At 46.3% G+C, this 234743-nt stretch overlaps 2 protein-coding genes across 3 annotated transcripts; one reads left to right on the forward strand and one right to left on the reverse strand.

Moving 5' to 3' along the window:
• Window positions 1-11415: 11415 nt before the first annotated feature.
• Window positions 11416-172539, forward strand: TBXAS1 (thromboxane A synthase 1). Of its 2 annotated transcripts, XM_060108022.1 has the most exons (13): window positions 11416-11504; window positions 48480-48573; window positions 51240-51292; window positions 89283-89379; window positions 97246-97362; window positions 113382-113470; window positions 115223-115371; window positions 117121-117251; window positions 121322-121636; window positions 162911-163002; window positions 167873-168010; window positions 169932-170094; window positions 172465-172539. In XM_060108022.1, the coding sequence occupies exons 1-13, from the start codon at window positions 11416-11418 to the stop codon at window positions 172537-172539; spliced, it is 1602 nt and encodes a 533-aa protein (XP_059964005.1). The 2 variants fall into 2 exon arrangements, with proteins under 2 accessions (XP_059964005.1, XP_059964006.1); XM_060108023.1 differs by lacking the exons at window positions 97246-97362; window positions 113382-113470; window positions 115223-115371; ... (4 more) ...; window positions 169932-170094; window positions 172465-172539 and adding an exon at window positions 90774-90827.
• Window positions 172540-174607: 2068 nt separating this feature from the next.
• PARP12 (poly(ADP-ribose) polymerase family member 12) lies at window positions 174608-222304 on the reverse strand. The gene is made up of 12 exons (XM_060107867.1): window positions 221628-222304; window positions 217704-217839; window positions 214646-214946; window positions 212221-212319; window positions 204743-204866; window positions 193527-193713; window positions 189500-189641; window positions 186306-186402; window positions 179840-179912; window positions 177929-178059; window positions 176922-177073; window positions 174608-175704 (listed from the first exon to the last, which is right to left on the reverse strand). The coding sequence occupies exons 1-12, from the start codon at window positions 221948-221950 to the stop codon at window positions 175358-175360; spliced, it is 2112 nt and encodes a 703-aa protein (XP_059963850.1). The 5' UTR covers window positions 221951-222304; the 3' UTR covers window positions 174608-175357.
• Window positions 222305-234743: the final 12439 nt, after the last annotated feature.

Consider the following 234743-nt stretch of genomic DNA (forward strand, 5'->3'; position numbering starts at 1 on the left):
GTGGAGCGGGGCGGGCACGGAATAACTGAGTCCAGGGGTGCTGGTCACCCTGGAGCTTGCTAGACAAGACAATTTTCCAGCAGGCGGAAGTAAAGTGTCCTGGGGAAGCCATGCCTTTTTCTAATTTGCACCAAGTCAGGCTTTAATCAAAGGCGGGGCTCTTGCCCAGGCTCTCTTCTCTCGCTCTCCTTCCCAATCCGTCCTTGAATCCTCCAGGTGTTCTACCTATGGAGCATCTCCTGAACCCACCCAGGTGTCCACCAGCCCTGTTCTCCACTTGTCTCCTGCCTCAGCCCTACTCACCAGGTCTCCGCAGCAATCTCCCAGTGGTCTCCCTTGCTTCAGGATCCCCCAGGCCCCCCGTCCATCCTTCTCAACACCATCTGGTACATGTCCCTCCCTCCCTCCCCATTCCACCACCCTTTCACTCACACACACACGTGTGCACGCCTGCCCAGCACATGCACGCACACGTGTGCACGCCATAAGAATCTCTGCCAGTTACTCTGTTGCGTGCAGGGTGAAGTTCACACTCATCCCAGAGGCCTCCTCCCGCCGCCCCTACTGCCCCGACCTTATCTCCTAGCCTTCTTCGTGAACCCTCTGCTCCAGCCAAACTGGTCTACTGGTAAAACCCTGATAAGATAAGCAAGTCAGATTACAGCCAGTGAACCCGGAACAAGTACAGGCAGCCACAAGGGTGTCCGGCTGGCTGCAGAAACTTCAAATGCTTAGGAGTCCAAATGGATACTCTTGGGTCTTTGATAAATAGTCCCATACTTAGATCGAGTGGAGAATGGTACGAAGGACTCAAGGACTCAACAGTGCTTTCTCTGTATCTCTTCCTTTCCTTTTTTATATCTATATTATAAAGTCTAGCGTTAGAAATGATTTTGTGGGGGTTTTCCGATAAACTGATATATTTTATAGAAAATTAACCAAGTGCTTGGATTATGGGAACAAATCTCAGTTGATTTTCAGGTGTTCTTGCAGAAAGAGCATGACCACGTACCTTCATGACCCAAAGAACACTATTGCCACCTGGTGGTTGCTACCTGAAACACAGGCAGAAGTGCATTTATTCATTCAACAAACATTCCGTGAATACCTATTGAGTGACAGACAGGCTTTCTCCTGGCCGCTGAAAATACACTGTTGAATCAGAAAAGGTCTCTGTTCTCAAAACATTTATATCTAGAGGATAGACATGCAATTAGCCAGGCAACCTCAGTGGAGAAAGCTTGGGGTGCTATAGCAGGACACGGAACTCATCATCATGGGTGGTCCTGGAGGACTTCCTTGAGGAGGTGACATCTAGCCTGGGTCCTGAAAATGCACAGGAAGGAGTCTGGCCTGTTATAGGAGGGTGAGGATATAAGATGACACCGGGCTTGTCATAACACAGGCGGGCACAGGTACAAGGCAAGCTGGGACTTCAGTACACAGACCAGTGCAGACAGGGAAGGAGCAGAGGCTTGACAAAATGTTCAAGGTACAAGGTTGACTTCTTCAGACAGAGCACATGTTTTTGATTCACTTTGTTCATTGGCGTGTGGAGACTTGAGGCTTGATTCAAGCAGCCCTACAGTCTAAGAGGGGCTAGTTGGGTGGCCTAGTCTTGTCTAGTTGGGTCTAGATAAGCATCACACGTGGGTGGATGGTACCAATGGTCTCATGGAACTGCAGGCAGGCTCTGGCAGTGAATTTAGAGCAGAACCCCAGCTAGCAGCTGGGACTCGGGAGGTAGGCTCAGCCTCCGAGAAGGAGTTGGGAGAACTTGGTCAGATGTCAGCACTCCATCATTGTGGAGGCTCGACCCACTTTCTCCCTGATCCCTGAACGGATTGCAGTCTGCTGTCAAAACCCTGTGGATGCTGGATTCTTCTTTCTGGGCATGTCGTCTGTCTCCACCATGCCTGCCCCACCCCCTGTGGCTAAGAGGTGAAAAATGGCTGTTCCAGACACTAGCTTGCCTTCAGGCAGCTCCAGGACTTGCCTTAAGGCAGTCAAGCCATCTGCTGACTCTCCACTTCACAAGCAGAAGGATGTCTGATTGTCCACATGTAGCCACACTCTGCCATGAGGAGTGCCTGGAGAGATTCGATGACAATTTAGAAAGTGCGAATATCTGACAAGCTGAGATCATGGGTGACATATACTGACAGGCTGAGATGTGAAGGAAACGGGATGGGCCACATCTGATTAGCAATATCAAGAGCAGCCTGTTGTCGACAAGTCCGGATGCTGCCTTTCGATGATGCCCACAGCCAAGGTCCGGATGGTGACACGGCCCCAACATCCCCACTGTGTGACTGGGGACCTGGGCGATGTTGACATGTGGAGGTTAGACTATTATCTGATGAGCTCCATACTCCTTTTAATAATGAGACCAGTTGAGATACAGTTGGCGTAAACAGCATCACGTCACTCTCCTGCTTAAAGCCCTTCCTTCAATGGCCCCTCCTTCCTTTGGGAAGGAAGTAGTACATTTTGCACGTAGCCCACCAGGTCTTAGGTGTTCTGAGCCCCACCTCTCCTCCTCCACCATCCAGTCTCACATTTCCCTTGCCCAGTGCCTCCCAGGCACGCTGGTCTCCTCTGCATTTTTCAGGCACCCCCAGCACAGTGCCAGGCACCAAGCACAAACTCAGCAAATAAATGTTGATGAATGAACGAGAGGCTGGGAGGCTGCTAAGAGACAGTTGCAATCTAGTGAGAGATCTTAGTGCTGCGATTTGGGTGGATCTCTCTCCAGGTACAAGCTCTCTGAGATCAGAAACCTAGCTTGTTTGCTGCGCCTCTGCCTAGAACCGTAGCTAACAGTGAGTAGATGCCGGTACATTTATTGAGCGAGTGAAATGAATGAAAGGATGAATGGATAAAGGGAGTAGTGGTGAGAAGTGGGAGAGACTCAGTAGGCAGGACCAATAGGGTTTGGTGGTTAATGAATGTGGAGGTGGGGAGGGGCTGGGAGAGAAGGAAGAGGCAAGGCTGAGCCCACATTCCTGACTTGGGCGCTGAGGGGAAGGAGGTATGATTCACCAAGATGAGGAACACGGGACAAGGTCGAGGCTAATGGAGGAAGGAGGCTGCGCTGCTGAGGTCAGTTTTAGACACTGCGAGTCTGCCGCATCTGTAGGATATCTGTGAGGAGAAGTGCAGTGGGCGGCTGGATATATGAGTCTGAAACTCAGGAATGAGAACTGGGCTGGAGAGAATAGATTGGAGAGGGATCAGCCTATGGGTGTTCATTAAAGCCAAGTCAGTGTATAAGGTTGCAATGTGACAGGCAGCGTGGCTGTATAATGATATAGAAAACATGGTCCCTGCTCTCATAACCAATACAAGATCAAAATTTGATGTAGACCTTTAAACTGTTGACAAACCCATCCATGTCTCCATAGCAACCTTGAAGAGAAGAGATAGTTCTGTCTTTATCTCAGGAGGGAGACACACACAGATGGCGGCCGTGCCCTAATGCAGGAGATGTTCTGGCTTCACGTGGGTCACACAAAGAATGGCACCTGGAAATTCTACGCTAGCTGCTCCAAACCTGTGTCTTCCCCCACGTCTCAGCCATGGGGCCACAGAGATGGACAGAGAAGCGTGAATCAGTCCTTCTCAAATTTCCTTTTCTCTGGTTCTGTCTCTCTACACCCACCACTCCACCAAAGCCACTCTGGGAGTGGTGGTAATGATCAAATTGCTGAATCCGAAGGTACTTCGGTAAGCACCTCACCTGGTTTTTCTGTAACATTCACGCCTGTGGCCATTTCCTATTTCTTTCAACAGTCCCCCCGTGGCTTTGGTGGAAACAATCGCAGACCATGTGTACAAGTGCTTCCCATGTGTCAGGGCTCCACTAAGCATGCTCCACGGTACCTCGTTTTCCTCACAACAGCCCTGGGAAGTATGCACAGTTATCCCCACTTTACAAATGAGAAACAGGCTCCAAAAGGTTAAGTAGCCTCCCAAGCGCATCCAAGCTAGAGAGCTGAAGTGGTTGGTCTGAATCCAGGACTTTTTTTTTTTTTTTTTGCGGTACGTGGGCCTCTCACTGTTGTGGCCTCTCCTGTTGTGGAGCACAGGCTCCGGACGCGCAGGCTCAGCAGCAATGGCTCACGGGTCCAGCCTCTCCGCGGCATGTGGGATCTTCCCGGACTGAGGCACGAACCTGCGTCCCCTGCATCGGCAGGCGGACTCTCAACCACTGCGCCACCACAAAAGGCTGTATCTTTAAGCACTAAAATAGGGTCCCTCTGCCGGTTCTGCTGCTCTCTCCCAGATCATCCTTCCTCCACCTCTTTTCAGGCCCCTCTTTGCCCCTCCCCTGCAAGGCTGCTCTTGTTAGTGTTCTTTCTGTGACCCACTACGAAAATAAAACTCCTTCTCTAGTTCAGGTTCCTCTCCTGACCGCTCCAGGGTCTGGAGTCCTCCGCAGCATCCTTACCTGTGTGGCCACCAGGGGCCTCGTGCTCAGCTTGCTCACCGCTGACGTCACAATAACTTCCCTCCACTCATTCCCTCCCCCAAGTCCTTATTGTGTTGTATGTATAGCACCACATGGGCTCCATCAAAGGAGCCAGAAACTGGGGAGTTATCTTCAGCAATCCTTTACCACCACACCCAATAACCAAATATTGTTGATTCTGCCCTCCCAGTAAACTCAAAACCCAGTCCGCTGTTCCCCATTTCCACAGCTATTTCATTCAGACCATCCTCTCTTACCTAGATGACCAGTGTCTCTTCGCTGGTTTCCCACCTCAGCTGTAACCCACCCAATCTGCCTTCTAAGGAGTATTCCTAAAAATCCAATCATGTTGCGCTCAATTTTTGGTCCCACCCTGGCTTCCTAGGATAAAGTGTGTGGCCCACACTGCCTTGCCTGACCTGGCCTCTGAGTATCTGTCCCCTCCACTCACCCCCAGCATCCGATGCCCTCAGGCAAGCCCTAGACGTGCGTCCTCTCCCAAGCACATCTGTCCTGCTCTCATCTGCGTGGTCACTGGTCCAGTCTAAGCTCAGATGTCATCTGTTCAAAGCCTTTAAAAGTCTCCTTCCTCCTATTTTTGTCCCCTCTGTGCCCTGTCTGTATTTATGTCACAGTCCCTGTAACACTGACAGCATGTAGGTGTTTACCTGTCTGCTTCCCTATCCTGGAAGCTGAGTTCCTTGGAAGCAACACCTGGAACGTGAGGCCTTATACGTTGGGATTCCACTCCTGGTGCGAAGTGCCTACTGACTGTCCAATGCGCGTGTGTTAATTGATGGAATGAAGAGTGGAGGAGCCTCTGAATCCGACCCCTGTTCTCAGAAACTGGACAGGGAGTCCCTAAGATACTGGACGACGTTGAGGAGACTGGGCTGCACTGGGGCTAGCTGAGGTTTCCCACCTTCCAAAGGCGCCCCGGTACCTTCTCCATGGAGATAAAGCAGCCGGCAGGCCTGCGCCATCACTGTGTCTTCCTTAACTGCAGCAGCCCTGCATCCCAGGAGCAGAAACAAGCTATATCACAACTGTGGGCTGCTGGGTGAACTATGAATACTTAAACCAAGATGTGGCTTTAGATTTAGTGGATAAAACATTGGGTTTAGAGCCAAAAGATTAGGGTTTGAGTTCGTCGGCCTCTAGGATTTATGAAATATACAATTTCCGACAGTCTTGTAACATCTCTGAACTCTTTTTTCCCCACTTGGAACCCAGGAATGAAAAGTCCTGCTCACCTACTGCCCAGGGTTGCTATGAGACTGAAACGAGGTTATAGGTCAATGTTCCTTGACCGTCTACAGTGCTGAGGAAACCCTGTGGTCCTTTCCCTCGGGGTCCTGCAGAGCAGAGGGAACACGCTCTGAGGCCTCAAACCCTTCAGAGACATGGGGCTTCGTGCAGGCCAGGTGGGAAGCTTCCGCAGAGGAAGAAAGCGTCCGCACAGGCAGTTTTTAAACACAGGGAACATGGAGGAAATACCACAGAATTTATGGAGTGAAAGCTTTAAAAAGAAACACGAGACTTAAGTCAAAACAGTTGACTCAACTCTGGGGGAGGCGTCTGCCTGGAAGTAGGAGAAAAAAGAGCTAGACTTGGAGTGGGTTGAGACAGGAGAATAAGCTCTGTGGAGTGTCCCGTGGAGCAGGGAAAACCTCAGTACACAGCTCGGGGGAGGGAAGCTGACTGTCTCTGCAGAGGGTAGCACCTACTTGCATTTTTGAAATTCCACTTCTGAGAATGTTGCTTGGGCTATACTCAAGCAAGGCCACAGTGATATGCATAAGGATGTTCGCTGAAGCCTCATTTGTAGTTGGGAAAACTTGCATACAGCTTGAATGCCATTCAACAGAGGATGGGCTACATGAATTACAGCACATCCAGCCAGGGGAATCCCGAGAAGCAAATGATGTATATCTCTGGGTATGAACATGGAAAGATATTCGCCATACGGAGAATGAAAAGGTCAGTTGTAGATGGCCTGGATATGATGATCTTGTTTTCATAAAAACTAAAAATACACCTGTGCTTGCATATGCATAGAAAAAGATAGGGGAGGGCGTATGCTAATTCCATGCTAAGAGTTTTGTCTCTGGGAGTTGGGATTATAGGCTATTTTCTATACAGTTCTGTAGTTGTTTTTTTAATAGATATATATTGAAAAGAAAATATCCAGAGATATTTTCTTCCCTGGTGGAGCAGTGGTTGAGAATCCGCCTGCCAATGCAGGGGACACGGGTTCGAGCCCTGGTCCGGGAAGATCCCACATGCCGCAGAGCAACTAAGCCCGTGCGCCACAACTACTGAGCTTGCACTCTAGAGCCTGCAAGTCACAACTACTGAGCCCACGTGCCACAACTACTGAGCCTGCACTTTAGAGTCCACGAGCCACAACTACTGAGCCTGTGTGCCACAACTACTGAAGCCCACGCGTCTACAGCCTGTGCTCCACAGCAAGAGAAGCCACCGCAATGAGAAGCCCACTCACTGCAACGAAGACTCAATGCAGCCAAAAATTAAAATAAATAAATTTATTTTTTAAAAATCCAGAGAATAAAGGCCTAATGTTTAATTATGGTAAATATCATGGCAACAGTCTGCTCCCATACTGGAGAAATCCCAACCAGCCTGTCCTTGTGTCATAGATACCGAAATTGTAATAAATCCTTAATCCTGTTACTCTCCTGATGAAAAGCCTAAAACCTCTCATATTTGACCCTTCCACTCCATCCCAGTTCACTTACTGTCCACAATTCACTGAGTATTATCTCTGCTCTGAGGTGAGTGTAGAATGGGGGTGATTATCTCTCCACGGCACTTACAGCTTCCACAAATCACAAATCACACAAAAGGGCCCCAACAATATTAGTCGGAGGAGTGAATGTGCGAAATTGATGTCACTAGGGGAGGTGGTCACCCCTTAGGACATCTCTGAGCTGGTGGCCAGCATCAAAGCCATCTCCGTGAAGCAGGCAGGGCCTGTGCTAGGCCCAGAGGTCCACGGCGGGACAGGAGGAGTACATTCTAGACGCAGATCCTGAAAAGGAAGGTGAGGGCCCTGGGCTCCATCACCAGGCAGCTGTGGGACTTTGTACCATCACTTTCCCTTTCTGGGTTTTCGTTTCCTCCTCTGTAAATAAGAGGTCACCACGGGCTTGGTCAACACACTTTCCAAGCACTTTCCTAAGAGCACAACATCTGGGCTGTTCATAAATGTCCCTTAAAAGGGATCCTGTGGTCGAATGCACTTGGGGAATGCTGTTCTCTGCACCCCCCTCTCGGAGAGTTCCCATGCACATCGGCAGGTTCAAGTTTCCGAGAGGTCTCGAGTAAATGAACTTATGTATCAATGCTCACACCAGCATTTCTCACTTTCATTTCACCTTGGAACCTTAATTTCTTTTCCTGAGCATCTTTCTGTTACAGACATTGGTCTAAGTAATATCTGTGGTTCTTCCAACTCTCTGAATCCGTGGCCATGATGAACCACGCCAGCTCTCGATCCTCCCACATCCCACACAGTGGTGCCTGTGGCTGAAAGCACCCTATTTCTGATGGCCCTTGTGGAAGCACAGCTTGGTTTTGTGAGGAGGATGCACAGATCCGTTAACATCCCAGTATGGTACTGATCATATGGGACAAAAGAGACATGGAATATGGAGAGAGGACAGGAAGTCTTAAAGGGCTGGGCTAGAGCATGGGGCACTGGTCCAGATGTGATGCAGCTGTTGGGGGACATCTAAGTAGAGATGCAAAATAGGGAGTCAGGGCAAATGGCTAGAGAAAGGGGAAGGTGCTTGGAAGGTACTTGGTACTTGTGTGGTTCACTCCCTTATTTGTGGCTCATCTATGCCTCTGGATCTAACTACCATTTGCGTATTGGTGTCTTCTACGTTTGAATATAACCTTTTGATTAAGAGTATGGGCTTTAGAGTCATACATCCCATGCCTCAGTTTCTACTTCTCTAAAATAGGGTTAATAATAAGCGTTACTTCATAGAGTGGTTTATGAGGATTAAATGAGCTAATGAGTATCTGGATGTTCTTAGAATAGTAACTCGCACATAGTAAGTACTTCATAAATGGTGTTGTCCTTATTCATTATTATTACTTACATTTCCAGCTGAGATTCCTCTGTGACTTGACAGCTCCACTCTGATGTATCCCAGGCATCTCAAACTTAACAGGACCCAAACTCAACTTTTATGCACATAGCATTTTTTTCTATTTTTTTTATTTGTGATTATAATTTGAGTTGTTTATGTTGCCACTGGCCTTTGGTATCATAGCCCTTGAAGTAGATACAACATAATTAATATCACTGTGTCCCTACTGTTGAACATTTTTCACTCTTCCCAATTTTTTTTCTTCTTTTGATTTTTTTCTTTTTTTTTAAATTGAAGTGTAGTTGATTTACAATGTTGTACCAATCTCTGCTGTACAACAAAGTGCCTCAGTTATACACATACACACTTTTCTTTTGTATTCTTTTCCATTATGATTTATCACAGGATATTGAATATAGTTCCCTGTGCTATATATTAGGACCTTGCTGTTTATCCATCCTAAATGGAATAGTTTGCATCTACCAACTTCAAACTCCCAGTCCATCCCTCTCCCTCTCCCCCTCCCCACTGGCAACCACAAGTCTGTTCTCTATGTCTGTGAGTCTGTTTCTGCAAAACCCAGCTTTTGATCTTCCCAACAATACCCCATCTTTTCCCAGCCTTCCTCATCTCAGTGAATGGTGCTCCCTCAAGTCAGGAACCTGGGGAGTCAGACATGCCACCTCCTTCCGCTCCCTTCTGCAGCCAATCCACCAGGAAATTCTGCAGAGTCAATCCCCAGAATAAATTTCAAATTCCTCTACTTCTTTCCGCCTCCCGTCCCTATTCTAGTGTGAGCAGCCTCATCTCGGGATGAACGAAATAGTCTTCCAAGCGCCTTCCTACTTTTCCTTCCATGAATTCTTCACGTGGAGCCAGAACAACTCTAACAAACAGAACTACGACCACACTGAACTTCCCTGGTGGTGCAGTGGTTAAGAATCCGCCTGCCAGTGCAGGGGACATGGGCTTGAGCCCTGGTCTAGGAAGATCCCACATGCCACAGAGCAACTAAGCCCATACGCCACAACTACTGAGCCTGCGCTCTAGAGCTCGCGAGCCTTAACTACTGAGCCCAAGTGCCACAACTACTGAAGCCCGTGAGCCTAGAGCCCATGCTCCTCAACAAGAGAAGCCACTGCAATGAGAAGCCCATGCACTGCAACGAAGAGTAGCCCCCACTCGCCGCAGCTAGAGAAAGCCCGCGTGCAGCAACGAAGACCCAACGCAACCACAAATAAATAAATAAATAAATTTATTTTAAAAAAGAAGAAATACGACCACACTAAACTGCTAAGTTGCACATCAAATGAAGCCCAGGCTTCTCACCATGGCTCTGAGCTGTCTGGTCTCTGTCGATGTCTCCACCTCCCCCAGCTGCTCCCCCAGCTGGCCCACTGGCCTCTCTCAAGTTCCCACAACACGGGGACTTCTTCCCCACCTTAGAGCCTTTATCTTGTCACACTTTTTGGCCCGAAGACTTTGCCCACGGCTCTTTACCGGAAGGTCTCCTCCTCACCTGAGACTCTCAGCTTCAAGCCTTCCTCCTCGGACAGATTTCCTCCCACACTCTCTTAATGGGTTACCCCAGTCATTCCCAGTCACACACAGCCCCATGTTCACAACCTTCACAGCACAGTTCTCAACTTGCAATTACTTATTTCTTTGTCTACTTGTTTACTGTCTGTCTCTCCCCAGAGAAAATTCTCCAGAATCTAGTACTTCTGTTTTCCAAACACTGTAGACTCAGCACAGAGCCTGACCCCCATACGTGATGAATAAACAAATGAGTGTCATGGTGAGTGAATGATTTCCTCTCTGAAACACCCTTCCAGTTACTAAAGGTATCATATGCTGACTAATAAGCAAAAGATAATTCTGTCTACCTTAGTCAGATAAGCTCAGAGCTAGAACAAAGGACCCATACATGAGCCAATGGATATGCGATTAGACATTTAAGAAATCCTCCAACTCACGATGAGAGGGCTGACCCGAGGCAAGATCTTCAGTCTGTCCCAACAGGCAGTCACCAGGGACCCCACTGAGCCCACAGGTGTCAATGGACCCCAGGAACGAATGAACTTAATGGGATGGGTGCCCTCAGTGCAGCCAGTATTCTTCATCAGGCTGATGTCTGGCCTCAAATTTTTCTGGGACATTCAGTCTCCTCACCCATATCATCAATTAATTACAAATTAACTTTTTAAAAAGAGGAGTCTTTCTTTCTTTCGTTTTTTTTTTTTTTTTGCGGCACGCGGGCCTCTCACCGCTGTGGCCTCTCCCGTTGCGGAGCACAGGCTCCGGATGCGCAGGCTCAGCGGCCATGGCTCACGGGCCCAGCCGCTCTGTGACATGTGGGATCTTCCCAGACTGGGGCACGAACCCGTGTCCCCTGCATCGGCAGGCGGACTCTCAACCACTGTGCCACCAGGGAAGCCCGAGGAGTCTTTCTTTAAGGACTACTTGTCACAGTAGAAATCTATGGTTGCAACCATTTTCTTTCCCAGCAAACAGGGAGCCAGTTCTGCTGCTGCTTCCCAGGGAAGTTAATGTAAATGTTTATTGACTGAAGAGTCATCAAGAAAATAAAGTTGCTGATTCATTGCTTTACACTGAAACCCTTTGTTTTCCCCTCCTCTTCCTTCCTCTTTATAAGAAGACACTTCTGAGAAAGAGCACATTTCAGGGACCCACTTGATCTTGATGTGATGTTTTCTTGGTTGCCTAAGTCTTTCATCTGCAGATCGTGGTTCCTGTAACGGCAGGGGGACCAGCCCCACTCTTTCCTCTGGAGGACCACCCCTCTAGGGTCTCTGAGGAACAATGGAAGTCTTGGGGCTCCTCAGACTGGAAGCCAGTGGCCCCATGGTGATGGTGGCCCTGTCAGTAGTCCTCTTGGTTCTCCTGAAGTGGTAAGTGCAGCCAGCATGTTCCAATGGCTGTGACATTGTCAGGAATAGCAGCCGTGGAGCCATGCTGGAGCCGGGGTGGGGTGTGTGGGAGTGTGTTTTCCTTCCCCTCTAATCTAGAGGGAGTTGAGTATTAACACAGCTTCAGAATTGAAAGCAAACAGCCAGGTTAATCTTTTGCTCAAATGCAGGAGATGGAGGTGTCAGGAAAGACTGGTGATTCAGTGGTTGAGAACGCTACACATAATTAAGTTTGAAAGAGATGGAAAAAGCAACAAATTGGAAAGGTTTGGGAAGTATCTCCTTGCACCCCCATCCTATCTTCTCACCTCATTTTTCTAAGATCCTCTCCCCAGGTTGGATTTACAGCAGATTCAGCCTCTTGGGTCTGATGACATTAAAAACAAAAAAGATATAGGAGCTGTCTGGCAACGTGGGCCACTTTGTAGAATGTCATTGACAGGGATTTCTGTAGGTTTAAGGGCAAAGTGGTGGAACTAATTTCCTCACTTTCTAATATTTGATGGAAGGGAATGGATTCCAACGAACATAGTGTGTGCAGTGCCGCAAAGTTTGAGACCCTGGGGGAATCTCAGATTTAAACTGGGAGTAACCCCTGGTGATTTAGTTAATTCAACAGGAGGTTTTCTGAAGTCTGGCTTGATCGAAGGCTGGATGGAAGGTCCCACAATGTGTTCTATTTGTGCATATTCACACTGTCGGCAAAACTTATTAAAGTTACCCACTCCATCAAAAGCACCTGGACTTAGGCGGCTCTGGTTTTTGAGGGAAAAGTGGAAAAAATAATGGAGAACTTCAGTTTGAACAGAATATCAATTTATGTTTCCGGTAGTAATAAAGCCTCCTCTAGATTAATAACTGGGAAAGCACTTTGAAAAGCATCAAGCATTATGCAAATGTGAGGTATTATTCTTTTGGAATTTGCATAGCTGAAAATGGAATTCACGTCTGGTGTTCTAGGACGATGCAATTACCTCTTGGAAATTGGCTCTGAAACCCAGCTCCAGTCCCAGTGCTGCTTTGCTTTCTAACTGGTTTAATTATCTTTTGAACTTTTCTCAGTGTGGCTTATCTTGCCTTGAAACCAGCCACATGCCAGCCCAGGAGCAAGTGGTACCCCCTCTCCACCCCCCACCTCCATTCATCCACCTCAGCTTCTGCTCAGAGATGAGATGCACTTAGCACAGTGCCTGACACGTAGTGGGTGCTCAGTAGATGTCAGCCACTATCATTAACTATCATTTATGTAACCTAAACGCAGAGGAAAATAAGTCCTCAGTGCTTCAGGTATATTTAAAATTTCTCATTAGTATGTTTATTAATGTTAATTTCTCATCGACAGTTGTGCTCTGATTGTGATTCTCAAAGTGTGTCCAACCTGAGGCCTCCAGGTGGTCTCTCAGCATCATTGTTTCTATTGCACACTTCACTGCACTTCTGTTTCTGTCTTTATTGGGTCTTTTTAATTTCCGTAGTCTTGATTTCCAGCTCAGTGCCTGATATACAGTATGACCTCGATAAATGTCTGATGAATGGATGAATGAATTGCATACATTAGTGTTGCTCTGGTCACGGAAAGGGGCATGTGTCCTGACTGATAAGTTGGTTGTAACTGGGTGTTCCTAATCAGCGTAGATCAGAGTCACGGCCAATAATACCATACCATTCAGCAAGGCAGTGGTGCATTTGTAATCTGTTCTGGGGCCATGCTAATAACCTGGGTCAGAGACACAGAGATAAGAGAGATGCATGAAGCAGAGATGGTGAATAGGACGTGAGGGCCGACTTCTATTTGTTCTAGCAAAAATCATTATTGATTTGTTCACGTGTGCCAGGCATGGCGTGAGGCCCTGGTACAAGGTCAGAAAACAGGAGGTCTGGATCAGATGCCCAAGGGTGGGGAGACGTGGAGGTTCTGGGTGAGCTCGGTGTCTGTTGAGGATAACGCCGAAGAGAAGGAGGCAGCAGTGGGGAGCAGCCATGGCCATGGCCGTGGCTCTGGTGCTCCTGGGTCTATCCCTTGATCAGCTCAAGGTCACCATCCGTGGGCTCTCAACCCTCCTCTTCCAGATAAGACTCCAGGTAGCCTCTGAGCAACAGACATCAGCTTGAATGCAGCAGGGCCTCCCTCAAGCTTCATTTTCTCGACAGGATGCATGTGGGCGACAGAGGGGCGCTCTGGGAGAGCTGGGGGTGGAGAGACCCTCACAGCCATGTGGCCCCCGAGGAGATCTTGTGGAGGGTGCTGTCCTGGCCGTTTAAACTCCTTAGTCTTTCCTTTAGGAGTTCCCCCTGCCATGGGACCAGGCAAGCGTGCAATGAGAGCCTTGACTCTGGGAAGGTAACATGAGGAGGACCACCTCTTGCCTGCTCAACGAGCCTAGGAGTTCTTTCAAGGCAGGACAGAGGTCCTGTATCTCATTGCAGTTCTGGAAACTTCTGTCCATGACTCAGATGTTCTTCTAGCATCTGGTTGAATGCGGGTAAAGTGAAGAAGTACACATTCATCAGCCCAGCACCCGGGACGTAGGGTTTGGTCCCTGACTCTTTCAGCAGCTTCATCCACCAGGCTCTGACCCCAACCTGTGGGCCTGGCAGTTCTGTGAACAGTCACGTTGCTGCAGGCGTCCGTGCCTCTGCCCTTGCTGGTCTTCATGCTTGGAATCTTCTTCCTCCTCTCTTTCCTTCAAGGAGCTCAGGGGCACCTCCTCAGGGAAGCTTCTCCTGTTTGCCCAAGACACTGAGAAGTCCCACTCACTGTTGTTTTCCTCATCACTCTCATCTCCACCACCCCCCCTGCATGCAGTTGGTGCCTAATAAATGTTGGCTCGAATCTCCCCTGGCATTTTACTTTCTTTCTTTCTTTTTTTTGTTTTGTTTTGTTTTTGCGGTACGCGGGCCTCTCACTGTTGTGGCCTCTCCCGTTGACGAGCACAGGCTCCGGACGTGCACGGGCCCAGCCGCTCCGTGGCATGTGGGATCTTCCCAGACCGGGGCACGAGCCCGTGTCCCCTGCACCGGCAGACGGACTCTCAACCACTGCGCCACCAGGGAAGCCCCTTTCTTTCTTTTTTTTTGGCCACACCATGCAGCTTGTAGGATCTTAGTTCCCCGACCAGGGATTGAACCCGGGCCAATCCTGGACAGTGAACCACTGGACTGCCAGGGAATTCCCAACCGCTGATATTTTCTTGCTGATTCATCTCTTAGGTGTCACAGCTCAGTACAAATCTAATTCTTCTGCCCACGTGCATCACCCTTTTCCTGAAAGCCTATTGTGTTTTCAGTTTGGACCAACTTGGTGTCCACGTTTCTAATTGTTACAAGTGCACTGTTTTTGAATCTCCACTCACCTTGTACAGCAAGACCATGGCATGTACTTAATAAACACTTCTTAATTATTAAGTGTTATGTGAATTTAGAAAGAAGACAAAAGAGTGAATTTCATCTAAAAAGAGACTAATATAACATAGGCATAGTATATTTTGATAGTTTTCCCCAAACTGCATTTGACACAATTTTTTGATGACAGTCACTTAAATTGACAGTTATGAGGCTGGGTCATGTGCACTGGGGTCTGAGGAGATCAGGGCTGTTCCAATGGGGCTGGGGATGAGCTGGTATGTAGAATACATTAGCTTGAAGCACATGAAGCACATGTGAAGGTGATCTAAACTCGTGATAAAACATTTTTAAAACTCATTTTTTCTGTATAAAATTGTTGGAAATGCTGACTTCCGGAAGAGATTTGATGCACAAGAAATAAGTTGTGTGAGTTGAATAGTGGTAGAGGCAATCTTAAGTATAGTGTATATAAACTTTCAAGCGTACCTATGAACTGGCAGCTTTTGGTAAGATGAGGGTTTCTTTATTAAGAAAGAGTATAAGGACTCCCTATATAACTATGTACAAATTCATTTGCCTCATCCGTACAGACAGGAAGTAGATTAGTGGTTGTCAGGGGCTGGAGGAGGGGAGAAGGGAGTGGCTGCTGATAGGTATGGAGTTTTTTTTGGGGCTGATGAAAATGTTCTGAAATTAGACGATGTTGATGGTTGCACAACTGTGAACGTGCTAAAACCACTGAATCACATACTTTAATAAAAGGATGAATTTTATGACATGTGAATTATATTGCAATAAAAAAAATTCATGTACCCAGAAAAAAAAAAAAAAGAAAGAGAGAAAGAATATAATGAAATAACCCCGATATTAATAGTGGTTTTCTTCCAATGGTGGGATTATGGGTGATTTTTTTCTTCCTTTAGTCTTTCTGTATCTTCCGTATTCTGTTTTTTTTTTTCCTTTTAATTAATTTATTTATTTTTGGCTGTGTTGGGTCTTCATTTCTGTGCGAGGGCTTTCTCTAGTTGCGGCGAGCGGGGGCCACTCTTTATCGCAGTGCATGGGCCTCTCACTATCACAGTCTCTCTTGTTGTGGAGCACAGGCTCCAGACCCACAGGCTCAGTAGTTGTGGCTCACGGGCCCAGCTGCTCCGCGGCATGTGGGATCTTCCCAGACCAGGGCTCGAACCTGTGTCCCCTGCAGTAGCAGGTGGATTCTTAGCCACTGCGCCACCACGGAAGCCCCGTATTCTTTTTTTAAATGAATATCAATTATTGAGCAAAAAAAGAGAAATTTTACTAAAAAGAACAGGGAATTGCTCCTCTCTAGTGCTGAAGAGGAAAGCAGTTTTATGCTTTGGGCATGGAGGTCTTGAGACTGTAAGCTAACTATTTCTACAGCAAAGTGGAATGTACAGGGGAGTTTGGAGTAATCAGGGAGCTTCTTGGCTGATGAAGCAGTGAGAAAAGTAAACCGTGGTTGTTGCATTAAGTAACTAAACAGTCAAGGCAGTTAAATATATAAATATGGTGGAAACTGAGACGAGTTGTCTTGGGAAGGTGGAAGGGCTTTCAATGCCAAGCTGCATTTAAATCTCAGGAGCCCGAGACCCAGAGGTATAAATCAAATGGACATTAAAATAGGAATCAGGGTAAGTTAGTGTTCTGATCTAGTCTCATTCTAAGACCAGGTTAAATTAAATTGTGAATGGTAATGGTGATTATTAAGACTTAAGACTACAATGAAAAAGTCCATCCCTGTACTTGGAAGTTTCTTTCTCAGAGAGCTTGCTTTACATGTGGAAAAACTGGATTCTAATTCTAGACCTACATCTAATCACAAGCCATATTTAAAAGAAACCACTGCTCTCTGGGATGCAAGATGGTTCAACATATACAAATCAATAAACATGATACACCACATTAACAGAATGAAGGATAAAAAATCCTATAATTATCTCAATACATGCAGAAAAAGCATTTGACAAAATTCAACTTTCTTTCATGATAAACACTCTCAACAAACTAGGTATAGAAGGAATGTACCTCAACATGATAAAGGCCATAGTATATGACAAATTCACAGCTAACACCATAATCAACAGTGAGAAGCTGAAAGTTTTCTCTCTAAGATCAGTAACAAGACAAGAATGCTTACTCTTGTCACTTTTATTCAGCATAATGCCGGAAGTCCTAGCCAGAGCAATTAGACAAGAAAAGGAAATAATGGGCATCCAAATGGGAAAGGAAGAAGTAAAACTACCTCTGTTTGCAGAGCATATGATCTTATATATGCAAAATCCTAAAGACTCACAAAAAAACTGTTAGAACTAATTAATGAATTCATTAAAGTTGCAGATACAAAATCAACATAAAAAATCAGTTGTATTCCTACGTACTAACAACAAACTATCTGAAAAAGAAATCAATCCCATTTATGATAGCATCAAAGAGAATAAACTACTTAAGGATAAATTTAACTAAGGAGGTAAAAGATCTATGCACTGAAAATTATGCAACACTGATGAAAAAACGGAAAAGGTTGCAAAATACATGGAAAGATATCCCGTGTTTATGCATGGGAAGAATTAATATTGTTAAAATGTTCATACTACCCAAAGTGATATACAGAGTCAACGCAACCCCTATCAAAATTCCAATGGCATTTTCCACAGAAATAGAAAAAAATCCTAAAATCTGTATGGATCCACAAAAGACTCTAAATAGTCAAAGCAATCTTGAGAAAGAAGAACAAATTTGGAGGCATCACAATTCCTTTTTTGGGGGGGGGCACGCAGCTTGTGGGATATTAGTTCCTGACCAGGGATCAAACCTGTGCCCCCCTGCAGTGGAAGCACAGAGTCCTAACCACTGGACAGCCAGGAAATTCCCCATCACAATTCCTGATTTCAAACTATATTACAAAGCTATAGTAGTCAAAACAGTATGGTTCTGGAATACAAACAGACACATAGGTCAATGGAACAGAATAAAACATCCAGAAACAAACGGTCAATTAATTTTTGACAAAGGATTCAAAAATACACAATGGAGAAAGGATAGTCTCTTCAATAAATGATGTTGGGAAAACTAGATAATCATATGCAAAATAATGAAATTGGACCCTTATCTTATACCATAAACAAACAAAAAACTCAAATTGGATTAACAACTTAAATGTAAGACCTGAAACTGTAAAACTCCTAGAAGAAAACATAGAGCAAAAGCCCCACGAGATTGGTCCTGGCAATGATGTTTTGGTGTTTTCGACACTAAAAGCACAGGCAACAAAAGCACAAATAAGTCAGTGGGACTGCATCAAACTAAAATTTTCTGCACAGCAAAGTAAACACTGAACAAAATGAAAGGCCACCCAGTACCATCTAGATTTACTCCATGACTGCTTCATCTGTTGATGGTCTTGCTTGGGCTGGTCTGTGCTGAATGCAGCTGCTGCTGCTGGTGGTGAAAAAGAAGTCAGATAAGACCCAATGGGTCCACTAGTGACTGCTCCCTCTCCTGCCTGGGCCCCCTACTCTTCCTCAGTGGCAGTTCCTATGGTGCTGATTGTCCCAGGAGCTGGGAAATACTCTCCAGAAGTGGCTTTTGGGGGCCTTTTAGCTTCGTGCATGATTCTTGCTTCTTGCCTTCCAGCCCCAATCGTTCAGCCTTTCTGGGTCTCCAGCCAGTCACAGGTGGCTTTGGAAAGCAGAAAGGTCTTGGTCTAGGTCTTGAAACGCAGGGAAGGATTAGCAGAGAAGAGGAGGGAGGACATTTTAGGTGGGCAAGTATCACAGGTGAAGGCAACATTGGGGTTTGTAATATTTGGTGGAACAGACCATTCAGAGTGTGAATAATAGATGCATTTTAGAAATACATTTTAAAGGCCGTGGATAATTTCCAGTGTCCCAGAGCATGTAGAGAAGGATGAATGCTATTTGCCTCTTTTATTTTTTGTGCTTTTGTCTAGGATATGATGGGTACTTCAGTTTAATAATTCAGTGATGAGCTTGGAGATAAAACTGAGCCTGCTTATGAAAACTAGGTCTGTGTTTCCTTGAGGACCATTTTCACAGAATATTATTTTTTGTTTTCTCTCTTTTAAATAGCTATACACAATATCCCCAGCCTTCTTCTCACTTTATTGATTTTCCAGAACAAGAGTACGAGTTGTGATTATAAAGTAAGGTGACTGATTATTTTAGCATACACACCAGAACTTATACAACCAAATGAATTTTATGACCTTCAAAGGCAGTTTCCTGATAGGCTATACCCTTACTGCAGATATGCCATATCAGAAAACACATTCTTAGCACTTTTCTTTGGGAATGGTCCTTGGTGTGTGAATGCAGTTTTTTGACCGCCCTCAAGGCAACAAATCATTGTCTTTGTTGAGAACAGATTGATTTTTTAAAAACAGCCCAAATTTTGGCAGCTAGGTGATTAGACAGGGTAATATTATTTTTAATCCAAAACAAAATATGATTATAAAACAATAAAACTTGTTGTTCTTTACTGAGAAGTTTATGAGGCATTCCTGGAAGCCAGGGGATTCTGTAAGGCCACACTCATTGGGCCTATGAGTTGCTCTTAGTTTAGTTTAGTTTTGTTTTAAAGAAAACAACAGCAATAATCTTAACCCTTATGGTTATACCTCTTCTTATCTTGTAAGGAATTCAGGCTTGTGGAATTGGTAGCATCGACTCTTTGGTCAGAGATGAAAGAAGAATCTCATTCATTCTATAAACAAAACAGGCCATCGGATTTATGTCGGTGCCTTACTGAGCTGCTTGAGTCAATGCTTGGTGCTACTCTCCTGGGAGGACAGTGGTTCTTCCAGAAATAAAGCCATGGACCCTCCCCTCCACCCCTGAGTGCCATGATAACAACCTACCAAATAGGCTGTCATCTGCCACTGAGGGCAAGGGCCTCATCTTTGGGAAGCTGAACAGCGTGGCAAGGACTTGTTTCTGTTTGTAAAAATGATGTACATCTCAACAAGGGGGCGAGACTTTGGGGAGGGCAGGGACGGGGCGCAGGTCTCGCACTGCTGTGGATTGGCGCTTCAATTATTAAGCGCCACCTTGTCCCTGGTTTGCCAGAAACCTGTGATGCTGCACAATGTCTTGGGGGTGGGGGAGGGGAGGGGCGTCAGCTGAGTGGGGAGACTCCACGACCCCCGCCGTCTCAGGTGTCTTTGGGCCCCCAGGCAGAGCCTGGCACTGGGCTACCCTGCGGGGCCATACTAAACCTCTGGGTGGCCTTGCGAAGGTGTGTTTCTTAGGTTTTGCCTCAGCAGATGGAAATTCCTGAATATGGTCCCAGAAACAGATGGCTTTTTTTGCTCAAAGTTCTCTGGGAAAATGGTGTCAGAGAATGACAGCAAGGCCAACCTCTACCAAGAGTGGCTTCAACCAAAACCCCATTTCCCAAGCCCTGCCCAGAACGCCCCAGAGAGAGCCAGCTCCGGGCACCAAACCCAGCAGCTGCCTCTGCCCTCTGAGCTGGAAGGTGCACTGAAATCCTCCCCGAGTCTCCTTCCTCCACCCCTTCTCTCCACACTCTGCCTGCACATCACAGACTCCTGCTGCCCGAATGCCCTCCCTTCAAATGAAATCCCACCCACCCCTCAAAACCTTGTCCAGACATTGATCTTCCTGAACGCCTCCTTAGCCAGGCCAGCCCTCAAGAGCCTGGCCTCCTTTGAACTCCAGCAGTGCCTGCTGTCCCTTGGCACACACTGTATTATTCTACTGTTCATGCCTGTGTCCTATTTCCTAGCCTGATGATAAGGCCCTGAATCTTAAGACGGTGAGTGCCTGGTGCATAGTAGCTGCTCAGTAAACGTTAATGACCACAATCATGGCGCTGCTTCCAAACGACTGCCGTCACGTGTGTGTGCGAGCCAGTCTCCCTCTGACTGGCACACTAGGGCCACCATGTTCTCAACATCTGGCAGAATGCTTTGCATGCGGGTCATTGAAAGAGTAAATAAATTCCTTCTTAGTTCATACCTTCACTGAATGCTGAAGGCTTTCTAGGCTATGTGCTGGTCCTACCTCATTGATGGGCTATGGATCACATGCCCATGAACTCAGATACTTAAAGTAACTGTCACATTAGAAATCAAAGAGCAAGGCTCTGATGCAAAAGGAAGGGATGGGATAGAATGCAGGACACAGCCATTTAGAAGATGAGGTATGCGGGGAGCACAGAACACTTGGTGTGTGAGCGGGGTGTCCTGACTACAGTGTAGGGAAGGGAAGGCATTCAGCCCCCAGCAGAGGCATCAAAGGGCAAACACTTCCTTCTTCACTGTTTTATTAACCGCTAATCCCCACAGTTCAAAGCACCGCTATTGGCGCTTTCCACCAACATCTACTGTTTATATTATTTCCCCATAGGTCCTGTGTTCTATTGTCCAAACAACGATGTATATTTAAGTAATGAATGATTTATTTTCCCATTTTAATTATTCAAAGACAAGCCGATGGAAGCTCTGCCAATGAGGACATGATCAATGAGAGAACCAGCATTAGTGTACCAAGTTATAATTCTACTCCGAAGCAAAGAAACTTGACATTTTAGTTAACGTGCACAATCTTATTGTCAATAAAGGCACGATTTACATTTAGGCTCTTCGCAATGTTGAAAATATCTCACGTACCCCCTTCCTATCTTCGCAAATCAATAGGCGTCCGGGAAGCCCAGGCTGTGAGCATTGTTAAGCACAGTCAGTTATACATTTAATGGTTTCAACCCTGTCTGTTCACAGAGAGTGACCAAAATTGGTAGCATCGTCTCATGATATAAGGGAGGATAGAAGGAGACAATTGGGAAGTTCTTAGGAGAAATACGGCCCTGTGGAAATCAGCAAGACCTTTCCAGCTGAGGGCAGATACACTTTTTCCACTGGAGGATCTTGGGCAAGTCACTTCTTCCTTGCCAGTTTCCTCACTGATAAGAGAGGGCTGACAGTCCCTGGCTCTCAGCATACGGCATCCTTTCCACCCAGGCCCCCGGGCCAGCTCTCCCTCACCCCTCCCAGTTAGCCCAGTCTTGTTTCCTAAGTGGTGCCTGAATCCTTCTTTCCCCCTGTAGTTCAGGATTTCAAGAGCATCCCTTGGCTGGAAATAGACACCCAGCTGATTTCCCTACCTCGTGTCCTGTGCCCCTCAAATTTGTCCTCCAACTCTGCAGCCAGAAGAACACACCAGAATCTCACCGCTGCTTCAGAAAACCCTCCCGTGGCCCTCCCCGCCTGGGGAGCTGGTCTCCCTGGCTGGCGCGGGAGGCCCTCTCTGACCTGGTCCCATCCACTTCCGCGTGGTCACCTCCTCACCTGGCACCTTGCTCTCCAGCGCTCACAGTTCCTTCCCCATGCCATGCTGTGTGCCCCCAATTTCCTTCCCTCTCCTGGGGTGCTCCTCACCCCTTCATTCCGGTGAGAGCCCTGCATCTCCTGTGGTCTTGGCCCTACCACAGCCGGTACCTTCTCTCTCTCTTGTACCAATTCCCTGGCTCCCCCATTAGAAGGTGAGCAGGACTGGGTCTTACTCAGCTTTCCCCTTAAGTGCCTAGCACTGTGCCTCTACACTTCTGTTGGGTAATAGGCATTCGATGATTGATCGAAGCTGAATTAAGAGGGACAGTGTATAGGATTTCATGTGGTACACACTTGGCGTATAAAGACACAAATTCATGTTAGCTGTTCTTTGCTGCTATGAATATCCTCATAGAGAATTTCCATTTATTTCTGGATGCATATCACTGCAGCCAGCTGCCACCCCTACATGTTATAAAACAAAATTTCACTGAATTGAACTCTGGATCTCAATAAAAGATTTCATCTTTATAATTCAGGCAAGACTGGGCTGTGGGTTGAAGTTCATCTCTGCACGGTTTATGAGGGAAGGCTTGCTAAACAAAATCTTAGTGCAAAGGTGACTGTTGAACCCATTTAAGAAAATAAACTATTCCCAAGCACGTTAGCCGACATTAGTTCATCAACACTGCCTTTAAAATACACACTAAAGGGCTTCCCTGGTGGCGCAGTGGTTGAGAGTCCGCCCGCCGATGCAGGGGACACGGGTTCGTGCCCCGGTCTGGGAAGATCCCACATGCCGTGGAGTGGCTGGGCCCGTGAGCCATGGCCGCTGAGCCTGCGCGTCCGGAGCCTGTGCTCCGCAACAGGAGAGGCCACAGCAGTGAGGGGCCTGCGTACTGAAAAAAAAACAAAAAACAAAAAAACACACTAAAACCAGTTCACTCTTGGCTGCCTTTCCCCACATGTGTAATGGTCCAGAGCTTGGGCTTTGGAACCTGATTGCCTGGGTTCAAGTCCTGGCTAGCTTCGTGACCTTAAGGAAGTATTTAAGGTCGCTGTGCCTCAGTTCACCCAGTTTTAAGTAGGGGTAATAACAGTGCTCACCTCACAGCGTGCTGGAAGGATTAAACTCGGAGCAGTGCTGGGCAGGGTTAATGTTCAGTAAGTGTTAGCTATTGTTACCCCATTATGAACTGCAGGTTTGTACTCCACAATAATCACATAGGTGCTAGGTAGGTAGATCGTGGGTTTTATTTTATTGTTTTAAAAATCACATGATCTCCAGGACTGCACTGAAGTGAACAGTGAAGAGAGCCACATGTCAAACACGTGGCCTCATTTTGAATGATCTTGAGCTTATACCATTAGGTAGCTTTTGGTCTTGAACAAGTAAGATGGGGTTTAAAAAATACCTATTGGATTTGGCAACTAAGAAGTTTTAGGTGATGTTGGAGGTGGTAAGAATAGACGCCAGAACGCAGCAGGTTGAGAAGTGACTGGGAAAGAAGAATATCCTTTGTTTCACTGGTTGACACTTGCCTTGCCCTTGGGTTTGAGAACTTGAAGTGTAAACGATGCATAGCAAATCAGTAAATAAATCCTGGTAAGTTCTCACTCTATTCTCTCTCACAGACCAGACCTCTGGTTTCCTGCGCACTCTTGTCCAAGCCCCTGCCTTCGTTATCCCTTTATTATGACACTGTACACGTTTCTCTGCAGGTTCAGTTCTCTCCCGTCCTAAAACATACAAGTGAGTCAGCCGACCAACAGCCACCTCTTCTCTGACTACATGCTCCACCTTTGCCAGGACTGCATCTCACCCTTCCCTTCCCAGTCAAGACCCCACGCTTACTCGCTTTCTCAGCTCCCATTTACCCTCAGCCCTACAATGCGGCTTCTGCTCCATTGCCCACCGAAACGACTCTCTCCAAGGCCACCAGTAAGTCCCTGGTTCCCAAACAGAATGCACATTCCCCAGTTCTTCTCTTTCTTGGGTGCTTTGCAGTATTTGACTCTGATATGCTTAGTCTCTTACTGTTGGGTTTAAGGCAGGGTCCTCAGTTGTGTAGGGGTAGAGAAAAGGCTGAGCACCTCTAATATAGTCCCATGGGCTCATTTTACAGATGAGGAAATGAAGGTCTAGAGAAGTGAATTGCCCTGTATCAGTCAGCTACGGCTGAACTAACACTGTGTAATAAACAACCCCAAGCTCACTGGCAAACGACAACATTTATTTTTCTCATGGTCTGTGTGTTGGCTGGGGTAGTTCTGTTCCAGGCTTGGGTGGGGTTCAGATCTGCTCCACATGGGTTTGTGATGGGGCACAGGCTGAAGAGGATCCTTCAGGAAAGTTCTGCTCCTGATAGGTCACAGGGATGCAAGAAAAGCAACAGGAACTAAGCAATGTCTCTTGAGGGCTCAGCCTTAAAGTGGCTTAATGTCGCTTTTGCCCATATTCCTTTGGTTAAAGCAAGCCACATGCCCAAGCCTAACATTAACGGGTTGGGGAAGAAGACTCCACTGTAGTGGGAGGTACTTCAAAGTCATAGAACAAAGGCTGATGATGTAGAATTTTGATAAAGGGAGGGCATGAAGAGCTGGAATGATTCAATCTACCACATGCTTGAAGATCACGCATGTGGGTTGTGATCTCTGACAAAAGAGAAAGAGGCCATGAGTGACTAGACAAAACAAAAGAGGAAACAAAGATAAAAACAAACAAAGAGCAAACAAAACAAAAACGTAAAGCTAACGGAAGTTTGGATTTTTATCATAAATGACAACAATGATCTCTGAAAAAAGAACAGATATTGATGGGAAATTTGCCAGCTGAGACACCGAGATGGTGAGGCACAGTGGGTCTTGGCTGTGAAGCGAGAGAGTAGCACCAAGAGGGCTAAAGCAGGGTTGTGAGCTCAGTGTAGGGGCTCAGCTTGGACCTGGGCTGAGCCTGGGGATGAACCCAAGAATATCTAGCTGAATAAGCGGTAGAGATCAGGAACTGACCAATGATGGAGCTACAACGTACCCTGAGAAGAGTAAATATTGATTCAGAGATGGGGTAGGGAAGAAAGCAGCTGCCACATAAAGGACCCAATTCTAGTCTGGAAAAGCAGGATTGAGGGAAAACATTTCTGAAGTCCAGAAAGACCAGAGGAAGCCTGAAAGCAGAGAGCCTAGTGTGTTCACCATACCCTGAAATACAACAAGCAGGGGACATCCTCATAGACTGTGAGCTGTATCGTTTGGGACAAATTCATTGTTCTATACTTGGCAATACATTTATGTATGCTGTTATACCAAGACATGGCTATGGCTGAAAACATAAATTGCTCCAGAATTACTATAAATATTCTCATGGGTGCTGGGGCCCTACTGAGTTATTAAAGAAAAAATATGCTTTAGGATTGTCACTTGCCCTTCCAGAAACTACCCCTTGGTGCTGGCTAGTGGCTGAAAGGAGAAAGGGTGTGTGCCAGGATCACAAGGCCTGTTAGACACAGTGAACTGAACTTGAGCTCTGAAAGATAAAAATTACATTCTCCTCTAGGAAGCTGCTGGTGAATCTCAGCAGTGACATGCTCTTGCAATCCAAAATCAGCCATAAACTTTCATTTCCTTTTTTGCTATAAAAAGGATATGCTGACTGAAACGACTAAAATATAGATTAGTTAGTATACTAATAATAAATACCAAAAAATACCCACCCCAATATACAAAAACCCCCACAAACAAACAAACAAACCCAAAGCCCAACATTCAAAGTGAGCCAAGGAAAAATGTATTTGAATCAGCATTTTCTTTCATTAGAGTCAGTTTCTTTCCATGTTGCCTCCTCTGACTACAGGGAGGACAGGAAGACCTGTCCCCATCCACATACCCAGGTGTTGGCCTTTCCCATGGCTGGTGACAGCTCTGATGGTCTTTGTACTGGGTTAAGTAGTATCCTCCCACCCCCAGATTCATGGTCACTTGGCACCTCCGAATGTGGCCTTAATTGGAAATAGTGTGTTTTTAGGGGCAACCAAGTTAAGTTCATGCTGAATTAGAGTGAGTCCTAATCCAGGACTGATGTCCTTATAAGAGGGAATTTGGACACAGAGACACACAGAGTGAAGATGTTATGAAGACACAGACACACGGGCCTCCCTGGTGGCGCAGTGGTTGAGAGTCCGCCTGCCGATGCAGGGGATACGGGTTCGTGCCCCGATCTGGGAGGATCCCATATGCCGCGGAGCGGCTGGGCCCGTGAGCCATGGCCGCTGGGCCTGTGCATCCGGAGCCTGTGCTCCGCAATGGGAGAGGCCACGACAGTGAGAGGCCCGCATACCGCAAAAAAAAAAAAAAAAAAAAAAAAAAAAGAAAGACACAGACACACAAGGAGAACATCATGTGAGGATGGAGGCCGAGACTGGAATGGTGTATCTGCACAGGAACTCCAAGGATTGCTGGCCAACGCCAGAAGCTAGGAAGAGCAAGGGAGGGTCTTCCCTTGGAGCCTCAGAGTGAGCTTGGCCTGGCCAACATCTTGATATCAGACTTCCGGCCTCCAGAATTGTGAGAGAGTACATTTCTGTTGTTGTAAGCCCCCAGTTTGTGGTACTGTTACAGCAGCCCTAGAATATGACTGCAGTCTCCTTCCCCTCATCAGCCTTGCTGAGCCAGAACAGACCAGTCGGAGGCCTGGCTAGAGGCTCAGGCTGTTCAGTCAGAGAGACCAGGCCTGGGCTGCGGGCTGGCCACTGACCAGTGTGTCAGACACTGGGGCTGGTCTCTACGTCTCAGTTTCCCCATCTGTATAATGGACATAACAAGGATGTTGGTGGAGATTAAAGGCCACCATGTTTATAAAGTGTTTGGTACAATGCCTCGCCCATAGCACATGCTTAATAAATGTTAGCTGCTATCATCAGCCATATGGTTTCCACCTCAGTTTGAAGTTTCCCTGATTTTACTTTTCCAGTAAGAGTCAAGTAGACATCTATTCCCTTAGGGATGTACCATGGCATCTGGCACAGAGTAGGCACTAAAAACAACTTTATGGAATGAAGAATGGCACAACTACATCTCATCATAGGAGGAAACGGCTTATAGACTTCATAATTTTTAGTAACCGACTGGAAAAACCCAAGGTGAAACTTTGGAAGAAGAATGTACTTTAATCAAATTTGTTCATGCTGGGGCATAGAGATGGTCCCTAATGATCCTTGTCCCCTAGGATTCACACCTTTGCTTAGTCCCCTCCTGCACTGTTCCAGAGTCAGGTGACCAACAGAATACAGCAGAGGTGACGGTATATCACTTTTAAGATTAGATTATGAAAGTCTGAGGCTTCCATCTTGGGCTCTCTCTCCGCCTTGGGTTGCTTGTTTAGGGGGAAGCCAGCTGTCATGTTGAGCAGCCCTACAGAGGGCCCACATGGTGAAGCCTGCCAACAGCTATATACGTGGGCATGAATCTGATTCTCTAAGCCCAGGCAAGCTTTAGATCACTGCAGCCTTAGTTGACAGCTTGACAGTATCCTCATGAGAAACCCTCACCCCCAAACCTCCCAGGAAACATCCTCCTAGATTCCTGACCCTTGAAAACCATGTGAGATGACAAATGATTGTTGTTTAAAGCCACTTAGGTGTTGGGGGGTAATTTGTTACACAGCACTAGATAACCAATACGGGCGATGAGATAGGAATGGCCAGGATGAGCCAGGACTGGGACCAGGGACTGTAATGGGAGACATTATAAAACACAGGAGGAAGACAAGAGGCCAAACCCAGATGGGTCAGACATGCAGATGGTCAGGCAGGTTCTGGTCAGGCACATCTGGTCCAGAGCCCAGGGGGGTGAGAGCCACAACCAACCACATCACTGAGCAAAAGGCATTGAGATTTTGGTGACCTTAGACTGGAGTATCACCTTTTGACCTTGTTTTACACAATTTCCAGTTGGACCTTCAGTTGATTGCTGTAGCTATAAGGTCATCAAAGGCCAATGAGTGAATTTGCCAAGAATTAGGTCAACACAAAGATATGGGGATTACAGTAACAAACAAAATGCGATAGGATTATAATTTTTGAAACACTCACAATATTCTTTTTTTGTGTGTGTGGTACGCGGGCCTCTCACTGTCATGGTCTCTCCTGTTGCGGAGCACAGGCTCCGGATGCGCAGACTCAGCGGCCATGGCTCACGGGCCAGCCGCTCCGCGGCATGTGGGATCTTCCTGGACCGGGGCACGAACCTGTGTCCCCTGCATTGGCAGGCAGACTCTCAACTGCTGCGCCACCAGGGAAGCCCTCTTTTGTTATTTTGATTGCTTAAGTTCTTTAAGTCATCTGCCAAGCTGGGAGGCAGAATGGGATTTCCTAGGCTTGTTCCAGGCTATTGGGCAGGTCACAGTGCAATAGAAAGTTGGAAATATTGGCTGGATTTATGAAGATGTACGTCAAATCCAACTGGCAAATATTTTCTGAATGCTTACTAGGCTAGTTATAAAAGAACTTAGAGTCATTCGGTGCACCTAGTACAGGTACCTAATGCTCCTTACCCTACCTGTGGCTACTCAGGGATATTGAAACTCAACAGGCGAAAAAACAGTTCCTTTATTCTTTGCACAGGCCAGGTCTCCCCTTTAAATTGACCTGGCCTTGTTTCAAGTCTTGGGGCCCTGCTGACTCAGTGGCAAATCTGATCAGTTATTTGACTCCAGGGGGTAATAGAGTCCCGTGAATGGCATCTGTCTTTTCAGAGAGGCATCAGAGTCCTTACTCCACAGAAGTGAGCAAAGCTTCCCACACCCCCTGTCTTGTAGACTGGTCGAGTTCTAGGCAATTTGCTGCTCTGCAAATGTAAAACAAGAGACACAGAGGCTACTAGCTAAGGGCACAGACTCAGAGCCAGACAGCCTGGGTTTGAACATCAGCGCCTCTACTTACTAGCTGCACAGCCTTGGGCGAGTGACTTAATCTCTCTGAGCCTCAGTTTTCCCAACTGCAAAACGAAGATGATCATAATAGCACCTCCCACACAGAGTGTGGAGAGGAGTAAATGAGTTAATGTGTGAAGCACTTAGAACAGCTCCTGGTCCCTGGGAAATAGTCTGTAACTGTTCGCTACTATTATGCAGGATATAGAGGCAAAAGCAGCCCCTTCTGCCCTCTCTGGGCTCACATGTAATTGTCCTTTGGGGTTCACTCAAGGCAGATGTCTCTCTTTCACAACATCTAAAGGGTTCTTTAAGGACTTCATAAAAACAAAAGGATTAACTACAGATGACTAAGCCCACATGATGGACACAGAACCAGGTACAGTAAATAATGAGCTTAGGCAGGATTATATTCCTACAAACAATACACCAAGTTCTCCTGTTCTTTGTCTGCAATCCCCCTACCATGAGGGAACCAGTGGCCAAGGAGAAGGTCTCTGTGTGCCCAGGATAATCTTGGGTGAGCTCCTGGAGGAGGCATCCCTCAAGCAGAGACTTGAATTCAGGACTTGCCAGGTCAAGAAAAAGGCTGGGTACACCGGGCAGAGAAGAGTGCGCTGGGAGCAGGGTGAGGTAAGCAGGCACCTGGGACACAAGATTTAAGGAGGCACTCACTCCCAGGGTCGTGTAGGAGCAGGGTCAGCACCTGCACATCCCTGGGAGTGAGTGCCTCCTTAAATTTTGCATCCTAGATGCCTCTCTTGTGTCACCTTAATCCTGGCCCTGGAGAAGAGCGTGGGTGAGAGCCTGGAAGGGTGAAGCAAATCGGTATAACTAGCAATGTCCAAGTCATGAAAGACTGCTTGAGGGCAGAGATCACTTGGAGTGAGGCTGAGCAGCTGGGCTGGGGCCAGATCATCAAAGGTCTTATGCGCCAAATAAAGGAGTTTAGCGTTGGTCTAAAAGTGACAGGGAGCCAATGAAGAATTCTGAACCGGTCCACAGCATGATCAGATGTGTATGTTAGCAAGATTCTTCTGGCACTAGCATGGATGGCAGACTGGTGGATGAGGGAAGAAACTGGAGATTGGGAGGCCAATTCAGGACTCTATTGAGTCCATGCCCAAGGGACAGACAGTGATGGCCTGAAATAGGGCAGTGCCAGTCAGAAGTAAGGAGAACTCACTAGAGAAGTGGTTTGAAGGTAGAATTGACAGTACATGGTGATTGATTGCAGATGAGGTTTGATGGGAAGAGTCAAAAATGGCACAGTTGGGCTTCCCTGGTGGCACAGTGGTTGAGAGTCCGCCTGCCCATGCAGGGGATACGGGTTCGTGCCCCGGTCCGGGAAGATCCCACATGCCACGGAGCGGCTGGGCCCGTGAGCCATGGCCGCTGAGCCTGCGCGTCCGGAGCCTGTGCTCCGCAACGGGAAAGGCCACAACAGTGAGAGACCCGCGTACCGCAAAATAAAAAGAAAAAAAAAAAGGCAGTTTAGAAGCCATGAGGAGTTATTAGGAAAGATAAGAAGTACACGGAAGGCAGTTATCAGGGCTTCCCCAAGTCCAAGGGAAACCTCCCCACGGCCCATTTGTTTTCCATAGGATGCAGTCTCTGAGGGTCAGATGTGTTTTACCCTTTGTACGGTACCCACACTCTCTAAGTATCACTGACCTGAGATGAGCCACTTCCAGACCCCATCCCCCCCATCTACTCATTGGCTTTCCAAGTAGCCTTAAGGTTGTCCAAGTCCTTTTAAAGACTGTGCAGCTGGGCTCAGACCAACACACCACCAAGTCCAGCCTTCCATTCTGGACACGCAGGCCCCAGGGCTCTGACCTGCCTGCGTGATCCGGCCTGGGGCTCTGGGAGGCGAGGGAGGAGGATGCAAGGGGGTGAGGGCCTGTCGGGAGGCTGGCGAAGCTTCAGCCTCCTGGGAAGAGCCTTACGAGAGACAGTTGGGATCCGAAAGGCAGCTGGAGGGCAGCTGGGCTCTGAGGTGCTGTCCAGAAAGGCTGAGGCAGCGACGCGGGGGAAGGAGGGCCGTGTTCGGGGGCCAAGCCCGGAGCAGGGGGAAGTACTAGGGCTCACGTGGAGGCACACACCGGGATGAACTTCCTCGGAGCTAGGTACAGCCACACACACTGACCTTGTGCTCCACTAAAGCCCTCAGATCCCGTCCCATGAACTTCAGGGAAGCTCTCCCGCCCTTCCTGCACTTGAGAAGTTTGGAAGATACCAGCTCTGCACACGTTTCCCGACATTCTCATAAAAAATAAAGGCAGTGAAAAAGCAAGTCAGAGCTCTTTAAAACATTAATTAAAGACACCATCGTTTCCTTATTTAACTGAGGGTTGATACCTCATTTGGGATTATTAGCAAACGGAGACAGCCTTTGTTGTGCTTGACACAGTGATTAACTCAGACTCTAGGTGATTTTGGCTTTCTCAACATCTTGTGAGGTGCTAAGATTCCCCGGTGAGAACAAACATCATCAATTACTTAAACAAGCCATTACCCTGAGAGCGCGATTACCAGTGAGGCCCAGTCTACTAATTGGCAGATGAAGAGATAGAAAGGAACTCAGGCTTTGGCCTGGACCCTTACCTGTCAGGGAGGAGTGAGAGGCTTTTAAAATGTCTCGCGGCGACGTTCCTGCTGATCCGGGACGACCTAGTTATTTTTCCATCTCCGCAAAAATGCATCTTGGGTGACTTGAGTCTCTAGAACCCAGAAGCTGCCCGTGGTTCTCGGTTGAGAACCTCATTCTCCTGGGCAGGACTCAGTGTTGGGGGAACACAGAAGCGTTCACAGAAGCAAAATTCTTGCTTGAAGGGAGTTGGTAAGAAATCCTTTGGCTTGCTCTTTCCCTCACAAGAGCCAAATCCTCCAGCTTCTGGGACAAGTGGGATGAGGCAGGGGCTTCTGTAGGATGCCGCGTCTGAGCTGACAGTCCCCTGACACATGAGGAATTCAAGGCCTAAATAAAAGAGGCAGGTTTTCATTTACAAATATATAAACATAGAAAATTAAATTTGTAAATTTAAATATATTATAATAAATTAAAATATATTTTATTTTAAAAATATTTACTATAAGTATTTTTTTCTCATTTAATTTTTATTGGAGTATAGTTGCTTTACAACGTTGTGTTAATTTCTACTGTACAGCAAAGTGAATCAGCTATACATATACATATATCCCCTCCTTTTTGGATTTCCTTCCCATTCAGGTCACCACAGAGCACTGAGTACAGTTCCCTGTGCTATACAGTAGGTTCTCATTAGTTATCTATTTTATACGTAGTATCAATAGTGTATATATGTGAATCCCAATATAAATATATATATATATATATATTTTTTTTTTTTTCCTTTTTGTGTTATGTGGGCCTCTCACTGTTGTGGCCTCTCCCGTTGCGGAGCGCAGGCTCCGGATGCGCAGGCCCAGCGGCCATGGCTCACGGGCCCAGCCGCTCCGCGGCACATGGGATCCTCCCAGACCGGGGCACGAACCCGCATCCCCTGCATCGGCAGGCGGACTCTCAACCACTGCGCCACCAGGGAGGCCCTAAATATATTTTTTAATGCACTAAGCTATGACTCTTTTTTTTTTTCCTCTCCCCACCTAGAAGAGAGGTTTTGGGGAAGATTTTTTGCTGCATTTATATATGTCATTGGTTTTTCTCGTGGGGGGAAGGGGGAACTCAGCCTAGTTAAATTCAGTCAAATAACCAATACTTAAAAAAATCCAGAAGTGTTTCATAAATATCAGACACCTAACTGGTCTTGTCACATAATTCAACTGCTCTATTTTTAAAATAGAAAGACGAGTCTCGTGTGTATTTGTATTGTGAAACTACTTTCTGTGCTATCTTTTTTTTTTTGTGGTAAGCGGGCCTCTCACTGTCGTGGCCTCTCCCGTTGCAGAGCACAGGCTCCGGACGTGCAGGCTCAGAGGCCACGGCTCACGGGCCCAGCCGCTCCGCGGCATGTGGGATCTTCCCGGACCGGGGCACGAACCCGTGTTCCTGGCATCAGCAGGCGGACTCTCAACCACTGCGCCACCAGGGAAGCCCTGTGCTATCTTCATCATTCTTCTCCTTTAATTCTCACTGGCACGAAAGGGCAAGGCGTCTTCCAGAACCCTTCTGTGAGAAGTGGCAGAGAAATGGGAAACTAAGGCAGAGGCGGGGCTGAGGTCCTCTCCCTTCTTTTTTTTTTACATCTTTATTGAAGTATCGTTGCTTTACAATGGTGTGTTAGTTTCTGCTGTAAAACAAAGTGAATCAGCTATATGTATACATATATCCCCATATACCCTCCCTCTTGCGTCTCCTGCGCCACTTGCTGCCTTCGGTCCTAGAAGGTGTCAGCTAGTTTTCTTGGGTCGGGCTGGGCACTGGAAGGCACACCTTAGAAAGCAGACCTCACTCAGTGTTAAGGCAGGTGCCCAGCGCTTCCTCCACAGGAACCCCCAGAGCTCGCTCTTCTCAGGGGTCTCCTTGGACACCACCCCCTCAAAGCAGCAGCCTCTTCCAGCACCTTCACCGGCTATGGGTGACACAGTTCTTCTTTACTGTGCCAGCTTTCACACCTCTATCCTCAGTTTAATGGACTTTTGGAAATTGGCCTGCTTTGGAGGTCCCTGTTTTTTGAAAACTAGCCTTGGGGGAAAATAATAAGCATAAGTACCATTTGCCATTTTTTTCCAGTTCAACAAATATGTACCATCCAATAGTTGGACAGAGGAAGTGCCCTTAAGTGATCAAAACACACTTCAGGGGCTTCCCTGGTGGTGCAGTGGTTGAGAGTCCACCTGCCCATGCAGGGGACACGGGTTCGTGCCCCGGTCCGGGAAGATCCCACATGCCGCGGAACGGCTGGCCCGTGAGCCGTGGCCGCTGAGCCTGCGCGTCCGGAGCCTGTGCTCCGCAACGGGAGAGACCACGACAGTGAGAGGCCCGCGTACCGAAAAAAAAAAACAACAAAAAAAAACACACTTCAGCTGGCACATCCTCTGACACATGATGCTTCTTCGCTGCAAGGATCATCATGTAAAATGCTTAATTGACTGCTTGGCATTAGCCATTGAACGTGTGTCGGGTCTACTAGGCTGTAAGTGCCATGTTCCTGCAGCTTCCCTGGCGCCCAGCACGTGCCTGGCTTGTAGGAGACATGCGTGTCCACCTGATGATTCTTGTAACGTGTCACTTGTAACATGTCGGTTACCATTAGCCCTAACAGTGATGAAGGATGTCATTCCCAGGACTATTCCCCTTCGTGAGGGTAAACTGCTATCGTAGTTTGGAATAAATCCAATGTCAAATGCAGACCAGTTCTCTTAGGTTCTGAGAGATGAAATACAGGACAACAAGTTTCATTAGAACTGATTCTCCACATGTGCTCTGAAAAAGGACTGAGCTTCCTTCATCGTTCTCTGGCCGCGGTGTTAAGACTACGAGCTGAGCCAGGGCAACCTAGACAGAGCACATCTTAAAATGTGGCCTATTTGGACCAGCCTCGAGAGCCCCGTCTTCCTGGAAGTGCCCTTCTGGACCATCCTTGTGTGGCCAGTGAGATCATTCTAGGGATTTCCCGGGCTTTAAAATTTCCCATTGTAAAGTGTTTATTTTTACTGTTAGTTTTTCTTTATGGAGGTGGTAATGGTTTTCATTTATGGTCATGACATAAAGTTTCCTTTTATTTAAGTTTATTTAAAGGGAAGTGGGAAGCAAGTGCTAGCCTAGGTGATTTGCAGATATGGCAAATATTGTAAAGATGTTGTACAAATGACTGAATTTAGAAGATTAACCTCTTAACACCAATTGAGATTTATTGACTCAACTGACTGAAAAGTTGGGACAAAAATGGAAAAGTTAGTTAACTCTATGCACTATAGTAACCAACAATGGGGTGACTTTATTGTTTTTAAAGTGTAGGCTTGGGCTTCCCTGGTGGTGCAGTGGTTGAGAGTCCGCCTGCCGATGCAGGGGACACGGGTTCGTGCCCCGGTCCGGGAAGATCCCACGTGCCATGGAGCGGCTAGGCCCGTGAGCCATGGCCAATGAGCCTGCGTGTCCGGAGCCTGTGCTCCGCAACGGGAGAGGTCACAACAGTGAGAGGCCCGCGTAACGCAAAAAAAAAAAAAAAAAAAAAAAAAAAAGTGTAGGCTTTTCTGTAAAATACTTATCTGTCTGCTGGTTAGGTGGTAGGGCCCCCGAAGCCTGGTTCGGTGGCGCCTGAGGCAGAGGCTGAGTGCCTTGCAAGCTCTGGGCGGGCCTGCTCCCCACCCCTCTGCAGCTGGGTCATCAGTTCTCTCTAAACAGGAAGCCCTGATAATCTCATGGTCTCCACCCCAGACACTTCTTTCCAAACACACTCCAAAATACAGTCAACATCTATATACAGTACAAGCTGGTGCGGTAGCTGAATAATGGCCTCCAAACATCCTAATCTTCAGGACCTGTGAATGCCACTTTATATGGCAAAAGGGACTCTGAAGATGTGGTTAAGGGACTTGAGATCGGGAGAGTCGCCTGAATTACCTGGGTGGACCCTAAGTGTAATCACAAGGGTCTTTATAAGAGGGAGACAGTAGGAGTCAGAGTCAGAGGAGTTGATGTGACCCCTGGAAGCAGAAGAGATTGGAGTGATGTGGCCATAAGCTAAGGATGCAAACAACGGATACTCTCCTGGAGCCTCCAGAAAGAACCAGCCCTGCTGACACCTCAACTTCAGACTAGTGAGACTGATTTCGGACTTTTGGCCCCCAGAACTGAAAGATAATACATTGTGTTATTTTATTTTATTTTATTTTATTTTATTTTATTTTTGCGGTATGTGGGCCTCTCACTGTTGTGGCCTCTCCCGTTGCGGAGCACAGGCTCCGGACGCGCAGGCTCAACGGCCATGGCTCACGGGCCCAGCCGCCCCGCGGCATGTGGGATCTTCCCGGACCAGGGCACGAACCCGTGTCCCCTGCATCGGCAGGCGGACTCTCAACCACTGCGCCACCAGGGAAGCCCACATTGTGTTATTTTAAACCACCAAGTGTGGGGTTATTTGTTAGAGCAACAATAGGTAACGAATTGTTGGGAAAGATTAATTTACTGAAACAATTCCTTAACTTTCTGATAGGATTCACCATATTGATCTTTTATGTAATGTGCCACTAATACATTTAAAATCATTCTAATTACAAAGGATTCAATTCACAAGTTTCAAAATCTATTAAAGTTTTTGAATAGGCATCCACATGGCTGAAATCTCAAACATGATATCATGAAGTATTACCAAGAAATACAGTGGAAAGTCTTCTTCCTATTATGGTCCCTAGATATCATTTTCCACTAAAAGGAAACAGAGTTTCTCGGGATAATGGCTGATTCAGGTCTGGGGCAAGAAATGTACAAGATGTACCTGGAACAACTTGTCATTCAGAGAGTGGGGAAGCTGTTCTCCCAAAAAGTACTCGGGAACAAACTTACACATGCTCCCACTATCCAAAGATGGCACAACCTGACGAAAAAAATAACCATTGCAATGGATCAAAACACATCAAGTATGTTTAAATTGATGAGTTCATAATGATACAAAAATAGCATGTGTACCCAATGTAAGATGTTATAGAATCAACTCATTATTTTGAAAACTAACAATAAAAGGAAAGAATCAAGCATTGATCCTACTTTTCTTTTTTTTCTTTTTTCTTTTTTTGCTGTACGCGGGCCTCTCACTGTTGTGGCCTCTCCTGTTGCGGAGCACAGGCTCCGGACGTGCAGGTCCAGCGGCCATGGCTCACGGGCCCAGCCGCTCCGTGGCATGTGGGATCTTCCCAGACCGGGGCATGAACCCGTGTCCCCTGCATCGGCAAGCGGACTCTCAACCACTGAGCCACCAGGGAAGCCTGATCCTACTTTTCTTATGTGAACTGTCCTTAGCAGAGGAGGGTAAATTCAGAATTATTCTAGCTAATAAATGAAGAAATATCACCACTTTGCAGCCCCTGGTGAATGAATAGATTTAGGTGCTAATCCTCACAGCTGCTAAATTCATAATAAAAGAGACAAGTAGATTGTGAACCTCCTGTGGAGAAGTCTTGCAGAAAAAGCCTCTGGATCAGTGGTTTTCAAACTTGGCTGAACACTGGAAACACCTGAGGATCTTTTTAAGATGCCAAAGCCCAAGTCACACCTTAGGCAGTGAAGTCACCACCTGGGGGTGGGGCGTGAGGGGGGCGTGGGGCGGATGGGACACAGGCATGGGAAGTCTTCGAAGCTCCTCCAGCTTCAGACAAATTCGGGAACCAGTGGTTTAGATTCAGCTACTAGGACTGAAGAACGGGTTAATCTACACCATGGGAAGCAACCAGCATAATTCAGACCGTGGGAAACCCTACGAGACACCACCTGGTTTTGTTGTGTAAAAATGCATAGGGAAAATGGGGGGGGTGGGATTGGAAGGAGAATTTAGAGACTTAAACATACTTCAGAGGCATCTGACCCAATTACGAACATATGGCCCTTATTTAGATCCTCACTCAACAAACATACTGTAAAGAAAAGTTGTGAGACAATTGGGGAAATTTAAACACTGACTAGATATTTGAGGATACTAAGGAACTATTTTTATTTTGAATTGTGATAATGATACTGTGGTTATTTTTTTGAAAGAGTCCTTATATTTTAGTAAAGGGCACGGAAATATTTACAGTTGGAATGATTTGATGTCATGGATTTGCTTCAGAAAAATCTGGGCATGAGTTGCGGGGGGAGTAAAGCTGAGACGAGGTTGGTCACAAGTTGATAATTGTTAAAGAGAGTGGTAGGTACCTGGGAATTCATTTTACTATTTTGCCTACTTTTGCATTTCTGTACTAAAACATCAAACTAAACATCTCCTTCCTGCCCCATTCTCATCCCCACAGTTCCATCTGTACAACTGGTAACCTCTGTAATTAACTTATTTAGACTTATAGAGATATTTTTAATAAACGTACAAGCTTATACAAATAGTTATTTTTCTCTCCCCATTTTTTTACATAAATGGAAACATGCTAAACTCAATTTTCTGCATCTTACTATTTTCATGTAATATTGTATCTTGATGGCTTTCCATCTTCGTTGCATAGTATACTATGAATGGATGCATCATAATTTATTTAAACAGTCCCAAACAGATGGGCATGTAGGTTGTTTCCAATCTTTTGCATTATAAACACGCTAAATACCCCTGTACATATTTATGTTCACGTATATGTGTAGAACAAATTCCCAGAAGCAAATTTGATGGATCGGTGGATAAATGCATATGCAAGACACTAGCAAATAACCCTCCTTATGGGCTTGTACCAGGATAGAAGTAGAAGAGATGGAGAGAAGTGGGCAGATATGGAGACGGAGCTAATTGGAAGATGGAGCTAAATGTATTTGCTGATAGATCGTATGTAAAGTATGAAAAATAAAAGAGAAGAATTAAGCATGTCTAATATCAGTCAGCTTCAAGTAAGTTCTGCCTGGGTAATAACAGATTCCCTTCATGCACTCAACAAATCTCAGTGATTTACATCAACAAATATTTCTTTCTTTTTTCTTTTTTTTTTTTTTTGCGGTACGCGGGCCTCACTGTTGTGGCCTCTCCCGTTGCGGAGCACAGGCTCTGGACTCTCAGGCCCAGCGGCCATGGCTCACGGGCCCAGCCGCTCCGCGGCACGTGGGATCCTCCCAGACCGGGGCATGAACCCACATCCCCTGCATCGGCAGGCAGACTCTCAACCACTGTGCCACCAGGGAAGCCCACATATTTATTTCTTGGTCATGCTAAATGTCTATCATGGACCACTTCCTTCTTTGCTCCTCATCATCTTCATTGCAGAGCCCAGGCTTCGGGAACAGCTCTCAGCTGGGAGACTACTGGCCTCATGGCAGAGGGAAAAGGACAAATGGCTCATCATGTGTTGCTCTCAGAGCTTCTGCTTGGACATAGCGCACATGGTGTCTTTTCATGCTCAGTTGGCCAAAGAAAGTCACGTGATCAGCCTTATGTAAACAGGGTAGAGATGTATAATCCTCCAACTGGGAGGGATTGTCATATTTTAAATAATTACACACTCTACCATGTCTCAAAGGTTTCTGGCTTGAGCAGTTGGTGGGTTGTGGTTGTAACAGTGATACAGAGGTGAAAGAGGAGAAAGAGCTTTAGGGGGGAAATTGGGTTCAGATTTAGGTATGTTAAGTTTAAAATGCCTAATACACATCAAAAAGGTGCAGCCAAGGTGATGTCTGGATAAAGATGAGATCAGTGGAGAGAATGGAGCTGGAGATAGAAATATGGACGTTACTGACATATAGATGGTGTTGAAAGTGATGGGACTAATAGAAGGAAAGGAGCCAGAAAAGACTCCTCTGAGGATCAGCCCCTGAGGAGTGATGTCATGAAGCCAAGAAAAGAGAATGTTTCAGGAAGAAGGAAATGTTCATCTGTGTCGAAATGCTGCTGAGAAGCTAGTAAAAAAGAAAAAGAACTGGCAAGAAATTATTGGATTGACAAGATCAAAACCATGGCTGACTTTGACAAGGGCAGTTCTGGTGAAGTGGTAGGTGCAGAAGCTTACCTGGGAAGATGAAGAGACGATGGCTATAGAAGGGAAGAGAACATGTCTAGATAATGCTTTTAAGGGATTTTACTGGGAAGAAAAAAGAAAAACTAAGGCAATGGCTGGAATCAAAGTAGTTTGCTTTTTTCCGTGGATGGAAGACACTAGAATATGTTTGTATGCTGAGAGCAGTGATCCAGTAGAGAGGGAGAAATTGATGCAACAGAAAGAAGAAACAGTTGAGAATTCTGAGTAAAAGCAGAAGTGAAGCCATTGGCTTTAGAAAGACAAAGGCTCTCTTTCTCTCTCATCATGGTCATCGGTTAATTAGTATCTGTTATTATTATACCTTTGGTTTCTAAGAAACCTGCCTTTGTTCTCAGTATATTCTCTGCCATGTTCTCATGCAGTGGTTTATCAACAACATCTTAGCTTAGAGGACAGAAAGAAACAGGTTAGTGGAGTTCACACAGCACCTGTTTGAAATGTGACAACTCTTGACTCAGTCACTTAGCAGCACTGCCACCTTGGGCACACTAATCAATCTCCTTAAGTATTAATTTCCTAATCAGTAATATGAGAAGAATATTTATTTCTACCTCTATATAATTGTTGGCAAGACAATGTATAAAAAGTTCTTGGCACTGTCCCTGGTACGTAAGAAAGATTAAAAATTATTATAAATTATAATAATCATATACCTCTCTTTGTCTATATAAATGTATTTTTCTTGTGCTGTGACAAAGTTGTTGTCAGACTACTAACTACAATGACTGTTTTGGGGGTACTTACTGGGGAAAGAACTTCACAGTAGTCCTCCTTTTCTTCCCCAGAGGAGTGAAGATTATAAGAAGTCTCCTTTTCTGGGTCTTTAGGAACAAATTATAAATGACTGTTACTTAATTTCATGGATAGAGATGGACAGAATTGAAAAGCAATGGGAAAGTCTTTCAACTCCAAAATATCCGTCCCACTGAGTTTTGCTTGTGTGCATCTTACAGCACATTTTATATTCAGGAGTCTCTTATTAGAATGAAACTACCAGACAACTAAAGTACTACATTTCAAAATGTGTGGGATGCAGCTAAAGAAGTAATAAGAGGGGATTTATATCCTTAAAAGCATTTATTAAAAACAAAATAATATTGAAAATAAGTGAGCCAAAATGTTAAGAAGCTAAAGGAGGGACTTCCCTGGTGGCACAGTGGTTAAGAATCTGCCTGCCAGTGCAGGGGACGTGGGTTCAAGCCCTGGTCCAGGAAGATCCTACATGCTGCGGAGCAACTAAGCCCGTGTGCCACAACTACTGAGCCTGCGCTCTAGAGCCTGCGAGCTATATCTACTGAGCCCTCGTGCCACAACTACTGAAGCCCACGCACCTAGAGCCCGTGCTCCACAACAAGAGAAACCACTGTAACGAGAAGCCCACACACCGCCATGAAGAGTAGCTCCCACTCGCCACAACTAGAGAAAGCCTGCGCCCAGCAAAAATAAATAAATAAATAAATAAATTTTTTTAGAAAGAAGCTAAAAGAAAACACATACACACACACACAAAACAAAGAGTAAACCCAAAGAAAATAGTAGGAAGATCATAATAAAAAATGTGCATAAAATAATGAACTAGACAACAGCAAAAGAGAGAAAACTAGAAATGATCAACAAAAGTAAAAAGTTGGTGCTTTGAAAAGATTAAATAGACAAACCTATAGCAAGACTAATCAAGGAAAACTTTTCCAAGAAAACTAGGAATGGAAGAAATGTCCTTAACCCAATAAGGGATATCTGTTAAAAATCTACAGTAAAATCTTAATTTTAAAACATTAGGGGCTTCCCTGGTGGCGCAGTGGTTGAGAGTCCACCTGCCGATGCAGGGGACACAGGTTTGTGCCCCGGTCCGGGAAGATCCCACATGCCGCGGAGCAGCTGGGCCCGTGAGCCATGGCCACTGAGCCTGCGTGTCCGGAGCCTGTGCTCTGCAACGGGAGAGGCCACAGCAGTGAGAGGTCCACGTATGGCAAAACAAACAAACAAACAAACATTAGATACATCCCCAAAGAGTCAGAAATAAGAAAAAGATGTTCTCTCTTACTGTATCTTTTAAACACTGTACTAAAGGTCGCAGCCAATGTGATAAGAAAATGAAAAGTGAGACAAAAGGATTAGGAAAAAAAAGAATAAACTGATATTATTTGCATAAAGTAGAATTGTCAGCATAAGATATCAAAGAGAATCCACATGTAAACCAGAAGAACTAATAAGAAAGTTTAGCAGGATCATGATTACAAGATGGGCATAAAAAAACAAATGGTGTTCCTACACATGAGCAATAAAAATAACCAATATATGTAAACAGCAAAAAGATACTCTCTGTGAGTAAAATTACAAAACGTTACTAAGACAGAGAATGAATCAATGGAGAGATATAACATATACACAGATGAGAAGACTCAGTGTTGTAATAACATTGGTACTAATTGATAAATGTAATGCAATTCCAATAAAAATTCCAACAGGATTTTTCATCAAACTAGACTGATTCTAAAATTAATATGAGAAAGTAAGATATACTTTCTCTATACTATATACTCTCTACATAAAAAGGTGTAATAGAGTTATAATAGTGAGGCATTGGCATAAGTCAGACAAATGGACCAGAATAGACTCAAGCACCTGTCTTACGGAGGTGTATGATGGAGGCAGCATTATAAATCACTGGGCAGAGAGGGGTGGTGCAGCAAGCACACTGTCTCTTTGCCAACCCTTTATAGAGGTGCACTCAGCTGTGGGGCAAGATTATTTTTCCCAGGGTCTCAATGACTTATCTGTTCTGATGGGCCACCTCTTACTGTAGAACCTGGCTTAACACATCATCCTCTGATGATTGATTTGGCTTCTCAAGTACCTGAAAAGGAGGTGCTCTGAGTAGATACATCCGTTTCTTGTTCCTGGAAAAGGACACCTACTCTTATAAATTAGTTAATGAACATTCTGGTTTGCAGGATGTTAGGAGCTAACCTAACTGCTACTAACTGCTACTAACTGACACATGAATGAATGTACACTACATAGTTTCCAGCCCTGAGAGCAAGGTCAAGAGAGGGCACTGAACATGAAGATGAGGATGTGAAAAGAAAGATGAGGTGCTAAAAGGGGAACTGAGAAGACCTCATATGGAAACTCTATTTTCAAGAACTCCTGTCTTGAGGCATGACTGAAGCAATTTCTATATAGTTTCTTTAATTGTCGTTGTAGGAGAAGAATGGGGCAAGGAAGAAGGAAACAGAACTTAAAGTCAACTAACAAGACTGTAGCTAGTTATTTTCTAAAGAAAGTCTGTTCAGAATTCATCTGCTAATCCTCCTCTCCCTGCCCAAATGTGTGCTTGGAGTCAACTCACAGTCACCTATTGATGACTGCTCATTTCCCAACTAATTCTTTAACCAATTGGTGTAGCACAATCCTGCCTGCCACCTAGATAAACTGTGGTGGGAATAAAGGGGAAAAAGAAAGAGTAATTTCAAGGTTGGGAAATATTTTTTAAGCTGGAGGACAAGGGATGGCAAAAAATGTTCTCTCTCTAGGAATGAAAAAAAAATGCAGACATTGAGATATACTGATGTGTCTACAAAATTTGGAAAAACTTTATGAGAGTATTTGGTGAAATGGATACACTGACACTGAGACTAACTGGGACAAACTCTCTGGAAAGCAATTTGGCATTGCATGCCAGTGTTTAAAACCAGTGACTCAGGGATTTCAGATCTGGATAAGCTTCATGTGTAAAGTGCCAGAAGAGCTTGACGCATAGAGATGTTTATTGTTGTGGCATAACTTAAATCAACTAAAAAATTGAAAGCACCCTAAATATGTAACAATAAAAATAGTTTAGTAAATTATGATATGTCCACAAGAGGAATATATAGCCATAAAAATAGTATTCATAAAGGATTCATAACATGGAGATTTTTTTCCTTATGGTAAATGGAAAAAGTGGAAATATATAGGATCTCATATATATATAAAATATACTCAGAAAAACTATAATTATAATAAAATGAGGGTAGGCTTTCTCCCTAATATTTCTATATTTTTTTGCTCAAATTTCTGTCAAGCATTTTAAGATTCATCTTCTGGAAAGCTAGCAAACCTCATCTTCAGCTCCCATGTCTTAAAATCTTTTGAAGAGGCAAAAATTTAAGCCCTTGTCTAATAAAGTTTCTGATGTGGTCACAACCTTTTATGGAATTGCTGGCAAAACCTTTAATGGTCGTGCATGTCACCAAGCGTAGAGTAACCATGACAAAGGGATTCTCTCCTTCAAAGTTGGGACAGGTGGGTTACCTCGCACCTCCCGGGCTTTACCTCTTCCTGGAACACCGTGATTTTTGTCCCAGGAAAATTGATATTTGCCAAAAGAATCTTTCACCATTTCAAAAATATAAATAGCCGCTGAAATTTCCAAAAGCAGCTCACTAAGTAGACATTCTTTGATAGGGATTGTGAAGACATAATGAATGGGCTGAGGAGCTGGCTGTTCCCAGAAGCACACAAGAGAGAAACCAACTCCTCTATGGCCGCTGCTTAAGATACACAATGAGGGACTCTTGGAGGACAAGCCATCGTTTGACTCTTTTCTACTTTGGCTCCAACCTCAATCAGTTCATCTCTTTAATACACAATTTATCAAAATGTCCCCCAATTTATCATGAGTGGCTTCTTGGGCTAAGTGATGGGCTGACCGCTCTTGCTGAATGCATCAAGAAAGGGCTTTGTCTTGGGGAAGACAAAGTATTGGGGAATTTCTTATGTTGAAAATGATCCCATGTGGTTCCATTTATGTTGAGAATGGACAGTAGAAGGAGCACCACTGGTACTGCAGGATTTGTATCCTATAGGGATAACTGAGTACTTTGGTTGTAGAAGTAAAACCAAAGGATGCTATCTGAAGCTACTACATATCCTTTCCGTTGTCGTTTTCCAACTTAAGTATCCTTAATGTAAGCAATGACAGATGTTCATGTTCATAATTGTGGAACACACTTGCATTAGTTCCCATCAAAGAGAAGCTATTCTAAAAATCGCAACATGGTGGCTGCATGATGTCTGCATATTACCTGATTTACTAGCATCCCTGGCCACCAGCACTTTTTTGATGGCTCAGGACTTAATGGCCCAATTTGACATAAAAAATAAATTTCTTTCACAATGACAATTAAAAAAATAATATATTTATTTATTTATTTTTGGCTGTGTTGGGTCTTCGTTGCTGCGTGCGGGCTTTCTCCAGTTGCGGGGAGCAGGGGCTATTCTTCGTTGTGGTGTGTGGGCTTCTCATTGCGGTGGCCTCTCCTGCTGCAGAACACGGGCTCCAGGCACATGGGCTCTAGAGCGCAGGCTCAGCAGTTGCAGCGCATGGGCTCAGCTTCTCCGCAGCATGTGGGATCCTCCCGGCCTGGGGCTCAAACCCGTGTCCCCTGCATTGGCAGGCGGATTCTTAACCACTGTGCCACCAGGGAAGCCCCCCACAATGACAATTTTTAAGGTAACAGGAGACATTTAAAAAAATTATTTTTTCATTGACTCTCTAAAACTCATTCATGGGTATTCCTGGTGTACCAGTTTCCTAGAGCTGCCATAACAAAGTAACACAAACTGGGCTGAAAATACCAGAGTTTGTTGTCTCACAGTTCTGGAAGCCAGAAGTCTGAAATCAAGGTTTTTGCAGGACCATGTTCCCTCTGAAATCTGTAGGGAACAATCCTTCCTTGTCTCTTCCTAGCTTCCAGTGGTTTGCTGACAACCTTTGGCGTTTCCTGGCTTGCAGCCATGTAGCTCCAATCTCCGCCTTTGTCATCACATGGCATTCTCCCTGTGTCTCCATGTTTCACGTGGCATCCTCTTATGAGGACACCAGCCGTAATGGATTAGGGGTCCACTCTACTTCCGTATGACCTCATCTTTAATTACATTTGCAGCCACCCTATCTCCAAATAAGGTAATTTTCTGAGATACTGGAGGTTAGGACTTCAACTTATTATTATTTTTTTTTTTTCGGTATGCGGGCCTCTCACTGTTGTGGCCTCCCCCGTTGCTGAGCACAGGCTCCGGACGCGCAGGCTCCGGACGCGCAGGCTCAGCGGCCATGGCTCACGGGCCCAGCCGCTCCGCGGCATATGGGATCCTCCCAGACCGGGGCGCGAACCCGTATCCCCTGCATCGGCAGGCGGACTCTCAACCACTGCGCCACCAGGGAGGCCCGACTTCAACTTATTTTACAGGGGTGCAGTGGGGGGGGGGGTTGACACAATTCAACCCCTAACTCCTGAAGTCCATGGATTCTGGTTTAGGAGCCTGTTGAGACAGAGAGGAGCCTGGGACCAGAGAATATGAAACATGGATGCAGAGAAGTAAGTGGGAGCAAATGGAACCCACTTTGCAATTTTGCTCAGAAGTCTGGAGACAGTGATCTCTCCCTGCAGATTTTAGTTCAAGGCCTCTAGTTACTGATGGCAACATTTGGCCAATTCCTAGCTGAAGACGTTTAAGTTCTATACTTGACTCCAGGCTGCAAACTGAAGTTTCTGGTTGTGTCCAGAACATTCTCTGCTGATGCCATATGCTTGGAAATGTCTGAATTTTGTGCAGAGACACACAGTGGTATTTTTGTAAGTGGAGTTACATAATTAGGGCATGGGCTTGCATGATAATTAGCATGTGTAATTAGGCACAGACTTCTTGTCCTTTAATTAGACAATCAAGACATCTAATTACAAAATTAAGATGTAATTACGTGGCCCAAGATCGACATATTTCTTTCTACCCATTAGAGATTACATTTAGAAAATAATTCACAAAAACTGGTGAAAAAATGAACTAGAAACCAGACTTGAGGATGTTGAAGGGAGTGTTAAGTGGACTGCTAAGTCTCCTCTGGTCTTTCCTCTTACACGTGAAGGGGGTTATTTAAAACATCATAGTCTACTTGAATAACTTACACACTCTGCTGTCAACCTTTGGCATACACACTAATGAAGAGGAATGTTGGCATGACTAATCCATGTAATTCACACATGGCTCTTGAGTGTGGTTTGTAATTACACTTGAACGTGGACTTACATGTGATGTCCTGGGGATTCATTCAAACCCAATAACGCAGCTGATATGGTGGAAACCTTGCTCGGGAAAACTGGGAGGAGAACCCGCTTTCCCTTTCTGCCCTGGCTTGGCTCTCCCTGTGACCACTTTAAAGGTAGATGCTTTGCTCAGAATAACACAAAACAGTTAACCTGTTGTCATTTCCCTGACTATTTGAGTATTCATTGAAATGTTCTTATTTTAAGTGCTCCTTATTGGACAGCAGGCAGCCAAGGGGAAGGTCCAAGTCTACAGCAAACATTCCATCTTTCTAATGATAAGTGAGTCTTAGAGCAGTGGGGTTTTTTAAGTTCCAGTACTCCTATGAAGTCTGGCTATATGAATATTCTCTATATTTTTTCCTTGCTCTTAAATTGAGATTTGGCTGATCTTTGCATGATGCTAAACACCCAGTCTGACTCATTAATTTTTCTGAACTAACTGAACTTTTGACCTAATTGGCTGACTGATTAGGGATTACAGCCATATGTCCAAGTTTTTCTAAGCCAATTCTGACTTTCACTATGTTATCCCTCTGTTCCCATAAACTGTTGAAATATCCTAGTAATTCCAATGTTTTGACAGCCACACTGCACTTCTCAGACTGCCGCTTTCTCCTGGAAAGTGGCACAGAAATCTGTCGGGCCACGTTTCCTGATTTGGGGTAAGGAAAATATGCTCCCCATATGGTTTCAGGCCATGAAAACAGACATAAAGAGTTTGTAAGTGGTTGCTGATGAGGTCTTGTCTCCATGGTGTGTCCCTTCCATCCCTATTTTTAATTTTTCTCTATTAGGCCATGGAATGTGATGAGGGATATGTCCAGGGGTCAGTTTTGACCAAGGAAAACCACATATTTGCACAGGGAACTGATTTTTGCCATTGTTACTTTTTTTGCTTTGCCTTGTAAGACAATTGTTCATGGTAGATTTAAAGGCCGAGGAGCTGAAGTGGGGAGAGGTGCAGTTTGGTTGGTTTTTTTTGGGGGGGGGGGTTGCCCACGCTGCACGGCTTGTGGAATCTTAGTTCCCCAACCAGGGATTGAACCCAGACCCTAGGCAGTAAAATTGCAGAGTCCTAATCACTGGACTGCCAGGGAATTCCCAAGGTGCAGTTTTAAAAAAAATTTACTGGGACTTCCCTGGCGGTCCAGTGGGTAAGACTCCGCGCTCCCAATGCAGGGGCCCCGGGTTCGATCCCTGGTGGGGGAACTAGATCCCGCACACATGCCGCAACTAAGAGTTCGCATGACGCAAGGAAGATCCAGCGCACCTCAACTAAGACTCAGCGCAGCCTACATTAATTAGTTAATTAATTTAAAAAAATTTACTGACGGAAATTGTAGGTGGGGAAGGGGCATTTGTGCTACATCATCTCTAAGCGGACTTCCAGCTAAGAGATCTGAGGATGACTTGATCTCAAGCCTGTTATCAGGAGGAGTTTACTGAGCTCTATTCATGCCACTCCCTCACCTCTAGGCCTCCACCTCTTCAGTCCTTAGATGCTGTCAACTGGAAACTTTCTCTACCCTTACTTCTGGTGAACTCAATAATTCTGATTTCTAACAGGGCCAGAAGTGTGAATGTAAACCTGTGTCTTGGTTTTGAAAATGTGCTTTTCCCCTCAGGTACTCCACATCAGCATTTTCAAGACTAGAGAAGTTGGGCATCAGACATCCCAAGGCTTCTCCTTTTATTGGAAACTTGACATTTTTCCGCCAGGTAAGGGCTGCCTTCCACTGTCTTTCGGCATAAGATGCTCTGAGCCCAGTGCAGCTTTACCCACAAAGCATTGCTCTCGTCTAGGTCGCCCACACCCAGGGAGGTCTACGTGCGAAGGCGCCACGGGATGAGCCTTCCTCTGCTTGCATCAATTCTTATGTGATGAGAATGATCCCTCACTGATCACTCATCGATACATACTGAGTCCTGGCATCCATTTATTCATCCAAAAACCCAATTAATGAGTGTCTAAGGTGTGCCAGGCCCTGGAATGTGGAAGAAGTAGAAGTTGCCCATGCCCTAGCGCTAGCATGGGTGGTAGAGATGGTAGCATGCGGTTGTCCTTCAGAGGAGAGGGAGTTCTGTCAGGGCTAGAGTCATCCTGGAGGACTTCCTGGAGGAGGGAGTCTGCAGGAGCGATAGACACAAAGACAAGTACACACACACCAGGTGGGGAGCAATGACGTGTGTGATTGCACCATGTGAGAAAGAGGGCACAGCTTGGGAAGCAGCCTGGACTAGAAAGAGGAGATTGGGGAGTGCCAGGGAACACCGCTGTGTGTGTGTGTGTGTGAGTGAGTGAGAGAGAGAGAGAGAGAGAGACAGGCTAGATCACTGACAGTCCAGAAAGGCAAGTGAAGAACTGTGCGTGTCCCATCTCTGGTGCATAGAAGTGGGGAGGAGGACACCGAAGAGGAAGATTTCTCTGCAAGGGGGAAGATTTAGGTCAGGTCTGTAGAATCCAACTGCTGTTGAGGTCTGGATGTGAAGTGGTGAGGGCTTGGGCCGGGTGGAGATGAGAGCGAAAGAGAAGAACAGCGGGGGCAAAATTAGTAACTCTTGTGGCCAATTAGGTGTGGAGGATTCAAGGGAGAATGGCCGTGAGTTGACAAAAATCAAAGGTTGGGAGGTCGGCTGGTTTAAGGAGGTGCCTTTGATTTGCAAAGTAACATGGAAGTGGAAATGCCAGAGGGCATTTGGAGATAGGGGCCCAGGACTCTATCTTCGAAGGTTACTTTTTTTTCTCACGTTGGGTTTTCTCAGAAGCCAGATGATTTATTCTGCTAACTCCTGGGGGTGCTGCCCCCAGACCCAACACCAGGAGCCTACAGATCCTGCATGTGAAGAGCCACTGAGCCAAACAAAGGCAGGAAGGATGAAATTGGGGCCAATCCTGATAATGTCCCCTTACGATCTCTTTAGGATTTCCCCACCCCTGCCCCCGGAAAGGCTGGCCCTCGGCGTTAGATAGAAAATAACAGGCTATTTCTGTCCTTTTTCCTTCCCGTCTCAGTTTCTCTTCTGTTCCTTTCTGTCCCTTTCTCAGTCCAACACCCCTTTCCACTCTTTATTGCTGTTTCTCTGTTCCCAGCATTTTTTTAAAACACCTCCTCCTTTCCTCTCTAGCTCAGGGGTGGCCAGGCCACAACTTTCAGCCCACAAACAGCATCTCCTCAAGGCTCCCCATGAGCTCCTTGGAGCAAGTGTGAAGACATTTCTAAGTACCAAAACAGAACAACAAACCAGATAGGAAATTAAAGCAAATAAATGTCACATATTTCTGGGGGGAAATGATCAGTTGCCTTCAGTCGAGTAATTACTTTAGCCTCAACATTTTGAGGAAAGCTGTATCCCCGTCGATGTGACAAGAACGCTGTGCCCTGCCTCTGGATAATTTCCACATATGCTCCTTTTCTGCCCGTCATCCTTGTAGCTGCAAACCCTGCCAAGTTCTTGCTAGAACATAGTTATTTCATTGACCGTTTCTACAGTCACGTGAGCTTTCTTTGATAGACGGCAAGCTTAGACGGCGTAGCTAGATTTAATGAGCCTGGGACGGATTTCCATTCAGAGCATCCACCTCTTCTACCCCCCAACTCTCTACTCTCACCCACACGTCGTATATCTGCCTGACCACTCCATTCCCACAGCACAAGTCTAGAGCGTTTTCCTGTCCTCTGGCTCCATCCCAACCCGAGAATATTTTCATGTTTACTTCTTTCCCACCACACGATGGATCCAGCCATCTCCAAGCCTTCACCCGCACCATCCCCCTGTGTATATCTGTACACATACTCCACCCCTACAGCACAATGCGTCTAGCATTTTCTGGCCCTCCACCCCATGTATATCTCCAGGAATCCTTCTTTCCCACCCCAAAGTGTGTCTAACATATAAAGTCGCTCTAAGGTTCTTATGCTTTGAATATGTTGATTTTAGTTAAAATTTAACTTGGATCATAATTCAGAATTTGTGATAATTTGGGTACACTCAGCAGACGTTTACGCATATAGTGGCTGTGAAAAGAGGCTTCGCCCCAAATAATAATCATATAAACCAAATTGCAGAGGAGAATGTGAACATAGTTGAGAAAGCAAACAATTTCCAAACATTTTAGCAGCAATTATACAAAAACAGGATAAGTACAGATGATCTCTTCCGTCCGTTAAAGCAGAGCTGACTGAGACTTTCTCTTGGCAATATTGTTTGTTCACGCAACTAGTTTATTCTAATACTCCAAAGTACTTGAAAACAATATAACTTCAATTATTTTTTATTGTTTATGTAACTGTGTTCTCACTATTCCAGACTTTCTTTCTGAAATAGTTTGAATATTTGAAATGGTGTTTCATCTGATTCTTACTACAGTGCTGTGTTTTCTGCAGGGTTTCTGGGAAAGCCAGATGGAGCTCAGAAAGCAATACGGACCTCTGAGTGGGTAAGAGGGAAACTCCATTCTTCTACCATATATTTTGATTTGTGTGTGTTGAATTGATATGGAAGGAATGACAAGCATAGGAATGTTGCATGTGTTTATCACTTTTGAGGATCCACAAAGCGAGTGCCCAGCAGTATAGACAGGGCTCCTAGAGAAGACCCCAGGCATCCCCAGTGTGCACGGTGCTAGCCTGAAGAGCACCACTTCCCAGCCTCTAAACCCTGACCATCTGAGTCAGGCCCTGGGTGCCTTGACCATCTCTCACCACTGTGCCGAAGGTGTGCTGCAAAGGACACAATGGCCCTCCACACCTCAGTCTAATTTGCCTTGACAACCCTTGGCAAGTCTTTCCCCATGAACTTATCTAAACCTCACTTGGACCCGTTTTGTTCAACCCTATGGGTAAAATACGCTGTCAGCTCTATGGCCATATAATCTATTATCTGACACAGTACACGTTTGAAAGTTAAAGGGGGTGCCATTCCTAATTACCCCAGGACAACAGCAGAAACTAACAGCAGAAACTAAGACTGACCTGGATATACTGGGTCACATGGTCACCCTAATTCTCGGCCATGTAAAGTAATATAGGCCTTCCCCTTATTTTTCCGGTATTTTCCCTCTTTCTGCTTCAGAGTATGCTTCCTTAAAAAGAAAATTCGAGAATCTGACAAACCCATGATCAGACCATTTACCCTATTCAAGACTTAACAGACTTGAATCATACTGATTCTCAGCACACATCCTTCCACACTGGAGTCCTAGACATTTTAGTCTTTTCTCATGCAGCTTCCCTCAGCTACTGGATGGATGATTTTTGGTAGCTCTTTTCCAGATTTTCAGGTCTCTGATAACTTTTTTCGGTGCAGCAAAGTTCTGTGGTGTCCCTACTGTATATCCTAATGGGGTCCAGTGGTTTGTGAGCCCTTCTATCCATACGACGTGACGCTTGTTCTCCCAGTGTTGATTTTCAAAAGGGATTCACTTGTATTCTTTGTGGAAATGCCAGGAGATCCATGGTTTTGGCCAGGTTCTCCTTAGTTTGCTATCACTCTTTGGTTTACTATGTAACACTGCAAAGGTAGTACATGAAGATATTCTACTAGATGGTCTCTGATTAGTTTGTTATTCCTGGATAACAAACTACTCCCAAATGCAGTGATTTAAACACAGTAAGTTATTACTGATCATGTGCCTAAGGGTTGGCTGGAATTGGCTGATCTAAGCTCGCCTGGCTGGGAAGCTCAGCTGGGCTTCCTGGTGCAGGTTCAGCTAGGGAGGTGGCTCATCTAGGCCAGGCCCAGCTGGGGCAGCTGTGCTCCACACTTCTCATCCTCCTTGTAATGGCAGGCAAGCCAGGGCAGGCTCTTCTCACAGTGAAGGCAAAGGGTCAAGAGAGCAAGCCCCAAAATGCAACAACATTTTAAGTTTCTGCTAACATTCTATTGGCCAAACCAAGTTATATGGCCAAACCCAAAGTCAAGGCAGAAAGCACACTCTGCATGCAGTGAGGCCAAAGCAAGTGACTTGGCCAAGCCTGACACTGATGGAGCAGGGAGATGTATTCCTCTAATGGAAGAGTGGGGAGATGGTGCATATTTTTTTTTTTTTTCTTTTTGCGGTATGCGGGCCTCTCACTGTCGCGGCCTCTCCCGTTGTGGAGCACAGGCTCCGGTCGCGCAGGCCCAGAGGCCATGGCTCACGGGCCCAACTGCTCCGCGGCATATGGGATCCTCCCAGATCGGGGCACGAACCCGTATCCCCTGCATCGGCAGGCGGACTCTCAACCACTGCGCCACCAGGGAGGCCCGTTGCATATTTTTAGTAATAGGGCACTCCACCTCACTCTCTAAGACCCCTTTTAGCTTGGTCTTCACTTACTTTTTTTTTTTTTTTTTTTTAGTTCATAGCTTCCTGCTTTAAGCATAATAGATACTCAAGAACTTATCTTTCCAACAGTCTCATTCTGCAGTTGACTTGATATTGACCTTGGAGACTGTCTCATACATTTCTGAGACACAGCACTGACTCAGAAGGACGGTGGCTTCCCCAGAATTAGAAGAAGGCCTTCCTGAGTTTGAGTTCTAGGAATTACCTCCCTGGAGTACTTCTGTACAGATTTTCAGAGTACAGCCCTTGGGTATTTTAAAATAATTTTTAAATGTCAGATGAAGAGTTTAAATGGCACTGCATTAACTGGTGGATTGTGTGGTGGTGATGGTGGTGGTGGTGGTGTGTGTGTGTGTGTGTGTGAGTGAGAGAGAGAGAGAAACAACTGATTTCCTTGACGACAGGATGTCCAATCAACTTTCACCCCCAACTTTAACACAAGGTACCCTTTTCGTTTCAAGAAAACTTAAATCATAGAGAATGATTTCAAGTGAGGTTGTAGAGAGAGAAATTGCAGTATCAACTCTGGTAAAAAGGGAAAAAAAATGAAAGGTGATGGCATAATTTCTTCATACAAAGCTATCAACTTTTTCTGCTTTAGAAAAAATAATGAGCCTTACTTAAAATGCTCACTTTGGGCTTCCCTGGTGGTGCAGTGGTTGAGAGTCCACCTGCCGATGCAGGGGACATGGTTCATGCCCCAGTCCGGGAAGATCCCACATGCCGCGGAGCGGCTGGGCCCGTGACCCATGACTGCTGAGCCTGCGCGTCCGGAGCCTGTGCTCCGCAACGGGAGAGGCCACAACAGTGAGAGGTCCACGTACCGCAAAAAAAAAAAAAAAAAAAAAAAAAAGCTAACTTCTTTTTCAATGTGTCCACTGCTGGATTGAGAGGCACTGCAGAGGTGGGGTAAAGTCCTGTTTGAACTCTGTAACCTGGGTGAGACTCAGTATGCTCACCTTTTCAGATGAAAGGGTTGAACTAGTCTATATTTAAGGTCCTTTCTAGCCCTAAAAATTATTTTGTTACTGCTTAAATTTGAACAAAATGGTTTCACTGACTGGGAATGGCAAGGATGGACCATGATCGATGAAAGATCCTTCTTTTAGGAAATGATTTGGTTTGAATTGTCTTAACTTTTAGACTCTTTCTGTCATTAGGAAACATTATTGATCCCATATTGGTCCCCTTAAAATTGAAATAGTAGATTGATTCATCATCTGACAAGTGAAACCCCATGCAGTTGACGCCATACAGAGATGCACGTGTCCTTAGATGACAGGGCGGTACTATATGTCGGGAGAAAATGTGGGCAGAGAGGGTCTTCTCTTTGCTCTGTACCTGAAAACCAAACCTGATGATTATTTATGCTTATTATCTGTTGTCACCATAGAAACTCAGTCAGAGTTTGGTTCCCAAAACTGGAAACCTGTTTCTTCCCCTTTTCCCTTTCCTGCTTTGAGGAAGGTAGTGCTGGAGAAACCTTCTGCTGAGAGGGGTTGACAGCACCAATGCTTATTACCATCACCACGACCACCACTGAGAATCCAGTGTCTTCACCAAGTGTCTAATTATGCCGCCTGCTTTGCTAGGCCCTGTGCAAATAAAACTATGCACATTGTCTCTGGCTCCTTTGAACTTGACTGTAAAGCAGGAGGGCTGACATGCACACCTATACAACTTTTCTTCACAACTCATGATTAGAATGCTCTTGAACTGCACGTTAGCTCAGTAGCCCCCTTCCTTACCCTCGAGGGGTATTCCCGAGACCCCAAGTGGATGCCTGAAACTGCAGATGGTATTGAACCCTATGTAAATCATGCTTTTCCTGTACATACATACCAATGATAAAGTTTAATTTATAAATTAGGTGCAGTAAGGATTAACAACGATAATGGAACAATTATAACAATGTATTGTAAGAAAAGTTACGTGAATGGGGTCTCTCTCTCTCTCTCAGAATACCTTACTGTACAAATTTAATGCCTTTCCATCTTAACTAAGCACTTATCAGGCACTGTGACCATATCTTTTACAGTTTGTGGTGTGGCAACAAAACTAGCAGAAATTTCTTTTTCCTTCTTCACAATTTCATGGACGGAAGATTCGTTCTTACTGTAGATCTTGGCAACCTCCACATATGATTTTTTTCTTTCCTTATTAACTGGAGAACTTCCACCTTTTCACTGAGAGGAAACACTTTATAGCTTCTCTTTGGCATATCCAAATTGTCAGCATCATTACTCTTGTACCTAGGGCTGTTATTAAGTAAAATAAGGGCTACTTGAACACAAGCACTGAGATACCACGACAGTCGATCTGAAAACGGATTTGGCTACTAAGTGACCAATGGGTGGGCAGGATATGCTGGACAAAGGGATGATTCACATCCTGGGCGAGTGGAGTTTTATGGCAGGAGATTTTATCACACTGCTGAGAACATTGTAACACTTAACCATTGAACACGTATGAAGTGTTTATTTCCTTCAGTCTGAGACTGAGCCCCAAACTGGATTTATATTCCTTCCCAAACCCTAAAAGAAGAGTATCAACATAATCATCATACATTTGTGATTGAGTGTAAACACGATAGAGATTATGTTCCCTTAGTGACTGACTTTGTAAGCCAGTGGATGACAAGCATTTATTGTGCTGTTACCGTGAATTACTTAGAAATACATACACAGCAGCCTAAGTTCAGCTCACGTGCAACTCCTAAAGGCTCCTATCCAAAGCCCTTTTTCCCCTTATCTCATCTCTGTTGTAAGTGGTAGCTCTGCAGTTATTCTTTTATGTAGCCTCATCCCCATTTCTTTTTGCCTCCCGCATTGCTTTCATCTTGATTTCCAGTAGACCCTCAGTTCCGTCTTGTTGAATTTGACTTCCATGCTTCCTGGTATCCATCACCCATGCCCCTCCATTTGATTCCTGTATGCATCCCTTCATCAAGCCAGATTTGTTGAATAATCTTATAAACTCCCATTAGACATTAGGCTGTAAGTAGATAAACATACACATTGCACATAATTCATAAAGTATAAGGACACAGAAAAAAAGTAAAATGGACTCCCATCTCGGACCCTCAGCCAGACCTCCTCAGAAGCAAACTCTGTTGTCCATTTCTGAATACTCAAATGAATAATATACGATAGATGTAGTTCTTCACCTTGTTTTGTTCATTAATGATATTTGGGAAATGGTCCCGTTTCAACACACTCATTCTTATTAAATGCTGTTCTATTTTTTTAAAGATTCCACTGTATGGATGTATGTTAATTTTAAAAACAAGTTCTCAGTTGATGAATGCTTTTTGCTTTTATAAACAATACAGCAGTGAATATTCTTGTGTATACATCATTACTATCTTGTGTAAGTATGTCTGTAGGACAAATTCCTCGAAATGGAACTATCAGGTCAAAGATTATCTACATTTTTATTTTGGTAAATATAGCTAAATTGCTCTCACTAGGGAGCAATTTACACTCCCATAAATAAGCATATGAAGGCACCCGGTTCCCTCACACATTAAAAATGTGTGGTCACAGTTTTAAATCTTTACCATTTGATGGTAGTTTTAACTTGCAGTTCTCTAATTATGAGCAAGTTTGAGCATCTTTTCATAGGTTTAAAATTTCTGAAGAATCCTTTGCCACTTTTCTATTGGGTTATTGATCTTTTCTTAATTTATTTGTAGAAGCTCTTTATTTATTAAAGAAAATAGCCCTTCACGAGGGGTCTGGGTCACTGGAAATCTTCTGCTTCTTCATTTAGCTGCTGATGGGAGTGTTCAGTTTGTGAAAATTCATGATTGGTACACTTTTCAATAACGTATATGACTCTTTTCTGTATGTAAGTGTATTATACTTTAATAAAATGGGTTTTTAAAAGACTTGCAATGTTACCAACCTGCTTCAGTCAATATACAGTAATAATTCACCATTAAAAAAAAAAAAGAAAATAGGGCTTCCCTGGTGGTGCAGTGGTTGAGAGTCCGCCTGCCGATGCAGGGGACCCGGGTTCGTGCCCCGGTCCGGGAAGATCCCACATGCCGCGGAGCGGCTGGGCCCGTGAGCCATGGCCGCTGAGCCTGCGCGTCCGGAGCCTGTGCTCCGCAGCGGGAGAGGCCACAACAGTGAGAGGCCCTCGTACCGCAAAAAAGAAAAGAAAAGAAAAGAAAATAGCCCTTTATGTTTAATATATGTTGCAAACATTCTCTCCTTTTTATCACGTCTTTGACTTTGTTTATTGTGTATCTCTTCCAATCAGAAAACATTTGTTTTTGTATTGTTGAATTTAATCTATTTTAATGGTGTCTACATTTTGTATCTTACCCAGTAAGGCTTTCTCCACTAAGGATATATATTTTTAAACTTCCATTTTTTTCTAGTGTTTTTTATTTCATTTAAAATTTTAGATATTTGATCCACCAGGAATTTATTTGAGGGTAAGGATGGAAGTAGGGATCTACACTCATTGTTTCCAGATGGTGGCGTTCCTTCTGGAAACGGATCCTTTCCCAATTGATTTAAAATGTCATTTTTATCATTTATTGGTTCCTATATGTATTTTTGACTTCTCTGCTCCATTCTTCTGCTTGATCGTAGGCTAGTGCCACGCTGAATATTCTCGTTTGGTACCTACAGCACCTTCTTTTTTTTTTTTTTTTTTTTTTTTGCGGTACGCGGGCCTCTCACTGTTGTGGCCTCTCCTGTTGCGGAGCACAGGCTCCGGACGCGCAGGCTCAGCGGCCATGGCTTACGGGCCCAGCTGCTCCGCGGCATGTGGGATCTTCCCGGACCGGGGTGCGAACCCGTGTCCCCTGCATCGGCAGGCAGACTCTCAACTGCTGCGCCACCAGGGAAGCCCTACAGCACCTTCTTATACCTAGCAGCAATAGAGTATTCTAAGAACATCTTTGTAAGTATCAGAATCTAAAGCAGTCTATCTCCCAGGGAACCTTAGGTCTCTGCACTTAAAAAAAAAAAAAATCAATTTAGCAAATATAAAGAAGACTTTAGCATAAAGGACCAGGCACTTAGACCCAAAGTTCACGCCCACAGGAGGTAGATGTGTCTCATATGCCTCCAACTTGGAGGTTCTTAGAACCATGTTTTATTTAACTACCCAGCACGTTTGAACTAATAACACCTTGTCACCAGGCAGTGAGGAAGCTGAGAACTTCGGGATACATATGAAAAAACATGTGGCATCAGCAAAGATAACAATAGGGTCGTTCAGACATTTTTTTTTAAGCTCATTTAAGATTCCATTCCAGAAGGAGAGTGTGTGCTCCGGAACTGACTAAGGGGTGAAAACTTCTCACGTAAGCGCCGTTCACCATTGTGCTTGTGTACTATTTAGATGAGGTTGAAGAGCCACATAGAGATGGTTTACTTTAATGCAGTCAGATGTCTCTGTCATCAACATGTGGGAGGTTTGCTGGCCTACTTCCATAGATCCAGAACTCTGGGAACTAAAAGGCTCCTAAGGACTCAGCCTGTTGCACCCTGTGTCACGTGATTGCTCTTTGCTTTAGAAGACACTGAGGCATCTGAATATGCTGGACTTGAAAACGAGGGAGAGGATGGGTGGGGTGGAAACTATTGCCGATTTGTCGGAAAAAATACAAGTATTCAGACTCACACTGGGCAGCTGATATGGGGAGGTTGTTCTCATTTTTCAACTGGACTGAGCTCCATAGAAGCATAGATGTTGAAGAAAGGCAGAAATCTTAGGTTGAAGTGAAGCCACAGTTGCAAAATTGCCTCCCAGACAATGCGCAGGAGTCAAACTTTTAAGTTTCTGCTGCTAATAGGGAGTGCATGCCTCAGAATGAGACTCATTTCCTAAGTGACCTAAAAATGCGACTCCGCTTTCAGAGGAATTGATGAAAATGAAAACACACCATGATCACTGAGAAAACACAGTACCCTTGAAACTGTGGAATTACGTACAGAAATCCTAAATTATCCTCACATTTCTGGCCATAAGGCTAGACTGGGGGCAATATTTGGGTCCCCTAGCTTGGTAAAAGCTGAGTCTTTTATGAGTGTTGAAAGCAAAGCTTAGAATCACTAGCTTCAAGTAATTTGAGTATGAAACCAAAATGAATATGAGACCTGATGGTCCCTATGTTATAATTATTGAGAATCATTTCAGTGAGTTAAATATCAATAGTCTCACTGGTCAATATAGATCAATCACTAACACTCGGCCTTTTAGGATACATTTTTAAGTGAGTGTTTATTAAAGTGTTACTGTACTTTAGGGGGCACATTATTTTATAAGAGCAAATACCCTGACAAAATGGGCTGATTTTTTTTTAGGAGGCCATTGAGACTAGGATGAAAGTTGTCAGCAGGAATATATTTGACTGTTATCACCGATCCAAATGCATAGCCCAACAGGTAGAATTATCGAAAGGACAATTGTCCTCAGACAACTAGGCGATTTAGACCAAAAAGAGTAAGAAGAATTCTATTAGAGCCCCAGTTTTCTCAAATGAATCTTTAATAGACCCTTCACCCTATCTGCCCTTCTCATGGTTTCCTGTTATCCCAAATGGTGAATTACTACAAAACTTCCTTCTTCCTTATGGTTTAAGACTTCTTCCTAGTCTTCATCCAAAGACCCTTCTGAAGAGTACCTATTTTTCTGGACTTCTGACCTCCTCCTTTACCCCTTATCTCACACCACTTTCTTGCCCCCCATCTTCACTCTACGGCAACCTGCAGGTGATGGTTGCTGCATATTTTAGTGACTACTGCTGTCCAAGTTTTTGTGACCCACTCTCCTAAAGATCAAGAGCCTATATTTAATTCCTCTTGTTTGGGTAAAAAAAACGTCAAATACAGCATGCCAACTTACAATAGAAAACTGGGGTTTAAACTTCAGCTCCGACTCTCTTTCTATCTACCACCTGTTAGCTTAATGGATTTGGGCCAGTCACTTTCCCTCTTGGAACCTCAGTTTTCTCAGATATAAAATGAGGGGATTTGAACTAGATCAGTGACTTTGTTTAATTATAAGCCTCAGTAAATAATATATTTTACATTATGATCCCGTACACACACACCTGAAATAAAAGTTTTACTAAATATCTTTTACTATATAAGATCCACTTTGATCTATTCTATTCTCCTACCCTGTTCTATTCTACTCTATTTCATGAGAGAACAAAACAAATACAAGCTGGTCACGACCCACAAAATTGGTTTCACAACCACTAGTGAGTCAAGATCAGCAATTTGAAAAGCAAAGGTCTAGATGATATCTGATGTCCTTTCCAGTTCAAAACTAGGTGACTCAACTCCAAAAGTCTACATTAGAAAAATTTTATAAGCCCCTGGTTTTGCTCCAGTGTGGTTTAAGATTCTGAGAAATTTCTGACAAAAGAGATTTTGTCAGCTGGAGTAGAATCTAAGATGAAACACTATTCCTCCAGGGATGGGGCTCTTACACTATGTGGACCTGGGCAAAGACCTTGCTGCTCGATAGTCTTTCCTTCTTCTTCTTTAAAATCGTAAGTTGAAGCATTCCCAGAATCTTTCCAGCTAAAAACCTTACCAAAACATATCAGTTGACAATGTAAAACATCTCTCCATAAGATTTCTGCATTGATTGTAAATGTCTAAGTAAGTAATTATGTGGATGCCCTATCTTAGCTAGGTGTGCCCAGTGGATGGCTTTCTTCCAAGAGGTGGGGCAGCAGGAGGGAATGGCTTAGAGACCGGAAGTCGCCCCACTCCCTGGGGTGTCTGGGCATGGAAACCCGACCAGGCTGTGTGTGCTGACAGAGCAGGTTCCCGCTGATGAGCAAAGCACAGCATTGAAAGGGGAAGAAATTGACAACTCCCAATATTCTAGTAATCACTGGACGGTCCAGGAGAAAACTGCCCACAGAGAAGGTGTTGGCTGGATAGAAGTCAGGAGTCCACTAAAGCAGGAATCAAGAAGGCCTGTCAGTGGACATTAGGGCCCAACTAGGGGGTGTTCTGGGCCCTGAGAAGAGAGTCTGGCAGGAGCCAGGGCCTCAGTGGGAGGAGCCTGGGGAATAAATCATGTGCAGATAACCAGTCCTAGGACTGAGAGTATGATGTGAGGCCCAGGACTCAGAAACCAGTCCCAATCCCTGTTATCAGCTGGGGACGAAAGGTCCCCATCCTGGCTGGGACAGAATTGAGGCTGAGGCTGCTATAGGGATTGTTCCACCTCTGGGGGCAGCTGGACTGGGGGTGGGGGATGAGCACCCATCTGGGGAGTCAGCCACAGATCTTCAGTTTTGCATTCCTTGACGTGTGTTTCCAAAATCCACCAGCATATCAGGTTCAAAGTGGAAGGGGGCTCCTGCTCCATCAGGGACAATCAAATTTGGTATCAACAACTTCTTTATCCCCCCAAATGACAGCCCTGCACAGATGTGTTCCCAAACAATAGAACATCTCAACTTACAATTGCATAAGAGCTGTTTCTAGTTAATATTTTCGAATAATGAATTTCATATTTAATTGTATTGTACCTGCAACAAATCCAAGTTGTTCAACCCAGAATGCAAAATAGAGTTATGTAACATAGTCATGAATCACTGTGGCATTTGCCAAGGCATTCTCCCATCTGGAAGTAGGTCCAGAGAACACATGGCACTATGCATATATCTTCTGTCAAGAACTCTTTTGCATAGATAATCTCAAAAATTGCACACATTTACCCACTTCTTATGGCTCTTAACCCTAATTAACTGAGAATGCAAATAGCTTTCCCATTCTATTCAAAAAGACGAATGACGAACCATCTTTGATTTCGTAATTTAAAAAAAATCTTTGCTAAATTCAAAGAAGCAACAAATTCCCAATTCCCATGAAGCTTAAAGTTCCTCTTTGATCACTATTTTGTGAGCAGAAAAACTTTTCCAGTTCTCAGAACCCTTGAATGATTAAAAAAGTTTTAAATTGGTTCCTCACATAGGGCAAAAGGCGCCAGCAATACATGTCTAAACTAAATTCACTTTAGATACACAGTGTAAACTTTCAAACAAAAAAAGTCATACACCATCACACAAACATTTGAAATTCTACTAAAGTGTGAGTAATCAAAGTTTATCTTTAAAATGGAACATGTTCTCCATTCTTCCTCAGGACCCTGAAATCTTTCAGAGTTTGGGTTGTTTACTATGCTTTCCAATTCTTCCTGGTCAGTCTTATGTGTAACATTTCTGCAGCTGTGCACATGCAGTAATTCCCAGCAAGGCACTGCCAAGTTTTATGATGCCTACATACCTGGGGCAGATCACAGAAACTTAACTACTCAAATAAATGCCTTGGGGGCTTCCCTCGTGGCGCAGTGGTTGGGGATCCGCTTGCTGATGCAGGGGACACGGGTTCGAGCCCTGGTCCAGCAGCATCTAGGCCCGTGCGCCACAACTACTGAGCCTGCGCTCTAGAGCCCACGAGCCACAACTACTGAAGCCCGCGTGCCTGGAGCCCATGCTCCGCAACGGGAGAGGCCACTGCAATGAGAGGCCCGAGCACCACAGCGGGGAGTGGCCCCCGCTCGCTGCGGCTGGAGAAAGCCCATGTGCAGCAACGAAGGCCCAATGCAGCCAAAAATAAATAAAATAAATAAATAAATAAATAAAGTTCCTTGATTATTTTTCGCATCTCAAGACCATGCCCCTAACAACTTCTCCCCCATCTCGCCCACAAGCTGTAAGAACTTTGCAACACGCTATATCAACATTTCCATTCTGGGTGAGGCTCTCAGTTTATTGGCCTGTTTTAAAAGGCTTGACTCTCTGACATGTTCCCCAGGCTCCCCACATTAACCACTAAGGAGGTGCTATTAGCAGATGATTCTATTTTTGCCTCTGCTTAAAGCAGAACTTACTAACCTTTGCCCTGAGTGCACGGCTGGTGGACGGCCTGTCACCGCATGGTAGGTGGACGTTGGAAGTGTGGTCTGTTGTGTTACAACACCCACTGGCACCTACTGATACTACTCAGACTACAGGGGAAGTGGGCATCCAGGTATTAATCGAAACTACTGTCCTTCACAACTGGACCCCCAGGGGAAGGGAATCCAAGCCCTCCCCAATTTGTCCCCCTCTATCTTCTCCATTGCTAATGTAGTACCTGGGGCATATGACCCACCAGAGAGGCAGTTCTTCAGTGGACTTTCCATTTGCCTTTGAAAGTTGTCTGTAACTCTTCAGGTTCTCCTCTCCATCTCACTGCCAGACCACAGGTTGTTTCTTATGATGGACATGGCCCCTGGATCCCTCCGAAAGACTCCAGCCCGAAGATTAACTGATTCCCCCAAATCTTAGACTTCTCTGCTAGAGTTTGGGTTCTCCAGACCATCCCATGAGCAAGAAGCCTCAGTTCTTTGTCCTCCTTAGGCTGGGGGCCCACTGTAATGTTTTATCTCCAACCCTGAATGGATGCTTAGAATCCTAAGTTCCCCTCGTCCAGTCCATACTTGTTAATGAGTACCAGGCTTCAGGGCCTGAGCACTCACAACGGACACCCACAGAATAAAGATTTCACCTCAGTAATTGGAATGGGGCTTCGTGCTTCTACAACATTGTCAGCGAGAGGAACTCTATGACCCATGGCTGTGGGATGGATGGGTCCTCTGCTTCCTAGTCACCCCCAGATGTTGAGGATGGCATGAAGAACTTTCGGCTGGAGGACTTTGTTTTCTTGTGTTAAAGTACAAATGACATAACATTGATCATCCTAGCCATTTTTCTTTTTTTTTTTTTCAACACCTGTATCTTTATTTTTAAAATAATAGATTATAATGCATTGAATTAAACAGAATACAATGAGGCCATATTGATACAAAATAAATAGATGACTAAATTAAAAGTTTTATACTGAATGGATGTTTACCTGCTATCAAAGTTCCTCCCCACAGGGTACCATTTCACATCTATTAAAGTAAAGAACTGGCCGTGTCAAATTTTGGAGAGAATGTGAAGCAATGAAAATGCTCATACACTGCTGGTGGGAATACAAGAAGGTGTAACCACTTCTGAAATCAGTTTGGTAATTTCTTTTTTTTTCTTTTTTTTTTTATTTTTTTATTTTTTTATTTTACAAATTTAATCAGTTATACATATACATATGTTCCCATATCCCCTCCCTTTTGCGTCTCCCTCCCACCCTCCCTATCCCACCCCTCCAGGTGGTCACAAAGCACCGAGCTGATCTCCCTGTGCTATGCGGCTGCTTCCCACTAGCTATCTACCTTACGTTTGGTAGTGTATATATGTCCATGCCGCTCTTTCACTTTGTCACAGCTTACCCTTCCCCCTCCCCATATCCTCAAATCCATGCTCTAGTAGGTCTGTGTCTTTATTCCTGTCTTACCCCTATGTTCTTGATGACATTTTTTTCTTAAATTCCATATATATGTGTCAGCATACAGTATTTGTCTTTCTCTTTCTGACTTACTTCACTCTGTATGACAGACTCTAGGTCCATCCACCTCATTACAAATAGCTCAATTTCATTTCTTTTTATGGCTGAGTAATATTCCATTGTATATATGTGCCACATCTTCTTTATCCATTCATCCGATGATGGACACTTAGGTTGTTTCCATCTCCGGGCTATTGTAAATAGGGCTGCTATGAACATTTTGGTACATGTCTCTTTTTGAATTATGGTTTTCTCAGGGTATATGCCCAGTAGTGGGATTGCTGGGTCATATGGTAGTTCTATTTGTAGTTTTTTAAGGAACCTCCATACCGTTCTCCATAGTGGCTGTACCAATTCACATTCCCACCAGCAGTGCAAGAGTGTTCCCTTTTTTCCACACCCTCTCCAGCATTTATTGTTTCTAGATTTTTTAATGATGGCCATTCTGACTGGTGTGAGATGATATCTCATTGTAGTTTTGATTTGCATTTCTCTAATGAGTAAAGATGTTGAGCATCCTTTCATGTGTTTGTTGGCTGTCTGTATATCTTCTGTGGAGAAATGTCTATTTAGGTCTTCTGCCCATTTTTGGATTGGGTTGTTTGTTTTTTTGCTATTGAGCTGCATGAGCTGCTTATAAATTTTGGAGATTAATCCTTTGTCAGTTGCTTCATTTGCAAATATTTTCTCCCATTCTGAGGGTTGTCTTTTCGTCTTGTTTATGGTTTCCTTTGCTGTGCAAAAGCTTTGAAGTTTCATTAGGTCCCATGTGTTTATTCTTGTCTTTATTTCCATTTCTCTAGGAGGTGGGTCAAAAAGGATTTTGCTGTGATTTATGTCATAGAGTGTTCTGCCTATGTTTTCCTCTAGGAGTTTGATAGTGTCTGGCCTTACATTTAGGTCTTTAATCCATTTTGAGCTAATTTTTGTGTATGGTGTTAGGGAGTGATCTAATCTCATACTTTTACATGTCCCTGTCCAGTTTTCCCAGCACCACTTATTGAAGAGACTGTCCTTTCTCCACTGTACATTCCTGCCTCCTTTATCAAAGATAAGGTGACCATATGTCCGTGGGTTTATCTCTGGGCTTTCTATCCTGTTCCATTGATCTATCTTTCTGTTTTTGTGCCAGTACCATACTGTCTTGATTACTGTAGCTTTGTAGTATAGTCTGAAGTCAGGGAGCCTGATTCCTCCAGCTCCGTTTTTCGTTCTCAAGATTGCTTTGGCTATTCGGGGTCTTTTGTGTTTCCATACAAATTGTGAAATTTTTTGTTCTAGTTCTGTGAAAAATGCCATTGGTAGTTTGATAGGTATTGCATTGAATCTGTAGATTGCTTTGGGTAGTAGAGTCATTTTCACAATGTTGATTCTTCCAATCCAAGAACATGGTACATCTCTCCATCTGTTTGTATCATCTTTAATTTCTTTCATCAGTGTCTTATAATTTTCTGCATACAGGTCTTTTGTCTCCTTAGGTAGGTTTATTCCTAGATATTTTATTCTTTTTGTTGCAATGGTAAATGGGAGTGTTTCCTTGATTTCACTTTCAGATTTTTCATCATTAGTATATAGGAATGCCAGAGATTTCTGTGCATTAATTTTGTATCCTGCAACTTTACCAAATTCATTGATTAGCTCTAGTAGTTTTCTGGTAGCATCTTTAGAATTCTCTATGTATAGTATCATGTCATCTGCAAACAGTGACAGCTTTACTTCTTCTTTTCCGATTTGGATTCCTTTTATTTCCTTTTCTTCTCTGATTGCTGTGGCTAAAACTTCCAAAACTATGTTGAATAAGAGTGGTGAGAGTGGGCAACCTTGTCTTGTTCCTGATCTTAGTGGAAATGGTTTCAGTTTTTCACCATTGAGGACGATGCTGGCTGTGGGTTTGTCATATATGGCCTTTATTATGTTGAGGAAAGTTCCCTCTATGCCTACTTTCTGCAGGGTTTTTATCATAAATGGGTGTTGAATTTTGTCAAAAGCTTTCTCTGCATCTATTGAGATGATCATATGGTTTTTCTCCTTCAGTTTGTTAATATGGTGTATCACATTGATTGATTTGCGTATATTGAAGAATCCTTGCATTCCTGGAATAAACCCCACTTGATCATGGTGTATGATCCTTTTAATGTGCTGTTGGATTCTGTGTGCTAGTATTTTGTTGAGGATTTTTGCATCTATGTTCATCAGTGATATTGGCCTGTAGTTTTCTTTCTTTGTGACATCCTTGTCTGGTTTTGGTATCAAGGTGATGGTGGCCTCGTAGAATGAGTTTGGGAGTGTTCCTCCCTCTGCTATATTTTGGAAGAGTTTGAGAAGGATAGGTGTTAGCTCTTCTCTAAATGCTTGATAGAATTCGCCTGTGAAGCCATCTGGTCCTGGGCTTTTGTTTGTTGGAAGATTTTTAATCACAGTTTCAATTTCAGTGCTTGTGATTGGTCTGTTCATATTTTCTATTTCTTCCTGAGCCAGTCTTGGCAGGTTGTGCATTTCTAAGAATTTGTCCATTTCTTCCAGGTTGTCCATTTTATTGGCATAGAGTTGCTTATAGTAATCTCTCATGATCTTTTGTATTTCTGCAGTGTCAGTTGTTACTTCTCCTTTTTCATTTCTAATTCTATTGATTTGAGTCTTCTCCCTTTTTTTCTTGATGAGTCTGGCTAATGGTTTATCAATTTTGTTTATCTTCTCAAGGAACCAGCTTTTAGTTTTATTGATCTTTGCTATCGTTTCCTTCATTTCTTTTTCATTTATTTCTGATCTGATTTTTATGATTTCTTTCCTTCTGCTAACTTTGGGATGTTTTTGTTCTTCTTTCTCTAATTGCTTTAGGTGCAAGGTTAGGTTGTTTATTCGAGATATTTCTTGTTTCTTAAGGTGGGATTGTATTGCCATAAACTTCCCTCTTAGAACTGCTTTTGCTGCATCCCATAGGTTTTGGGTCGTCGTGTCTCCATTGTCATTTGTTTCTAGGTATTTTTTAATTTCCTCTTTGATTTCTTCAGTGATCACTTCGTTATTAAGTAGTGTATTGTTTAGCCTCCATGTGTTTGTATGTTTTACAGCTCTTTTCCTGTAATTGATATCTAGTCTCATAGCATTGTGGTCGGAAAAGATACTTGATACAATTTCAATTTTCTTAAATTTACCAAGGCTTGATTTGTGACCCAAGATATGATCTATCCTGGAGAATGTTCCATGAGCACTTGAGAAAAATGTGTATTCTGTTGTTTTTGGATGGAATGTCCTATAAATATCAATTAAGTCCATCTTGTTTAATGTATCATTTAAAGCTTGTGTTTCCTTATTTATTTTCATTTTGGATGACCTGTCCATTGGTGAAAGTGGGGTGTTAAAGTCCCCTACTATGATTGTGTTACTGTCGATTTCTCCTTTTATGGCTGTTAATATTTCCCTTATGTATTGAGGTGCTCCTATGTTTGGTGCATAAATATTTACAATTGTTATATCTTCTTCCTGGATTGATCCCTTGATCATTATGTAGTGTCCTTCTTTGTCTCTTCTAGTAGTCTTTATTTTAAAGTCTATTTTGTCTGATATGAGAATTGCTACTCCAGCTTTCTTTTGGTTTCCATTTGCATGGAATATCTTTTTCCATCCCCTTACTTTCAGTCTGTATGTGTCTCTAGGTCTGAAGTGGGTCTCTTGTAGACAGCATATATATGGGTCTTGTTTTTGTATCCATTCAGCCAGTCTGTGTCTTTTGGTGGGAGCATTTAGTCCATTTACATTTAAGGTAATTATTGATATGTATGTTCCTATTCCCATTTCCTTAATTGTTTTGGGTTCATTATTGTAGTTCTTTTCCTTCTGTTGTGTTTCTTGCCTAGAGAAGTTCCTTTAGCATTTGTTGTAAAGCTGGTTTGGTGGTGCTGAACTCTCTCAGCTTTTGCTTGTCTGTAAAGGTTTTAATTTCTCCATCAAATCTGAATGAGATCTTTGCTGGGTAGAGTAATCTTGGTTGCAGGTTTTTCTCCTTCATCACTTTAAGTATGTCCTGCCACTCCCTTCTGGCTTGTAGAGTTTCTGCTGAGAGATCAGCTGTTATCCTGATGGGGATTCCCTTGTGTGTTATTTGTTGTTTTTGCCTTGCTGCTTTTAATATGATTTCTTTGTGTTTAATTTTTGACAGTTTGATTAATATGTGTCTTGGTGTATTTCTCCTTGGATTTATTCTGTATGGGACTCTCTGTGCCTCCTGGACTTGATTAACTATTTCCTTTCCCATATTAGGGAAGTTTTCAACTATAATCTCTTCAAATATTTTCTCAGTCCCTTTCTTTTTCTCTTCTTCTTCTGGAACCCCTATAATTCGAATGTTGGTGCGTTTAATGTTGTCCCAGAGGTCTCTGAGACTGTCCTCTGTTCTTTTCATTCTTTTTTCTTTATTTTGCTGTGCAGCAGTTATTTCCACTATTTTATCTTCCACCTCACTTATCCGTTCTTCTGCCTCAGTTATTCTGCTATTGATCCCATCTAGAGTATTTTTTATTTCATTTATTGTGTTTTTAATCGATGCTTGATTCGTCTTTAGTTCTTCTAGGTCCTTGTTAACTGTTTCTTGCATTTTGTCTATTCTATTTCCAAGATTTTGGATCATCTTTACCATCATTATTCTGAATTCTTTTTCAGATAGACTGCCTATTACCTCTTCATTTGTTAGGTCTGGTGGGTTTTTATCTTGCTCCTTCTCCTGCTGTGTGTTTTTCTGTCTTCTCATTTTGCTTATGTTACTGTGTTTGGGGTCTCCTTTTTGCAGGCTGCAGGTTCGTAGTTCCCGTTGTTTTTGGTGTCTGTCCCCAGTGGCTAAGGTTGGTTTAGTGGGTTGTGTAGGCTTCTTGGTGGAGGGGACTACTGCCTGTGTTCTGGTGGATGAGGCTGGATCTTGTCTTTCTGGTGGGCAGGTCCACGCCTGGTGGTGTGTTTTGGGGTGTTTGCGGACTTTTTATGAATTGAGGCAGCCTCTCTGCTAATGGGTGGCGTTGTGTTCCTGTCTTGCTAGTTGTTTGGCATAGGTTGTCCAGCACTGTAGCTTGCTGGTCGTTGAGTGAAGCTGGGTGCTGGTGTTGAGATGGAGATCTCTGGAAGATTTTCGCCGTTTGATATTATGTGGAGCTGGGAGGTCTCTTGTGGACCAGTGTCCTGAAGTTCGCTCTCCCACCTCAGAGGCACAGCACTGACTCCTGGCTACTCAATTTGGGATGATTTGTTGTCTATTCATGTATTCCACAGATGCAGGGTACATGGAGTTGATTGTGGAGCTTTAATCCGCTGCTTCTGAGGCTGCTGGGAGAGGTTTCCCTTTCTCTTCTTTGTTCTCACAGCTCCTGGGTCTCAGCTTTGGATTTGGCCCCGCCTCTGTGTGTAGGTCGCCGGAGGGCGTCTGTTCTTCGCTCAGACAGGACAGGGTTAAAGGAGCAGCCTCTTCGGGGACTCTGGCTCACTCAGGCCGGGCGGGAGGGTGGGGCACGGAGTGCGGGGCGAGCCTGCAGCGGCAGAGGTCGGCGTGACGTTGCACCAGCCCGAGGCGCGCCGTGCGTTCTCCCAGGGAAGCCGCCCCTGGATCCCGGGATCCCGGCAGTGGCAGGCTGCACAGGCTCCCGGAAGGGCGGTGTGGACAGTGACCTGCGCTCGCACACAGGCTTCTTGGCGGCGGCAGCAGCAGCCCCAGCGTCCCACGCCCGTCTCTGGGCTCCGCGCTTTCAGCCGCGACTCGCGCCCGTCTCTGGAGCTCCTTTACGCGGCGCTCTTAATCCCCTCTCCTCGCGCACCAGGAAACCAAGAGGGAAGAAAAAGTCTCCTGCCTCTTTGGCAGCTCCAGAGTTTTCCCGGACTCCCTCCCGGCTAGCTGTGGCACATTAGCCCCCTTCAGGCTGAGTTCTCGCCGCCAGCCCCAGTCCTCTCCCTGCGCTCTGACCGAAGCCCGAGCCTCAGCTCCAGCGCCGTCCGCCCCGGCGGGGGAGCAGACAAGCCTCTCGGGCTGGTGAGTGCCGCTCGGCACCGCTCCTCTGTGCGGGAATCTCTCTGCTTTGCCCTACCCAGGTATGTGGGGAGTTTCTTGCCTTTTGGGAGGTCTGGGGTCTTCTGCCAGCGTTCAGTAGGTGTTCTGTAGGCGTTGTTCCACGTATAGCTGTATTTCTGGTGTATCTGTGGGGAGGAAGGTGATCCCATCCTAGCCATTTTTCAATGTATAGTTCAGTGGCATGACGTACATTCACATTGTTGTGCAACCATGGCCAACATTCAGCTCCAGAACTCTTTTCATCTTGAAAAATGGAAACTCTATACCCATTAAACAATAACTTCCCATTCCCCCCTTCCCCTAGCCCCATGCAACTACCATTCTACTTTCTGTCTCTATGAATCTGACTAATCTAGGTACTTCATATTGATGGAATCGTACAGTATTTGCCCATTTGTGACTGGCTTATTTCACTCAGCATAATGTCCTCAGGGCTCATCCATGGAGCATGAATCAGAATTTTCTTCCTTTCTAGGGTTGTATAATATTCTATTGTACGTATATACCACATTTTGTTTGTCCATTCGTCTGTCGATGGACACTTGGGTTGCTTCCACCTTTTGGCTATTGTGAACAATGCTGCTATGAACACCAGTGTACAAATCTCTCTTCAATACGTCCCTTTCCGTTTTTCTTTTTTTTTTTTTTTTTAGATCTGTTGAATATATCCAGAAGTGGAATTGCTGGATCATATGTTAATTCAATGTTTAATTTTTTGAGGAACTGCCATACTGTTTTCTGTAGCAACTGCATTTGGAGTTGCAATGCTTTATTGTTCCTTTTTTTTTTTTTTTGTGGTATGCGGACCTCTCACTGTTGTGGCCTCTCCCGTTATGAAGCACAGGCTCCGGACGCGCAGGCCCAGTGGCCATGGCTCACGGGCCCAGCCGCTCCGTGGCATGTGGGATCCTCCCGGACCGGGACACGAACCCGCGTACCCTGCGTTGGCAGGCGGACTCCCAACCACTGCGCCACCAGGGAAGCCCTATTGTTCCTTTTGACCGTGACTGAGTGGCCATTACTTCTTGCCTTCAAACCTCACAAGTGATCTCTAGAAGAAATATAAACTTCTCCCTGTGCTCCAGAACCTAACTGGTCAGTGTGAGTGACACATTTCTGATCAGAATGCACGGCCCCCGTGATCTTGCCCCAACTTCCTGTTGACTACAAGCCAGTGAGCACATTCTTTACCAGACTAGCCCCGTTATCAACAGATGCTTGTACTGCACCATAAATTCAGTTCGTTTTAATAAATTCCCAGTAGTCCTTACCCAGAGCCCTTTCTCGCCTTATCTCACTCCTCTCTGCCAAACCCTTTACAATTTATGTGTTTGCTTTTCGATTCTGCTTTCAGCCCCCTCCAAGTTTCCTCTTTCCCACCAGGTCACTGTGGCCGTTGTGTCTCATATAAATTTAGCCTTCTCTGTCTGGGGCTCTTTCTTGTTCACTGGGCCCACACTTCTCTCCCTGGCACCAGCCCTCCAATCTCCGGGCTTCCTACCTAAAGTGATTTGTCAAGATCATGTCCTTGTCATTTGTGGCTTATGAGTTTTCCCTCTCTGTGTTTCTTTCACTCAGTCTTTTCGCTGTTTTCAAGGCCTGTGTTCCAGCTTTGTGGCCCTTTGCTGGAGGAGACACACTGAATCCCCCCTGGTGCCCCCAGGACACAGCGTGCACTCTCACTGAGAGGCTAGCTAATTCCATGCTATCCAGGTAAAGGAGAGCTGGCAGGTGGCCCGTGGACCCAGGCACATAGGCTTGGGAAAAAGTTTAGAAGTTTTGGCTGAGATATTGAAAGGGAGACTTATAGAGGCCGACGATATGCTAGGAAAGTGTGAGGACAACCTCTAGACAACCTCTCTGCAGTGGCAGGAGAGGAGATGGACCTAAGGAATGGTGCTAAGGAAGTGGGTTATTGTGCAGATGCACAGAATAGAGAAGGGCAAGGCGAGGGATGAGGGGGGAGGATGGAATCTATAAAAGACGAACAAACAAACAACCACCCTAACAGCCCAGGTGAGTGATGACAGTGATTTGGATCATCAGAAACAGGAGGAAAAGAGAGGGAGACTTTTATAAAGGAAATGTGCTGTACAGCAGAACTGAACTACTCACTGATTATAAGGATAAAGACTAGTCAACGTTAAAGACTAGCCAACGTTAATCACTGAGGTTGGCTTTGAATTCTAGAGACAAAATGGTCATTCCCACCATCATGAGGAGATGGAACGTGGCAAAGGGAGAGACAGCTCCATCCTTGCCACCATAAGTTGTAGCTATGACTGCGACATTGGGTCCAAGTTAGCTTGGGAACAAAGCACTCGAAGGATTACCTGGCCACACTGGGAAGGAGTGGGGAGGGGGTGAGTCCCAGCCCCCACTTGGAATCTGGAATCTTCTGCCTCTCATCCTTCAGTGGCATTTCCCACAGTGTGTTCTTTGGACCATTTCCATTGACAATAATAATTGTTACATAGAAATAAAGTGAGGAGTTCCCCTTGGCCAAATGCTGGAAACACTGGGCTAGTCAAAGGAACACAGGTCTCTTTATTGTAGGACTTCTCAGAACTGTTCATATAATAATGTGCATGGAAAATCTCCAAGTGAGAAATTTAGTATGTAGTGTGTTTATTTGACTACAGACACTTTTTTTGCTTGCTGGACTATCTCTTGGGACCAGAATATGGAGAACGGGCATTGAGAGAAAACACTGATCTAATAAGCAGTAGTATTTTACTCCTAAAGAATTCCACATTAAAAACAGGCATCAAGGGCTTCCCTGGTGGCGCAGTGGTTGAGAGTCCGCCTGCCGATGCAGGGGACACGGGTTCGTGTCCCGGTCTGGGAAGATCCCACATGCCGCGGAGCGGCTGGGCCCGTGAGCCATGGCCGCTGAGCCTGCGCGTCCGGAGCCTGTGCTCCGCAACGGGAGAGGCCACAACAGTGAGAGGCCCGCGTACCACACACACACAAAAAAACAGGCATCGATAAGAAGAGTTTACTTCACCATTGTAAATGATCAGTGTTACCACCCATAATTATTAATCACCTCCCTTTCAAGGTTGTGTGGGTGTATGTGTGTTTATTCTGTGGCGCTGTGGAGAACGGGGGACACACTGCCACGTGTTTTGCGTGTTTATTGATTCCCTTTTAGCCCCACACATTTTCCTCTCCCCCTCTTATCCCTAGCAGACAACCATTCCATTGTTCCATTGTGCTTAATGTGTATTTTTTGGGTGCAAATTCTTGCAAACTGGGTAATATGGTCTCATGTATGTTTTCTTTAGCTTACGCCAATGGTAGTGTCATAGAGCTCGTTCTAGCCTTTAGTTTCTTTCACTTAGTACTATGCTTTGAACCTCCATCACGATACTGTGCTCCCATGGAGTCTGTTGCCTCTGGCTACGGCCTATCACTCTGCAGCATGCCTCCACCCGGCTTACCCATCCAGTTTCCCAGAGGGGGACACCCAGTGACATCCAGCAAATAATGCTGCAGTGGACATCCTTTTCTGGGCCCTTTCTGGACGTGTGCATGCTATATGTCCTGCTTTTATGACGGTAAGAGAGATATAGCTTTGTTCCCTGGGGCCACTTACGTAGTAAATTATTACTCCATAGCAGTTTTCCAGTGCTCTGTCTGGGTCTTGTCCTTTCACTACCATCCCAACAACCCTTCGAGTTTACCTGGGCTGACTGCATTAGCTTCAGTTTATATAGAAACATCAGTGTCTTTAAGACGAGAATGACACATGATCAGTAAGAGGAGAGCACAGGGCCATGCGGGTTCTCCTTGTTAATCCAAAGCCTTTTTCTGTCCCACTGTCCCTTATTGTTGTTCCTTGGATGCTCCCCAAACTCCTGCTTTTGGACTTCAGCCCTAACAACACGTCACATATCATCTACTGTACTGCTATCCTGCTAGAGCACAAACTCCATGAGGACAGGAACTCTGTCTCTTATTTGCTGGGATAGTCCCAGGGCCTAGAACAGAGCCTGACACACAAAAAGTGCTCAGGAACTATTTGCTGAATAACCAAAGGAATCTCCTCTGAGCACAAGCCTTTCAGAACAAATTTGTCCCCAAGAAAACCTCAGACAGGAAGGTCTTGTTATGTTGCTGATTTTGGTAATTTATATTATTTCTCTGGGACATAACGAAAGGACTTGGGGGAAGTCTCTTGTCCTAAAATCAAGGCTTTGGGTAGAAGAGTCTGTAATCTTTCCCCATCAGTGACCTACGCTCCATCAATGCAGGAGTTAGCCCATAAAAGTACAAAACTGACTTACTACCATGTCAGGCCATCTTGGATATACAGGGTAAGGTGAAGCGCAGGATCTTATGACGCACTGGCTGGGCCGCACTCCCTCAGACCATTGGTTTCCCTCCCCAGGGGCCACCCTCTCCTCTAGCCTAACTCTTAGGGGTCTGCCTAGGGTGCCAGAAAGAGCACTGGATTCGGAAGCAGAGCTGGGTCTGGTCTGAGCTCAGCTCTTCCCAGCGGTGGGACTAGAACGAGTGACTTAACCACAATCTTCACCTTTAAAAATACCTGAGCGCCTGCCTACCTCCCAGGTCTCACGTGAGACTAAAGGAACTATCAGCGTTCTCCCTGAGCACAGCCCGCCCAGGGAGCAGGGATCCTGGCCATGATGCCTCAGCCCACCAGGGCGGGCTCTGAAAGTTCCTCTTGCAGCCACCTGCCATCCCGGGGGAGTGCTCACAGCAGGAGCCCGTCCCTAGCCAGCTCTGGGGTGAACTTCCCCAGTTCCTGTACATGGGGACTCAGAAAAATTGGGGAGGCATTTCTCTGGCCTTTCATGCCTCCTCCTGGCTATGGGGCTGCTCTAGGCAGATGGCCTATGTCCAGGCACTGCCCAACCAGGCATCTCAGCTCTTTGGGTCTCTATTTTCCTAGCTATGAAATGGGGGCATCGGGCTAGAATGATCATCTTGACGCTTCCTTCTATTTCTAAAATACTATGATCTGTGCTTTAATTATTCCCCCCACCTCTTGTTTCTCTACCACTGAGTCTAAAATTCTTTGGCCGTTAAATTCTCCTTTCTTGAGAGTTCCACATCTGGGCTTTCTAATTATACCTAGCCCAGGACAGCACATTCCTCTGATGGCCTGGGGTTCCTGGTCACAGTGTCTTTTCAGAACCGATTCTAGCTTTTGCCAAGCCCCTCAGTTCATATTCTGAGTCCACTTATCATTGGGGGAGGGGAGATTTTGCTACATACCCTCACACAGATATATGTCCTGCACATATTCTAGGTGATAGGACACACACACACGCACATGTACACACACACACAGAGCTCTCTCTAATGCCTGAGAATCTACATGCCTGGGCATAACCATGTGGGCACAAATATTCTGGGACAGCCAAATGACTATTTTAATGTTTCTTTGTCCCTGCGGTGCCATCTAACTATTTATTTAGTAGCTTGATGCTGTTTGCATCAACAACTTTGCCTTATAGGCAAAGTTCTTCATGTTTATGATTCTTACTGTGAAAAAAATTGCTTGCTTAACATCTGTTCTGAATTTGTTTTTTCTTTCTTTTTATTTATCTGTTCCCTATTGAATTACATTTGTGCCAAGGACAGTAACTTGCATTGGAATCTTCAGTGTCCTTCAGGATTTCTATACACTTCAATACATCTCTTAATTACTCTTTTTTTATTGTTATGAGATATACATATATATCCACGCTCATGCAGGCAGGTTGGTTTGTAGCTTACCTCTGCCTGTCCCCCTCTGGGGAATAAGTTTTATTAACTGAATAAATTAAGTGGGCGGGTGTATCCAATAGAGTAGAGAGGTTTATCATTACAGATTTGCCTCAGATAATTTTCCCCCTGGATGCCCAGTTCCCTCATTTAGCCATAGCTCTGTTTGGGAGAGAGCTTGACTGGAGCTTGAGGTGGCCACAGCAGGGCTAGAAGGGCCCTTCGTCTTACGGATGGAGAAGCTCCTCCAGGCCGGCTTATGTGAGCTCAGACCCAAGTCCTCATTAACTCCCTGTTCTCACTGCTTAGAAACCCACCCAGGGACCAAGCAAGCACATCCCCAGGAGTAGCCTAGAAGGTCCTTAAAGAAGAGTGCTGAGGGGGCTTCCCTGGTGGCGCAGTGGTTGAGAGTCCGCCTGCCGATGCAGGGGACACGGGTTCGTTCTCCGATCTGGGAAGATCCCACATGCCGCGGAGCGGTTGGGTCCATACGCCATGGCCGCTAAGCCTGTGCGTCCGGAGCCTGTGCTCCGCAACAGGAGAGGCCTCAACAGTGAGAGGCCTGCGTACCGCAAGAAAGGAAAAAAAAAATAAAAAAAGAAGAGTGCTGAGACCTGTTTCCTACCCAATACCTCAGAAATCCAGCAGGTGTAGAGACTGTGACCCCAAGACTCAAGCGACTTGCCCCAAGTCACCCAGTTCTAACTCCAAATGCAAAGCTCGCTCTACCATCAGGTCCCCACCCCTCCTGGGAGGGCTGTGCACTCCTCCCCTCTTTATGAGCTCTCCCCCACTCACTTCAGTCTGTGTCCATGTCTTCCAACGGCACAAAGACAGACGAGACAGTTCCCCCACATCTGGGAGAACTCGCTGCGGGCCTCACACCAGACACCGTCCACTCAACAGCTATTTCGGCCTCTGCTGTGTGTATAACACTGAGCTGATGGTGGTGGGAGATACCGCCCCTCCCTTTCCCCAAAAGTATCACTCCTGTCTCTTTTCCTGAAGAAATCTGGCATCTAATCTAGAAGAAAAACACAGACCTGGTCCAAGTTGCACAAGAATGCCAGGTAATGAGTCACTGAATACGCCACGTCGAACAGACAACCTGAAGCTGCAAATTGGGTAGAATTGTGGGCCAGTGAAGGCAGAGAAGCCTTCCAGGAGGAGGAAGTAGTCGAGAACAGACTTGAATAACGGGGAGATGAAGAGGAAGAGAAAGAGAGAAGAACGGTCTACCCAGTAAGAACAGTTGGAGAAGGACCTTGTGGGGGGAATGGTGGGAGGCAGGGAAGTTGACAGCTGGAAATGGAGACACAGATGGATCGACCGGTTGCCATTCGGTGACCCTGGAGGGAAGCTGGCGGCTCTCTGCCGACCACACTCTCTGCGGGAGCGGGATCTGAGTAGCACAACTCGGTCCACCACATCATGGAAACTTTGATTCAAATGAGATCTTTGGCAGAGCCCTTGGGTTGCAATGGGGGCCCAGCTCCCAGCGGTGACTCCATGCATAGGCAGACCTAAGTCGGCCACCAAGGTAGGCGCCCAGGTGAAGAAGCCAGTAGGGCAGACGTGCAGGCGATGCCCCTGTCAGTTGGTAGAAGAGAAGGAGAAAGAGTGGGCCACACGTTTTAAAAGGGACAGAGACCAGTGACTTTGGGAATGCAAGATAAAGATGAGTAAAGAGAAACAAGGCTCAAGTCTGGCTTCAGCTCTGCCAGTGGCAGGAATTGGGAAACCAGGAGGACAAGAAGTGATTTCTCAGAACTAGAAAGGCAGTCACAGAATCATCTTCCCATTTACTCATTGGTACCAGGCACTCTGCCAGCTTCTTGGGGATGAAAGGAAAAATAAGACAGGGCTTTGTCCTCAGAGAACTCACAGAGTAGTAAGGAGCCTGTTAAGAAATAAAACACCGAGATGCCAATCAATAGAGGAATGGACAAGGTACTATGGGAACTGCGGGAAGCAAAGGGTCCGAGAAGAGTCCGCAGAAGAAGGGACAGGTGACCCGACTGTCAGAAAGGTTTTCCAGACAAGATGGAGACCAGGACTTCAAATGGAGCCATAGAGAAATAGTGCAAGTGTGGGGAACCACAAATAACTGTTTCACAGCAACAGTGTATGGCTGTAGTTCCCAAACTGTGCGCTACGGCCCCCAAAGGTGCCATAGAGAATTCACAGGGGCTTCCTGGGATATTTTCAATATTCACGGGGAACACAGCGACATCTGTTGGTCATGGTGAGAACTACTTTCAATGTACGCGCATTCTTTTTTCCAATGTCTACTAAGTTGTTACAACATGAATACTTATTAAGTTGTTTGGGCATAACTGCTTAAAAATGAGACTGTTGGGTACTTCTTTTGGCCTTGCAGGGGGCATGAAAAGTTACTGAGTCACTAAGGGTACCATGAATTGAGAAGGTTTGGAAACCTTGGAAGAGCAGTGGGACAGGGAGAGAGGTCCTGCAGGGCTCCTTGTTACAGTCAAGAAGTTGGACTTTTTTTTTTTTTTTTTTTGAGGTACGCGGTCCTCTCACTGTTGTGGCCTCTCCCGTTGCGGAGCACAGGCTCCGGACGCGCAGGCTCAGCAGCCATGGCTCACGGGCCCAGCCGCTCTGCAGCATGTGGGATCCTCCCGGACCGGGGCACGAACCCGTGTCCCCTGCATCGGCAGGCGGGCTCTCAACCACTGCACCACCAGGGAAGCCCAGAAGTTGGACTTTTTGCTTCAAACAATGGAAAGTCATTAGAGGTTTACTGGTAGTGGGACAGCATGGTCAGCTTCCGTTTCACAAAGGTAGACGTGGCCTCGATGTGGCTGTTGGTCTGGAAGCAGAGACTTCTGTAGGGAGCTAAGTCCTAGTGAGAGAGATGGGGCCTGGGCCCAGGGGCGTTAGAGGTTGGGACTGGAATACAGCACGCTCCACTAACTCCTACTGCCCGGCCAACACCATAGCAAATGTTACACATCAAAGTTATAAAAAGACCAGATCCCTGCGTTTAAAGCACTCACAACCAAGTAAAAAGGCAGCCAAGGAAACAAGTACAATTAGTAGAGAACTGCTAGGAGTTAACCCGGCAAGATAAAAAGAAGGAGGGCTGTTCCAGGGAGGCAGGGGAACAGCATGTGCAAAGGCCCCCATGGATGGGAGAGGTGATGAAGAGTTTCAGTAAATCAGGTTGATCATCAGTGCTGGCTTTTGGGTGGTGGGAAATAGGGAGGGATGAGGCCAAAAAGCAAGGCGGGGGCTGGGTTGTGAAGGACGTTGCAGTGATACAACGTGCTAAAGACTCCCAGAGGCCTTGGTGGAGACAAACCACTGAAGGGTGTTAAGTAAGGACTGATGCAATCAGACTCGCATTTCACAAAGCCCTCTGTAACTGAGTCAGGGCCCACGTGTAGACAAGCAGCAGGTCAGGAAGACAAGCCAGAGTGATGGAGGCATAAATCTGAGGAAGTCCATCCAGGAAGTGAAGGACCAGAGGCTCCACCGGTATCTGAGGGCAGGAAAAGGGAGCCGACCAGGCCCCGGGTACCGCAGAGAGGGGAAGGGCTGACTCAGTCTCTGCAGGGCTCTGCAGGGCTCTGCGAGGTCAGGGTCAGCCCCCAGGCATGAGTGCCCTGAGGCTTCCCTGGGCAGGAAATGCACACCCTGATCCGAGTGATGGGTGGGAGTTGGAAGAAAGCAGCTCCCGAATCCAGGGACCTATGACTGTCACTGGCTCCTTAAGAAGAGTGTCCCTGGCAGCTTGAATGGGCTCCGCCTCTTGGCTAACTCAAGACTGCCTTGGTCTAATGACAGATCAGGTGGCTAATGAGAAAGGGCAGGATGCTCCACCCAGCGGAGCAGAGACAGATCCGCAGGACTGCGGGGGCCTGCTCTCTCGGCAGCACTGAGTGCCGCCCAGCCAAGGGCCCGCTCCTGTGCAAGCCAGACGCCCAGCGCTCCCAGCGCTCCCAGCGCTCCCAGCGCTCCCAGCACTGGACGCCTGCTTAGCTCCCTCTGAACGTTTTGGAGGTTGAGAGTCTCTGACACTCACCACGTGATCTCCAGCAGTCAACGCCCACCCTTCCCCGCTGAGCTGCCCACCACTTCTGTGTCTACAGTCCAAGCCAGAGGTAAGGCTTAAGGGCAGGACAGCAGCTACCCTATTAGCATCCTCCACCTGCTGGGACACAGCCCTGTCACCGAGGCAAGGATTCATCAGTTGCTTGCTGTGTAGCAGCTGTCAGAGTTGCTAGAGACCCTCATCAATCCTTCAGCCCCTACCTGGAAAGCAGAAGTCTCTGGAAGCGCATTCAGATTGTTTCTGCTAAAGCGAGGGAAAGGAGCGGCATGTCACCCGATCTCCTGGGGGCACTTCTCACCCAGCTTCCTCATCCCCTACAAAGTGCCACCAGCCGGGTGCAGCCCCCCACCCCAGGAACAGGGGCCTTCACTCCTGACGGGGAGGTTCTCATGACCTCAAGACCGGCGTTTGCCTAAAACCCTACTGTGGACAGTGCATTCTCATGTTTCTCATCTGACCCTCATAACAGCCTCTTTCATCAAGGAAATTGGCTCAGGAAGGTTGTGGTTTGCTCAAGGTGACACAGCTGTTAAATCACAGGGCAGGTCCTTGAACCCAAGTCCTGGCAGCTGCACCGCTGCCAACACCCACCTCGACTCCTGAAAGACTCAGTGGGGCTGATCCAATGACAAAAGTCTTTTTTTCTTTCCTTTTCTTATCACAAAAGCACTCATTGTAAACCGCTGGAACATTTAAGAGATACACAACGTGAAAAGTACAAGTCCGCCACGATTTCCTGATCCAGATACACGCACTGTAGCTAATATATCTTACTCCAGAGTTATCGTTAACATGCCTGAGCCTATTGCCTGACACAGAGTATGTGCTCAATAAACACTTGTTGAATGAACTGTCAGATAGGCTATTATTTATTTCCACAACTGTATGTACCGTTTCACAATGTGCTTTTCCATTCAGCTGTGGGACTTGGACATCCTTTCGTGCTGGTGCCCATAGGTACCTCCCGATCACCAGCCTTTAGAGTTCAGCCACCCCTGATGGGGGCAGGCCTTCCGGAACAGGGCCAGGCAGCCCACAGACTAAGGGCAGCAGTGCACCAACCTCGAGTCCCAGAAGGCAGCTGTGAACTAGTTTGGTCAAACTGACTGGCCAGTTTCAAAAAAAAAAAGAAAAAGAAAAGAAAACGGCTAATTAAACAAGTCAAACAAGTGTTGCTTTTGTCTGCACAATACTTCACTGATTTGCCTAAATCTTCTCTTCCACCAGGTGCTTCAGAGTTGAGTAAGAACATTCTTATGTACCTACATAAGGATAAATGCATAACTGGCTAAGAACTTTTTGCCCCCCAAAGTGACTATACGTACATTTAAATTAGTGGGAAGCAAGAAGTTACCTTCGTAATTGGGCTGGGGTTATTTAAACAAGAAGCTGCTCTGAATTTCCACCTTTAACAGACAGAGTCTGCGCAGCTGGAAGCCTGGCTGCTCGCACACCTCCTCAGCACTGGAGCTGTTCCACCAAGGCTGGCCTAGGGAAGCGTGTCTCTGGTGCAGATGGGCGGCAAGGTCGCGGCCAGGGGCCCAAGCTTTGGCAGCCGTCAGACTGGGACCAAGTCCCTGTCTCGGGCAACTTCTTAATGTCTCTAATTCTCAGCTTCCTATTGTGATAAGTGGGTATGATAACTACCCCGTCCATTTTCTATGAGGATTAAATGAGATCCTACAGACCAGTACACTTAGAACAAGGCCTGGTAGGTAGTGAGCACTCAAAAACGCTAACGATTGTGGTTTCCCCAAAGGTTCTGAGAAGGGTCCTCAAGCCATTCAAATACTTCACTGATACAGGATGTTCTTTCACACCCTATAGAGAGTAGACTTAAAATTCAAAGACCATAATTCAATTTCTTTTTTAATTCATAAGAATTAGAGGATTTAAAGATAGAGCAAACTGCAGAGATTGCCTAGGTTTACTCCCATATTTCAGAGGCGAGGAAGCTGAAAGGCAGGGCATTTCCAGAGTCTGCCTACGATGGTTGTCTGAGTGAGTAGCAGAGCTGGATGATCCTGGATCCTGACTCCCAGGCCCTAGCCCATGTGCCTTTGCAGTATACCAACCCATCTCAGGAGGCAGTAAGACGCGGCCATACGTTCACACCAGTGTATGAAACTGAGATCAGACCCTCGTGGGGAAGTAACGTTTTGAGAGGCAGAATGGCATAGGTATTCCAGAAGGTTGAGAAGGAAAAGGGGTATCGTATTAGTTAGGACTTCTGGATTACAAATGATAGAAACTCAACTCAAATGAACTTAAAAGCACAAGCTAACTTAAGCTTGGAGGATGCAAGGAAGACTACAGGAAGCAGACCTTGACCTGGAATTTGTACGTCCTTGACATTCTCCACGTTTGTCTTAAATTTTTGCTTGTCCCTGTTAGAGCTTTCTGCAGGCAGTTCTCACCATGTGGTAAAAGATGGCCACCAACAGCTCTGGATTCATATATTCCCAGTTTAGCATATCCAGGAGAAAAACAGAGCTTTCCTCATGCAGTTTCCATGTATATACATCCAGTGAAGGATTCTGACTGGCACTGACTCAGTCATGTGTGTCCACCCTGTGGACCAGTCACTGTTGCCAAGGAGATGAGATACCATGATCAGCCATGCCTGGGTGGTGAGTCCATCCCCCTGACCAGAGGGACAGGGTGCTATCGTCGACAGCTCCTCCAGCACTGCATGGAACGGGAGAGGGTGATTCTTCAGGGAGGGCTGGACAGACAAAAACAGTGGAGCCATCCAGGCACCCAAAAGGAAAAACCAACTTCATTTATATGTTTCTCTGTTCAAGATCTTTCCAGGAGCTCCTCAAATTGCAGAAGAGTATTTGTGTAAATATAAATTCACAAGATTACACAATTTACATGTAAAATGGGGCCAGTTTTCTCACGAGGTTCATAAACCAGCTCTGAAGCAACTCTAAAGAAATTGTGACAAAATTGTTTTTAGCATTAGCAATATTACTAGAAAAAAGCACAAAGACTCCCAAGGTGCCTACTTGGAAGGACAACTTTCATTTGAATGTAGAAGTATTATTTTGTTTTTTCTGAAAAACAAAAAAAAATTATCTTGGTAATAACTAAATCAGTACAAATATATTACCAAAGTATGTGTGCATCCCAATGTAAATGTTTCCTTTTAGATCTAAGAATTTAAGGAAATGAGAATGGGTGTGAATTTTAGTTAAATATAAAGCAGGGTTTTTAACATGGGGTTTGTGGGTCCCCCAGTCTGGTTACTATCAATCAATCAGAATCTCCTGGAGAGCTTATTAAATTTAGAGGGGACTGGGTCCCACCCCAGAGATTCTGGTCAGGTCGGTCTGGCTAGGTCCAGACATCATTATTTTCTGAATGCTTGGCAGGTGGTTTTGATCAGTCGTTGAGGCTGAAAACAACTGCCCTAGGACAGTGTTTCTTGAAATGTGGGAGTAGTCACCTTGCATCAGAATCTGGAGAGCCTGTTAAAATGCAGATTCCTAGGCCCCTCCCAGGCCTACTATATCTGCTCCAGTGAGGAGGAGAGCTGTGACTCTATAGTTTAGTCAGCTCCCAGGTGACTTTTATACATTATAAATTTGGGGGCTTCCCTGGTGGTGCAGTGGTAAAGAATCTGCTTTACAATGCAGGGGACGCGGGTTCGATCCCTCGTCAGGGAACTAAGATCCCACGTGCTGCAGGGCAACTAAGCCTGTGTGCCACAACTACTGAGCCCACGCGCCTCAACGAGAGAGCCTGTGTGCTACAAGCTACAGAGCCCCGTGCCCTGGAGCCTGTGCGCCACAACTAGAGAAGACCCACATGCCACAACTAGAGAAGACACACACGCCACAGCTAGAGAGAAGCCCGTGCACTGCAATGAAAGATACTGTGTGCCGCAACCAAGACCCGACGCAGCCAAAAATAAATTAAACAAATAAATAAGTCATAAATCAATCTTAAAAAAATAACCATTTAAAAAATTTGAGATAATTATAGATTTACAGGAAGTTGCAAAGAAACTACAGAGATCCTGTGTACCATTTTCCCAGTTTCCCCCAATGCTAACCTCCTGCATAACTGTAGTACATTATCAAAACCAGGAAATTGACATTGGTACAAACCATAATACCTATTCAGATTTTATCAGATTTACATGCACTTGTGTATGTGTGTGTCTGTGTGTGTGTGTAGAGTTCTATGCAGTTTTATCACGTGTAGGTCTGTGTAAGCACTACCGCACAGCTAAGATACAAAACTGTTCCATCACCACAAGGCTCTCTAGTTTTACCTTTTATAGCCATACCACCCCATCACACACACACACACACACACACACACACACACACACACACACACATCCCTATCCTCTGGAACCTACTAATCTCTTCCCAATCTCTATAATTTTGTTATTTCAAAAATGTTATATAAATGAAATCATATAATATGCAAGCTTTCTAGACTGGCTTTTTTCACACACATAATTCCCTTGAGATCTATCCAAATCATTGCATGCTTCAATAGCTTGAGTTTTTTTTTATTGCTACATAGTATTCCATTGTATGGATGTATCACAGTTTGTTTTACCATCACCAGCTGAAGAACATTTGAGCTGTTTTCAGTTTTTGTTTATTACTAATAAAGGTGCTATGAATATTCATGTGCATGTTTTATGAGAACATAAGTTTTCATTTCTTCAGGACAAATGCCCAAGAGCACTATTGCTGGGTCATACGGTAAGTACATGTTTAGTTTTATAAGCAACTGCCAAACTATTTTCCAAAGTGACTGTAATATTTTATGTTCATGTCATCAGTGTATGAATGATTCAGTTTCTCCACATGCTCAGTAGCATTTAATGCTATTTTTAAAAAGTTTTAGCCATTTTGAGAGATGTATAGTGAGATCTCATTGTGGTTTGAATTTGCATTTCTTTAATGGCCTAATGATGTTGAACATCTTTTCATGTGCTTACTTGGCATCCATGTATCCTTTTCAGTGAAATGTTTGTTCATGTCTTTTGCCCATTTTTTAACTGAATTTTTTGTTTTTTAACTGTTGAGTTTTTTGTTTGTTTGTTTGCGGTATGCGGGCCTCTCACTGTTGTGGCCTCTCCCGTCGTGGAGCACAGGCTCCGGACACGCAGGCTCAGCGGCCATGGCTCACAGGCCCAGCCGCTCCGTGGCATGTGGGATCTTCCCGGACCGGGGCATGAACCCGTGTAACCCGTGTCCCCTGCATCGGCAGGCGGACTCTCAACCACTGCGCCACAAGGGAAGACCCAACTGTTGAGTTTTGAAAGTTCTTTATATATTCTAGATGTGAGTCCTTTGTCAGATGTATGGTTTGCAAATATTTTATTCCAATCTGTTGACTGTCTTCATCTTCTTAGCAGGTCTTTCAAAGAGCATTTTTTTAATGACATCCAATTTATTGATTTATGTCGCTTATAGATTGTACTTTTGGTGTCAAGTCTAAAAACTGTTTGCCTAGTCCTAGATCCCAAAGATTTTCTCCTAATTTTTCTAAAAGTCTTGTTTTACATTTAAGCTCGTGATCCATTTTGAGTTGATTTTTTATATAAGGTGTGAGGTTCATTTTTTGGCCAATGTATTGGCCAAATTAAAAAAAAATTCTATCATGACTTATTCCAAAAAATCTTTTGTAGATCACTTTTTATAGTATAATTTTCTTAGTGGTTACATAAATGTACATGCTTAATTTATCACTATCTACTGGTATCAATGCTTTACCACTCTGAGTAACGTGAGGAAAACGTATTTTCATTTTGATCCCTTTATCCTCTTAGTTTTAAAATATAATTATCTTAAGTATTTTCTCTAAATATATTGAACACCATATCAGATGGTGTTATAATTTTGCTTCAATCATCAAATTTAAGAAACATAATGTTTACCCACTCCATTGTTCTCCTTTCCTTTCCTTTCTGAAGTTCCAAGATTTCTTCTGTTATCATTTTCCTTCTGTTTGGAGAATTTCCTTTAGCCATTCTTTTTGGTTTTGGGGGGGGGTTGGTTTTTGTTGTTGTTGTTGTTGTTTTCTTTTTGGCTGCATTGGGTCTTTGTTGCTGAACGCGGGCTTTCTCTAGTTGCAGCGAGCGGGGGCTACTCTTCCTCGCGGTGTGTGGGCTTTTCATGGCGGTGGCTTCTCTTGTTGCAGAGCATAGGCTCTAAGTGCGCAGGCTTCAGTAGTTGCGGCACGTGGGCTCAACAGATGTGGTGCGCAGGCTTAGTTGCTCAGCAAGTGGGATCTTCCCGGACCGGAGAGCAAACCCGTGTCCACTGCATTGGCAGGCAGATTCTTAACCACTGCACCATCAGAGAAGTCCCCTTTAGCCTCTCTCGAAGGGTAAATCTGTTTGTGACAAATTATCTTAGTTTTCCTTCATCTGAAAATATTGTTATTTTCTCACCTTTCCAGAAGGATATTTTCACCACATGTAGAACTTGTGGTGGAGAGTTTTCTTCTTTCAGCATTTGAAAAATGTGTCACTTCCTTCTGGCCTCCATGGTTTCTGAGGAGAAATCTGCTCTCCTTTAATTGGTGTTCCCTATAAATGATAGGTTATTTTTTCTCTGGCTGCTTTCAAGATTTTTTCTATTTTTTAGTTTTCAGAAGTTTAGTTATATGTGTCTTGGCATGAATTTCTCTGGGTTCCTCCTACCTGGGGTTCACTCAGCTTCTTGAATCTGTGAGTTTTTGCCTTTTGCCAAATTGGAGACATTTTCAGCTATTGTTTCTTCAAACCCAGGTGACATTTTAAGTTTGAGAAGCATTGCTCTAGAGTGGGCTTCAAGGGTCCAAGAACCCCTCAAATTTTATCTTAAAATGCTGTGAGTGTCCATTTTTTTTTTTTTTTTTTGCGGTATGCGGGCCTCTCACTGCTGTGGCCTCCCCCGTTGCGGAGCACAGGCTCCGGACGCGCAGGCTCCGGACGCGCAGGCTCAGCGGCCATGGCTCACGGGCCCAGCCGCTCCGCGGCATATGGGATCCTCCCAGACCGGGGCACGAACCCGCATCCCCTGCATCGGCAGGCGGACTCTCAACCACTTGCGCCACCAGGGAGGCCCAAGTGTCCATTTTTCTTAGGAGAATGTCCACAGCTTTCACTCAATTCTCAAAAAATTCCATGACACGCCCCATAAAGTTTACAAAAGCATTGATTTATGGTCTTATTGGGTTATTTTTGGTCTTCTTGGCTAAAACCAATTTTTAAAAACTAGTTAGTATTCTTTCTTCTACCACATCTGTTGAATTCCTGTGTCCCAAAGGTTTCTCGAACCATTTTAGGAAATATGATCACTCACATGAATATTTCTGAGTGCCTGACATGCGCCAGACAAATATTTTTTTCCCCTAGTTAGTGAGAAGGGGAAGAATTAAAACATTAAAGATACTTTTAGCTCATGAGAAGTTTTAAGTAACTAAGAAATCAAAGTAAACTTTGCTGCTTTCATGTCGTGTGACTTTGTTCCTTACGGCTCTGAGCTGGATATGCCAGCGATCACGTTACATCCTGAAAATATAATTCCATATAGAGTACTAAAAACATGGCATTATGCAGTGGGCCCACTTGTCATCACTCTAGTTTGCTCTCTACAGTTGGTAGCCAAGCAGTCTTGTCCCTGGATAATTGCACAACTGATTCGTCTCCCTGGTACACCCTCACTCACCTTTGCCACCCACCTTCCTGGAGTAACTCTTGCGCATCTTTCAGAACTCACTTTAGGAAGCACCACCTCTAGGAAGACTTCATTCTCTCTTCTCCAGGGGTTGAGTTGGGTGTGTCTCCAATGTCACCCATGCTTGCCAGATGTCACAGTATATGGTGATTACCTAATTGTCACTGCCACCAGACTGTGAGACCCTTGGAGGCTGTGACTGGGTCCGCATGCTTTTGTGCCCCCAGCACTTTAATAAACATAACGTGTCCTTAAGCGCAGCTTCCTGTGGGAATTCACCACCACCACTGACTGGCTAAGCCTTTCCTCCATTTCTTCATTAGTGTCCTAAGCATCTCTTGAGCTCTTTCACATGTAGGTGTAGCAACCATATGTTCAACCCTTCCCCAGCAGGTTTAATCATTCCTGAATTCTCACAGGTGTTTATTAATTCACTTTAGACTCTTTCCAAGAACGAGTATACAAGTTACTCATCTTCTCTTGCTAGAATGCCTATCTCTCTCGTTTTGGAAGACGTGGACAACACTGACCTCTGCCATTTTCCTCCTTGGTCTTACTATGGGATCTTATGAATTCCTTATTATTGTGTTTAAATTTATAGATCTGTCTTCCCTATCAAGGTATGAGCTCCTTGGGGGTAAAGACTGTATCTTATCCATCCCAGAGTCTCCAGGGACTGGTACAAGGCAGGATTCCATAAATGTTTGTGGAATGAAATTTGATGTTAGATCATCACAGCTCTGGTCTTCCTCAAGCTTAGCCATGCATTTCCTCAGCTTCTCCACACCTTTACCTCCTATTTATCTTTTTTTTTTTTTTTGCGGTACGCGGGCCTCTCACTGCTGTGGCCTCCCCCGTTGCGGAGCACAGGCTCCGGACACGCAGGCTCAGGGGCCATGGCTCACGGGCCTAGCCGCTCCGTGGCATGTGGGATCCTCCCAGACCGGGGCACGAACCTGTGTCCCCTGCATGGGCAGGCGGACTCTCAACCACTGCGCCACCAGGGAAGCCCATCCTATTTATCTTTTATCCTTCATTCTAAGCCACTGTGAATTCTTTTTGGAAAGGAGAAGAGGGCAGATAAATACAACACATTTTAAAGTAATTTTCTTATTCCTCCCAGGTACTATCTTGGTCGTCAGATGTTTATTGTTATCTCTGACCCAGACATGATCAAGCAGGTATTGGTTGAGAAGTTCAGTAACTTCACCAACAGAATGGTATGTAATTTTCTTTCTTCATATGGATGGATGGGGAATCATTCTAAGATGCAAGGACAGCACATCACATCTAACAGGGATGTGACTGGGCCTTTTGTAGGGTTTAGATCAGTTCAACTCAAAACTGTGCTCCCCAGTGAATTTGAGTTTTCAAAAGAGATGTACAGAACTGCTACAAAAGAATGGCATTTACATTTAAGAAACGCTTCAAGAAAGCTAAAGCTCAAGAGGAGTTGGGGCTAATAAAATTCTAAAACCGGGAGGTTTTTAAAAGCTGTGTTCAAAGCTAGAGGAATCCAGAGGGTCAAGTGACCTCAGTCAAGTGACCGAGGAAGACCGAGCAAGGTTAATAAATATCAGAGGGAATGCAAAATATCAAGCTTCCCATGCTTACATCCTTCCCAGAGAGTATAAACATCTTAAGGCTGGAAAAAGAAGACAAGTAACATTACGAGGGAAATTCATCCCCAAGTATCAAGTCTCTAACACACTAAAGGATTTACATACGCCATCTTTTTTTGAAAGCACATATCCTGCTTTTTATCTTTGATGAGAAATCCCAAAGAATGGAAGAGGTGACAGAAAATGGCAAAGCTCAGTGCTGTTCATATTTTCCAAAAATGAGGAGATGAGAATTCTAGCAGAGATGATCAATAACTTTCATGTTGATTTTTGGAAAAAGTCTAAAGTGAGTTAATAAATAGTTGCTTGTGAGAATTCAGAGAATCACTATGTGCCAACCTTTTTTTTGGGGGGGGGCAAATTAAACTCATCTTCCATCCTTACAGGAGTAGTAAGCAATGTATGCACTCTTTTGTTCGTTATTTGACAAACTTCTGCACACTTGCCATATATACCAGGCATTGTCTAGGTAATGATTAGAAAGTGATAGAAAACTCAGTCTCGTCCTTGAGGAGCTTATAGTCTAGCGACAGAGGCAGAGAGGAAAGAGACCAGTACAATACGGTATGGTGAGCATGGAAAACACTGCACCATCCAGGATGGGAACCAGGAAAGGCTTATTAGACGTAAGGTGCCTGGGACTGAGTCTTAAAGAAATTAGCAGCAGCCACCTAGCTTTCTGTACTGGTTGAGCTGTCCAGAGTGTTTTTTGGTTTTTGGTTTTTTTTCTTATTAAATTTCACAGGAGCTTATGAGACTGGTACAATTATCATCTGTATTTTACTGACAAAGATACTAAGGCTCAGGTTAAGTGACAATCCTGGTCACATGACTAACAGGAGGAAGACTAATAGGGTTTAGGTGCCATCTCTCAACTCAAGTCCAGGGCTCTTTCTACTGTCACTATTGTAACAGCTGCCTAGGTGACATCTCTGGATTATCAAGGTTTCATCGAGTAATTGTTACTCGCCCAAAACACCCTCATCTTCCAGCCCCAGAGCACCATGCACACTTCCAGGTACCACATGGCCACTAGAAGGAGGTGATCTGGGAGGGGGTGATCGCCTGGCCTGCTAACTCCTCCATCACCTCAGAATGGCTGAAGGAAATGCAGAAGCTTAGCCACTTCTCTGCCTCCATTTGATTCTCTCCCCAAATACTCTGTTGTCACCCCCCTGTTCAAAGTCCCCTGAAGGTTTTTGTGGCCTTGGGATTTTAGAGCCTGAGTCTGATGGTTAAAGGCAGTCATAGATTGCTGCTCCCCCAGACTCAGCAAGGAAGGTTGATTAGAGAAACAGAGGAAGCCAGTGAGTCAAGGGCCCTGACCGCCAAGCCGCGTCCTGGCAGGCATGGGAAGCACTCCAAGGGCTGCCACGGCTCTTGGCCACGGCTGAGCCTCTGAGCAGTGAGATGGGACACGTCAGCCATGTGTCTCCATACTGTCATGTTCACGTGACATCCAAGAAGTAACCAAGGTATAAGACCCCTCGAGCTGATCTGGAATAGGGCTGCTCTCTGATTGATGTCCTAGGGGCAGACACATACTCAAAATACACGTTCAAGCAGTGGGGACCAAATCAAGCTGCCCAGTTTCGGTCCATTTCTCCTCCAAACCATGTGTCTACCCTCCCTATTTTTCCCCACCCCCTGACTAAGATCTCTAGGCCCCAACCTCCAGAATGTGGTTCTAACTTCCTGCTTTCACTCAACACAGTGTCCTCAAGACAAAGTTCAAGTTCCTCAGGTGAGATTTAAGGGCCCCTATAATTTAGATCCATCACATATGCTCCCACCTCAGCTCTCACTGCTCCCCAGTACAAGCAGTCACCCCAGCTGGAGCAGCCTCTCCATTCTCTCTGCAACCTCTCCAAAGGCCCTGCCCCAGTGCCTTTGCTCATGCTGACACCTCCACTAGAATTGGAGGCAGCACAGCAGTGGGTCTTATATTTACTAGCAATGTGAACTTGAGCAAATTACTTCTTTAAGTCTCTCATTCTTCCTTTGGAAAACAGGGATATGCTCTGCCTTACTAGGCTGTTGTAAGGCTAAATGAGATTATGTGTGTAAGTCCTGCTTTACACGCAGGCGAGACAAGTTTTCACCGTGCATTAGCTGCTATTAACAAGAAGATTCTCCACCTCTCCTACACCCATCCAAACCCTTGGTATTCTTCCAGATTCTCCTCAAATTCTGCTCCCCCGATGAAGCTTTCCCTACCTCAACCCTCATTTACTTTTCCCCTTCTCTGAACGCTAACAGCATTGATCATCTGCATCACTCATTTTCACAATCGCTCCCATCGTGCCTTCTACTATTTACCATGAATGAGTGCACGGCTTTCACCCTAACTTGATTAACTTTAAGCCTTGTCCTTCTCTTTTTATACCCCAGGGCCCAAACACATGGCGACTACTCAGTATCCGATATATTCTTGTTCAAGCAGAATTGACTCTCCATCAAATTGACATTCTCCCCAGAAGAACTAGGTAGTACCTGGAGATTCAATATGTACATCCTCTTGTAGGGCATTCACAAACATGTAAAAAGATCCATCAAAGATGAGATCTCTAGGAAACCCCAATGTTTATAATTTTCCATCTGGGAATGTAGCCACTTATCTTTAGCTTTGTTTATGGTCTTTAAGCTAATCCCATATTCATGATGAAACAATGCTTAGTGACTCAATCTTCAAAAAAAAACTTTAGAGTGGGATTTTCTCACAGGTTTTGAAAGTCAAATTAAATTGGGTTCTGTGGTTCCCTCTTATCCATATGCCTATTTATCTGCTCAAAGAACTCAAGGAGATTAGCGAGGCATGATTTTTTCTTCCTGACACCATGCCACCTTCCTTCTAATAAGCCATGTTTACTTAAGTGTTCAGCGATTCAGCTTTATTATACATTCATTCAGTAAACATTAAACGCTTACTCCATGCAAGCTTCTACCAAATGGTCCCTTGTGATACAGAAAATACCTCAGCATATTAGTTTGATACATGAAGTGAAAAGGAACTTAAATAACGCATGATTTCATTTTCCAGCTGTAAGAACCCACCTCTGCTCACAAATCCAGGCTTGACTTATGTGTGCCCTTGACAGCCTATGGAGAGTGGCCGGGATGGGGAAGCTGGGTTTAGCTCTGAAATTTGGTGTGACCTGTAGGCATCCCATGAGGGACTGACAGAGCACACTGGCTGGACTTGGGACGACACCACAGGGAACTCCCTGACATAAGTCAGCATTGAGCAAATACTTGAATTCAAAAATTGTTGAATGATATATTTTTTTTCCAACTCAAGAACACCGGGCTGAACAGACTCTACGGCTTGGACCCAGGGTGGCAGTTCCTATATCGCGTTTTCCCATTCACATTTTCGAGGCGCTCAGTTCCATGGAACGTGACTGCTTTCTCTTGCCCATTTTCCGAATGGACCCCTTGGGCCTCTATCACTGCCCTCAACACTTCTTCAAGTTGCTTCCAGTGGTGCAACCACAGTTTATCTGTAAACCCCAGTCAGTCTCCTTAGCGCGGAGAGAACCTCAGTTGCCCCAGCACCTCTGGACTTGGCTATTTTTATGCAGGTATTTTTAATTAGCTCCTCTTGCTATCGGGTACTCAATGAGGCCATGCGGGCAGCTCTTTTTTTGTTATCTGCGGAAACTGGAGCTGGGTCCACTTGATTCAGCAGAAAAGGTCCTAACCAGCAGGAGAACGCTGTACTCCTGGCCTGTCATTAAGGCCCAGAGTTGGGGAAGCCGTGGGAAGGGTGCTAAGAGGTAGGGAGGCCTTTGGCCCATGTTGGGTTGGTCTAGTTGGATACGGGAATGGAGAGGGTGTGTTTGATCACTAAACCTGCTGCCAGGAGCTCTGAGCCCTGGTCTGAGATGAGCGTGGCGAGCAGGTCAGGCAGCAGGCATGCCCATGCCAGGTTCCATCACATGTTTGTGGCGTAGAGTGGAAGGTGGTGGTGGTCACCCGTGTGTGGGGTGAGGTGCCAGCCCTCAGGGCCTCACAGGCAACATGGGGGTCAACTCTCCAGGCACAGGTTCACACCATCGACTCACATCTAAAGCCACGTGATAGATTTGGGGAGTGGTTTTATTCAGGACCCCCAGGGCCTGGCTCCCCAGGTACAGCCTCTCCAAGGCTACTTTCACCCTCTCAGCACACGGATGTCGGAACCATAGGACGAGTTCCCGTGAAAGCACTCGGCGCTCGGCACTGGCAAAGACTGCTAAAGTTCTGAGGCCAATACGGCACTGGAAACCTTATTAGCCCCTGTGTCTGCAGCAGTGCCCCGTCCCAGGGGCAGGAGCGTGGCTGGTCACAGAGCTCGGGAGCCAGGCAGACGCCACCCGGGGCTCCAGACGGATCGGGCCACCCGTGCTGGGCCCCCAGGGACCTGCCCGCTGCTACCCACAAGGGACAGAGGGGCCTCAGGAAGTTAGCCGCAAATGTGCCTCGCCCACACCTGCAACAAGTCCCTCTCCACCAACAGCTTTTGAGAACTAGCTAATCTAGAGTTTCTGGTCCCCTTTCTCTTAAATAAAACATCGAGTAAAAGAAAACATTCTGGTTTTCAAATGGGTGCACGGAGATTCAAGTTTAAGTGAGAATGGTTTGGCCCATAACTTAGGGAAGCTCTCGTCACTGCAGTCAAAACCTGACTACCTTTTTCGGCTTTGCATTTCTTTTTTTTAAAATAAATTTACTTATTTATTTATTTTTGGCTGAGTTGGGTCTTCGTGGCTGCACGCGGGCTTTCTCTAGTTGCGGCGAGCGGGGGCTACTCTTCGTTGCGGTGCGCGGGCTTCTCATTGTGGTGGCTTCTCTTGTTGCAGAGCATGGGCTCCAGGCACGCGGGCTTCAGTAGTTGTGGCACGTGGGCTCAGTAGTTGTGGCTCGCAGGCTCTAGAGCGCAGGCTCAGTAGTTGTGGCGCACGGGCTTAGTTGCTCCATGGCATGTGGGATCTTCCTGGCCAAGGGCTCGAACCCGTGTCCCCTGCATTGGCAGGCGGATTCTTAACCACTGCGCCACCAGGGAAGTCCCTCCTTTTTTTTTTTTTTTAAACATCTTTATTGGAGAAGGCTCAACTCACATGATGGGTCCACAGCTCCGAGAGGCAGAAGTTCTTACTTAAAGATCGAACAGACTGCAGAGAATCAGAAACCCAGGTGTGCACCCTCATTTGCCTGACCCCTGTGTGTTTTGAGGCAGGTCTCCTTGTTTTATGTGAAACATTGTGCTGTGCACTGGAAACCCTGCAGCCTGAGCTGGGAGCTTCTCATCCCGGGATGGGCTGCCCACAGATCATTCAAACCTCCTGTTCAGAATTTCCGAGAAGCGGGGTACAGGCTCTAGTGATAGGGGCTCATCGCTCAAGGGAGGTTAGTTTTAGTAGTTATTTAGACTGCTGGGAAGTTCTCCTTTAGAGGAGCTGCAATTTTCCCCGTAGCTCCCACTATTGAACCTAATTCTACCACCCAGGGTCAAAAAAAAGGAGCCAAATCTTCTCTTCCATGTAATACGCATTCAATAGATATTTTTTAAGTACAGACTAAGGACCACAATCTGATCTTCCAAGCCTTCTCTTTCCAGCTACGCATTCTAAAATCTGTCAGAATGTCCCCTCACCATCCAACTGCTCTTCTGAAATGACCAGTTTGCCACTTTCCCTCTTCCAGTATCGTATCTAGAAATGACAATAGATTGGTCACTCTAACCAATGCCTCTGAAATCTTCCATCAGAGAATGAAGAATTCTAATGGAAGCTGTAGGCTGAAGGGAGAGTATTGTCATGGCAAGCTGGTGAGGGAGACAATGCTGACATGTTGCACAAGGGCTGGACTTGTCCCCCAAGGGCAAGATAAAAACTATCATGGAGCCAATCCTTAGGTCTAAAGGACAGACACAAAATCCAGTCAACCTTGACTCTTATCTCCAATTTCTTCTGTTCCATCAAAAGCCCATAAACCACCACCCAGCTTTCCGTGGAGTGAAATGCTTTATGACAGGTAGTGTGGCACAGGACTGGCGTTTGCCAGTACACAAAATGTACCCTTCCCTCCTTTGATTCTGGAACCCAAACAAATGGGTTAACGTTCTAAAAATTCCATAAAACCACAATTCTGTATAGGGACCATGGCGCTCCTAAAGAATTTTATTCTAAATATAGAGAGGTATTCCTCTGCAGAAAAAATATCCCAGCAACTTGGTTCTAATATATAATTAAATCCCCCCAGATACTTTGCAGCTATGTATTATAGCTTATTTTGAGTGTTCATATTTTATCAGAAAATTATCATTTTCCTCTGAACAGGAGTTTTTACAAGGCTTTTGAGTTACGGTGGCTGGCTTCATGTTTCAACTATAATTAAAACAGTGAAAAGAAATAGCAAAACCGTGTATCACAGGCAGTTCTGAAGAATGCTTTGTCCTCCAGTCCCCCTACTTCCCCTCACCCTGCAGCCCCGGGGCTCAGGGCTCTGAACAGCTGTGAGGGCCCCCAGTTTTGATGGTTTGGTGGGAGTAGGTGGTCTTAGGAAAGGAGAGAACGGCCTGGGAAGAAGGCATGAGGAGACCTCTTTTTCTGTGTGCTTCCAGACTCAGCTGGACTGTCTCTTCCTCAGAGAAGGCTTCCTGGCCCTTTAATCCCCTATCATTTTCTCGCCTCGCTGCCCTCTCTCCCCCACTTCATGACACCCACTTTCCCATGAAAGGTAATGACAGCTATTTGTTAGTTTAGGAGGTAACTGTCTGCTTCCCCACTAGACTATCAACCCACTGAGGACCAATGCAATGTCTTCTTTATTCAGCACCGTAGAGCCTACTTCTCGTATATATTAGACATTCAGCAAAGATTCGCTGAATGAGAAGAATAAGTGAATGAATGTGTGAAAGAAACATCACGACAGGAAGGAGTTCTCTGGGAACAGCTCTGTTGGGGCACGTTTCTGAAGGACTCTCTTTTTCCCCTTTCCCTCTCCTCCCCCCAACCCCCAGGCATATGCCAAAGACCCAGACACGAGTCTGTCAACTCCTGGCCCAACGTAACCAATCCAGCCACACAAAACCCCTTGCCAAATAGTTCAGACATGAAACTCGATCCCAGGAAAGACGAGCCCACCTCCAAGAAGCCTGCTGTTGGGTCCTCCGGGAGCCCTCGCTCTGCAGGGGGGCTGCAGAACACACAGAAGCCGCTGAGTTATTTACAGTGATGACCACAGAGTAACAAGATAGAATTGGGCCAGCAGCGCTTCCCCATCTGCTCCCGGTGGGTCCTCGGCCATGGATCTAGAGATCATCGTCCACGAGCCTTTATATTCTCTACATCCTTGCAAGAGAAGTCTCCTAATTATTGGTCACGGGTGACTTGAACCGGATTGTTTATCATGGACTGTAGTGCCACCCAGGTGTCTTGGGCTCCCTTGTGTCCTAACTCTCTGCTTATTGCTTTCCACCAGGCAACAGGTTTGGAGCCCAAACCGGTCGCCAACAGTGTCCTGTTTTTACGTGACAGAAGATGGGAAGAGGTCAGAAGTGTCCTGACTTCTGCTTTCAGTCCTGAAAAGCTGAATGAGGTAAGACCTGGGACACGCAGACTCTCTTCCATAAAGAGCAGGTTTCCTCTCTCCAGATTATGATGGGAGCTGGTTCACTTCACGTCACTTGTCCATTGCCCCGCTACGCACTTCAAACCTCCCTATTATCCCCAAAGCACAGGAAACTGTACTGGAGTGTCTGCCCTTTCTCCAGCCTTCCGCAGCCCCAGCTGCCATGAATCTGTAACGAGTCAGCAAGCACTCAGGGCACTTCTGCTAAATCCCAAGGCTCTGCCCTGGGCACTTTGGGGGCACCCAGGAGAAAACTGGAGGGGCTCTCTTCAGACTTTCATGTGTAAAGGATCATCTGAGAATCTTGTTAAAATGCAGATTCTGATGCAGTAGGTCTGGGGTGGGGCCTGAGACTCTGCATCTCTAACAAGCTCCCAGGTGATGTGGATGCTTCTGAACAATGAACCACACTTTACGTAGCAAGGAACTAGAGAACATCTTGAAATGAAGGTGAGCGTTGAATCAAGTCTGAAATAGGGAAGAGATGGCTGTGGATTGCTGGGGAGGAGTACGAGGATGTCCTTGGGCAGAAAGAACTCTTGGGAGGGGGGCTGGGCATGCCCAAGTTAATCTCTGTGACCAAGTCAGAGGGCAAAGTCTCATTTACAAGATGCTCTTAAACCCGGGGCTTCCTCCTTCCCCCACCCAGGGACACACCCTTCCCTACCAGCTGTATAAATAAAACTTACTGTTTGTCCTGCTTCCTGACCAAGTTCTCTCACACCTGACCCTCACTGATGGCCCCTCAATTGCTGATCTGGCTTTGATGTCTGTTCTGAATCCTGTGACAGCAACAACTCATGACTGAGCCCTTGAGCCCTTCTGATGTGATGTGGCTGAAGGGTGGCCTCAGTGGGAGTCCCAGGTACATGGGCAACTCCAGAGCAAGTGCCCTTCCAGAGCCAGCCACCACATCTAGCTGTTCTGGAATGCCTGGCCTTGGAGTGGCCTGTCTTCAGTTCAATACATGAGAGCGACTCTGAGCTTCAACTCAAGATGCTCACGCATATGGTCCTGCTGAATTCATCTAAGTCTGCTGAAGTCCCCCAGAAGAGGAGAGGGTTCCAGACTTCCTAATTAACCCCATCCAAATAAACTCAGAAACCAGAGATCCTGCCCATCCTCAGCGAGGTTTTTCTGTTGTTTTTTTTCCTCAATGCGGTTTTGATTTGTGTTTCCATACGTAGCCTTTACATAGCCAGCTACAACTCACACAGCTCTTACCATGTGCCAGACACCACTGTAAGGCTTCCTGTTCGTATTAGCACACTTAATTAGCATACTTAATCTTCACCACATCTCTGTGAGGTAAATACTATTATCAATCCCATTTTACAGATGAGGAAGCTGAGGCCCATAGAGATTATGCGCTTCATGTCACATAGCTAGTAAGTGTGGCAAAGCCAAGGTTAGAACCCAGTTCCAGAATGCTCTTAACCTCTCTGCTTGACTGCTTCTCCTATCTTGTTCTGAAGCTCCCTAGGACTGTCCCAGGGACTGTCTGGAGGGTGGTGGAAGGGAGATGAAGCAAATGGGACCTCTTTGGAACCCTAGGGGTATCAGAAGCAACACTCCTCCATTTGCTGCCTAAGTTTGGAACCAATTGACGTATGGAAACAGGTTTCAGACAGAAACCTCCTTTCTCACTGGTAAAGCTGTTTGACAAATGTAGCCTGCCTTCTGGTGGTGTGGGCTTGCTAATGCTTCACCCGGAGTGGGCAACCACAGCCTCCCCCCCAGCAGGAGGGCAGCCGAGAGCCCACACTAACATGCCCCCCCAACCCCGTCCCCCCAGGGCTGGACCACACACGCTCAGTTCCTTCTTCAAACGCCTCGGCCTGATAAGGGAGGGCAGGACCCAGCCTTCCTCAGCCTCGGGTACACACTGGAGTCACCTGGGGAGCTTTGCACACCATTGCTGTCTGGGTCCCACATCTAGATTAAATTGGTTTGGTTTGGAATGCAGCCTGGGTCTGAGGGGATTTTACAGCTCCCCAGGCGATTCTGATGTAAAGCCAGAGGTGGGAACCACCACTGGTAGAAATTACCCACAAGGAAACGTGAGGAGGAGGGTGTCCTGCTACAGCTGGAAACAGGAGCCCTGCTCCACAGTTAGCCCTGGTATATACTGAGGTTTCATGTGAGAATTTGTTTGAAGGAAGGGCCTGCTTCTTTAAAAAGTTGTAAAGCATTATTTGGGTCACCTTTATTACACCTAGTCACTAAAATGCTGAGTTAACCAAAAGGGGAGGGACGGGGTGGAGAGGTAGGTAAACCGTGGGTTGACATCAGGAGCTCCAACACGCTGCATCCCACTTCCTCGTTTGTGAGTAAACAATGACTTGACAATGCTATAGATGCAGAAAGAATCTTATCATTTGTTAAAAAATAAATTGATGTAGGGTATCTGATTTTTTTTTTTTTTTGAAGTAAGAAAGAAAGTTTTTTTGACAGTGAAGAGGAAGAAAAAAAAAAAAAAGAATCTTATCAGGGTGTAGATTTCTTTAACACCCTACAGGATACACTCCAGAAACTGATACAGCATCATTGCCCAGACAAATTCAGTGCTCCTGAAATCCCAAGCATTTTCTCCTTTTGGTTCAGAAATCAAATTCTTAGTGCCTGAATTCGCTGCAGAAAATAGAGTTCTCCAAGTGGTTCATAGCACTGAGATGCCTAGTAGCCATAAATAAGAGGGAGGGGGAAGGGAGGGGGAGGGGAGGGGGAGAGAAATTTTCATAGACAGATTCCCTGGGTTTTGCTTCAGATCTAGCTCATTGTTTAACATATTCTACAAGTGAACTTAAAGCTCCACTGGAAATCATCTTTCTACTCAATATAGTTCAATTTAGGTTCTTGGGTTTCAGTTGAAAGGATGCCATTCCGGCGCAGAGTTAGTCACCCTCGTCCCCACCTGTGGAGAATTTAGACCTGGTGAATTTAAGGTGTCTGGGAGGCATCTAAGTAGATGCATCAGGCAGAAGCTGGCTGCAGATATGGAGCTCAGGAGAGAAGGGTAGGAAAGATGGTCATCAAAAGCACAGACAGGGGGCTTCCCTGGTGGCGCAGTGGTTGAGAATCTGCCTGCTAATGCAGGGGACACGGGTTCGAGCCCTGGTCTGGGAAGATCCCACATGCCGCGGAGCAACTAGGCCCGTGAGCCACAACTACTGAGCCTGCGCGTCTGGAGCCTGTGCTCCGCAACAAGAGAGGTCACGATAGTGAGAGGCCCGTGCACCGCGATGAAGAGTGGCCCCCGCTTGCCACAACTAGAGAAAGCCCTCACATAGAAACAAAGACCCAACACAGCAAAAATAAATAAATAAATAAATAAAAACACAGGGGCCACGGGGATGTAATATACAGCATAAGGAATATGATCAACAATACTGTAATAACTTTGGGGACAGATGCAAATGTCACACCAGTATATAGTACACCTGAAACTAAGGTAATAGTGTACATCAGCTATATGTCAATTTAAAAAAAAGAAAATTTTTACAAAAGAGAGGAGACACAGACATGGGTGAGGTCACCCCAGGAGTGTATATAGCATGAGAAGAGGGCTGGGGAGAACCATATATAAGTGAGGGGCAGAGGAGAGACCAGCAAAGATGACTTGGGAAGAACAGCTTGAAATTGAAGCCCAGGAGAATGTGGAAGGGAAACGCTTTTCAAGGAGGAAGGAGCAGCCAAAGGTGTTAAATGCCGGTCAAATAGAAAGGAACACGAGGACTAAAAAGTACATGACAAAGATAAAAATTTTCAAAGGTTAAGCCAATGTCTGTGTGTTTCATGCTCCATAAATCATATCCTGGATTTTCTCTCCCCCACTGAATCACTGCTTCAGAAGGAGGCGGCAGTGGGCGACTTCCAGAACGAGGAGGTCTTTGCACAGTTTTGCACATGAGGCTTTCCTGAGCCCCACTGAGACGATGGTCTTGGAGTTGGGAGCTCTGTTGGGAGTGAAAAGTTTTCCTAATTCCTAACGCAGCTCTCTCTGTACATGAAGAGCAGGGTTTGAGGCTCTGAGCAAGGAGTGTTACTCTACACCACAGTGTAGACCGGATGGAGGATCTTCCTATCCTACGGAAGATGGGTGGAGGGGAGAAAGAAGGGAGGGCTGGTTGCCAGACATCAGTTGCCAGACGTCATGTCCTGACTGCCTCCTTTTCCAGCGCCCGTGACCCTCCAAGTTTCTGGATGCTTCCCTGGACTTTAACCTCACATTGGCCTTCTCCTTCTAGTCACTGGTTCTCAAACCCTGTGTGACCAAGGGCTGCGCCCAAATCACCTAGTACCCTTGTTTAAAACACATAATTCCAGCCACCCCAGGACTTACAGAATGAGAATTTCTAGGGCGACTGAGAATCTGTATGCTTTACAAGTGCCCCGGCACGATTCTGGTTAGAGCCCTGTTGGAAAGCACTGGCGGTGCGAGTCTTCCTCTTGGTCCCTCGTCTGACCTTCTCAGACCCACAGACTCCCCAGGCTTGTAAGAGCTGGACCCCAGAACCCCACCCTCCTCCCCTGCTTTATTTTTCTCTGTGGTACTATCACCAGCTAACGTTCCATTTATTTTACTTATTTTTTTCTTTACCGTTAACCGTATAGCATGACGCACATAACGGACACTCAACAGTGATTTGCTGGATTGGTGGATGAATGGATGGATGGATAGGGAATCACAGAACCAAGAAGCTTTCTACCTAAGGATACATGTTACAACTGAGATAAAAGGGAACTAATTTCATCCAAGAAAAATTACATAAGAGGATGTGGCCACTTGTAGGCTTTCTCTTTAGAGGGTCTCAAGTCTATGCATATGTAGAAATAGAGAAAGCAGGTCACAGAGATGCAAAGAGGAGAAGGAGGCTCACCGAGGGCCTGGGGCAGAGGAGACAGAAGGGAGAAGCTCGGGGAACCCATGGGAGCCCGCACTCCACCTGGACATGGGAACCTGACTCAGTTTTCCCACAAATAGCTATGGAATGTCAATAATCTCCAGTCCTTTCTGAATTAGTACGTTGCTTTGGGACTTTTATTATCAAACTTGAGAGTTTATTCTTGAAGTAAAGATGTGTTTTCCCTTGGAATTCTGAGGCTTTTTCCTTCAGTCTCTGGCAGCCTAAGTTAAGTACTTTACTCCCTGTGTCTGTAGGTGTCATTAATATTCATAAAGTTCTGGATGGCACTGTCTTTATTTGGATATTAGGCTGTCTTGGCCAACAATGCATGAAAGTTACTTTAAAATTAGCATTCTATCATGAATCCATGGTTTTATTTAAAATAAAATTGGTTTTTGGTTTATGTCTTACCAGGGATAATAAAGAGAGATAGAGAACCAGTGAAAATTTGATTGACGCATCCCTGATCCCGGAAGAGACCGTCAAAATCATAGTCCAGTTACAGACAAGTTATTGGGATTTATATTAAAGGATGGCTGAGCATTGCTGGGAAAACAACTGATTTTTTTATTAGGGAAAATTCTGTCTGAATAGCCTATCAGAATTTTCACCCCATCTCCTAAGAGATTAATTTTTTTTAAAGGGGCAACCAGTAGACTTACTTGGATTTTTACAGACTCTTTTGCTAGATTCCTTACCAAAGACTATTAATAAGTAACACTGGGATTGTGTAAAAATTTATTATGGGTCTGGAAGTAAATAGATTTAGTTTCAAGAAACAAAACTGGGGCTGAATTAATCCTTCTCTGAGGAAATACATAAATAATGGGATTCCCTGGGGACCCGGGTTAGCACTAATTTTATTTTTAAATTTTATAATTCATCTGAGAGAGGGAGAATACCATGAAATTTATGCATTTGTAGATTTCTCTAAGTTCTTCTGGTTTGAAAAATATTAAATCAGTTGGAGTAAGTTTCTAAGACTCTTCTAAGATTGTATAAGTCAGCACAAAAGTGGCAGATAACCTTCAGTGTAAGCAAAATAAAATAATACATTTAGGAGGAAAGCATGTAAACCGTACTTATATGATGATGAATTTCAAGCTATGAATAACTACCAGGGAAAAGGATTTGAAATTGAGTATTGGAAAGGCCCCATGGTCATCTAATTCAGTAAAATATTGTAAACTGGCTTCCTCTACACACAGGGATTCACTGTGCATATTAAAAGCTTGTTGGGGGGGGGAACTGCAGTAAATAACTCTGTTTAATTTTGTTTATTCTGGGTTCAAATAAGTTTTCAATAAGTGAAAACATGGGGAGTTAATATCATGGTCGGCTACCGAGAGAACTGAGGCTATTGAGCACTATGCCTTTGGAGGTAGATTTCATGGAGAACTCCATCACCAAGTACTTCTAGCAGAGACCAAGCTCCACATTGGATGGACCAACCCAATATGGCAGCTCAAATCTTCTCAAAGCCCAATAAACGTGATGGACATTTGCTCATTTGTCCAGATAACTAAGCTGATGGTGACCCACTGAGTGGATAGAAGAGACCTGGCAGCTCCAAACAGGAGAGCCTGAAGCTGGCTGTGTGTGTCGCCCAAGAGTAAGAGCAAATCGTATCTCTGCACATGGGGACTCAGCTAAACAAAAGTCAGACTGGACTTCCCAGGTGGCACAGTGGTTAAAGAACCCGTTTGCCAATACAGGGGACATGGGTTCAAGCCCTGGTCTGGGAAGATCCCACATGCTGCGGAGCAGCTAAGCCCATGCGCCACAACTACTGAGCCTGCACGCCACCACTACTGAGCCCACGTGCCACAACTACTGAAGCCCGAGCGCCTAGAGCCTGTGCTCCAGAACAAGAGAAGCCACCACAATGAGAAGCCCGCGCACCGCAACTAGAGAAAGCCCGCGCGCAGCATCCAAGACCCAATGCAGCCAGAAAAAAAAAAAAAAAATGAGCTTCAGCATTTTTAATGACCTTTAAATCGCACATAATAAAATCTTGATTGACCAGACTATTTAAAAAAAAAAAAAAAGAAAGAAAGAAAAGTCAGAAAATCAGACCTACAGGGAAGGCTGGTATCCCTCCCAGTCACTGCTGATCCAGCTCAATGCCTAATTTTTCACTTTCATCCAGATGTTTCCTGTCAGGAAGACACAGTCAATAATGTACGAATCTTAAAGATGGAGACAGATGTGGTTATTATTCCCTCTAGGCCTTTCCTGCCTTGGAGAAGACATATTGCTCGGGAATGACTACAATTTTTTTTTTTTTAATTGAAAGCAGCATTCCTATAAAGGCTTACGAGCGCTTTTTTTTTTTTTTTTAAAGAAGATGTTGGGGGTAGGAGTTTTTATTAATTAATTTATTTTTGCTGTGTTGCGTCTTCATTTCTGTGCGAGGGCTTTCTCTAGTTGTGGCAAGCGGGGGCCACTCTTCATCGCGGTGCGCGGGCCTCTCACTATCGCGGACTCTTGTTGCGGAGCACAGGCTCCAGACGCGCAGGCTCAGTAGTCGTGGCTCACGGGCCCAGTTGCTCCGCGGCATGTGGGATCCTCCCAGACCAGGGCTCGAACCCGTGTCCCCTGCATTAGCAGGCAGATTCTCAACCACTGCGCCACCAGGGAAGCCCGGGAATGACTACAATTTTTAAAAATTTAAGTTGATCTGGCCAGCTTATGAGCAAATGCCTAGCCATGACTATTTCAGAGCAAAAGTCTTTGCAGAATTACAGTCATCATCACAGTTTAGTTTGGCCTTTAAATTTTCACTGTAAACGCTTCAGACAATCACGCACGAGGGCTTCTGTAACGGAACATGGTCTTCCTGCAGTGTTGGAGCAAGCAGCTTTCTCTGGGCTGCATCAGCCTCCAGAAGCCTATTTTTAATATTTGCTTTTATTTCTTAATCCTTCCAGACAATAAAAATGAAAGTCATTATAACCAAGTATGGCTGTGGTAATAAATACTTCAGAGTCCAAAAATACATTGTTCCTGCCTGACCAGTTGCCCAGTTTCCAGAACGTCTAGGTATTTATCTAGCAGCAAGAGACCATTATCCTGCAACACGTATTCCACTGACACCTAGTCTCCTAATTAAAACTGGTATAACTATGGACTGTCTAAATTCTGGTTAAACATGTTCCTTTTCCATTTGCATTCAAAAGAAAACATACTCCTCATCATGGGCACCCCATCCTGGGTTATAATTTGGTTTTCCTTTGCCAGCATCATAATGTCACCCCGACTTGCCGCTGGTTAAATCTAAAAGAGCATCTAAACGTGCCTCCCAGCTTGCCTGTTGCTTGGCAACGCCAGTGGCCACCACCTCATCAGGGTGAGTTCTCATTGGTTACAACTCCTGACAGGAGCCACTGCCTTATTAGAAATGACACTTGATTATTCACCTAGACGGCTAGAGCTGATACTTACCAGCAGGAGATTTTGCATTAAATAAGTCATGGATGTTTTTAATATCTGGGTGCCAGAAGGAGGTTATAAGTTTCGTTAACTGGTATTAATTTTACATTTATTAGTCACCAGTTTAGAGCACTCGAACATATTACTTTTCTATTTTCTAATCCAACAATATGTTTAAGTACCATCTCCCATCTCCATTAGCTGACCCTTATTTATTCAGAAAATTCCCCCTCTGATATGAATTCCTAAACAGCATTATAAACAGGTCTAAGAATGCCAAACAGAATGAAACATTAAATTCATAAAATTCAACCAATATTTATCAGCTCCTGTCTTTAAGGGGTTTATAATGTAGAAGGTGCAGAAACTCCTACATTATTACCAGGACGGTGACAGGGCGCACATCTTCTCTTGAGCATCAGAAACCATTTTAGGGGGAGGGCGGGGAGCAGCATTGGAACTGAGCCCTGAAGATCTTGCTGGGTTTTGACGGAGGGAGAAGGTGCGTTGCAGGTGGAATGAGCCGCAGGCACAAAGGCATCTAGACAGAAAGTACAGGGTGTGTTCAGGGACTAGAGGAGTACAAATTGGCTGGAACACGGCGTACGTGGAAGGGATTAGTGAGGAGAAACTGGAAGAAGAGGTGGAGGCATGGAGTCGGCTGTTCTGTGCCAGGGGAAGGCTTGGTACAAACTTCACTGTAGAGTGAGAAGCTATTAAATCCTTGAAAGCGGGGGAGTAAGGAAGAGGGCTTCCACTTCAGCTGTTTAGCCTCCAAGATGCCAGACGTCCCCTGGACCCTGGGGCGGAGCAGGGAAACCGCAAGTGGTCCCTCTGGAGTCTCTGCTCTGCCGTGGTCCCCAGGCGGGTGGCTCCCAGGGGCCGTGTCTGATCTCAGAGTGGCAGCCTCTGCTCGGGCTCTTCTCTGAACCCCTCTTCGTGTATGGACAGGTGTGTCACCCAGCCTACACACCATCCGTGTGGGGGGGTGGAAGGGGGGGCGGGCATCTCAGTTTAGAATTCTGAGTTGACACAGGAGAGACCCTCTCCTTCCCTCTCCCTGCTCAGGAAACGTGTCTCCCCCAGCACTCAGGCTGACTCCATTCTCCAAACTTCCAGGAGCTCCAGAGGCTTAACTGTGTGTGTTTGTTTGCTTTTCAAGTTCATGGCATCAGAGCTGCACTGAGCGAAATTATAACCTAGAAGTGAATTAACTGAGGAGCAAAAGGAATGTGGATGCTGATTTTGGAGAAAAAAGCAACAAGCCAGGAGTCAGTGGATCTGGAGTCTCACTTTTATTAAATTATGTGAGCAGAAATATAATCAGATTCTGCCTTTTAGATCTTTATGTAATTCTGAAGTCAATGCGTCAAAGAGATGCCAAAAGGCCTCCTTAGGGATGGCATTGCTGGAGGCTTTACTGCCCCCAACTAGGAAGCTGCCTGCTCTTTCCATGGTCCCCAAGCAACTGTCTCAGCTGCTGCCTAGTGACCTCGGAATCCTAGAGTGTCCATGGAAAGGGACTCTGCAGCTCATTGCAAATAGCCCCTCAGTTGGGAGTGAGTGAGGACTCAAGTGCAGAGAGATTCAAACGACTTGTCCAAAGTAAGAAGTAGAACCAGAATGGGTCTCAGGTCTTTCATTCAGGGCCAGCTCCCAGCAAACTGCACTTCATTCATACTGCAATGGAAGGAGCACCTCACTCTATTAACGTTTCTTACATACCTTCTATGTCGAGGCCCTCAAGGAATATTCCGTCATCCTGTTCTAGAGAATCAACTGAATGTGTTGCACTGTGCTCATTTCTAACAGAGCAAATACCAAAAACTTCAATAATACATGACAACATACAACAGTTGCCAGAAGAGGGTGACATTGAAAGTGTATTAGTTATCTCTTGCTGTGTAACAGATTACCCCAAAACTTAACTTAAAACAACAACCCCTTATTAGCTCATTGCTTCTGTGGGCCAGCAATCTGTGCATGTCTTAGCTGGGTGCCTCTCCATCAAGGTCAAGTAGTCAAGCTGTTGGCCTGGGCAGTGATCTCATCTGAAGTCTCAACTGGGAGGAGATCTGTTTCTAAGCTTACTCACATGGTTATTGGCAGGATTCAGTTCTTAGTGGGCCTTGGAGGGTAGGATAAGAAACTTGTTCTATGTCCTAAGAGCAGGCAGCTTGTTCTATGTTCTAAGAAGCTTGTTCTATGTCCTAAGAGCAGGCAGCTTGTTCTATGTTCTAAGAAGCTTGTTCTATGTCCTAAGAGCAGGCAGCTTGTTCTATGTTCTAAGAAGCTTGTTCTATGTCCTAAGAGCAGGCAGCTTCCTAGTTGGGGGCAGTAAAGGCTCCAACAATGCGATCCTAAGTCAGTGGGAACCTCCAAAGAATTTTAACAAAACATTGCTCAGATGACACGCATTTTCAGAAGACCAATCTGGTAACTGAGTACAGGATGGATTAGAAAGTGAAAAGACAGGAGGCACTTTCAAAAATTGTTTTCTTAGTACACCTATGTGCCAGGCACTATACAAGGTAGTGAGACGATAAAGATGCTTAAGATATGGTCCTTGTTCTCAAGAACCTCATAGATGATCTCATAGGTGATATCTCATAGATGATAGCTGTGTTCCAGGTTACAGGCGGCAAAGCCTGACTTAGAGTGGTCCCTAGGGAGAAAAAGATGAAGAGACGGATGCAAGAAAGGAAGTGATGTTAACATGGTGAGGCAAGAACAGGTGGACCCCATAGCACGCTGTCTGCGTGGAAGAAGAGAAGAGAGAATGATGCCAGGCATCCAAACCAGCCTGGGAGCATGGGACTCTTCCAGAGGACAGCCGCCGGGCTCGGAATACTCACTGCCTTCTAAAACTTTCACACATTTTGTTTCTAATCTTTGACACAACCCTTTAACAGAGGTATTATTATTCCCATTTTGCAGATGAATAAATAGACTTATTGAGGTTACGCTATTTGCCCATCACATAACTAGAAAGTGCCAAGGAGAGGAAACCTAATTATTGGCTTTGGGTGTTTTCTCTCCCCAGGCCAAGTGTATTTAACAACTTCAGAGTCTTGGCCTTGAGAAGACCTCTCTACCTCCTGGAATTAACTCTACTGTCCTCTGTCTACACCTTGATTCACAATTCCTCAGACTCAGTCAGTAAAGATTCCTTTTTTTTTTTTTAAACTAAGCAATTATACAGTAAACTCCAGGTGAGCAAGGACTTCCTTCCTTGGGGAATTTCCTTCCCAGGCTGAGGATGGTGCTTTTCCCTTGATGGTTACTGCCAGTTACCAAAAAGCTGACCATCCGTACACTCAGCATCATCTATAATAAAGATAACCAATGTGAGAGGTGAGAGACGCAAAATGGGAAACTTTTTCCCCAGGCTTGGCTGCTGGACTATAACCCTTCCCCCAAATCATTCTTTTTAATCATTAATTTAAAAATTAATAACATTAATATTTTTTCTGATTATGAATATAACATATGTGCATTATGAAAAAATGTGGAAAAAACAAAAATAGAACTCACTCATTATCCTACAAAGAAGATGAAACAGAACAACCAAATGAGAGTCTTTTGTTAAGATCTGTGTAATGATAGCATTGTGCATTCATCTGTGCATGTGTGTTTGCACAAGCCACCTATGCCTGCTTGTCTGCAAATCTAGGGGAATAACTGTGGGGTTTGTGGATTGTATAAAGATGATTGCAAGCCCATCAAAGAGAGCTTTTGTTTGTATGCAACTCGTGTAAGAGTAAATATTCCATAACTGCTTGGGCATAATGCAAGGAAGAAAACCTGAAGTGATAGCTATTGTCCAACATACAGATCATGCTCCACTGCCTTACAATATTTTCTCTGCATTGCTTTTTAAAACATTTTTCATATTACATGCCCCATCTCATATCACATTAACCTAAATAAAAATGTCATTATCCATTCAGTTCAACAGACAGCAGGCAGAGTGTGGTAGAAATTATAATCACGCCAGCCGACAACAAAGCATCCTAATCACAAGCACACAGAAGAACTGATGGTGGGCAGCTGGTCCAGCCTGCATTTTGCACTGTCCAGGCATATGATTGGACTCAATATGGAGAGACCCCTCTTTATACACAGGGCATGCTTCTGAAGAGTTGCGTGTAAATCAAATTTTATGTTGCATCCCAGTTTTGTTGCATGAAAGAAGCTTCAAGCTTGATATCTAAAGAGACTTCCTTTCAAACACTATTCTTCGTTTTACCATGTTACTATCCCTCTGAAATAAATCTAAAAGATATTTTGGTATATGAGATTGCATTCAAGTATAGTTCACTTGTACCGTTAATTTTACTAAAACAATGGAAGGAATGTAGTCAGTGAGCTAGGCCTAGAAATGTGACTTAGATAGTACTGACTTCTCCAGCATTAAGTTAGTCAGAGATTTACTGAGAGTAAAAGCCTAGAGGCTACTAGAAATGACCCATTTGCTCACACTTTTGTACTGATGGATTATTAAATTGATGGCTTGTGAGAATTTAGAAAAGAATGCAGCAGTCATAAGCGTCCACTCAGAATTACCAAGATAGTAATTCAGGATAGTCATTCTCATTTTTTCTTTCTTTCTTTCTTTTTTTTTTGAGTGGACTTCAGGATAGGTAGATGAGGTAAATTATACTTCTGTTTTGGCAAATTACTTGACAAGTCCTCCGCCCCTGACATTGATAAGATGCTGCCTGGCGGGATATTTATTTAGGTTCATGCACAGCTGACCAAAGAGCTGGAAACAGTGATACTGACCCATTCCGTGGCTGCCTAAAGTCTAGCGGAGGGCCACAGCTCTGTGTCCGATCCTGTGTACATAGCGACAGACAAACTAAAGGCTTAGAAGGCACACTGACCAAATTTCAAATGGAACAAAGAAGGAAGAGCCAAGGACACAGGAGATGAGATCTGAATGTGTGAGCACAGCCGTGGTCCACCCACACTGAGTACAGTCACCCCACTGCTCTACGGCCTTAGGGCTTGATGAGCAGAAAGTTCTTTTTCCCCAGATTTCCTCTCCAGATACTCCCTCTGAGAGTCCCAGCAACAAAATACAAGGGGAGGGCTTCCCTGGTGGCGCAGTGGTTGAGAGTCCGCCTGCCGATGCCGGGGACACAGGTTCGTGCCCCGGTCCGGGAAGATCCCACATGCCTCGGAGCGGCTGAGGCCGTGGGCCATGGCCGCTGGGCCTGCGCGTCCAGAGCCTGTGCTCCGCAACGGGAGAGGCCACAACAGTGAGAGACCCGCGTACCGCAAAAAAAAAAAAAAAAAAAAAAAAAAATACAAGGGGAGGGCCTCAGACACTCTGCCTTCCCTCCCCTGGGTGTGTAGATGTGTTCTGCTTTGCACGTCTGCTCCTTGACCTGCTGCCTAGCTGCCCATAGGTGCCACCCAGGCTACTGTCCCCGTCCCGGACCATGGAGCCCTCAACTCAGACTAGCTCACTCAGTCTCACTCAACAGGGGTGCCCTTCTGCTTCTCAGGACCAACTCCCACAGCCAGCAGTGGGGTCCCTGGGGACACAGTACTTTCCTTACATCCCAGAGCACATGGGGCTGGCTTGGAGGGGGCCATAGGAGGGAGGGGTCCAACGAGACCGTGTGATCCTCCAGCCTCGGGCAGCAGCAGCCCAGGCTGGCCCCCCTGCTGGGCCTCTCCAACCACCTGACTGCCTCAGGGCAGGTACGAGTTGGCTCTGCTCAGAGCAGATGGTAGGACAACTTTCTACAGCAATACGTGTTAGGTCAGTGTAAAGCCTTTCCAACGAGTGGACCCTCAACGGTCAAAAAATCAACTGCACATGATGATGACTCATGGGGAAAAACCCTGTGGTTTTCGTTGACCTGAACATCGATATTTGTCTGTGTTATGTGTCTTCTCAGAAGGTCAACATGTACCCCTGGCTTTGCGACTGACTTGCAGGGAAGGGATCCATTTACGATTTACGGGATTGCACCTGAAATGCTGTTTCCATTTTTATTATATACCAAGTGCTGTTCTAAGTGCTGGGGATACAAAAATGAACAAACAGACAAAAATCTCTCCTGATCTCAGGAACTGATATTTTGGTGTCAAAAAAGTAAACTCTAAACGTAAGTCACATTTCAAAGTATGTTTTCCATAAGAAATGCTCAGAACAATGTATCACAGCATGTTGCTTTAGCTACAATGTTTGTCCATAATGTACACTGGTTAAAAGGATTCCGCAGCCATAAAAAGAAGCGAAACTGAGTTATTTGTAGTGAGGTGGATGGACCTAGAGTCTGTCATATAGACTGGAGTAAGTCAGAAAGAGAAAAACAAATACCGTATGCTAACACATATATATGGAATCAAAAACAAAATGGTCCTGATGAACCTAGGGGCAGGACAGGAATAAAGTTGCAGAGGTAGAGAATGGACTTGAGGACACGGGGAGGGGGAAGGGTAAGCTGGGACGAAGTGAGAGAGTGGCATGGACTTATATATACATTACCAAATGTAAAACAGATAGGTAGTGGGAAGCAGCTGCATAGCACAGGGAGATCAGCTCAGTGCTTTGTGACCACCTAGAGGGGTGGGATAGGGAGGGTGGGAGGAAGACCTACGAAGGAGGGGATATGAGGATATATGTATACATATAGCTGACTCACTTTGTTATACAGCAGAAACTAACACAACATTGTAAAGCAATTATACTTCAATAAAGATGTTTAAAATAAATAAATAAATAGATGTTAAAAAAAAAAAAAAAAAAGACTCCCCTTGTCGTTTCCGACTTGGCTTTTCAAACATACAGGAGAGAATAAAAGGTCACGTGGGTGCCCATCAGGCTCCACAAAGAATTCCACCCACTCAAGCTGGACTTTTGGGGTCAATGTGGTGGGTAGCCAAAATGAGACCTAAGTCTGTTGAAGGTGGATCACAGCCACATGAATGTTCATAATACCATTCTTTCTTTCTGTGTGTATGTTAGGTGTTTTCCATAATAAAGATATTTTAGTATTAAAAAAAGAAATTCAGTAGTTGTCCTGCATGGACACTGAAGGCCTCTTAAAGTCAAGGGTTCCCTCTTTTTGAAGGTTTAAACAGCTTAAGCAGAAGTGAATAACCATCCATCCACGTGCTGTAAAAATGGCTTTTGTACTGAATAAGAAGTTGAAATGGATGACCTTAGGTTCCTTTCAATACTGAGATTCTATATTCTAGTGGAGGATCTAAAGTATAATTGGAACCAAGCAAACAGGGATTTGGGCTAATTCCAGAGTTGGTACATATGGATTGTGGTCTATTTACTCCCTAATGCTAACCAAATGTCACGAAACTGAGTACTGATTCTCATTTCTAAGCATTTAATGATCATTTTCATAATTATTTCACAGTATTTACTCTAAATCCTTCCTTCTTTCTGCTTTCAAAAAAAAAGATTGCTTAAGCTAAAATAGACGTTTACAGCAATCGTATTTTATAATATTTGTGAATTTTAGTTCTTCCTCTTGAATCTTAGGTGCATAAAAGGTACATTCGAAATGATGACCATTTTTCCAGGAAGCACCACACATAACCTCTTCATCTGCAGCTAATTTAGGTGTGCTCCCTGCATGGTGTCCTAATTACACCTTTGTTATCTGCTATCAGATGATGCCTCTAATCAGCCAAGCCTGCAACCTGCTCCTGGCCCACTTAAAGCACTATGCAGAATCCAGGGACGCTTTCGACATCCAGAGGTAAGGGCGCTGCATGGCTACATTACAGATGAGAAATCACATGTTTGAATTGCTGCTTCTTGTAACTGTACGTAATTGCCAGACAATTACCTTGGGACCAGCAAACTATGGAAATGCTAGAAGCTCCTAAAAGTATGGGTGGACTAAGAAGAAGAAATGAAACCCACGGAAAATGTGAAGCAAAAGCAAACGAAGCCCAGGGGGTTGTGGCTTGTGGAGGGAACCCTGAGTGGGCAGTGTTTTGTGGGTGGACTTGCCCTCCGACCTCTATAGACCCAGGAGTGGGCAAGATATGTCTGGGCAGAAAGGACAGGGTCCTGGGGGGGCGGGAGTGGTGGGAGGAGTCCATGCATTTTTAATTCAAGAAAAACGGTGGCACCCCTCAGGCTAGAAGCCATGACTTAGTGGTAGACCCTCAGTTTAAACGACTGACAGTCTGGCTTTTTGCCTAATTGTCCTGTGCTAAATTATGGTTTATACCAGATGAAGAGTCGCACAACAGATTAGCCAGAAGCCAACTCTCTCTTATTATCATTGTTAATAAAATAATAACATAATCATCACCAGCATTTACATTCTACCGTATTGTTTATAAAATTCTCTCCTCTACATTCTCTCTGGTCATGAGATGCATGAGTTGGGTAAAGATAAGAAGGGCCCAGCAGCCATAAAAGCAAAGTAAACAACTCTTAAAACCTTTACATCGTCAACAGTTGGGATCCGATGAAATCACATGCAGTAGTCCAATGATTGTTTTTGCTGTCACAGGGAAATGTGTCATCAATTATAGAAATGTTTTCAATAAAAACAGTCAAAATAAAAGGCGTCACCTGGAGGAAATGTCGTGTAGTCCTTAATGATAAGTGATTGGTTATAGAATTTATGAAGAAAAGGAACTAAGCATGTGCCTACCTCAAGCCACAAAAATAGCCCTTTTCATTATAAAAGGATATGAACACCCAGTTGTGAGCCTTGTTAGAAGCAACCTGACTACCCCTAGGACATAGCAAAAAAGAATTATTCTAGCTTAAAATGGCCATTTGGGGGGCAGGTTTCCTAGAGCCTAAGAGGTTAATTTTTCTGAAGCTACTGCCAGACACTTTTCCTTGTGTTTGTTTCTAAAATGCAATGTGTGTTTCCTATAATAATATACATATGTTCATGAAGCTGGTACCAAAGTTTGTCTTGTATTTATTTGAGCCTAAAAGGGCCCTGGTTTTTTGTTTGTTGCTCTTATGAAAACTGTAAAATCATTAGGAGGAAGAGGGAGACAGCTAATAAAACTAGATAATCAGGTTGTTAAGTTCATCAATCACAATTTGCTGTACATCCATCAGTCGTTAGACCCTGGCCTTGGATGGGCTCGGCAAAGCCTCTGTAAAGCACATAGGCTTTGGGTCAAGTGTTTTCCCTCCTTCATGGGGAGGAAAATGTAAAGTGTACTTCTTGGTTTTGACCGAGTCTGGTTTGAAGCTACCGGAAGGCTGAAAGTGGAATAGCTGAGGCTCTCCTCCCCCCCCCCCATCTTTGTCTAGATCGGCTGTTATGTGTTTATGTTTCCCCCTCAAATTCTGCGCTCACGCCCCCAGGATCTAATCCTGGGGGCTCCTCTCCCACCACCTCACTTCGGATCTGCCAGAAGCTCCCCTTTCAAACAGGTAGACCATGGAGTCGTGCCCCTCCAGGAGTGCGTAGGATGGGGAGGCCAGTGGCTGAGTCCCTTCCAAACACAAACTGTTCTCTCTCCCGTAGGTGCTACTGCTGCTACACCACAGATGTGGTTGCCAGTGTCGCCTTTGGCACCCAGGTGAACTCCCAGAAGGCTCCCGAGCACCCCTTTGTGAAGCACTGCCGGCGCTTCTTTGCAACCTCCATCCCCAGACCGATCCTGGTTTTAATCTGTAAGTACAGCTCCTGCGGAGGGGGCGTACATTGGGCAAGTTGGGCAGACCCCGTGACACCTCGGTGGCCCCAGGCAGCTTCGGGGCTCAGCCCCTGCCACCTGGAAAGGGTACTCAGGGTGTCTCTGAGAGTCACCCTGTGGAGTCTGCCCTGCAGAGCCCCTGTTTTCCTGGAGCCGCCCAGGCCCCTCTGTACCAGTCTGACACCACTTATTCCCAACACAGGTAGCCCTGGCCTGGCTCATCACTGCCTTAGTGAGCATGGCCGCCGCGCACGGGGCTGAGCGCTTCGCCTGCATTGCCTCTGTTAGTGCTGGTTTTCACCCCATCAGGAAGGCATTCTCCTCCCCCACTTTACAGATGAGAAAACTGAGGCTTAGAAAGGCAGAGCCAAGACTGGAACCCAAACCTTTCATTTTCTAGGGCATGTTTCTCACCCCCAGCAAATTCCTCCTTAGAACACTCCTCTGCTTGAAGCCAACGCATAGTGAATTAGAAATCATATGTGATGGGTGACTAGCAGATTACCGAATGCTGTGGAGACCAGTCTATTTATTTTATTTCTGTTTTAGAAGTGAGTTTTTACCCTCTGGCCAATTCCGGTATCTTCTTGCTTTTATGGAGGCAATGAAGTGTTGTTATTATGGTTATTGATGATTGCCATAATTCCTAACCATTCTGCTGGGCCGGTAAATTCTATTCATTCCTTGGTTAGTTTCATTCCCATTTCTGAGTCAATTTCTGTGGAAGCCCCTGTCACCTCCATCTGCTCTGCACTGACATTGTAGGAGTTGTCGCTCTGGAGGTCAAAGCAGCCTCCTCCTTTGCCCCTCACCCTCTGCACTCCAAGGGAAATGCCCTTGCCATCAACCATGGAGTGCCCTGCAGGGCAGGTGGGTCCGCTGTTCCATGGCTGCTACCACTCCAAGCCCTCCCTCCCTGCTGTGTCCTTTTGGTTCAGGCTCCCGCTGTTGAAAAGGGGCGGAGCATCCTGAGACCTGCGTGGATCCGTTAGGGTCCCCTCCCCCGTCTCCCACACATGCCTGTGCACAGTAGGCCCACCGTGAATGCTCAGGAGCTGAACTGAGCTGAGCTCCCCAGAGACGGGCTTGGCCCATGGCCCAGGCTACCGTCCAGGAGGGGCCAAGTGTCCCTGACCCAGGGAGCCTCATCCTGGAGGCTTGTCATGCCCAGGGCATGGTGGCAAGGACACAGGCTGCACATGGCACGGTAAGGGACGTGCCCACAGGGGACGAGGCCAGCATCCTTGTCAGCAGCTGCAGTGGCAGCTCTTAGAAACAGTTCAGGTGGCAGCTCTGGGGAAAATGATCCAAAGGGGAAAAAAAATGCAAATGACCAGAAAGTTAAGTAAGTAGATCGGCTTCTACCACTTGCTAAGACTTGAAACATGGCCTACAATCTGTTCCTTCCTGATGAAGTACGAAGACCTTGGACCCTCATCTCTAGGACCTGGGAAATTAACTTACAAGCATGAGACTTGAGGGGTAGATGGAAGTGGGATTCAACGGTACAGACGTTTATCCAGTGCTTACCATGGGCAAGGAAGTGTGAGAAGTCCCGAGGTAGAATAAGATAGAACCCTGCTCTGAGCAGCGGCAGTTCAGAGGGGAAGACAGGCCTTCAAAAGACTAATTCAAGGCCAGGGCTTGCTTCCTGGCAACAGGCATCTAATAGCCCTGGTTTATTCTCACCCCCTTTTCAATGCCACTTTTGTTTTTCTCTTTCAAGTATCATTTCCATCCATAATGGTCCCACTGGCCCGGATTTTGCCCAATAAGAACCGAGATGAACTGAATGGCTTCTTTAACAAACTCATTAGGAATGTGATTGCCTTGCGGGACCAGCAAGCAGCAGAAGAGGTAACGTATTTTAATAGGACACAGCATCGAAATGGAATAGGAGCTAAGTTGGCACCGCTGTCTGTTTTCTCTCGCTCCAGTCCCAACCCCACGCACCCACGCCACGCTGTCCTTCAGTGGCCTAACCACTTAGAGCTTGCCGGGGCAGCCCAGGCGGGGCGGTGAGGAGGGGTAAATAAGGAGAGAAAGGTGAAAGCAAGCAGGAAGGGAGGTGGGGAGAAGCCCAGAGCCATTTGTCCACACTCTGACCCAGGCGAGTAGAATTAAAGCTGTCCTCCCCGCAAGCTCACGGGCCTCCCTATTTCAAGCGTCACTCCCAGCACAGGTTACGGGCAGCCTCAGAGAATTTCCTAGGTACATTTGCCCACGTGTTTTTCATCAGTGTATTCTTTATATTGAAAAACAGCAAGATGGAGCTTTACAGCACAAACAGCATCATCATTAGAGGGGCGTTCGGGCAGCTGTCACCAACCCTACATTCCCTCTCTGCACGGAGGGCATTGCTGCAAAATGCGTGGTTGAGGGCCTTTGCGTGCTTCACTGAGACCTAGAAATTTCTTTCCTCCTTGAAGACTGGCCCTATGCTTGGCTCACAGTAGGAATCGAGTAAATATTTGTTGACTGAACTTGGCTGAGAATAGAAATAGGAATTTTCAGTGTTAAGGAAAATAATTTCAATATTGCATATGCTCATGCATGTATAATGCTATTCTTTATGGGCCTTACTGCAGTCAAGGAAATCACTTAAAAGGAAAAAACAAGACTGAAATGTCTCTTCCTGAACTGACTTGTGTCAGATGTAGCTTTAGCGTGTTTTCTCAAAGACTGGGCAGCTCAGGGGGGATCACCAAGCCGGGGACGGAGGTCCAGTGTTGCAACATTGGCCGAGCATGAGATCAGGGGTCAGTTAGTGGCCGGGTGCATGGAGCAGCCTCAGGCACAGCCTCGGCCTGCCCGGCTTCACTTTCTGGATACTGTGCAGCAAAGGTGTCCTAGACCAGAAGGTGACGGAAGCTCACAGGTGCAGACAAGCTCACAGCCCTTTGGCCCAAACCACTGAGAACTCAACCTGCCGCCCTTAGAGGTGTGAGAAGAATCAGCTCCCTGGTGTCCCTGGCCCAGCTCTGCTGTCTAAAAGGACAGACCGTTCTCATCCAGGTTCATGCCTCTCCAGGGTGAGGATGGAGCCTGGGGAAGGAGTGGCGAGGGAAGTCCCATTTTCAAACCTTAGTATTGCGGTGAAAGTCCTCCATCACACATGTGGGGTTTGTCACACACCCTGCCCCCAGCCTGAAACCCACTGGTTGTAGAATCAGGCTGAAAATTCTAACACTGTTGCACCAAATAGCTTACTAAGAGGTGAGGGGTTATTAAAGATCCAATTACTGGGATTGCCTCAAGCTTTTCCTTTTATAAACTCGAGAGCTATTTGTTTCAAAGGATGAGTTGATCTGAGAAAAACCTCCCAACCACAAATCCAAGACTGCCCGTGTCAAGACAGAGCTATATGGTTACTAAGAAAACTCGCTTTAAACCCATCTAAACTCTGTAGACATTCCATCAAGCAGATGTGTGTTTGCACAGTGGAAAATGCAGCACAGATGTTAAAAGGTAAATATTTTTCTAAGCTCTGGCCGATGGGTGGATTAGACACCTACATCTATCAGGGTGCATATTTTTCTTGGATATAACCATAAACCAGCACTGTTGCAGTCCTAAATGGGCAGTGTTCAAATAGCCTCCGTGATGTAGTGCAAACAAAAGAAACCCATCTACACTAATGCTCCTGTCCAGCGCACAGGCCCCAGAGAGCAGCCCTTTCCTCTGGCCTCTGGAGCTGGAGGTTAAGACAGATTTCTGTAAGGCTCCATAGCCCTGAAGCAGCCTGGCTGACCCGGGATGAGAGGAAAGGTTGCCAGCTGCAGCTCTGCCACGGGGAAAACCCAACAGTGTGGATGTGCCTGTGCCCCACCTCCCATCATTGCCCCCACATGACTCTAGCCAAGCCACAGGCAAGCCTCAGGGACCACAGCTGTACCGCACCCGAGGAGTTTCAAACGTGCCAGCCAAGAGAGAGCCCGGGGATGCTCTGGGGTCCCCAGCTAGCATCCAGGAGCCGACAGAGCAGAGGATGCTCACCTCCCACGCGTGCCATCGTGCCCTGCCCTGGGACCAGGCTTAGAGTCCCAGTTGTTGACCAGGCAACAGGAAGGCAGCTGGTGGAAAGCCAGCCCTTGTGGATGCCGTTTGGGAAGCAGAATAGTAGGGCTAGGGTGGAAAGAGGGTGGAAAGGGCCATTCTCTCAGCCATTCCCACCCGAGCAGACTGGCAGGACGCTGGGGCCTTGCCTCCTAAGTCTCAAGGTTCTTGCCACCCACAGGCTTAGCTGGAAGCCCTGCTGGAATCTCAGCAGACACCTGCCAAGGTCACAAAGCTGGGAAGCAGTAGAGCTGCAAATGTCTTATGTCTCCAAGGTTCCTGCTCCAAGTAGCATGCAGTTGCGAGCAGATCCAACACAGCCTTCCTCAAAATGCCCTTAGGGCGTTGCATGTTTATCTGTGGAGTTATTTATTGCAAAGCTAACGTGTGCTCCGCACAGTACAGGCATGGTGTGTGAGTGGGGTGGGGCAGGATCCTGCCCTGGAGATGCAAGCAACCCCACGTGACGTAACAACCACCTGAACAGATGCTAAAATGTGTGACATAGATTATTAATGCAATAGGAATTCAGACGCCAACCGGTTGAGAAAATGGTACAACAAGTAAAGTACTCTGAAATTATCACTTTTTCTGTTGCTGGTTCTAATGTTCTCCCTGATGTTGTTGAGTCCCATAAACTTCAGAAAAGAGTAACATATTGGTTGTCGCTCATCACATCAAAGAGCTGTTCAAAAATGGGATGTGCCAGGTACTCACTGTGTCAGCCCTAAAGCAAGACGTAAACACTTCCATTGTTACGATTAGGGGTAGTAAAAATAAAAAGAATATGCAGATTGCTGATAAGGAAGGTAGGGGAAAATGGGAAGAAACCTCTAACCACTTAAATGGGGTAGGAGATTCCTGAGGATAAAAAGGACCCACATGAGGAGGCTAGGCTAAGGGATGCAAAATACAGACTGGAGGCTTTGAAGACAGGCTTTACCAAAGCTAGTTCCCTCCCCCGCCCCCAGGTCCTGTTAAGTCCCTGCTGTGAGAAACACATGGCACAGAAGTAAGCCCTGGATGGTGGGGAAGTGAACAGTGGAGCACGTGCTTTGATTTAAATCCATATGATGCTTCAGTTGCTTTTTTGCTGGAAAGACCAACCAGCCAACAATACAAACACGGATAAAGTAAAAAAAAAAAAAAAAAGCCCCCCTGGTTTTCCCAGCTCCTCAGCTCACTGTGAACTGTGGGGTACGGATGTTGCTAAACATTTTTAGCAAAAATGGACAAACATAATAAAAGATATTGTCCATGTGCTGTTCTTACAGAAATGAGATTCTACTAGGCATACTGTATGGCAATGTGCTCTTTTTACTTACTGAAGTGGCTTAACATCTTCTTGACTCAGCCCGGATAGAGCAGCCTCATCCTCTGTAACGGCAGCTTCACAGTCTGCTGCTGGCTGCGCTAGTCTCTGAACCAGCACCGCAGTGAGGGATGGGCAGGGGGGTTCCAGGTTCTCTCCATCTCAGACAACCCTGCAATGAAAATCCTCGTTCCTATTGAGCTCTTTTTTTTTTTTTTTTTTTTTTTTTTTTTTTTTTTTTTTTGCGGTACATGGGCCTCTCACTGCTGTGGCCTCTCCCGCTGCAGAGCACAAGCTCCGGACGCGCAGGCTCAGCGGCCATGGCTCACAGGCCCAGCCACTCCGCAGCATGTGGGATCCTCCCGGACCGGGGCACGAACCCGTGTCCCCTGCATCGGCAGGCGGACTCTCAACCACTGCGCCACCAGGGAAGCCCTAAAGAAAATTTAAATAAATAAATAAATAAAAGCTGCGTGTGCACATTGTCTTTTGTGCTTCAAGAAGCCTCTCTTATGTGACTCTAAGGCCAAAATATGCGCTTTCTTCTTTTGTTCCTTAGAGGCGGAGAGATTTCCTCCAAATGGTCCTGGATGCCCAACACTCCACCACCTCCGTGGGCGTGGAGAACTTTGACATGGTCAGACAAGTCTTCTCTGCCACTGAATGCACAGTGAATCCTGCCCAGCAACACCAGCCCAGACTCCTGTCCAAGCCTTTGACTGTGGATGAGGTCGTGGGCCAGGCCTTCATCTTCCTCATCGCTGGCTACGAGATCATCACCAACACTCTCTCTTTCGCCACCTACCTCCTGGCCACCAACCCTGACTGCCAAAAGAAGCTTCTGAGAGAGGTGGACCATTTCAGCGAGAAACATGTGAGTCCAGTTGTCCATGTGATTGTATGTTCATAGAAGTGAAACTTATTTTTGATAACCATCTTGCTAAAATCACATTCTAAGTTTATAAGGGTGCCATGGCCCACCTTCTCCATCTCTCTGGGTTAACAAGTAAAATGGAGTGCTCAGAACAACAGGGAAAAAGAAAAAAAGAAAAGAAAAATTGTCCCATGCCTTCATGGTCTGGGGTGGTCCATGAAACCAAGCCTGGCTCAGAGAAGCTGCAGGGTCCCAGGCAGTCAGGGTCAAAGATCAGGGATGGGGAAGGAGGCCTGGTTTCCCAGTGCTCTGTCTGTGGAGTCTTCATGCTCAGGGAGGTGGATGTGAGCCAGAAAATGGAGCCAAGTGGAAGGCAGAAGCAGGCCTAAGGATGGGCCAAGTCAAAGCCGGAATGGAGATGGCGTGAGTGCTGAGGAATAGGTCTGTGCATGGAGTGATGTGAAACAGGGCCAAGTCCAGATTCTGGATATTCCTTCTAGATGGGGCTGCTCTTTGCTGGACTGGAAGCAAACTTCCAAAGGTGCTGAGCTCGGCTACTTTTTTTTCTGGGTGCTTATGTGTGTACTGCTTTGACTTATAAGTTGTTAAAGAAAGTCATTTAAAAACTCTGTGCTTTAAAAGGAAGACCACCGGGCTTCGCTGGTGGCGCAGTGGTTGAGAGTCCGCCTGCCGATGCAGGGGACACGGGTTCATGCCCCGGTCCGGGAAGATCCCACATGCCGCGGAGCGGCTGGGCCCGTGAGCCATGGCCGTTGAGCCTGCACGTCCGGAGCCTGTGCAAAAACTCTGTGCTTTAAAAGGAAGACCACCATAATAGAAATCTTTCTAGTACATTCGGATGTAATGACTATTACATGCACAATGTTGGGAGGAGGCCTGTTCAGTTATTGGAACCGTCAGAAATTTTTTTCATATATTGAGCTGAAAACTGCTTCCCAGGAAATTCCACTTCTTTATCCCACTGGGGAAAGTAGATGCAAGGTGAGCCTTATCTTTTGAAAACTGCACTACCTGTGTTACTAATTGCTTCAACTTCTGGCTCACCATGAGCTTATGGTCCACGTAAAGTTCTGTGACGTTATGACATCCGTCAAGCCCGGTGTCCCCAGTCCACTGTTTGGACCATTGATTTTCTGAGCACAGGTGCAAGAGTTTAGATTTATCCTTATTATTGCTCAAGTCAGCCAAAATAATTTTGAATCTTGATTCTACCATCTGTCATATTAGCAATTCCTCCAGCTCTGTGTCATCTGAGACTTGCTAAGCATGTCTCCTATTTCATCCAAGTCATTGATTAAAATGTTGAGCAGGACAGGTCTTCCCTCCAGGTTGACATTGATCTATTAATCAATATTCTCTGGGCATGGAGTCTCAACAAGCCATGAATCCGTTAACCCTACTACCTACTTCCACCACCCATCTCATCCCATTTCATAGGTAGTTGTGGGTTTTTTTCAGTTGAGGAGGTAAAGGAGGAAGGACCAAAGATGATTGGGGTACACTACTGCAAGAGAAATAAGGGGGGCTGAAGGTATATTAGGATGCAGTTAGGGCAGGAAACAAAACCCCAACCCCAAATGATTTAAATACACACATACAAAGGAGGGAGGTACTTATTAATACAGATCATTGAGCAGCTTAGGGGTAGATGTGGCTTCAAGCAAATCTTTATCGAGGCTCAAAGATAGGCTCAGGTCCTAGTTTCTCCCCACTTCTTGGTTGTGCTTCCTTCATACTGGTCCCATTCTCAGTTGTGCCCTCCTCTTGAAGTCCCAAGCAGCCTGCTAAGAACACCTGGGACTACAGGTTTCCTTGCTCATAACCAATGGAGAAGAGAGCCTGTGACCCCAAATTCTCAGCAAGAGTCATCAGGTTCACTCTGGTCAGAATGCTTAAGTCACTGCCCATTCTTGAACGGACTATTGTGGCCAGGGGAATTGGGGCATGGATGGGCTTCAGTCAATCAATCCCACCCCCAGAGTCAATTGTACCCAAGTCAGATGTCTGCAGAACTTGGGAGAACGACCTCCCAGAGGAAGCCCCGACAGCTATTCCAGGAAGGCGGTCAAGGCAGGAGAGGGTGTTTAGCCCCCGGTCTCCAATAAACCAGAAGGCAGGTCAAACTAAAGACTTTTAAACCATCTAGAGAGTGGTCAGCCATGTAGTGGACATGGTAGTGGGTTGGAGAGGGGACAACAGCTCTGAGAGATAGAAGTCATGATCCTCACCTTCAGGGAACTTAATTGCCAAATAAAACAATAAGTTACGTCTCTTACAACAATCCCTCCTTCCAAATGAACTGCTCCAGGGCAACAGAAGGCAGCACTTAATCAAGTCTAGAATGTGTGGTGTCATTCACAGAGCTTGGGGCTCCAGGAGTCTGTCCCACAGTTACACTGGGTACGTTCACCTGCACAGGGAGGGTTTCCATAGGCCTTCATTCAGAGGCCCTCACGCACACAACTTCTTACCTCTGACATGACCTAGACTGACCTTGACCTCAAGGAGGGTGATTCGATCTCACTAAACCCTGGCCTCCTTCAAATCCCCCCAGCCTAGGATGGGGGCTTCTTTACCCAGAGAACGACCTCCCATGAGGCTGTGCAGAAGGCTGCCAGGCACTGAGACCCTATGGGCAAATAAACAGATTTCAGGAGGTAAAGTTTTTCAAACTTTAATGTACGTAAAATCATCTGGGAAGATTGTTAAGATGCAGAGTCCAGGGCCCTTCCTGCAGAGATTCTCATTCCATAAGTCTGGGCCAGGGCCCAGGAACCTGTATTTTAAATACACATCCCAAGTGATTCTGACACAGGCAGTCCCTGGTTCCACCTTGAGAATACAGCCTTGGACTCTCAGGGTCCAGAGCCCTGCCCCAGCCATGAAAGCCCCTGGGTCATTTTCCTTCTCTAGGTAACAGGTGGGACTGTCTCTGAGAAATGGGAATATATAGAGCTGGTCTTCTTAAAAAATAAATTTGGTAGTCACAATAGTGTTAAAAGTTGTATAGCCTTGCACGTGGTACACACGCAGTAAATATTTTCAGGTTCTCTTTTCTTTTCTTTTTTTTACTGTAATCAGAGTTCTGTTAATATGGGCCATCTGACGGAACATGGAAATGCAGATTAGATGTTCACACATTAGATATTTTCCTGAAAATATTCCTGAAAATTTGCATGTAAAGTATGACTTGTGATAATTTTCCTGCTGGTTTCCATTCAACAAATATTTTCTGAGTGCCAGTTAATACCAGAGTCAGGCTCCAGACCCTACACTCAAGGATGTTCTGACCTAATTCTTCCATGATATCCCTGTAGAGCCCTGCACATCTCATTAGATGGTCTTCCCTTGTATTTGTCAATGAGGTCACTGGATTTGAGCTCTAGAGTTTCTCTTCCCTGAGCCATACCCTTTTTTTAGCAATGCCCTAAGAGAATCCAACAAAAGCTATGCTTTCTGCTGACAGTAATAGAAAACTCAACCGAGGCTGGCTCAGAGTTTATTGACCCATGTAACTGAAAACTCCAGAGTAAGGCTGCCTTCAGGTATGGCTTGATGCAGGGGCTCAAACTCCGTCACTGAGACGCAGGTTTCTGTCTCTCCCCCTCTCTCAGCTCCACTCATGCTGGGCACACTCCGTTCTTGGACAGGATCTCCCCTAGTGGTCTCAAGACAGCTGTGTAACCAGTATGTTGAACAGCCTAAGTGAACATGGAATCCTGAACATGGAATCCTTTTATGTTTTTTCCAATTATTTCTTTTAAATATGCTCTGACAAATCTCATCCCCTTTCCTTGATGATACTTCGGACAGATCGCAAAGGTTTCTGTTCCCTTTGGCATTAAATAGCTCAGCAGTCTGGTCCAGGTTAAAACTTCAGTCTCAGACCCAGTTCAATGCCCTTCCATCCCTTAGCTCAGGCTGACCTATGGCCTGAGGAAGCTGTCTGGGGGAGGGGGTGTGGTCTGTTCTTCACCCACCTTCCTCTCCTTCCCCCGTGTCTCCTGTACCCCCATCTCCTCCCAGGGGTGGGGCTTCTAACAGATCCCTAAATCCTGCCTGAAGGGGGCTTCTCTTAGCCCCTCCCCTGTGGTATGAAGGTATGTGGCCTCTGGTATGAAGCGGACGGATGCAGGCGTTATTCAGAGGGCTGACTCCTGCGACCACCCCATATATCCCCACAGTTCCCTGATGGGGGAGGGGCTCCTGCCTCACAGGTTCTGGGTGCTGGGGTCTCCTGGTGGCAGCCAACCCTCTTAAGCAGGGTACTGGCAAGGTGGCTGGAGCTGACCAATGATGCCTTGCAGTATCTGAGTGGCACACAGGAGTCACACATCATGGCCACACCCACAGGGGCTACTCCCTCTGCTGTCCCCACTCTGTGCCCTGACATCTCTCTCCAGTTACTTTTCCTTTGCTCAAATAGGTAGAGAGGGGCTTCCTTGGTGGCACAGTGGTTGAGAGTCCACCTGTCGATGCAGGGGACACGGGTTCGTGCCCCGGTCCGGGAAGATCCCACATGCCACGGAGTGGCTAGGCCCGTGAGCCATGGCCGCTGAGCCTGCGCGTCTGGAGCCTATGCTCCGCAACGGGAGAGGCCACAACAGTGAGAAGCCCGCGTACTGCAAAAAGAAAAAAAAAAATTGGTAGAGAGGGCAAATGAACAATTGTGCTGCATCAGCAGGCGGCTGCCTCGTCTCTCTAGGAACGGTTCTTTTGGAGTGCCCCCCGACCTCCTTGACTCAGGACAGGAGAACTCTTCTCCAGGCTGAAGACCCCTTGCTCTGATACGTTTTCCTTAAGTCCCTCTCATCTTTTCATAGGCTGAGGATAAGGGCAGTGGACAGCTGGTTCAGGTCCAGCATGAAGGCAGAGTCTCTGTCCTGGAGGTTCTCAGTGAAAGTCTCGCAGCATCTCACTGACAGAGACTGGGTCACGCGCCTGCCTCTCAGCCCATCACCGGGGCTGAGGGGAATATGATGCTCTGAATGGCTTAGACCTGGGTCACTCCCCATCTCTGGAGTTGGTGCCCAGAAGGGGCCTCGCCGGAGCCACTCAGAGCTCAAATGGAGGAGGAGGGGGTCCCTAAACCCCTGTTACTAGAAGTGGGGTGAGTGGCTGCTGGGTGGCCAGAAAACAGTGTGTCCACCCATGTACATGGAATCCATGGTCTCCAGATTAGAAGCTCCCACTTTCAAATTCTGTGCTATGCAATCACCCTCACCTTTCCCCTGAACCTGTAAAAACCAGCTTTCCAAAGGTGAAGGTATAAATCCAACAGTGACTAGTACTTCCTGGCCTTTTGCATTTCTAAATGATGTGTACTTCTTGTAAATGATGTGGCCACTTCACACCAAGTGTCTGGTGATGTCCACAGAGCCAGCCAATGCTTCCTTATTGGTTAGAGTGATGCCCGGGTTGGCAGTTGGCCTCATAGCATCCTTTACCAGTGAAGACGGGAAATTGTCAGTGGTGAGGCCACTAATTCAGGGGCTCTCCTTGCACAGAACTAAACTTCTGGCACATATGGGGACACTCCAAGGCCATCCTTCACTATTGGGGATTATCTTGATACATGCTTTACAACCCACGCGTTCAGTGCGGTAATACCCCATCTCTCACCACCCTTTTTGACTCAAGTGGCCTTGATTGCTTTTCTCCTTTCAGGGCAGAGATCTCTGTTCCAGTAAAAAATACAGCTATAATACAGTCTATAATGCATGCCTCAGGGCTGCTTCTTTCTAGAACATGTATGTTTTCTCCCAAATCATCTGGCTTTGGAATTGTGTCTGGCCTCCCTTCCTTTCACAAAACTTTCTTTCTCAAGTCACCAATCTCATGGAGAACTCTTTTTTCCCCATGTGTTTCCTTAGTCATCTTAAAGGGGAGGTACCTTCAATAGTGGAGGGGTGGGGAAAGATTTGGACCATTTGGACCACTTGTAAAATTGAGAAAACACACAAATTATTTAATAAGACCTCTGTAGTATGGATGCTTCATTGTGTTCTCCAATATCTAATTTTGAAAAGGATGAGTAGAAAAAAAAAAACTTTCCATATAAATTGTTTTTGCTAGAGCTTTAGCACTTTATGTTGAAATTATTGACTTTTGATCTGGCTAAACCATTCTCTTTCCTTCTCTTTGGTGCCGGACTGTGGCAGCCAAAATTTATGACCCATTTTCCTTCTGCTTAATTTGTTGTTATAAATCAGCTGTGCAGAATCCAGTTGTAAATTTATCACAAATTGGACTAGATTGATATACAACCTCTCTTCAGGATAATTTGAACACAGTTATGCCTTAGAAGGAAGGCCAAATTCTTAAAACTTCTCTTGAAGAGCTGCTTTGTAACCATTATAAATACCTAATTAAAATACAACTTTTTCTCTTAAGGATAAAAGAACATTCTATGCTGGGTATTTCAGCTGATTAGCTCATGCTGCTAATGTGAGCAAGGTTGAGGATTTGTTCCTTGAAGTAGCCAGAGGATCTCAAAGGAAAAAAGCATATTCTGTGGCTACACACACACACACACACACACACACGCACGCACGCACACACAGAGTCATTTTGCCCCATCCAGCTGTTTCATAAATACATGTCCTTTTTCACAGGGGTAGGGTTGGGTGGAAAAACTGTGAATATCTTAACACAAATTCATCTTCACTATGGAAAAACAAAGTCTCCCAGTTTGGATTCCATTCAGGGTCAATCTTCAGGGTCATTTTCACAGGGAGTAGGCCAATCTTAAATTTGGTTTTAAGATTCAAGTGAAAAACTGGAAATGGGTTTTTCCCCGTTGAGAAGGTTTCCTGCCCTACGTCCAGGTCTGCTGGGGCCCTGCTGTCTGACAGTTTAGGAGGGGTACACTCAGCTGCTCCCCTGATTCAATCTCCCAGCCACACAGGGCTTAGTGGTTCTTGTGGGAGCTTCCCTTTCCTACAGATCCCATAATAGTACAACAGAACACAACGCAACGAGGTACAAAGCAAGAGATAGGAACAAAGAACACCTTACAGCTCTAAAGTCAAACTGTGAAACAGAGACGAGGACGGGGACCCTGGCACGGTGAGGGTAGTGTCCACAGACGGCAGTACCAGCCTCAGAGTGGAACGCCTCAGAATATAATGTACAGGGCTTCCCTGGTGGTGCAGTGGTTGGGAGTCCGCCTGCCGATGCAGGGGGCACGGGTTCGTGCCCCGGTCCGGGAAGATCCCACATGCCGCGGAGCGGCTGGGCCCGTGAGCCATGGCCGCTGAGCCTGCGCGTCCGGAGCCTGTGCTCCGCAACGGGAGAGGCCACAGCAGTGAGAGGCCCGTGTACCGCAAAAAAAAAAAAAAAAAAAATATATATATATATATATGTATACATACATACATATATATATATATATATAAAATGTACATATGAATCCCGTGGGGATCTTGCTAAACTGCAGGTTCCGACGCAGTAGGTCTGGGGTGGGGCCTGAGACTCTGCATTTCCAGCAAGTTCCCAGGTGACGCTGATGCTGCCAGTCCATGGCCCACACTCTGAGCAGCCAGGTTCTAAACCCTAAAGACTGCACCTCCCTTCATTGTGATGTGCGTAGCAAGTATTTATTTCTAATGAGAGCTAAAGTACTGATGTTCTCCCAGTGATTTACCTTTTGTTAATAAAGTAAAACAGTTTCAAAATTATTCCAACGATAATGGTGTCACTCTCACTTGACTGAGTGAGAGAGAAAGTGATGCAGGAATTAATTCTGGATGTGTCTTCAGAAGTGTATTGCCTATAACCCTAAAATCATCTTGCTTCCTTAAATACAGTTGCCCCTTGAACAACACAGGGGTTAGGGGTGCCAACCTGCTGCACAGTCAAAAATCTGCATATAACTTTTGACTCCCTGAAAACTAAACTACTTAGCCTAAGTAATAGTAGGCTAACAAACTCAGCCTACTATTGACTGGAAGCCTTACAGATACCATAAACAGTCAATTAACATATATTTTGTATGTTATATTATACACTGTATTCTTACAATAAAGTAAGCTAGAGAAAAGAAAATGTTAAGAAAATCATAAGGAAGAGAAAATACATTTACAATACTGTCCTGTATTTATCAATACTGTAAGCTTACTTCGTCTGTTTATAAGACGAATCATCTGTCAGTACCTGCATCAATATTGTCTTATATGATACAAAACACTGTAGATGTTATAGGTGCTACTAACACTAGACATCAAAAAGGAAAAGATAATGTTAAAAAGAAATTCATATTTATTTACAGGTATAATGATTCATGCATTGATAATGAAGAAGCAGCAATATGCTTGCTTTATGGTAGCCTAGCCTATATACTAATCGTTATAAAAGTTTGTATGGCATACAGTATTATAGTCACATTCATAATACAGTATTGGAAACATAGTTACATTTTTTTAAAAAACCACTGACCCATGATGACAGGCTGATAAAGTTTCTCTAATTATGAGAGAAGCATACTGTATGTAATATAATTATTTGAAAGCAAAGTTATAGAACAGTAAGAAAACTAACACATTATAAAATTTTATATTAAATATCACCTTTATGCCTATGTAAGGATAGACTAGTATCTACATATATTTCATGCGTGCATGACATACCTTTTTCTTGATTTTTTTGATATTTCTAGGCTACGTGGTTTGTAAGTTTTTTTCAAATTGTCACAAATTGCCAACAATTTTTCCAAAATATTTATTGGAAAAAAACTGCTTATAAGTGGACCCGTGTAGTTCAAACCCGTGTTGTTCAAGGGACAACTGTAATGTCCTCTGGAGTCGGGGGTGGGGCCTGGGGGGGAGCTTTTGAGTTGATTTAAAGTTGTTTTCAAGGCAGATGAAAGTGGCAACCAAAGCCTTCTCTCCAGATTCACATGTAGACTGGGGATCTGTCACATTCGACAGGCACCCACCTGGCTGGACCTTTCAAGCAGGGAGCTCCATCTAGACCATATGCACCTCTAAGGAGCCCCTGGTGTATACGAGAGCTTTGGGTGTCAATTGAGAGGCCATGTCAAAGCACCACGGTCAAAGAGAACTTCCCTGATGCTCTCTCCCCGGGGGGCCCAGAGCCAAACCTGTACTGCAGAAGCAGGGGCTACAGTGGGAGACCTTGGAATGTGTCCAACTTGCTCACTTCCTGTCCTTCTTTCTGGAAGTGTCTGACCCAGAGAAGCAGACTCTCTCACCCTTCCCTGGCATCCCAACAACCAATACCAGAGCAGAGAAGTCTTGACAGCCTACAAGAGGGGCCTCTCTGGTGTGTACCTGGATCTCCATCTTGGAAGTTAAGATTTGTGGCTACTGCTCCCAAAGCACCAATTCTGGGAAGGAAGAAGGAAGACAGGATGGGAGGCATATCTGTGCCCCATCATTAGACAATGCAAGAGTCTCCAAAACAAGGTGAACAGCTAACCTGGACCGGGGACAGAGGTCTCAATTTTAAAGTTCTCAGATACATACACCACCCAGGGCTCAAATTCTTCCACATCGGCTGGAGACATTCAAAGCCCATGGCCACAGTGACCCCTGGGGAAACTGACCTGTCTTGACTTTGAACTGCCCCCAGGGGCTTCAGCGATGGCAGCCACATCCCCCGGGCTTGTGCCGTCCAGAACTCAAGAGATCCGGGCAGCTCCCTGGCCTCTTGCTGTCTTTCCTCTCCCTCCTCGTCGACCCCATTTCTCTGTTTTCTCTCTTTTCTTCAATGTTCGCAGCACCATTTAGCCTTCTTGCTCTCTCTCTTTCCCTGATTCTTATTCTGGCTTTAGGATCCAGAGAGACACAGAAGCTTCCCCACTCCGCCCCGTGACCCACTGCCAACTTGGGAGCCCCTGGCCATCCCAGAAGCCTGTAACTGCACGGTGATGTCCCACTATGGGTGCACTGTGGGTGGTCAAGTGGGAGGCTGGTTGGAAGCAGGAGGGACTTGCAAGTGTGCCTTCTGGGCCACCCGGCTTAACCAAGTGTGGCACTTCAGCACTGTGAAGTGCTGTGAATTTTTAGCAGTTAATGCTCCAACTCCCACCCTCCCTTGAAGAGATGTTCCCCCTGGGAATGGGGCACACCAATTAGCATATATTTGGCATCTTTCATGTGGCGACTCAGAGTATTTTATATTCAATATCTGGGCCTCTAGAGGGGCCAAGCTTTGCAAAGCAAATAAGCTGGCGGCGTTGGTTCATATCTATCCAGAAAAGCGAGAATTGAAAACAAACTTGGGAAAGTGAACTCCACAGATGAAGCTTGGTGTTCTGTGGGTCCGCTTGGCATTGAGCTAGATTCTCAACCGAATGGCTCATTTATTTAACTACCGCTCACATTATGGGCTCTTAAGACATCAAAAGTATGCATTTTATTCCCAACAATTGGCTTTTGGAATAAACAAATAAACACATACTTTTTAAAAAAACGTCACTGGACTCTGTTGACCAGTGGCGGAGTAGGAACTTCAGAATGGTGACATCCCGGGCAAATGTAAAGACTTTTTAGATCTACCCATCACTAGGCATCAAATTTCGCCATTAGGAGGTGCTTCCTTTGTTTCAACACACATCCATTATTAAATGCCACTGCTCTTGGGAGGGGTGATGTACTCAAGTCCCCACTAGGGCATCAGCCCCATGAGAGCAGACTCTGCTTGTCACACTGGTGTATCCCAGGGCCCCCAACCGTGCCTGGCACACAGGAGGCTTGCGACAAATAGGTGACGAATGAATGAATGTTCACTCCTTTTCTAACTGGAGACTAACCCAAAGCAAATTTGAGGGAGGGAGTCGTAGGGAGGTTACTGCAAGCTAGAAGGAAGGAAGCAGACCAGAATCAGCGAGAGAAGGCACTGCCGAGGGAGATGCGGGCAGGTGAGAGGGCACTCGAGGCCCCTACAGACCTAGTCGTGCTCCCACAGGGCTTCTGTGGGGCTCAGAACCTGTCATGCCAAGGAAAGGAGGGAACCTGGGCACTCAGGGTCCAAGGAGACTTTAGAGGCCATGTAGGGCAGCCTCCCACCCAGGACCGAAATCTGAGAGAAGGGCATGCCCCTCTGCTTGAATGCTCCCAGGAGCAAAGAACTCACTACCTATCGCCCTCCCATTATCCTTGATGAAGCTCTCTCTTCCTTACTGAGGGTTGAAATCTGCCTCTGCTGATTGCCCATCCACTTGCCTTTTTCCTACTTCTCTCTCAGTTCATGGTATTTGTCCACTAGCAATCAGCAAATTAATAGTTTCTGTCTAGGGGGCCACTTCCACACTCACTCATAATCTGTCATCAGGCATCTCAGAGACAGAGAGAGGAAGGAAAATTGGGAAATCAGTAGAGGATAAAGAGACCTTTCTAAAATGTTTGCTTGTGGTCCAGACAGTCCATTTACTTTCAGTTTTCTGGTCAGTCTGTTTTGCCCCAGGACTGTGGACAGCATTACGTTTTGTTTTGTTGTGTATTGTGTTTTCTTTTCCCCCCAGCATTATGGTTTATAGCTGAATATGGTACATGTGACAATATCAACCACGTGAGCCTCCTACTTCAGGCATAGGAATATTCCAGATCAGAGAGAATGTCTGACTCCCCTATGAATTGCAATGTGTAAGGTTTATAAAGTTAAGCACTTAGAATTCTGTCTTCAAAATTTAAATATTTAGATTGGGTCTCTAGGACACAAAAGGCAACACCTGTTTCTCACTCGCTTAATTTGATTTTTTTTTCTTCTTTTTGGTAGCACAAGTTGATTTTCAAAGCCTCATTCCTTGAATGTTCCCTATAGGAGAAATGTAATTAAACTCCACTGGCCTCCCCCTGCTGGGACCAAGCTGGGGCCAGAGCTGTAGGAAACATAAGACAGATACCCTGCGCAAAGAATCCTTATTATAAGGATGAGAAGAGAAATCAACCTCCCTCTGGTTATGAGCAAGAAGCTTTAGAAGGCCACCCAGGCTCTTTTTGCAATGGGCTTAGTCTCCAAGACATTTTAATTAGTAATTTAAGACTGGAAGGAAGAGGATCAACTCCTCACCGCCTCAGTGATAGGCAAGGACTTCAGCTCCACGAGAAACTGGTTCAAGTGCTGAGAAGGAGGGAGGCCCGGCGGGAGGGTGGTTCTCGACAAACTTTTTCATGGAAATGGCACAGCTAGGTATCCTGCCCCGTCATTCACTGTGTTTGGGGTCCCACTCGTTGAAGGTGGTTCTCAGCCCTTACCGCGGACAGGCATTGCCTCTTGCTGAGATACCTGGCAGGTGGCGAGCCAAGAAGCACTCACTTAGGGAGGGGCTCTCAATCACACTTGCACAAACCTCGACTTCTCTGTGACTGAGGAGCACTGCCCCCCAAAGTGCCAGGCCCAGCCCTGCCGAGGGCCCACATGGGGGCATAGAGCTGCTACTCACTGGCAGTGTGACGTGGGTGACTGGCATAATCTCTTTGTTCCTCAGTTTTCCTATCTGTAAAATGGGAATAGCAACAGTGTGTAGCTCATAAGTCTGTCGTGAGGCCTAAATGAGTGAATCCATGTACGATTCTGGGCACAGTGCCTGGGTATTTATATATATATATCCCCCTCTACTCTCATCCCCTCTCTGTGCATCAGTTTCCTTATCTGTGAAAGGACTAGACCTCTTCTCTGCTGGCAGTGATGACGATGATGATGATGATGACTGAATGTTTACATGCCAGGCCCTAAGCTGAATATTTTACATACAAAAGTTAACTTGATTCTCACGATAACTTTATGAAGTAGCAACTATCACCATCCCCATTTAAATGATGGGAAAAGACAGGCTGTATAAGTCAGGGATCTCCAGAGGACCAGAACCAATAGGAGAGAGAAAGCGGGTAAGAGAGAGAGGTTTGAAGGAGTTGACTCCTTCCATTGTGAGGCTAACATGGCCAACATCTGCAGGACCGGCCAGCAGGCTGCAAACTCGGGCAAAATTCGATCATGCAACCTTGAGGCAGAATTTCTTCTCTAGGAAACCTCGGTTTTTGCCTTCAGCTGATTGGATGAGGCTCATTTCCATTATCAAAGGTAATCTACTTGGGGCTTCCCTGGTGGTGCAGTGGTTGGGAGTCCGCCCGCCGATGCAGGGGACACGGGTTCGTGCCCCGGTCTGGGAAGATCCCACATGCCATGGAGCGGCTGGGCCCGTGAGCCATGGCTGCTGAGCCTGCGCATCCAGAGCCTGAGCTCCACAACGGGAGAGGCCACAACAGTGAGAGGCCCGCGTACCACAAAAAAAAAAAAAAAAAAGGTAATCTACTTAAAGTCAACGGATTGTAGGTGTCAGCCACAACTACAGAATATCTTCACAGCAACACTGAAATTAGTGTTAGGTTAAATAACAGGGCACTACGGCCTAACCAAATAGGCACAAAAGACTAACCATCACAGAAGCATTCAGAAAATAAGCAACTTGTCAAAGGTCAGACACTAGGAAGGGCCTAGTCTGGACTGGAGCTCACATCTCCAGCCAGTCAATCTCTGTTCTTCTCAGCACTGTCTCTAGCGTTCATGAGTCTTCAGTTATTCCTCAATGGCGTGTGCCCCGCCTCGGGGGGAGGGTCAATGACAGCGCCAGCATTTCGCTAAAGAGGGGCTACCGGGCTGCCTTCGGGGATGAGTGGCTTGCAGTTGTGTTTGCACCACACATTCATGGCATCGAGAACATGCCAACTGCCCAGGGCACACAGCGTCACTGCCCAACTTTACCAGCGCCATCTTTGCCCTGTCATCCTGGCTCTTGGCCTTAAGGATAATACGTTTTCCTGGAAGATCCTGGGTTTCTTGTGGCTTTTTCAGGGTCCGTTCTCTGAGTTTATGAATTCTTTCTTCATGGCCCACAGAGTCGAGATGAAGAGCACGGGAACAGCTTCTTCCCTGATGCTCATACATCCCTGGACGCTTACCCTACGAGGCAGGAACATTCCTGAAGCAGGAACATCATACCCCCAGGCTGCTTTCTACCTCTGCAGACACCCTTCTTGGTGCTTTTCTCACTTTTCCATGAAGCTGATCTTGTCTCATTCATTGTAGAAAGTTCTCCTCCTGCCACCCCAGACTTTCTCTTTGGGTCCCATGACCCTGGAATTTCTCATTAGCTGCATTTCCTTGTACTTCACTGTCACTGTACTCTTTGGTAAAGAGCATGAAATGTGCATCTGAGATGTCTGTCTGGCAGCCTCATTGCCAGCCTGCTCCCCACCCCACCCCGACCCCGTCTGTCCATCCCTAGTGCCACGGTGGAGAGGGGCACTGTCCTCCCTCTGCCTGGGTCTCTACTGGACGCCAGATTTGATGCTCTCCTGGCTGGAACCAGCTGTTAACTGCTGCTGAAGCCATTTGCATCTTGATTTAGGCAAGTCCTTGGGAAATGGTCAAGAGCCAGGGAACAGCCCTGCATCCTGAGACTGCAGAGGTGCTGCCTGCCCCGCGCCCAGAAGTGGGCTCTTCCTGCCTGACCCCTCCCTGACATCACTGCCACATGCCGCTGCTACCCTCGGACGCCACACAGAGCAGGACCTCCCCGAGTTCCCAGAGTCTCTGACTGAAGTGGGCTGAGGCCTGGGGTTATAGAGCAGACCCCAGCCCGCCTCGGTGCAGAATCTGACTTCAGGCAACGAGAGACGCGCTCACACTTCCTTCTCTCATCCACGCAGCAGCTCAGACCAAGGGCCCACATGCACATCAAGGCCCAAGAGCCGCCAGGGGGATCCCCACGTCCTTGAGCACTTACCAAAATTCCCACTTGCTGGGATCCACCCCAGAGGTTCTGACGTAGTTGGCCTGCCATGAATCCCAGGCATCCCTTCTTTAAAAGCCCCCAGGTGATTCTAAGATGCAGCCAGGTAAAGAGCCATTGCCATACTCCCATGAGGTATATACGCAAACTTAACTTTAACAGTGACCTCGGCTTGCATTATGAAGGACAAGACTAATTTTATAAATACGCTGCATAATGACTGCAGCTGCTTTTTGCTTTTTAGAAGGTCACTCACTCATCGGGTCACCAGAAAGCAATGGGTTTTCTGTGACTGTTCTGTCATTCAGATCCAGCCCATCCAGAGAGCCAAGAAACAAAAGCCCTGCCCGGCGAGCCCCACGAGCCCCACGACGTGGTTGCTCTGGAACACTCAGCAGACCAGCTTGTTTGAAAGAAACTCTTAGAATTACGGTCCTTCAGTCTGGAGGATACCAAACCCAAGAGGTCATCTGGTCTGTGCCCCACCTGCAGGAGCCGGAGAGGCTATTTCTCCATCTTACAGATAGGAGGACTGAGCCCCAGGGAGGCTCCCTCAGGCCACATCTTATCTCTGAATGAAGGAGGTGTGTTTCTGGCTGCCCTGGGCCTGCCCCTCCTCCATCCTCTCACCTTTCCCCGAAAAGCTCCTTTAATGATTCCCCAGCCTGCCCGCAAATTAGTGATTTGTAGACCTAAAAGATAGTAATGATGGTGGTCACCACCCTCATCATCGAAACAGTAAACATTTATGAAGCACCATAATCATTCATCATAAATTTTATGTGGTAAATAAATCTGACCTAACTCTATAAAGAAATCGGCCCTTGCAAACAAGGGATGTTACATTAATTACAAATCTTCCAGAAGCGTCTCATGGAAATGTCTCAGGTTCCATGACACACGTACCTACCATTTGGCGGTTTTGTTTCTGGGCTTGAATCTCTGTGAATTCCTTGTACAGTGTTAGGGCTATCATCCCTCTTCCCTGCTCTCGGTCTGTGACCTGTGGCCGGTTGTAACCCTCTGCTGTTTACGTGAGCTACGTTAAGGCCGGGTGCAGAAACACCCCATGTCCAGCTTGGTTTTATCCAGGAGTGCTCCTCAGGGATCAAATGTTCACTAGAGATTAATACTGATAATAATTATGATGGAGAGAAGAAGAAGAAGAATTACTATTCATTGAACACATGCTCTGTGCCTGGTGCTGGACCAAGCAATTCTAACAGCCAATTTGATATTTTCGAAATATAGAAAATATTTCCCACTTTAGAGATTAGGAAAGTGAAACTTGGAGATTAAGTGACTGGCTCAAGGTGGAAGCAGAGCCCAGATGTGAACTCAGATCCATGCGCTCAGAGCTCCTTGGCACTGTTTTGGGAATGACCACCTGGTCTGCAGGAGATTGTTCTATGACGGCAAATGGTTGGCCACAGCACACCTCTGGGACACATGTATGACCATTTTGCTAGTACTGTGACAGCCGGGTCTCTGCCAGGGTGTTGGGGAATCCCCAAAGTCCTCCTCTCTTGGGTGTCCCCTCCCTGTCCTCTGCCACCAAGTACCTAAGGACATTATCAGAATAATGGCTTTTTTTACTTGGATCTTTGGCTCTGAGAAACCAAGAAATCCTAGTAAGTCAAGATGTGTTTGTCTTTACCATAAAAACAACAAACAGATTAATTTATTTCAACAACCAATAAACAGATCAAACAAAATAAAAATCCATAGCAAAAGAAAGGGAAAAGACCCTAAGCCAAGAAGTACAGTTTCTTTTTACTTAACATCTGACAAATTTATATTCTCCTCACCTGCCCTTGGGTGTCTTAAACTTCTATTAATATTTCCACGTAAAAAAATTTGTTTCCATGTAAAATCTACCATATCAGGAATTCCTCTATTCATTCTGTCCCTTGGGTTTCAGAGAGACAGTTTCTTCCTCTGGGAATAAGTCATATGTCAAACCTGTCATTTATCACCACGTCTAGTAGAATATTTCTTCCTGTCCCTCAAAGTTTAGCTTCAAGCCCACTTAATAAAATCTGTGAATAGCCTGACAAACATCCTCCTTAGGCGCCATGAGATTTCTGGTGAGATAGGCCATAATCTCGCAAAACAAATCCTGCCCATTGCTGGCATCTAAACAGTATCCTGTTAAATGTCCATACTTGCTTTCCTTTTCTACAACTGGAACAAGGATGAAAACATCACCCATGCCTCCAAATCTTATTTCCTACAATGAATTTAAAAGCCTTGGAGATGCAATGCGGGTTTCTTCTGGTTAGTCCATTCATGTCCATGCAAATCAGCTGAAGTGAGAATTGGCCCGTGGGTTTAATCCACCTCTGCTGGTGCTCCCTCTTGGACAGAAGTTTCTAGAAATCAGCACTTCCTAGTTGACTATGTTAGGTCATTAGAGGCCTCTCCCTCTTCAGCTGGGAAAGTCAGTGACCAGAAAAACAACAGATTTCCCCCTTAGAGTTTGTTTTCCTAGTCACTTTCAGAAAGTCAGGAGTCAGCAACCTTAGAAGTAATTTCACTTCCTATCCCCTCCTCCCCCTCTTCTTCCTCCTTCTCCTCTTAGGCAGAATGACATGCTTCTGCTTCTTGACCCCTAGACAGGCTCAGCTGTTGACACCCTGAGTGCAGGATCCTCTTGGTCCTCACAGCTGGGCATATAGTAGGCGCTCAACGTTAGTTGAATGAATGAATGAAAGCTAACATCGAAACAAACTGAGAGATCATTCAACCTAACCCCTTTACTTTGTAGACGAGGAAACTGAGGAAAAGGACATTAGGAGACCACCCAAGACCACGCTGTTTGGGTGTGGTTTCCTGACTCCCAGGCCCCTCCTCGTTTCTCCATGTGTCCTAATAGCCTGTCCTCCTCTCCTAAGACAGAGTGTAGATGGTGTGCCCTTGTCCCTACCCGCCACTGCTGGGGAAGGGAGAGTTCGAATTTGCAGTGGGGGAGCAAGTACAGTACACCCCCAGCACTCAGTGCCTGTATTTTCTCTTCTGGATGAACAAAGAGTCCTTTTTAAATTGTATAGGCCTCACCTGCCTTCCTCCTGTAATTTCTGCTGCAAACAGCCTGCCTTCCAAGCCTGGCCTGGCAATCTTCAAAGATTCCTTAAGGCCATCTGGCTCCCTGCCCTCCTCTGAGCTTCTGCTGTCGGGACCCCTTTGGGGATGTAATGTGTCCTTCATGAGATTTTACCCCTACTTTCCAGAAGAGACACGGGCATTTCATCCACAAATAGTATTTCACATTTTTTAAAAAAATTATAAATGCTTAAAAAAAAAACCCAAAACTGGTGGCATACCAGGAGCCTTCAAGAGGATGACAGTCATCAGTTAAAAAATTAAGCAAATCAGCCTGAAGATAAGGCATATCTATTATGCTCTGAATATGAAATTAGCCAACTGGTGGCCATTTCTACAGTGATGCTATAGAAAGGAAACAGCAGAAATTGCTTTTTTTCCCTTCACCAAGAAACGTGAAGGCAGAGATCAAAAACCACATTTTTTCCCTTCTCGCTTGTCCAGTCAAGCTAACCTTCACGACGCACAGTGTTTATCGGTGGGAAACTGCCAACTTCTAGATGAAAGACAGGGGTGTACTCTCCTGTTTTTCACCACCAAGCTGTGATTCTTCTGAAAGGTATTAAAATGGAGGGAAAACAACAACTGACAACTGGTCACTCACTGGGATTGTTTTTAAGGATTCGAGACAGACTATAAGTAATTCAGTGAGTCACTCACAAAGACCCTGGCTCTGTGCGTTTGTGGCCACAGCATTTGGGCAAGCCAAAGGTAATCAGCGCCACCAAAATGCAGAGCAAAACTCTTATCAGAAGGTGTCATTTTTCTCTAAATGCAATTTTTTTTATCACTCATCTTTTTTTTTTTACATCTTTATTGGAGTATAATTGCTTTACAGTGATGTGTTAGTTTCTGCTTTATAACAAAGTGAATCAGTTATACATATACATATGTCCCCATATCTCTTCCCTCTTGCGACTCCCTCCCTCCCACCCACCCTCCCTATCCCACCCCTCTAGGTGGTCACAAAGCACTGAGCTGATCTCCCTGTTCTATGCGGCTGCTTCCCACTAGCTATCTATTTTACGTTTGGTAGTGCATATATACAATTTTTACTGGAGCGTGATGACATAGTGAATAACTTAACATAAATTTGCATAATACAATACAGCTGTTAATTTATGAGCATATTAAAACACAAGGTTTTGTAGTCCGGGGCACTTAAAAATCTTACACTTTTGAAACTTTCCCTCCTGTTTGCTGTTTATTTATTACTTACTTAGTGTTGCCGGATAAAATACAGGTGTCTGGTTAAATTTAAATTTCTGATAAACAACGAATCATTTTTTAGTATGAGTATGTTTCGTGCAGTATTTGGGACATACTTCTATTAAAATATGATTCATCGTAGATCTGAAATTCACATCTAATTGGATGCTTGTTTTTTTATTTGATAAATCTGGCACCTCGATTCTTGCTTCATGAACACCTGAGCCTCTATTGGCTCCTTGCTGGCAGGGCGAGAGGGACTGTGTGCAGGGAAGGGCCTGATCTCTGGCCCTTGGTATCTTCATGCAGAGTCAAAAGGAGTCAGATTATAGAAGAGACAGTGCAAAGGGGGAAACTGAGGCAGGCAGACAGCTGTGCTTTCCTGGCAGCACTGGGAGGAAATGAGCTATGTTTTTCAAACTTGTTTGACCACAACCCATCATAAGAAATATAATGTATAATTCACCCCAGTATACACATACCTATGTCACTGAAACAAAAATCTTATGAAGCAATAAGTAGTCTTCTACTTGTGATAGAAGACTCTGTCTTCTATTCTGTTCTATTTCATTTTTTAAAATTCTGGGCTTAATCCCCTAAATTGAATTCATAATTCCCTAAAGGACCATAGCCCACATTTTGAAAAACACTGGGTTAGACGGTTACAGGTCAGGAAAGTGAATGAGGAGATTTAAAAAAACTCCACTTTAGGAATGAGGAAACATGTCAGATCAGTTAAGAGACTCTCCAAGTCCATTTCACTGATTTGTGGTCAAACTAGGAATAAAACTTAGGTCTCCCAACTCCCAAGCCTGTGTTTTTGGTTTCATTCTACCACACTTTCTAGCATCCATTTTCCTGTTCTCCAAGTTATAATCCACATTCTGAGAGCCGCATTTTTTGGCTTTATTTTATCTAATTATATTACATCTACACCATTTTGTTATCACTTCATATTCTTCTAAAATTTCCAAGATTTATATAAATTTCTGATCTAAACTGACTATGTCATTGCTTATGACATCCATCTGACTTATATCAACATTTAAACTAATTCATCTTGGTACTTACCCTTTGATCTTGAGCATCTTACTGCCCCCCTGACCCCAGTCTTGTCTAGTGAGACAAGTGCCTCAGGAGATCTTTACAGTGCCTCTTCCCTGTGCCCACCCCTGGACTGGCACTGTCAGAGATATAAGAGAAACATAAGAACAGTAACTATTACTCGTTAGCATTTGTTCTCCCTAATCTATGAAGTTGATAGAGTATCTATTATGAATATTGCCTTTTATAGAGTTGAGAAAACATTGGCTCAGAGAGCTTAAGTGTCTTTCTCAGAGTCACACAGCAAATACAGAACTCAAGTGTTCTTGCTCTCTTACACTCTGTCGTCAGGACATGGAGGTCTGTTAAGCTGAGATGCCTGCAAACTGGCAGGAAAAAGACCTCAAGCCAAGAGATATCATGTATATTGTCTATGTTTCTCACATGCTGAGTCTATATTTTCAGAGCACATACAGAAGTTTCTGGAACCTTATCATTCAGCTTACTATCCTCTCCATAGCCACCCACCCCACACTTTTTATTTTCTTGTTGTAACAGACAAATCTAGAGAAATGCACGGTCTCTGAAGCACCGTTCCCATTCCACCTCTTGCGAGACTACAAGAGTGCACCTTGGCTTGCAGCATCCACATTCAGGGACTCCCTCCAATATTTCTGTTAGCTCAGCAGTCAGTGAATTTGCGCAGGACGTCGGTCTGGCGCTCTCCCTCCACCCCGCGGGATGAGCTTGCCATTTGGCTTCTCCTGGTCCCAGCGGCGCCTGCTTGAGCTGCCAGTGGACAAGGTGGTTCTGGCAACCCCACAGGGCTTGGCGCAGGGCAGTCGCAGCCACCCCTCCAGGGAGGTGCGAAACAACGATGCCCACAGCAAGACCCACAGACAGAATTCTGCAGGTCCATGGCCCTTGTACCAACTGATCTTCACCCATCCTGGATGGAGCCAGGCTGATGGCTAACAGCACGGGCTCTGGGTCAGACTCCCCACCTCAAAGCCAGGCTGAGCCCCCAAAGCCGCCATATGACCCTAAGCTTCAGTTTCCTCAACTGTAAAAGGGGATAATAATCATATCTGATTAAGTGAGATAACACGTAAGTACTCAGCACAGAGCCTGGCACCTAGTGGCCCTCTAGAAACATTTGTTTCCATTTTGGTAGTTTCAAATCTTCCCATTATCCACATCTTACGGATCATTCCAGAAACCCTAAGTGGCCACATGTCCCCTCCGAGTGTTCCTCCCCGCCTTGCCGCCAAGCCCCTACTCCGCCCAGGGTCTCAGCATCTGCTCCCCTCGGAAGAGGGCCCCTCCCCTGCCACCCCTGGGTCCCTCACTGCATGGTTCCTCCGAGTCCCCCCCACTTTCAGCTCAGAACTTTTCTGCCCTCTTTCCTTCCAGCAAGACTCACTCTTTCAACATCCCAGTTGCCAAGACACTATTTTCTGCTAGGGACCAACAAAATGATAAAATTACCAAATCCGAGGACTTGGAAGGATTTCCAAGGATCGTTGGTTGATCCCAGCAACCAAGGCTGGAATGCCCTTTCCCAGGCCCTGCCGGAGGATGACCCTCCAGCTCACTCCAGGAATGTGGGCACACCTCTTCCATCTCACATGGCTGGACCAGACTGCTAATCCACTGATCCGCTTCCCTATAGCTTCCACCCATGGCTTCAAACTCTGGGACCACATAGAATAACCCTTTTTTTTTTTTTTTTTTTTTAATTGGAGTATAGTTGCTTCACAATGTGTGTTAGTTTCTGGCGTGAGACCCAAGCGGGCTTTCTAGGAGCATCTTCAGGGAGAAACCAAGCCAAAGAGCTGATCAGGCCTACCAGAGAAGCGGTCAGTCCAAACTGGCTGGCTGAGGGGCAGAACCCAGGGCACCAGCCTGGATGGACCCGGGGAGGCCATACGAGGCTACAGCTGCAGCAGCGGCAAGCACTCCCCGAGGCCTGTGCAGCCCAGGCAGCGTTAAGTGCTGTCCACGAACCAGGATCTCTGCCAACTACAACTCGATGGAGGAGGATTAGTACTGTCCCCATTTTACCGGGTGAGAAACTGAGGCCGACGGTTAAGTTGGCCACGGTCACACAGCTGGTAAATGGTGAGACATCAATTCAAACATGGGCAGTATGGCTCCTGTGTGCTTTTAAGCTCTGTGTCACCTTGGCTTCCAGGGTGGAAGTTTGAAGTGGGAAGCAGGGGGCAGACCCTGGAAAAATTCCCCAGGCTCTCTGCACAGAGCTAGACTTTCTGCAGTGCTCCAGAAGCTGTGGGCTTGGGCAGTGCCCTGGGAGGTTAAATGAACAGCGCCGAGCCCATACTCAGCCTTTATCTTGCAAGCCTTCCCTCGGGTATAGCACAGGGTCCCCAGTGATCCCAGGGTGAACCACTGTGAATCAAAATGCAAGAGGAAGATGCTCTTCCCCTGCGCTTTCCATGGCAGAGCTCAGAGGCCTGGGGGGAGCCCAGAACCCAGGTCTCACTTCCACCCCCCAACAGAGACTAGAGTTTCAAATCCACACATGCTGAGTGAGACGCCAGAGTGCTCGGCCCAGAAGGCTGACCGACAGTTCTGATGACCCCGGCCAGAGACTGGGTACATTTTCTTTTGACTGCATTTCACTTTTTTCAACTCGTCTGGCCATTATTCTTATAGGAACCCTCAGGACCAAAGGCTCCTTCCCTGGCTACATACATATAAAGCCTCACCCTGTGTTTCCCAGCTTCATTAGCCATAAATCAGCTTTCAGGGCCTCTGAGCCTAAAACAGTCACCTAATTATAAAACACATGTATGATTATGACACGATCCTCCCACTAAGATTACTCATCAGAAGGGTAACCCACAGGGATATTAAGAGCTTTCTGAAATGTGTTCCAGACGTTTTTACTTTAAATCCGTATCATTGTTGCCATATTTTTAATTTATCTTTTATAAAAGCCACTGGGAAAATAAGTAATCTGAGGGGTCCCAAAGATCGGAGCAAGCTGACCAGGCCACCCTCGCCTTGACCTAAAAGATTCTGTGGGTCACAGGCCCTCTTGGAGCTCAGAGGGCAGCGGCACTCATAAAAGGAATGGTGTTTTTTCATCAGGCGGTTTTTCTCAATTTTACAAAATTCAACTCCCCAACCAGAAACCCAACCCTCCCTACCATTAGTCTAAGTTTTTGGAAAGGACTCTCTCGTCTTCACTGGGGCAGCGCTCACAGCGTCCTGTGAGCTGGGCCAAGCCAACAGATATCAGCACGACTTCTGTGGAAGGCGACGGCTCCATGTGGGGTTAACAGGCCTTGAGAAGATCCCGAGGGCGCCCCTCCTTTTGCTGGAGTTTAAGTCCATTTCCTCCTGCCAAGCCCTTAGCAGAAATTAAGAGCAGCTTGGCACCATGCTATTTTCAGTAAACTTTGCAAATATACTCACTGGTCTGACCAGGACCCTCGGGGGTGGCCCACTTTGGCCCACTGTTCTTTGAGAAGAATCCAGAGCCAGCTGGGGGCAGCGAGAGAAGGCGGGTCAGCAGCCTGGGCCGGGGAGCCACCACCCTAAATTCAACTCCAAAGACTACAGGGCAGAGCAGTGGCTGCCTGTGGGCCCAGCGCCTCCCCAGATGCTTAGGGACATTAAAGGTCAAGGCCAAGGAAAACGATAAGGCAGAGAGTCCCCATACGTAACACATGAGAGCAGGTGCCACAGAATTCTCCACTGCTTCCTCTCCCTTCCTGGGAGCCTCGGGGTGAGACTGGGCCTGGCCAGTTGGAGCACCCGGCTGGCACCCGGGGGGACCGTGAGGTCTCTGCGTGGCCCCCTCCCCATCTCCCTGGTCTGGGTTTAGGGACACTCAGGACGCACTCAGGTCCCCCCTCTTGCTGGATTCTCCCAGCCGGCCCCTCACATGCTTCCGCCTGGGTTTATGTCCCGCCTTATGAAGCATCCGTCCCTGTTCCCCTGCCGCGCCTGCACATCCCCGAGCGTCCTGCTGAAAGAGGAAGGGAAAAGCCCTCCTTGCCTGTTTGTCTTTACTTGGCCTTGTCATGGCCTCTGGAATTGAGGAGACGAGTCCTTCGATGGGCCCTATGAGCCCCTATTTCTGCCAGGCTCCACCCTCTCTCTGCCTACTGACCTAACACACAAACCCTTCCGAGCCTCAGCTTTCTCGTCTGTAAAATAACAACTCAGTGAGATGATCCGGTGAAACTCACCCCAGGCCGCCCCACAGAACTGGGTCAGTAGTACTCAGCGTAGCTGCGTAACTTCACCCGCCTAGAAAGACAGTGCTGGTCTGCTCTCTGCCCCTCCCCCCACGCCGGGCTCGCCCTCCCTCCTCGACCTTGTCCCCACTTCCCCGCCCCTCACTCAGGGCCTCGGCTCTGGGGGAGACAGAGACCAGCTGCAAGGGCAGCAGCTGGCGTCGGGGGACGCGGGCTGTGCCCTGTCCCGGCACGCCTCTCCCCTTTCATCAACGCACGCGCGGGTCCGGCATTTACGGGCAGATACAGCAGCTCCAGCACGAGAGCCGCCAGCAGCCTGGCCTCCTGGGGGAGGTGGCAGCCGGCCTCCCAGACCCGTCTCCTGTGCGGCGGCCCCTGGCCCTCGCGTCCTCCGGGGAGCCCAGCCTCCTTTGTCTGCTGGGAGGTCATCCCACCACCCCTGGTCCTGACCCCTGGGGTGCAGGACTCTGAGGCTCTCAGCCCTTGAGCTCCTGGGGGCCCGACATCACCCCATCATGGTCAGGAAATAGGGACCCCCACACAGGCCTTGCCCAGCTCAGCTGTGCCCACCCTCTCAGGGCTGCTTCTGTCCCCCGGGTGCTGCCACAAGTCCCCCGACCTGGTCCATGGCTGTGGACTTGGCCCCAGGCTCTCTGCACCTGGGATCCTGCAAAAATCCCTCCAGCCAGCTGGTCCCGCCTCCCTCAGGGTCTCCTTGCGCGACACTGTCACCTCTGGTACCTGGAGGGACCCCAGTCTGTCCCCACCTTAAGGTTAAGTCCTTTTGAGAAGCCTCACTCCCGTGCAGGGGGAAATGCAGTCAGGCTGGGAGGCTGACGGAGGCTGTCTGACACAAGCAGCAGACACGGAAGACAAAAGGAGCAAATGATTCCTTAAGATCCACGGCCAAAACGAAGTGCCATAATTAACACGTGCCACTGCGACCATCCACGGGCTGAGATGCGGTTGGCATGAGGCAGAGGCATAAACCACAGAGCGCATGCACTCCAATGAAACGGCAGTAAGCGGCGCGGCTGTGAGGGAACTCGGTTCAGTTTTGTTCCAAAACCTTGTTTAAGTGCTTTTAGTGTTCCCGTGTGGAAGAACACAAATGCTTTTTGAAAACTGCTTCAGCATAAGCCTCACCTTCCCTGGGAAGCCTTTCCGATCCCCCCAACCCCACCCCGGGCAGGAGGGGTCCTACGATGGCCCCTCCAAGCTCTCAGGGTACCCACGCTTCCCTCCATCAGAGCCTCAGCAGCGGGGTGTCCCCTGGGCTTCTCTGCCTCTGGGGACCGAGAACTGCCCATCTCCACCCCGCCCCTAGGACCATGTCGGGCACACAGCAGGCATTAGGTGACGGCCAGCCCAGCAGAATGATTGTCAAGGCATGGAAGGGGTCGTTTGTAAACATCAAGGGGACCCCAGAGGTTGCTTAGGGGACCCTTGTAGGACAGGGGAAATTCTTGAATGGAAGGGATCTTATTCGCAAGCTCCCGAAAATAAATAAATACTAAAAATAAAAGCATAAAGGTAGGAACACATTAAACAGAACCTTTTTTCATGGGAGGGCGGGTGGGGAGTAGTGACTTGCCCTCATGTGGCCACAGTCACCCTTTTGGGATTTGTTCCACATTAAAAGAACAGCCCAATAGCAGAGGTAAGGAAACCAAAAACGGATAACGAACGTTAGGCCCAGGGTGGGGACTGGGTGGAAGCCCCCCGGGGGCTGAGCAGCTCTGTCCAGATGAGGAGCTGCCTGCCGTAGGGGGCGCTCCTAACTGAAGCCTTTGTTGGATGCTTGGAGGAAAGCAGAGGGGCTTGGGCTGGGAGCACTCATTCCATTCCAGTTCATTCCATGAGACCCTCCCCATTCCATGAGGGATGAAGCGTGCAGGTCTCATTTCAGGGAGGCCTCCCGGTGACCTTCTCTCCCTCCCTGCAGGCTTGATGGGGCACACGAGGGAAGGAGGATGGCATGCAGTAGACGTTATCTCTCCCCACACCCACCCCACAGAGCTGAGCCTTCCTCATCCGTAATGTGATAAGAGGGGCAGGATGTGCCAGGCCCCTCCTGAGAGGCCTGGTGGGGACCACCTGCAGGCCAGCTGGCAGGAGCCCGGCCGTTTGTCCTTGGCAGCCCCCTTCACCTGGGGCCCCAGCCTGCACCCGGCAGACCAGAGGCTGAGGCTTGAATGCCGCATCTCAGCTACTCTGAACGGCAATCAGCCCGCAAGGCCCTGAGGCACGTGCCAGCTGTGATTTAGTAAGTCTCCTCCCACCCCCAATTTAATTTAAAGGAAAAAAAAAATTTCCTTCCCAAGAACCTCATTCTTATTTATCCAAACCTGCTCCAACAGCTCCCAGAGAAAGGGAAGGATGCTTTTTTGTGTACCCAGGCCCACAACGGTGGGGAGACTCATGTTAGCTATTACTCTGGGGCCCATTTTTATTCGCTTTGCCACTGTCGAAGTCACTCTGGCAAGGAAGCCTTTTCACTAAAAGCCACCAGCTGCAGAAAAGGGGACAAGGCTAAAAGCGCCTCGGGTGGAAGAGGTGAGAAAGAGGTAGGAGGTGGCCCTCAGACAAACCCCAGCTCTCCCAGGGCCTGGTCGTGTGGCCTTGGGCAAGCCACCTGAGCTCCAGAAACCCCGTCTCCTCCTGTGCAAAGTGGGATCTTGTGAGGACCGGACAAGATGATGGGGAGGTGCTCAGCTCGGTTCTTGGCAAATGGAAGAGTTGAGGTGGGTCTCCACGGACCAGCCGCAGCTCAGCTGTAGCCCCTGCTGCATCTTCTAGGGTTTATCTTCCAGTTTCTTCCTCCCCTGATGACAGGAGTGGGGACTTCTCACCAGCAGCTCCCCCAAGGCGGCCCCCACTAAATTCTTAATTCTCATCGGCACAACTGTTTCCATCTCTCCTGGGATGACTCCAGGCTTGCAGCTTCTGCTCACAGGGTCACGCGTGTCCCAAAGCAGAAGAGTTACAAACCGAACTTCCTAAGAAAACCCCCTATGTGGCGCTTACAAGGAATCCTCACTACAGCCCTCAAGGTGTGGTTTCTCCCCATTTTACAGATGAGCAAACTGAATGCCGGCATGGCTTTAGTAACTTGCTCAGTGTCTTCCAGCTAGATCTGATCAATTCCACATCTCCACTCTTCCCTGTTTACAATTCTGCCTGCTGGTCATGAAATTCAAAATCTCAGGGGTTCATTATTTAAAAAAGAGTAAATTGCTCTTCAGACTTTTTTTAGAACTTCAAAACGTACTCTTAACTAGAGTTGGGTTTATTTTAAAACTGAGCTGGTTTAATGGATTTTTTAAAGAGTAATAAGTGAGGGGGAACTTCCCTGGCAGTCCAATGGTTAAGACTTGGTGTTTTCACTGCCGAAGGCCCGGGTTCAATCCCTTGTCAGGGAACTAAGTTCTTGCAAGCCTCGTGGCATGGCCAAAAATAAACAGTTAAGTGAGAATTTCTGTATGGGCAAAAGTGAGGGCCAGTCACCTCACCTCTCTGGGCTGTGGCTGTTCAACGGAACAATGCGAAAGTTAAACTCATGTCACGTCCAAGTCTCTGCTCTTTTCTCCCAGTCATGTGCCAGCTGAGAGCACTGGGCGACACTTCTTTCCCCTAAACTGGCCAACAGATATACCTCACTTCCTGCATTTGTTACAATCTGGTACCAAACACCACTTAAAAGCCTCTGGATATCGTTCTTGGGAAAGGAGATTTTTTTTCTTTTTCTTTTTTTTTTTGGCTCAGGCCTAGCCCTCCCCGCTTACATCCTGAGCTGTAAAAATGGATTGCGCAGGCAACAGAGAATTTAAAATGAGCTGGGGGGAAAAAAATCCTGCTACAATAAATCGCATCACAGTGGCGATCTCTATCTAACCAGAAAATTCTCAGCCCAGACAATGGCTCATTTATTTCCAACAATATTCAATACAACAGAATTCCAGGCCAACAAAAGGATTTCTACAGGTTCTTGGAGTTGGTTGTAAAGGGGTATAACCTACATAGAAAAGAGAGCTGTTCAATTATAGATTCCCAGGCGTGAGGGAGACCTTTGTAAAAAAAATTGTAAGGTGGTCTGCTGAAAATGTGGCGTCTTCCCCGGGGAGCATCTCACCTCCTGGCAGTGCAAGGCAGAAGCACCAGGCCCTGCCTGGGGAGGGCGTTCAGGTAAACATCTGGGTCGACGTGGCTGCTGGTGGGATGCTGAGCAGAGCCCACTACCCAAGGCCCTCAGATGATACATTTTATAAACATCCAGGCAGGCAGCCTCGCAAGACTCCTGGGCTTTACAAATACATTTAGATTCCATGGTCAGCGAGACCATATTTTGAGCATAGGCGGGAAAAAGGCAGCAGGAAACAGGAGGGCAGGGAGGGGTCTGGAAGCAGCCTTCTAAATTTAACGTGCAGTTGCTTTTAGGCCAAGTGGATGAAAAATAAATTCCAGTGCTTAAAGCTCTTATCTTTGTTTACCATTTCCCCAAACAGTAAGTGACCTGGACTATGGCTTTTAGACTGAATTATCAACCAAGATGCACACAGGAATGAGGGATGGGATGCTGGGGGCTGGGCCAGGGGGATAAATAGAGCAAGCTGACCGCTCGCTCTCCACCTTCATGTGACATTTCCTCGGCCTGGCAGAGTGACGGGGATCTGATGTCACAGGCTGTCCCTGGGTGGGCCAGGGCACAGTCATGATGCGTCAGACCATCCCAGACATGGAAGGCACCATGGAGTCATCCACCTCCTGTTGATGAGGAATCCATAAATATCCTACAGCGACCTTTTCAGATGCTCAATAACAGCTTCTGAAAATCTCCAGTGGGCATGGGGCTTGCCTGCTTATCGTTACGTTCTAGTCATTTGAAAATGCTTCCGTATGTCCAGTCAAAATCTTTCTCTCTGGGACTTACTGTTGGGCCTGACTCCACCCTCAGCACCTACATCCTTGTCCTTTGTCACGTGCCTGCCACTCAGACAGGTGACAATGCCCTCATTTCTCCCCTTGGTTTGCTCTGTTCTCCTGAATTCCTTCAGTGTGACTCACAGAAGCATGTTGGTCCCGCCTCACTCCCTCTGGCTCCATCCCTCTCTCCCTGCCCATCCCTTGACCCCGTGGATGCTGGCTTTGGCCTCACTTCCCTCCCCCAGCTGACCGATGCAATGGCCTTTCCTGTCCCGCTGCCACCTTCCCCCAGGCAGCCCTCACGGCTCGGTGCTCAGCTCCGTGTTTTCCTCTCCTACCTCCATCCCAGAGCACTCACGCATCTCTGTGGGCTGAACTGGACGCCAGCCCCTGCTGGGGCCCCCAGCGCCGGCCTGCCAAAGCCGAGCTCCTCCTGCAGGAGGGCAGCCTTACCCAGGTCTGTCCTGTCTCTGTCTTTCTTCCAGCCCCCCAGGGATGAAATCTGCAAATCGCTTTTAGGTCTTCATTCCCTGACCCCTTATATCCAGGGATTCACCTCGCTGGTGAGTCATCCTTTCTACCAATGACTCTGGATATTACTCAGAACTACCTTGGGAGCTTTTACAACCATCCTAATTCCTGTGCCCAGTACAGACCAATCAAAACGGAATATTTCTAAGTGGGGCCCAAGCATCAGCAGGGAGCAGCCGAGAGGGAGACTCACGGCTTGCAGTGCTCCCCTCTTTCAACCCCTTTTCCCGCTCTGACAGCTGACAGTGTCATCAGAGCTCATCACTTTTGCCTGGACTCCTGCTGTCATCTCCTGTTTTATTGCCCTATTCCCCCAACTCTTCCAAATATCCCTCCATGTCAATATCAGATCACAAAGCACCATTTTCAGTATGTTACCTCTGCTCGTCAAAAACCTTCAGTGCCCCCCTCTTATCAAGATAACAAATCTTTGAACAAGTAGATGGTTTCCCGAACACATAATAAGTTGTAGGTATGGGACTGTATCTTATCGCCCCTTTCCCTTTTTGCCTTTCCCCCAACACTCGGTTAAGTGCCTGTCAGGTACTGGACGTCTATCTGAGGAGTGAACAAAGAATATTTATCTGCAAATTAATGCCATACACTCTCTCCCCAGTGCAGAAAACGGGCTGGGTGCTTCAACTATCATTTACTTAGGGGCTTATTTCTTTAAACATCACATATAATCAACTGTGGACGATCCATGCTAATGGAGAGAACCGAATCCTAAATATTACAAGACAGCAGATAATTCAAAAGCTCGAATCTAGTTGATTTGGGAATGTGTTTTATGCTTATGAGGGCTTATGTCTGGTAATTGAGACAATTTTAAAATTAGGTAATTAGATGTGTCTTATTTTTTCCTATCACCATCCCCCCACCCCCTGCCATACACACTATAGGAATACCTAACGTAGTTCCCAAAATAATACACTATTTTTTCTCTCAACCTTTTCCTGAAATAGAGATGGTGGTTACATTCCAGCACACTGGAGGGGGCAGGCAGAGGGAAGAAGGGAGGAACTCACAGTGACAGTAAATAGAGGGGACATGGGTGTCAACGAGCTGCCTTTCAACTAATTCACCGTTAAAATTTAGGCAGTACACACACCAGTTTGTAAACTGTTCACAGTATCTACTAAACCTGACCACACACATCCCCTGTGACCCAGCAATTCCACTCTTAGGTACATACCCAACAGAAACGTGACTTACGTTCACTGAAAGCCGTATACAAGAATGTCTCGCTTTATTCATAATGGCCCCCAAACTGGGGACAACGCAAGTGTCCATCCACAGCTGGAAGGATGAACAGATGTGGAATGGACACACTGCAACTCACACCACACCACCGATGAGTCTCAAAGACACAGCAGTGAACACAAGAAAGCAGGTGCAAAAGCCATCGTACTGGATGTTCCATTTACATAAAGCTTTTTAAAAGGCAAGATAACCTCTTGTGTCAGAAGTCAGGATAATGGTTACTTTTAGGGGGCTATGACTGGAAGGGGTCATGGGGGGACTTCTGAGGGCTGGAAATGTTTTGCATCTTGATCTGGATGCTGGTGACACAGGTGTGCTTTGTGAAAACTCACTGAGCGCTACACTTTTCTTTGTGTTCTATTTTTTGGTGTGCATGTTATTCTTCCAGAAAATGTACAGAGGAAAGTAAGGGAGCAATGAAGGGAGGGGGAGGGGAGATAAAAGGAGAGAGGGAGCGCAGTTTAGGCAGCAACGCATGATGGAAAACCCTTGGCATCTGAAGATCTGGGTTTAGTTCTGACTCTGCCATGTACTAGCTGTGTGACCTTGGACGAGCCACTAACCTCTCTGAGTCTGTTTTCTTCATCTATAAAATAGGCAACAAAAATGCCCTAGCCGCTTCACAGTGCAGTCGTGAGGACCAAATGGTATAAGGGATGTAAAAATCCTTCAGAAGGCAGTACAGTACTGCAGGAGGGGAGCTACCATTGTGACCACAGATCTCTGCAGACAGGAATTCCAGCGGAGGGTCAGCACCGTCAACAAAGCTGAACCCAGGGCCGTTGGCGGGGAGGGCTGACACCGTGGCTAATCCCTTAATGGCCTGGGCCTCAGAGTACAAGAGCACCTGGAATAATCCCTGTGTTTATGTGATATGGGTTCTGTCTCATTCCTTTGAAAGTGGATATAAATAGATGCCATACACACTCTCCTAATTACCTCTTCTAAGGTAGGGATGCCCGTCTACATCTAAATCTGCCACATTCCTTAGACCAGCACACAGGACTGTCTGGGCATTGGCTAGGCAAGCCAGCCATGTTGAGAGAAAGGAACCCACCTCATGCCATCCCTCTCGGGTCGCCCCGCCCCACCCCCTTCCCCCATTGCTTCTTGCTCCAGGCCTGAAATAACTCACTCAGAACATCTATGGATGTCAAAGCTGAAGAGTCAGAGCTGGAAGGACCCCAGCACCCCAGTTTAAGAAGTGGTCTGTACGGAGCGGCTGGGCCCGTGAGCCATGGCCGCTGAGCCTGCGCGTCCGGAGCCTGCGCGTCCGGAGCCTGTGCTCCGCAACGGGGGAGGCCACAACAGTGAGAGGCCCGCATACCGCAAAAAAAAAAAAAAAAAAAAGAAGTGGTCTGTGAAGAGCCCAGGCCTGGGGACTGCAGGCTTTTCTCCCGGGTCAGTGGGCAAAAGGGCAAAGCGAGAGTTGCCAGGTTTTCCACGGTAGGGTTTCATCTAATAGTCTGTGTTCCCCAGAGAAGGAGTGCAAGTGGAAACCTCGATTTTTCCCATGGCTGTCTTGCCCCCGCTGTCCCTCGGCTGGAACCCCAAGTCTCGCGGGACTGCGAGTTCCCAGCTTCTAGTGGGCAGGTGAGGGCAGGCATGCCCCCGCCCACTGCATGCAACACCAAGTCCAGCACGTGCAGGTGAGCACCTAGAAATACTATCTGATGCTTCTACTTCTTGGGAGGAACAAAACTGAGGCCACCCCCCCCCGCTTCTATTTCCTTTAGGAAAATAAGAAAATATTAATTTTTCTATTAGGTCCCTGAACCTGCAGGAAAAATCTTTTTGAAAGAAATGACATTTTAATTTTCTTTTTCTCATTTAGACTCCATATCAGCACACACCCAGTGTGAGGTGTCCGTGTAGGTGTGAGTGACTCAGTGTGTGTGTGTGTGTCTGTGTGTAAGTCTGTGTGTAACTTGCAGAGAAAATGGCACACAAAACTCCAAATGTAGCAAAGTGAGATTAATAGGCGAGGGCAATATTTCCTACTTAAAAGTATTTATCAGTAGATTTTTCCATAGAGTTCCCTTAACCATCAGGTTTAGCTGCTGCATTTAAATATGGTTTATAGAGCCTAAAATAAATGATAGAAAGACTAAGAGACCAAGAAACTTAGAAACAAAATTAGCTGTGACTGCCCACTGAGAACTCAAATATAGATGAAAAAGTCTCCCTGAAAATTAAAGAACTCTGGATTGAGAACATAAACCACAAGGCAAAGATTCCGTTTGCTTTTTTTGTTTCTATTTTCCCCAATATTTAAGAGTTAGTCAGTATTTCCCAATATTAATTATTTTCAACCTTCCAAGAGTACAGTTACTTGTTTTACAGAATCGGTCCCAGCTGAGGTGAATTCTATAGCACTGTATGATTGCTTGCCTCCTTGACACATCCTTACAGGACAGTTTAAAACGTAGAACAGAGGGCCTCGTGATGAAACGTGCTCCCTGCCTCCAAATATGCTTAACCAGAAGTACTGTCTGCTTGTCTGGTACCTTAGTTTCCGGAGACCTTTCACCTTAACCATCTCATTGGCTCTGCTCTGAGAGATGGGTGGGGAAACATCATGACCTGGAACTTAGAGACCAGGTGACCTGTTGATGTTGCCTTGGTGACTGACCCAAGGCCAGGGCTGCTGGGCAATGGATCCAGGACAGAATCCCTGGCAAGACCTGGTGACCACCCCGAGGCCTGGCCCAGGTCAGGGAGAGAGGCTGCACGGGCATCCTCGTTGCGGGGAGAGGCAGGTTGATTTTAAGGTTCCTCCCAATTCTAATTCTGGGTAACATGGCCTGCGCTACAGGCTCCCAAGGGAGCCCTAGGGGATCCATTTTTAACATTATCTTTTGGAAACCCAGACGCTTAAAGTGCTTACTGGCTTGAAATACTCTGCTCAGACCTCCTGAGTCCCCCAACGCTCCAGGCAAGCAGACCCCCTTGGCCCTTAGCAGCACAGACAGAGGGCCTGGCATGCCGAGGGTGACAGCACAGGGAGGGCTGGCACAAAGCTCAGCCCCGGCTCCCGGCCTCCCGCCTGCAAGGACGCGGCTTCTATTTAAACATCTGGCGTGAGCTCACCAGCCTTTTCTTCCAAGGAAAAGCACTTTCTTGACTAAACTTCCCTTTCTTTCTCTTTTTCACTTCAAATAAATTCCACTCCCACCCCCATTTTTAAGTGTTAGTTTTGCTGGACGGCAAAGAAAAATATGCAGCATGCATACGGCACACCCACCTTTTCCATTTCATTTCTTGACGGCCACGCCCCCCATCAGGTACCATGCCCGCTGCGTTCACTCGCGTCTGCCCCGGCCCAGGTCGCCCTGAACAGAGGCCTTTCTCTCTCCTGTGCCTGGAGTGCTGTTCTCCATCCTCCAAGATGCCCCAGAACAGCAGCTCTCCCAGTCAGCCAGCCTGACACAACCATTTTTAATTCTTTAACACATCTCAGAGTCTTTACATGGGCTCTTCCACACACTATTGCTATTTCAATTTCTATTTAACACCTTACATGTTTTTAAATTTGTATTTTCAAATTTTATTTTTTCAGAATAGCAATTAATAGTTATTCCAGTTAAACTGATTTTTTTAAAAGCATGAAGAAAATAATTTATATTTCTTCCACCAAGGAGAAAGTAACCACTAATACAGATTTAGTTCTACTTCTATAGGTATCTTTCTTTTTCTTTCTCAAATTACAAGATTACATTATTTTCTTTTTTAGCCTGCCGATGTAGTGGATTACATTGATTGATTTTTGAAATAGCCTATCTTAGCTAGAAGAAATCTCACTTGGCTCTAGCACCTTAACTTTTCATGAAGGAAAACTTTAACCTGTACAAATTGTCAGAATAGCTGAGAACCTGTGTACCCATCACCCAGCTTCAACAAATGGAAGCTACGGCCCCTCCGGTTTCCCCGCCCTCCCCCACTGCCGTTGTTTAAAAAATCCCAGACATCGTATGCATGTCATCTGCAAACACTCCAGTATATATCTCTATAAGAAAAGGGCTCTTTTCTAAAACTTGACAACCAGGGGCTTCTCTGGTGGCTCAGCGGTTAAGAATCCACCTGCCAATGCAGGGGACATGGATTCAATCCCTGCTCCAGGAAGATCCCACATGCCGCGGAGCAACTAAGCCCACGCGCCACAGCTACTGAGCCTGCATTCCAGAGCCCACGAGCCACAACTACTGAGGCCACGTGCCACAACTACTGAAGCCCGCGCGCCTAGAGCCTGTGCTCCGCAACAAGAGAAGCCACCACAATGAGAAGACCGTGCACCACAACGAAGAGTAGCCCCCGCTCGCCGCAACTAGAGAAAGCCCGCGCGCAGCAGTGAAGACCCAATGCAGCCAAAAATAAAATTTAAAAACTTTTTAATGCTTTAAAAAAAAAGCAAAACAAAACAAAACATGACCACCATACTATCCTCACACTAAAAACCGAATGAACCATAATTTCCTAAGTGCACCAAATATCCACTCAGGGTCCAAGAGCCCATGATTGCGTTATAATTTTGTTTTTAGAATGGGTTTGTTTGAACCAGCACCCAAACAAGCCCACCTACTTTTCACTGGCCTTTCTTATTCATCATAAATATCCCCGTTTAGACATCACTTCCTCCTGGCAGCTTCCCTGATCCCAAATGCCGGGATGTGTGCCCCTCGTCTGCTGTCCCACAGCACCTGTGCCCACCACTCGATAACCTGCAGCCCCGGTTTGCATCCTGAGACGGAATGTAACCTATCCGAGAACACGTCAGTGCTAGCACAGTGCCTGGTCAACAGTAGGCACCAACTCTGCAGGTGAATGAATAAGTAACAAATGAGTTCCCACACAGGACTGCTTCTCCTCCTCCCCGCAAAAGCCCCTTCTGTAACATGACCCACGTTCAGTACAATGACTTGCTCAGAAGTCTGTTTCCCCACAGAGCAGAGACGTACTCATTCGGGGATCCCAAACACCCAGCCCAGCACCTGATACCAGTGGGTGTTCCCTGAGGGTTTGGCTTTTCTACTCCACATTCTACCTGTGTGACTTTGAGCTCACAGCCTTTCTTCTCTGGGTCTCACGTTGCTCATCTCTATAATGAAGAATTTGGATTCAAGATTTCCAAGGTCCTTTTGGGTTCAGTTTGTGATTCTGAGCAGCAGCCCCGCCGCGCAGGGAGTCTCCATTTGCCATACGCTTGCTGCCCTCTGCTGGCAGGATTGGTGCAGGACCCGCCCCCCCAACCCCGCTCCTATCCCGGATTTTCCTGAAAGAACTATAGGCGGGCAAAAACAGGTCCCCAGGGGTGAACTGGTGCGTGAGTGCATGGGGGCTTGAACTGCATTGCCTCACCTGGATCTGGTTAAAACGTAGAGGCCTGCGCCTTCCCCGAGCCCATCCATCCACGCCTCCAGCAGAGAGGATCACTGGGGCAGGTCAGACGGACAGACTTATGCAGTGGTCTCACGCCCTTGGCTGCACAGAACTAGTACCCAGGCCCCCACCTTAGACCAACAATCAAACCCCTGGGGGGCAGGGCTCAAGCATCCTTATATATTAAAAGCCACCTGGTCACTTCTAATATTCGACCACATCAAGAACTGCTGGACCAGCACGCTGATGTTGATATGCGTATCTTGAGCCCAAAGCTAAGAAGTGGTGAAAAGCTCATCTGGGGAAAATAAATGAAGACTTGACTTTATAATACAAATTTCCCTTGGCCTAGCTTTAAAAGTTCTCTTTCAAGTACTGACAGCTTCCCAGCCAATTTTGTCTAAGGAACCAATACCATTGACTCATTTGGGATGCTACTCCCAGATCTGGTTTCTTTTTCTTTTTGAGATACATTGATAGTTCTATATTTGGGTGCACAGTACCACCGTTCTGTTTTGTTTACATTTCTGCATTTGTTAAGACTTCTTTGGTTGCAGATAACAGAATTCAGCTGTCACTAAGTTAGGTCAAAAATGGGAATTTAGGGCTTCCCTGGTGGCGCAGTGGTTGAGAATCTGCCTGCCAATGCAGGGGACACGGGTTTGAGCCCTGGTCTGGGAAGATCCCACATGCCGCAGAGCAACTGGGCCCATAAGCCACAGCTACTGAGCCTGTGCATCTGGAGCCTGTGCTCCGCAATAAGAGAGGCCACAACAGTGAGAGGCCTGCCCACCGCGATGAAGAGTGGCCCCGGCTCACCCCAACTAGAGAAAGCCCTCGCACAAAAACGAAGACCCAACACACCCAAAAATAAATAAAGGGAACTTACGGGAAGAGTACTGAGATGCCACCCACAGGGCTACCTGCCAGGAGCAAATGGCAATCAGGACACCAGGAAACGGCCTCTGTCTTTTGCCTCTGCTTCTCCACACATCTAACTCATGGCTTCTTTCTCATGGCAAACGTGTTTTCTGCTCATTAATCCACAAGGCAGAACATGGCCACCAACAGATCATAACTCACCCATGTTCAGCTTCCACCTGCTGGAGAAAAAGTCCTTTTTCCTCTGTCTCAGGTCCAAATTCCAGGCTGGTGCCCTCATATCAGAGGCCCACTCTTGGTCCAATCAACCGTGGCCTGTAGGGCTGACTATATAATTTGTCGAACCTGACGCAAAATGAAAAAAGCAGGGGAAAGTGCCATTAACAGTACATATAGGGACTTCCCTGGTGGCGCAGTGGTTAAGAATCCACCTGTCAATGCAGGGGACACGGGTTCGAGCCCTGGTCCGGGAAGATCCCACATGACGCCAAGCAACTAAGCCCGTGCGCCACAACTACTGAGCCTGCGCTCTAGAGCCAGCGAGCCACAACTACTGCGCCCACGTGCCACGACTACTGAAGTCTGCGTGCCTAGAGCCCGTGCTCCGCAACAAGAGAAGACACCACAATGAGAAGCCCACGCGCTGCAACAAAGAGCAGCAGCCCCCGCTTGCCGCAACTAGAGAAAGCCACATGCAGCAACAAAGACGCAACACAGCCAAAAATAAATAAATTTATTTTTTAAAAAAACAGTACATATAAAAGTTCTATCTTCTTTCATCTCTCAAATTATCACAGTGGTTTTTTAAATTTTCTATTTAATACCAGTCTAAGTAAAGAAAACTCTAAATTTTACATTATTAGCACGAATTTTACCACTCATCTCTGGATCATGCAACGCCACAGTTTTAAATGTTAAGATCAGAGCATTTAATGCACATGCAGAATCACTGAATTACATAATTTGTATTTCGTGACTCACGGGACAGAAGAGACAAAGACAAACCAAATTATTGATGACTGGAAGGAGGATGAGAGGGTGCACCAGGCTTCCCCAAGGGGGCTCGCCCTGGGGGGCGGGGACACGGGGTGGGCTGGGAGAGCCCTGCTCTCTCCTGCCAGCCACCGGGCCCATGAATCCTGGGGCAGTGTCTAGGGAAGCAGAGCCAGGCGTCCCCCCCCCTCCCACAGGCCCAGCCCCCAACCCACAGTAGGCTGTGACCCTCAGAGATCTTTAAACCTCTCTGCCAGGACACGTGTTATACCTGGACCAGGGGTGGGCAGAGGCTTGCCCGGGGCGACACAGCCATGGTGCTGCCAGCCCGGGGCAGGGACGGTTGACATGTGCCCACCCCGAGATGCTTCAGGGTGAATGCACCCCATTCCTACCCTCTCTGTGCCTGAGCCCAGGCCCCTGCCGGGGGTGGAGGGCAACCGTGGTCAAAGGGCAAAGCAGAGACGGGTGGCCGGGCTGGGCCCCAGGCACAGGGGCAAGACAGCAGGCAGCTGAGAACCCATCCTGGGGAGGCGGCCAAGGTGGGACCACTCGTGGGGAGGCTCCAAGCCCCCAGCACATGTTCCATGGTCCCCTCAGACTCCACTCCCAAAACACACATTCAAAGATCATGACGATTAAGAATCTCCAGATGGCAACCCACAGAGCATTAAACCCCAAGCACAGGGCCCCTCTCCTTGGCCACGTGTTTATCGGGCCTGCCCTCGTGGCCTGGGATGGAGGTGGAAGTGTAGGGTCGAAAGATAACCTTCTAAAGAAACAGTTCCCAGAAATGAAGATGGAGAACGTTGGAAATCCAACTGTTTTCATTTTTGCCCTTCAAATTTGTAAACATTAGACTGCACATGTTCTCTGCAACTGGACTTGTTTTACTCAGTATTTTATGCACATTATTAATGGCCAAACTACATTGATGGCTAGACTCTAATAGATTAGCTATCTACCAGGGACGTCAAGCCTCCACGTGTCCTGGCCCCATCACTCTCCCCTCTGCCCCTCCTGTCCCCGCATAAGATACTGTGTATTTTATGCACATCACTAATGGCCACTGGAGTAGAGCCTACGCAGGTCAGCCCTGTGGCAGCTACTGCAGGGCCCACAAGATGGACTTGCCCCCAAGTGCTGCCCCCTGCTGTCCTGAGAGGGGAGGACAGAAGCAAGCCGACCTCCCAAACTGAAGATGCCTCTTTGATTAGCATTAACTGATTTAGAAAGATGAGGCTGTCACCTGTCAGGCAGGTAACTTCACTCAAGCTCTGTTGGGAGTGGGGAGAGAGGACGGGAGGATCTGGGGGAAATCCTTCCTTGGGGAAACTAGCAGAGCAGCTAATAAACTTCTATAACCCCACCCTAACTCATCCCACTCACATGGGAGCCCCACATCCAGTTTCTCAGTTCACCATCACCTCCTCCTCAGGCCACGGGGTGAGGGCCAGAGAGTGACAGGGTCACCCCAGTGGAAGTCATCGAGGGGATGCTAGGGTTCCCCAACACGGGGTGCTGGAGCTGTTCTTCTCCACACCTTCCTCCCTAGTACATGCTGGTAAATCAACATTTACCAGCTTTTTACAATCTGATGAGTGAAAACCAAAGCTCATGGGTTTAATTTGTATTTTTCATCATGGCAACTCATATTTGTTCTGTCTCCTTATTTCCTTTGACCACTTTTCTGAGGCGTTTGTTTTCTTACTGATTTATTGTAGCTCTTTGGGGGTTTGTTACCATTGATCCTTTCTAGATGTGGCAATTTTTGTTGCTGTTCTTGTTGCTATTTTACTATTGGTCTTTTAACTTTATGATGTGCCCATTACTACCATGTGACAACCTCTCTGAGCCTCAGTTTCATCATCTAAGAGATGGGAGAACAGCTGTTCCATTGGTTTGCTGGAGCATTAAGTGTCAACAAAAATAGTCAATAAACAGGGCCATTCCCGGTGGTCCAGTGGTTAAGACTCCACGCTTCTACTACAGGGGGTGCGGGTTTGATCCCTGGTCAGGAAACTAAGATCCCGCATGCCATGTGGCATGGCCAAAAAATATAAATTAAAAAAAAATAATAATCAATAAACAATCAATAAGAAGAACAGAAAAGAGTTTTATTTGAGCCAAACTGAGAACTAGCCTGGAAGCCCAGTTCCCAGATTACTCTGAGAAACTGTTCTGGAGAAGCAGGGTTTTCAGCCCAGTTTTATATCTTCTCAGAACAAGGAACATTAAACGGGTCAGGGTTACATTTCTTCAAGGTTGAAAAAAAAAAACAAACCACAAAAGAGACCAGCACGTACACGGCAAATCAACATGGCCTTGGCACCTGGGAAGGGAGACTTATCATTGAAGAAGAGCGAGCATTGGTGTCCCAGGAAGAGAGGCATTTAATCTCTATTTTTAACATGGACATTCTTTACTTCTGGTCAGTGTGCCCTTTCCTTTAATAATTAAAGCAGATGTACAATGTATGTTTGGTAAGCCACCAACAGGCTATTTTAGTTAGCATACAATTCAAGTTAACTCACGTATAAGCCAGATTGGCTTTCCTATATCTCAATATGTAAAAATTTCTTTCCTCATAAGGGAGTGTGTACGGTATGTAGCCTGCCAGACCTTCAGCTCTCAGTAAATGCTGGCAGCGCAGCTGCTGGCATTGCTTTATTACAAACTCCTCTGACACTCAAAGGCCCCACAGTCCCAGGCCTGGCCTGCTCATCTTCAGTGACGGACAGCACTGTGAAACAGGCACAACAGAATATGCAGAATATTCCGTAGAGTGCTAATCTAATGCAATTTGCGTAGTATCACTTTTCATCTTGTGGGTTTCCATGTAAGTCTTTGCAAACATTGGAGCTGGGACTCTGAAGTTAGCGGAAAAGACAGAACACCGTGTGACTCGGTCTAACTCAACATTCTGTGTCACCACCCCTCCATCAGCCGGCCCCTGAGTACTGCAGCCTCCAGAAAGGCCTGCCCTACCTGGACATGGTGATCGCAGAGACCTTGAGGATGTACCCACCGGCTTTCAGGTAAGTCTATACCCCAGGGCCCCTGCACCCCAGGACCCCTTCAGCATCGCTGTTTGGAGTCCTTGTTAGTCCTCAGTCTATCACCACCTGGGTTATGAAGAATGTTGGACCCAAGCTCCTGGAGGTCGAGGTCTGAAACGGGTTTGGTTTTGTTTTTGTTTTGCGTTACGTGGGCCTCTCACTGTTGTGGCCTCTCCCATTGCGGAGCACAGGCTCCGGACGCGCAGGCTCAGCGGCCATGGCTCACGGGCCCAGCCGCTCCGCGGCATGTGGGATCTTCCCAGACCGGGACACGAACCTGTGTCCCCTGCATCGGCAGGTGGACTCTCAACCACTGTGCCACCAGGGAAGCCCTGAAACTTGGGTTTTTTAATCCCCTGGAGCACTGGATGCCATGCCTGACATAGGGTCACCCTAGCAATAAATGTCCGGCCTATATTCCTATATGTTAACCATGTTTTCAGAGTGTCATTGGTCTTTTCTTAACATGACCTTCCTCCCCAACCCAAGCCGATCTCTTTGACCTCCTAGCCCTTAGATGGCTTTTGCTGTTCCCCTGGTCTGTTCATTCATTCATTCACCAACTATTTATTGAGCATCTGCTCTGTACCCCGCACTGGGAAATCAGCCAAAACAGATAAAATGCCAGCCCTTGGAGTTGATGTTCCAGGGGGGACTTCCAAGGCCTGGGACACTCCTTATTCTCCACACTCCACACCCGTCCCCTCCTCAGAGCTCCGATCCAAGACTCACCACTCCAGGAAACCTGGCCGGCCTCACCCGTTCCCTGCCTCTCCTCCCCCAGCACTTTGCACGCTAACTCTACTTCATATTATATTTTTGGATAATTCTCAGCTGCTCTGCAACATTTCACCAGTGTGCAGTCATCCGGTCACACCAACCTGTAGGTGCCTTGAGAGCAGGAATCAGGCCTTCTGCTTCTTTCAAATTCCCCCAAAACAAGATGTTACCAAACCAGGCTGGTTCGCCCCACGCATAGCGGGCCAAGTGCTGAGATGCTGAGGTTGTCAGCAGAGAAGAGAGACATTCACAAGGCAGCCAAGCGCGCGGACAGGAGAACACATCTCAAACCTGCCTCCCCGATGGCAAGGGGCTCGGGGTATTTACGGGATAAAGCTGCGGCGTGGTGGGCCCTGGGAGCATGGGAAAAGGTAATGATTGGAGATAAGAAAAAGGTGAGGCAATCGTAGTTCTGCACAGGTGCAGCTAAGCTACAGGCTTCTCCATGGGACCCAAGTTCAGAAAACGCCTGCCTTAGCGTGTTCCGAGGATGGCGTTTTGGGCCCTCTGACGTCAAGAGGTCACCGAGCGAACACTCGCGCATGCCCAGTTGGAGGGTCGGTGGTCTTAATCAGTCTTAACTGGCTCAAGCTCCAACTAGACACAGCTGACTCCAAGCTCCTGAAAAACAACTTCGGCAAACATCTTATTGTTTAAGCTACGTGACGCTTGCAGGGCACGCAGCCGTTTCTGTAGCAACAATTAAAGGGAGCTTGATCAATGAAGGCAAGTTTAATGGGTCTAACTGATGATTACTCTTGGTTTCAGAGGCATCCCATGGAGCACAGGGTCTTCACTTAGGTCCCCAGGCCCTTAGAGAGTGAAACATTGCCAGATTTCAGGTTCTAGAAACAGAAGCGACACAAAGCATTTAACTGTATATCATAAATTCCACTCTGCATCTCTATGAAGTAATGTACCACATAAACCATATGGAGATAACTTTTGCCATTTTAAAAAGAGAAAATGTGGATGATTTGTAGGTATCTCAAAATTATATTCCAAACCGAAAATATCATAGAGAGTGTGGTTGTAGATATTGTCCAAAATGTTCAGACCCAGAGCCAATACAGAGAATTCCTGGGGTGTGAGTCAAATCACATCGTCCTCAGGCACACATGGTTTCAGTCTCCTGGTCTGGGAGCAGACGAGGAACGCCAGGGCCTGCTTCATTGCTCTCCTGACGCCAGCATTAAGACCTGATTCCACAGGCCTTCCGCGACTTCTTTAGGAGCCTCAGAGCAAACTGTCATCCAATCTTTGTTTTTGAATGATTTATACCAGCTTCCTTCCAAGGGAACTGTGGGCAGCTGCTATACACGTGAAATTCAAAATAAGACATTCAGTGATAAAACAGAACAAAGGCTGTTTAAAGGAAAGAATCCTTTACAGGACCCCAGAGATGGCAATAACTGGGGTCAGGCTTGGTGCCTGAGACTCCTGGCAGAGAGGGAAACCAGCTGAGTTGAACAGTCATATTCTCTAGTGGGAGGAAAGTGTATAAATGGATCAAAGACACATCATTTCCTGGATCTAAACTCAATCAAGAATTCATCACATGAGACCTTGTATAGATGATATGTTGAGAGACAAAGTCAGCAGTCTCTTCAACCCCAAAATTCTGCAGTCAATTCTCCTTCTGACCCTTTGTAAACAGCAAAGCGTAAAAGGAAGTCAGTGAAGGCGTTGCTCTGGGGAACCAGGATGCTCGTGATCTGAGAGTATCTGGAGGGCAGGACAGGACAGAACAGGACAGAAACCAGAGTATCTGGATGAGTTTGTTAAAATTCCCAATAAAAATATAGAGCCAGTGCTCCATAATGACAGTGAGTCTAGACATAAAGTCAAGACAGTCTCGGTCCTGCCCTTAGTTTACTGTGCGATCTTGGGAAAGTTCCAGACTGTTCTGGGCTTCTGTTTCCTGTGTGTTCAGAGGGCACACAACACCTGCTCTGCCTACCCCAGAAGTGTTGGGAGAATCAGTGGGACAGTAGATGTAGAAACGTAGTACCCCCGCAGGCAGTGTGCCGTGTAAGGTATGAAGTAAAGAACAAGAAGCACAGAGCTTAGAGTTGAATGGCCTGACCCCATCTGGCTCCAGTCTCGGGAAAGCCACACTCTCCCTTCCCCATACCTACTCCACTGGTGTTTTTAATCATATCACTCTGCTGACTTCTGCTATCAAACAACAGAAGTGAGAGAGGCAAGTCATCATTATTCTCACCCAGACAAGAGGCCAATTCGCTTTGGCCCTGGGCATAGGATTTGGGGGTGAATATAGAGACAGTGAGAATTTTATTTTTTATTTTATTTTACTTTATTATTTTATTTTTTCTAAGACTTTTTTTGATGTGGACCATTTTTTAAGTCTTTAGTGAATTTGTTATAATACTGCTTCCGTTTTATGTTTTGGTTTTTTGGCCACGAGGCATGTGTGATCTTAGCTCCCCAACCAGGGATCGAACCCGCGCCCCCTGCACTGGAAGGCAAAGTCTTAACCATGGACCACCAGGGAAGTCCCATTACTTTATTAATTTTTAAAAATATTTATTTATTTGGTTGCACCAGGTCTTAGTTGTGGCAGGCAGGCTCCTTAGTTGCAGCAAGCAGGCTCCTTAGCTGTGGCATGCAAACTCTTAGTTGTGGCATGCCTGTGGGATCTAGTTCCCTGACCAGGGTTCGAACCTGGGTCCCCTGCATTGGGAGCACAGAGTCTTAACCACTGCGCCACCAGGGAAGTCCCTACTTTATTATTTTAATCTTAGAAAAATGCTTGGCTTTTCCCAAACGCTAACACACTTGACACCTTTATCCATAAAAAACTCAACACGGCTTTTGTGGAAAACGTAACAATTCTCACTGAAGCGTTATTAATGTCAACCCAGGAATCCAGGCAGTATAATTCAGCAGATTTTTCTGGCTTTGTATGCAGTCTAGCCAGATAGGAGGCCCAACCACTTACAGAAGGGAAGCCCCCATTTTCCGGCTTTTAGGGGGTCTTGCATCCAGGTCCAAGCTATTTCTGGTAAAGAGGAAAAAGAAGGAAGTCAAAGTATATCCTTACCTGATTGCTCAGAGCTGAGGTTGCACACATCAGAGCCCCCTGCCCGCTCTGATTTGAGCAGGAGTGTTTTGTGACTAGCCCCAAGCACATAGTAATTGCATTAGTAGCTTCAGATCTGAATGGGGGGTCTCACAGCCCCGGCCTTTCATGTTCCTGATATATTAAAGGCTCATAATAGAGTGATGAACGCTGCAAGGAGCTGCTGGTACTCTTAATTTCTTTTATAAGCAGGAACAGGGTATAACAGTAATTAGTATAATAACTGTATCTCCTCTGAGATATCTAGGGAAGCCGAGTCCTGCAACCCGAAGTAAAAGCCATCCTAGATTGTTTTTAATTTTTAAAATATTTATATTACCAAAATGATATGCTTCTACTTAAAAAAAAAAAAAAAAACCTAAGAAATACAGAAGGATCCAAAGAAAAAACTGGCACCCCTGGTACCCTGCCATCCTCCACCCCAGCCCCATCCCTTAGAGGAGGTGATGGTAGAAGTTTAGGTAAAAGTTGGTAAAATAAATAATCTGACCAAGATGTTTTCCTCTCTAGTAGCAGTTCTCCATAGCAACACAGACAATGAAGGGGAACAGATTTTCAAACCCAAATGTCCTGTAGGTAAAGCGAGGGGGTATGTGCGGGGAAGAGGTCCCAGTGGGAATGGGAAGGAGGAGAGGTGGCCGGGGGAATAACCCTGCAAAGCCTCCACTTCCAAGGCACCTGTGCACCGCGACACCAGGCATAAAATGGGCTCTTCAGTCTTGATGGGTGGCTGAAGGAAGGAATGGGGGAATCTAGAGACCGCAGGGTCCAGAGCAGCATAGGGTGAATGGCCCAAGAAGGGATGGGATGGGGGGTGGGTCACTATCCTGGCCACCCCAGGAAGAAGGCGGGTCCTCCTGTCCCCCAGCCTCATCCCGCACTGCAGACCTTTGCCCCAGCGTGGCCGCCCTGGAGCTCCCGTCTCTGCTCTACCTCAAGGCGGTGGTGACCCATGTGTCCCCGCAGGTTCACACGGGAGGCGGCACAGGACTGCGAGGTGCTGGGGCAGCGCATCCCCGCGGGCGCCGTGCTGGAGATGGCCGTGGGCGCCCTGCACCATGACCCCGAGCACTGGCCGCGCCCTGAGACCTTCGACCCTGAGAGGTGAGGACTGGCCCCTTCAAACGGGCCCTGGGGGACGTGAGTGTGGGGGGATTGGAGGCGCCTGCCAGGAGACACAGATTTAGTAAAGTCCCCCCAAAGTCAAAAGTCATGGCAGTCAGAGAGACATTTTTTAGGCATAATTTCTAAAGGAAATAACTGTACCATTTTTAAAAGCCCAAAACATAATCCAGAGATTTAGCATTTCCACAGCACTGCATACAAGTAACAAGACAACTTTTTAAAAAATAAATTTATTTATATTTATTTTTGGCCGCATTCGGTCTTCGTTGCTGCACGCAGGCTTCCTCTAGTTGCGGTGAGCGGGGCTACTCTTCAGTGCGGTGCAGAGGCTTCTCATTGCGGTGGCTTCTCTTGTTGTGGAGCACGGGCTCTAGGCGCGCGGGCTTCAGTAGTTGTGGCACATGGGCTCAGTAGTTGTGGCTCGCGGGCTCTAGAGCGCAGGCTCAGTAGTTGTGACGCACGGGCTTTGTTGCTCTGCAGCATGTGGGATCTTCCCGGACCAGGGCTTGAACCCGTGTCCCCTGCATCAGCAGGCAGATTCTTAACCACCGTACCACCAGGGAAGCCCAACAAGGCAATTTCAAATGGGTGTCCACTATTTGTTCCAAGAAACAAGGACACATTTCAGGAATGCATTAACAAGTAGCAGAATGTTGTTTCCTTTTTTAAAACTTAATGCCTGTTCCAATACAAGAGCATCAACAATTTCTCCAGGAATTCATGAGAACCAGCTACCCTAACATGGTAGACCTGGATCCTCTCTCCTCTCCCCTGCATGGATTTGGTCCACTGTCTAGATTTCATTTCTAGACCCCCAATTTAAAGTGTCTGAGCAGGCATCTACACCCCCTCCTCATCAGAGTCTTCGGAGATTGCTTCCTGGCAAATAGGGGGGCTAGCCAGCCTGCAGCTCTGTTCCCACTGTTAGGGGCTCCAGCTTCCTGTTAATGAGGCCCCAACTCTACAACCTGGTCCCTGGGAAACCATGGGCAGTGGGACCCAGATAAATAACATTCTGCTGCCCAGCAGCTCCTGGAATTATGGTAAATATCAAGAAACATAAACAGCAGCTGCAAGGCTTACAGCATCACCTTTGAAAACAAAATGTGCATTAATATGATGTTGAAAAGGTGGGTCAAGGGCTTCTTGGGCCCATAAAGTCCAGAGGTAGTAATAAGTGAGCTGGCTATTACAAAATAGTGGTTGTCACGTAGCGTTACTGTCACAGAACACACGTGGCAAATGCTGTCATTCGGTAGCAGATACGGCAATTCATTCTGAAGAAGAGCTTCCAGTGGGTCAAATACTGCCACCCCCAGTGGTTCAAGTTTCAGTGCTTAAACCAGAAAGGTGAGTGTGGGCAGGGAGACAGCTGCCCGACATGGCATCAAGAGACAAACTGGCAGGACATGGCCTCCAGAGGAGTCTGGTGCCCAGGGACTCTGCTTAGGAAGGGGATGCCGGCCAGCCAGTGTCACCCTCTGGCCACTGGGGAAGTTGGAGCCATGGGTGAAGCGAGAGCTGTGGTTCCTTTGAGACTTTCGTCCTGGATTCTAGTGGGCCTGCAAACTCATTAACAACACAGTGAATTCATCAGGAGAGGCAGAGAGAGCAATGCTGACGTTCCAGGTGATTCTATCAATTTAGCGGTGCCTTTAGGGCTCTGCAGGACAGGAGGAGGGGAGCCGGACTAAAGCACATGGATGCGTGGCCACCAGCTCCAAAGCCTTAGGGACTGAGCGGTCCAGGAAAACAGGATCCTGTAGGCCGAGGTGGGGTGTAGGCCTCACGTGGTGGGAGCGTGGCCTCAGATGATGGGGTCCTTTGGTCAGAGCCAGTGGCTGAAGCCCCAGGAAGGGAGGTGGTGACCCAGGCCAATGCTGACCATGCTGCCCTGTAGGTTCACAGCCGAGGCCCGGCAGCGCCAGCAGCCCTTCACGTACCTGCCGTTCGGGGCAGGTCCCCGGAGCTGCCTCGGGGTGAAACTGGGGCTCTTGGAGGTCAAGCTGACGCTGTTCCATGTCCTGCGCAAGTTCCGGTTCGAAGCCTGTCCTGAGACTCAGGTGAGCCCTGCTGCTCCGGGCGCAAGGGGTGCCCAGCCCAGTTCCCTGATGCCCGCGGTGGCTTCCCGGCTCTGCGTGAGCTGGGGCGAGTTCCTTAAGCTCTCTGGGTCTCAGTTCCTTGATCTGTAAAAGGGGGACCATAACAGTCACACCTCCTCCCTCTTCTTGTGGGGTGAGGATTGAGTCAATCGTTAAGCTCCTGGCACATAACCCGAGTCTGTGTTATCTATTATCATTCTTGTCCTCTGTACAGCAAGGCTGGGCCTCACCATGCTGTAGCTCTCCCCTCTTCAGCAAAGAGGACCCAGTAAGTAACCCTGCAGAGTAAATTATATGATTCCCATTCTTCAGATTAAATTATATGATTCCCATTCTTCAGATGAGGAGCTAAAATAAAGCTCAGAGAGGTTAAGTAACTTGCCTGACGTCACACAGTTGGACTGCACACTCCTTGAGATCAGGGACCAAGAGACTGTCCTATTCATTGTCGGAGGCTCCAGCCCCCAGCTTCAGGCCAGGCATGTGCCCACTCAGTCATTCAACAAACACTGATGAACAAAGGAATGAATCGCCGGAGAGTGAAGAAATTGAGGTTCAAGCCAGATCTCGCTCACTCTCAAGCCCTCCCTCTTTCCTCTACGTGCAGCAGCCTCTCTGCACGGCATCAGCTGCCCCCCACACAACCCGCAGCGCTCTCCTCCGCGCCCATTCACAGCCCCTCAGCACGGCTGCAGACCTGGACAGGAGGGCGTAAGGGGACAGATAAGAAGGACACGATGACAGATGGTAACAACTTCTAGATTCAGAGAGTGGCATTGCCTCTGACAAACAGGGAGACTGGGGCGAGCTGCTGGCTGGGGAGCAATAATGAGCTGGGTTGAAATACAAAAGGCTGAGGAACTGGATGTGGTGATGTCCATAAAGGTGTGATGGTTAGGGCTGGAGGGAGGGAGGGGCAAACTGGGAGCAGAGGACAGCAGGCCCCTGCCTGCCTGAGGCACTCCGTGGGTACAGGACTTTCTCTGGAGGTTTGTCTCATTTACCCTTGATCTTGGCATACAATACAGCAGCCAGACCAATGAATGTCCCAGAACACTGCTTATGCCTGGCACTCCCCAGCTCAAGATCCTGATCCGAGTCCCAAGCCTGCTGGGTCCAGGGAGAACTCTGAGCTCACTTTGCCTTCCCCGCCCCAACGTCCCACTCCAAGAGCCTCCCACCCACTCCCCCCTGCCTGCTCAGTCTGTTGCTCCTTCTGGAATGCCATCCCTCCCCCTTTCCCACCCCCAGTCTAATCCCATCCTCCAAGTCCTTTGGTGTTCCCTCAAATCCCGGAGTGGCCCCTGAGACGCCCTGCTCACAGGGCGTCTCCTATTCCTAGCCCCACCCCAGGCGCCCGTTCCTCCAGGAAGCCCTCCCTGACTCTGCCAGCCACAACAGACCTCTGCTTTTTTTTGAAGTCCAATGGTGTTTCAAGTGTGCCTATAACTGTCTGATACTGTAGCCACTAGCCATGTGTGGCTATTTATATGTTAATAATACATCAAATCAAATACAAAATTCTGCCCCTCATTTGCATTAACCCCACTTCAAGCATCCAGCAGCCACACGTACTAGTGGCTACCGTACGAGAGGGGGCAGGTCTAGATCGTCTTGTTTCCTGAGCGTATCACTGGTCTCCCATCTGAACTCTCGAAGACATCTGAAAGCCCACCCGGCCCCAGCACTAGGGCCTCATGACCCTTCCTTCTTTTGAAGGTTTCACGGTAGCCACTGAACAGTCCTTTTACACGCAGCTCAAGAGGACGCCCTGCTGCTTGAGTAATTCTGTGGCTTTTCTTCCAAGTCTCCAGTCCTCCATCGGTCTGCCTAAGCTGGACATAAGGAAAGCTTTCTGCATGGTAGCGGGCCTTCAGCAGGGAGCTCTCCCCAAGCCCCTGGGGAGTGGAGGTCTGCTCAGTTACTGGCTGGGCCCCAGGGTGAGAGATGAGGGGAGATGAAGACAGTCTGAGGCTTTGCTCCCCTTCCAGTCATGGGCCCTCGGGCAGGTCACCTGGCCTCTCTGAACCTCCATTTCTTCATTTGCAAAGTGAGCTGCTCCCACCTTAGGCAGGCTTATTAGAAGGATAAATGTGGGACCCCTCCCTTGTGGTATTTTATTAACACGGGAAAGGTGGTGAGCCCCCGTCCAACACCCGGCCTGAGACATAGTTCTGCTGCTTCTCAAGGTCCCCCTGGGGTAGCTGCTTTGCTCACTCCCAGCCTGCCGGCCCTCAGCCGAATTCCCACAACCCTTCAGGCCCCGTTCCGAGGAAGTTTTCCTGTCGATAGGATTAACTCTGACAAATATCTTAATTTCCTCTATTTTAGGTACCGCTGCAGCTAGAATCCAAATCTGCCCTAGGTCCAAAAAATGGCGTCTACATCAGGATTGTCTCCCGCTGACAAAGTCATGACCAGCCCCTAATTCAAAGAAAACCCTCATTTGGAAATTCAGATTTTTGGAAAAACATCACCGAAGCAACTGAAAGCGCGCCTGGCATATGATAATAAGAGAGGCCATTTACGTAACATTTCCTAAATGCTTAATAAATGTTTGTTGCGCTTAGTTTTGACTTTGCCAATAGTGTTTGAGCAACGGATCCACCTCTCTCAATCAGGGATTGCTGATAAATGAGTGAAAATGTAGTTTTGACAAAATGATTGAGAACTTGGGGTTTTTAAAGAAGTTCTGGCCTCAGGATGGAAGGAATCGATAGGGCAAGGGACAGACACATGGATGCTCAGGTGAGTGGTCCTGACGGCCCCAGCTCGGGGGCCTTTTCAGCATCTGGTTCATTTAACTTAAAGAATAACATTCAACAGAAGCTCAACTTCAAACATGGTTCAAATGCTTTATCATGCCTCGATTTTCCTAGGTAGGCTACTACTAACTTTGTAAGTTTAATGCACAGAAAAGTGATAGAGGCTGAAGTGTACTTTTTCTTTTAAAGAACATCCTACCTTAGTTTTGATCAAATAATCAAAATACAGAGGTGAATTTTAGTAAAAGTAATTATTGTGTTGCTGAGAAGCTCAAATGCAACAAAGAGTTTGCAAACTGAATCCCGGATCTGCCACCAGCAGCCTGTGATCACGGCTGCTGCTCTTGCCACCTCTGTGCCTCTGTTTCCTCCCCTGTAAAACAAGGCTGCTGACCCAGGTCACAGCGCCTTCCTCTACTTAACATCCGAACAGCGTTAAGGGGCTGATGTTGTATAAATAACAGAGCAGGGACCTGCAAGCGAGGCTGTGGTACCCAGGCTGAGCCACCCTTACAAAGTGCAGGCTGCTGCAGGAGGGCTGGGAGAAGGGGTCTCCCGTACCCACTGCTGCGAGCGCTGCTTCTGCTGTGTGTCCTCCCTGCGTCCAGCACGCCACGCTTCCCCAGAGCGCTCCCCGGGAGGCTCCCCTCTCAGAATATGAGGCCAGCCTCATGACTCTGTTGTCAATCTCTCTCTCTCTCTCTCTCTCTCTCTCACACACACACACACACACACACACACACACACACCTTTGCTCTGGATCCTACTACCTCTTTGCATGAAAATTCTGAAAGGTCTTTTTGACTCCTTCCCATCACAATGCCCACTCCCTCCCGTGCCCACAGGAACAGCTGCCCCATGCTCCCACCCACAACTGAGCTACATGCACCCCATCCCTTTCTCGAATGTCCAGTCCAGGTATTTGCCAGTGTGCTTTCTCAAAGGTCAGCAAGTGCAGAGCCCTCGGCAGTCTTCACAGCGCACCCGACTTCCCTGGAGCGTTCGATCATCTCCCGCCCCAGGTTCCCCTTGCCACTCTCCTCGCCCACACTCCCAGATGGACCACTCTGGCTGCTTCCCACCACCCAGCTCCCAGCAGCCTTGGATCTTAGAACTACAGGCAGAGGCATCATGTGGAGACTGGACACACCGTATCAGGAGGCTGGGGAATGGGAAGGAAGGGTGCAGGTGAGGAGAGGACACCTTGCTGAGGACTGAACCTGAGGCCAATGGGACCAGCCATCCAGGACGAGGCAGATGGCCTTATGAGGTGGAGCCTCATAAGCCATCCTGCCAGCCCCTCCACCGCCCAGCAGAGACCCCTACCAACCACTGTGTGTGGAGGACACAAGAACACACCACCTGCTCCGTGTCCACAACACAGTGCACAATAGTGGATCTGGGTTTTGTGGGGCTTGAAAGCTGAGTTGAGGGAAAGAAAAAAAAACAAATACGTAACTTGCAAATTTAACCAAAATGTATGATCACGCAGCCATATAGCAGGGGTCCCTCCTCGGGCTGTGGAAAGGGTCCCAGCAAATGAGGGGCCATGAACCTTCAGCTTCATTGGCTGCATGATAAATCCACACACAGCCTCCTTGAGGCCAGTAACGGGGGCTCTGTTATATCCCGACCCCCAGAAAAGTGCCTGTACACAGCAGGCGCTCAATAAACAGACACTGAAGAATGAGCTGCAGCCATCACCCACGTCAGGTAAATATGCCTTTATTCCCAGACTCTGCTGTGACGCTGCAGCACAGGTATTCAGATCTCAGGGGGACATAAAACCCTTATTCACAGGGTGCTCGGTGCTGAGGCACCTGCCAGGGTGAGTGCACTTCCTGGGTGACGGTGACTGCTGCCAGGACTAAGGGAGACCGACAGGGACTCAGTGACACCACACAGTAGCCACGGTCCTAACAACGTGATATATGGGCCAATTTCAAGGCTGGAAGCCCAGGAGAAGCAGCAGAAGAGCCGCCTAGATTAAAGACACAGCAATGGACACAATGACTGTGCCTCACCAAGCCCACAACCCAGGATTTCCTGCACCAATGGCTGCTGTGTCATTCGGACAAAAACAAAACCAGGTGCCACCAAGACCCTGAAAAACCAAACCACTGAAGAGACAGAAACTCTTGAAAATTAAAACCAATCGATAAAACAGTGTCTGGAAACTGTGCCTGGTGCCAATCTGCAGCAAAGTCAACAAAGAGTAAAACATAAAACTTTAACACCTGAGTAAAAGCAATAATGGGTTCACCGACAATCACTACTGGCTAGTCCAAAAGTGACTTAAAAGTGAAAATATTATCAGCCGGAGATTAAGAATGTAACTTCATCAAAAAGTTAATGTTAAATGAACGGTTCATTACAACTTTTTGTTTAAAAAAACCCCAACTTTCCCTAACAGCTATTTCAAGTAAGATCAGCCAGAAAGGCATAAAACCATCGGGCGCTCACTTCCGAAAACTGAAGAAGGAGGCCAAGGAGAGCAGGCTGGGGGGGGCGGCAGCGAGGCTGGGGGGAGCGGCAGCGCGCCCGGGGGAGTCGGTGTACTGGATGATGTACTCCGGGTAGGCCTGGTGCTTCTCGAAGACCACGAAGATGGAGGGGTCAGACATGCAGTTCACGCAGCTGTCGTACAAGACGTTGCCCTGACCCTCCTTCGCCGGGGGGCGGACCAAGGTGGCGTTGCCTCGGACGAATTTGCCCACCAGCACCCGAGCCAGGAACATCGTGTGGGACTTGGTGTCAGTTTTGCTGTAGTGGTGGGAATACGCGGCGTCCCGGGCAAAGTAGCTCCCTGCAAGGACACCAGGGTTGGGCTGGGCACCAGGGGACAGCCCGCAGCCGAAAGAGGCACGCCGGCGGCATCCTGCAACCCGGGCGAGGCCAGTGGCCTCTGCCCTCCCTCTACTCCCATCTTTCCAGCTTTTCCCTTGTAAGGAGCATCAGAGGGGTCACCAAACTCTGAGACAGAAAACTCCTCTCAAGTTAGGATACTACAGGTCTCTGGACACCTCGTTACTGAGCCCCCATCCCCCGCCCAGAACCTCCGTTTCCTGAGCCATAAAACGGGGCTGTTGGGCCCGACCTCCCAGGGCTGGTGCGGAACGTGGCTAAGACCCCACACACGGAACACGGCGCAGACACCGGCAGCCCAATGTACAGATTCATGAGCCCTGTCGAATGGGGGCCTGAGCTGGAAGCTGTGCCTACACATTCAGGTTCACAGCCCACCACTGGCTCTTGTGCAGCTCGACCCCGCAGCCGTCAGCACGCAGGACAGAAGCTAACGGACGGACTCGGCAGAGGGGCTGCTGACTGCAGATCACACCACTACGAGCTTCTCTCCATCTAGTAACCATGTCGTGGTTACAGAAGAGAATGTTCTTGTTCTTAGAAGGTGTCACGGGGTGAAGTGGGGATGATGTATGCCGCCTACTCCCAAATGGTTCAGAAATAAGGGAAGGGGTGATAAAGCCAATGTGAAAAGTGTTAAAGCTGATGAACTAGGTAAAATTTACGTGGGAGGTTTTTTTTTTTTTAATATTATTCTTGCACCTTTCCTGTGAGTTCGAACTTATTTTCACACAAAGTTTAAAAATAACTAAGAGACAGGAAAACGGGGAACTCACATTATAGTAAGAATGACATATTTACACGAGCGTATCTGAGCATTCAGATTTCTACTCTAAGGAAACAGCACAGGCAGGTGGGGACCTGACTCCGGGCTGGGAAGGGTCCCACAGGGATGCAGACCCATTTCCCAGTGAAGCCTAAGCAGGGCCACCCCTGCTCAAACCCTGGGTCGGGCCCAGGGCTGCACACGGGGGGAATGAGAGTGAGGTGCCGCCGGCTGGGCCTCCCACATCCTGGCCAGTGCTCACGGAGTCTGAGCCCGCTGGTCCAGCTCAGGCTGGCTCCCCCACGCCCTCCATCAATTCGCTTTAAGGTGGTTTCCGAGCCCTGGACAGCGAGGCCAAGAGGGTTCTGCCAGCAGGACCGCCTCGCACTTACCCCTGCCGTAGGAAGTACCATGGAGACCACTGACCCGCCAGTCAAAGTTCTGCTGGCAGATGGCGTCGACGAAGTCGGTGCTGGTGCCGTGGAACAGCTGCCTCTCGTCCACTGTCTCCCCTCTGTTTCTCTTCTGCATCTGCTCCTTCTGCCTAGAATGACGGGAGTGAACGTGTGCTGGCGGCAGAGGACGCCTGTCACCAAACACGGGCCGCCCAGCCCAAGAAACACATTTTATTAGATGTGTCATGAGACCAGGAGCCACAGGTCCATGAGACTCCAGCCATGGGCCAGGGGCCAGAAAAGGCGAGAGCAGGGCCTGGGTGAGAGCAGAGGGAAGCCTTCCCTCCAGGGCTCCAGGCCTGCATTGCTCCATGAACCCCCAAAGCAGACAGACCAGCCCTTGGAAGGCAAGTGTGCTTCTTCCCACCATCCACCACGCCTGGAGCTTAGCCAGGGGGTGGGAGGGGGGGCCTCCTTCTCCCTCTCCTGTAAGTTACCTTGATCTCATCACCAGAACCAGAGTTCAGATCACACTGCTCCAGCCTCTTGTGCGGAAGGTCAGCAGGAGCCCAGGCCCACTGTGGTGCCCTGCTGTGGGCTCCTCCCCACCCAGGCTAGTGCCTGAGAACATGCCAGTCCTCAGGCACAAGAAGGAGGCCGCTGCTCTCTGGCTGCCAGGACAGCAGCTTTACACTCCCCAGGGTGTGGGTGGCTTATTCGGACCCGTCTCCTGTTGGTCTTCAGGGAGGCCGAGGGCACTAGTGCAGGAGCCAGCTCTGTCTCTAGGGAAGCCGCAGCCTCCCATCTCCCTGGAGGAACATGCCAGCACTGAGCTTGTACGGATGAGGAGGTGGACAGGAGAGGGAAACAGCTCCTGATCCCAGCAGCACTGGACAAACAGTGTCTGTTTTCTCGGACTGTCCCTGCAGCGTGGGGCATGTCTGGTAAGCAGCTGGCTGAGGGCACAGAGGCACCCGCCCACCCCGAGCGAGCCCCCAACGCACCACTGGTAGACTTCCCAGAGGGCCAGGTTCTGGATCCGCTCAATCTTCTGAACGCAGTAGAGAGGCATCGTGTTGGTGAAGAGGTTCCAGATCTTTCGAAACTCCTCTGAGGATGAAGGGAGGGCGATCCTCTGTAAGGGGCAAATAGTTTTACTCTGTTATCATCAAAGTGTAGAATATACATCTCTTCCCAAGGCTGCTCATGAAATGCCAGAACCACAGGCAAACCCAGACAGCTTCTACCACGCTCCCCTTTACTTCAAGGGGCAGCCTCTCCAGGCTCCGGATTTGTGCTATTTGTGGTCACTTCTCTCCTCTCCACTGTGAAGCCAGCCTAAAGGACAGGCAGGCGACGCTATGTGAGTACCACCCTGGCTGGCCCCAGCACACCCCTGCTCTTCTTCTGAGCCCACACAGGGCCGACTACAGAGTCGACAAGACCATGGAGCTGGTGCCAACGGATGTGGAATACACACATCTGGCAGAGAGGGGGAAAACCCTGCCACAGGCAGCAATGCTGCGTGAGCCCCACACACGGCAAGTGCCGAGCGAGAGGCCAGGCTGGCAGACGGCACACAGCAGCCCAGGAGCTCAGCAGGCCCCGCGGGCGCCCCTCCCACCCAGCTGAGCCCGCCCTTTCCTTAGCGTCTGGCTCTAGGAAGCAAAACTCCTGACGAGCCCAGAGGGGCCCGTGACTCGCGGGCCCCAGCTGTCTCACAGAGTGACAAGCCACAGATCCCTGCCCTTGCTGCCTGGACCCCAAGCAGCCTCCCTGTTCCCAGCTCCACCAGCCTTGGCCCAGTGACAGCCTGACCTGGGATCACCGTCCTCCCCCACCGAGTGCAGCCGTATAATAACCACCTCACCCCCCAAAGACCGTAAACCATCAGGACTCTGTGTAAACATCCATGGGTCTCTGCAACCCAAAATCTGACTTTGGTTTCCTTGCTCCCATCTCACTAGATGCCACCAAACCCTCTCCCTCAAGCCCTGCCCTCCCAGCCTGGAGCCTGGCAAGGACTCCCGCAGCTATCATGGCCCGCAGCTCGGCTCCCTGACCAGGGCACTCCACAGCTCGGCCCTGACCTCCCACTCCTGTCCCCCAGCCCCCGCCTATGCACACCTTCCACCCGAGACACTCCGTGTCCTGACTTGCGTTCCTTCCCCAGCCAGGTCCCATCAACTGGCGTGTCCTTCCCCACCCTCTGCCTGTGTAAGCGCCAGCCATCATTAGGTGTGGACCAGGTGACACCTTCCTTGATCCCTGAAATATAGTCGCCTGGTCCCCTGATGGTCGAGTACTGTGTCTGAAAGTTGCCCAGCCCTCCACACGTCCTGCCAGGGCTGCTGGTGTCTGGGTGTGCTTTGTGCGGCTCCCAGGCACATGTTGGAAAAACCGATCTGCACAGTGCTTGCCAGGTCAGAGGCCAGTCAGAGTGCTCCACGTACATGGGGTGTCATCGGACACCGGCCTGAGCTCTCTACTCAACTCAGCGTGGCGCCCGCTGCAACTCGCTGAATAGACTGTTCCTTCTTTCATCTTCTAGTAAGTTCCTAGTACCTCCCAACAGCAACTCCCCTTTCAGATGGTCCTCATCACACCAAACCTTCTGCTGGCTTCTCCCTTTTCTTGCTTAGTAAAACTTTTATCAGCTAAGCAGCTCTTAAGCTCCTTATTTATGCCCTTCCTAGAAAATGTCCAGTTCGTCATCCTCCCTCCACCATACAGCCTCTCCCCTCGAGCCATGGCCACCTCCTGAGTAGTCATCTAGCCGTAAAATCCCCAAGACCTGAAAGAAACCAAACCTCGCACGCACCTCTCAGCGGCGGAGGACACAGCGTGGTCCACTCACACTCACCTGTGTCTAAGGACACCCTCCTCCCCAGCCTGGGGCAGTGCCAGTCTCATACCTTAAAGCCGGTGTCTGACAGGGCCAAGGGGTCCCAATGCTCAGGAATGCTCTTTAGGCCTTGGGAACTGACGCTGTTACAAAATGTAAAGAGAAACACTTAGTTTGTTCTTAGACATAAGTAGGTTTCCCAGGGGTGCCTCCAGTAGCCAAGGCCGTCAGTCTTGAGCGTCAGCATACGGTTCTGTAAAAGCAGGTAGGAGGCGAGGAAGCACATAACCACACTCTCCACCACGTGACAGCACTTCCATCTTTGCCGATGTGGTCAAAACCAAAACCAAACCCAAAACCAATCAGGCACGAGGGATCCACTTCTCACCTGTATCCCAACTCCAACACATAAGGGACAGAGCGTATGACTAAAGCAGCGCACCCAAACCCTCATCCATGATTCTGAAATTCGAAGAGCCCTGAAACTTTCATTAAAAACAGCCTCAATGGGACTTCCCTGGTGACACAGTGGTTAAGAATCCGCCTGCCAATGCAGGGGACACGGGTTCAAGCCCTGGTCCGGGAAGATCGCACATGCCACGGAGCAACTAAGCCCATGCGCCACAACTACTGAGCCTGCGCTCTAGAGCCCGCGAGCCACAACTACTGAAGCCCGCGTGCCACAACTACTGAGCCCGCACGCCACAACTACTGAAGTCCGTGTGCCTAGAGCCCGTGCTCCACAAGAGAAGCCAGCTCAATGAGAAGCCTGGCTCAACAAAGAGTAGCCCTGCTCACCGCAACTAGAGAAAGCCCGCGCACAGCAAAGACCCAATGCAGTCAAAAATAAATAAAATTAAAAATAAATTTAAAATGCTGTGAATTCAGAACACAATGATAAAAAAATTTTTAAAAACCCAACAGCCTCAATGAAACTAACAAAGCCTTGTAAATCAACTATACTCCAATAAAAAACAAATTAATTTAAAAAAACAGCCTCAATGACGTATAACTGGCACATGAAACAGTTTTTAAAACATAAAATTGATGTCAAAATTCATTTGGCAGTAGAAATTTGACTTGAACTGCTAAGAGGCTACTTGTGGTCTATATATATTTCCTTCTTAAAGTGACTATGCATTTTTTTACTGCAAAAAATATTAGCACGTTTAATTGCATGTGTCACATAATACAAAGCAGCACATGCTCTTTCTAAAAATGAAATAAAAATAAAAACTGATTTCTAAAAAACACATGGCCCAAAGGATTTAGAAATAAGGACTGTGAAACTCTAACTCCAAATCTTTCCTATTCAGTTTCAGAATGCTGTTCTTCCTACAATAGATCTACCTTCTGTTTCTGCTGGCATGAGACGTGTACCTTCATCCTAAGCCTCAAAGAACTTCCACAAATAACTTTCCTAGGAAAATGGCAGTTTAAAAATAACTAAAAAAAAGGTCCCACAAGCAAGAATCAACCAGAAACAGACCCATGAAGACTTAAGATGCTGAAATTACCATGCAGATTATAAAACAGCTATTCTTTCTATGTTTAAAGAAATAAAAGACAAACTTTAAAACATATGCAAGGTGAAGTAAGTCAGAAAAAGAAAAACAAATACTGTATGTTAACACATATATATGGAATCTAAAAAAAAAAAAAAGAATGGTACTGATGAATCTAGTGGCAGGGCAGGAATAATGACGTAGACATAGAGAATGGACTTGAGGACACGGGGGAGGAGGGGGAAGCTGGGGCGAAGTAAGAGTAGCATCAATATACGTACACTACCGAATGTAAAATAATTAGCTAGTGGGAAGCAGCAGCATAGCACAGGGAGATCAGCTGGGTGCTTTGCGATGACCTAGAGACATGGGATGGCGGGGTGGGAGGGAGCCTCAATAGGGAGGGGATATGGGGACATATGTATGCATTATGACTGAGTCACTTCATTGTACAACAGAAACTAACACAGTATTGTGAAGCAATTATATTCCAATAAAGATCTATTTTTAAAAAATCATATGCAAGGAACAGAAAACTGTAAAAAGACCTGGAGGATCTGAAAAGAAAAAAAACAAACAGAACTTGTAGAAATGAAAATACAATCCCTGAAGAAGAAGTTCAATGGACACAGGCTTACTAGCAGATGAGGTGACCTAAAGAGAGGGTGAGCGAGCTGAAAGGTAGGGGCAGTGAAATGATTCAGAACGTGGCGTAGAGCAGGAAGGAGACAAACAAGGCAGGGAAGAAGCCAAGACACGGAGAGCAGAGTGAAAAGGCCTGAATCTGGTCAGAGCCAAACAGGATCTCCAAAAAGAGAGTAGCTAGGACAGCATGGAGGCGATTTTCAAATAGAACTAATGAGACATACCAACCTACAGACTTAAGAAGCAGAAAGGATCTCAAACAGGACAAATAAAAACACATACCCAGACACACCAAAGTGAGAGTGCATAATACAAAGACAAACAGAAAATCTTAAAAGCAGCCAGAAGGGGCAAAAAAGTGATTCTGGAAGAAAGCATCAGTTAGACCAACAGCTGATTTCTCAAAAGCAGCAATGGAAACCAAAGCACAGTGGAGTGATATCTTCAATGTTTCAAGAGAAAATAACTACAAGTAAAATGTCTACACCCAGTAAAAATATCCCTAAGATTGAGGGCAAAATAAAGACGTATTCAGGCAAAGAAAAGCAAATTTTTTTCCCAACAGATCTTCATCTAAGGAAATGTGAAAAGACAGAGAAAATGGTATAAGTGGGAGTAAATTTAATGAAACAGTCATAATGTAAAAAAGCAGTGTCTCATGAAGTTAAAAAATAGCCAGTCCAGAGGAGGGACTTGTGTCAGCTGGTAGGACAGCAAAGATACTGACTGACTTATACCTAAGTGAAAAACTCGTGTTGTAATTTCTAGAGTGGCCTTAAAAAAACAACAGTTAATAGAGTGCATAACTTCCCAACTAGTAGAGAGGAATAAATTAAATGACAAAATATATCAAAAAGAAGGTAAAAAAAAATAAGACAATCATATGACAAAAACTTCATGGAAGATGAACGGACAGTAATGAACTAATAAACCAGATACCTGATGTGTAAATGCCATTTCAATCCTTAAACTTCTGAATATGGAGATCATATTCTGTGACCCCATTAATTACGTAAATAGACGATTTGTTTCTAAAAGTGACCCACACAAGAGTCCCAGGTGGCCACAGAGGCCCAAGCAGACTTGCTTGCTGGAGTCATGACCACCAGCTACCGTCACACAAGTTGGAGGGAAGCACGACGCACTTCACTGCACCAACGTGTGCGACATAGCAGGGAGATCCTGAATCCCTTGTATCTTACTCTGAATTTAACCAAAATAACCTCTCTTATTTCTGACATGTGGTGTCTGCCATGGTCCCCTGAAAACTAAGTAGAGTGACAACAAAAGAGATCCAGTCTCAGAAAGGAGACAGATAAGTTTTTCTAAACTGCATCTAGGGTAGGCTCTGGATAGGGAGAGACTAAAAAATGACGTCCAGAAGTAGGATGACTCATAGTTAACCAAAACTAAATCCAGAAGCAATCCACAGGGGAGACTGAAACATTTAACTAACTAAATAATAAATATTTCTGCATGGTAAAATACTTCACAGACAAAGCCAAAAGGCAAACAACAAACGAAGAAAACACATTGCAATTTATATAACAAACCAAAGGCTGATCTCCCCATTAGATAGAAGACTCTTAATGTTTAAGAAAAATACCAAAATGTTGAGAGAAGAATGGACAAAAAGACAAACAGTCCACTGAAAAAGAAAGGCAAATGGCCCTTGCATGTAGGAAAAAATATGAAACCTCACTCATAAGAGAAAGTTCATTATATACACTGAAACACCCTTTCCCACCTATGAGAACAGCAAAAATTCAAGAGCTTGATGACTCCCTCTGTTGGCAAGGGGGAGGGAAGCAGGCACCTCACACATTCTGGGGTGAGTGCATAACGGTCCCACCCCACAAAGAGGAACCTGCATTTACCTTCTAGGACTCTAACCTGAGGACCCACCTCCACTAATATGAAATAGCACATACACCAGACATCCTTCGTGGTGTCATACTTGTAACAGCGAAAGACTGAAAAACGGCAAAACATCCCTCGAAAAGGGACAGATTAAACTATGGTACATGCAAATGATGGAGAACTGTGAAGACAGAAACAGAATTTAGAAGACTTCAATGAACTGAAAAGGACTAATTTTTTTTCAATATTTGTATATACTGTGAAATGATCACAATAAATCTAGTAATGATCTATTTTTAAGTGAAAAACAAAAGGTACAAAATAGGGCTTCCGTGGTGGCGCAGTGGTTGAGAGTCCGCCTGCCGATGCAGGGGACACGGGTTCGTGCCCCGGTCCGGGAAGATCCCACATGCTGCGGAGCGGCTCGGCCCGTGAGCCATGGCCGCTGAGCCTGCGCGTCCGGAGCCTGCGCTCCACAACAGGAGAGGCCCGTGTACCGCAAAAAAAAAGAAAAAAAAAAAAAAAAAAGTACAGAATAGTATATATAGAATGTTACCTTTTATGCAAGAAAAGGAAAATAATAAGATACTTTTATGTATGTGTATTTGCTCATTTTTGCAAAAATAAACACAGAAAGATAAACCAGAAACTGATGAAAATGGTTGCCCATCATAGAAACAGTGTGGAGATAACAGTGAGAATACTGACTACTGAGTGTATCTTTTCATACAGTTTTGACTTTTAAATCATGTTTTACACATAGCCAAAAATAAATTTTAATAAGAAAGGGAGGAAGGAAGGCACACTTGGCTTCGAAGGAAACAGGGAGCGGGAAACCCCAGGAGGTTACTTTGTTAGACTCACAGGTACTCTATTTGCTTGCATTGATAATACTTTTTCCCTCTAGCTTCTTTAAATGACCCTGCCATGCTCCACAAACACAACCACTGAAGTCCATCTGTGAAATCTTAAAAGAAGAAACAGAAACACTGTAAGTTCTCTGTGAAACAGAAACAAGCCAGATTTCTCCGGCTGATGGAAGGTGCAGTCCGCTAACAGCCGTGCTGGCTACAGCTCTGGCTACAGTCCTGGCTTGGGCTGTCACACACCCAGACTAATGGGCACCATGGTACCTCTCACCATCCAGGCCACCCTCCCCCAGTAAGTGGCCGTGGGGATTAGAGAGAACTGACCCCTCCCCCAGCTCCAATCCTAGCACACTTGCCTCAAGCCTAAAACTACTGATTCAGAGGGGTCTGATCAGTTTGCAAAGCTCACAGATTTGCCCATCAGCTGCAGGAGGGCCCTGCCTGCTCCTAAATGCATAGAAGGCCAGGCACTACCCTCGTGGCTTCTGGCAGCCTGTGACATAAGGGATCCCACCCTGGGGATGAAGTTGGCCCATTAGTGCCTGCAGCACCTGTTCTTGGTATTCCATGATATCCAAGTACTAAAATAATGGGGTTTTATTGGTGTAATTTTTGGTGTATTTCAACATTTACAAAAATTCAGGTCTGTGACTCAATTATTCACTTAAAAAGACAAGCTGATGAGCTGGCTTCAAGTCTAGAGTGGCTTGCAGATCACAACAAGCAGCCCTATAGTTACATAGCACAATGCCTCAACCCACAAGGATAATTCTTTCTCTGTTTCAAAGCCTTTCCAACTAGTGGAATAAGCATGTCAGCAGTCAAACTGCTACAGGTGACTCTACACTGGAATTGCCATTCATACATGACACAACTGGAGGAAAAAGAGGAACTTAAAATCCTTGGTTAGAAACAAAAACCACAGTTTGCTACCAGTGGAAAAAACCTAACAAACATACACACAAATGAACCGAAAAACCCGAAGAGCTGTTTAAAAAGATTTCCTGCAAGTTATAAAACAAAAGATATAATCACTTGAAGATGGAAACAGAAAATATTAGGAGTTAGATTATTACTATTTCCTCACCATTCTCTAAGTTAGTCTAAACTAAGAAAGAACTTTTTGGCTTCTGGAAAAATCTGCACAAGAATACCTGATGTCTCAGTAACATCACTGGCAAACAAACTTAAGGATAAAACATCTAATTAAGTGATTTTTCTGGTGTCTTTTTCCTTTATTTTATGTTGTGTTTGGCTTATCATTTAATGCTTTGTTAACTACACCTGCATCATCGTTAAAATGATTATACACCAAACATTTACTTTTTATAACTTTGTTGTATTTTATAGCTTTATAATACATGCTACTATGTTTTCATTTGAATGTGGTAAATATACACCGGTTTTTCTGTTTCATGAAGCCTCAGCCTTCTTACAGATCACTCAAATGAGCAGCAGCACTTTGGTATTAAGTGAAGGGAAGTACAAATACACTCAGAGGAGGGCCAGGCACAGGACACAGAGACCGAGAGTGCCAGGGCGTAAGTCTGCAAGCCAGCTAACCCTCTTAGTGCTGTAGCTAGTCTGAGTAGGTTTTGTACCTGCAGCAGAGCGCACAACAACTGATACACACACAAGTTCCCCAAATGCCACCTACCAGGTCTGCTTCAGCTTCACATCCTGGGGAGATACGTATTTGGGTCTCCGGCAAACCTTTCTAACTGTGCCATAGGCCAAGTTTTTCTGAACGAAGGCTGGGAAAACAAACAAACACATATACACATATGGGATAGCAATGTTTTATAAACACAAATTAAATGGGTTGGAAAGCTAATCCAAATGTAAAGCTCACAATCAGTCTGTTAAAAAAAAATCAGGCAATTTTACACATTTCAAATATTCAAAAAGAAAACAGGTATGTGTAGGAGACTGGGTTTAATGAATAGATGAATGATTAGTAATTGACCTATCAATTATACATGAGTGCTTTTAAATTGTTCCTTCCAATCTTGTTTAAACTATTATTTTGCTCAGCAATTTTTCCCAGCTTGGATATAAAAAAGCTTCAGCCCGGCCTGAGACCGATTTACCACATCTTGAGCCAGTGGGATTTAGAGTTAGAATAACAGTTTTACTCTTATGAGGTTTTTTTTTCTTACTTTGACTAAACTTACCCTACAGAAATACTTCTCAACTTTTTAAAACCTGGACTGTCTTTAATAAGTGAAATCCTTGCCCCATGGCCAAGATTCTCAGATTCCTCCTGAGGGCAGCAGTGGGGGGACGGGGGAACTATCTTTCATGTTGAAAAATCACAATACCTCTAAGTTAGACTACATGTCCTGACTCACCAGGAGAACTCTGTCAAGTCTTATTTTCTGCAGTGGAGTACAAACCATTTTCTTTCACTTGAAAACGTAACTCACCCTACTGCATTTCAGCATACACCCGGTGATCACCTAGGCGTGTGTCCCTCATGCCACAGCACACATGGTCACCACGATGGGCACTCCTGGGGGGTTCCCACATTCTAATCAGGAGCCCATAATCCAGAGGTGGCTACCACAACCCCCCCTTCAGTTACCCGTCACTCAACCTCCCACCAATACTCCGCTAATTAGCTTAAACGGGCTTTTTATTGGTCTGTTGACTAACACTGCAATGAACCTCAAATGAGTTTTTACTGGTGAAATGAAAAGGTATTCAAGATAAGTGAACTGGATAAATATATGCGAGACCCATTCCCCACTGTCCCCTAGACAGGGTAAACGTGAGGCCTTCTCCCTAATTTGCCCTTAAAGAGGATACACTAGGCAAAGTCTCTAAACAAGCCCTGATCTTGGGGATTCTGCCCAACTGACACCAGCTAACAGACATCAGAATTCTGCCTCTGGAGTCTTGGCATTTGCCTCGAGTGACTGTTTCACAACAGGAGTCTAAAAGGCAGAGCCAAGCCTTCCCTGGTCCTACAGAACGAGTCAGTTGTGCGTGTTTCTTAAACGTCCCTGCTTCCTCATAAATATTTAGTTAATAAATGTGCGTGGCAGGTTGCGGTCTGAGACTTGCTTTCACTCTACCTAGTAGTCAGGTTATGAAGGGAGAAGTTAACTCACCTCAAAGTACTTCTGTGGCTACTGTTATGTACCAACAAACAAACAAAAGAATTGTGCCCACCCAAGTGAGCCTGAGTGAGTCTGCAGCAAACATGCTTTTTCTTGCAGTCTGCAGTGCACTCAATGTGTATGCTCTTCCCCACCCTCATCTTGACTGTTCTGTCCCCTGGGGCTGCTGCCTATGTTGAGAATGATAAAGGCTGCATCTGACATTTCTGGTTGATCGGTTTTGGTATTGTCCAGATACTTTATCCCTAGTTTTTTTGTTTTTTGTTTTTTGCGGTACGTGGGCCTCTCACTGCTGTGGCCTCTCCCGTTGTGGAGCACAGGCTCCGGACGCCCAGGCTCAGCGGCCATGGCATGTGGGATCTTCCCGGACCGGGGCACAAACCCGTGCCCCCTGCATCGGCAGGCGGACTCTCAACCACTGCGCCACCAGGGAAGCCCTGTCCAGATACTTTAAAGAAATATTTCAAACTACGGTCAGCAGGAGTCAGATGGGTGCTAGGTGTATAGACTTGTACTTCAGGCCTGTCCTGACTTATTATTTCATGTATTTCTCACCATCCCCTTTAAGGCACTTGTGTTTATCAGACTGTGGGTTGCAAACCACCTCACATGTGACTTGTGTTCCCCAGCTGACACTGCAGACTGTAAGCAGTTCTCACTGTAGAGCAGAAGAAACTTTTAGGCTCTCTGTACAGGCACATCGAGAGGGCAGCAATTCTACTTCAAGTAAAATCACGAGTGCTACAAACCACAAGCAAAACCAACTGGCTAAAAGCAGGCAGACAGAGTGGATTTAGGATAATTCACCAAAAACACTTTGCTGCCCTCCAAACAGAAGGTCCACAAAAATAAAGAAAATAATAAACTATGCTTAAAGGCAGGCCCACTTAATTTCCTTGAAAAATGCTGAAAACTCAGAGGGATTCAGAGTTTAAAATGTGAATTTAAAGGCAAAACTGAACTGAACAGGGATGGACTGATAAATCTCTGTGAAAATGGCTTGAGAGAAGCCACAAAAAACCTGAAACTTAAAAAAAAAAAAAAAAAGTCACAAATAAGCCACTGGAAGGCCTGACCAAAGGGTGTTTGGTCTGTTTCTGTCTATCTGCCTGTCTGTCAAGGCAACCAGAACAAGCCAAGGCCCAGACTCAGGATACCATGAGCAGAGCATCTGAAAATCCGCTTCCCAACAATTTTTAGTTGAAGTGTGTGCCTACCACGGCCGGCCATCTGTGATGAAGGTGTCTACAGAAAGCAGAGCTGCACAGCAGAACCAGTATGACACGTGTCAGCAACCTGGACACAGGGACGCCCATGGCCTAAAGGACAACCGCCACTGTCCACAGGCTGATGCTGCTTGTCCTCCACAAGGAGGGCTCCTGTCCCCTCCCATCCCCCTCCAGGCAGCTCCCCACCCATCCCACTGGCGGGCCTCCATCCCCCCTTCCAGTCTGGCAGCGCTTCAGGAGCAGGGACCACCCCATTCTTCTCTTTCCTGGCTCTCAATGTGTGTGAGGACTTTCTCCAAGGTTAAAATGGAAAAGGCAAAGCCAGCAGATGACCAGGCCTTGCTGGGTGAGTGCAGCGGGTCAGGAAGTATCTTTTTTCTTTTGGCCAGATCAAGCGGCTTGCGGGATCTCAGTTTCCCCAACCAGGGATTGAACCCAGGCCACAGCAGTGAAGGCCCGGAATCCTAGCCACTAGGCCACCAGGGAACTCCAGGAAGTACCTTTGAAGTCTAATTCGTATGTGTGCTTTCCTGCCTGGAACTTCAGAGCGGCAGCCTGGGGGTCAGACCCTGCGGCACAGTACGCCAGGTAGGCCTTCTCCAAATCGCTGTTGCTGACGCTGGTCACGGGGTGCTCCATGCCCTGTGAAGGCAAAGCCAGATACGAGGTGAAGGCAAGAAGAAGACAGACGCTGGGGGCGTCCGCACCACCCACAGATGTGCCCATGGTGGTTGTTTGTGTCCTGGGGGAGGCGGCGGAGAGGAGCCGGGCACGGGGCGGTGGCAGGAGAGGGAGGCGCAGAAAAGGAGCCGACGCCACTGCCTCCTGAAAGCTGCTCGGGAAACAGAAGCCCATACACGAGGACCCCGCTAACCCAGACAACGTATGGGAGTGATGAGAGAGAGGGCATTCAAGTACTCGTGAGGGATGATACAACCCTTCAAAGGAAGGTGAAACATCAATGGTGAATTCTCAAATGCTGCTTCACGGAGGGCCTGAGCGACGCTACCTCCTCTGGCCCTTGTTCCCACCACCCTTTAATCAGAGTTTGGTTCTCCTTACTGTGGTCTTCTTCTGGTCTCTTGGAGAGCTCTGTTTTTTCAATTATCCATTTTGATCCCTCATCTTCTTCCCCATTACCTACATGGTATCGAAGATGTTGGAATGGACTGACTTTGAATTCTGGCTCTCGAATCTGTCTCCTCTATAACCTCAGCACGTTATTGGAACCTCTCTGAACCTCAATGATCTCAACTCTATGACAGGAATAGCAACAGAATTTAAATCATACTCATGTCATTATACAGTAGGACCATCCCATCCTCAAAGAACTGAAAAAGTGATTAAAATAAGGCACAGAGAGCCCTTAGCACAGTGCCTGGAACAAAAAGCAAAGGTGCCACAGAAATAGAGGCAGATACCTGGGCATACAAGTCTGAAGTTTGGAGAGGAATCTGGTCTAGAGACAGAGATGCAGACATCACTCAAGGTGGCCACCAATGTCAGAAGAGCGGGGGGTTCAGGCTAGACCCTGGGAAACACCAACATTCACAAAGGAAAGTAGAAAAAAGAAGCCCATGAAGGAGACAGAGGAAGAGCAAAAAAGGAGAGTGAGGCTCAAATGTGACATATGAAACATTTTTTCAATAAAATAAATAAGAACTTTTAAATTTTTAAATAAATAAATCAAACAAAACAAAAGCAAGCACATAGATACAGAGGACAGACTGGTGTTACCAAAGGGGAAACAAAGGGGAGGTGAGGAGAGGGTGAAATGGGTAAAGGAGGCCAACCGGCGACAGATGAAAATAAACCTTTGGTGGTGAGCATGCTGCGGTGTATGTAGAAGTCAAGATACATCGTTGCACACATGAAACTCATGTAATATTAGAAAACAATAAGTAGCTGAATAATTAATCTAATTAAAGAAAGAAAGGAAAGGAAGGAGGGAGTGGGCAACAAGCTGGGTGGAGACTGGCAATGCCACGGGATTTGGCACCTGGGCCCTTTGCCAGCGGCTATGGCTGGTGAGGGCTGTGCCGAACCGGGTCCCACCTCCTGCAGGCATTCCATGAATGGTGACCAGATGAACAGAAGTCAGATTCTGGCAAGTGGAGGAAGCAGAGATAGATGGGTTGTTTGGGTACAAAAGGGTGAAGGCAATTGTGGAGCTTTTAGATCAAACCAAAGGAGATCACAGGAGAGGGGAAAAGGCAAAAGGTAACTCGACACAAGAAGACTGTTGAGAATAATCCAGCCCGGATACAGGTTGGGGTAATGCGTCGTGGAGCCCACCACCTCAGGGACGGCAGGTTCAACGTGGGAAAACTCAGCGGGCCAAGAAGAGTAACACATTTATACACAAGATTAGGTTATGGATTAAACTGTAACCCCCCAAAAGACATGTTGAAGTCTTAACCCCCAGTACCTCGGAACGTGACCTTATTTGGAAACAGGGTCATTGTAGATGTAATTAGTTAAGATGAGATCATACTGGAGTAGGTGGGCCCTTAACCAACATGACCAATGTCCTTCTAAGAGGACGGCCACGTGAAGCATGCTACTGATGAGCAGGTAGAGAGCAGAGTGATGCATATACAACTGAGGAACGCCAAAGATCACCAGCAAACCACCAGAAGTGAGGACAAGACAAGCAAGAATTCCCTACAGGTTTCAGAGAGAACACGGCCCTGCTGCTACCTGGATTTCAGTCTCCAGCCTCCAGAGCTGTGAGACAACCCCTGCTGTTCTGAGCCACCCAGTCTGTGGTACTTTGCTATGATGACCTAATAGGAAATTAATACAGGGTGGAGGCAACCTGGATCTGAAATTTGGGCGTATATCCTCAGCTCAGGCAGAGCAGAACCCAGTTTTTCCGATAATCAAGAGAAAACTGTCTTCAACTGGCAATTAGCAGAAAACTAAGAAAGAAATCCAATTATGGGGTGGCATCAGAAGTGTGTGGAAAAGCAAGAGCTAGAATGGACAGGCCACCCTATGCGGGGCCCAGCTGCTGGTACAAAATGAGACCATACAGCCGAAAGTCACCGAGTCCACACGTGCACATCTGAATGCACCAGCATGTGGTACGTTGGTAAAACCCACAGACGGGTTATTCCCAGAGATTCTCGATATTCTGAATACGCAATGTTCTAAATTAGGCACTCCGGCTACACCGCAATAAAGGAGTAGCAGCCTAGAAAAGAAAAAGGGAAAACCCTAAGTTGGGTTGTTTGGAGGAGAAAGACCCCTGTCCCCAAAGGTGTGACAGTGCAGTTCCTGAAGTCACCCAGGGTCCCGTGTCATCCCACTCAGCCCCCAGAAGGGGGACGAATCGCCAAACAAAACGTGAGCGGCTGTCACGTTTACCAGTTGCTTCTTGCCTGCTGTGTGCTCCTCCATGACGTCTCTGCGTGAGCTCCAATCATCATCCTCTCTCTCGCTCAATGCCAGGCTTGGCCTCTGCCCTCCCCTCCTGACCAAACCCAGAGCAATGCTGGAGAGCCTCCCTGGACAAATCCAGGGCAGACAGAAGGAACCCCAGGACGCTCAGAGAGGGAGACGGGTGGGGAAGAGGACGGACAGAGCAGTGAAGCGGGAAGGCCGGCGCTGGAAGAAGTGGAGAGGAAGCATGAGGGCGCAATCCATCTCCTGAGAGTGACCGTGTCCGACTGGCCAGCAGGCACAGGCAGCAACACCTCTGTCCTTCAACTGGCCAGTCTGTCCCCTGAGGATCTGCCAGTTGCAGGCATCGTCCTCAGCAGGGGGGCACACCAGTGGCAAAAGCTCCCATGAAGCTCACATTACCAAGCCCCAGAGAAAAAGATATCCCAAGTGCAGGAGAAACTAAAGCCTTACTACTATAGCATCTTACAACCCAGAAGAATACAAATGTCTATTAGACCACATATCCCAATTTTCATTTGGGAGAAGGTGTCACGATAGAAATGGTGACCTCCCTATACTTATACCTCTACAGGTAACCAGGGGGTTCCCTTTAATCTGATTCATCCACGAACATCTTTGAATAATTGACAGCAGCAATTATTCGACACAGATACCAAATCAATAGCTGAAATCAGTCCATTTTCGTATACTTGCCCACCTTCTGTAAAGTTGCTGCTACAGATAAGGCAGAAAGCTAGCTTTGAAAAGCCTTCAGCTTTATTCCACAGCTACACAAACACTCCAGCACACACAGGCACTTGCTCTGGAGTTACCTGCTCCACAGTAAGAGAGGCATCTTTCTACCCCATTTAACGAAACGTGATCTCACTACAACTAAAGTCATTCAGTCGTAATGAACGAACAGATAGCTAATTGTTCAAAGATGGAACTTCATACAAATGAACTCTAAATTATCCCGTTTTGCCATAATTTCCGCAAAGCAAGTGCGTCATAAGGGGACCTGGGGACCTTTGGCTCTGTCAAGGGCTCCCCAGAGCAATCCTTGTGCCCATGTTTGGAAAGGTTCTCCCATCATGGACCCTCAGGAAGGAACACTCACCCTCTTTCCGTGACACTTACTTGTCTTCCATACTCCTGCCAAAAGCCAAATTCATCCTTCCAGTACCAAACCCACTCAGTGGTGAGGACAAAGTGTGGAGGTTTGGTGAGCGAGGAGGCCGTGGAGAGGCGGCGAGCCAAGGAGGCACCGAACGTCATGGAGCTAAACTTCAGAAAACCAGTGAGAAAGCTACTGGTGCACCCGATCCTACAAAAGAACATGAGAAGTAGACTGAAAACCCACCAGCCGCATGGACTCAGATACTCGGCTCCCCCATGGTCTTCTAGATACTCAGCTGGAAGATGTGAACATACATGTGACCTGAACATTTACAAAAATGTGTTGGGGGGGGATGCGGGCCTTGCTTTTTAAGATCCATTTTGCTGTGTGAAAATAATAAAATCACAGTAATATGGAAAACCTGTTATCATGACATTCCTTTCACTACACAGAAAACGCGGGTTAAAATATTCTTTTTTAAAATGCACTGCTGAGATGGCAAGAAACAGAAATCCTCAGAAGCCAAAAATAGTTAACATACATTGAATGCATGTGGGGTGGGCCAGCCCCTGTATGAAGTGCTTTGTACATATTAAGGGATTAAGTCTTCATAACACTGAAGTTGCAACTTATCCCCATTTCACAGATATGAAAACAGAAGCCCAGGAAGGTTCAGAAACCTGTCCAAGGTCAAACAGCTAATAGATGGCAGAGCGGGGGTTTAAGTCAAGCAGTTTGGCAGAACAGACTGTACTCTGAGCCACCAGGATCTACTCCCTCTCCAAATGCTTAAGTGCCCCAAGAGCAAAGGGAAGGTCTGGAACCAGACAGGTGAATGAGGACTAAAGCCAGGGGCTGTCCAAGGGCAGTGTCAGTGAGTAACAACAAAAAGCCCTGTTTTTAGCAGCAATGAGGAAACAGAAAACAAATATAGGATCTGAATCTGGTCAGGGGTCAAATCTCCGAAGAGATACTTCTGCATAAAACCGTGACCCTAGAAGACTACATATCCTTAGTGAAGGGAGGCCAGGAAAGGAATCTGCTTTGCAAAGAAAGTCAGCAAGAAAATTTGCCTGTGTCAGTGTTAGCTTTAGATGGAAAGGAAGAAAACTTCCACTGAGAACTCATAAACCACTCAGGCCTCACAAAAGTTAATTCACACTTCCTGCGTGAGAATTAACTTGAAAGACTCACCATGGCAGTTCCCAGAGAAGCAAACACAAATCCCCCCTGGAAGGAATTCACCTTCAACTCAGGCCTCAAAAGAATTTCCACAGGTAAAGTTTCAGCAAACATGGGCTTACAATCAAATAAATCAGAAACAAGACACCATGAGCAAAACCCAGCAAAAACAATCAGTCCACCAAAGACAACAAACATTAGAGTTCTTGGATATAAATATGCAATATGTATGAAGTGTTTTTGAAAGTTAAATTGAGTATCAAAAGTATGAGTAAGGATAAAGAAACTATAAGAAACTGGACAGCCACATGTAAAAGAATGAAATTAGAACACTCCTTAACACCATACACAAAAATAAACTCAAAATGGATTAGAGACCTAAATGTAAGACTGGACACTATAAAACTCTTAGAGGAAAACATAGGAAGAACACTCTTTAACATAAATCACAGCAAGATCTTTTTTGATCCACCTCCTAGAGTAATGGAAGTAAAAACAAAAATAAACAAATGGGACCTAATGAAACTTCAAAGCTTTTGCACAACAAAGGAAACCATAAACAAGATAAAAAGACAACCCTCAGAATGGGAGAAAATATTTGCAAATGAAGCAACTGACAAAGGATTCATCTCCAAAATTTACAAGCAGCTCATGCAGCTCAATATCAAAAAAACAAAGAACCCAATCCAAAAACGGGCAGAAGACTTAAACAGACATTTCTCCAAAGAAGACATACAGATAGACAACAAATACATGAAAGGATGCTCAACATCACTAATCATTAGAGAAATGCAAATCAAAACTACAATGAGGTATCACCTCACACCAGTCAGATTGGCCATCATCAAAAAATCTACAAACAATAAATGCTGGAGAGGGTGTGGTGAAAAGGGAACCCTTTTTGCACTGTTGGTGGGAATGTAAATTGATACAGCCACTATGGAGAACAGTATGGAAGTTCCTTAAAAAACTAAAAACAGAACTACTATATGACCCAGCAATCCCACTACTGGGCATATATACCCTGAGAAAACCATAATTCGGAGTCATGTACCACAATGTTCATTGCAGCTCTATGTACGATAGCCAGGACATGGAAGCAACCTAAGTGTCCATTGACAGATGAATGGATAAAGAAGATGTGGCATATATATACAATGGAATATTACTCAGCCATAAAAAGAAACAAAATTGAGTTATTTGTAGTGAGGTGGATGGACCTAGAGTCTGTCATACAGAGTGAAGTAAGTCAGAAAGAGAAAAACAAATACCATAGGCTAACACATATATATGGAATCTAAAAAAAAAAAAATTTTTTTAATGGTTCTAAAGAACCTAGGGGCAGGACAGGAATAAAGACACAGTCGTAGAGAATGGACTTGAGGACCTGGGGAGGGGGAAGGGTAAGCTGGGACGAATTACGAGAGTGGCATAGACTTATATATACTACCAAATGTAAAATAGATAGTGGTAAGCAGCCGCATAGCACAGGGAGATCAGCTCGGTGCTGTGTGACCACCTAGAGGGATGGGATAGGGAGGGTGGGAGGGAGACGCAAGAGGGAGGAGATATGGGGATATATGTATATGTATAGCTGATTCACTTTGTTATAAAGCAGAAACTAACACACCATTGTAAAGCAATTATCCAATAAAGATGTTATAAAAATAAATAAAATAAACTATAAGAATGAACCAGGTAGGGCTTCCCTGGTGGCACAGTGGTTGGGAATCTGTCTGCCAGTGCAAGGGACACAGGTTTGAGCCCTGGCCCCAGGAGATCCCACATGCCACGGAGCAACTAAGCCCATGTGCCACAACTACTGAGCCTGCACTCAAGAGCCCACAAGCCACAACTACTGAGCCACATGCCACAACTACTGAAGCCCGTGCACCTAGAGCCCACGCTCTGCAACAAGAGAAGCCACGACAATGAGAAGTCTGTGCACTGCAACAAAGAGTAGCCCCCACTTGCCGCAACTAGAGGAAGCCTACACACAGCAAGGACGACCCAACACAGCCAAAACTAAAAACAAACAAACAAATAAATTTATATATATAAAAAAGAATTAACCAGATAAATTTGAAGGAAAAAACAGAACCTTCAGAATTAAATAATATAATAATTAAAAATTTTAAACCACGATAGGACACAGTGCAACTCAGACAAGGCTGAACTAGTGAACTGGGTGAACAAGTGAAGCAATTCCCCTGCATACAGCAGAGAGAATGAGAGAAGTTAAAAGACATAAAAGATAAAGTAAGAAGATCTTAACATATGTCTAATCAGAAGTTCAGAGAAGGAATACTTGAAGAGATCATGCCTGAGGAGCTTCCAGAATTGATTAAACATAAAGCCTCCCACTCAGAAAGCACAACAAATTATAAGTAGATTAAATAAATATAAATCCACACATAGATCTTAGTGAAACTGCAGCACCAAAGAATGATGAGATATTTAAAGTAGTCAGAGAGTAAAAAGAGATTACCTATCATGATGGGTTGAACTGTGTCCTTACAAAAATATATTCGAGTCCTAACTCTTGGTACCTGTAAATTTGGAAATACGGTCTTCACAGATGTAATCAAGTTATGATGAGGTCATACTCAATTAGCTTGAGCCCTAATTCAATGACTGGTGTCCTTATCAGAAGGAAATTTGGACACAGACAGAGACACATGGAAGAAAGCCATGAGACAGCAAAGGTAGAGATTACAGTAATGCAGCTGTAAACCAAGGAATGCCAAGGAACACCAAGGACTGCTAACAACCACCAGGAGCTAGGAAGGATCTTCCCCTGGAGTCTTCAGACAGAGCATGGCCCTGCTGACACCTTGACTTTGGACTTCCAGCCTCCAGAACTATGACAATAAATGCTTGCTGTCTTAAGTCACCAAGTTTGTGGCAATCTGTTATCGTAGCCCAAAAAAACTAACACATTTATACTGACAGCTAACTTCTAAATAGAAGCAATGGAAGCAGAAAACAATGGAATAATCTTTGAAGAACTGAGAGAAAATACCCAATAAAACTATCTTTCAAGAATGAAGATGAAATAAAAACACTTTCAGACAAACAAAAAATACATCTGCCCCTAGACTCTCACTAAACTAACTTCTAGAAGATGAACTCAAAGGAAAATGATCCTCATGGAAACATATGAACAAAGGAATTGTGCGCAAAAACAAAATGGTAAACCTAAATGTCCATCCGCAGATGAATGGATAAAAAAGATGTGGTACATATATACAATGGAATATTACTCAGCCATAAAAAAGAACAAAATAATGTCATTTGCAGCAACGTGGATGCAACTAGAATTATCATACTAAGTGAAGTAAGTCAGAAAGAGAAAGGCAAATACCATATAATATCACTTATATGTGGAATCTAAAACATGACACAAATGAACCTATCTATGAAACAGGAACAGAAACACGGACATAGAGACAGACTGGTGGTTGCCAAGGGGGAGGGGGCTGGGGGAGGGATGGAGTGGGAGGTTGGGTTTGGCAGATGTAAGCTTTTATATATAGAATGGATAAACAACAAAGTCCTACTGTATAGCACAGAAAACTATATTCAATATCCTATGATAAACCATAATGGAAAAGAGTATCTAAAAACATGTATATACATGTATAACTGAATCACTATGTTGTACAGCAGACATGAGCACAACATTGTAAATCAACTATACTTCAGAGAGTTCCCTGGTGGCCTAGTGGTTAGGATTCCGGGCTTTCACTGCTGTGGCCCACGTTTAATCCCCCGTCAGGGAACTGAGATACCGCAAGCTGTGTGGTGAGGACAAAAAAAGAAAAAAACAAAACAAAACTATACTTCAATATGAAATAAATATTGATTAAAAAGAATTTTTTAAACCAAAATGGTAAACGTTTAAATTTAAACAAATATTGACTGTATAAAACAATGTTAATTTCTAACTTCTGGGATTAAGAAAATAATAGAAGCAATACTTACACAGCACATCTTACATGACTGGCATTGTTCTGAGTGTTTTACACACATTAATTCTTTTAATTCTCAAAATAACACTTTGATATAAGAACTATTATTTTTATCTACTTGATATATGCAGAAACTGAGGCACAGGACGGCTAAGTACTTTTCCCAAATTCACACAAGTAGTATATAAGTTTGAATGGAACTAGTCAGAATTCAAGTGTTCAAGATTGTTTTATTGTTCAGGAGAATGATAAAAGGTATTGATTAGCTTAAGTTGTTAAACTAAGGTATATTAAGTTACAGGGTCTGTTTTCCAGGGTAACCACTAAAAGAACAGAAATTCACTATGTAACTTCCAAATTAGTAGATGGGGGGGGAAAAATCAAATGTGGAAACATCTAAGAGAAGAAGATCAAAAAGAGAAAAGAAAAATAGAAAAAGCAGGTCAAATAGCAAAAACCAAAACAGACAGTAGAATAAATAAATTCAAATGTATAGGTAATCACAACAAATGGATAAACCACGATATTTAACTTTTGATTAAAAGAGAAAGATTGTCATACTGAAAAAATAACCAGTTCTACAATGTTTACAGGAAATATAACTAAAATGTAAACAAAAGAGCTTGAAAGTAAAATAGTGAACAGTAGCTTAAAAAAAAAGCTGGCATAGTTATATTAATATCAAACACAACAGACTTAAGGCATAAAAGCATTACTAGAAATAAAAAGCATCCATTTTCTATTACTAACAGGCTCAATTTAACAGGAAGATAAAAGTTTTAAACTTCTATATACTTCATAATAGTTTTTAAATATATAAAATAAAAATTGATGGAATTACAAGGAGAACCGACAAATTCATAGTGGATGTTAACATACCTTCCTGAGTAGCTGACACAAGAAGCAGACAAAGAAACCAATAAGGATAAAGAAGATTAGAAACACACAATTAACACACTTCATCTAACACCACATCCAAAAGACTCTGCATACACAGAATTTTACCAAAACCATGTACTACACCCATAAAGCAAGCCTCAACAAAATTCAAAGAATCTATTATATAGCCTGACCACAGTGCAATCCATTTAAATTTAAAAACTAATTTTAAAATACACTTAGAAATATATCATGGGTCATCTAATCTATGAGATCAAAAAAGGAGAAAAGTTTGTTCCTCTAAAAAAGAAAAATATTAGCAAAATTAATAAATCTCTGCAAGATTGATCAAGAAAAAAGGGAGGGAGAGAAAAAAAGATTAGAACTGTAAAGGGGGACAAAATTAAAGATGGTATAGACACTAAAAGGGATATATTACAAGTAACTTTATGACAGTAAATTTGAAAATAAATAAAATGAACAAACTCCTAGAAAAAATATCAAGTTGACTCAAGGAAAAAACAGAAAACCTGACTGGTCCTAAAACAATTATAAGAAATTGGGTCAGCAGTTTAAAATCTTCTCAGGAATTAAACATCAGGCCCAGAAATTTTTAGACACGTGATCATTCAAGAAAAAAATAATTCTAATTTCACAGGATTTTTTCAGGATAGGAAAAGAATCCATCCCAATCTCATTTTTTTTTTTTTTTTTTTTTTTTGCGGTACGCGGGCTTCTCACTGCTGTGGCCTCTCCCGTTGCGGAGCACAGGCTCCGGATGCGCAGGCTCAGCGGCCATGGCTCACGGGCCCAGTCGCTCCGCGGCATGTGGGATCTTCCCAGACCGGGGCACGAACCCGCGTCCCCTGCATCGGCAGGCGGACTCGCAACCACTGCGCCACCAGGGAAGCCCCCAATCTCATTTTTATGAGGCTAGGAATTTCATAATATAAAAACCAGGCATCATTTATACTGTACACCTGTAACTTATATAATATTGTACGTCAACTATACTTCAATTAAAAAAAAACAGGCAAAGACAATATGAAACAATTATAGACCAATCTTATTCAAATGTAAATGCAAAAATCTTAGACCAAATACTGGCAATACAAAGTTCACCACCATGTGCATATGTGCATGTGTACACAGGCTACATATGACTTAGGTCTGGGAATGCAATGGACTTAACATTAGAAAATTAATGTAAATCACTGCGTTAACAAGTAAAGGAGAACAAAACATTGGCTCTTAATTAACATAGAAATAACACTCAATAAACTTCAATTTCCATACACAATTAAAAAAAAAAAAACTCCTGGCATACTAGGAATAAAACTAGAATTGATTAGCAATGCCAAAGGTTCCAAACATTCACACATGCTTAAGGAAAAACATTTTAAAATTACTCCTTTTAAAATTAGGAAAAAAAGAAGAAAAGAATAATCTTCCAGCTATCACCACGTCTATTGAGCACGGTACAGGAGATCTTAGCCACTATAATAAGACAATAAAAAGAAATAAAATGTGTAAGAACTGAAAAGGAAAAACAAACTGCTATTCACAGATATTAATTTCTATACAGATATCTAGAACATATAGATAACTATACAGATAATTCAAATAAATTATCAGCAGATTCTGAGTTAAGATATTTTAGTAAAGTTGCAGGATATAAGATAGAAAAGTCAATTGCATTTCTACACATCAGCAGGGAGAAAATACAACAACAAAAAAATGTAACTAGGGATGTAATGCACAACATGATTAACTATAGTTAATGATGCTGTATGGTAATTTGAAAGTTGCTAAGAGAATAAATATTAAAAATTCTCATCACAAGAAAAAAAATGGGTAGGGGTAACTATGAGGTGATGGATGTTAACTAAACCTATTGCAGTAATCACTTGGCAATATATACTTGTGTCAAGTCATTGTGCTCTATACCTTAAACTTCTACAGTGTTTTATGTCAATTATCTCTCAAAAAAACTGGAGAAATTTTTTTTGAAAAAGGAAATGAAGAAGGTAATATATCCCTAAAGAAAAAAAAAACTAACAAAAGATATACAAGACCTTAATGGAGAAAATTAGAGAACTACTGAAAAATATTAAAGAACGTTTAAATGAGATGCTATCACATATATGAATAGAAAGTCTTGGCATCATTATGATGTCAGTTCTCCCCAAACTGATAAGAGACAATGCAATTTCAAGTTAAAAAAAAATCACAACAGAGTTTTTTGTGAAAACCAACAGGCAGATTTTAAAATTTCTAAAGAGGAGCAAAAGACCAAGAGGCAAGACAATTTGAGGAAAAATAAAGTGGGGATTTGCCTTATCACATGCCTAAACGTACTGTAAAGCTCTTCTACATGAGACAGTGTGATGTTGACAGAGACACACAGACCAATGAAACAGAAGAGGCCAGAAACAGACGGGTGTGTATTTGCTAACTCAACACCCGACACAGACAGCATTGAAAACAGGTGCAAAAAAAGATGGGCTACTTACAAAAGTAGTACTTAGCATCTAAGTCTGAAATTAAGCTATAAAATGTATTCACATTTTGCCAAATCTGGCTCAGTTTTGGTGGGTTTAAAAATCGACTGACTTCTGGAAACGAATGGTAGAGATGGCTGCACAACAATGTGAATGTGTTTAATGCCACTGAACCTTACACTTAAAAATGGTTAAGATGGTAAATTTTATGTTATGTCTATTTTATCACAATTTTTAAATTTTATTTTTTTGCTGAGTAGAGTTTAAGACTTTTTTTTTTTGCTGTTCTTTCGTCCGTAAGAACATATCTTTCTAAAGATGTAGAGTCGAATTACAACGTATTAAACAAATCACTTGGAATATTTCTTCTCTATTAGGTTTATCCTTTATCCCATATATATTTTGGTTCATTTGTCTCATTTTGATTTACTTTTTTTTTTTTTTTTTTTTTTCTTTTTGCGGTATGCGGGCCTCTCACTGTTGTGGCCTCTCCCGCCGCGGAGCACAGGCTCCGGACGCGCAGGCCCAGCGGCCATGGCTCACGGGCCCAGCCGCTCCGCGGCATATGGGATCCTCCCAGACCGGGGCACGAACCCGTATCCCCTGCATCGGCAGGCGGACTCTCAACCACTGCGCCACCAGGGAGGCCCTTGATTTACTTTTTGAATACTTCTTTTTTACTTTTTTTATCCGAACATTTTATTTTTATTTTTTTAATGGCTTACTTCTTTCTTTAAAATTTTTTATTTTATATTGGAGTATAGTTGATTAACAATGTTGTCTTAGTTTCACGTGTACAGCAAAGTGATTCAATTATACATATACAGGTATCTGTTCTTTTTCAAGTTCTTTTCCCCTTTAGGTTATTACAGAATATTGAGCAGAGTTCCCTGTGCTATACAGTAGGTCCTTGTTGGTTATCTATCTTAAATATAACAGTGTATACATGTCAATCCCAAACTCTAAATGTTTTAAATATATTTTTAAAAAGTGGTCTTTGGAAAAACTGGCAATTCATCTGCATAAGAATGAAACTGGACCTACACTTCACCACACGCAAGGAGAGGTTAATACAGTTCTTAAAATGTTAAAAATTTTAAAGAAAATTCAGGACAAATATTTTATGGTCTCAGGATAAGGAAGGATTTCTTACGACACAAAAGGTATAAAACCCCCCCCAAAAAAAAAGAAAAGAAAAAAAGTATAAAACTATAAAGGAAAGGATGGATAAATACTTCTCTTCATTAACAGGTATCATAAGCTGACAGGAGTTCATTTATTTTCAACACACATTTAAAACTCAGAAACTTGAAGAGTTCCAAAGCTAACTAATGAAGAACACAATCTTTCCCCTCAACAAAACAGGCAAACTACAAGCACAGACATTTCACAGCAGAAGAAGCATAAATGGCCATTGAACATGTGAAGAGACACTTTCCCTCACCAGGACTCAGGGATATGAAAATGGAGACCTTATTTTACACCGAAGACTAGAAAAGCGCAGACGTCAGACTACACCAAATGTGAGGGAGACATGTCACCACAGACCGTTAAATGGGGGTGGGAAGCAGTACAATCACTGTGGAAAAGAATCTGGCATCCCCTGGCAGAACTGAGGAGGGACCAGCCTACCTCCCAGCAGGCGCACCCCCGAACACCTACCCCAAGGAAGCCTGCGCACACATGGCCCGGGAGGAGCATTAAGAACAGAGCCCTGAGAGAAGCCTCCAGGCAATGGTCCAGAGTAGCTCCATTCAGATGAGGTTCAAGGACAGGAGAGACTATCTGTGCTGACAGATGTTCGAACAGCGGTGGTTTACAGGGTGGGCACTGACTGGAAGGGGGCAGGAGGGGACCTTCTGGGTGATGAAAATGATCTACAGCTGGATCAGAGCGTTGGCTACGCAAGCGTACGTACCTTCCTCGAAACTCACTGAACTATATACTTAATAATTTCTGTGCATGTCAGTGAGTATAAATTTTAACTTAAAAAGCCTCAAAAAAAAAAAAAGGAAGAGAAAGAGAAGGGGGGACGTAGATAAAAGCTGGTTATGTGAGCCACTTAATCTTCTGAAGGGGGATAATTTGTTTCACATGCTTCACCAGCAGCAATTTGCACATAATTGCACCCTAAGCACAAATTTATTTTATCCACTCAAAAAACGGACTCAAATTCTCTTCTTGGCAACACATTTTAGCAAGTTTAATCCAAGATATGATAGGCATTTGAAAATAAGGCTACCCAGGACTTCCCCATTTACTCTCAACTGACTAAGTGAAAATACTAGGACATACTTAGGAAAATAAAAAAGGCTGAACAATACACAGTAGTTCAGCTGTATGACTTTACAGGCAAAGGCTGTAAGTTTCACAAATGATTGCCTCTTGCTCTTCTGGACTAATCCATGAGGATCTATTTACATGATCAATCCCAGCATCAAATAATTCAGAACTTACTTGGTACCCACCCCTTCTCCCCCCATAGCTCCTCCGTGAAAAAAGAGGAAGACGGGGTAACAAGGGCACCAACCACCGGCACGACCATCGACCTCCAATTTCGCGCACGGAGCTTCCCGCCTCCTGACTGTGTGTGTGTGCGTCTGTGTATGAAGCCCATCAAAACTAAACCCTCCTGTGTCTAAACTTCCCATACCACACACAAAAGCCCAGGCACAAAGCAGACATAAGTGACATATTTCATACCCGTCTCTTGCAGGATTGCAATATGCCTCTTCAATAAGGTCCATTTTTTGCAAATCCTTCCACCTGCCTCCATCTAAGACTTGCCATCGATATGGCAAATGGAAATGAACTCTACTGCACCTATCTGAAATAAAAATATAAAGAAGTGAGCACACTGGCAATACACAGCCTGGCCCAGTCCCACGGTTCTCAAGGGGTATGGTGCTGCCTGCTGACCTGGGAACATTCTGGAAATCTATGAGGGAGCCTTTTTTAATGCAGTCATACCTGAGCATTTAGATACCAAATACTATGCATTTTAGGATATACACTTTCCTTTTATGTCTCCCTTGTTAATAAGGACATTAAACACACTAAACTGATTTTTTAAAAACTGTGTGTTGGTGGGTTACATTATGTATGAATTTCATGTCATGAGATAGATGGTCGAAGGCTCCATGTCTACAGGGGCAGTCTGTCCGTGCATTACTGCTATACACGTGACACTTGGATGGGGCGTCGTCACACCAGAAACGGGAGCAGGTTCGTCTCTACCAGAACCATCCCAACCCCAGCAGGTCCTACAGCAGGTGGGTCAGCAGTGTGGTTTCAGCCCACCTTGATCTTTCTGGCTGCTACGTTACTCACCCCTCCTCAACACAACCCACCCACCGAAGGCATTATACACACAGCCCGGGTCTACGGTTTCCATCCAACTACTCCCCCATGCCTTCCGTGTGCTCTTGGGGCCTGGACCTCCTAGCGCCTCCTGACCGCCTTGCCTTGGCTCATGCCAGCCACTCACCTGGAACGCTGCCCGCACCCTCCCTCTACCTTTCAACAGACTGTGAGGTTCTGGTACATCCTGACGGAGGAATGTTGTGAGAGGAAAGAGAGACAGGAAAGAAGAGCAATGGGAATCTTCACACTGACACCTGCAGGATTTATACTATTAGGTAGAAAGATACACAGGTGTGGAATGCCTCTATTTGGGTAAAAGAATAGAAAAAATAAGATTAGTGATACTCGGACTAAATACACATATATGCACACATTATTACTTGCTGCGGGGTGGGCGGAGGACTGGGTGGCGCAGCACAAAGTTATGAGGAGAGATTTGTTTTGAATTTTGAACCACAAAAATATATAGTCCAAAAAATTAAACATCTAGTTAAGTGAAAAAAAGATACAAAAGAGCGTTCATAGAGTGCACCTGTGTAAAGAGAAAGACTAAACATACACACTTGTGCTTGTATAAAATCTTGATGGAAAAATACTCAAGGAACTAATAATAATGACTGTTTCTGAAGGGAATCTGGATGCTGGGGAAAAGGGTTGTGATGAAGACATTTCTTACTGACTGTCTTTTGTACATTTTGAATTCATCTTGCAAAATAATAACAGTGAAGCATGGCTAACTTGACACCTGAAAAAAATTAAAATTTTCTAACATCGTACGCAGTCTTTCAGGCAAGTCTTAATGCCACTTCTTTCCCAGAGACTCCACCAGGGAGCAATGGGGTGGCAGGGACCAGGGAGGAAGTGGGGAGACGGCCTGGGCTTCTCAAAGACCAGGCCTGGGGCCAGGCCGACAGGGCTTCTAGAGAACAGGAGGAGGGACCCCAACCAAGAAAATCTCTGCCAAGTTCAACCAGGCTGGCAACAGCCCCACTGGGGAGTCAGGATGTCCTGACCTGTCCAGAGTTAGGGCAGGGATGGCTCACACCAGGCCAAACGGAGTCCTCTTAGACTCCTGACCAGGGTTGTGGACAATAAAGTGATAACCAGGGGCTCGACCTGAATAGATACGGTCACAGCTGTGGTCCAGAGGTCCCGACCAAATAAGATTTCTTGTTTCCTCCTAAGGGGCACGAAGGGAAATGAGGAGGAACGAGTGTTCAGTCACTCATCTATACAGTCCAGCACAGGTGACTCCCGGACAACCTGAAGAAAGGCTCTCCCCTTAAGAAGGCACCTGTCAGGGTAGGAGCACCACCCACCCCTCTCCAGGCTGACACTTCCTTGGGAAGGACATAGGGGCCAGGGGAAGGCACTGTGAGGCCTGAGGCTTCTAGCTCTTACTCCGACCTGAGCGTGGAGCCCATGCTGCTCACAAGCCGCAAGGTGCCCTGAGGAGGAGGATGCCACTCAGGCCACCGCAGCCGTGAAGACGGCAACAGCAGAGTCCTAGCTCCGCGCTGGGTGTGTAAAGCCCCTTCTCTGCTACATCTTTCCTGGTCCTTCTGTTCCCTCTCTCAGTGTCCCTCCCTTCTTCCAATGTTCCCCACCTCACTGTTGCATTCCCAAGTCTAGGTTTTCTAGAAGGTTAGTCACAGAAACCAAATCAAATTGGCAAAGTACCCACATCCACATCCCCTTTCTCCCTACTTCCCTTGAAATGACAGACCACAGAGAAGAAGAAATCCAAAAGCACTGGAAAATGGAAGTACCATCAAAAGACCAGAATTACTAAAGAATTCCTAAAAATATGAAGCAGTAAGAACCAAACCAACAAAGAGAGGAAAAATACATGCAGAATATGCAGAAGAGAGCCACCCCAGAAGTAGGAAGGAGCTGGGGGCTTCACAAACTCAGAGTCAGATGTAACAAGGAGCAAGAAAGACACCCGGACAAGAGCCCTGAGAGGAATCAGGACCCAGTGGAGCAAGTGCCCCATCAGTGCCTTGCTTGTGCCCAGGAACTTTGTTCTTTGTGCCATGGAACACGTGGGTGTGGATATAGGGGCTGGAGAAGCATGCGAGAAAGCCATCAAAGCCCCCGCCATGACCTTCGAACATACGCTAGCAGCCCCCGCAACCAACCAAGCAAGACTTACCGCCTCTTCCCCATTAAGCCTGGAATCAGAATCGGCCTCCCCCAGTAGGCACAGGGATTTGATTACCAACATGGGCACACAACCAAGAGCCACCCAACACACGAGGAAAAATAACAGACAGGCAGCTAACCCACACAGAAGAATCAACCCATAAGGAAATAATTTTTGGAGAAAACAGATCAAGAGAAACAACCAGACCTAAACATAAAAGCTAAGCCTATAAACTTCTGGGAAAAAAAAAAAAAAAAAACATAGGAGAGACATTTTCCTGGGCCTGGAAGAGACAAAGATTTTTAGGACACAAAAAACACAAACTATTAAAAAATATATTAAAATGGACATCAACATAAAACATATTCTTCCAAAGATACTGTAAAAAAAAAATGAACATGAAAGACACAGACTGGGAGAATATATTTTCAGTACCTATTATCTGACAAAGACATGAATAAAGAATATTCAAAACTACTAGAAGTCAGTAATAGTCCTTGGCCCCAAGTCCTGGACTATATACACTCTCGGTGGCAGTAAAAGAGGAGATGGCCTAATTGAACCTCATTTTGCTGCCTTCCCTGTGCCTGTTCTGTTGTTCCAGTTCCTTGGCTGACTTACTGCCCTCCAGCACCACTCATCCTGGTAGACAGGGTGCTTAACCCTAACCACACCCCATCTATAGCCTGAACCACCAAGCAGACACCAAAATATTCCTCCTCTGGTTCCTAAGTCCCCCCTGTTTGCTCACACTGAGAGGCTCCTTTAAAGGTGCTAGCCCTAAGACAGCTCTTCCCCACAAAGCTCCCTTTTCTTTCCTTCCCATCCCCAAATCATTATTTTTCATTAATATTGTACATTGTATACACAGGAAGGAAATGTACACTTTTTTTTTAATGTCATAACCAGTCTGTTTAGAATCCAGTCCTCCTAGCTATATCACATATGCCTTTGTTGATATGCTCTTTCTGCTTTCTTTAGACTTTTGTTTGACTGGGGTGGAGGGAACAGCAGGACAGGTGAGGATCCTAAGGCAGATTAGAGGCCCCCCATCCTACTTCAGCCTCCCACAACCCTAATCATTCCCTTCATAGTACAGACTGATCTCTGTTTCTGTTTGCACACATGCAGGTGCACACAGACATAAATCCTCACCATCCCAGGGTGGTGACCCAGCGGGGATGAGTGTAGGTGGTTGCTAGCCAACATTCCCACCCTCCATACCAGTTCATTCGTGTCTCTTTGGGGTAAAGTTCTTCCCTGGAATGAGAAAAGGCTGGGGAGAGTAGGGCAGCTTAAGGCAGCTTACATCCTTTGTAGATGCAGGTTTGTATTGTAGCTGCTAGGGTTTCTCTTTTTAATGGGGGCTGGTAGCACAGAGCTATCTCATCAGCATTAACTACTGGTGAGTGAGGATTTAGCTGTAAGAAATGGCTTTGAGCACTAGTTTCATTGACCTTCCCTTAGGGCAGTGGTTCTCAGAATGTAGTCCAGGACCAGCAGGACCATCATCTGGGAACTTGTTAGAAATGCACATTCAGGCCCCATCCCAGACATACTGAATCAGAAACTCTGGGGATGGGCTCTAACAAGCACTCAAAGTGATTCTAACACACACTAAAGTTTGAGAACCATTGCCTTAGGGGCAAGCTGGGAAATTCTTACAGGGTATCAAGGATATTTTAAGTACCATCCTCTGCCTTAGCACTAGCATGTTTTTCCATTTCCTCCAGTCCCTCCCTCCACTCCCATTAAAACAACAACAATGTCACTCATCTCAGAATCTAGGTTTGTCTTCCTCTGCTTACTCCTAAAACCTGTCCTGCGTGGGTCTGGACAGGAGTTGTCCCATATTCCCTTGCAGACTGGTCACTCCATGTTCTTTGTTACAGGAAGGACCGGCTGTCCTGTTCTCCCACTCACCCCACCCCCAACACACACCTTTCAGGCAGGAAGATGAGCCTTCAGCCCCAACAGTGGAGGCTACAGCCTCCTGACATGGTATCTGTTGAAAAGCTGTGTGTACCTATGGTTTTATCTCTGTTCATCTGTATATCTTGACATGTAGCAACACCTCTCCATGTCATCAAGGAACTTGACTCTGGGTCTGGGTTTCCCCAGTCCCCAGTGGTGGACTTTGACAGGTGGGAGGATGCAGTGCTACAGGCTGTTTTGTTATGAAATTGTCTTCTCCCTTTCCCCTCCACGCACTTCAGCATGATCCCTGTGAGCAGGCTCTCACAGTCTCCTGGGACGGGGCTGAGGCAGAGGCTTCGCTCTATTCTCCCTGACCGTCCCTCCTCCTTCCCCCTTGCCACATAGCAGTTATCCCCCAGCCATGCCTTCTCCCCCGTCCCTTGCCCTGACATATATTGTGCCTTATTTATGCTGCAAATATAACATTAAACTATCAAGAGAAGCAAAAAAAAAAAAAAAAAAAAAATGAACATGAAAGACACAGACTGGGAGAATATATTTTCAATACCTATTATCTGACAAAGACATGAATAAAGAATATTCAAAACTACTAGAAGTCAATAATAAGAGATCAAACAACCCAATAAAAAAATGGGCCAAACAGTCACAGAAGACCACACGTTGTATGATTCCATTTATATGAAATATCCGGGCAAACCCAGAGACATAATGTAAATGCCAGGAGCTGGGGGGAGGAAAGAATCGGTAGTGACTGCTAATGATTATGGATTTCTTTGGAGGTGATGAAAATGTTCTAATATTGACCATGATGATGGTTGCACAACTCTGACTATATTAAAAACTATTAAATGGGTGAATTGTATACTATATGAAATATACTTAATATCTTAACAAAACTGTTATCTGCCTGTAAAATAGGCAAAAGATTTAAACAGATACTTCACAGAAGATATACAAATGGCCAATAGGCACATGAAAATAAATGTTAAATATCATTACTCATCAGGGAAATGCAAATGAAAGCCACAATGAGATATTACTCATTTGCCAGGATGGCTAAAATTTATAGGACTGACAATACCAAGTGTTGACAAGGATGCAGAGCAACCAAAACGCTCACACAGCTGGTGGGAAGGCAAAATACATCCACTTTGGAAGACAGTCTGGCTGTTATCTCATAATGTTAAACACACATTTATCATATGATCAGACATTCCACTTCTAGGTCTTTAGCCAAGAGAGGAAGACATACATCCACATAAAAACTTGTACATGAATACTGATAGTATTCATGTACTATTTTTTATTTATAAAAGCCAAAAACTGGAAACCCAAATGTTCATCAACATATAAATGGATAAACAACTTGTAGTTAATCCATGAAACAGGAGAATACATGCTGTATGATTACATTTATATAAAATTCTGGAAAACACACATCTACTCTACATCAACAGAAAGTAGATCAGGATTGCCTTGGGTCGGGAAACTGGGGGGTGAGGATCGACTGTATAGGGGCATAAGGGGAATTTTTGGAATGAGAGAACTGTTCCGTATCTAGATTATAGTGATAGTTACGGGGGCAAACATACTTACCAAAACTCAAGGGGTATACTTAAAATGGGTGCATTTTATTGTATGTAAATTATAACTAATAATGTTTATTTTTAAGACTATACACACACACACACACACACACATATGTGTGTGTGTATATACAGCACATATTCCTTGACCTAGTATTCCATTTCCAGGAATCTATCTATGGAAATACACATGTGTACTCAGATGCTCAAGGGAAAAAAAAATCACTCTAATCAAATACTACACAGTTGTTTTTAAAATCCTGGTAGACATACACATACATACTAATGGTAGAAAAAATCTCAAGGACACACCATTAAGTAAAAGAAGGAGGTTATATAATGTGCATGTTCCCATCTGTTGAAAAATATGTGAAACAAATATGACCACACGTCACGTGTTTACCTTCAGAGAAGGCTGAAGGAAGACTTCAGGTTTTACTCTGTATCATTTCACTCTTTTACAAAGTGAAAGTATTCATGAATTGCTTGGGTGGTTTTTAAAGACTGAAAACAAAACAGGAAGTTTTGTTTTTTGGTTTTTGGTTTTTTTTTAAGCAGAGTCACCAAATTTGAGAAGGAATCTTTCTTCAGTCAAAGCCCAGGACAGCAGCAAGAACAAAGGTTTAGTGAAAATACAGTCTCACACCCACACCCACACCCACATCAAGATTTGCTACTTCTGATAAAAGAGAGAATGTGGAGAGAAACCCCGAACTTAAATAAATACTCATCCCCCAAGAGTGAACACAGGTGTCTCCTCCTGAGGGAGGGCGTACCTAGGTTCTAAGGTATCTCTGAGGCTACAACCTCCCTCCGTAAGGGACACTAGACTGGGCATCCGAGTGCCTCTGCAGGTCTCTGACCTCACGCTACGTTGACCAAGGGGCAACACTTGACACTCATTTGCTGCATGAACCAAACAGTCATGCTCCCCATCTACAGTTTGATTTTGAGAAACTCAAGTAACTCCCACCACCCTCAACTCCTCAACAAAATCACTGAAGTGCCACCAGCTCACAATTAAGATGGCGTGACCCTCTCTGGACAGGGGTGGAGAGAACCTCGAGGGGTGGTGTCAGAGCAGAGCTCTGGGAAGCAGAAGCAGTTATCCCGCCCACAAGTGGATGAAGGGGTTTCCCCTGACTCACCTTGAAAGGTACAACGTTTCCAGATATGGAACAAGCAAATCTCATCACTCTCCTCTTGGTTGGCAGTGTCTGGGGACACAGAGTCTGCATCTCTTCTTTCTACAAAGAAACACTGCAAAGATGTATCACCGATGCTTCTGACATGGGGTTGGGGTAGTTCAAGGTACAAAGGAGAGAAAAAAGGATTCATTCATCCCCCTGCATGAGGCAAAAGTGGGCAAGGTAACCTCACAAAATCTTATAAAGTTCTGGATGAAAGCACCCTCAGACACACAGGTGGGCCCTCTGCTTTTTAGGGAGGCATCAGGGAGCCCAAGGTCACAGGGCTGCTTGCCAAATCCAGGACGTCATGGTTGGGGGCTGGGGGCGAGTCTTTTCTCAACTCTGGCTGTGCACCCAATTCACTAGGAGACCTATTTAAAAACAGAAGTGCCTGGCTCTACCTCAGAGTGACTCAATCAGAAGCCTTCAACAGTGGAACCTGGGACACGTTTTTAATAGGGGGGAACCACTAACCAACACATTTTCCTTCTGTATCTACGGATGTGATGAGCCCAGAGAGCAAGTGAAGGCTGCATTTTATAAAGTTGATTTGATTGCAAAAGCAAACATTTGTCAATGAACTATTAGAATCGGGTGCCACTACCAAGAAAAAAATAACAATAAACAGAAAGCCCACCATTCAAAATGAAACCTGATTTAGGTTAATTATAAAAATTGTAGGGACTTCCCTGGTGGCGCAGTGGTTAAGAATCTGCCTGCCAATGTGGGGGACACGGGCTCGAGCCCTGGTCCGGGAAGATCCCACATGCCGCGGAGCAACTAAGCCCATGCGCCACGACTACGGAGCCTGTGCTCCAGGGCCCGCAAGCCACAACTACTGAAGCCCGCGTGCCTAGAGCCCGTGCTCCGCAACAAGAGAAGCCACCGTAATGAGAAGCTCACACACGGCAATGAAGACCCAACGCAGCCAAAAATAAATAAAAATAAATAATTCTTTAAAAATATTGTAATATAACAAGAGCGTGCAAGTGCTCTCAAAGTTTACCTTTACTAGAAGTGCTTCAAATGAGCCATTACCTAATAATTACATTTCGGTGGGCCCCAACTGCCACCATATAAGCATATAAAACTCATTAGCAAACCCTCCCTATCTTGTTATTCATCTTCCCTTGTTTTATAGGCCCCTCAGACAGCCACAGGCTGCACCTTAAAACCCACACCTGTGGAGCCTTAGAGCTGGCCTCCCTCTCCCCCCAGGCGCAGGTATCCTCCCCTCCCTTTCTAACAAGGCCATAATCCAATTGACACTTTTAACAAACTATTTAAAGCAAAACCTGTTTGCTTCTAGGCTTCTTACTGTTGAAAGAAACTAACCAAAAATAATTGAAGAAAATGTAAAGAAAAACCATATAACAAGGACAACTTTCAAATATAAAAATCAGGTAAGATTAGAGTGATGTTTGTTTGCTGGTCATCCTGGCACTGGTATTTTAGTAAGCGTTCTATTAAAAATCCTAGATTATCACTACGGCTAACAAGTTGCGGGGGGGGGGGGGGGGGGAGCCACGGCTCACAGTCACCAAGGTATAACCAGGGCCCAGGATGGTGGCCAGCACATGGCCAGGACTCAAATTTGTTGAATGAGAAAATGGATCATCAGAATGGCCAGCCAACAGCAGATACTGTGAAAATCCAAAGGACACCAAGGCATCACAGCCTCCCTGAGGGACCATGGTATTCACGTCCCAACCAACAGGTACTCAAGAAATGCTTATTAAATAAACAATCTCTGCTCAAAATTCCCCCATTTGCCTGTCACTAAGCCTGATATTTCTCAAAAAAAATTTTTTTACAAGTGTCCTGACAGATTCATCCATTCAACAAATGTCTCAGTGCCTGCTGTGGTCCGCACCGTCTAGAGACGAGCGGTGAACTAAGTCAATCCGCAGTGACGAAAAAGATCCATTCATGTCAAGAAGAGAGCTGAGATGAAAATATGCTTCATTCAAAAATAACTAAGTAAATAAAATATGCTTCATTCACTCATTAAAAAAAATATCTAAACAGAATGCAGTGCAAAGGATGGCCCCAGAGTTGTACAGCACGGCATTAACTCTGGGGTCCCTCACCGGAAAACAAGCTCTCCAGGGGGGCAGAGGGAAGACTGGATAGGGAGAAGCAGCATCTCCCATCTCTGTGCAGATGAGGCCCAGAGAGAATTCACCCACCCTCGACACCAGTCGGCATTTGTTTAGAATGTCTTGCTCGTTCACAGCTCTGATTTCAATTCATCTTCACAGTCCCCACTGGCTAGGAGGGGATGGCCAACTTCATTTTACTAGAAGCAGCACAGACTTGCCCAAAGTCACACATGCCATTTAGCGGTCAGCTGGCATCCAGGAGCCCCAGCCCAGAGCCTTACCGGAAGTCCCCTGTGAATAAGAGGGGGGAGGCGGCACTCTGACGGAGGGAGAGCTCTCATTCTTGATGTCATGAGCATTTCTGTAAATGGAAGGCAGCCTGCTCACCAGCTCTGACTTCATGCCCAACTTCTCCAGTTTTTCCAGGTTCTCAGAATTAGAGAAATCATGGGATCTCTTACAGCCAGTGCCAAACTTGCATTCACCCTGTGAAAAATACTGGCAGATGTGGAGTTTGACACATTGCTTTTTAAAGGAACAAGAGCCGTAGGGTCCATGTCCTTTGTTGTAATGAAGGCAGATCTGTTAACAGAGAAGGGAAAACGACAGCAGCTTAGAAAGGCCTCACACAACACCACCTCCTTACTGAGCCTACTACTACTTCCTACTAGAGGAAGAGGTTCCTCCAGAGACCTAGCCAAGGCCGCGATCCCATCGCGACACTGGTCGCACAGCTCTGAGAACACCCCTCCCTCTAGATGGATGCCGCTAGCACATGCCCTTGGTAAATGGGACCCGGGGAGGACAGCAGACTGCTCAGAACAAGCCCCTCCGCCGGGAAAATCCAAAGAACACCCAGCTGATCAGAGCTGCTCCCTTCACATGAGACAACATTTCGATGTAACTCACACAGCAAACCTTACACTACTAACAAACCTTACACGCTACCTACCCCCTGCCCCCACTGATTCACCAACTCTCTCTAACCCAGGGCCCAGTTTCTCCCAACACTTTTTTTCTCCAATTCTAGGTCAAAGAGGCTCTGAGGGTTTAAAGTATCTTCAAGAAAGCCAAATACAGCCCTTTCATTTCCCAAGTGCAAAATGAGACTCAGAGAAGTTAACAGGCTTGCCCTGGGTCACACAGCTGTCTAACACACCTGGCACATACAGTACCTGCTGGACTGGGTTGTTGGTAAGGTGGGGCTTGAACATGAATCAACTGTTCCTTTTCCTCTACATTCCACGTTCTTGGAGATGAGAACTAAACCAGAGACCATCAAGGGCCCACCCACTCAACTCACAGGCATTACACTGAACAGAGGGCTACAGAACCCAGGCCCAGGTCAGCAGGGGGTCCATTCTGGAAATGGAAGCCCCGAGGGAAAAGCTCAGAGGGAGCTGGGCCCTAACCTTGATCCTGCCACTTACAAGCTGTCTGACCTTGGGCAGGCCACTCACCAGCTCTGAGATTCCGTTTTTTAATGCCCCAAATGGGAATAATGCCACCTACATTGCTGGGCTATTGTGAGAATTAAGTAAGAAATATTCCAAGTGACTAATACAATGTCTGGAACACAGTGGGCGCTCAACTCATGGTGGTGGCCCCCAAATGGTCGACTGATAAGGGGGCTAGCCTGAGAGCAGCGGACCTGGCAGGAAAGCCGCCCTGGATCCGCGCTTTTGGTCACAGCCCCCATGTGCTGGCACTGTGTCCTGAAGCACCCCACACGCCCCAGGAGACAGAGGCTGCACATTCCAGGCCGGTCACCTGCTGATTCAGTTCTCATACCACTAACAAGGTGATCACTCCAAAAAGTTAATGCCTACCCTCCCAACACAACCTCGCCCCAACTCCTGCCTGTAACACAGGAGGCTGTACGGCTGAGCCTCCACCTTCGCATTTCTCTCTCCCCTCCCCCTAAGTCCAGGTCGTGCCGACTTACACACTGTGCCCTGACCAGGTAGGCTCCCCGCTCTCTGCCTCCCCTCTTCCCACCCCTTCATCCTTCCCTCACCCTAAAGCACCCAGAGCAGGCACCATCTGCTCCAGGGCACCTTCCCCGGTGCCCAAACTGTGCCCCCGAGACCGAGACCAGAGCACCAACTCCTGCTAAAGCACCGACAACAGCACCTTGCTATCATCCGCCCAAGATATCATCCGCTACTGTCCCACCCAGTAGCTGCGCCCCCGGAGGAGCAGAAGGGGTCTTTCACCTCCCTACCTCCAGTGCCTCGTCTGCAATGGATTATCAATAAAGATTAGGTGCATTAAATCTATACTAGTTTTCAAAAGGCAGAGGAAAACACTGTTATGTGCCAGTCATCTGCTATGCAGCACCCTTCTCAAATGGGCGGTTTCCACTGAGTAATAAGGAGGCGCTGTCACTAAAGTCTACCCGTCTAACCCCTACCGCCTCACCCGAGCAGCAGTGCCAGACTACCCCACGGAACCTGTGCTGGCCACAGGACGACCGCTCACATCTGCCACGGAGCACAGGCAACCCTCGGCCCGGCTGCTGCCCTTTGCAGCCGCCCTCTTTACACAGAGGGCGCTCCCAAGGGCTGCTCCCAGCCAACGACCAGGCAGGCCGTTCCGGGGAGACACAGGGTGCCAACCAACAGGGACTTTAGCGCAGAACTTTCCGCTGGCTGGGCAGAAGCTTCCTGAGGACGGCACTGCAGTCAGGGTCTCTTCCTACCGCGTCCCTTTCCTTCCCCTTCTCCTGCCGCAGACGTCAGAGCACCACCACCACCTGAAGGCTTCCCCACCTTCTTCTGCTCCCTCCCCAAGAAACCTCTCACACTTCCAATCCCACCTTGGTGTCTGCTTCTCTTAGGACTCGAGCTAGTCCGTGACCACTGCAGTGAGCTTCAAAACAAGTGGGTGGTTACTGTCCGAAATGCAGTATGAGAATTCACACCCACCCCCTTAGAAAACTTCCCCACAGGCCTCCGGGGTCTGGTGGTACCTGCATTTTTCTAAGTCCTGCTAGACAGGGAGGGGCCAACTGGAATCTCTCACTCCCTCCGCTCTGTGTAACAACTGGCTGCAGCCACTGGCCAAACGGGCTCCCCCAACCTCACAGAAGCCCTGCCAAGGAGGTACCAGCCCAGCTGACATAGAGGGAAAGGAGGCTTCAAGAGGGAGCAAGGTTGGCACAAGATGGCAGGGCTAAAAATCAGCAGAGCCAGGAGTTCAGTCCAGGTCTCCGTCCAGGCACACCCCAGCGATCACAGTGGGGCCCTTGGCCTCTCTTCCGCCATGTCTCCCTGTCCTCCCACCTCCTGGTCCCTCCCTCATCACTTACACTCAGGCCCACCCTCTCCTGGCACTCACCTCCGGCAAGAGCAAGGGGTCGTTCTGTAACAAGAGCACGCAGAGCTCACTGTAGCTGAGGTGGTCCACGCCGTGAGTTTTCAGCACGTGCACGTTGTGATCAGACCTCAAGTTGTGACCGTTCCTACAGCCCTTCCTGCAAAGAAGCAGGGCTGGGGTCACAGTTGAAACGTCTCCCCAAAACCCTTATGTTGAAGTCCTAACTCCCAGTACCTCAGAAGTGACTGTATTTGGAGCCTTTCAAAAAGGTGATTAAGTTAAAATGAGTTCACTGGGGGGCCTAATCCAATCTGACCGGTGTCCTTATAAGAAAAGGGGATCAGGACACAGAGGGAAGACCATGTAAAGACAGAGGGAGAAGAAGGCATCTGCAAGCCAAGGTTGGTGTCAGGAGACACCAACCTGCTGACACACCTTGAACTCTGACTTCCTAGCCTCGAGAAGTGTGAGAAAATAAGTTTCTGTTGGTTAAGGTACCCAGTCTGTGGTACCTTGTTACGGCAACCCAAGCCAAACTAATACAGCTGGTAAAATCAATCTTTAAGAAAAATTTTCAGGAATAGTTCCTGACATTGTTTAGAAGCACCAGAGAAAACCAGCATGTCTATGCAACGAAAAATCATAGTGCTTATGTACAAAGGAAGAGATGGTGCCTTGCAAGTTCTAGGCCCAGGGCAGCACCTCTCAGCAGGTTTTTGATGAGAATGATGGGGCCATTCCCCCAGAGTCACAGCGTGCCAGTCTCTGGGCACTTACTGGCATTTAACATTGGCTGAATAAGTGAGTGTGGACAGCTTATGGTTACAGGTGTGTACACACACACACACACGTGTGCACACCACTACTGAGGCCCAGCCCTTTTTTCTGCTCCCCTCCTGCATTCTTTTGATCAACAAGCCCCTCCTGAACACTCTCTGTGAGCCAGGCACTGGCACCATGCCCCAGTGATCCAAAGATAAGCCTTCAAATGATCACCTGAGTCAACAGGACCCAGAAGAGTCAGGTAAATAGCATGTGCTTGACTCAAGACACTGCCATACCTATGATAAGCATCTCAAAAGAAAGCGGAACCCCCGGATCTACGCCCCCAAACCTGCACCTCCCATGGGCTCCCCCATCTTAGTAAAGGGCAACTTCCCTCCTCCACTGCACAGGCTGAAAACCTCGGAGTCCTCCAACTCCTCTCCTTCTCTCTAGTGGAGACAGAGACATTGAGATGACTCTAAAATGCTGTGGGAAGGGCAAGGCCAGCTATGCTCAGGATGCATCAGCGCAGAGAGGGGGCACCTGAGCCTGACAGACGTGGGGACGCAATCAAGGGATGGTGCCTGGAAGGTATCAAACCTGAGCCAAGTACTTAGGGTTGAGGAACCAGGCACGGAGAGCAGGGAAGAACATTCTAGGCAGAGGGGCTTGGTCATTACAATGATGACGATGGCTACTAAAACTCATTGGGCATTTACCACAAACCAGGGTTTGCCTAAATGTTTTGTGAGTTAACTCATACTGTCCTCAACAAGCCTCTAAGGTGGGTAATACTATCCCATTTTGCAGATGAGGGAACTGATGCTCAGATAAAAACTAATTTGCCCAAGATCACTCAGCGGGCAAGGAGCACAGCCAGGGTAGAGACAAGGCAGGCTTGCCTTGGAGCTGGGCTCTGAACCACTGTGCTTACTGCCCCCTAAGCACAGGATGGAATCGGGGACCTGGGACCCTCCCCAGCTGTCACCAATGAACAAAAGCAGCACTGGCGATCTACTTCTGAGACAGCTGACCCTGTGGTTGAGGAAGACAAGAAACTTCGCAGGGAAAGTACAGAATGTGCGGCTGACCACACCCACTCTCCCTTATGCAACCCAGAAACAGCCAGAGAAGGAAGGTTCAACAAACTGTCCTGCGTAAACCACAAGGAAGGGGGAAAAAAGAAGAAAACTCAGGATCATCAGGTCAGTAAATACCAGATTTCCAAGACAAATAAAATCTGACCCCAAATTTTGGGAATTAGCCTAATAGGGCTGCCATCTTTATTTTACCCACTACGGACATTAACAAGGCCCACCAGTGGTCCCCGTCATTAGGTCCCTCCAGCCGCCATTTATTGTGTCTGCCTTCCTCTCCAGGTGTGCCCTCCTTCGGCCCGCCCGGAGGTGCTGCCTATCCACCAGCCACCCCTGCAGGCCCGCCTGCCCCAGGGCTCCACTCTCAGCCTCCACCCGGATCAAACCCACTTCTGGTGCTGCAGCCGTGGCATACAGTGCCCAGCAAGTCCCAAAACTAGCATCTCAGGGCCCTGGCGATCCTCCCAAGCTTCAGACCTGGATAGCTACCCGCCCCCCCACCGGGCATGCTTTGAAACAAAACCCTCTCACGCTGTCAACAGTAAGAAAGGGAAATACTAACAAAGAAAAATGAGTCATCGCCTCTCGGATCCTGTCACCACCCTCTCACCAACTCTCCCAAATTCCTCACACATACGTCCCTTCCTCTTCAGGGTATTTCTGGGCAGCTGCTTCCCAGGGACCACATCTCCCAGCTCCCCCTGCACCCAGGCAGAGTCATGAGACATCCTGTGGTGCAGGTGCCATGGACAGAAAATAGCTACCATTCCAGACCTGGCCCATAAAAACCTCCCACCAGCTCTCTACCTTCCATCTCCTCCACCTGCTCCTTGGAACCTGACACCCAGATGGCCTTAGGAGCCATGGGTTGAGGAGGGCAGAGTCTAGGTCCGCCAGCCTGGGTCCCTACATGACTGCGCGCATCAAGGTCCCTACCCCATGCTGACTATTAAACCTTACCCTTAGACCTGATGTGAGCAACAAATAATGTCTACCATGTTACGACAGAAAAAAGAAAAGAAACTTCTTCTAAATAACGGGACTAGCTTCCAAACAGGTCTGCATCACATCCTCCTCTAAATACGCACCCGCACCACTAAGATCTCTTCCTCAAACGCACACCTGATGGCTACTCGCCTGCCATTTGACGGGCCCCATCACCTTCAGGGTAAGGTCCGAATCCTTTAGCATTAACCTCATTAATCCACTCCACAAATCTCACTGAGCACCTGCCAGGCGCAGGGCACAGAGCTGAGGGCCGGGAAAGGCCAGCCAGGGCCAAGACAGAGGGGCCCCTGCTCTCCGAGTTTTCAGTTCTACTGAAGGGATGCGCGGCCATGACGGGCGCTATGAGAAAAGTGAACAGAACAATGTGATGGAGAGGAAGAAAAGTGATGCCTGAGTCGAGTCCGGAACGACACAGCAGGCAAACCAGGAAAGGCGGTCCAGGAGAGCAGAGGTCACGAGATAAGCAAAGGCTGGGAGCGTTCCAGGACCAGAAGGGCATCAAGGGAGGGGACCAGGAAGGAGGGCCGGCAGGGACCAGTTCCCTGAGGGACACGGGGGGCGACGGTAAGGAGCTTGCATTTTATTCGAAATGCAGCAGAAGCCACTGCCGGCTTGTAAGCAAATGAGAAAGGTTTCAGAAGAGTCCTTCGGCTGCTGGGCACAGAGCCCGCCTCTGCGTGGGCCCTCACGGCCAGCTCCGGAGCCCGGGGCGCTCTGGAGCTCCAAGCAGAAGTCAGCCGCAACCCCTTTGCTTCTGGAGCTCCCTCCCTCTTCCCTCAGCCAGCGCTCCCCAGCCCCACCCCGGTACTGCCACTCCCAGGGTGTCCCACCCCCTGCTGGGCTCTAAGTCGCTCTCCGAGACCGCAGGGGCCCAGAGGACACCGCTCGACGCGGAGTCCGGCGCACAGTTCCGGGTATTCAGTAAATGCTCGATAAATGTTCGCGGAAGGGAATTCCGGGGAGAGGCCAGGGAACAGCCACCTCACTGTCGCCCCCGAATTTACGAAAGGCCACGACCAGGCAGGGAGCGAAGAGGCCCCCTCCCCTCGTCGGGCTCCGGGGCGCGGTGCCTTACCCGTCCCTCAGGAACTTGCACTTGCCGTAGAACAAGAACTTGCAGAGGTGCAGCTGAGCGCAGAGCCCCACGCAGCCTGGCTTCGGGCCCTGGTACGCGCCGCACACGCGGAGCGGCGACACGGCCAGCACCAGACGCTCGACGGCCGCCGCGCCGGCCGCCCGCCGCGCCACCGCCAAGCGCCCGCTCTCCCGCAACAGCCGCTCCAGCACGTCCCCGCCGACGCTCGGCCGCAAGCGGCGCCGCAGCTCCTCCAGCTCCAAAGCGCCCCCGGCCGCGCACAGTGTCTGGGTGACCTCACGGAGGAGAGCGGCTGGCGCCATGGCCGTCGGGCCTGGGACTGGAGGGGCGTGGGCGGTTCCCGCGAGGTGGAGACTCCGGCCGGAAATGAAACCGAAAGCTCCTCAGGGCCGGGGGGAAACAGAATCCGGCCTCGCCACGCCCCCGGCCCTCAGCTGAGCGGGGCTCGGTGCCTTCCGGCCCCAGCGCCCCCGGCGGCGCTAGGCCTCACGCCCGCCCCGTCGGAAGTCTGCAGCCGCTTCTTCGGCGTCCCGGGGATTCGTCGCCGGGTCCCTCAAAGTGGTGCAAGAATAAGAGTCACCACAGCCTTGGGGGCCGCGCTCGGCGTTCTCGAAGCGCCTTCGCCTGGACGAGGTGGGTGGGGCCGCCCGGGAGCGCGCGCCGCCCCTTTAGAATCCGGGCGTCGGCAAGTAGCGCGACTAGCGGACCCCTCACCTTTGCCCCCGGCGCTAGGCGGAGCGGCAGGGAACGCCCACCTGCAAATGGCCGGGCGGCGTCGCGGAAGCCGAACCCTGGACGTCACGCCGAATTGGAAAACAGGCTTCAGTGTTAGCCTTCTTTTCAGTACAGGCAGTGAATCCCTTATTTTAAACATGAAAGGGTATATCCTTTTAAAAAGAAAAGCCGTTTCTCCCCACCCCTGCTGAGTGAAGATGGAATATTAAAGGCCATGGGGGGCACAGGGACCCTCACAAGCGTTGCTGATGGAAATGTGAAGTGTTATAGAGAGCCCTTTGGGAAAGTAATCCCGGAATATTTATTAAAATGTTTAATGTGCTTTGACCCAGCAATCTTTCTTCTGAGAATCTTCTAGAAGTAAAAGGAACGGTAAAGAAGTTATGTATAGGGGGCTTCCCTGGTGGCGCAGTGGTTGAGAGTCCGCCTGCCAATGCAGGGGACACAGGTTCGTGCCCCGGTCCGGGAAGATCCCACATGCCGCGGAGCGGCTGGGGCCGTGGGCCATGGCCGCTAAGCTTGCGCGTCTGGAGCCTGTGCTCCGCAACGGGAGAGGCCACAACAGTGAGAGGCCCGCGTACCAAAAAAAAAAAAAAAAAAAAAAAGCGTTTGTGTGGAGGGGGAAGGGTTCTGGGAGCAACACGGTTGATCGTTGTCCAGACTAACACAGCTCGAACTAGCGTGCATTGAATCTCTGCCTATTGACCTAGAGAGAATCCACGATGTGTTGTTAAGTGAAAAAAGAAAGCTGTATAAAAATGTTTAAATCGATAGCAAGAAGAGAATCCCATTTCTGTGTGAATGTGGCGGGATATTTTTGAATGAGCGTCGAGAAAGCTGAGGAAGGACCCAGTGCTGTTGGCACTGACACTGGTTGTAGAGAGTATGCAGTAGAAGGTACAGGGAAAGTGGGAAAGGAAAGTTGAGGGGGCAGAAGAATTGTGGGGGAAAGATGTAGTATTACATTAACTTAAAATGAACATAAAATTCTATTTATAGTATTACAACGAAAGTGCAAAAATCTGTTAAGTGCATGGATCAAGAGTAGATAGTAACACAGACAAATAAAAATGAATTAATTAGGGGATGGGATGAGGGACAATTTTTCTCTTGGATTTTAATTGTTCTTTTAATTGTTTAAAACAATTTATTTTTATACAGCAGGTTCTTGTTAGTTATCTATTTTATACGTATTAGTGTGCACATGTCAATCCCTATCTCCCAGTTCAGTTCATTCCCCCCCTCCCCCAGCCTTGGTGTCAGTACGTTTGTTCTCTCCAACTCTGTCTCTGTTTCTGCCTTGCAAACCGGTTCATCTGTACCATTTTTCTAGATTCCACATATATGTGTTAATATACAATATTTGTTTTTCTCCTTCTGACTTACTTCACTCTGTATGACAGTCTCTAGGTTCATCCACGTCTCTACAAATGACCCAATTTCGTTCCTTTTTATGGCTGAGTAATATTCCACTGTATATATGTGCCACATCTTCTTTATCCATTCATCTGTTGATGGACACTTAGGTTGCTTCCATGTCCTGGCTATTGTAGATAGTGCTGCAATGAACATTGGGGTGCATGTGTCTTTTTGAATTATGTTTATCTCTGGGTATATACCCAGTGGTGGGATTGCTGGGTAAATTTTTTTTATTGTGTAAAAAATTATTAATAAAATTTTATTTTTAATTTAACTTTTAAGTTTTATTTATTTTTGGCCACACCACGAGGCTTGTGGGATCTTAGTTCCTGGAACAGGGATTGAACCTGGGCCCCGCCCTCCATGAAAGCACTGAATCCTAACCATTGGACCGCCAGGGAATTCCCTTAACTTTTAAATTTTAATTGTGGGGCTTCCCTGGTGGCGCAGTGGCTGAGAGTCCGCCTGCCGATGCAGGGGACACGGGTTCGTGCCCCGGTCCGGGAGGATCCCGCATGCCGCGGAGCAGCTGGGCCCGTGAGCCATGGCCGCTGAGCCTGCGCGTCCGGAGCCTGTGCTCCGCAAACGGGACAGGCCACGGCGGTGAGAGGCCCGCGTACCACCAAAAAAAAAAAAAAAAAAAAAAAAAATTTAATTGTGGTTTAGTATTGTTTTGTAATAAAAATAACATGTTTTAAAAAAGAAAGGAAGGATGATGCTATTATCCGAAAACTGCGTTCGTTTCTTGGTTGGGTATTGAGCCAAAAGATACAACCAAGCCAAAGATCGACTGGGAGAAGGAAGGATTTATTACCTGCAGCAAGTAAGGAGAACACGGGAGAGCTTTCGCAAAGCAGTGCCTCCCCAAACAGCAAAATTGGGGAAGTTTTAAGCTAAGGGTAAGTGCATATTCATGAAAGGCCTTGAGCAGAAGTCAGCATAGAATTGGGGCAAAGTTGACAGAGCCCAAGCTTTAGTTAATTGAAGTCATGAGGTTCAGAAACGGTCAACAGTATCATCCCTTAGGTTCCAGTTTATTTGGTGGTTGAGCACCTGAGGGGGGTTTACATTCTGCAAAACAGCTCAAGTAAGTGCTTCAGACTAGTCTTTACCATTGAAACAGAACTGGGAGTCTTTACAACTGATTTGTTATCTTTGCTGTTGTTACTTCTCTTGCCTAATGACAGTTTGTTCTTTTGTTCCCTTAAGACCATAATTACTGAAACCTGTTCAAGGGCAAGCATTGTGTCCAGGCCTGGATCTCAAAATGGTTTAGGCCTAAAATGGTTTCTCTCGTGTCAAGAAAGCCATGTCATGGGACTTCCCTGGCGGTCCAGTGGTTAAGACTCTCCCAGGGCAGCAGGCATGGGTTCGATTCCTGGTCGGGGAACTAAGATCCCGTATGCCACATGGTGTGGCCAAAAAAAAAAAAAGCAAGCCATACCTGGTTTTCTTTCTCCAGGGATCCCCTACCTTATCTGCTTACAATATAGCAATGGAGGCGTAGATTGTAATGATGCCTACAAGTCCAGGAAGGCTAAGGACTGCCATCAGTCACTAGAAGCTAGGAAGAGGCCAGGAAGGATTCTTTGGAGCCTTCAGAGGAAGCACAGCCCAGCCAACATCTTGATTTCGGATTCTAGCCTCCAGAACTGTGAGAGAATAGATTTCTGTTGTGTTAAGCCCAGTTTGTGGTAATTTGTTATTGCAGCCCGGGAAACTAATTCAGGCTTCTATTTTCCCAGTGAGATGTGAAGAAGGATTATCAGCTGCAAGTGGGGCTAGAGTGGAGACCAGGGAGGGAGAAAATGTAACCCCGGGATCGTAGCTTGTTTCAGAGAATAGAAGAGCAAGTTTCCCACAAAAACACAGGCGTGCTAAACAATATTAAGTCCCATGTAAGTTTGAGGATCATAAATTTAAACTTAAACCAGTCAACCTGGTTATGCGATAGGTTTTTTTTCCAGCAGACATTAGTTGCTTCTGAATTGCAGGGAAGTTGGGTTCAACTTGGATTGGGGTTTTACCTTTTGAGAACAACTTGGAGGGAGATCAGGACAAGTTTTAGAGGGCCTTTGCAAAGGGGAAGTTGTCTTAATAGACCATTGGAAACCAATCTGGGTTGGAAGGAGAGTGAAGGTGAAGGGAGTGTAAGAGATAGTGGGAAAGATCAGGGGTTGGACATCCAACTTAGACCAAAAAAACCACTGCAAGAATGAAAACCTGGGGGAATACATGACACGTGATAAAGACAATAAATAAATAAAGACAATAATACAAATTATACAAATAACAGTGAAGACATAGAAGGTAAAAGAGTTGGGAGGATAGAAGATGGTGAGCAGAAAGTGGTTACTTGAAACAGTAGAGACTTGCTTATGAGGCAATTAAATCCTTTTATAGGGAGTGAACCTGTTTTGAAAGGTCCTTCTGCTGTTTGTGGGAAGTAGCTGTCACCATGGGCAAACCTCAGTTGTTCTGGGAACAATCACTGCCTGACCCCTCTTTAGTGTGTAGCATGGGGAAGTGGGAGTCTCATTGTCTTGAGCAACCATGTAACAGGACTTTGTTGCTCTGTGGCTTGACCACACTGCCCTCCCAATACCCTGCCTTACACAGAGCCGGTCTCTGGGTAGGAGGGGAGTACACAGCAATCCCTTCCCTCATCAGCACCCTGCCCAGGAGTTAAAGCAGAGCAAGCAGCACCCATGAAGGGTCCTGCCTCAAAGCTCTGAAAATACTGCTCTGTGGAATCCAGTAACTCCTTCAGGAAGCACGTTTTCCTTTCCTTTTGGTAGAAAAAAAAAATCCTTTCTTAACCTAATTAATCTGTTTTGTAGTTTTACACAATAAGCATTAGTATAATCTGTATTTTTTTTTCCATTAGCTCATTTATTTATTCAGTGTGTATTGTACCACAACCAAATGCTTTCATTTTACAGAGGGCAGGCTTTAACAAGTAAATAAATTAGCCATTCAGATACTAGTAAGTGTAAAGATGTAAATGGATGAAGTTTGAATTTCACTGGGGAGTGAGGCTTGGTACTGTTACATTAGATGGTCTAGAAAAGTCTCAGTAAGATGCAATTTTTTTTTTCTGTACACAATAAGCATTAGTATAATCTGTATTTTCAAATCAAGTCACACCTATATACAGTAAAGTTTGCAAAGCATTACCATAAAGTTTTTAAGTTTCAGGTTCTAAGGGAGGGAGGGATTCGGGGGGGGAATCATGAAAATGAGGACTATCCGTATTTGTTCATGTGTTTATTCAATGTTTTTGTTTTGTTTTGTTTTGTTTTTGCGGTACGCGGGCCTCTCACTGTTGTGGCCTCTCCCGTTGCAGAGCACAGGCTCCGGACGCGCAGGCTCAGCGGCCATGGCTCACGGGCCCAGCCGCTCCGCGGCATGTGGGATCCTCCCGGACTGGGACACGAACCCATGTCCCCTGCATCGGCAGGGGGACTCTCAACCACTGCGCCACCAGGGAAGCCCTATTCAATGTATTTTTAGTGAGATTTGTGCCAAACTCTGGGGAGGTGCTGATGACAGGAGAGAAATACATGTAGTCCTAGGCCTAAACTCAGGCTGGTTGTTCAGACAAAACAAGGGACACTGCTGAGTGAGAAACACAGCGATGGGGGCACGGACAAGGCTGAGAGCTGGGGAGGAGGGAGTGTTTCCCCCCTGGTGACCTGCTCTGTGTCCCGTTCAGCATCCTGACCCAGCCCAGCCCTGCTAGGTCACCAGTGCAGAACCCCAGGGAGCAGCAGGGCCTGATTTCTGATGGGTGTGAATGCGTATCATGGTATAATTAGCCTCCTTAGGGCAGCTAATCCATACCCTGTGGTAGAACACATTTGTCTTTTTTTTTTTTTTTTTTTTGCGGGCCTCTCAATGTTGTGGCCACTCCCGTTGCGGAGCACAGGCTCCGGATGCGCAGGCCCAGCAGCCATGGCTCACGGGCCCAGCCGCTCCGCAGCATGTGGGATCCTCCCGGACCGGGGCACGAACCCGTGTCCCCTGCATCGGCAGGCGGACTCTCAACCACCGCCCCACCAGGGAAGCCCACATTTGTCTTTTTTAATTACAGATTTGATACGTTATTTGAATTAGAAAACAAAAATCATTAAACCAAAGTGTGTGCAAGTTCCCAGCCTCAGTGATCTCCCCATCCCTATTCCCAGTCCCCAGAGGTCACCGGCCACCACTAACTTGGTGTGCGTTATTCCAGAACCTGAAATGTATCTCAAGTTCCCTAGGTATGGAAGCTTCTAGAATAAATGCATAGGGGAAGGTGAAATACTGTTTCTTACTATTCTTGTGAATCTTTTGTCCCAGGTTATATTTGCCTTAGAAAAACTTAGGAAATTTACACGTATTACTGTCTATTTTTAGGCCCTTTATTGTTCTCCAGCTCTGGCTAGAAGGAATGGGAATCTACAAAACTTCAGAACTAGCCCTTTAAAAAGCCTAAAGAGTATTTCTGGGACCGAGGGTGGGAAGAGCCCGGCAAGGAAGGGGAGATGGGGGAGCCCGAAAGCGAATGAAGAAAATGAGACGTTGGGCCTCCCTGGTGGCGCAGTGGTTGAGAGTCCGCCTGCCGATGCAGGGGATACGGGTTCGTGCCCCGGTCTGGGAGGATCCCATATGCCGCGGAGCGGCTGGGCCCGTGAGCCATGGCCGCTGAGCCTGCGCATCCGGAGCCTGTGCTCCGCAACGGGAGAGGCCACAACAGTGAGAGGCCCGCGTACGGCAAAAAAAAAAAGAAAATGAGACGTGGATGGGGTGGGGGTGAGAGAGGAGCCAGGCTCCAGAAGGTGTTCGCGCCGGCAGAACCCAGAACCGTTCTTCTCTTTCTCCTTCCTCACCTGGGCCGAGCCACTCACCAGGGCCGAGGGGCAGCGCGGGAGGCATCAGCACATCCCCGCATCCCGCAGGGGCTGCGCAGGCCCGTGGAGGGTGCACAGGCACGGCCTCTGTGCAGACCCTGGGGACTGCAACCATGGGAATTCATGCTCAGTTCATGTGTCACGTGTCCCTTGTGTACAGCCCGAACTTCACTAGAAGGTGAGGTCCTAGAAGAGAAACCACACTCTTTCATGTGTGCCCAGCTCCTGGGGAAGTACAGACTCAAAACTTTAGCTGAGTGACAGGAAACGTCTGTAGGAAAATACGTTTTTGATTCAAAATGGGTGCCTACAAAGACAATTTTAGAACAAAACCATTCCTAAAGACCATCTATTCCTTTTCAATAATTGAAAGTATACAATAATTAAAAATAATCAGAGAAATAACATGGCCTTTGGAGTTGGGCTTTGATTACAGTCTCAGTTCTACTCATCAGCAGCGTGAACCCGGACACGTTATTTACCCTCTGGCCTTGGTTCCATCTGCAGGATGGGAAGGACAGTACCTGGCTCGTTGGGCTGCTGTGAGGAAGAAATGAAAACATGCCTCGTCCACAGTGAGTACTCAAGCAAAGCTACTGAGGGCTCCTCTTCCAAACCCTGCCTGCCTGCACAGGACTTAAGACGCCACCCCTCCCGCACTCTCCGATGCCCTGCATCCCTACTGGTGTATCTCACCGTCTCACTGCTTGGCAGAAACACGGAAATCTGGCTAAAGTCTAAGGACAGCACGTCCTGATCACCAATTCTAACAGACGAGCTTAATAAAGGGTCAGCACCCCCAAAGACTTACAGACAGTATGCGGATTTTTTACCAAAGAACAGATTTGTTCAGATCCGGGTTTCCATCAGCTGGACGAAAGCAGGCCAGGAAGTAGAAAGGGGAGGTATAAACGTGCCCTGGGTAGCACTCCTGTGAGGCTGTTGAGGTGTGTGCCCTCTGCACCTCCTGCGCTCTTGCAGGTATTGGGCAGGGAAAGAGCTGAGGCCTCAGGCCCTTCGGTTGCCTTGCCTTCCAGGAACCAGCACGGCTCGGGCTGCTCCTCCCCGCTCCCTTCCCAGGCCCCTCTTCCGCCCTGAAGCGCTGGCCCCACTGGTCCTGCTTCCTGGGTCTTCTGTACGGCACACTCAGATCCCCCCAGGCCTGGAGCTGGGCGCCCTCAGAGTGCCGCGTCCAGAAGGCGCCTGGTCCTCCTCGGTGAACTTGCACTTCCATGCTCACCTGCACGAGGCAGCCAGGCCCAGGGCGCCTCGCTCTCCCTTGCCTTTCACAGCCACAGAAGCTCCCTGAGAACTGGGGCTGTTCGTTCACCCTGTAGCTCTGGCACTAGAGCAGGGCCCGGGACTCTGCAGGTGCTCAGGAAACATCTGCGGGGGGCCCAGGCTGGGGACAACGAGGGCTCTTAAGTGACCGTCGGGAAGCACCCGCACCCGTGGCCACAGAGCAGCCTTTTCTCCCCAGTCACCCCTCTGTGTTCCTCTGTTTCAGCAACTGCTTCCCCAGCAACGCATCCCATAAAGCAATAAGACACAGAACTTTTTACATTGAAACCTTCAGAACTAGTAAGGAGCATAAGTCTGACAGTTTTTCACATTCTCAGATAATTCTCCCAAGACTCAATAAGCAGAAAAAGGGAACAGAAAGTCAGAACTGGATATAGAATTCAGATTTTTTCTTTCAAAGACACATTTTATACAACATTTATGCTTTCAAACAAAATGAGCAAAAAATACACCGAGTGCTAAAAAAAAAATCAAAACAGAATTAATACCAATTTTAATTTCAATATTTTAAAATACAGAAATTGGAAAGTAGGAATACCAAATACAACTTTAAACAAGTCACTTGTCCTCCCCTATAATAACCAATGTAAGCTACTTAAAAACTTACAAATTTAAAACAGAAACAAAATAAATACTGTACACTTTCCCTGCCTGCAGGCAAAAGATGGGAAATACTGTTATGAATCGAAAAAAAATGCTCTTAAAGCTTCAGCATCCCACTTCCCAGCCACACCTCACTCTGTCGTCACACAGTGTGCTTCTCTATTCAAAGGACACACGTGCACACACACTGACCACCTATCCACACAACAAGACACTACTCTGCAGACACCCCGAACGAGAAAGGCTAACAGTCACCTGGGACCATGGGCATGAAAATCAGCTCAGGAAAGTCAGTCAGGCTAGCAAAACATTACTACAAAACTAGTAAATACCATAGCCAACAACTGTCCCTTTTCAAATTTCACAGATTTAAACCCCCTAAAACCAATACTAGCCCTCCCTGTCACCACCCTTTACCCTCCCCCCACCCGCCCCAAAAATCAAACAAACCTGCTGAAGCACTGGCAAAGTTCGACATTTCACAGTAAATGTGAAAGTTCATATTATATAATCTCTTAAAATGAACCTTTTCACCCTCTTTCCACAGCATGAAACTGTTATGGCTTAATTTATATTAAAAGTAGAAAAGTCTTTTCGGAAGGAAATGCAGCCTGCCAAGACGGATGTGCATTTCCTGATCAGTGCTATTTCACACCTAACAACTGCAGGACATGCTTTGCAGTCAGAAGCTGTTTTCAGAAAAACTGAGGTTATAGCTTTTGATTCAGTCTAACCATAAATGTAAGGCCCTTAGTTTGGTTTAGGTTTCTTTTGCAAGATAAAATAACCTTGGGGTTCACTTAGCAAGTTACACCTCAGGTCCCTGACTATAACGTGGAAGTTATATGTATGCTTTGTAAAAATAAAAGGTGAATCCTATGACTCTTAGAGGGAAGAAATGATTCTATGCAAGGAATCAACTCCTCATTATATATTACACCTCCTGCTGGTTAACAGTTACCAACCAAAATCCACCAAAGAAATGTAAGAGTATTTCTGGGTTATTTTATTCCTGCAAAATAGTATATATTCCAGCACTTATGATCACTGTTTTGGTGAAAAGTCTTGGGGGAAAATAGCTGACATTTTGAATAGGAAATGGCCAAAATAAAACTGGGTGGAGACAAGGTTTATCTTTGATCAAGTTCCATTTAGGGGTGCTTTCTGAAATAAAGAAAAGTGAATTCAGGATGTCACAGGTCTTGCATAGGTAAACTACTTGGAGGTCAGGGGCTACGTGGTAGCCAGGGTTTATTAGTGAAATAGTGCAGAGCAGACAAACTTGTTAGAAGAATCACTGAATACAGTTTCAAAAAGGCTTTAACAAAGAAAATTTAATGTTGCGCTTGTTAAGACAGCTTCAGGACACTAGGAAGGACAGGAAGGGTGAGAGGGAGGCTCTAAGGGGTAGAATGCAGCTTAATGAGTATTATTTTCCCATACCCATTAAAGGGGAAAAAACCCCACCAAACAGAATAAAACCACAGTCACAATAAGCTAATTGCTTTGAAAACAGGCATTTGCTTCTCAACGTCCTTAACTTAAAAAATTTTTATGTAAGGGATAGCAAATATTTGACTTATGGCATGACGTTCACTGAAAAAAAAATCAAAAATAAGGGAAGGGCTTTTAGTAAGGCTCCATTATTAAAATTACATTACGTTCAACAGCAATGTAATGAGTATGTGACTTCTTCCCCTTTCTTTCCACCTGGCTTCTAGAAAGTGTATCGACATCACCCACCACAGGATGAGCAGAGGCCTCACAGTGCCACAGAACAGGGGCTGTTGTAGGAAGCAAAGTACCAGAGGTTTGGGATCCACTGTGACCCCAGGCGAGTCACTGCCCTGGCTGGGTTTCATTTGTCTCTCTTAAGCTAAAGATCTGATGTTCAACCTTCTCAAAACCGCTTTAGATGAAGGTCTTAGGGCATCTGAAAATGACTGGTGATCTTTAACTTCTCTTTTTGGAGGAAGCAATTAGCTTAATAATTAACGAGAAAAATGAACTTTTGAAAAACTTGCAAATTTATGTCAAGCCCTCATCTCTTAATATGAAATCATAAAATGCTTACATACTGCAATAGCTACTTCTGGCAGTAGTATACTGGACCATACAATTATTCATCAGCTCTTTGGGGAGTTGACTAATCACCATAAAGAGCATTTCTTGAAAAAAGCAGAATCTTTTCTTCTGAAGCTGTCCGGCCGAGTCTCCCTTCCTACACTACAGTGGTTTGTTTCTCTCTCTACCCAACGAGCCATTGTTGGCCAACTCGGAGCTGCCTTTGCTGATCCCCATCTATCTTATTTTCCCGCCCTAGTACCATGGATAGTTGTTAAATCATTTTAATTCCATGACTTATTTTACCTTATGCTAGTGCCCTGAAGAGTATGCAGAATCTATGAAGCAGTACTCTTTGAGAAAAACCTAAAATTATCTTTTAATTACTTTAAATCATCTTAATGATTACTTGAAGATAAACATTCTCACTCTTATCCATAAAGTATCTCATTCCTTTTTCTTTCACTTCATGCACTGATTCTGACTTTAATTCAGCATCTTGTTAGAGATTCTTCAGATTTTTTAGGTAGCAAGCTCTGGGCATATATTTGATATGAAGCAAATTTTATGAGTAACAGCAGTTTTCATTTAAAAATGCATATAGGGCTTCCCTGGTGGCGCAGTGGTTGAGAGTCCGCCTGCCGATGCAGGGGACACGGGTTCGTGCCCCCGTTCGGGAAGATCCCACATGCCGCGCAGCGGCTGGGCCCGTGAGCCATGGCCGCTGAGCCTGCGCATCCGGAGCCTGTGCTCCGCAACGGGAGAGGCCACAACTGTGAGAGGCCCAGGTACCGCAAAAAAAAAAAAAAAAAAAAAAAAAAAGCATATAAATGTGCATTTGTTGTCAGTTGTAACTTAAATAATGATAAATCCTCTGCAAATATTAAGTGTTAACAGATTAAGGAATGCTTTTCTGTGTTTTTCTTAACTGCATTTTGATCCAAATTTACAAATGAGAAGACTAAGACTCAGAAAGAGTAAGTGACTTCTTCGAGGTCACACAGCTGAAACATAAAGGGCAGAACTTGGACGGACACCGAGGCCTTCTGCTCCCTTTCATGCTGTAACATGCCCCTATGATTACGAACATTTGATTATTAACTTTTGACATGTTTTTTAAATTTTGAAAGTATAAAATATTTTTACTTCTACCTCTACAGTTGTATAGTGTATCTCTGTTAAAACTAATAAAGTTTTATCTTATGAATGGGCCCTCCTGCTTAAGTTTGCTTAGAAGTGAAAATAATACTGCTTATTTCCTGGAGAAGATACCTTCAAGAGCAAACAATACGGCTTCAACTTTATATGCCCCCCACAGTACGAAGTAGTGCTGGGCACATAGTAGATGTCTGATAAATACCTGCTGATCTCATATGAATAAATACAGTAGAGTTCATTAAAAAGGCAATAATTAGGATTATTAAAAATAGAGCAAAAAAAATAAAGCAGTATTCAGTGCTAAGTAGTGATAAAGACGGGCTTGTTTTCTGAGTTTATACGATGGTTTCAGTCAGAATTTTCAATTCTGTATGCTTTAAAAATTAACTGATACTTATGAAGTTCAAAGTTTTTCTAGGTATTGAACTATTATAAACTGCCAGCTTTGTATAGTTTACACCATTAATCAATACTGGAGAGCATAATATTATGTGACATTATGAATTACAGTACAGTGGATCCCAGGTTAACAGAAGTCACTTATTTGAATCAATATAGGAAAATGATTACCTACTACTACACTTAAAATTGCATATGTTAAATCATAAGTGTTTGACATAATTTGTATTTGCTTATAAGTAGCTAAATGCCACCACTGCTGTTTTCCTAGGTTGCAGGGTCTGTACAACACATAATAAATGAGACTGAGGGAAAGACGAAAGGCTGTCTATTGCAGTCGAGTCCAGATGCTGAGTTACTTCAAAGTTCTGTCATTTCCACAAGATAAAGGGATGCATCACAGCCAGTGATTTTACAAGAGGTTTGACAAGGAAGTCACTGGATCAGTGGCTGGATTTTTACCAATACACAAAAAGATTACATGTATTCTGTTTTAGTGGTTATTTCATGTTACTGAAAGTTT

The sequence above is a fragment of the Mesoplodon densirostris genome, chromosome 9, assembly GCF_025265405.1.
Source record: "Mesoplodon densirostris isolate mMesDen1 chromosome 9, mMesDen1 primary haplotype, whole genome shotgun sequence".
Classification (NCBI taxonomy): Eukaryota; Metazoa; Chordata; class Mammalia; order Artiodactyla; family Ziphiidae; genus Mesoplodon; species Mesoplodon densirostris.

Coding starts and splice junctions, on each gene's coding strand:
- PARP12 (XM_060107867.1), bottom strand. CDS start 221,950: ATGGCGCCAGCCGCTCTCCTCCGTGAGGTCACCCAGACACTGTGCGCG. Junction 217,840..221,627: donor TGCAAGTTCCTGAGGGACGG/GTAAGGCACCGC, acceptor GCTTCTTTGCAG/GAAGGGCTGTAGGAACGGTC. Junction 212,320..214,645: donor TTATTCACAGGGGACTTCCG/GTAAGGCTCTGG, acceptor GTTTCTTTGTAG/AAAGAAGAGATGCAGACTCT.
- TBXAS1 (XM_060108022.1), top strand. CDS start 11,416: ATGGAAGTCTTGGGGCTCCTCAGACTGGAAGCCAGTGGCCCCATGGTG. Junction 51,293..89,282: donor CAATACGGACCTCTGAGTGG/GTAAGAGGGAAA, acceptor TATTCCTCCCAG/GTACTATCTTGGTCGTCAGA. Junction 113,471..115,222: donor GACGCTTTCGACATCCAGAG/GTAAGGGCGCTG, acceptor TCTCTCCCGTAG/GTGCTACTGCTGCTACACCA.